Below are 288,358 nucleotides of genomic sequence, written 5' to 3' on the forward strand. Positions count from 1 at the left end.
CAAGCGATACAATCTAATCTATACTATCATGGGGTCATGTAGGAAGAGGTTGATTGCTCGTAAACCTGAATTCCCGCCACAGTGGCCATTGTTTGGCGAATTTCTGGGGATTTCTAGCCTCCCACGCGGATAGTTCCTCGAAGCAGTAAAGCTGGTCCACTTTCAGTTTCCACTGTTCTATAGTTGGTAACGTGGTAGAAAGCCAGTGTTTTGGGACCAGTAGACGTGCTGCAATAAGCAATTGTCTAAATAGGAAGGGGGGGGGGGGTTGGGAATGCCTTGTCCCTTTTGTATCGTAAAAACTAAGTAATGCCATTAGAGGAGATATAGGGATCGAGGTACGGCACATTTTGTTGCTCAAATGAAATATTCCCTTCCACCAATTATTAACAATGGGGCATTCCCACCAGATATGGTAAAAAGATCCTCTTTCGCTCAGGCATCTTCAACTGTCAGATAAGGAGTCAGAAAAAAGGCTAACAATATCTGGGGTTTTATACCATCTGGATAATAATTTATATCCATTTTCTTGTATACAAACACATCTGGACGCAGTATGAGGGGCTAAAAGGAGATCCGGTATACTAGAGAAGGGAAGGTCCAGCCCTAAGTCTCTTTCCCACAGTTTTATATATGCCGGTTTAGTGAGTATAGGAGGCAAGTTAAGTCTGTGGAACAATTGGGATATAAGCTTTTTTGTTGAATTGGGATCGTTAATGAGGGCCTCTATCCACACTAACGGTCTAAGGAGATCACTTCTAGAGATGTGTTGGGTCAAGTAAGAATGGAGGTACAAAATTGGAGAGATATAATGGTGATGAGGAGCAAGCATTTTTCGACGCTCTGATATAGGTAATATTTGACCCTCTGAATTGAAGAAGGACGAAATAGGTACGTCTGAGTCTCTCAGAGATCTAGGGGTACAGTCTATTACCTGAGGAATAGCTGTATTTATAATGTCTCTCATAGAAAGGAGGGGAGATGGGAAGGGTATGGAACAGTGGGAAGCCTGGAATCATTTCCATACCTTCAATGTTGCTTGTATGATTGGGTATGGTGAGGACGGTATGTTAAGGTATCTGCCATTCCCTAATAATAAAGATCGGAATGGTTTCCCTAAAAGCTCTTGTTCCATTGCCACCCACGGCTTCATGTTTGGGCTCCTGAGCCATTCCACCACCCTGGACATCAGGACAGCTTTTCCATAGAGTTCAGGGTCTGGGAGGGCCATTTCCCCCAAACGTTTGGGGCGGGAGAGTGTATTATACGCTAACCTGGGTCTCTTCCCTTTCCAAAGGAACTTGCAAAACATTTTCCTAAGAGATTCGTAGTAGGATTTAGGTATGTGTAGTGGTAGTACTTGCTGCAGGTAGGTGAGACGTGGGATAATTAAGGACATAAGAAGGTTCTTCCTTCCAAACCATGAGAGTATGTGTGTATCTAGCTTATCCAAACTGGAAGATATGGATTGCAAAAGAGGGGAGTAGTTAAGAGTGAAAAGATCCGCTAAATTAGAGCTTATCTTAACTCCAAGGTACGTGAGATGTGGAGATGACCATTCAAATGCCGAGTTAATTTTTAATCGGGCTTGTGTTTTTAGGGGAATACCAAAACAAATAATAAGTGACTTTTGTTTATTTATTTTAAAGTTGGATATGGCACTGTATTTATCTAAGTGAAGTTGAATCGCTGGGAGTGATATTTCTGGGTTCGAAGTCATGATCATAATGTCGTCCGCGAAGGCGGCCAATTTATGCTCCTGACCCCCTAGAACTGTGCCTTTGATTGCTGGATCTGTCTTTAAGCAGGTTAGAAGAGGTTCGAGGGCTAATACAAAAAGTAATGGTGATAAGATAAGGGGCAGCCTTGACGGGTACCATTCCGTATACGAAAAGGGTCTGATAGATCTCCATTGACTAAGACCGAGGCTGAGGCCTGATGATACATGGCGAAGATGGATTGCACAAGGGGACTAGGTATGCCAAATCCTTTCAGGACTAAATTCAAGTAGGACCAGTTGATTCTATTGAATGCTTTTTCCGCATCCGTACTGAGTAGTAATAGAGGTTTGGATCTGAGGGAGGCGTGATGCGCAATATTGAGGACTCTGGTCGTGTTGTCCCTTCCCTCTCTACCTCGGACAAAGCCCACCTGGTCCCCGTTTACCAGAGACGGAAGAGTCGCAGATAAGCGATTCGCCAACATCTTCGCCAGCAATTTGAGATCTATGTTAAGAAGAGATATGGGTCTGTAGTTAGCGCATTGGTTAGGGTTTTTACCTTCTTTTGGGATTAGCAAAATATGAGCTGATGTCATGTCTTTTGAAAGCTGGTGTCCATGCAATGTTGAGTTGCATACTGAAAGCAAGTGGGGAAGGAGAAGGTGTTGGAACGTTTTATAGTATGAGACAGTTAATCCGTCTGGGCCTGGGCTTTTGTTAGATGGCGCTTGCTTTAAAGCTAGAGTAAGTTCAGATAAGGTGAATGGAGAGGACAATTGCTGTTGGACGTCCGAGGGGAGAGATGGAAGGTCGAGCGTGTCTAGAAAGGAGGAGGTTAATGTGGAGTGAGAATCTGGAGTTAATGGGGGTGAGATATTATATAAGGATTCGTAAAAATCTTTAAAACGGGAAGCGATCAACTTGGAGGAGTATAGTGGGGTACCCTGGGGGGAGTCTATTTGGTGTATATAATTGGCTGCTTTCCTATTTTTTATTCTATGTATAGTGAATTTTGAGGCCTTATCCCCGTGGGCATAGAACTTGTGCTGTGAGTTCAAATCTTTTTTTTTTTGCTGTGGATTGGTGAAGGAGGGCTTTTATTTCCGCCCTAAGATTAGAAAGTTCCTGTAAGTGTGAGTCAGATAAGGAGCGCTTGTGTAGGGATTCTAGGGATTTAATTTTTTGGCATAAGGTGTCTAACTGTTTACCCCTTTCTTTTTTAAGGAATGCACTCAAGCTAATAAAGTGCCCTCTAATAAATGGTTTATGGGCATCCCATAATAATTAGTCAGATGTATCTGGGTTGGTGTTGAGTTTAAAGTATTCTTTCAAAAACTCAGATATCTTGTCACTGATCTTTTTATCCCCTAAAAGGGATTCATTCAAGCGCCATCTGAATTTATTTGTGGTCGGGGCTGGGGCTGACACTTTAAGGAAGATGGGAGCGTGATCGGATAGGTGAATAGAGCCCAGTTTAGCTTCTTGGCATAGCTGCAGGTGTGTCTTGGATATAAATAAATAGTCGAGTCTTTGGTAAGACCCGTGGACATGAGAATAAAAGCTATAGTCCCTCAGATTTGGGTTTAGCGTACGCCAGACATCAATAAGATGTAGGTTCCAAAGCCCCTCCCTTATTCCACGCAGTGCATTAGCTGTTAGAGCAGATCTCTGGGTGGATGAGTCGAGTTGGGGAGTCAAGGCTGAATTTAAGTCCCCACCCAAACCCACTAATCCTTCTGCAAATTTCTCTATAATTGGGAAGATGGTGATGAACCATCTGGATTGGTGTCACGTACCGGCAGGACAGGTAGTGGATCCTCTGGACCAGAGAGGCGATGGCGCAGGTTGTACTAAAGGACCGGTTCTAAGCAGTTACTGGTCTTCACCAGAGCCCGCCGCAAGGCGGGATGGATTTGCTGCGGCGGTAACTACCAGGTCGTGTCCCCTAGTTACAACTCAACCTCTCTGGCAGCTGATAAGGCGTGGTACACAGGGAGAAGGCAAGAGCGTAGTCGGACGTAGCAGAGGTCAGGGCAGGCGGCAAAGGTTCTAAGGCGAGTAGACGGTAGCAACAGGTTCGGCAACAGGCAAGGCAAACAAACACTGTGGAACGCTTTCTCTGAGGCACAAGGCACAAAGATCCGGCAGGAAGCTGTGGGAGGAGAAGGTATAAATGGGCAGTGCACAGGTGCAGCCTAATTAAGTCAGCACTGCCTCTCACAAACCTTAACCCTTAACCACCTCAGGACCGCCGTACGCAGGATTGCGTCCTGCCGGCGGTCCTGCTCTTCTGGGTGGACGCATATACGCGTCCTCCCGCGAGAGCCGAGATTTCCTGTGAACGCGCGCACACAGGCGCGCGCGCTCACAGGAATGGAAGGTAAGCGAGTGGATCTCCAGCCTGCCAGCGGCGATCGCTCGCTGGCAGGCTGGAGATCCGAATTTTTTAACCCCTAACAGGTATATTAGACGCTGTTTTCATAACAGCGTCTAATATACCTCCTACCTGGTCCTCTGGTGGTCCCTTTTGTTAGGATCGACCACCAGAGGACTCAGGTAGCTCAGTACAGTCGCACCAAACACCACACTACACTACACCCCCCCCCCCGTCACTTATTAACCCCTTATAAACCCCTGATCACCCATGATCACACCATATAAACTCCCTGATCACCCCCCTGTCATTGATCACCGCCCTGTCAGGCTCCGTTCAGACGTCCGTATGATTTTTACGGATCCACGGATACATTGATCGGATCCGCAAAAAGCATACGGACGTCTGAATGGAGCCTTACAGGGGGGTGATCAATGACAGGCGGGTGATCACCCATATACACTCCCTGATCACCCCCTGTCATTGATCACCCCCCTGTCATTGATCACCCCCCTGTAAGGCTCCATTCAGACGTCCGCATGATTTTTACGGATACATGGATACATGGATCGGATCCGCAAAACACATGCGGACGTCTGAATGGAGCCTTACAGGGGGTGATCAATGACAGGCGGGTGATCACCCATATACACTCCCTGATCACCCCCCTGTCATTGATAACCCCCCTGTAAGGCTCCATTCAGACGTCCGCATGTGTTTTGTGGATCCGATCCATGTATCCATGGATCCGTAAAAATCATGCGGACGTCTGAATGGAGCCTTACAGGGGGGTGATCAATGACAGGCGGGTGATCACCCATATACACTCCCTGATCACCCCCTGTCATTGATCACCCCCTGCAAGGCTCCATTCAGACGTCCGCATGATTTTTACGGATCCATGGATACATGGATCGGATCCGCAAAACACATGCGGACGTCTGAATGGAGCCTTACAGGGGGTGATCAATGACAGGCGGGTGATCACCCATATACACTCCCTGATCACCCCCCTGTCATTGATAACCCCCCTGTAAGGCTCTATTCAGACGTCCGCATGTGTTTTGTGGATCCGATCCATGTATCCATGGATCCGTAAAAATCATACGGACGTCTGAATGGAGCCTTACAGGGGGGTGATCAATGACAGGCGGGTGATCACCCATATACACTCCCTGATCACCCCCTGTCATTGATCACCCCCCTGTCATTGATCACCCCCCTGTAAGGCTCCATTCAGACGTCCGCATGATTTTTACGGATCCATGGATACATGGATCGGATCCGCAAAACACATGCGGACGTCTGAATGGAGCCTTACAGGGGGTGATCAATGACAGGAGGGTGATCACCCATATACACTCCCTGATCACCCCCTGTCATTGATAACCCCCCTGTAAGGCTCCATTCAGACGTCCGCATGTGTTTTGTGGATCCGATCCATGTATCCATGGATCCGTAAAAAATCATGCGGATGTCTGAATGGAGCCTTACAGGGGGGGTGATCAGTGACAGGGGGGTGATCACCCTGATCACCCCCTGTCATTGATAACCCCCCTGTAAGGCTCCATTCAGACGTCCGCATGTGTTTTGTGGATCCGATCCATGTATCCATGGATCCGTAAAAAATCATGCGGATGTCTGAATGGAGCCTTACAGGGGGGGTGATCATTGACAGGGGGGTGATCACCCTGATCACCCCCTGTCATTGATAACCCCCCTGTAAGGCTCCATTCAGACATCCGCATGTGTTTTGTGGATCCGATCCATGGATCCGTAAAAAATCATGCGGATGTCTGAATGGAGCCTTACAGGGGGGGTGATCAGTGACAGGGGGGTGATCACCCTGATCACCCCCTGTCATTGATAACCCCCCTGTAAGGCTCCATTCAGACGTCCGCATGTGTTTTGTGGATCCGATCCATGTATCCATGGATCCGTAAAAAATCATGCGGACGTCTGAATGGAGCCTTACAGGGGGGGTGATCAGTGACAGGGGGGTGATCACCCTGATCACCCCCTGTCATTGATAACCCCCCTGTAAGGCTCCATTCAGACATCCGCATGTGTTTTGTGGATCCGATCCATGGATACGTAAAAAATAATGCGGATGTCTGAATGGAGCCTTACAGGGGGGGTGATCAGTGACAGGGGGGTGATCACCCTGATCACCCCCTGTCATTGATAACCCCCCTGTAAGGCTCCATTCAGACGTCCGCATGTGTTTTGCGGATCCGATCCATGGATCCGTAAAAATTATACGGACGTCTGAATGGAGCCTTACAGGGGGGTGATCAATGACAGGGGGGTGATCAGGGAGTCTATATGGGTGATCACCCCCCTGTCATTGATCACCCCCCTGTCATTGATCACCCCCCTGTCATTGATCACTCCCCCTGTAAGGCTCCATTCAGACATTTTTTTGGGCACAAGTTAGCGGAAATTTTTTGTTTGTTTTTGTTTTTTCTTACAAAGTCTCATATTCTACTAACTTGTGTCAAAAAATAAAATCTCACATGGACGCACCATACCCCTCACGGAATCCAAATGCGTAAACATTTTTAGACATTTATATTCCAGACTTCTTCTCACGCTTTAGGGCCCCTAAAAAGCCAGGGCAGTATAAATACCCCACATGTGACCCCATTTCGGAAAGAAGACACCCCAAGGTATTCCGTGAGGGGCATATTGAGTCCATGAAAGATTGAAATTTTTGTCCTAAGTTAGCGGAAAGTGAGACTTTGTGAGAAAAAAACAAAAAAAAATCAATATCCGCTAACTTATGCAAAAAAAAAAAAATTCTAGGAACTCGCCATGCCCCTCATTGAATACCTTGGGGTGTCTTCTTTCCAAAGTGGGGTCACATGTGGGGTATTTATACTGCCCTGGCTTTTTAGGGGCCCGAAAGTGTGAGAAGAAGTCTGGGATCCAAATGTCTAAAAATGCCCTCCTAAAAGGAATTTGGGCCCCTTTGCGCATCTAGGCTGCAAAAAAGTGTCACACATGTGGTATCGCCGTACTCAGGAGAAGTTGGGGAATGTGTTTTGGGGTGTCATTTTAAATATACCCATGCTGGGTGAGAAAAATATCTTGGTCAAATGCCAACTTTGTATAAAAAAATGGGAAAAGTTGTCTTTTGCCAAGATATTTCTCTCACCCAGCATGGGTATATGTAAAATGACCCCCCAAAACACATTGCCCAACTTCTCCTGAGTACGGCGATACCACATGTGTGACACTTTTTTGCAGCCAAGGTGGGCAAAGGGGCACATATTCCAAAGTGCACCTTTCGGTTTTCGCAGGCCATTTTTTACACATTTTGATTGCAAGGTACTTCTCACACATTTGGGCCCCTAAATTGCCAGGGCAGTATAACTACGCCACAAGTGACCCCATTTTGGAAAGAAGACACCCCCAAGGTATTCCGTGAGGGGCATGGCGAGTTCCTAGAATTTTTTATTTTTTGTCGCAAGTTAGTGGAATATGAGACTTTGTAAGGAAAAAAGAGAAAAAAAAAAAATCATCATTTTCCGCTAACTTGTGACAAAAAATAAAACGTTCTAGGAACTCGCCATGCCCCTCACGGAATACCTTGGGGTGTCTTCTTTCCAAAATGGGGTCACTTGTGGCGTAGTTATACTGCCCTGGCAATTTAGGGGCCCAAATGTGTGAGAAGTACCTTGCAATAAAAATGTGTAAAAAATGGCCTGCAAAATCTGAAAGGTGCACTTTGGAATATGTGCCCCTTTGCCCACCTTGGCAGCAAAAAAGTGTGACACATCTGGTATCGCCGTACTCAGGAGAAGTTGGGGAATGTGTTTTGGGGTGTCATTTTACATATACCCATGCTGGATGAGAGAAATATCTTGGCAAAAGACAACTTTTCCCATTTTTTTATACAAAGTTGGCATTTGACCAAGATATTTTTCTCACCCAGCATGGGTATATGTAAAATGACACCCCAAAACACATTCCCCAACTTCTCCTGAGTACGGCGATACCAGATGTGTCACACTTTTTTGCTGCCAAGGTGGGCAAAGGGGCACATATTCCAAAGTGCACCTTTTGGATTTCACCGGTCATTTTTTACACATTTTGATTGCAAAGTTCTTCTCACACATTTGGGCCCCTAAATTGCCAGGGCAGTATAACTACCCCACAAGTGACCCCATTTTGGAAAGAAGACACCCCAAGGTATTCTGTGAGGGGCATGGTGAGTTCCTAGAATTTTTTATTTTTTGTCGCAAGTTAGTGGAATATGAGACTTTGTAAGAAAAAAAATAAATAAAAAATCATCATCATTTTCCGCTAACTTGTGACAAAAAGTAAAAAGTTCTATGAACTCACTATGCCCATCAGCGAATACCTTAGGGTGTCTACTTTCCGAAATGGGGTCATTTGTGGGGGTTTTCTACTGTTTGGGCATTGTAGAACCTCAGGAATCATGACAGGTGCTCAGAAAGTCAGAGCTGTTTCAAAAAGCGGAAATTCACATTTTTGTACCATAGTTTGTAAATGCTATAACTTTTACCCAAACCATTTTTTTTTTTGCCCAAACATTTTTTTTTATCAAAGACATGTAGAACAATAAATTTGGCAAAAAATTTATATATGAATGTCGTTTTTTTTGCAAAATTTTACAGCTGAAAATGAAAAATGTCATTTTTTGGCAAAAAAATCGTTACATTTTGATTAATAACAAAAAAAGTAAAAATGTCAGCAGCAATAAAATACCACCAAATGAAAGCTCCATTAGTGAGAAGAAAAGGAGGTAAAATTCATTTGGGTGGTAAGTTGCATGACCGAGCGATAAACGGTGAAAGGAGTGTAGTGCCGAAGTGTAAAAAGTGCTCTGGTCATGAAGGGGGTTTCACCTAGCGGGGCTGAAGTGGTTAATATCCCTTTTGGACCAGGCACCAATCACTGGTGCACTGGCCCTTTGAATCTAAGAGTCCCGGCGCACGCGCGCCCTAGAGAGCGAGGACGCACACGCCGAGACACTGGAGTGCTGCCTGGGGGCATACGCTGTGAGCGCTCCGCGGCCAGCAGGGGACCCGGAGCGCTCAGCGTAACAGTACCCCCCCCCCTTTGGTCTCCCTCTCTTTTTGGTACCGAAGAACTTGCGGATGAGACTGCGGTCCAGGATGTTCTCCTCCGGCTCCCATGACCTCTCCTCAGGTCCGCAGCCCTCCCAGTCGACCAAAAAAAATCTTTTTCCCCGGGAGATCTTGGTCGCCAAGATCTCCTTGACAGAGAATATATCGGAGGTACCGGCGACAGGGGTGGGAGAAACAAGCTTGGGAGAAAAACGGTTAAAGACAGCAGGTTTAAGAAGGGAGACATGGAAGGAGTTATGGATTCGGAGGGAGGGAGGAAGATGGAGCTGATAAGAAACTTGATTGATACGACTCTTGATTTTATAGGGTCCCAAGAAACGAGGGCCCAACTTGTAACTTGGGACCCTAAATCGGATGTACCTAGAGGAGAGCCACACCTTGTCACCCGGGCGAAATTCCGGAGGAGATCTGCGTCTCTTGTCAGCTTGAACCTTCATACGGGCGGAAGCCTTGAGGAGAGCAGCGTGGGTTTCTCGCCAGATGGAGGAAAAATCCTGTACAAGACTGTCCACGGCAGGTACAGAAGAAGGAGTGGGAGACTGCGGCAGAGGTGGAAGAGGATGACGGCCAAAAACGACAAAGAAAGGAGACTTGTTAGAGGCAGAGGATTGTTTGTAGTTGTAGGAGAACTCCGCCCAGGGAAGTAGATCAGCCCAGTCGTCATGGCGTGAGGATACAAAGTGACGCAGATAGTCACCCAAAATTTGGTTCACCCGTTCTACTTGGCCATTAGACTGAGGATGGTACGAAGAAGAAAAGTCCAATTTGATCCCAAGCTGAGCACATAGAGCCCTCCAGAATTTGGAGACGAATTGTACCCCACGATCCGAGACAATATGTTTGGGAAGGCCATGGAGACGGAAGATGTGTTGGAAAAATTGTTTGGCCAACATGGGTGCAGAGGGTAGACCGGGCAGGGGTACAAAGTGAGCCATCTTGGAAAAGCGATCCACCACGACCCAAATAACGGACTTGCCATGGGAGGAGGGAAGATCTGTAATAAAGTCCATGGCGATGTGAGACCAGGGAACTTCAGGAATGGGTAGAGGCAAGAGGAGACCTGCTGGTTTCTGGCGAGGCGATTTATCCCGGGCGCAAATCATACAGGCCTGGACGAAGTCCGAGACATCTTTCTCTAGAGAAGACCACCAGTACCTTTGGGAGATTAGTTGGAGAGACTTTTGCACCCCTGGATGACCGGCAAAAGGGGAGGCGTGGCCCCACTTGAGAATTCGCAGCCGCTGACGTGGGGGTACGTAGGATTTGCCAGGAGGAAGAAGGCGCAGGTCCACGGGAGCGACTGTTATAAGGCGTTCTGGAGGGATAATATATCGAGGTGTTAACTCGTCGCCCACCACATCAGAGGAGCGAGACAGAGCATCTGCCCTAATGTTCTTACAAGCTGGACGGAAATGGATCTCAAAATTAAAGCGGGCGAAGAACAGAGACCAACGAGCCTGACGGGGATTTAATCTCTGAGCAGACTGGAGATAAGCCAGGTTCTTGTGGTCCGTGAAGATGTACACAGGATGTGTGGTGCCCTCGAGTAAATGTCTCCATTCTTCCAGTGCCAATTTAATAGCCAGCAGTTCCCTGTCCCCAATGGAGTAATTTCTCTCTGCGGAAGAGAATGTTTTAGAAAAGAAGCCACAAGTAGAAGTCTTGCCCCGGGAAGACTTCTGGGTGAGGACAGCTCCGGCTCCCACCGAGGAGGCATCCACTTCAAGAGAGAAAGGCTTGGTGGAATCTGGTCTAGAGAGAACGGGTGCAGAGGCAAAGGCGCATTTCAGGGACTGGAAGGCTTCCTCGACTTGGGAAGGCCAGGATTTGGGGTTAGCTCCTTTTCTTGTGAGGGCCACGATAGGAGCTACCAGAGTGGAATAGTGAGGGATGAATTGCCTGTAGTAATTCGCAAAGCCCAGAAATCTTTGTATGGCTCGGAGACCAGAGGGGCGTGGCCAATCCAGAACCGCCGAGAGCTTGGCTGGGTCCATTTGAAGTCCTTGGGCTGAGATAATGTATCCCAGGAAAGGCAGGGAGGTCCGTTCAAAAAGACATTTTTCAAGTTTAGCGTACAGGCGATTTCTCCTAAGACGAGTAAGAACTTGTTGCACATGGACCCTGTGTTGATCCAAATTGGAGGAAAAGATCAGGATATCATCCAGGTATACGACCACGCAGGTGTAAAGTAAGTCCCTGAAAATATCATTGACGAATTCCTGGAAGACAGCAGGTGCGTTGCAGAGGCCGAAGGGCATCACCAAATACTCAAAATGGCCATCCCTTGTGTTAAAGGTGGTCTTCCATTCGTCTCCTTCCCGGATACGGATTAGATTATAGGCCCCTCGAAGGTCCAATTTTGTGAAGATCTTAGCCCCTCGGAGACGATCAAAAAGCTCAGAGATTAGAGGCAGAGGGTAACGGTTCTTGATGGTAATTTTATTAAGACCTCTGTAGTCAATGCAGGGGCGGAGGGAGCCGTCTTTTTTTGTCACGAAGAAAAAACCGGCCCCAGCAGGAGAAGAAGATTTTCTTATGAATCCTCTCTGTAGGGTCTCACGTATATAGTCGGACATGGCAAGAGTCTCAGGAGGTGAGAGAGGATAAATTCTGCCCCGAGGTGGAGTAGAACCGGGTATCAGGTCGATCGGGCAATCATAGGATCGGTGAGGAGGAAGGACCTCAGCTTGTTTCTTGCAGAAGACATCCGCGAAGGAATGGTATGGCTTGGGCAGCCCAGAAGGCGGAGAAACTTGCGGGTTCTGTTTGACCAGAGCAGGCTTAAGACAGCGGTCCGAACAGGAGGAACCCCAACGCAGGATCTCACCGGTGGACCAATTCAGGACAGGACTATGACGTTGAAGCCACGGCAGACCCAGGAGGAGTTCGGAGGAACAGAAGGGAAGGACAAAGAACTCTATAGTCTCGGTATGAAATATTCCGATGTCCATCTGCAGAGGCTGGGTACGGAACTGTACGGTGGCAGAGAGTCTCTCACCGTTAACAGTAGAGATGAAAAACGGCTTGGGTAGACGGATTACTGGAATACGGTACTTATCAACCAAGGAGGCGTGAATGAAGTTGCCAGCTGAACTGGAATCCAAGAAGGCGGCTGCGGAGAAAGAGGACTTGGAAGAGATGATCAACTGCACGGGTATGATGAGACGTGGAGAGGAAGAATCCACACCTAGCAACGCCTCTCCCACGTTTACTAGGTGCGAGCGTTTCCCGAACGCGGTGGACGGAGAGGACAATCTCTAAGGAAGTGCTCGGTACTGGCACAGTACCGACACAGGTTCTCGTTTCTGCGGCGGCTTCGTTCTTGCGGAGTCAGGCGTGACCGATCCACCTGCATGGCTTCCACAGCGGAAAGCCCAGTAGCGGGTTGAGGTGGACGCAGAAAAACGGGAGCCAGACGAGGAAAGCGTCTAGGACGAGCTTTTTCCTTTTCAAGGAGGAGTTCCTCTTGTCTTTCGGCGAAACGTTTGTCTATCCTAGTGGCCAGCAAGATGAGGTCACTAAGAGTGGAAGGAAGCTCATGTGCAGCCAGAACGTCCTTTACTTCACTATTAAGTCCCTTCTTGAAGGTGGCGCAAAGGGCTTCATTGTTCCAGTTCAGCTCGGAGGCCAGGGTGCGGAACTGAATGGCATAGTCACCCACGGAAGAACCTCCTTGGGTCAAATTTAGTAAGGCAGTCTCTGCGGAGGTAACCCGGGCAGGCTCCTCAAAAACATTCCGGAACTCTAGGCAGAAGCTCTGGACGGAAGCGGTGGCAGGATCTGCGCGGTCCCATAGTGGTGTAGCCCAGGCCAGGGCCTTCCCGGACAGCAAACTGAGAATAAAGGCTACCTTGGCTCGCTCAGAAGGAAACTGGTCGGACAGAAGCTCGAGGTGGAGAGAGCACTGCGACAAGAACCCACGGCACTGCTTAGGATCTCCGTCATATTTGTCTGGTACCAGTGGCAACTGCAGGCGGAGGTGACGCAGCAGGAGCAGACGGAGGAGCTGGCTGTTGCTGAGAATACAGTAGTGAGCCAAGTAAGGGGACTGGTGGGTAGAGATACCCTTCAGATCTCGCCTATTTGGAATATACCCTTTTGAGCGCCAATAGTGGTTGATTGTTACTGATTGGTATTTGGGCTTTGTGTTGGTATGAGGAGCAAGTTTTTTTGGATGTAGGGGTGTGTATATATGTCTCGAGCTGTGAGATAAAAGCACATATATGTTTATGCATATATAAACGCGTATAAAAATCTGCAAAAAAGGTCAAAAGATTGTATCTATATAAAAGTCTAAAACATTTTCACATGGGTAGGATTACTGCAAACTGTCTCAGGTGCCTAAGAGACTGTGCTCTGCAGCATCGTGCGCTGTATGGTATGGTACAGTACGTAAATCAATGGGTTAAAAATCTGTGTCCAAGGGTACCATTATACATATATTTAAAATAACATATATATATATAATATAAAAATAAAATTAAATAAAATAAAAAATAATATTTTTCAAAATATTTTTAAAAATAATGTAGTAACGTGGGTTCAGTTACTCACTTCACGAGGGGGGCGGTTTACCAGGATAAGCATAAAACACCTGTAAACCAAGTACCCCCCCAGCCTGGATCGCTTCTAGAGTATTAACGGATGAAGGCAGCAAATCACACGGGTGCTTCTCTTCAAAGGTCTTTATTTGCATATGTAAGTAAATCCGGCTCAACGCGTTTCGGGACAGGCACGTCCCTTCATCAGGAGCAATATTGTCCATGTCTATATTCCTGGGTATATATACCCTCAATGTCTTGTTAATTGTTTGTTAAAATGGCCCCTAATTGGCAAAAGGGCGCCAAAAGACGAAAAGTGGTGCCAAAATATCTTTGGGGGACCGCCCATGTGTGGGAGAAGGCATTTTTCAGCCTATCCGTGCGATCGGCCGAAAGTAAGGGTAACCGGCTGCGCTTTTGCGCATGACCGGAAGTAGGTGCGTTCCACGCTGGAGCGCATCGTAACGTCCGGTCTAGTCAGTGGTTTTCTTCTTCCTCTATTTCGTGCGCTGCGCATGTCCGGAAGTTCGGCCTTGCGTTCCAAGCTGGAACGCATGTTCTGCTTCCGGTATTTGCGATCCTTCTGGTCTCAAGTCTTTTGCTGTTAAGGCTACATGGGAGCGTTAGTTTTTAAGAGGATACCTGTGATGATTTAGTGTATTTGGTGGGGTGGACTTATACCTGGGGTGAATCGGTTGGACTTTTGGGTTAAAATTCGTGTGGGGGTTGAATTAAAAAAGGAGAAGAGAGGTCTTTTCTAATGGCAAAGAGTGGTGTGCCAAGTGTAAAAGTCCTATAAAATCTGTCTTCCTTAGTTCTGGCTCTTTTTATGGGGTTTAGGGTGGAAGCATTGTATGGTGAGTGTCAGTGGTACTGAAGAGGGGAAGGGGGGGGGGTTAATATTTATTAGGGTGTATAATAATTTATAGATATGTAGGGCAGGTTCTATTCAGATGGGGGTAAGTGGGATTAGATGTTATTATCTCAAATAAATAGTAAAAAATATGTAAAATACATAACATATATTATATGAAAATAATAATGCATAATAGATAATAAACCATTAGAAATATGTAAGATGAGGAAAAAATATATAAGATATAAGATGAGGAAAGGGTGTTGTATCACTTGAAGATGGTACTGATGGTGGGATTATATCTCTTGGGGCAAGGGGGGGGGGGTGGGTTCGGGTTAGGCGGTCAAAGACATATGTATTAAAATGTGGTAATACAATAAATACAATAAATAAATGTGGAATTAGTATGTTCTGTTTGTGTCATTGTTTCCTTGATTCTTGTGTGTGCATATACATATACACACGTGCACATATATACACATACACATATATATACACACACACGCGCATGGACACGCACGCATCCTCTCCATGTTGCTGAGAAGGCAGGAGCTGCTGCAACATGGCGGTCAGCTGGGCCAGCTGTTGACCCTGCTGGGCCACAATAGTGGTGAGGTCCGCTAGGCTTGGCAGGGGAACATCAGCGGGATCCATGGCCGGATCTTACTGTCACGTACCGGCAGGACAGGTAGTGGATCCTCTGGACCAGAGAGGCGATGGCGCGGGTTGTACTAAAGGACCGGTTCTAAGCAGTTACTGGTCTTCACCAGAGCCCGCCGCAAGGTGGGATGGATTTGCTGCGGCGGTAACTACCAGGTCGTGTCCCCTAGTAACAACTCGACCTCTCTGGCAGCTGATAAGGCGTGGTACACAGGGAGAAGGCAAGAGCGTAGTCGGACGTAGCAGAGGTCAGGGCAGGCGGCAAAGGTTCTAAGGCGAGTAGACGGTAGCAACGGGTTCGGCAACAGGCAAGGCAAACAAACACTGTGGAACGCTTTCTCTGAGGCACAAGGCACAAAGATCCGGCAGGAAGCTGTGGGAGGAGAAGGTATAAATGGGCAGTGCACAGGTGCAGCCTAATTAAGTCAGCACTGCCTCTCACAAACCTTAACCCTTAATATCCCTTTTGGACCAGGCACCAATCACTGGTGCACTGGCCCTTTGAATCTAAGAGTCGCGGCGCACGCGCGCCCTAGAGAGCGAGGACGCACACGCCGAGACACTGGAGTGCTGCCTGGGGGCATACGCTGTGAGCGCTCCGCGACAAGCAGGGGACCCGGAGCGCTCAGCGTAACAGTTGGCCAGTGTTAGGGGCATAAAGATTGATGATGGTATATGTATAAGGACCAATGTTACCTTTGACCATAATATATCTCCCTTCTGTGTCCTGCAGATGTGAGATATATTTAAACGGGACATTCCTCTGGAATCCAATGATCACTCCCCCAGAAGCAGAGGAATTACCGCCACAATGATACCATTGGGAGTAGTATGCAAAAGACAAGTTGGGGTGTGTCTCCTGTAGAAGCAGGACATTGGCCCCTGATTTACATAACAATGTGAAAATCTGGCTCCTCTTCGAAGGGGAATTGAAGCCTCTCACATTGTAGGATGAAAATGTCAAATCAGCCATAGCAACTAAAATAAAAATTGTAGTCTAGCCGTGGTGTATCTCCAGGAGACACACTTCTTCCATATAAATTCTGACCTTTCAAGTTGAGTGGAGAGGATGGCAGAGGAATCCCAGGAAATCTTTGCTCTTCAAGGGTATATAGGACATGTACCTTAAACGAAACATAAACAAGAACATGTAAAACAAAAATAAACCCACAAAAGAAGGTTATAGCATAAAATAGGATGAGAGTCGTAAGGGAGGAAATGGTTAATCAACCCAGTTACGATCCCCATTGCACCAAATGGGACCTCACAGAGGAGGTTATCAGACAGACCAAAAAGAGATGGCCAGAACGGCCCATTTATAAGTAGGTGAATTAGTTAGGAAGAGAAGAAAAGGGGCGATAAGGAATAGAAAAGATGAGCAGAGTAACATATATGGAAGGCAGCATTCCTGCCAGAACTTATGACTAAGGGATAGTTTAACATCCGCATAGGACTAAGCACTTAGTGAATAAAGAAGTAACACCGAACCCGATCCTATGGAGTGAACTGAATATTTCTCTGTTTAGCCTTTAGTAATTTCGGAGTGCGAGGTTGTTCAAAAGGCACGATCACGGGGAGCTCCGGCAGCTCCAGGATATCTTGGTATAACTGCCAGTTCTTGATTGCCATGGGTGGAATCTGGAGGTGATCGTATATTCCAGCTAAATCAGCAAATGAAGAAATAGTGGGGTGGCGGCCCTCATGGGTGGAGGTTAGTCCGAACGGAAAGTTCCATCGGTATAAGATTTTATTCGATCAAAGCCAATCAGTCAGCGGTTTCAAAGCACGGCGTTTTCTTAAAGTTGAAGAAGCCAAGTCCTGGAAAATCGCAACAAGCGAACCATTACATAGTAGATTATCTTTCTGGCCGCCTCCAGTACTGCTGCTTTGGTCTGGAAGTTAAGGAAATGGCATATAACGTCCCTGTGGGGTTCAGCTGGTTTCGGCTTAGGCCTTAGTGCTCTATGAGCACGTTCAATGGTAATATCAGTCTGTTGTTCCTGGCCTAGTAAGGTTTTGCAAAGCTCCATTACGGTATTGGTTAAATCGGATGCAGGGATTGTTTCGGGTATCCCCCTAAACCAAAGATTATTTCTACATCCTCGGTTCTCTTGGTCCTCCAGAGCGCTGTGGAGGTCGTTTAGATGGGTACAGCACTTTTGTAGAGAGGACGCAGTGGCCGTTTGGTGAGCCAGGATTGAGGTCTGGTGAGTTTCCAGTGACACCACTCTGTCTCCGATATGAAAAAAAATTTGTCGGAGCGCAGTAAGTTCAGTCAGTATAGGCTCCATAGCTTTGCTTAATGTTTGTTTCAGGAACTTGCGAGTGATTGGGAGCGCTGATCTGTTGTGAGAATCTTCGGCTTCTGACTCTCCTTCCGAGATATCTGTAGCGCGCTCACTGACCTTAAGTGAAGGTGTCGGCGCCATCTTGGGCTCACGTGCTGCGACAGTAGCGGACGCTTTTCGGATGAATTTATCCATTTCTCCGCCCGGATTAGCTGTTTTACTGGAGCTAGATGAATCTCCATACTTAGCTTGGCCTATCTTGACCATCTCTCCGGTTGTCGGCTAGTGTAGGCTGGTGCTTTATGGGATCAGTCACGCAGAGCTCCTGACTATGCTGCCATCACAGTCTGGCGCTAGCTCCGCCCCCCTAAAATTTTTGAGTGAAAATATCACAGTTACCCTTTAAATAGTAGAGGACCCAGCACTGAACCTTGGGGTACACGACTTATAACCTCGGACCATTCTGAATAAGAATCATTGACCATAACTCTCTGGACATGGTCCTTCAGCCAGTTTTCAATCCAATTACTATACGTTCCGAGCTTATAGACCTTACTTTACATATTAAACGTCTATGTGGGACAGTATCAAAAGCCTTTGCAAAATCCAGAAACACTACATCCACAGCCGCCCCTCTGTCCAGGCTACTACTTACCTCCTCATAAAAACAAATCAGGTTAGTGTTCTGTCCTTGTTAAACCCATGTTGGTTATCACTTATAATATTATTTATAGTCACATACTCCTGTATATAGACCCTTAGAAGTCCTTCAAACATTTTTCCCACAACAGAAGTTAAACTAACTGGTCTATAATTACCTGTGGAGGTCCTAGATAATTTTTTGAATATGAGCACCACATTTGGTTTGCACCAATCACTTGGCATTGTACCAGTAACTAGAGAATTATAAATTATAAACAGGCGTACAGCAATGACTGAACTGAGCTCTTTAAGCACTCTTGGGTGTAACCCATCTGGACCCGGAGCCTTGTTCACATTTACCTTATTTAACTTATCTTGGACCATATCTACAGTTAGCCAATTCACTATATTACTGGATGTACTAACAGCCCCAGCACCACAGATATCAGCTCATTTCTCTTCTTTTGTATAAACAGAGCTAAACCTCAGATCACGTATTTTTTAGCATTTACATATTTAAATAATTTTTGGAGATTTGTTTTGCTCTCTTTTGCCACCTGCTGTTCATTTAGCATTTTTGCTAATTTTATCTCCTTTTTACAGATTTTATTGAGCCCTTTGTCATTTTCAAATGCTACAGCTGACCCCTCAGATTAGTATTTTTTAAATGCCCTTTTTTTGTCTTTTATGGCCCTTTTTACTGTAGCTGTAAGCCATGGGGGGTTTAATTTTAGCCTTTTATACTTGTTAGCTAAAGGAATACATTTTTTTGTGCAATTACTCAATGTGGATTTAACCCCTTAAGGCCCGGGCTAATTTTTACCTTAAGGACCAGGTCATTTGTTTGCAAATCTGACCAGTGTCACTTTATTTGTGAATAACTTTAAAACGCTTTTACTTATCCAGGCCATTCTGAGATTGTTTTTTCGTCACATATTGTACTTCATGACACTAGTAAAATGGAGTAAAAAAAAAACATTTTTATTTATAAAAAAATACCAAATTTACCAAAAATTTTGAAAAGTTAGTAAATTTCCAAATTTCAATTTCTCTACTTCTATAATACATAGTAATACTGCCAAACAAACATAGTTACTACTTTACATTCCCTATATGTCTACTGTATGTTTGGATCATTTTGGGAAAGACATTTTATTTAGAAGCAAATCTTTTTCTGAAATTTTCAAAAACCCACTTTTTAAGGACCAGTTCAGTTCTGAAGACACTTTGTGAGGCTTACATAATAGAAACCACCCCAAAATGACCCTATTCTAGAAACTACACCCCTCAATGTATTCAAAATTGGTTTTACTAACTTTGTTAACCCTTTAGGTGTTCCACAAGAGTTATTGGCAAATGGAGATGAAATTTGAGAATTTAATTTCTTTTTTGCAAATTTTCCATTTTAATCTATTTTTTCCAGTAACAAAGCAAAGGTTAACAGAAAAACAAAACTCTATATTTATTGCCCCAATTCTGTAGTTTGCAGAAACACCCCATATGTGGCCGTAAACTACTGTAGGGGCAGACGGTAGGGTGTAGAGGGGAAAGATGCGCCATGTGGTTTTTGTAAGGCAGATTTTGCTGGATGGTTTATTTACACCATGTCCCATTTGAAGCCCCCCTGATGCACCCCTACAGTAGAAACTCCAAATAGTGACCCAATTTTAGAAACTACGTGATAGGTTGGCAGTTTTGTTAGTACTATTTTAGGGTACATATGATTTTTGGTTGCTCTATATTACACTTTTTGTGAGGCAAGGTGACAAGAAATAGCTGTTTTGGCACCGAAAATCATGTTTTAGTGTCTCCATAGTCTGAGAGCCATAGTTTTTCCAATTTTTGGGCGATTATCTTAGGTAAGGTCTCATTTTTTGCGGGATGAGATGACGGTTTGATTGATTGATTTTGGGGTGCGTATGACTTTTTTATCGCTTGCTTATTACACTTTTTGTGATTTAAGGTGACAAAAAATAGCTTTTTTTACACCGTTTTTATTTTTTACAGTATTCACTTAGGTCATGTGATATTTCTATAGAACAGGTTATTATGGACGTGGCGATACCTAATATATATCCTTTTTTTTTATTTATGTAAGTTTTACACAATGATTTCATTTTTGAAACAAAATAGAATCATGTTTTAGTGTCTCCATAGTCTGAGAGCCATAGTTTTTTTCAGTTTTTGGGCGATTATCTTAATTAGGGTCTCATTTTTTGCGGGATGAGATGAAGGTATGATTGGAACTATTTTAGGGTGCTTATGACTTTTTGATCGCTTGTATTACACTTTTTGTGATGTAAGGTGACAAAAAATTGCTTTTTTTACACCGTCTTTTTTACAGTATTCACCTTAGGGGTTAGGTCATGTGACATTTTTATAGAGCAGGTTAATACGGACGCGGCGATACATAAATAAAAAAAGTATATATATATATATATTAGGTAAGTTTTACACACTAATATCATTTTTGAAAAAAATAATATCATGTTTTAGTGTCTCCATATTTTGAGAGCCATCGTTTTTACAATTTATGGGCGATTGTCCTATGTATGGGCTCATTTATTGCGGGCTGAGGTGACTGTTAGATTGGTACTATTTTTGGGGGCATATGCCTTTTTGATCACTTGGTGTTGCACTTTTAGTGATGTACGTTGACAAAAATGTCTTTATTTTTTTATGGTGTCTATCGGATGGGTTGGATCATGTGATATATTTATAGAGCCGTTCCGTTTTTCTTTTTTTTTTTTTTTTTTATTAGAAAATCAGGGGAATGGGGCGTGTTTTTTTTTGTTTTTTTTTAACTTGAAACTATTTTATTAACTTTATTTTTGTCCCACTCTTTTGGGGGTCTGATCCATTCTGCAATGCATTACAATACATCTGTATTGTAATGCATTGCCTGTTAGTGTATGACACTGAGTCATACACTAACAAGTTGCCTAGGAGACCCAGCCTGAGGCTGGATCTCCTCGACTCCCGTAGAAGGCAGTACCCGATGCAGTGCAGGGCATTGGGCAGCCTCTGCACGGCATCTGGCAGTGCGGGGACTCAATGCGATTACTCACCTGCCACAAACCACTTCTGTTTCGCGGTCAGCGCGGACCGTGGCATAGAAGGGGTAAATCCACCGGCATCGCTGTAAACAGCGATGCAGGCGGATACAGCAGGAGCCCGGCTACCAGGGACTGCCGGACCCCTGCCGTGATCGGACGCGCACCGCTCCGTTGCCCGCCCGATCATCCCGCTGTGCATGTACAGCGGAATACATTCTGGCAATGCATCCCCCGCCGTACATGTACGGCCGTTCTGCGCTAAGGGGTTAAAGCTCTCCCATTTATCCTCAGTAATATTATGTGACAGTAGCTTCTCCTAGTCTATGCCCTTAAATGCTGCCCTCAATCCAGGGAAATTAGCCTTTTTAATATTCAGTGTCTTTGCTCTGCCTCGCAGAGTTTGATTCTTATAGTTTACGGGGAATATTTTGTGGTCACTATTATCTAGTGTTTCTCAAACAGTAACATTTCCAACAATCTCTGCATCATTATAAATTACCAGATCCAACAGAGCATTGCTCTAATGGGAGCTTCTACAAACTGGCCCATAAAGAAGATTATTTATATCATTACTACTACATAAATGTATACTGGTAGTACAGATGAGCAAATCTTTTCTAAGCAGATCCATTAAAAATTTCACAAAAATTTTACTGCCAAACCAATTTAAAGTTCTGGCCACTTCCTTTTGTCGAGTTGCACAAAACAGCGCCTGCACTTTTTACTTTGAAAATTGGAGGGAAAAAGAGCAGGGAGGATGAAGGTGGAGGATCACATGACCCTGGGAGGGAGGGGGGCTTGCCCTGATTGGCTCAGAGCAGGGGCGGATTGGTCATAGACCTTACAGGTGAAATTTCCCGGTGGGCCAAAACCCAAGGGGCCACCTGAGCTCTCCTCACAGCCGCCAGTGGAAGTTTTTGGGGATATATTTAGTGCTGACAGTATTTTATGATGGACTGTAGTATTTGGCTCTGTTGGGGTGGTATAATGTGCCACAATATGGTATTGCTTGCCCCGACTACTTGTGTTGGCCCTGCCTTCCATTAATTTGGACCCGACTACAAAACTGGGCCATTTTTCTATTTTCCCTGAAAAACAGCATGTGAGCCAATCAGAGTGCAGGATTTTGTCATGATCTTAAGTCTCCAGCCTTTCTCAGAAGCCACAGACACCTCTGAACTTAGCTTGTAATGGGAAAGGGCTTGTGTTAGATGTGTCTGTCAGAAAGCAATTATAAACACAAGTCAGCAATCCTAGGGTGTTATTATATTATAGTGTTGGGTTATAATTAGGGATGAGTAAAGGTACCACTTGTAACCGAACCAGAGTCCGGTAAACATTTTTTTACAGTACAAGTTAATTTATGAAGTCAATGTGCTAAGTCTCGCGAGACTTTGCGAAACAATAACTTTGGCTCATCGGAGCCAATACATTCTATTAATGTACGGAGCTCCTGCTCCGTACAGTATTAGAACTAAGTTTTATGCAAATCGACTACAGATATTTCATCCGAAGTCGATTCGCTCATCCCTTGTTATAATACCAGTTTAATGCATTATACCATTGTGTTAATGTATCAGTTAAATTCAATGCATGGGACTATTGCATTAATAAAGTAGTTCAACACATTATATAACATATTGTGTTAATATACTAGTTTACCAAGAACAGCGCCGTATGTTTGATATCAGCTGTGCTTGGTATCTCAGCTTGGCCCCATTCACTTGAAAGGGTCAGAGCTGCATCTAGGTCATGAGACAGATGAACATGACATCAAATGGCCTAGGAAGAGGCCTAAACAGTCACAGAGCGCCGCATTCTGACCGGCAGGGATCCCGGCACTCAGACTCCCACCGATCTGATATTGATGACCTATATTAAGGACAGGCCATCAATATGTAAATCCCAGAAAACCATCAGCATGTTGCAGATGTCACGACCATGTCTATGGCCGTGACTCCTTGGGAGCCGCATACAGTTGCCCGCGGTTTGGGTTGTTGTGTCAACCGCAGCTGGAGGCATTTTGCTGTTTGCCTCAGGTGCGGTTGCCGCGGACAACAGGTATGTGTGCGGTTGCCTTAGAGTTGTGTGCGTGTATGTATGCACTGTTGTATGTCTGGTGTGCACTCTGTTTTATGTTTGGTGTGCACTGACATCTTCCCTTCACTGTGGTTGCCCGTGGCAACGTTTGGTTGTATGTGTACATGTGGTGGCAGTGTCCCGGCCTTCGGGCTGACTCCCAGTGGTTGCCACCCATGTCGTTGCCTGCGGCAACAGCCACAGTGTGTTCTTGGTTTGGACACTTCCCCTTTTAGTTGTGTTTTCCCTTCTTTGGTATTGGAAGGGTTAACTCCCTTTCTGTGTGTGTGAGGCACGGGGTGTGTCTGACTGTTGGGTGTGGCTTCTTGGCCCTATAAAGCCTCAGTTGTAGGCAGTAGTCAGAGAGGGTGCTTCAGCCATGCTTGCTGGAGACATCCTCCTGGTTATTTACCAACTGCCAGTGGGGGCCTCCCTTCTGGTCATAAAATAATGTCGTTTGGTGTTTAGAAGATGTGTTTGTCTTTATGCTTCTTTATTGCAGCTTATGGATCTGGGTTCCTGTGCGTGGATGTGTGGTTGCTGGGTTCATCTCAGGTTGTGTGGACATCAGCTTGCCAGCACAGGGATCCAGTCAGCAAGGCTGTGGCAGGTAGGTGGAACTAGTTCAGGTTCACCTGCCATATCCGTAAGACTGTTTGTGTTTCCCCTTTTCCCTGCAGCTTGGCCAGTGAGACCCCTGTTCCTCCGTGTCCAGAAGGAACAGGCCGTCTTACTCTGACTCCTAGTCCAGGGACCGGACGGAGGGTGAGTTAGGGATCCGAGGTTCCTGAGCATGGGTCCTCCTACCTTAAAGGTCGTCCCATGCAGCTAGGAGTTAGGGTCAGGTTAGGGACGCGATAGGATTAGGGAGCAGGTCACCTCCTGTTGTCGTGGTCGAGCAGCGACCATTTTCCGCCATCGCGCGGCTGAGGATTTTCCCCATCCTCAGCCGTGACAGCAGATTATGATTGCTGGGTGCATCAATTCAGATCAGACATTGTGAAGTAACAGGAACTGTCTTTATTGGAACATGCGTGCAATAACAGAAGGTCACCTTACATGGTGAATGTCACAGACAGGAAAAAGAAATCAGTGAGTTCACCTCAATGTACAGAAAATACAACACATCATAGAAATGCATAGAGAGACTACAAGTGAGCATTAGTAACAATGACATCTAGTGTTATAATTGTGAACTGCAGTCAATCCAGCAATAGACTAAGATGTAAGTTGTTGTATCTCCAACACCCATTCTCAACAGGTAAGGCTTAGTCTGTTAAACCCATCTTCTTTGTAAGCCTTGAGTGTCTTTCAGCGGTCAGGGGCTTTGTAAAGATATCTGCTGTCATATCCTTAGTTGGGCAATAAAGTAACTCTAGAAGTCCCTGTTCTTGAAGATCCCTAAGAAAGTGGAACTTCACATCAATGTGCTTGGTTCTTGAGTTAACTCTTTCCATCTGCGCAAGTAAAAGGCATCCTTGATTGTCCTCAAAGATTTTTGCTGGTCCCAATTGTAGTTAAATCCAAGTCTGTTAACAGTTGTCTCAACCATATAACTTCTTGACTTGCCTGCGCTGCTGCAAAATACTCTGCTTCAGTAGAAGATAGTGTAACAGAGAGCTGCTTTCTGCTAGTCCAACTGATAGCACCTCCTGAGAAAAGAAAAAAGTAGCCACTGGTAGATATTCTTTTGCTGGGGTCTCAGGCCCAGTCAGCAACCACATATCCTGTTAGGGTGCTTTCATCACTCGCTAGTAACTTTAGCTTGTAGTGCAAAGTCCCTTTAAGGTAGCGATGAAACTGAGCCAAACGGATCCATCCTGCCACAAAATGTAAGTCAATGGGGACGGATCCGTTGTCACTGGCACAATAGAAAATGGATCTGTCCTCCATTGACTTTCAATGGTGTTCAAGATGGATCAGTCTTGGCTATGTTAAAGATAATACAAACGATAATACAAAGCGAGTAACTGTGAAAGTAGCCTTAATTGTATCCTGCTTTATCAGGGCATACAAGGGTTCCATGCCCATATCCTTCTGCATGTATTTTACTTCCATCTGCAAGGTAAATAGTTTATTTGTTATTCAGATCAAGTTCTGTGAAAAAACTCCTATCACTCGTCCTGTGACTGGTTGACCCCGAGTCGATGCACCAGCCTTGCCATTTATGGTTGCCTGTCGCTTTAAATGTGGCATTCCAGTTTTCTTCCCATGGATCAGAGAATGTGGCTTTGACCTTTTGTTTAGTATAAGAGGGACGCTGTCTCATTTGCTCTGCTTTCCATATAGTACAGTCTTTCTTTATGTGTCCCTGTTTGTGGCATCTAAAACACACCCTGGTCTCCTTCCTGTGTAACCTTGCGTCTGTAGCTTTAAGAGCGGTTCTGGTGTAGGTTTCTGTGGAACTAAATGCACTAAATCCTTTCTCTGATACTCATCTATGAGCCTGGTTTTTACAAATGCTAGTGTCAGATCTGTGTCAGGCCGTGTCTCCAGCGCAATTGATCAGTGCAGTATATGTATCGGGTAAACTGCACAACAACATGGCTGCAGCGTAACTGTCTGTTATATTCTCCCCACATTTAATCTGAGTTGTGCAATCACTTCCAGCATGACGTTTATATGCCCCTGCGTGTCCTGTTCTCTGCTAAGCCTCATTTTGTAAAGTTTCCGCAGTAGAAACAACTTGCTGTTTAGACTGGATGCAGTCTTTTCAGTACATCCCAGATGCCTTTCGCTGTGCCCTCATGTCTTATGTGAATGAGCTGATCATCCTCCACTAGTAAGCTTTTGGTGGCCCGTGCCTGTCTGTTTTTCTTGTCCCAGTCCTGATCGTTGTGCTGTGGCCTCTGTGGTGGTGACCTCCCACAAGTCATCTCTGGATAATAGCATTTCCAGACAAAATAACAAAATATTGTGGTCACAAAAGGCAGAAAGATGCTCAAAACCCCATATGCTGTTGCACATATATAATCAGGGGAGCAAATCCTGCACATGTGATCCGTTGCTAACAGCAATCCCCAGCAATAATGCATACAATGGAGGATGCCGGCAGCGGACCACGTGTACCACAGAAGCATCCTAAAAAGGGGAGCCAAATGTGTGGATGTAATTGGCTATATAAAACAATCATTTACAAATAAAAAATGGTGCACTACAATGGAAAATGCAATTGACAATATGAAAATGAGACTTTTCGCCAATATATTCTTATATCAAGAACATACTGGAGCCCGCGCACCCCGTCAAGGTATCTCAAAGTGGCACGGGACCTAACGCTAACCTACCTGTGCCGTATGGGCAATTACAATATATGAACAGTCTTACTTGACTAGAGGAGATGTAATTGGAAAGGTTCCTTATGTCGATCTCCACATCAGCCACACTGTCTCCTGTTCGGGGCTTTGTTCTGCCTGGGCCATACCTGGTCACTGAGCTTTATCCAGTCACTGGGCCCATAACCTGGAGAAGAGTATGATTGCTGGGTGCAGCGGAGTCAATTCAGATCAGACATTGTGGAGCAAAAAGAACTGGCATTATTGGAACATGCAATAACAGAAGGTCACCTTACATGGTGAATGTCACAGACAGGAAAAATAAATCAGTATCTGAAGTGGACTTCAACCTGAATTTAATGAAAAATTTAATTTGCTGTAAAGATGAATTTCCTCGTGCTTCATGGTAATGAATCAATTCTCCCTCAAATGGTGGTAAAAAAAACAAAAACATACTCATCTCATCCATTCAAACACTTGTAGAGACTGCCACGACCATCTTGATTGAAGATCCCGTGCAAATTCTCATGCGCCGTGATTTATGACATCACCACGCCGTCCAGCGTGATGACATCATCAAGCACCTTGCGAGATTTCTCATGGTGTCCTCAATCTTTATGCTGAAATGGTGGAAAAGGTGATTATATATATATATATATATATATATATTATTATTTTTTTAACCAGATTAACCCCTGAAAGTCCTTACTATTATTCGTAGATGTCACACTCAGTGATGAATGCAGCATCTGAGGGTTTCAATGACGGGGGCTGCGCCATCGCTACTTGCAAAAAATTTGAGAAATTCGGCAAAGCAGGCGAACACTAATTATGACCTCCAGCTAATATCCAGAAAGTAACTGCTATGTGCATCATTGAAACAGCTAGACGAGCTGGGAGTGACTCAATAAGGTCCTGGTAGGTTGTCACAGGTATCTGGAGCCATGCTGACTGCATTGCATCCCACAGCTGCCGGACATTGAGTGAACACGAAAATCGAGGTGGTCCCACAGAGGCTCAATTGGGTTCAAGGCTGTAGAATTAGGGGCCCAGGCTAGTAGTCGGAAGTCGTGACTACTATGCTTTACCAACCAACGTTGGACACATTTCTAGCCATGTGACATATCACATTGTCTTGCTGGAAGATCCCATCTGCCCCAGGGAAAACAATGAGTATTATATGGAAGTATGTGATCTGTAAGCATGGATTCGTACGCAAATCGGTTGAGAGTGCCTTCCAGAGTGGGCCCAGAAAATGCCACAAAAGCATTCCCCTGATCTAAACGCTGCCACCACCAGCTTGTGTTCTTCCAACAATGGTTGCCGGGTGTTTGTCAATGTTTCTTGCTTAGCATGCCAATGTCCATCTGTTTGATGAAGCAGAAAACCTGACTCATTAGAGAAGGAAACCCTTTGCTAATCAGCGGAGGTCCAACTTTGACACTGCCACAAAAATTAAAGCCTTTTCCGCTAATGTAACTTAGGCTACTTTCACACTCACGATTTGTGCAGATCAGTCATGATCCGTTCAGATAATACTTCAGTTTGCATCCATTCAGAACGGATCTGTTTGTATTATCTTTAACATAGCCAAGACGGATCCGTCTTGAACACTATTGAAAATCAATGGAGGACGGAACCGTTTTCTATTGTGCCAGATTGTGTCAGTGAAAACGGATCCGTCCCTATTGACTTACATTGTGTGCCAGGACGGATCCGTTTGGCTCAGTTTCATCAGACGGACACCAAAACGCTGCAAGAGGTGTTTTGGTGTCCTCCTCCAAAGCGGAATGGAGACTGAACTGATGCAAACTGATGCATTCTGAGCGGATCCTTTTCCATTCAGAATGCATTGAATGCAAACTGATCCGTTTTGGACCGCTTGTGAGAGCCCTGAACGAATCTCACAAAACAGAAAGACAAAACGCGAATGTGAAAGTAGACTTAGTTAGAAGTGCAGAGACCATACATCTGATTGTTGTTTTAGACAGACTTTAGGTAGCTCCCTAGTTCATTTTGGTATCGGGCTGCTCCACTGTAGTGTGTCGGTCTGCCCTTGTGCACCTTCCTAGCCATAGTACCTTCACAGTTTCCATGTTGCTTATTCTCAATGGTGTCATTTGTCCACTCACGATACACTTTCAGCAACACCTGAACAGTTCACAATCTGCGCAGTTTCAGAAATACTGCCATCCTTGGGCCAAAAGCCAAACTTTTTGCAAGTGATATATTGCCCGTTTTACCCATGACAGTAACAAGTGATATATTGGCAGACAGTCTTTAGCACACATAATAAACCCACCCAGCCAGCTCATGACATGTGACTTCATGAGCCACGCGCTGTAGACGTAAAAAGTAGGAAGCGGTCATAATAATTTGACTTAACTATGTAAACACCACTGCGCTAATTTACCTGTTAAATTCAACATATTAAACTGTTGAATTTATATACCAATAGTGCTAAAATAGTAAATGGGCAGGCACTCTTACATATCGAGTCACGGGAGAGATATTTCTTGTCAAAACCTCTATTTAATATGATTAAAATTTACAAGATAAATAGACACTAAGGTAATAATACAATCCCTGACAAAAGTCTTGTTGCTTGTGTACAAATTGACCTGAAGTGCCGTTAAAATATATTTCTAATCAAGATTTTGTTACAAGAAATGGGTCATTTTAATCCCAACAGCTTTTGTAATAATGTTTCAGTGCAAAATGAAACTGACAAAAAGTATTCTAATATTCACAGCTTGGTAAAGCCCATTGAGTCAATTTTTGCCAAGACGTAAGTGTTGTCGCCTTGTCATATGAGCTTCACCTGTGACTAATAATGGATCAATTAGGTCTCAGGCGTGTATAAAAAGAACCCCAGTACACTAGACCTTCACATCAACTGCAACTAGACCTCTGCAAATATGCCTAAGATTCAATCGGAGACTATAGTGTTGATGATCAAGAGGCCTAAGACCAGATCCACTGCTGATGTGGCAGACACCTTCAATGTGTCTCAGCATCAAGTTCAGAGGATAAAAAAAAAGATTTGAAGAGACTGGATACGTTTTGGAAAAGGCCAGGTCAGGCCCACCCCGCAAGACAACTGCTCAAGAGGACCGTTTGTTGGCTCAAAAATCCAAGGCCAGCCCATTTTCCACTGCAGCAGAACTCCACGAGGCCTGGTCACCTGAAGTCCCTGTGTCAACCAGAACAGTTTGTCGGATTCTGTCTTGAAATGGCCTCCATGGTCGATTCAGTGCCCATAAGCCAGCACTAAACAAAAGACAATTGAAAAACCGTGTGGCATTTGCCAAGGCCCACAGCCTGCTAAAAGGATGGACGTTGGAAAAGTGGCAGAAGGATTTTTCAGATTAAAATTCTGTTGAATTACACCACAGTCGCCGCAAATATTGCAGGAGACCTACTGGAACCCGCATGGAGCCGAGATTTAGCCAGAAAACAGTGAAGTTTGGTGGAGGCAAAATTATAGTCTGGGGTTAGATCCAGTATGGGTGTGTGCGAGGGATCTGCAGGGTGAAAGGCAACACCAATAGTCTAAAATATCAAGAAATCTTAGCTACCTCTTATATTCCCAACTATAAAAAAAAGGCCAAACTCTGCAGCAGGATGGTGCTCCATCGCATACTTCCATCTCCACATCAAAGTTCCTTAAGGCGAAGAAGATCAAGATGCTCCAGAATTGGCCAGCCCAGTCACCAGACATGAACATCTTTGAGCATATGTGGTGTAGGATGAAAGAGGAAGCATGGAAGACAAAACCAAAGAATATTGATGAACTCTGGGAGGCATGCAAGACTGTTTTCTTTGCTATTCCTGATGAATCCTTGCCAAACCGCATGGATGCTGTCCTTCAAGCTCATGGAAGTCATACAAGATATTAAATTTGGATCTCACAGCACCACTACTTAATTTGCTGACATATTTTTGGATTTGCAGTAAAGTTGTTCAATCTCTGTATAGGCGACAAAACTTGATTAACTGATAAATCTTTTTTCAGTGAAACTAATTTATTTCAGTGCATCATTTGGGAGGGCTTTAGCTTTTCATATTAGCTATTTCTAACACCAATTGATTAATTAAAAGTCAGGTTAATAGTAGAGGTTTCTACAAAATAGAGAAGCGACAAGACTTTTGTCAGGGACTGTACAAGTATAAACTAAAATCGATAATGTAATGATAAAAAATGATAAAATATAAGACAAAAGACCAAAAGCATAAAAAATATCCAAATGACACTGCGGTACAGTTATTAGTGCCGTACATTTGTTACACCCAGCTTCTCATTAGTATATATACACGATAGACGTAAATTGTCTTATTTAGACATAAGCAGGGACTGTCCCTTTTAAATAGATGCAGGAGTGGTCCTTATAAGTCACAGTAATAGCTATATTCCAATTTGTCCGGATTGTATAGTAACTTAGGCAAATAAATAGCTTAAGAGATCACAAATGAGTGAGTGGATCCTCTTGAAGTAATCAGATTGTTATCTCAGTATTTAGGACCATTCAAGTGTAACATGACAGAGCAGATATATATTTCTCTGTTTCCACACTCCTCAGTCATCCCATTCACGAGACCGTTATGACATTTACAGGGCTCTTAAAGATAGTTTAAGTATACCATTCTTATGATTTACTCACGGTGTTAAGGTGTGCAGGGTCTTTTTCTGTGATGGCCCAAATTAGGGGCGCTTACCTGTCACAACCAGACAGCTGAGAAGCTCTGACAGAGGCCTTTCAGAACCTCCTCCTTGAGTTCTCTTTGTTGTGCTGTTTAGTTCCTCATCTCGTTAGCCTCTCTCAGCTGTCATGTGGTTGGACTGATTGCATCCCTTTAAATTCCGCCCCATAATGCATTACTGGGCGGCTTATACTACTTCCTGGAGTGTGTGTGCATGCTGATCTTGTTTTCCAGTCTGCTACAAAGTTAAGTGCTGAACATTTATCTGTTATTTTCTGTTTGCTGGATCCCAGGTGACCCTGACTCCCTCAGTGTCTGGTGTAGGGAGCCGGTGGTCGTGTCCCCTCACTATTGTAGGGTGTTCAGGGGTTATATGGTCGAGGTACGTGGATATGCAACCTTCCACCTTTCGGATCTTTGCATAGGCTGAGCAGCCAGGGAAAGTCTCAGGTCTTGTGCAGGGGTCTCCCTTTTGGTTCCTTAGCTTTGGATCCACTCAGTCATATATGCATGTTGCTTTGTCTTGTTTCCTGTACACCGTTCGTGACATTATAAGCCACCAAAAGCATCTCAAGCATGGATCCGGTTTCACTTTTGGCTGAACGCCTTCAGGGTCTTTCATTGGAGGTAGCTGATCTCCGTAAGACTTTTTCTCAGCTTCAAGTGACCGGTTCAGCTTGCGTTCATGGAGTTTGTTCTGAGCCTAAGATCTCGCTCCCGGATATGTTCTCCGGGGGTAGTGAGAATTTTGTGCGTTTTAGAGAGGCTTGCAAACTCCATTTTCGCTTTCTTCCCCATTCCTCTGGTGATGAGGAACGGAGGGTGGGGATCATTATATCGCTGCTCAGGGGTAACGCTCAGTCCTGGGCCTTTTCGCTGCCGGGGGGGGGGCACGGCCTCTCCGTTCAGTGGATGAATTCTTTTTAGCCCTGGGTCAGATATATGATGATCCGGATCGTATTGCTCTGGCTGAGTCTAGACTACGTCTATTATGCCAGGGTAAACAATCCGCAGAAATATACTGCTCAGAATTTCGGAGATGGGCAGTTGATACTGGTTGGAATGATGCTGCACTCCGAAGTCAATTTTGCCATGGTCTTTCAGAGGGATTGAAAGATGCATTTGCCTTTCATGAGAGGCCTATTTCTTTGGACTCTGCTATGTCTCAGGCCGTTTGTATTGACAGGCGTCTTAGAGAGAGAGGAGAGATGTCCCCTTCCTGTCATACTCAGTCCCAGGACAGTGCAGCGGTCCCATTCTGTGCGCAGGGGTCTCAGTCGCTGTCAGCCCCTTCTGAGCAGGAGCCCATGCAGCTGGGGTTGATTGCTTCTGACAATAGAAGATTCAGCTCGCATGGGAGGGTTAGTTTTTGTTGTGGAGGAAATCATTTGGCAAATATTTGTCCCTCTAGGAGATTCAGGCAGTTTTCTGGGAGTAATAAAGAAACAAACAGGAAAAAATCTTTTAAAAATGTTCCATCTGTTACTATTGGCAGGGTTGAGGCGGAAATTGAAGGTTTTCAGTTTGCTTGTAGTTCCCGTTTTGTCCTGCCGGCTAGGGTGGCGCTAGAGAGCAAGAACATTTTTTGTGAGATTTTTGTGGATAGTGGAGCAGCGGTCAATCTCATTGATAATCAATTTGCAATAACTCATGGTTTCCAGGTGCGCACTTTGGGAAAGGATATTCCTGTTTTTGCTATTGATTCCGCTCCACTTTCTCAGAAATCATTAAAGGGCATAGTTCACAATATCCGTTTAATTGTGAGTGATGCTCATGTTGAGGATGTGTTATGTTTCGTCCTTAGCGGTTTGCCTACTCCTCTAGTGTTGGGGCTACCCTGGCTCACTAAACATAACCCCACCATTGATTGGCAAGCAAGGCAAATAAATGGTTGGAGTGACTTTTGCAGAGAGAATTGCCTCACGACATCTGTTTCTGAGGTTGCTACTAAGACTGTACCATCTTTTCTCTCAGAATTTTCGGATGTCTTCTCTGAGAGTGGAGTTCAGGATTTGCCCCCGCACAGGGAGTACGATTGCCCTATTAATCTCATCCCAGGCGCCAAACTGCCTAAATCTCGTTTATACAATCTTTCCCAACCTGAGAGGATCGCTATGCGTGCTTATATCTCTGAGAGTCTGAGAAAAGGACACATACGACCCTCGAAGTCACCTGTTGCCGCTGGTTTTTTCTTTGTTAGGAAAAAAGATGGTTCTTTAAGACCTTGTCTGGATTTCAGGGAGCTGAACAGTATCACTATTCGTGACCTTTATCCGCTTCCTTTGATCCCGGACCTGTTTAACCAGGTTGTTGGGGCTAAAGTATTTTCCAAATTAGATCTAAGAGGGGCATACAACCTGGTCAGAGAAGGAGACGAATGGAAGACGGCCTTCAATACCCCTGAGGGCCATTTTGAGAATTTGGTTATGCCTTTTGGTTTGATGAATGCCCCAGCCGTTTTTCAACATTTCGTGAACAGCATTTTTTATCATTTGATGGGAAAATTTGTATTAGTGTATTTGGATGACATTTTGATTTTTTTCTCCTGATTTCAAAACTCATAAGGAACATTTACGTCAAGTCTTGCTCATCCTGCGGGAGAATAAATTATATGCGAAACTGGAAAAATGTGTGTTTGCGGTTCCAGAAATTCAATTTCTGGGGTTTCTTCTCTCCGCTTCTGGTTTTCGCATGGACCCCGAGAAGGTCCGCACTGTGCTTGAGTGGGAGCTTCCTGAGAATCAGAAGGCGCTGATGCAGTTTTTGGGCTTTGCCAATTATTACAGGAAGTTTATTTTGAATTATTCCTCTATTGTTAAACCACTCACTGATATTACCAGAAAGGGGGTAGATTTTTCTTCTTGGTCAGTAGAGGCGCGTAAGGCTTTTTCTAATATCAAGGAGAGTTTTGCTTCCGCTCCCATCTTGGTGCAACCTGATATTTCTTTACCCTTCATAGTTGAGGTTGATGCTTCTGAGGTGGGTGTGGGGGCGGTCTTGTCTCAGGGTTCCTCTCCTGCCAAATGGCGACCGTGTGCCTTTTTCTCGAAAAAACTCTCCTCCGCAGAGAGAAATTACGATGTGGGAGACAGGGAATTGTTGGCCATCAAGTTGGCTTTTGAGGAATGGCGCCATTGGCTAGAGGGAGCCAGACACCCTATTACCGTATTTACTGACCATAAAAATCTGGCCTACTTGGAGTCAGCCAAGTGTCTGAACCCGAGACAGGCCAGATGGTTTTTGTTCTTTTCTAGGTTTAATTTTGTGGTCACGTTCCGCCCTAGAGTTAAGAATGTGAAGGCAGATGCCCTGTCACGTTGTTTTCCGGGAGGCGGGAATTTTGAAGACCCGGGTCCCATTTTGGCTGAAGGTGTGGTGGTCTCTGCTCTCTTTTCTGAATTGGAGGCAGAGGTGCAGGCAGCCCAGTCAGAGGCTCCTGATCTTTGTCCTCCTGGGAGGTTGTTTGTGCCTCTCGCTTTAAGACACAAGATTTTTAATGAACACCACGATACGGTCCTTGCTGGGCACCCGGGGGCAAGAGCCACACTGGATCTCATCGCTCGGAGATTCTGGTGGCCTGCACTTCGTAAGTCGGTTGAGGGTTTTGTGGCAGCCTGCGAGACTCGCGCTCGTGCCAAAGTCCCTCATTCACGGCCATCAGGTCCTCTCCTTCCCTTACCCATTCCTTCCCGTCCTTGGACACATCTGTCCATGGACTTTATAACGGACCTGCCTCGTTCCTCGGGGAAGACTGTGATTCTGGTGGTGGTGGACCGTTTTAGCAAAATGGTGCATTTCATCCCTTTTCCTGGTTGGCCCAATGCCAAGACGCTGGCGCAGGCATTTATTGATCACATTGTCAAATTGCACGGTATTCCTTCAGACATAGTCTCTGATAGGGGCACGCAGTTTGTTTCCAGATTCTGGAAGGCTTTCTATTCTCGCTTGGGGGTTTGGTTGTCATTCTCTTCTGCTTTCCACCCGCAGTCGAATGGCCAGACAGAGCGCGTCAATCAGAATCTGGAGACATATCTGCGCTGTTTTGTGGCAGAGAATCAAGAGGATTGGTGTTCTTTTTTGTACCTTGCTGAGTTTGCTTTAAATAACCGTCGTCAGGAGTCCTCTGATAAGTCACCATTTTTTGTTGCATATGGGTTTCATCCGCAGTTTGGGACTTTCTCGGGAGAGGGGTCTTCTGGTTTACCTGATGAGGACAGATTCTCCTCGTCTTTGTCATCTATTTGGCAAAAGATTCAGGATAATCTAAAGAGCATGAGTGAGAGATATAAGCGTGTGGCAGATAAGAGACGTGTGCCTGGTCCGGACCTGAATGTTGGTGATCTGGTGTGGTTGTCTACCAAGAATATCAAATTGAAGGTTCCCTCCTGGAAGTTGGGTCCTAGGTTTAGTGGGCCTTACAAAATCCTGTCTGTCATCAATCCTGTTGCCTACCGTCTTGATCTTCCTCAGACTTGGAAGATCCATAATGTTTTTCATAAGTCCTTATTGAAACCTTATGTTCAACCCATTGTACCCTCGCCTTTGCCTCCTCCTCCGATTATGGTTGATGGGAATCTTGAATTTCAGGTCTCTAGGATTGTGGATTCTCGGCTTGTCCGCGGTTCTCTCCAGTACCTTGTTCATTGGGAGGGTTATGGTCCTGAGGAGAGGATGTGGGTCCCAGTGACGGACATTAAGGCCTCTCGTCTCATCAGGGCTTTCCATAGGTCCCATCCTGAGAAGGTGGGCTCTGAGTGTCCGGAGTCCACTCGTAGAGGGAGGGGTACTGTCACAACCAGACAGCTGAGAAGCTCTGACAGAAGCCTTTCAGAACCTCCTCCTTGAGTTTCTTTGTTGTGATGTTCAGTTCCTCATCTCGTTAGCCTCTCTCAGCTGTCATGTGGTTGGACTGATTGCATCCCTTTAAATTCCGCCCCATAATGCATTACTGGGCGGCTTATACTACTTCCTGGAGTGTGTGTGCATGCTGATCTTGTTTTCCAGTCTGCTACAAAGTTAAGTGCTGAACATGTATCTGTTATTTTCTGTTTGCTGGATCCCAGGTGACCCTGACTCCCTCCGTGTCTGGTGTAGGGAGCCGGTGGTTGTGTCCCCTCACTATTGTAGGGTGTTCAGGGGTTATATAGTCGAGGTACGTGGATATGCAACCATCCACCTCTGGGATCGTTGCATAGGCTGAGCAGCCAGGGAAAGTCTCAGGTCTTGTGCAGGGGTCTCCCTTATGGTTCCTTAGCTTTGGATCCAGTGAGTCATATATGCATGTTGCTTTGTCTTGTTTCCTGTACACTGTCCGTGACATCAGCACAAAATACATCCTCAAAAACTTCCACTTGCCAGCCTTGAGGAGGGGCCTTCTCCCTAGACATCTGCCCACCAGGAAATTTCCCTGTAAGGTCTATGGCCAATCCGCCCCTGGTTTTAGGTGTCTGTTGCATGTGACATGTGACATCATCAAGTGATGAATTCAGGGAGGACCATTATTTGGAAAGTTGTGCATGTGCTCTTTTTGCCCTATGGTTAAAAAACCCTGAACACTGGTAGTCAATAATCTGACTAACATGACTTTCACCTACAATGTCACCACACATAAAGGAAAGTGAAGTGATATTGTCTTTACTTCTTGCATGCAGCATGAAGCAGACTTTTTATTTTATCAGAGTGGCAGTTATTTTTATAAGCTATCTTCTGCCTGCGGTTCTTTTGAGTTCTAGCTCCAGCAACAAAGTTTTCCTGAAACTTGGTTTCAAACACGATCTCCGATGCAGTATTGTCACAGATTTTGTCGGCCTCCTTGAAACAATGAAATTGGTTAAGGAATTGTAAGTATGTCACTTGTGACAAACATTTAGATAAGCCACTCTGCATATCCCAAAGTTATTGTTAGTGGTTCTGAACAGAAGACAAGAGGAACTGCTTAAAATAATGTATTTTACTTTGTAATTGCTGTGGGAAGCGTGCGCTCACAGTATATCGTGCCTGCCATTCATGAAATAGGGGCTTATTTAAATGGACTTTGCAAAATTTGGGATGAACCATAGCAGCACCATTGTGTTTCTTGTCAATGTCTTCATTCTTTACCATCCGTCTTTTGACTTTTATTTATGCCCTTTATAATCATTTGTGAGAAGGTTCATCAAATTTAAAAATGAGCCTAGACTCTTAAGAGACATCATGCTGATAACAGTTTAATTGCAGAGAACTAAATATTCTCTTTGATTACACTGACTCAGGTCAAGCCAGTAATGTGCTATCAGTCAGAAATCTATAGTAAAGTCATCATACTATCAGAGTTAAATTGAATATATTATTGTCTTGCATAACAGAATAGATCAGAATACATTACTGTAAATATATATATCTTAAGAAAGTAACAAGGCAACGCTCCAATGTGAATAAAAAGGTTATGGACCCACTTTATTTCCCCAAGGTTTCAACACTTCATTGCTATGTTTCGGCCCAGCTCAATGGGACCTTTATCAAGCAATGTGACCTGTGTCAAAGTGAGGTATATAAACCAGTGAGATGATACCAAACATGATGAGCAATAAATTAATTAATAACAGTGAAAATTGCAATACAATAATGTGACACAAAATGAATCTCATGTGGCTTATGTTCACTGAAAACCAACTCGGTGTCAGTCATCATCTATATAAATCTATATATAGAGAAGGTGAAGAGATTCGGTGGCACCAGTCAGGGCTCAGGTGCAAGGTCCAAGGGAATTAGCTTCTCACCCTTAATATACGTATGAAATTGGACAGCACTCCAAGACTTGAAAAAACTTGATGTCTTTATTCGCCCATGTGGAACAATTGCAATGTTTCAGCTCACAACTGAGCCTTTCTCAAGCCTAGGAAAGGCTTGAGAAAGGCTCAGTTGTGAGCTGAAACGGTGCAATTGTTCCACATGGGTGAATAAAGACATCACGTTTTTTCAAGTCTTGGAGTGCTGTCCAATTTCATACGTAAATCTATATATAGATATATATTGTTAGGGATCACTCTCTCTCAGGAGGTCGCAATCACAGACTTCTCCTCTGACAACGGGGTTCAAGTCCAAAAGGTGCTTTATTTTGGCACTTCAGCACCATCACACACATAAACATAAAAAATAAACACATGCCTGTCTGGGCTCTACCTAATACACGTGTTGTCTCTACCTCACCTATAGAGCGCCGTTCACAAACAGGATCAGATCTGGCTTCCTCAGCTATATATGGTCCAGCAGCCTCCAGGCTGTGACCACACCAGCACCCTTGGGGGGAGATGGTCCAGAAGTCCTCCTGACTTTGACCGTGGGACCCTTTTCCGTAGGTGTCTCTGGGCCCCCCAAACTTCAGGCTTTACAAAGCCTCGTGGCCCCTCAGCCCTCCTGGCTGAGACCACACAGAGCCTCTCAGGTTCCCCATCTCTCTCAGGCTTCCTCAGTCGTTCTCCCCCCAAGTCATACACAGAGGGTTGTTTATCCCTCTGTGATTCCAGCAGCAGGCCTCACCTGCGATCACATCCGGTAAAAGACAATACATGCAGTGGAAGGGTGTGGACTGGCAGATCCCAGTACCAAACCTATGCCCCAGTCCACATGAAATCCAGCCCAGAACAACATATAGACAAAACTGTCTCAGCAAACTACACTTTGCTTAAACCATTGCAGCTTTCTGGATTTCAGTTATCTCACCCAGCTGAAGTATCTGGGTGGGATATACACGCCTCCCAGCACTTATATTATACACATCACCACTATATATATATATATATATATATATACAGGTCCTTCTAAAAAAAATTGCATATTGTGATAAAGTTCATTATTTTCTGTAATGTACTGATAAACATTAGACTTTCATATATTTTAGATTCATTACACACCAACTGAAGTAGTTGAAGCCTTTTATTGTTTTAATATTGATGATTTTGGCATACAGCTCATGAAAACCCCAAATTCCTATCTAAAAAAATTAGCATATCATGAAAAGGTTCTCTAAACGAGCTATTAACCTAATCATCTGAATCAACTAATTAACTCTAAACACCTGCAAAAGATTCCTGAGGCTTTTAAAAACTCCCAGCATGGTTCATTACTCAAAACCGCAATCATGGGTAAGACTGCCGACCTGACTGCTGTCCAGAAGGCCATCATTGACACCCTCAAGCAAGAGGGTAAGACACAGAAAGAAATTTCTGAACGAATAGGCTGTTCCCAGAGTGCTGTATCAAGGCACCTCAGTGGGAAGTCTGTGGGAAGTCTGTGGGAAGGAAAAAGTGTGGCAGAAAACGGTGCACAACGAGAAGAGGTGACCTGGACCCTGAGGAAGATTGTGGAGAAGGACCTATTCCAGACCTTGGGGGACCTGCGGAAGCAGTGGACTGAGTCTGGAGTAGAAACATTCAGAGCCACCGTGTACAGGCGTGTGCAGGAAATGGGCTACAGGTGCCGCATTCCCCAGGTCAAGCCACTTTTGAACCAGAAACAGCGGCAGAAGCGCCTGACCTGGGCTACAGAGAAGCAGCACTGGACTGTTGCTCAGTGCTCCAAAGTACTTTTTTCGGATGAAAGCAAATTTTGCATGTCATTCGGAAATCAAGGTGCCAGAGTCTGGAGGAAGACTGGGGAGAGGGAAATGCCAAAATGCCTGAAGTCCAGTGTCAAGTACCCACAGTCAGTGATGGTCTGGGGTGCCATGTCAGCTGCTGGTGTTGGTCCACTGTGTTTTATCAAGGGCAGGGTCAATGCAGCTAGCTATCAAGAGATTTTGGAGCACTTCATGCTTCCATCTGCTGAAAAGCTTTATGGAGATGAAGATTTCATTTTTCAGCACGACCTGGCACCTGCTCACAGTGCCAAAACCACTGGTAAATGGTTTACTGACCATGGTATTACTGTGCTCAATTGGCCTGCCAACTCTCCTGACCTGAACCCCATAGAGAATCTGTGGGATATTGGGAAGAGAAAGTTGAGAGACGCAAGACCCAACACTCTGGATGAGCTTAAGGCCGCTATTGAAGCATCCTGGGCCTCCATAACACCTCAGCAGTGCCACAGGCTGATTGCCTCCATGCCACGCCGCATTGAAGCAGTCATTTCTGCAAAAGGATTCCCGACCAAGTATTGAGTGCATAACTGAACATAATTATTTGAAGGTTGACTTTTTTTGTATTAAAAACACTTTTCTTTTATTGGTCGGATGAAATATGCTAATTTTTTGAGATAGGAAATTTGGGTTTTCATGAGCTGTATGCCAAAATCATCAATATTAAAACAATAAAAGGCTTGAACTACTTCAGTTGATGTGTAATGAATCTAAAATATATGAAAGTCTAATGTTTATCAGTACATTACAGAAAATAATGAACTTTATCACAATATGCTAATTTTTTTTAGAAGGACCTGTATATATACAGTCCTGATCAAAGGTTTAAGAAAAATGGCAAAAAATCTTATTTTACATTGTTGGATCTTAACAAGGTTCTAAGTAGAGCTTCAACATGCAACAAGAAGAAATGAGAGCGAGACAAAACATTTTTTGAGCAATCAATTCATTGAAATTAACAATTAAACTGAAACAGGCTGTTTTTCAGCTGATCCAAATTTTAGGACCACATGCCTTTAAAAGGCCAAATCTGTGCAAAGATGTGGATTCAGTGTCATTTCTGTCAGGTAATCACACGTTGTGATGGCGAAGGCAAAAAAATTCTCCCTTTTTGAATGTGGTCGGGTTGTTGAACTGCATAAGCAGGGTCTCTCAGTAAGAATTTCTTAAATGATCCTGAGGGTTATGGAACAAAAATGTCAAGTGGAAGACCCCAAAAAAATCATAAGCACTGAGCCGGAGGATCCAATTTTCTGTCTGTCAAGACACTGGACAATCCTCGACCCAAATTAAGAACCTTACTGGTGCTGACTGCAGCCCCATAACCATCAGACGGCATCTGAGACTGAAGGGCTTCAAAAACAAAAAAAAGTCTTCAAAGACCTTGTCTCCTTAAATGCCACAGAACTGCTCAATTGGACTTTGCAAGAGAGCACCAAACATGGGACATTCAATGGTGGAAGAAAGTTTTATTCTCTGATGAGAATTTTTTTTACCTTGATGGTCCTGATGGTTTCCAACATTACTGGCATGACAAGCAGATCCCACCTGAGATGTTTTCTACGCACCGCAGTGGAGGGGGCGCCATAATGGTCTGGGGTGCTTTTTCCTTCAGTGGAACAATGGAGCTTCAGGAAGTGCAGGGGCGTCAAACGTTGCTGCCTATGTCCAGATGTTGCAGAGAGCATTCCTCATGACTGAGGGCCCTCGTCTGTGTGGTAACAACTGGGTCTTTCAACAGGACAACACTACAGTACACAATGCCCGCAGGACACGGGACTTCTTCCAGGAGAATAACATCACTCTTTTGGCCCATCCTGTGTGTTCCCCTGATCTAAATCCAATTGAGAACCTTTGGGGATGGATGGCAAGGGGGGTTTACAAAAATGGACAACAGTTCCAGACAGTAGATGGTCTTCGTGCGGCCGTCTTCACCACTTGGAGAAATGTTCCCTCATGGAAACGCTTGCATCAAGCATGCCGAAACAAATTTTGGAAGTGATAAACAATAGCGGCGGAGCTACTCATTACTGAGTTCATGTTTGGAAATTGGATTTCTGTTTTGGGGGGGTTTAGAGTTTTTTTGGAGGTGTGGTCCTAAACTTTTGATCAGCTGAAAAACAGCCTGTTTCAATTTATTTGTTGTTTTCATTAAATTGAATGCTCAAAAAATTGTTTTGTCTCACTCCCATTTCTTCTTGTTGCATGTTGAAGCTTTACTTGGAACCTTGTTAAGATCCAGCCATGCTAAATATGATTTTTTCAAGTGGTCTTAAACTTTTGATCAGGACTGTATATGGATGTCTGGTGTGAATCGCTTACTTGAGGTCATGCCACAGCATCTCAATCGGGTTGAGGTCAGGTCTCTGACTGGGCCACTCCAGAAGGCATATTTTCTTCTGTTTAAGCCATTCTGTTGTTGATTTACTTCTATGCTTTGGGTTGTTGTCCTGTTGCAACACACATCTTCTGTTGAGCTTCAGCTGGTGGCCAGACGACCTTAGGTTCTCCTGCAAAATGTCTTGATAAACTTGGGAATTCATTTTTCCTTCGATGATAGCAATCTGTCCAGGCTGTGACACAGCAAAGCAGCCCCAAACCATGATGCCCTACCACCATTTCTGCACAAATTGGTCATAAAATGTGATCTGATCTTTATCTAAGTCAGAACAATAGACAATCACAGTCTGCTTAATCTAATAACACACAAAGAATTAAATGTTACCATGTTTTTATTGAACACACCTTGTAAACATTCACAGTGCAGGTGGAAAAAGTATGTGAACCCTTGGATTTAATAACTGGTTGAACCTCCTTTGGCAGCAATAACTTCAACCAAAGGTTTCTTGTAGTTGCAGATCAGACGTGCACAACGGTCAGGAGTAATTCTTGACCATTCCTCTTTACAGAACTGTTTCCGTTTAGAAATATATTTTTGGGATGTCTGGTGTGAATCGCTTTCTTGAGGTTATACCACAGCATCTCAATAGGGTTGAGGTCAGGACTCTGACTGGGACACTCCAGAAGGCGTATTTTCTTCTGTTAAAGCCATTCTTTACAGATTTACTTCTATGCTTTGGGTCGTTATTCTATTGCAACACCCATCTTCTGTTGAGCTTCAGCTGGTGGACAGTTGGCCTTACGTTCTCCTGCAAAATGTATTAATAAACTTGGGAATTCATTTTTCCTTCGATGATAGCAATCCGTCCAGGCCCTGCAAAGCAGCCCCAAACCATGATGCCCCCACCACCATACTTCACAGTTGGGAGGAGGTTTTGATGTTGGTGTGCTGTGCCTCTTTTTCTCCACACATAGTGTTGTGTGTTTGTTCCAAACAACTCAACTTTGGTTTCATCTGTCCACAGAATATTTTGCCAGTACTGCTGTGGAACATCCAGGTGCTCTTGTGCAAACTGTAAACTTGCAGCAATGTTTTATTTGGACAGCAGTGGCTTCCTATGTGGTATCCTCCCATGAAATCCATTCTTGTTTAGTGTTTTATGTATCATAGATTTGCTAACAGGGATGTTAGCATATGCCAGAGACTTTTGTACGTTTTTAGCTGACACTCTAGGATTCTTCTTCACCTCATTGAGCAGTCTGCGCTGTGCTCTTGCAGTCTTCTTTACAGGACGGCCACTTCTAGGGAGAGTAGCAGCAGTGCTGAACTTTCTCCATGTATAGACAATTTGTCTTACTGTGGACTGATGAACAGCAAGGCTTTTAGAGATACTTTTCCAGCTTTATGCAAGTCAAAAATTCTTAATCATAAGTTTTCTAAGAGCTCTTTTGTGCGAGGCATCATTCACATCAGGCAATGCTTCTTGTGAAAAGCCAACCCAGAACTGGTGTGTGTTTTTTATAGTGCAGGGCAGCTGTAACCAACACCTCCAATCTCATCTCATTGATTGGACTCCAGTTGGCTGACACCTTATTCCAATTAGCTCTTGGAGATGTCATTAGTCTAGGGGTTCACATACTTTTTCCACCTGCAATGTGAATGTTTACTTCGTGTGTTCAATAAAAACATGGCAACATTTAATTATTTGTGTGTTATTAGTTTAAGCAGACTGTGATGGTCTATTGTTGTGACTTAGATGAAGATCAGATCACATTTTATGACCAATTTGTGCAGAAATCCATATCATTCCAAAGGGTTCACATACTTTTTCTTGCAACTGTATGTATGTGTGTTTATATATATATATATATATATATATACATATATATATATATATATATATATATATATATACACTGAGCAAAAATAATATAAACGCAGCACTTTTGGCTGAGTTGAACTCAAAGATCTTAAACAATTTCTACATACACAAAAGACCCATTACTTTCAAATATTGTTCACAAATCTGTCTAAATCTGTGTTAGTGAGCACTTCTCCTTTGCCAAGATAATCCATCCCACCTCACAGGTGTGGAATATGCAAGATGCTGATTAGACAGCATGAATATTGCACAGGTGATCACACAGCACAATGCCACAGATGTCGCAACGTTTGAGGGAGCGTGCAATTGGCATGGTGACTGCAGGAATGTCTACCAGAGCTGTTTCCCATGCAATGAATGTTCATTTCTCTACCATAAGCCGTCTCCAAAGGCGTTTGAGAGAATTTGGCAGTACATCCAACCGGCCTCACAACCTTAGACCACATGTAAACACACCAGCCCAGGACCTCTACATCCAGCATGTTCACCTCCATGATTGTTTGAGGCCAGCCACCCGGACAGCTGCAGCAACAATCGGTTTGCATAACCAAAAAATATCTGCACAAACTGTCAGAAACCATCTCAGGGAACCTCATTTGCATGCTTGTCGTCATCATTGGGGTCTGGACCTGACTGCAGTTCGTCGTCGTAAACCGACTTGAATGGGCAAATGCTCACATTCGATGGCATCTGGCACGTTGGAGAGGTGTTCTGTTCACGGATGAGTTCTAGTTTTCACTGTTGAGGGCAGATGGCAGACAGCGTGTGTGTCGTTGTGTGGGTGAGCGGTTTGCTGACGTCCACATTGTGGATCGAGTGGCCCATGGTGGCAGTGGGATTATGGTATGGGCAGGCATATGCTATGGACAACGAACACGGGTGCATTTTATTGATGGCATTTGGAATGCACAGAGATGCTGTGACAATATCCTGAGGCCCATTGTTGTGCATTCATCCACGACCATCACCTCATGTTGCAGCATGATGATGCACAGACCCATATTGCAAGGATCTGTACACAATTCCTGAAAGCTAAAAACATCCCACTTCTTGCATGGCCAGCATACTAACCAGACATGTCACCCATTGAGCATGTTTGGGATGCTCTGGATCAGCGTATACGACAGCGTGTTCCAGTACCTGCCAATGTTCTGCAACTCCGCACAGCTATTTAAGAGGAGTGGACCAACATTCCACAGGCCATAATCAACAACCTGATCAACTCTATGCGACGGAGATGTGTTGCACTGCGTGAGGCAAATAGTGGCCACACCAGATACTGACTGGTTTTCTGCCCCCAGTAAGGCAATGCTGTGAACATTTCAGAGTGTCCTTTTATTGTGGGCAGTCTAAGGCACACCTGTGCAATATTTATGCTGTTTAATCAGCACCTTGATATGCCACACCTGTGAGGTGGGATGGATTATCTAGGCACAGGAGAAGTGCTCACTAACACAGATTTAGACATCTTTGTGAACAATATTTGAGAGTAATGGGTCTTTTGTGTATGTAGAAAATGTTTCAGATCTTTGAGTTCAGCTCATGCAAATTGGGAGCAAAACCGAAAGTGTTGCGTTTATATTTTTGTTCAGTGTATATACACTATAATCCATGTATGAAAAAGTCTTAGGCGGGTGCAGACTTGAAGTGTTAATAGTTTATTTTTATCAATTAACAAAATGCTAAGTGAATGAACAAAAGAAAAACCTAAATAAAATCAATATTTGGTGTGACCACCGTTTGCGTTCGAAACAGTATCCATTTTTCTAGGTTCACCTGCACACAGTTTTTAAAGGAACTTGTCAGGTAGGTTGTAGAACTAACCACAAATATTTTGGGGAGGCCTGCTCACATCCATTTGTGTCTTCATGTAATCCCAGACTGACTGAATAATGTTGAGATCAGGGCTCTCTTGGGCCATGTTATCACTTCCAGGATTCCTTGTTCTTAACAAAATTGGCTGTATGTTTGGGATCATTGTCCTGAAGCAGAATACATTTGAAACCAATCAGATGCTTCCCTTATGGTAATGCATGATAGATAAGTATCTGCCTGTATTTCTCAGCATTGAGGACACTAGTGTTGACCGAGCATGCTCAACCGAACACCTGTCATTGTATTTAAAGGGAGTCTGTCACCAGATTGTGACCTTATAGACCGCTTACATAGCACTCTAGCATAGCAGTCTATGATTCTAATGGTACCTTTTATGTTTGCTTGTGAAGTTCCCCCAAGGCAAAAACTGACTTTTATTCAAGGGATCGCAAGTGCCCAGGGAGGGGTTCACCTTGTTGGAGCCCAGGCTGTTCTGCCTCTTTTCGCCATATCCCCGCCCCAGCCTCTTCCTCTGCCCACCTCGCTCTTCCTTTGCGTCGTTCTTCTCTGCAGCGAGATCCCGCGCCTGCGCTATCCATTGCTTGGCCGGGGCATGCGCACTGCGATGCCTATTGTGGGTGTCTCTGGTCCGCCTCCCTGCCGCTGTTTCTCACCGTTGGCCGGCGCATGCGTAGTAGCTACTGCGATGCCGTGCCCACAATGGGCATCGCAGTGTGCATGCCCCGGCCAAGCAATGGATAGTGCAGGCGCGGCATCTTGCTGCAGAAAAGGAGGACGTAAAGGAAGGGCGGGGTGGGCAGAGGAAGAGGCTGGGGCGGGGATATGGTGAAAAGAGGCAGAACAGCCTGGGCTCCAACGAGGTGAACCCCTCCCTGGGCACTTGCGATGCCTTGAATAAAAGTCCGTTTTTGCCTTGGGGGAACTTCACAAACAAACATCAAAGGTACCATTAGAATCATAGACTGCTATGCTAAAGCGCTATGTAAGCGGTCTATAAGGTCACAATCTGGTGACAGACTCCCTTTAAATCCAATTTAGCCTCTATTTCTGAAAAGTTTCTGCCGGGATTTGAACTACCAACCTTCTACATTAGATGCAAGGACTTTAACCACTCAGCTATAAAGCTGTATGGTAAACTGTGTTAGAAAAACCTAATAGTAGTTTGTCATGTAGTAAATATTCCTATACAGCAGAAGTATCATTTCATATTTCACTACAGGTTAACATGTAGCTTAGTGGTTACGGTTCCTTTCTCTTGGCTCTATAGACGGTTGTCAGTTCAAATCCCAGCAGAAACTTTTCAGAAATAGAGGCTAACTTGAATTTATATATATATATCAGAAGTATGATTAATATATATATATATATATATATATATATATATATCTATAGAGATATATATATATATATATCCAGGTGAAACTCAAAAAAATGTTATATTGTACAAAGTTAATTTTTTTCAGTAATGCAACTTAAAAGGTGAAACTAACATATGAGATAGACTCATTACATGCAAAGCGAGATATTTCAAGCCTTTATTTGTTATAATTTGGATGATTATGGTTTACAGCTTATGAAACCCCAAAGTCACAATTTGAGGTATCCTTTGCTCAGGGGGTACCGATTAATTAGCTGACTAGAGTGTGACACTTTGAGCTTAGAATATTGAACCTTTTCAAAAAATTCTAATTTTAAGCTGCATTAATGCAATTCCTTTTAATCTGCATTACTGAAATAATCAACTTTTGCTCGATATTCAAATTTTTTGAGTTTCACCTGTGTGTGTATATATAAATAAAAAAAAATATATATTTTTTTGTAATTACACATTTATTTTGTGCCATAGATTTTTTACAATTACTAAAAAATATATCAATTTAGCCTCTATATCTAAAACATTTCTGCCGGGATTTGAACTTACAATCTTCTACATTAGAGCCAAGAACTTTAACCACTACACTATACAGCTACATATTAACCTGCACTGGAATATAAAATGATACTTCTGCTGTATAGGAATACTTACTACATGACAAACCTATGAGGTTTTTCTGAGATAGTTTGTCCTTCAGCTTTATAGCTGAGTGGTTAAAGTTCTTGCCTCTAATGTAGAAGGTTGTGCGTTCAAATCCCAGAAACCTTTCAGAAATAGAGGCTAAATTATATTTAAATACACTGGGTGTCCCCAAACACTGACTCCATATATGGACATAGCTATTAGTGTTGATCACGAATATTCGAATTGCGAATATAGGTACTTAGAAAATTTGTGAATATTTAGAATATAGTGATATATATTTGTAATTTTGAATATTCAAGATTTTTTTATTGCAAATTTTCGTAATGTGACTTTTTATGGCGAATTTTTCAATTGCTGAGTAAAAACATGATTCCTCCCTGCTTCTTCCTTGTGGGCCAGTCTCATTGGCCCACAAGCAAGAAGCAGGGAGGAATCATGACTTGAAATGGTAAAAAAAAAGTCTAAAAAGTCTAAAAAACTAATATATAGCACTTAATCGAATATATTTGCTTTTTCGAAAGTTCGTAATATTCTAAAACAAGAATATATCGCAATATAGCGAATATTAGAAAAGAATATAGAGAAATTTAGCTAATATAGTGTTATAATCTTCTTTGTCTAATAGTTGTAATTTTTTTCTCATCTGAAGTTCAGATTGGAAAAAAATTACAACTATTAAAAAAAAGATTATAGCACTATATTAGCTAAATTGCTCTACATTCGTTTTTTTTGAATATTCGCTGTATTGCGAATATTCTTGTTTTAGAATATTACGAATATTCGAAAAAACTAATATATTCAATATAGTGCTATGACTCATTGGCCCACAAGCAAGAAGCAGGTAGGAATCATGTTTTTGCTCGGCAATTGAAAAATTTGCGATAAAAATTTGCATTATGAAAATTCTTATATTACGCGATCATTACCTTGACGATTTTTCGAGTTAAAAAAAATTGTTGAATATAATTAATATTCAAATTCGCTAATATTCTACAAAATATTCACGAAATATAGCGAATTCGAATATGACCCCTGCCGCTCATCACTAATAGCTATATATAGAGTCAGAGCAGGGACTCCTAAGCCCCAGACTCACACTGGGGGATTCCCTCACTGTACAACAATCTTCTGCATAGACCTCAGTGGGACCCGGCACCCTCCCCTCTTTAGAGCAGGGGGTGTCTGGTTTAATGCTCGGTTTCTCCCATTGATTTCCATTGTCCTCTGGTGATCTGTAGAGCACCCGAGCATCGCAAAGTGTTCTACCAGAGTACTTTAGTGCTCGATCAACACTAGAGGACACCATTAATCCTCACCACCAGGAACTCCATTTGCTGAAATGCAGCCCCAAATTTGCAAGGAACCTCTACCATGCTTCATTGTTGCCTGCAGGCCCTTCAGTTGTTGTTTTCTGTTACAGCTACATATTTAAAAGTTTGACTCATTAGTCTAGAGCACCTGATTCCATTTTTCTACAACCCAGTTTTTATGCATAGTTGAGTTGTTTGGCCTTGTTTCAACAATGAATAGTGCAATTCTGGAATGAAGACCACTTCTGGACAGATTTCACTGAACAGTAGGTGGGTGTGCCTGGGTCAGATGGGTTTCTGCTGGTTTTGACATGCTGGACATCTTCCAATTTCAAAAGCAAGTAAGCATGATGTGTCTTTGATCTGCTGACTACTGTATCTACGATCTGAAACATTGCCCGTTTCTTTGTGCTTCATCAAAAGAGCTTAAACAGCACATCTTGAAACCCCAGTCTGCTTTGAAATCTTTGCCTGGGAGAGATGTTGCTGAGTACCTTTTTGTTTTATTTATGTGCTTAGTTTTAAAATGGTGTATGACCTGTGACATGAAAATGTCTTCCACAACCTCACCTTTGTATCAGAGTTTGGTTGTTATTTTCCCAGTTTTAAGACGCAAGTTGTGGAGTTGTGAAGTCTGGTTGCTTCCTGTAGATTTATTGTGAATATAGGCAGGACAATGTGTATTGTCTAACAGAGGCTGACCCAGTGCAATGATTGATCTCTGTACTACAGAGTCTTTTACCTTTATTGCTCCAATCTTCCATTTTGGGCTGTGGTCACATGATAATGTCTATGTAGATTTTTCTTATTTCCTGTGATGTTATGTCCATGCAGGGTCATAGATGGGCAAGTGTCTGTTTAATTAGCTGGGTGGTAGAAGCTATAAACTAGCTGGGCACTGTTATGGGCGGTGCTAGAGAGCTGGCAGAGAAAGGAGGAGTGCATCATGGGTTTGCTTGGATACAGGTATAGGAAGGGCTAGATACAGGATGTAAACCAAAGTGATTAGTTTACAAGGTGAAAACAGGTCAGAAGGTTCCAAATTCGAAAAAAAAATGGTGTAAATCTACATGAGTAGAGTTGACAGAAGCGAGCTTCGGATGCTTCATCCAAAGTCACTTTGTTCAAAACTTCTGAATAAAACAGTACAGAGATTTGTCTCCGTACAGTATTAGAATGTATGGGCTCCAATGAGCTGAAGTTAGTTAGACAAATCTCCATACAGTATTATTCTGAAGTTTTAAACAAAGCGACTTCGGATGAAGCAACCGAAGCTTGCTTAGCTCAACTCTATACATGAGGTAAGCAATTGCATAAGCATATCTGTTAAATACCATAGTAATTCCAGATAGCCCCCTTAATTCATTTAATATCTTTGACATTTTCAATTGAGCTGATGATGTTTGGAAGCATGGGGCCCATTTTTTCTACATACATACAGTAAGCATGCTTTGGCCTGAGATTATCAGACAAGGTATATTACAAACTGTTCCACTCTTATCTGTGGCCTGTGTCTGGTATTGCAGCCTGCCCCAATTAAAATATATGGGATGGAACTTCAAAACCAGATGCTTCCCATGGAGATGAGTGGCACAGTCTCCTAATCACATTAGGACGAGCAGGGAATAAAGAATTTGGAAAGGCAATTGCTTGACGGGGTATTGGTTATTACCCGCTCACCCCTCATGATCAGTCACATACTAACCCTTAACTCACCTACCACCAGCCCTAACCCTCTAAACTGGCCTTGTCAGAACCTCAATAAGACACGGACACCAAGTTGGATTATATCGGCCACAGCAGCCGTTTATTGAAAACACATACATGAATAAATAACCTTTTATTTCCCACAAAACATCCCCATAAGATATAACCAACTTATTCATATCCCTGAGTAACACGGGGAGGTCCTGGAAGCCCCAAACCTCAGAATTTTGCCAGTATCATTTCTGAGCCGACTTGCCCCCAGCCGTTAAGCACCACTGATGGCTCGCCCAAATTCCGCAACAACCGACCACCAGCCATAGGAGTCCAGCCCCAACCGTGGAGCCCTCCCATCCTCGTCACCTGAATCTCTCCAACTTCAAGGACCTCCCACCGCCACGAACGCACATGCTTGACACCTTAAAGGGGTTGTCCAGGTTCAGAGCTGAACCTGGACAGCCCTCCATTTTCACCCAGGCAGCCCCCCTGACATTTTCACCCAGGCAGTCCATGCTCCTGACATGCTCTCCTTTGCCCTGCGCTAAATTGCACAGGGAAAAGGCATTTTTCTGAGTTCCGGTGACGTACCGGGGCTCTCTATGGGGCTGACAGGAACCCCGGTGATGTCACCGGCACTGATGGGCGGGATTTGGCTCTACCCTAGCCAGTAAATCGGCTAGGGCAGAGCTAAAGCCCGCCCCTCAGAGCCGGTGATGTCACCGAACACACTGCCGGGCGGAAGTTACCGCCCGGCAGTGTGTTATTGAAAACAAAAGAGCCAGTGCCCTCCGCGATCTAGCACAGGGCACTGGAGCGCATTGGAGCATGAGATGCTCCGATGCTAGCCTCAGAGTGGCTGCCGGGGTGAAAATAAGGGTATGTCCGGGTTCAGCTCTGAACCCGGACAACCCCTTTAAGCCTGTGCGTCCCTCCACATTCGCAAAGCTGTCTCAATGCCCTCCTGTATCGCCAGACACCACATGTCAATCCCCACTGTGTTCAAGTGAACACCGTCATACCAGCCAAAAAGCCCCGGCCCCTTTCTCCGGTTCGGTATGCCGTACTACCACTGCACCATTCCTAGCAATGAACCGCCCTATGGCCCGGTTAGCTTTTATCCTAGCCTTATTTATCCCTTCCACCGACCGCGCTCCCCTCCACACTTTGCGGGGAACAATGTCCGACCAAACGGAAATAAGACTGGGGAAGAGCGCCCACAACCGGAGTAGGTCGAATTTAACATCCTTTACCAACTCCCGCAATGGCCACGCCCCCAAATCGTTGCCCCCCACGTGCAACACCAACACATCCGGCGCCCTATCCAACCTAACAAACTTGTGGACCTCAGGTAACACGCCCCCCCCACACCATTCCCCTACGCCCCAACCATCTTACCACCGCTACCGACCGGTCAATCCCCAACTGTTGTCCATCCGGCCGAACCGCTGCCCGGATGGCTCCCCAGAAAACATAAGAGTGACCCATTATCCAGATTAGCGCTGGGTCCGAACCTGTAACGAAATAATGAGAACAAAAGCATACCATACGGGATGAGACAAAATACAATACAATATCACAAACGATCCAGGCGAATATAAGATCTAAAACGAATCGATTCCCACCTTCCTATTCGCATGATCACGTCCTGCCCTAGCCCACCTCTGGCCGCCTCTGTCGCGGCCCCGATTCTAAAAGAGTGGCTAGAGTAACCCCCAAGTGCTACGCCCAACTGCCCTAGACACCGCCTAAAGACCGCCGTGAATTGGAAACGGGAAAGGAAAGACCCAGTCCGCATGCACTAGGAGAGGGGAATTCGCCCCCACCACCGCAACCCCGTACTCCCTCAAGCAGCATACCGGACACATTGTGCAACCCGGGACAGCAAACAAAACAACCTTCCGACCCCTTCCTTCCCTATCAGTTTTTGATCGTCCACCCTGTCCTGAAAAAGGTCCACGTCGTCCCTGAACAAGCCACCCTGTCTGTTAACCGACGGAGAAACCAACTCGCCCAAACGCAATGCCCCAAAAAATGCCAGCGAAAAAGCCAACCGAAACAAACGCAACTCCCACGATGAGGCACAGACGTCGACTAGTTGATCCCCCAACCTCAACAACAAAGCAAAAGACACCGGCCTACGGTCATCCTGCCCTGACTGAGAACGCCGCCAACCCTTTAAAGCCCTCACCACCAGAAAAGACTTGGTGACGTCCGGCAGGTTCCTAAGACGAAAACCGAAAGCCAATCCCGAAACACAACTATTAATCCTAGAGACAGACCACCCCTCCTCTCTACAATGCCCAATGAACAACAGCCAACCTGGTCTTCCAATCTTCCCAGCATTGCCATGCCCTATTGTATGTCTCCCACGTACTGGGTACAAGTGAAGCCCGTATGAGACCCACTACGGTGTCTCCAGAAGTTCTCACAGACAACTCGCGTTCCTCTGCCCCCGGGGCCAGCTGACGGAAACGCTCCCACTGTGAATGAGAGAGAGCATCAGCGATACAGTTATCAACTCCTGGCACATGCACTGCTACCACCCAAGCATTGAGTGACAAACACTCCAACACTAGCCTCTGCAATAGACGCACCACTAGCGGAGAAGAAGCCGACAACTCGTTAATCGCTTGCACCACCCCCAAGTTGTCACAGTGGAAACGAACCTTCTTGTTCCTAAACTCCTTCCCCCATAACATCACTGCCATCACAATGGGGAACAGCTCCAGCAACGCTAAATTCTTCACCCAGCCTCTCTCCACCCAGGTATCAGGCCAACCCCCCCGCACACCACTGCCCCCCACAATAGACCCCGAAACCGCCTTCCCCCGCAGCATCAGAGAAAAGGTCAAAATCAAAGGAGTCTACCGCATCGCCCATAAACAGACCTCTGCCATTATAACGCTCCAGAAACAATGCCCCAACTTGCAAATCCGCCCTAAGCTCTTTCCCCAGTCTAATAAAATGGTGCAGCGCCGCCACCCCTGCCTTTGCCGCTGCCAAACGCCTACTAAATACTCTACCCATGGGGATAATCCTACAGGCGAAATTCAGCTTCCCCAGGAGTGACTGTAGGCTCCGCAATTGTATTTTCCGCAGTCGCCGCGCCCTATCGACCTCCATTTTTAGATCCTCAACCTTGTATAAGGGCAGCCTACATTCCATCTTCACTGAGTCAATCACTATGCCTAGGAAGCTCAATTCCGTGGTCGGCCCGACCGTCTTCCCTGCCGCTAAGGGAACCCCGAAGGAATCAAACAAAGCCTCCATCGTGTGCAACAGTAAAGAGCACACCCTGGATCCTGGGGGGCCAATACATAAGAAATCGTCCAGATAGTGAAAAAGTTATTCACATCCGGAGGAATCCACTACCGCCCATTCTAGAAAAGAGCTGAACGTCTCAAAATACGCGCAGGACAACGAACACCCCATTGGCAAACAACGATCAACAAAAAACGCACCCTCCCAAAAGCAACCCTACAAATGCAGGCTCTCTGGGTGCAACGGCAACAATCTAAATGCTGACTCAATATCCGTTTTCGCCATCAATGCACCCCTCCCGAACTTCCTAACCCACTTCACTGCCGCATCAAACGAGGTATAGACTACCGAGCACAATGTCGGGTCAATACCGTCGGTGACCGACGATCCCTTAGGAAAGGATAGATGTTGAATCAGGCGAAAAGTATTCGCCTCCTTCTTTGGGACCACCCCCAGAGGCGAAACACGCAAGTTCTGCAAAGGTGGTTCCAACTTTTTAGTCACCACCCCAGGGTGCTCCCTTGCCGACTGCAAATTCCTCTTAAGCAACACGGGCCCCGATGGAAAAAAAATGAATTTTTAACCCCCCCGAAAAACCTTCCTGCAACAATTGCGCAGCCCCCCTATCTGGATATCTAGCGAGAAACCGGTCCATCTGTTCCAGACGCACCGGTGTCTCCCCCTTTTCCAGAACTCTCGCCCCCCTTCTGTTTTGCCCCTCTAAAGCAGCGCGCGGCTCCATGAGACCCGCCACAGGTGGAACATTCGTGCTTGAATTTGCACTTGGCTCCAAATTTACACCCCCCCTCATTGAATAAAAAACACAACCCCTTTGCAGATGCTGCCGCGAATCCGGATTGTCCCCCCGCCCCTGATTCGTTCCGAAAGGGCTGGCCAGACCGAACCAGCGCCGTCACTTTTAGCCACAAAGCGATATCCTGGTGATCCCATTTGTTGCTAGGGCGTACCGCCTTCCGCTGCCTAAACTGCTCGTCATAACGCAGCCATGCCATACCCCCATACACACGGTAAGCTTCCCCAATAGCATCCAGGTAACAAAAAAGCGCGGAGCAGCACTCCGGCGCCTTCTCCCCTATCACACTGGCCAATATCGCGAACGCCTACAACCAGTTAGGGAACGTCCGCGGTATCAGTCGGTGCCTACGCTTCTCCTCGTCCTCCCTCTTACCCTCATCCTTACGCGCCCTATCCAAATTGAACCTGTCCAAAGGGAGTAAGGAAAATACATCCACATACTCCCCTTTCCAAATGCGCTCCCTAACCTCCTGCTTCAAATGTGCCCCCAACGGGCCCTCGAAACAAACATAAACTTCACCCTTCGCCCTATCATCTAACCGCATCACCTCCTCCTGATCAGACCCACCTACCTGCGTCTGAACGGACGCCGAAGTACCACATGAAACCACCGTGGGTGTACCCGAAGCTGGCGGCCCCCCCGCGGCCGCACCCACACCCCACGCCGGCAATGGCCCGGACGCTACCAACCCGCCGATGCCACCCCCCAGGCCCCCCAACGGTAACGCGGGATTCCCTGCCGCCCCCAAATTCGCTAACAACCCCACCAAACCCCCCAAGAGCTGGCCCAGCCCCTTACTCAAATCCGACTGAGACCCCCCAGCCCCCCCAGACACTAACTGACATAAAGGTCACCATGGTGCCTCACCTGGCTGCATGGGTGCTGTGACCCCATCAGCCGAGGGTCCTGATTCCTGACGCTTGGTCCTCTGAGAGGGTCCTGGCACAGCGAGCTCCCACGGATGTCCCCTGGCTGGGCTGGGGCCAGGGACGCAATCTTCCGGATCCTCCCTGGATACTACATGCACGCCGACACCTTCCTCCCCGACTTGCCTGGCTGACGAGGGCCTGCTGCCAAGGTCCGCAGCAGCTCCGTGCCCTCTGGAACACTGCTCTAGCTGAGGGGCCTCATCCACATCAGGATCCTGGAGAGTGCCCACCGTTCCTGGTCCCGACCACAAGGTGGCGCTGCTGCGCTGCTGAAAAGGCCTGCTGAGGCCTGAACGAGGGCCGACCTGAGATCCGCCAAAATGGAATCCACGTCCATGGTTAGTGCAGGTGGGACAAGTGGGTGCAGGTGCATGCAGCTCGGTTTTACCATAAAATGGCCTCCTTCCCCCCAGACCCTCGTTCTTTTAACCCCTCGCTCCCCCCCTCCCCCTTACTTGAACTGGCCAATCTCCTCCCAGGGGCTCCCTCAAACCAGCCCCCTGTCATGGTCGCCTCCCCCTAAGGCTGCGCCCCCAGTCCGGCTCTATCTGTCTGTTCTGCTATGGTCGCTACAGAACTGCCTACAGAATAAAAATAGAGTCACCATTTTCCCATTCAGTTTCTTACAGGTCCAGTTTATTGACATAAAAAACTGCAGATGTGAGAAGTGAGATTAAACTGCTGAACACCAAGTCAAAAGTTAGCAGTGAGAGACAACACATATATAGATGTTAAGATGTGTGTATTGTACATAGAGATCTCACACTATGGAATGCTTATTGTGGAGGCATGACCAAAGCTCTGCTAGGAGTTCTGGTGGATGGAAGGGATCAACATTGGTCTGCGCACCCTCCACTTCAATTGCAGTGAAGTATTTTTCCACCATATACTATGGGAATGTTTTACCTTTTAGGAAGCAGGCTGAAGGAGTTAAGAAACCCAAGATGCACAGAGACTAGTGCTGCAGTTCATTACAAAGGGAGGCTTTTTGGCATTAGGCTTTAGGGATTAAAAATTATGGACACCCCCTTTAAGAATGCAACCATTGTTTATTACAATCCCACTATTTGTGAAAATAGTGACATCCTCATTAAGTAGTTGTATATTGCCTAATGGCACTTTAGTGTGCAGAAAACGTAACCTCACTGACTGACAAAAGCTTTGCCTCAAATGAGAATAACAGCCTTAGGCCTCTTGGACACGACCATATGTATTTTGCGGTCTGCAGAAAACAGATCCGCAAAACATACGGATGCCATCCGTGTGCATTCCGTATTTTGTGGAACGGAACAGCTGGCCCCTAATAGAACAGTACTATCCTTGTCCGTAAGGCGGACAAGAATAGGACATGTTCTATTTTTTTTGCAGAACGGAAATAGAGAAACAGAATGCACACGGAGTACCTTCCGTTTTTTTTTTTGCGGACCTATTGAAATGAATTGTTCCGCATACGGTCGACAAAAAAAAGAAAAACTGAAAGGACACGGAAAGAAAATAAGTTAATGTGCAAGAGGCCTTATCTTTGTGGTCATGTCCTGTTTTTTAATATAAGTAATTAACTACCTAGAGGAGATTCTGTTACTTGGCTCCTGCTGACATCGTTCTCCTGCCCTGCAGTTCATCAGTATGAGATAGTTTAACATGATGATAACTGAGAAATAAGCAAGCATCCATTCTTCTAATTCCACCAGATTATACTGCATACCCAGTTAAAACCTTAGTGTGCACTGCTGCCATACAGATCCAGGTATGGACGGATTCATAGACGTCTATGGACCTATGTCAGGGGGCAGCAACCTTCAGCACTACAGCTGGTGTGAAGCTACAACTCCCAGCCTGCACATTAGCTTGGCTGTTCTTGTAATTTCCTAGAAATGAATGGAGCATTCTGGAAGTTGTAGTTTCAGCTGGAAGTTGCTGATCCCTGATTTATGATGTACTTTAATGCCTCTAATTGTAGACATATCACATAGTGTTTTTGTCAGATATATCTGTGACAAAAATTGCAAAAATGTGTTCCAGCAAATGTGCGGCCACATGGAGGTATTTCTCACCAAATTGCTTGTAAGGGAGAATACAGGGCTGCACAGAGACACCATACAGGGGCACGTAGGGTACTGTAGCTAGTGCTCCACAAGGCAGTACTATAGGGATTCTGTTAACAACTGTATGTTTATACTCTTGGTATATTGTTTTGCTGTATGAACAATGATTTGCACTGAATCACTCAATGAACTGCTCATTTCCAGTTATAACTTCCAGCTCAGTTGAAATACAAGAATGGACAAATGCCAGCTGGCTAAAACTCAAGTTCTCTTGGTCAAAGGTCAGCGCCTAACCGCACCTCTATCCCTTCATAACTCCGTCAAAGCTTAGACCGTGTATGCACTTTGGGTGTTGTTATCAATGAGCAAAGTATCTCTCAGGGACCAGGTATCTGCTATTATTAACTTGTCCTACTTTTACCTGAGCATTACCTCACCACTGCAAGAATGAAACACCTCCTCCCATCAAAAGATCTGTCCACACTGAGACACACCATTATAATGTCAGGCCTGGGCTACTGTAATGTCCTATACATATGTCTCAAAGGACAAGTGATGCACTGACTTCATTTACTTCCAAATGGACACATTTTCATCATGACTAAAAATGCACCAGTTCAGTTTGGTGTCTGAGTGCACATTATAAAAAACGTATCCGTTTATTCCTGACCTGCGGTTTCAGGCCCTTGTGATAATAGTGCATTACAAATGTTTCTTGCTATTTTCAATACAAATTCTGATTGATATATAAATAAAGAAAAAAAGAAAAACAAAAAGTATTCACTAATTATCTTTACAGAAACTAATACAGGGGCGGACATACCGCATGGGCAGCAGGTTCAGCTGCACAGGGGCCCAGTAAGGAAGGGGGACCTGCAGTCACCTCTCTCTTCCAGCTGACATGGAGCACAGCAAGATCTTCAGTGCTTGGGGAGAAAGGTCCTGCGCTGTACTGAGAGGAGATGAGAACTCCAGTACAGCTTAAGGACCTTTGATGATGTAATCAATGGGAGGAGCCATGGCAGGTAGACTGTACAGCCAGCACTTGTGTAGGGAGATGTGAGTTTTTACTAAACATGCTAATTGTGTGTAGCAGAGCTGTATATATGTAACTGAACTGTGAAGGTAGTAGAGCTGTATGTCTGTATAGTAGAGCTATGTGTGTAGCAGAGCTGTATCTGTGTATGGCAGTGCTATGCTGTCCTCTCATACCCCCCTACCTGAAATATCCTCTAAGATCACATAATACCTGCCTGGACATGCTAGGAGTTATAATCCTCTCCTCTTATACCCCTCGCTTAAGTGCCCTCTGATATCTTATAGTAAAGACCTGGAAATGATGGTATTTGTAGTTCTCGTCTCCTCAACCTGATTCTTGTAATATCTTCTGATATCATATAACGGCCTGAACATGCTGAGAATTGTAGTCCTCTCCTCTTCTACCCCTTCACTGTAACGTCTTATGATATCACATTATATCAGCCTCTTATACCCTCTCTCTTCCTCTGATATCCCATAGTAACAACCTGGACATTCTAGGAGTTGTAGTCCTCTCCTTTTCTACCTCCTCCCTGTAATCTACTATCAAATTATATCAGCCTCAACATGCAGAGAGTTGTAGTCCTCTCATTATAGACCTTCTTCCTGAAACATCCTCTGATATCCCATAATAACGACCTGGGCATGCTGGCAGTTGTAGTCCTCTCCTCTTATACCTCCCTGTAACCTCTCTTGACGCTGGTATATAGATTATGCTTTCCATTCTGTGTGTTGTATCGTCACCCTCTGTCCCGGGTATGGTGAAAGCGGTCACTCTAAGCTATTGCCCCCGCCCACTGCACCTTGACGAAATTTGGAGGTTCTAGCAGGTGGGAGGAAAGGGACACCCGCTTAGCCAACCAGATCAGCCCGACTGCTGCACCCCTTCCCCTACTATTTATGTGGCAGCCACATAGTGGTATTACCCTCTGAGCCCAGGGGAAGGGCAGCCCTCCAGCCATGGTTCCCAGAGGTTTCCTCCACAGGGGGTTTTCCTCTCCTGAATGCTAGAGGGTGACTCTTCGTGAGTCGGGGGTTTGCCATTTTTTAAATAAATAATTTGGACTTTTATTCCCCAGTTAATGTGTTCTGCATCTTTATTCTGTGTTCTTTGGTCAAAGATGTACGCTAGTGTTGATCGCGAATATTCTAAATGCAAATTTTTATTGTGAATATCGGCACTTTGAGAATTTGCGATGATGTAGAATATAGTGCTATATATTCGTAATCGCGAATATTCAACTTTTTTTTTTCATCAGTAACCTCCCTTCTTGCTTGTGGGCCAATGAGAAGGCTGCATCATTTTTGTCAGAGCTTAGCAACATTCCTAGCAACCAATAGGAAAGTTGCCTACCGCTTACTATATAAACAACTCCCCAGCAGCCATTTTCTGCAGTTTTTCTTTTTGCAGTTCTGAGAGAGAGAGAGAGAGCAGTGACATTACTGTGCTCTGTGCTTTCATCTGGATCCTATTCCTTATCCAATTACATTAGATAGTTAGACAGCTCATATATATAATACAGATAGTTAGTGGGAGATAGTCAGTGTAGGTTACATTGTGATATAGCGTAGCTGATAGGTTCCAGCGCAGAGACTAGACGCTGACGCAAGCTGGTCACAGACAATCTCTTTGTTATTACAATGAGTAAAGCCGTTTTACTTCTTCAGGGGGGGGGGGGGGTGTCCCCCTCTGAGGCTCATGCCATTATTTCATTGGCTAAGAAGGAAAAAGAGATAAGAAGAAAGGAGATAACACTTGGAGTCTACGCATTGTGCACTCTCTTGGTATACAAGCTTAATGTAAACATCTGTGCACAGATGCCATCTTATAATGGAGTCTTACTGACATTAACACTGCTTACGTCATATATGACACTTCAAGGAGGTCCTTTTTTATAGGCACTGAATATATATGTGAATCATCTGGCTCAGGGGTGCTCAACTACTTTTTGTAAAGGTCTACATAATTAAATCTGCTGTGAGGTGAAGGTCCAGATCAAACACCAAGATTGGTGTTGTTGGTGGTTGGTACAATGGTCAGCAGAGGTCACAGTAAGGGTTACAAAAGCTGACCAAAACTATCCCCCCCACACACAAACACACTCTACACCCTATAGTTACTGACCTTGACCACTACACTTTCGTGAAATACCAGTAAACCAGATTACCTTAAAGGATGACCGAGAAAGCATTTTTTCAGATTTTCTGTTGTTTAACCCTGAGGTGCGCCTTATAGCCTGGTGCATCTTATAAAGTAAATATACAGTAGATGTACTTTGTGTGGCCGTTACCACAATTCAGTGACGTAGCTATAAGGGTCACAGCGATCAGTTGCGATCGTCCCCTAAGCCAGGGGCCCATAGGGCCAAGCTTGCCAGTAGCGCACATCTAATTACCATATATTTCACTTTATAAGTGCATCTTATAAAGTAAATACTAGTGAGCTCACTAGTCGGCAGGATGCGGGGTAGCTGTATTCACCCCTACTCCCTGGTCCCCTCCAGGCCGCACTGCACTGCCCAGACTGCGAACAGTGCCAGGACATACAGTGCGCAATATGAAATGACATTGTACACAGTCAGGTGACAGTGCAGCGCTGGACATGTTTAGCCGCGGCAGAGCAGGAGAGGTAAGTTTATTTATTTTGAGTTTGATCTGAGGTCTGATGGGGGTCTGAGCATTGATAAGGGGGCCTGAGCATCTGATATTGTGGTCTGAGCATCAATATGGGTGCCTGAGCATCTGATATCAGGGGTCTGACCATCTGATATGGGGGTCTGAGGATCTATTATGGGGGTCTGAGGATCCAATAAGGGGGTCTGTGGATCTGATATGAGGATCTGAGGCCCTGATACGAGGGTCTGAGGATCTGATCTGATAGTTTGATTTGAGGATCTGATTTGATGTCTGATATAGGGGTCTGATCGGAAAGGATCACACATTATTGGGGGTATTTTTGTACTGGTGCACATTATAAGGGGACATTTTTCTTCTGTCACTCATTGGAGAATTATTACTACTGGGGGACTATGGGGAACTTGATTACTAGCATGGGCACTATGGGGGCATTATTACTATTGGGGCACAATAGGGACATTATTACTATTGGAGGAACTGTTAACACTGAGTGCACGCTGGCAGATAATTATTTCTATTGGTGGGACTTTGGGGAGCGCTATTACTGTGGGGGCACCCTGGCACAGTATCAGCTTAGCGTAATTAATTTTGGGGGACATTATGGATACACTGTTAGTCAGACAAACTATTTCCTAGACACAGCTATTTTTATTTTGTTAGGTAGCTTGTTATTTAATGTATTTATCATATTTTCGTTAAACTCTGCAGAGACATGAGATGGCTGAAAAAAGTCATCAAGGCGGTTTGGTCTGAATGGAGAAGATAATGAAAGAGAATATGTCAGAATGTCAAAGGATTCTCCTGTATGTTTGTAGCGCTGTATGTAATGGTTTTCAAGTATGTCTTTAACAGTAGGGGTGGAGGAAAGGGGTTAGGTTAAAAATATGTCTGTTTCCACCCCTGAACTAATACATGGATTAAAAAATGCTAATATTTTTGCAGTATAAACATCTACGTGCACTGGGATCAAATTCCAATCAAAATAAAAACATTCAGTCCTCGGTGAACTTGTTCTCAGAATATTCACTATATCATACTGCCAAGTTATGCTTCTAACTTGGAATATACCCTGGCTCAGGTCCCATTGGGAAGACTGAGGTAACATGAGTCTATTCACACTCACATAGCAGATGTAATTCCAGAGCTTTTATAATACAAGACCACAATGCAATGTGTACAAGCCTCCTGATACATAAACAGTCTGTGCACCCACAGATGTTCTCATTATATGTTATCATTCATTTTACTTTACTTCTTAAACATGTTCATGCACCATACAACCACATCAATGTACCTTTAGGGTCCGGCCGCACAATCAAGTTTCCAGATGCAGTTTTGGAAGCCAAAATCAGGAGTGCATGATAAAAGGAAAGAAAGAATTCCAAAACTGCATCTGAAAGCTTGAACTTGCGGTCATCCCTATATCTATAAATAGAACGCATACAAAAAGGAGCAGCACTGTGCAAAAAGAAAGTGCAAGGAGTGCCAGCGGCTATGGATCCGACCAGTTTATCAGGTAAGTAGAAAACAAATTCCACGACACCAAAAAAAAGTCCCAGCAAGAGGACTGAAACGTTGTATGTGTGAATAAAGGACACATTTTTTTCACCATATGGAGGTGGCATGGAATTATTTTTTAATAAAAAAAAAATTATATATATATATATATATATATATATATATACACACACAGGGGCGTAACTACCATAACGGCACACCATGCGACTGCTATAGGGCCCAGGGCAAGAGGAGGCCCAGTCTTAGTTGGGATTATCTCCTCTTCTACTGAAGGTTAGAACTTGGTCAGGACTCTACCCTCTAAAGGAACAACTTTTAGCAAATAAGGCAGTGGAAAAATGGCCCAAGGGTCATTGAAAAGGGTTTAGGCGGAAACTTTTCTGTCCTGTGTGGGGGTTCTGGTTTGATTCTTGCTATGGGGCCCTTACTTCTCTATGTACGCTACTGTATGTATATATATATATATATATATATATATATAGGTTAAAGATTAACAAAGTTATCAAAAATGTTATTTGGCTGCTTTGACAAAAGTTCACAAAGAAATTTGATTTGTTATGAATTACTTTGTCACGAATCACATTCCATTGTATGTAGCGGGTGCAATGACTGGGAACAGCAATTGTGCCACCCCTCGTCCTTGAACCCCTCAGATTCCGCATTCAACGCTGATCCTGGCATCTGACAGTCACATTGAGGTTAAAAATTAAAAAAATACATACTCACCTCCTCCATTTGCTCACGGAGAAGCTGTTGCGGTCATCTTGATGAAAGAAAATGCAGCAAATCTTGTGCAATGATGAGATGACATCATGCTGGGTGCGCTTTCTTCAATCAAGATAGATGAGATTAGTATGTTTTGGTTTTTTTAACAGCCATTTCAGGAAGAATTGATTCGATACCATGAAGCGCCAGGAAATTCGGCTTTGTGGCGAATCAAATTGTACTTGAAATTCAGATTGAAGTCAATTTGTTTATCTTCGATTCTCTCAACACTAATAGTGATATACCAAAATTATTATTTTTTTTACTATTTTTGTCATATATTTTCTATTTCCCACAGCCTGATCTCTCAGTTTCAAGTCTTTCTTTAGTTTTTACTAACTTCATTTGTGTTACTTTGTTTCCTCCACTTCCTCCTGCTAAAGCGGTGTGCACGGTAGTTATTAGAAATGCGATGTAATGATATACAAAAGAATGATAATATTATAAAGTATGACTACATCATTTTCTCTTGTGTGAATCTGTGTAGAAGTGCTCTTACTACTCCCTAAACTATGTAGTATCTGTTACCCTAATAACGAAGGAGTGACGCAGGTAGTGAAAGCAAGGCAACATGGGTTATTCTCCATATGCCTGCCCCTTCTGGTGCCATTAGCAGAAAATAATTCCCTTTTTACAGCAATCTGGATTCCTTAAATGAAATACAGGGAATAAAGGAATTACAGATAATAAAATTATCTAATACAATGTCTTTCACTTAATTCTGTTTCTTTATAGCAGATTTATTATCTATGTATTTAATACTTATATATAATTTTTCTTGTCTACAGCAACAATACAAAAGTTTTGCACACATAAAAGGGAACCTGTCAAACAGGTCCGGCTGCGCTATGTTGGTGACAGCAATGTATAGAGCAGAAGTAGCTAAGCAGAATAATATATTGCTTTACAGGAAAAGATTCACTCGTTTATGATCCAGATCCCTGCTCTTTCTGGGTGTATGAATCCAGTAGTTTGGATGGCTTGATGATCAACAGCTCCACCTCCACCCCTCCCCTGTATGTATACACATAGAGGGAAAGCTGTCAATTAATACATCAGTAGGACAGCACACGTGACTCATAAGGATACAAATTATGTATAATCATTATTAATACTTACATTTCATCAAATTCAGATCTTACACCATTAATATATACAGGTAAGGATCAGGGTTTTAACTATCTCAGCCTAAAGCTGTAGTTTTATATTTTTACAGTCCATTTTATTGTACATTATCTGTTATTGTGCATTATCTAAATTATAACACACATGGCTTACCCACCTCAAGAACATACAAAAAGCTCTGTGCCCCGTCCCTAGTCTATAAACTGTACATAAAGCTTTTATGGATTTATCCTCAATGTTCACTTGAGATGGATCATCCACATTTCAATGCTTAGTATAATCTCTTCTTTGTTTTTTTTATTTTTTTTATTAAAAGCAAACTATAAAAAGATGAATATTTTAGTTTGAGTTATTTTCTAAATATATAACCTAATTATCATTTCTTTTCACGCAGTAAATAATCATCAGGAGTCTTGAGGGTATATACTAAATCAGGCGAGGACAATTAATTAAACTTCAAATGCAATAATTGTAAAGTTCAAGTGCAGAGCAATTGCTACAATACATACTAGTTTCAATTTTCCAGAGCTCTCACATGGGATATGTTATAGAAAACCAGACATTCTTTTTGTGGTGCTAGATGCTTTGCTTAATTCTGATCCAATAAAGTCATCAAAACTGTATTACGAGTAGATTACACCTACCTGATCTGTTTGGCTATTTTTGAATAGCATAATAAACTATTGCCACTATGCATATTTTTGTAAATCTGTATTACCATTATCAGGAGTTTTTGGAAGGAGTGAACCTTTCATATTGTCGCAGAATTTTTTCCTGTAATCATTGTCATGTATACAATTTGTCCACAATTATATATTTATACATTTTTAACTTATAAAGATTGAATTTAATATAATATATGTGTGTGGTTATGTATTTGGTGGTCTAGTTGCTTATATCCCATATAAATATTTTTCCCTAAGTTAAAAAGCTGCTTGGCTAATGCTCTCCTGGTATTCTTGATCTGGTCTTATAGTAACTTGACTTTGACCCTTCTTTTTTGCTTCTGGATTATTGTATTCTAGACTTTTGTGATAGAGCTCAATTCTGTACTTATAAAATAAAAATAAAAAACGGGATTAAGTAAAATATAAAGTTGTAGACACTGTCAAAGTTTCAAGCCAACACAATAAAAGGACAAACATCACACAATACTGTATTGCTAAATTAATATATACAGTTTATTGAAGGGGTTATCCCATGAGTAATGTAAAAAATGAAAACGATGCATCATGTAGTACACAGCAGTCTCTTTTGAACCAAGTTGGAATCAGCCCTGTACCTCGCATGGATCCAAAGATCTTCCCATTCATTGCTACAATTGCTCTACTAGAATTATTTCAGCTCAGAGGACGTGTCCTTTCTCAGGGTGCGGGTCCTTTCTGCTACAGCTGGTGACAGTTGAAGGATGGAACTGAGCAGGTGCTTCCATTTTAGTGAGCAGACAGAGAAATTAGAAAAAGAGCAAGCAGCAGGTGACACTATACAAATAGGTTTCAGTGAATAACTCAGTGGCCATACAAAATATTTAATTACATGCAATTACAAACATATTCAGATCCAGGTGTTTGTTTGAAAAGTAGACTATTTTTCATGGCATTACCCCTTTAAAAAAAAAAGTCCCAACACTATCTCCAAAATACAATTAAAAGCAATAAAATGCATAGCATCATAAGATAGAGGCAAGTACCGCACCATGAAGGAGTTTTTGGAATGGACTGACGCTTTATGTGTGTGAATGTAATAAATATATATGTAAGTAATTATAGAATTAGAGTGAAAGAATATGTTTATTGTGGAAATTGTACAACTGAAAGCATGCTCTAATATCCTGTTGGGCCATCTCTAGCCTGGATACAAGATGAGATACAATTGAGCATGGAGGCATGCAGGTTCCGTTCCACAAATGTTGCATGTGGCATCCGAGCTGGTCCCATTGTACTGGAGAGGTGCAGATAGAAGGAATGGTAGTTGTGGCTTTGAGGGTGGTAGTAATCTCCACTCTAGTGCTCCCTAGGGCATTGCAATGCAGGTAGGGCACACCCTTTCTTCCCATGGGGCAGTGGCATTAGAGCTCCTGCCTGAGAGTAGTTGGGGTGCCTTTGATGGTAGATGTTTGACAGGGTGCAAGGCAGGAGCGACGATGCAGAAGCTGACAGAAAGATGATATAGTCAATAACCAGAACCTTTGGTTGCAATAAATACATTCTATTTCTTTACTGAATTGATTGTAGGATCAGTTGTACATATAGCAGCAGATAGCACACTTCCAAGGTATGTATCAATATAATCCTCCCCTAATAGTAGCGTATGGATGGCAACAAATGCTGGTAGTTGTAGTACTCACTGTCTCTCTTTAAGGACATTTTGCATTCTTTTAGCAGAACCACAGGGATGCAAATATGTTCTTATTAATTACATCTGCAGTTTCCAGACTGAAGGGTGATACTGGTGGGCTGTCTTAAAGTGTGGTAGAATGCTTCTACAATATTACCTTCCACAGCAGCAACGTATTTCTGCCATAAACAAACATAATACCTTGCTATGTGTGTGCAGTGCGAGTCCTTGTGGGTTCTAGACTTTTTCTGAAGTCTGATTTCTGTCCTTCAGGGGAACTTTCGGTTGTAGATTTGCTTCCTTGGAAGCTGGACATTCAGAGACAATGGTTCTCTGAGCTAAAGCCTAGTTTCTGCAGGAACTTTCTCACACATGTCCTTCCAGTAGTTTACCCTTACACTTGACTCCTTTACTAACTAGCCAGGGAGTGGATCTGGTCCATCACTCTGGCAACCCAACATAATTTGCCAAGTTGTAGGTTATGCATTTAGTGCCATAAAGGGCACATAACACAACAAATCACAACATTCAACTCAATAATATCGAATTAGCTTAATCGTCATTTAACCCTTTGCAGTAGTCCTTCTGGGGTACTTCACCATAAATTTTTGGTTGGCAATTAAGTTGGCGACCAGGCAAGCCAAGGAAGTGTTGTATTCTGGCATTAATCTGACCCCAAACAGAACCTGCATTTATCTGTAAAGATGATACAGTTCCAGTCCGCAGCAATCCAGGTTTCTTATTCACAACACCACTGCAAACACTGATGATGGTGGCTGGCTGTCAATGGCAGGACACAAGTGCATTGTAGAGAGATGTCTAGCAGTCAATGATCTTTAATCAAGAAGTACACTACTCAAAAGTAGCCTTTGGGAGTCTTTTTAAAGGATATTGGGGGAAGCATTTTTATGCCCTCTTGTGGCAAGATCCAGTGTCTAATGGGACCACACATGTACTCATTTACATATCTGCCCGAAACATAACTGCTTGCCATTTATACAGCAATATATGTCTATCTGGGTGTATTTTTCAATGAGTGTATACAATATTTTATATACAATATGTATATAAAAATTATATAAAAACATTTTCACAAAAAATTTATATGTAACTACTGAAAAATTAATTTGAATGTATGTAAATCCTCTTAAAAATAAATCAAAAGGCAAATTCATAAATATTTGGGCACTAAATTATAAACCTATTGCCAGTTGTCCCAAAATTTTAATATGAAAAATTACCCTGAAAATGAAAATTAACCTTTTTTAAACTGAGCCATTTTACCCCCTTCATGACCGGGCACATTTTTGTTAGTACATGCAGGTTCGAAAACTTTTTTTTTTTTTTAAATAATTTGTGTCCTCTTTTTTTGTGATATATGGGACTTTATTTTTATTTAATTTTTATATTAGTTTTCTTTCTATTTTATTTTTATACCTGGGGAAAATGTGAAAAGTTTGTCATTACCATTTTTTAAAGGCTCTAAAGCACAAAGGCTACTAAATTTCTGTTACTTCTGGGTTTAGGCCACCTTGGAGATGGATAAAAGCTACAGGGTGAGTTATTAGTGACTTTATTTTTTTTAGTTTGTGCTTGTCTTTATATGTATATGTTTAATTTTTTTTCTGATCTCCTCTCTAACTGAGACTGACATACAGTGCCTTGCAAAAGTATTCACCCCCTTGACTTGTTTCGTATTTTGTTACATTATAGCCTTAAATTCAATGTTTTGTTAATCTGAATTGTATGTGATGGATCAGAACACAGTAGTCTAAGTTGGTGAAGTGAAATGAGAAAAATATATAAATAAAACTATTGTTCAGAAATAGAAAACAGAAAATTGGCATGTGTGTATGTATTCACCCCCTTTGCTAGGAAGCACATAAAAAGCTCTGGTGCAACCAATTACCTTCAGAAGTCACATAATTAGTGAAATGATGTCCACCTGTGTGCAATATAAGTGTCACATGATCTGTCATTACCTATACACACCTTTTTTGAAAGGCCCCAGGGGCTGCAACACCTAAGCAAGAGGCATCACTAACCAAACACTGCCATGAAGACCAAGGAACTCTCAAAACAAGTAAGGGAAAATGTTGTTGAGAAGTACAAGTCAAGGTTGGGTTATAAAAAAAATATCCAAATCTTTAATGATCCGCAGGAGCACCATCAAATCTATCATAACCAAATGGAAAGAACATGGCACAACAGCAAACCTGCCAAGAGACGGCCGCCCACCAAAACTCATGGATCGGGCAAGGACGGCATTAATCAGAGAGGCAGCACAGAGACCTAAGGTAACCCTGGAGGAGCTGCAGAGTTCCACAGCAGAGACTGGAGTATCTGTACATAGGTCGACAATAATCCGTACGCTCCATAGGGTTGAGCTTTATGGCAGAGTGGCCAGAAGAAAGCCATTACTTTCAGCTAAAAACAAAAAGGCACGTTGTGAGTTTGCGAAAAGGCATGTTGGAGACTCCCAAAATTTATGGAGGAAGGTGCTCTGGTCTAATGAGACTAAAATGTAACTTATCGGCCATTAAAGAAAACACTATGTCAGCACAAACCTAACACATCACATCATCCAAAGAACACCATCCTCACATTGAAACGTGGTGGTGGCAGAATCATGCTGTGGGAATGTTTTTCAGCAGCCAGGACTGGGAAACTGGTCAGAGTTGAGGGAAAGATGAATGGTGCTAAATACAGGGATATTCTTGAGCAAAACCTCTACCACTTTGTGCTTGATTTGAGGCTAGGGCGTAGTTTCACCTTCCAGCAGGACAATGACCCCAAACACACTGCTAAAGCAACACTTGAGTGGTTTAAGGGGAAAAATGTAAATGTGTTGGAGTGGCCTAGTTAAAGCCCAGATCTCAATCCAATAGAAAATCTGTGGTCAGACTTAAAGATTGCTGTTCACAAGCGCAAACCATCCAACTTGAAGGAGCTGGAACAGTTTTGCAAGGAGGAATGGGCAAACATCCCAGTGGTAAGAAGTGAAAAGCTCATAGAGACTTATCCAAAGTGACTTGGAGCTTTGATTGCCACAAAAGGTAGCTCTACAAAGTATTGACTTTAGGGGGGTGAATAGTTATGCACATTGACTTTTTCAGTTTTTTTGTCCTATTTGTTGTTTGCTTCACAATAAAAAAAATACAAACATCTTCAAAGTTGTGGGCATGTTCTATAAATTAAATTATGCAAATCCTCAAACAATCCATGTTAATTCCAGGTTGTGAGGCACCAAAATATGAAAAAAGTCAAGGTGGGTGAATACTTTTGCAAGGCACTGTAGTAGCCCTAGTTACAGGCTGAACAGCCTCTGAGGCCTCACTGCAGAATTGATTGCATTCTGCAGATGAACTTTCACTTTAAATGTATTTAGACAAGGATCAATACATTATTTTACTTCTAAAATGCCAAACTCCGTTTGGCCCCACTCTCCCAATTTTACAAATATTAGTATACTACATATGTGGTAAAAGTAGCTTAACTATTATTCCCTGTTTTAATCTATGGAAACCATAATGCAGCTAAGCTCCTCTTCATTCCACTAAAATAGTTTCTGGATTGAAAAATACAAATTTCTTAGTTAAACACAAAAAGAAGGAGTCCACAGTATATTAAAGGAGTTTCTACAGAAGGAAATACCCTATAAGGATTAGAGAAGCTTGACCTAGATTACCCCGAGGACAGTTCTATAGCTGCCAGTATCGTCAGCCAATGAGACTAAGAATCAAGATGCTAATCATACAGTCAAATGTTCTTCTGATTATGATACATTGCACAGCTTGGCATCTGGATGCAGCCTCCAAACAGTGAATATACAAGGCTCTGTGCTTGTTTATTCTGTTTATCTGAAACAACTAATACATAAGGGAGAGAGAAAATTCAGCTTGCTGACAGTAGTTCCAAATTGTAGGTTTTCATATCGGTAACGTTCAACCGTCTACCTATACCTATATTAGTAGCGTAAATTCAGTGGCAGGAATCTGTCCTCACCAACCCTGAAATCTGTAATTACTACAAAAGATGTATACTCTTGCCAGTTCCGTTTATAAAAGAATCTGCCAGAACAATGAAATAATCATTATGATAGATAACTTCAAAGATGTTGTAAGGGAGAGATGGAAAAGAGAGGACGTGATGAGTAGTGAAACCAAACCCTCAGGTCATTTACCTTCAAAATCCACTACTGTATGTACAATGTTTTTTTTCCAATATACACCTATGCATTATGTGAATCTCCAAATGTTTGTGTGATCTTCCAGCATAACATATTATTTTAGTGAATTTTCTTCATCCTAATATCTAATACAGCAACAAGAGCTTTGTCTAACAGCTTATGTCAAGATGGATGGTACAAATGTGATCATTAGAGGAAGAGGCAATGGCACCACAGTGAGCCTGGGACTATTGAGAAATGGGGTGCATTTCAAGAATTGCTTTTGGACATGATACAAATGGCTGTGGTTTCTTGAAGTATCTAACCTGAAGTAGAGCCTGGAAAATGTGCTAAATAAAATAATAAACCCAATGATGTAATATTAACAGTAGTAAATATAATTACTGATGAGCAAAGTTTTCAGAAATTCGATTCGGGTGTTTCGCCAAATGTTTTCAAGAAATACGCTTTGTTCCAAATTAGTTTGTCACAAGGCATGTTAAATCACCTATATACTGTACCAGCCTGCAGGGAGATTGTATATTGGTGTACATCACTGTGCATTGCTTCAACATGCATAGCGAATCCTTTCTGGTAGTGAAACAGTTACTGTAGACCACTTATTCACCCCAGTTTCAGAATCAAGGCCTAATAGAATTGCTTATCTAATAAACAAGGTGGACAACCCAATGACAGTAAAAGCAGATAGATTATTCACCCTAATTTGAGAATTATGTTTTACTTAATTTTTTTATTGATTAAACAATGTGGACACCCCACTAACAGTAGAAGTAGACAGATTATTCACCTCAATTTGAGACTTAAGGCCTAATGAATTGCTATTAGACAAGGTCGACGAACCAATAAGGGTAAAATTAGATGGCTTATTCATCCCAATTTGAGTATCAAGGCCTAATAGAATTGCTTTTCTTTTAAACAAGGTGGACACCCCAAAAACAGTAAAATTAAAAAAAGGTATTCACCCAAATATGAGAATTAAAGCGCAATAGAATTGTTTATCTATTAAACAAGGTGGACACCCCAATAACAGTAGAACTTTACAGTATACAGAACAGTAGACAGCTTATTCATCCCATATTGAGAATCAAGGCATAATAGAATTGCTTATATATTAAACAAAGATGACACTGTTCAATTAGATAGCTCTGTGCCCTACACAGGGATTGAGGCAAACTGTGCTGTCTCCTATGGATCCCTTCAGCTTCAGATTACAGTCCCTGCACTGCCCCTGCAGTCTCCCTATGGTCTTCCTACAGTGTGTAAAAACTCTCCCTATGGTCTCCCTACACTACCCCTGCCTTGTTCCTGAACTCTACCTATCCAATATTCCACAATTAAAGGTTTTTAGCAACATTGTCCCTAGCGCTTGTCACGTCTCTCCCTATGTTCAGCTCACAGTGAAATGACCACATGGGATGAGACTTTTAAAGGGTTCTAACATCACAGGGGCTGGTTGGCTGCTGATTTACTTTCTGCACAGCATTAGGGGTGACCTCGTGTTCCTGGACATCTTACTTTCACTTTGTAACACGTGTAGCTGAATTTTTAGGAAAAAAACTATTCATTATCACAAAGCACGTGGAAATTTGGATTTGTTGCAAATCAAATTTTTCCTGAACTTCAGATCGAATTCCACTTTGGATGCTTTGATTCGCTTTATTTTGGCTATTGCCATTGAGTCCATATGAATATATATCGCTGATGATCCAAAGATGTTAAAAATGAGAATGAACAGGGAAAAAATAAATAGCAGGGAAACCACTTTAAGAATACAGAAGGTATATTCCATCTTGACATAGGAAAAGGCTGCAAATAGCCTCTAAGTCAATCGCTGGCCACAATGATGATTTACCTCAGCCAATCTCACTGATTGGCAAGCCCCTTTCTGCCTCTCTGCTTAATGTCAGGAGCAAAAATAGGTGAGCTTGTCACAACTCTCAGGCTATGTCTTCTCCTACCTCTTAGTCTGCCTTCTGGAGCAGATATTGTTACACTACATCTGCTAGGAACCAGAGGACAACAATGTGCACACTTCCTCCACAAGTTTAAATTCTAGCTCCTGGACCCCAAAGAAACTTTTTTAATAGTGGTTCCCCACCTACCAAGTGTACCATAAAATCTAGTGTTTTTTATGTTGAACAAGGTCCTTCGGTCTTCCTTAGTCACTAGGTATCTGGAGTGACTGCTACCCCTGCAGCCTGAATTGCTAAACCTCTGGCCCCTGTCATAACATATGAACATTGGTATTTTAAAATAACCCTATTTTCACTCACCCACTTAATGAGGCCAATAATTTGGTGCAGCAATATATGGAACACCACCTCTACAGCCAGTATGTCACTGGCAGAAGCTCCAGGAAGACGACAGAGTGTCAGCACTGGATCAGAGGGAGAGCACGAAGGTCTGTTTAAAACAACTTTTCTTCCTTGGAGCATTATGAACCTAATGTGTGCCAGATAAAAAAAAAACATTCACCTGTACATGGTACTACTGTGCCCTGTTCCCAGCTGCTTTAAGTCTTCACAGAACATCTTGCTTGGATGGTATTGCTGAAACAGATGTGGCCACTGAGGCCTGTGATTGGGTACAGTGGTAACAGGACTAAACTATTCCCTGGTCCTCCAGGGACCAGAAGTGCCCAGGAATGGGGCAGCAACGTGGGCCCAACAGGGCCATGAACTGCAAGGGTGTGGACCTTTAAGTGTTTTTATTATTTTTTACCAGGCTCTTGATACTTAAAAAAAAAACATGGAGAACTCTTTAACATACCTGGTGCCGTCCTTCTCTATGTTGCTGCCATGATTCATCCCCTTTCCAGCCCCCTCATGCTGTAATTTTACATGCATGAAGCTTCATTAGTCTGATACTCCCCCTGCTCCTGAAGGGACCAGCAATGACTACATCAGCACTGTGTCTATACCACATCTTGTCTTGCAGCTTCCTTGCCCCAAGAACAGGGGAAGTGTCTCAGATTATCAATGTACACTGTGCATAAAAAAGTCGTAACATCTGGTGGCCACTTTACACACATGAAACTTTTACTGTGATCCCGAGGGTCGAATCAAATGAAAATACCAGATTTTGTGAGGTAAAACTATTTTTTTTATTTCTCATGAAAATGGCTCTTAGAATAGGAAGATCTACAGTCGTGGCCAAAAGTTTTGAGAATTACACAAATATTAGTTTTCACAAAGTTTGCTGCTGAACTGCTTTTAGATCTTTGTTTTAGTTGTTTCTGTGATGTAGTGAAATATAATTACACGCACTTCATACGTTTCAAAGGCTTTTATCGACAATTACATGACATTTATGCAAAGAGTCAGTATTTGCAGTGTTGGCCCTTCTTTTTCAGGACCTCTGTAATTCAACTGGGCATGCTCTCAATCAACTTCTGGGCCAATTCCTGACTGATAACAACCCATTCTTTCATAATCACTTCTTGGAGTTTGTCAGAATTAGTGGGTTTTTGTTTGTCCACCCGCCTCTTGAGGATTGACCACAAGTTCTCAATGGGATTAAGATCTGGGGATTTTCCAGGTCATGGACCCAAAATGTCAACGTTTTAGTCCCCGAGCCACTTAGTTATCACTTTTGCCTTATGGCACGGTGCTCCATCGTGCTGGAAAAATGCATTGTTCTTCACCAAACTGTTGTTGGATTGTTGGAAGAAGTTGCTGTTGGAGGGTGTTTTGGTACCATTCTTTATTCATGGCTGTGTTTTGGGGCAAAATTGTGAGTGAGCCCACTGACTTGGATGAGAAGCAACCCCACACATGAATGGTCTCAGGATGCTTTACTGTTGGCATGACACAGGACTGATGGTAGAGCTCACCTTTTCTTCTCCGGACAAGCCTTTTTCCTGATACCCCAAACAATCAGAAAGAGGCTTCATCGGAGAATATGACTTTGCACCAGTCCTCAGCAGTCCATTCACCATATTTTCTGCATAGAATCAATCTGTCCCTGATGTTTTTTTTTGGAGAGAAGTGGCTTCTTTGCTGCCCTTCTTGAAACTAGGCCATCTTCCAAAAGTCTTCGCCTCACTGTGCGTGCAGATGCGCTCACACCCGCCTGCTGCCATTCCTGAGCAAGCTCTGCACTGGTGGCCCTCCGATCCCGCAGCTGAATCCTCTTTAGGAGATGATCCTGGCGCTTGCTGGACTTTCTTGGACGCTATGAAGCCTTCTTAACAAGAATTGAACCGCTTTCCTTGAAGTTCTTGATGATCCTATAAATTGTTGATTGAGGTGCAATCTTAGTAGCCAAAATATCTTTGCCTGTGAAGCCATTTTTATGCAACGCAATGATGGCTGCACGCGTTTCTTTGTAGGTCACCATGGTTAACAATGGAAGAACAATGATTTCAAGCATCACCCTCCTTTTAACAGGTCAAGTCTGCCATTTTACCCCAATCAGTCTGACATAAAGATCTCCAGCCTTGTGCTCGTCAACATTCTCACCTGAGTCAACAAGACGATTACTAAAATGATCTCAGCAGGTCCTTTAATGACAGCAATGAAATGCAGTGGAAAGTTTTTTTTTAGGATTAAGTACATTTTCATGGCAAAGAAGGACTGCAATTCATCTAAACACTCTTCATAACATTCTGGAGTATATGCAAATTGCTATTATAAAAACTTAAGCAGCAACTTTTCCAATTTCCAATATTTATGTAATTCTCAAAACTTTTGGCCATGACTGTACATTAGAGATGAGCAAACTTTTTAAGATTCGGTTCATTTTAGGTTCGGCAATTGTTTTCAAACGTTTTGTCATGAAATGATTCAGCGAGAGAGAGGAGTTCAATCAGTGCTTTTTCATAATAAGATTTTTTTTTATCTATTGCTGTGCTTGTATCCCCACATAATGCTATATAAAGATACTCCCTTTTCTAAAAGTATAGGAGTGTCTCATACCATTTAAAAGAATTGAGCAAAGAAAATTTGCTTGGCTGCCTGAGAGGTCTTGGTTGGGGTACTATTTCTCCTTTTGGAGGGTGCCAAGAATGCATGAGGAGTATCGTAAACCAGTCAACATTCCTCTGGGTTTCTGGGGAAAATATATGGAAATTAGTATATCTTTCATATGCTGGCATCAGATAGGCTTAGGAAAGCTATAATTTCCATTTCTTTCCCAGAAATCCTAAGGGGCATTGCCTGGCCTACAATACTCTGCGCCCATACTACACATACTAGGTGTCTACAGTAATGAGAAAGAGTAACCCCCGAGACAATGCATATATTGCCTAAAAACCCAGAGTACGATACTGGGCTCCCTCTCTCGAAAGAAATCCCCCAAAAATTTAATTTTCCAACTAATAGAATTGATTTGCTCATCCTTAATCTGCATGATTCTAAATGTCATGCAAAACAACTCAGCTTTTATTAGAGTATTTCATATATTGTAGTCACCATCACCAGTCTTTCCATTATACAGCTTTTACATTCTGTTTCAGCTCTGACTAGTCCACCGTCAGAAGGTCAGATAGATGCAAATAGTGGAGTAAAGAAAATAGATATCACAGAAACCACCACTAAAACATAACTTTTTAATATTACTTGCTAAAACCACTTGGTATCACCTCCTATCACTCAATGTTATATAGGAGAGATAGAAAAATATATCCCTAATCCTTTCCCTATTTCTATTAATTCCCTGCCTAAGACCGGACTAGCCACCCGATAGGGGCGTTCCCGCGTCAGGAACCTCCTAATCACCCTAATTGGTCCATAACACAGAAAAGGGTCCCATCACCATAGTGCCAAAAAGAATAACTCATGAATGTTCAATAGTCAAGTCAAGGTCATAGGTTTGTTCACACCTTGCTAAGTTACAAACAAAAGGAAAAATAATATAACAAAACAAAAAAAAATTTTGATGAAATTACTATGATGGATATTATATAAATGCATCAATTAGATCCCACTAAGTCCCAACGTGTTTCACTGTGCTCCTTGGGCACTAGCTCACCAGGGGGCAGCAAGAAAATGGAATTATGTCCATATAAATAAATAAATATATATATATATATATATATATATATATATATTAGAAAAAAAAGAATAACCAAAATAACAGTAAAGTGCAATATAACCTCTAATGATTTATCAGGTACATATGATGGCAGCCTGAACTTCCCTGATCTGCCACTCTAAATATAATCAAGGGCCCCTCCAAAAATATCAGATAGTCAATAAATAAACCCTAAAAGTGCAAATCAATACATCGCTTGCTTGACCACTAGGATCCGATACTTACGCTTATGTCGCATGCCCATATAGAAATTCCTTTGATAGATTCATAGTGCCTATGTATTTATCTGGGAGTTCCAGTGGCTTAACAGGGTTCTTGCGCCGTAGATAATACATGCGCCGGTCCTCGGTATGGAGCGGCGTCTCATAAAATAGAGCGCTTTTTAAAGGAGGATGGAGGTAACGCATCGCAAAATTACGTCAGCACGTTAAATCGTGCGGCTTAACGCCAAGAAGCACAGCGATGCGTTCCACCACTAAGCCATCGTTGATATGTTGTATAGAAAATCACAATTTTATTTAAACTGACAATAGTGTTTTTTTTTCACTCAAATGAATGCCTAAACAGTCAGCTTCCATTCTTAAGAAGCAAACCTTTCAAACCTTGGACCCACATTGACATTGTATCCGATAAATGAAGCCCCTAGTATTACAATTCAGAAAGTTTCGAGCTTGATAGACTTTTGTACCCAAACTATCCCTGAAGGCATCACCAATCCTAACAAATGGACAGGGCTTACAGTGCCCACATTTGAAAGTACAAATTTTATGGTTTTGAAGCCTGGTCTCTTTTCTTTTTGATTCAAAATGGCTATGTACAAGGGTATCACCAATATTTCGACCCCTGCAAAATGTGATAGAGGGAGTATCAGATACAGACGTGGACAAAATTGTTGGTACCCTTTGGTCAATGAAAGAAAAAGTCACAATGGTCACAGAAATAACTTTAATCTGACAAAAGTAATAATAAATTAAAATTCTATAAATGTTAACCAATGAAAGTCAGACATTGTTTTTCAACCATGCTTCAACAGAATTATGTAAAAAAATAAACTCATGAAACAGGCATGGACAAAAATGATGGTACCCCTAGAAAACACAGAACATAATGTGACCAAAGGGACATGTTAATTCAAGGTGTGTCCACTAATTAGCATCACAGGTGTCTACAACCTTGTAATCAGCCATTGGGCCTATATATATGGCTCCAGGTACTCCAGGTGTGTTGTTTGGTGATATGGTGTGTACCACACTCGACATGGACCAGAGGAAGCAAAGGAAAGAGCTGTCTCAAGAGATCAGAAAGAAAATTATAGACAAGCATGTTAAAGGTAAAGGCTATAAGACCATCTCCAAGCAACTAGATGTTCCTGTGAGTACAGTTGCACATATTATTCATAAGTTTAAGATCCATGGGACTGTAGCCAACCTCCCTGGACGTGGCCGCAGGAGGAAAATTGATGACAAATCTAAGAGACGGATAATCCGAATGGTAACAAAAGAGCCTAGAAAGACTTCTAAAGAGATTCAAGGTGAACTTCATGCTCAAGGAACATCAGTGTCAGATCGCACCATCCGTCGTTGTTTGAGCCAAAGTGGACTACATGGGAGACGACCAAGGAGGACACCATTGTTGAAAACGAATCATAAAAAAGCAAGACTGGAATATGCCAAACTACATGTTGACAAGCCACAAAGCTTCTGGGAGAATGTCCTGTGGACAGATGAGACAAAAATCGAAGTTTTTGCCAAGGCACATCAGCTGTATGTTCACAGACGAAAAAATGAAGCATATCAAGAAAAGAACACTGTCCCTACTGTGAAACATGGAGGAGGCTCTGTTATGTTCTGGGGCTGCTTTGCTGCGTCTGGCACAGGGTGTCTTGAATCTGTGCAGGGTACAATGAAATCTCAAGACTATCAAGGAATTCTAGAGAGAAATGTACTAGCCAGTGTCAGAAAGCTTGGTCTCAGTCGCAGGTCATGGGTCTTGCAACAGGACAATGACCCAAAACACACCGCTAAAAACACCCAAGAATGGCTAAGAGGAAAAAATTGGACTATTCTAAAGTGGCCTTCTATGAGCCCTGACCTCAATCCTATTGAGCATCTTTGGAAGGAGCTGAAACATGCAGTCTGGAAAAGGCACCCTTCAAACCGGACACAACTGGAGCAGTTTGCTCATGAGGAGTGGGCCAAAATACCTGCTGAGAGGTGCAGATGTCTCATTGACAGTTACAGGAAGCGTTTGATTGCAGTGATTGCCTCAAAAGGTTGCGCAACAAAATATTAAGTTAGGGGTACCATCATTTTTGTCCATGCCTGTTTCATGAGTTTATTTTTTTACATAATTCTGTTGAAGCATGGTTGAAAAACAATGTCTGACTTTCATTGGTTAACATTTATAGAATTTTAATTTATTATTACTTTTGTCAGATTAAAGTTATTTCTGTGACCATTGTGACTTTTTCTTTCATTGACCAAAGGGTACCAACAATTTTGTCCACGTCTGTAAATAATCCTTAAGGTCAGGATTAGTGATGAGCGAGCATGCTTTGCCGAATACGTGTTCGGCTCGAGTATCGCTATGCTCGGCACAAGGCGGTACTCGGCCGAGTACCACATGTGCTCGAGCGCCATGCTCAAGTCTCCTCCCCGCACCTTTCGCGGCTGCTAAGCAGCCAATAAACGTGCAGGTAAGTACTGCCTTCACTGTAATGCCAGAAGCCATGTTCAAGGTATCACCAATATTTTGACCCCTGTGAAATGTGAAAGAGGGAGTATCAGATAAGTAATCCTTAAAGGGGTTATCTGAGTTATGAAAAAAATAATATAGCACTGAAAATCTGTTGGGCAGCAATATATAACTAAGCTAAGCAAGTTTTATGCAAAGAAAATATATATATTTCCTCATTTCCCTGGTTCTCTTCTGGCTCTTTGTTTACATGCAATAAAAAAATATCTGCCCCTCCCCCTGCTCTGCAAAGGGAATGGCTAGAAGAGCTGCCCTGAGTGACATGTCTGCCTGCTGGGAGACTCAGCAGCATGTTGTATGTGTAGGACTACAAGTCCCAGCTGTATAATAAAACTGCTAAGGGAGTGGATACAAGAGCTGCCCTGAGTGATATGTCTGCCTGCTGAGAGAATCAACAGCAACTTGTAAGTGTAAAACTACAAGTCCCACTTGTATAATGACACTGCTTCCCCCTACCTTCTTGTGCAATGCTCTCTCTAGTATGTCAGCTCTAGTGCCCAGCATTGTCTCCTCACTGCTGTGCAGCTGACGGGGTTAAGGATCCTAGCAGAGAGTACACGGCAGTGAAGGGGTGCGTGGCCAGCACAGTGACGTCTCGTTTACAGGCTTGTAAACGACCTTTATCAGAGCAGGGAGAGAAGCTGACATCACAGGTCATGTGACCCTCAGTGAAATCTGAGAAACCAGCCACCGGAGATAAAGTGAGTTAATTGGAAAGCTGTTACATTTGCCTAGTTAGCAACGTAGAAAGAACAAAAAAATAACTTGGATAACCCCTTTAAGGTCAGGATCTGTTTTTAAAAGGGACCAATAGCGATTCAAAATGTCCTTAACTTGATTCTGCCCAGAATCAAAACTCCCAATTATGCGCAATAAGTTATCCTCCTTTCTTACCCGTGGTTGGAAGATTGCTGCACGATTACTTTTACGTGCATTTTTCCAAGCCTTTTTTAGGCACTGATCTGGATAACCTCTTCGTTTAAATCTGTGAAATAATTGTGACGCTTCATGCTCAAATTCCTCCAAAGTGGAGCAATTTTGCCTGATTATCAAAAATTTTCTTTTGGAATCCCCCTTCTCAGGGGTTTCGGATGGAAGCTTTCCCACCTCAATAGGCTATTGGTTGCTGTTTGTTTACGTTAAAGCATAGTCTTTAATTGTTGGTGTTCTCCCTTAATCATTCTTATATCAAAAAATGAGATTGAGGTGCTATTTAGTGCAGATGTGAAATGTAAGCCAATGTGGTTTACATTGAGCTTAGCCATAAATTGTTCAAATATATTGACAGATCCCGTCCAAAACAATATTATATCGTCGATGAAACAGGCCCACAGTGGAATAAACTGGGTCCATGGTGACATCTCCTCCGTAAAAACGTCTGTATCCTCCCACTAGCCCAGGAGCAAATTTGCATAAGTCTGCGCACAGGGGCTCCCCATAGCGGTGCCCCTGAGCTGGTGGTAGAATTTTGAGTCAAACAGAAAATTATTGTGTGTAAGTATATAGCTGAGAAGACACAATACAAAGTTATTTTGATTACTTAACTCATTGCTCCTAGAATCAAGGTAATTTTTTACCGCAGCCAAGCCTTTTGTGTGGGGTATAGATGTATACAAAGCTTCAACATCTATTGATGCTAAAAAGTGTTAGCCTCAATACTAATACCCTAAAGTCTTTTCAATAAATCAGTTGTATCACGAAGGTACAATGGTTATGTAAAGAGAAAAGGGCGTAATATATAGTCAATGTATGTCCCTGTGTGTTGGGTGAGATTACCAATTCCCAAAACAATGGGGTGACCCTTTAAAAGGTCAAGGCCTTTTTGGATCTTGGGTAAACAGTAAAATGTGCAGCGGTAGGAAATATTCCCTCTCCGATTTGATCAGCTTATCTTCCAATGCCTCCTGTAATATTATATGTAGTTCTGATTTATACTGCTTCATTGGATCATGTTTTAATACCTCATAGTTTGTCTGATCTGATAGAAGAGCCATGCACATATACTTAGTTGTTAAGTATAATAGTATAACCCCCCCCCCCCCCCCTTATTGGAGGGTTTAATTATCACATTCTTTTTACCACCTAGATTTTTCAGGCCTTCCATTTCCTCATATGTATAGTTTTTGTGCATGGGTATCTTTGTCAGATTACAGAGATCTCTAATAACTGAGTTCAAAAATAGATCTATATGTAAATCTCCACCCTTAGGTGGGTTCTTGGTACTCTTTTATAGCTGAGGTTTGTAAATAGTTCCTCCCACCTTGGTTTATCATTATCATTATCATTAAGGAGCTCCATAAGATCATCAAAGCCTGGAAGGTACATCCGATCTAATCCCATTTCAGCACATCTCTATTTATCGGTCTGTACGAATATCTTTGCACCACTTTACTTTTCGCACAAAAAGATGGATATCTTTAATCCACTAAAAACAGTTAAACCGGTTTGTGGGAACAAATGTCAAACCCTTAGAAATAATAGATAATTCTGCCTCTGATAATCTTGACCCTGAAATATTCAGGACCAAAGATTGATCAGTTGGTGCATCAGTGGGGTAGCTAAAATTGACTGGGCCGCACAGCAAATTTTTGAATGGGGCTCTATCCCACAGTAATTTTTTAGCAACCCCTTCCTTTCATGCCGCCCTCATTCCTGTGGCTAGTAAAGATCGCTCTCTCAGACCAGGGCCGGCAGCTGTTCCATCAGTTTTATATACTGTCTATACTGTCACTGTATATAATTTCATTGTCTAATACTGTTGAGGGGGGCCCTGACCAAATCCTTTAGTCCTCCTCCTCCTGGATGGGCCCCTTCTGGGTCAGGGCCCCAAATCTACAGCTTTTCCTGCTTCCCCTATAGTTATGGCCCTGGTCTGCATTAATCTGCATCTTTCTAAACAATCTGTGGCCTCAGTCTTTTATCCAGACTCAGTCATTGTGGCCTCCTCATGCTGCCATCTCCACACCATGTCACCTTGCCACTCATTTATATCACCATGCTGCTGCTGATGCAGCTCAAAAGGGCTTAAAATGATCACCAGGCCCACAATCTAATTAAGGTTTTACACACAAAAACAAAGTAAAAAATCGATTTTATAGGAAAAATTTATTGAAAACATTCTTTCTTGTATATTTGCTTGTATATAAAGTGCAAGTCCTGCCAAAAATTACAAGAGGCATTCCGATACAACTTGTATATCACAAAAAGGAGGGCCTCATTCACATTGAGTTGCGGGCCTGCAGCTGAGCTGACCCTGTAAAAGATTTGATTTGCGGGCCTGCAGGTGAGCTGACCAAGTAAAAGATGTTAGGTGCAGGCCTGCTGGTGAGCTGACCCTGTAAAACATTATATTTGAGGGCCTGCTGCTGAGCTGACCCTCAAAAACATTAGGGGAGAAGTCCTGCTGGTGAGCTGACCCTCTAAAACATTAGGGGCAAGGGCCTGCTGCTGAACTGACCCTCTAAAACATTATGGGTGAAGGCCTGCTGCTAAGCTGACCCTCTAAAACATTAGGGGCGAGGGCCTGCTGCCAAGCTGACCTTCTAAAACATTAGGGTCGAGGGCCTGCTGGTGAGCTGACGCTCTAAAACATTATATGCGAGGTCCTGCTGCTGAGCCGACCCTTTAAATCATTAGGGGAGAAGTCCTGCTGGTGAGCTGACCCTCTAAAACATTAGGGGCGAGGACCTGCTGCTGAACTGACCCTCTAAAACATTAGGGGCGAGGGCCTGCTGCTGAACTGACCCTCTAAAACATTAGGGGCGAGGGCCTGCTGCTGAACTGACCCTCTTAAACATTAGGGGCAAAGGCCTGCTGCTGAGCTGACTCTCTAAAACATTAGGGGTGAGGACCCTCTCGTGAGCTGACCCTATAAAAAATGTGAGTTGAGGGCCTGCAGTTGAGCTGACCCTATTAAAAAAATTAGAGTGGAGGGAATATATACAATCTGGATGAGGAGGAGGAGGATGAGAAAACAAGATTCAACCATATACTCTTTTGTGGTGGAAAAGGTGCATGGGAATACACTACAGTAGATTGAGTACATTATAAATGAAAGATTGAAATTGCCTTTATGTTCATCATCAGCTCAGCTCTCCTCTGGTGGAGTTGAGAAGTCAGGGACAATGCAGGCCTTGTTCATTTTTATCTGAGTCAACCTGTCAGCTTTGCCAGTGGACAAGCGGATACGCTTATCTGTTATAATGCCACCAGTAGCACTAAATACAGACAAAATGCTGGTGGCAGGGCAGGCCAGCACCTTCAAGACGTAGAGCGCAAGTTCGTGCCACGTGTCCAGCTTGGACACCCAGTAGTTGTAAGGCACTGAGGGATCATTTAGGATGCTGACATGGACTGCTATGGTTTCCTTCACCATCTTCCAAAACTTTTCCCTCCTTGTACCACTAGGCCGCACTACAGGGTGAGGTTGCTGGTGGGTTGTCATGAAAGTGTCCCATGCCTTGGAGAGTGTCGCCCTGCCTTTGTTGGAACTGCTGTGTGTTCCCCTTGTCTCCCTTCCTCGGTTGCCTAAGGAAGTACAGACTCTGCCGCCAGAGTAGTCAGATTGAAAATTTGGGTTCAATTTTCCAACAAGGATCTTCTGGTATTGCACCATTTTGCTCGTCCTCTCCACCAGAGGAATGAGAGATGAGAAGTTCTCTTTGTAGCGGGGGTCGAGAAGGGTGAATACCCAGCAATCTGTGTTATTGAAAATGCGTAGAACGCTAGGGCCGCTGGAAAGGCAGCCTAACACGAAGTCAGTCATGTGTGCCAGAGTACCAACATGCAAGACGTCAATGTCGACATCAGGATGACTCTCCATATCCTCCTCCTCTTCCTCCCCTTCTGCACATCCATGCTGAACAGATGGAATTAAAGGGTACTACCCTCTGTAGCATAGGCAACTGTCTCTAGCTACTCCTCCTCTTCATGGTCCAATTCGCGCTGAGAAGACGAACTGAGAGTGGGCTGGCTATCACCCTGTGTAATGTACTCCCTCATTTCCTCATCTGCCACATTCAGAGCGTTGGCCTTAATTGTGAGCAGCGATCGTTTGAGTAGACACAGCAGCGGGATGGTTAGGCTGATAATAGCGTTATCGCCACTAACCATCTCTGTGGATTCACCAAAGTTTTTTGAAACCTCACAGAGGTCTGACATCAATGCCCTCTCCTCGCTTGTGAATAGTAGCAGTTGACTCAAAAGGTGACGACCATTTTGCAGCTGATATTCCACAACTGCCCTCTGCTGCTCACAAAGCCTGGCCAACATGTGGATCGTAGAGTTCCAGTGCGTGCTCACGTTGCACAACAGTCGGTGAGCTGGAAGCCGCAAGTGCTGCTGCAGCGTTGACAGACCGGCTGAAGCCGTTGATGACTTGCGGAAATGGGCACACACACGGCGCACCTTCACTAGTAGCTCTGGCAAATTGTGGTAGGTTTTGATAAACCTCTGAAACACTAAGTTTAAGACATGGACTAGGCATGGGATGTGTGTCAGGTTGCCGAGCTCCAAAGCTGCCACCAAGTTACGGCCATTGTCAGACACAACCATGCCTAGTTGTAGGTTGAGTGGCGGGAGCCACAGCTCGGTTTCATCCCTTATACCCTGCCACAGCTCTGCGGCGTTGTTCTGTTTGTCCCCTAAACAGATCTACTTCAGCATGGCCTGTTGATGCTTACCCACAGCAGTGCTACACTGCTTCCAGCTAGCGACTGATGGCTGACTGCTGCTGGAGGTGGAAGTGGAGGAGGAGGTGGCGGAGAAGTGGGGGTTGGAGCCAGTAATATAGCTTCTGGCGGAGACCCTGATGGATGTAGGGCCCACAATCCTGGGGTGGATAGCACCTGTGCCATCCCAGGGTACGACTCACTCCCGGCCTCCACAACATTCACCCAGTGTGCGGTCAGGGAAATTAAGCGTCTCTGGCCACCAGCACTTGTCCACGTGTCCGTGGTTAAGTGGAACTTCCCAGTAACTGCGTTGGTCAGGGCACGGGTGATGTTCTGGGACACAAGCTGGTGTAAAGCGGGCATGGCACACCGTGCAAAATAGTGGCGGCTGGGGACTGCGTACCGAGGGATGGCCGCCAACATCAGGTTGTGGAAGGCATCAGTGTCCACAAGCCTAAATGGCAACATTTCCAGGGCCAGTAATTTCGAAAGTTGCGCATTTAGTACTATGGCCTGTGGGTGGGTGGGTGGGTGGATATTTGCACTTGCGTTTAAATGACTGTGCTATGGACATTTGGACGCTGCGCTGGGACAGGGAAGTGGATGTTGTTGCTGATGGTTCATGCAAAGCTGCAGGTGCAGGGTGAGGGGCATCCGGGCATGCTTCTTCGACAGGGGATTGGCCAGCAGTGCGTAACACAGGGGAAGAGGAGGCAGTAGGGTGACCCACAGACCCAGATTGTGGACCCAGGCGTTCGGCCCACTTGTGAGGCCCCTTTCACACGAGCGTGACGGATTGGCTCCGGATGCGTTCAGGGTGCGTTCAGTGAAACTCGCACCATTTTACACATTTTGTCTGCGATTGCGTGCAGTTGTTCAGTTTTTTCCGCGCGGGTGCAATGCGTTTTGATGCGTTTTTCACGCGTGTGATAAAAAACTGAAGGTTTACAAACAACATCTCTTAGCAACCATCAGTGAAAAACGCATCGCACCCGCACTTGCTTGCGGATGCGATGCGTTTTTCACGCAGCCCCATTCACTTCTATGGGGCCAGGGCTGTGTGAAAAACACAGAATATACAACATGCTGTGTGAAAAACAACGCTCATGTACACAGCCCCATTGAAATGAACGGGTCAGGATTCAGTGCGGGTGCAATGCGTTCACGTCACGCATTGCACCCGCACGGAAAACTTGCTCCTGTGAAAGGGACCTTAGGGTGCTTGGATGCATTGTGGCGGATCATGCTGGTGGTGGTGAGGTTGCTAGTGTTCACGCCCCGACTCATTTTGGTATTGCACAGGTTGCAAACTACTACTCTTTTGTCGTCTGCGCTTTCCTCAAAAATGCACACTATACGGCGGAACGCCTCCCACTTGGCAACAGTGGCGTACCATCAATATAGGCAGACCACGTACTGGCTATGGGGCCCGTGAGGTTAAGGGGCCCGGCCAGGCTGCATGGCTCTGCCCCCTTTCTGACCTGAATACACACTGCAACAGTGTACAGTGTAGACACGTAAAAACCTTTTAACAAATCACAGCGCTCCTCACCACGCTCCCCCATAACTTAGCAACTATCCCAAAGTTTCCCGAATGCTCCTGTGAAAGGGACCTTAGGGTGCTTGGATGCATTGTGGCGGATCATGCTGGTGGTGGTGAGGTTGCTAGTGTTCACGCCCCGGCTCATTTTGGTATTGCACAGGTTGCAAACTACTACTCTTTCGTCGTCTGCGCTTTCCTCAAAAATGCACACTATACGGCGGAACGCCTCCCACTTGGCAACAGTGGCGTACCATCAATATAGGCAGACCACATACTGGCTATGGGGCCCGTGAGGTTAAGGGGCCTGGCCAGGCTGCATGGCTCTGCCCCCTTTCTGACCTGAATACAAACTGCAACAGTGTACAGTGTAAACACGTAAAAACCTTTTAACAAATCACAGCGCTCCTCACCACGCTCCCCCATCACTTAGCAACTATCCCAAAGTTTCCCGAATGCTCCCTGCAGAAGCTGCCAATAACAAAGCTGCATTACACACAGCCCGACTGGGAATATTTGGGAGCTTTCTAGTCAAAAGCTTCACCAATAGCAGCGGCGGCTGTTAGTGATGTCACTGAGCAGAGAGAATTTTCGCGGCGGCGCTGTCATTCAGAGAACTTCTCAGCCAATCAGCGCGATGAAGCGGCGGTGCGTGTGAGACATTTCCAGAAGAGTCTGGAAAATGCCTGGAGACTGACAGTGAGCAGGCGATTATCATTGATGAGAACGTTCTCGGTTGTTCTCATCCCGTCTGCTGTGTGTGAGGGGAGGATGCTGAGATAAGTGTATGAGGAATGTACAAGGTTGGAATGACGTGTTTATAGATATAGATATTGCAGTTTTTTCCTAACTGGTATGAAATATTGGAAGACATCCCTGGGGGTCTACAGCAGTGAGGGGGTTAATGTGCCCCTTCTAAGGGTGATGGGGTCAGACTGGATGAGGAAACTATTGGGCGCCAGTTATCTCCTACTGATATTGTAAAGATCGGCCTCCAATGTCTGTCCTGAAAAACCTCTTAAAGGGATGGTCCAGCAAATACCAATTACCTTTAAATCAGCTCACATAGGAGGACCAAAAAAAAACAAACATACTTGCCTCACTGACCCCCAGCACTCCTGATCAGACTCAGGACAGTGCACCGCCCCATCATTGATCGCAGCACTTGTGAGTGAAGGCAGAGGAATGCGGTTCTCTCTAATAAAAATATAAAAAAATGATTTATCCGTAATGGTTTCAAAAGGTTATTTATACATTGTATTTTGTTATTTATTAGCAAATGGGTGTCGCCTTCTTCATATTAATGGTATTGTCACTAGATGTGGCGCAAATTGTTTTACAGTCCGCTAAAGACACTGTTTTCTGTTGCAGGACAGTATATGTCACAGAAACACACAGAATATGGACACTAGATTAGGCCCAGATTTCTGGAATTTGCCCTAAAGAAACAGTTTTTGGATGCAGGACAGTATATGTCACAGAAACACACAGAATATGGACACAGATTAGGCCCAGATTTTTGGAATTTGCCCTAAAGAAACTGTTTTTGGATACAGGACAGTATATGTCACAGAAACACACAGCATATGGACACTAGATTAGGCCCTGATTTTTGGAATTTGCCCTAAAGAAACAGTTTTTGGATGCAGGACAGTATATGTCACAGAAACACACAGAATAGGGACACAGATTAGGCCCAGATTTTTGGAATTTGCCCTAAAGAAACTGTTTTTGGATACAGGACAGTATATGTCACAGAAACACACAGCATATGGACACTATTTTAGGCCCAGATTATTGGAATCTGCGGTACAGACACTGTTTTCTGATGTAGTTTATATTTATATTTTTCCCTATATCTGTGCCTGACAACCACACAATGTATTGAAGCGCAGATCACACAATTCACGGATTGCACTGTTGACAGCAAAAATGTGGATAGATTATGGGGAAAAAAATAGTGTTTTCTGTATTATAATTTTTTCCCTATATCTGTGCCTGACAATCACACAATGTATTGAAGTGCAGAACACACAATTCACGGATTACACCGTTGACAGCAAAAATATGGATTATTGGATTTTTTTTTATTAATTTCACTAATATTCTTCCTATCTCTGCCCCAAACACACAAAAGGTATTGCTGCACAGATGTCACAAGTCACTGCAGACACCCTCTATATATAGCTAAATAATTGCTATTTTGAAAAGTATAAATAAAAAATTTGAGTACAACTTTGAACAATTCAATTTCTGCCACCACACACAATAGTCCTTAAAAGGACTTTTGTGTCTTTGAAACATTTTTAAATGGAATAAATTGCAATCACAAACTCCCTACACTATCTGTCCCTTCCTATGCGCAGCTCTCCCTGACTCGCAATGAGCCAAACCCGCGTCCTGATGACGCGTTCCAGCCAGCCAGGACAAGGAACTTCTTCCAGGAGAATAACATCACTCTTTTGCCCCTGGTGTGTGTTCCCCTGATCTAAATCTAATTGAGAACCTTTGGGGATGGATGGCAAGGGAAGTTTACAAAAATGGACAACAGTTCCAGACAGTAAATGGCCTTTGTGCGGCCGTCTTCACCACTTGGAGAAATGTTCCCACTCACCTCATGGAAACGCTTGCATCAAGCATGCCGAAACAAATTTTTGAAGTGATAAACAACAGCGGAGCTACTCATTACTGAGTTCATGTTTGGACGTTGGAGTTCTGTTTTGGGGGGGTTTAGTTTTTTTTTGAGGTGTGGTCCTAAACTTTTGATCAGCTGAAAAACAGCCTGTTTCAGTTTATTTGTTGTTTTCATTAAATTGAATGCTCATAAAATGATTTGTCTCACTCCCATTTCTTCTTGTTGCATGTTGAAGCTCTACTTGGAACCTTGTTAAGACCCAGCCATGCTAAATATGATTTTTTGCCATTTTTCAAGTGGTCTTAAACTTTTGATCAGGACTGTATCAATATTTTCTTAGCGGTTGAACGCATCACTGTGCGTCTTGACGTCGAGCCACACGATTTTACTCGCTGACATAATTTTGCGATGCGTTTCCTCCATCCTCTTTTAAAAAGCGTGCTATTTTATGAGACGCCGCTGCATACCGAGCACCAGCGCATGTATTATCTACAATGCAAGAACCCCTGTTAAGCCACTGGAACCCCCGGAGGAATACATAGGCATAGGAATTTCTATATGGGCACGCAACATAAGTGCAAGTATCGGACAGTAGTGGTCAAGCAAGAGATGTATTTGATTTGTATTTTTAGTGTCTATTTATTGACTATCTGATATTTTTGGAGGGGCCCCTGATTATATTTAGAGTGGCAGATCGGGAAAGTTCAAATCATTAGAGGTTATATTGCACCTTACTGTTATTTTGGTTATTCTTTTTTTTTTTTCTAATATATATTTATTTATTTATATGGACATAATTCCTTCTTCTTGCTGTTCCCTGATGAGCTAGTGCCGAAGGAGTACAGTGAAACGCCCTGGGACTTAGTGGGATCTAATTGATGCATTTATATAATATCTATCATAGTAATTTTGTTTTGTTATATTATTTTTCCTTTTGTTTGTATATATTGTAACTTAGCAAGGTGTGAACAAACCTATGACCTTGACTTGACTATTGGACATTAGTGAGTTTTTCTCCTTTTTGGCACTATGGTGATGGTGACCTTTTTCTGTGTTAGGGACCAATTAGGGTGATTAGGAGGTTCCTGACAAAGGATCGACCATATCGGGGTGGCTGGTCCGTTCTTAGGCAGGGAATTAATAGAAATAGAGAAAGGATTAGGGATATATTTTTCTATCTCCCCTATATGACATGGAGTGATAGGAGGTGATACCAAGCAGTTTTAACAAGTAATATTAAAAGTTATGTTTTAGTGGTGGTTTCTGTGATACCTACAGTGCTGTAACATCAGATGATAAAAGCTTGGTTCTCAGTACAATAGATAGTGTAAGCATACTAATGAGTCCTGATATTCACGAGCTCTGGTTTTCTCCACCCATTGCCACTGGTTGACAGTTTTTTCCCAAAATGAATTAGCAGTGTGTGTGTGGTGGGGGAAGGGTGGAGAAAGCCAGGAACTCCTGAATATTCAGGACTCATTGGCATGCACTTTAGCTGCCTAATATAAGACTGGCTCAATTAAAGAAAGTGACTCAGCATTTTGCTAAGGGGATCTGCCGTTAGTTTATGTTGCCCTTAGTTAGGATTAAACTGGTGATAGATTCCCTTTCAGCCTGCCATACACATCATATCTATGTTTACAAACCTGACAATTCTACCAGATGGCAGAAGACAGAAGGAATCAGGTGGCTTGGATTGAAATTACAATATCTTTTTGTTCTGAGTGAGATTCCCTCTGTCGATGAGGACACGTTTTCTCTACCTTCTGCCATGACCACTCGTGGATAAGACCCTCCACTTGCCCGTGGCCTCCGTTTCCTGCAGTGCTTAACTTCATCATGATCCGGCCCTACACAGGATCACTCATTACTTACTGGCATACTCCCTCTCCTCTTTGTAAGACTGATTGCTTCAGCCACGTGAGAAGCTTGGCCTCATTACGTCTATGCATTCCCACGCTTTCCAAGTTCTACTACATGTATCACTCACTACCAATCATGGTGCCTGGGGCTGTGCTTCCCTGTTGCATCTCAGACTGTGCAGAGGGTGAACCACAACCCAAAACCTGTACAGCAAGAATATGAGCAGCCATACTATACACAATAAAAACAATAACAGTCACTTGCCTTCCAGTTCAAACCTGTGGCTGGCCAGGAAAATAAGCTATGCACAGTTTAACATGCAATGAACCATGCAAACTCAGTCTCTGCAGGAACAGGTGGCAACAGTCCTGAATATGCCTGAAGGGGGTCATTTCACCAACTTACACTCGCTCAAGCATTGCTTTAAGAATGAGAGCAGAGAAAGGTATGCTTCGCTGTTGGAATTTTTTCTGCTGTGACAGTGTATCTATATATATATTTTAGATATTTATTTCTTTATTTTTTGTTTTATTTTTTATTACACTTCATTGTTATCACCAAACCAAACACAGAGAGTGTAACAGTGCAGATCATAGCATTCAATGTGTGTTTTTGCAAAAAGGGTGAGTTTTTTATTTTTATTGTGCACATTTTTTTTTTTTACAATGTTTGCTCTAAAGAAAAAGAAGTATATAATCTAAAGGAGAAAGACATCAAACGCCCTTCTGAAAGATATTCAGGACAGCTTTAATACTGAAAATATTATTACAGGAAATTACACCGATTATTTAGAGGAAAGAAAAACATGGTTTGCTAAAATTAAGACAACGCTCAATTGAACTGTGAATTGAAACGTTATAGTTAGCCGCACGCTGTAATGTGGTTAATTTTATAAATGAGTTCCTTACTTCCTTGTGAGCTGCATTGTTTTCTTATGGCAGGGAGCCCATTAATGACTGATAAGCATTTGGTAAGGTGTGTTTTTATTCTAGATCACTTTTATTATGGCAGGTCAGTAAGAGTCGGGAAGCAGCTAGTAAAAAGAAATCCTTAATGACATCGCACAAAATGGAAGAACTTTGCAGCGAGATCATTATCGGACTGGAAACCTACAGACTCCGAAGCTGTCACTCAATATTCTGCTGTAGCAGTGCAGTGCTTTGAAGTGCAGCATTTTACTTTGCACTCTTATAGCTATGTTTAAATTGAGAGATATATTAAAGCAATATATTTCTATACATTTTTTTTTCACTTTGCTATGAAATCATTTTTCTTTGGAACATCTATATATTAAACCGGTGATGTTCAGTTTCCTATTATAGTTACTAACTCAGAATTTTAAAAGAGTCTCTATAGAAACATAAAATAATGAGAGCAGAAAAAGAGCACGAGATCTATCTAGTCTGCCTATTTCTAATCTCTAACATATACAGATATATATATATATATATATATATATATATGAATAATAAAACAAATGACATTAAAAGGTTTTGTCTGGCCTTGAAGCAACCCCTATGGTCTTTGTCTGTCACCTTGAACATAAAAAAAACACACTTAACTGTTCGTGGACCCACTGCTGCTCCGTGGCTGCCTGTTTCAGGTCCCTGTAGGACCAGTAAGCAGCTTAGTTCCATGCCTACTGGAGCCAATCACAGGCCTCAGCAGTCACAGTGACTTGAATGGTACATCAATGCCTGATGATTGACAGGGGTGAACATCTTGCCCGGCCATGACAATCTTGTGCCTGTAAGTGCAAAGGTGATGCTTCCGCTACTAAAGTTCAGCCTCCTACTCAGAGAAGCTGCCCAGGTACAAGAGCGTCAGGGCCGGGCAAGCTGTCCGCATCAAGCTACTCTTGCCATCAAAACGACAGTAAGGGTCTACCGACTTGACATTTCTCGTACAATGAATCAAGCACACCACTACAGCTCCATTACATATGAAAGCCAAAGCACAGTCCAGAACATGACCATACATAGAGATGTTTAAAGATACTGGGGCAAATTTACTAATCCTGTAGAAGGCATAAACGTTGCCTGTGGTATAATTTTGGTGCAAAATGTTGCATTTAGGCCAAGTCCATTCCCTTTAAGCCATACCCCTTTTCCATTAAGCCACACTCCATTGCTGAATGGCACTGGAAATGTGCCAAACTGAGCCACATTTTGACACAATTTATGACAAATCCTAGATCAACTCACATAAATAAATATGGGAAGCTGACTAGAGGTTTACTGGAAACATTCTGTTTGTGTTGGAAGCTGAAGCATTGGAATCACCCCTGTGACTTTTGCAAATGTACTCCTGGGCACAATTGACCCCTGGCACTACCTTTTATGCACTGGTTAAAAAACCGAGAACTAACGAAGGCATTGATCAACCCCCGTACATCAGAAAACTGGCACAAAAAGTTGCAAAGTTAGGCCTCTATCACACTTGCGTTGTCCGGATCCGGCGTGTACTCCACTTGCCGGAATTACACGCCGGATCCGGAAAAACGCAAATGTACTGTAAGCATTTGAAGACGGATCCGTCTTCAAAATGCGTTCAGTGTTACTAAGGCAGCCAGGATGCTATTAAAGTCCTGGTTGCCATAGTAGTATTGGGGAGAGGGGGAGCAGTATACTTACCATCCATGCGGCTCCCGGGGTGCTCCAGAATGACGTCAGAGCGCCCCATGCGCATGGATGACGTGCCATGCGATCACGTCATCCATGCGCCTGGGGCGCCCTGAAGTCACTCTGGAGCGCCCCGGGAGCCGCACGGATGGTAAGTATGCTGCTCCCCCGCTCCCCACTACACTTTACCATGGCTGCCAGGACTTTAGCGTCCCAGCAGCCATGGTAACCACTCTAAAAAAGCTAAACGTCGTATCCGGCAATGCTCCGAAACGACGTTTAGCTTAAGGCCGGATCCGGATCAATGCCTTTCAATGGGCATTAATCGCGGATCCGGCCTTGCGGAAAGTCTTCAGTTTTTTGGGCCGGAGCAAAAAGCGCAGCATGCTGCGGTATTTTCTCCGGCCAAAAAACGTTCCGTTCCGGAACTGAAGACATCCTGATGCATCCTGAACGGATTTCACTCCATTCAGAATGCATTAGGATAATCCCGATCAGGATTCTTCCGGCATAGAGCCCCGACGACGGAACTCTATGCCGGAAGACAAGAACACAGGTGTGAAAGAGCCCTAAGGCGCACACACCACCTGCAAACGTTTGTAACTTTTCAGAGGCTTTGCTGCTACGTTTGCAAAAAATGGGTGGCATGGCATAGCATATTTATTGTAATCTATGCCAGCACAAACTGTCTAACTATATGTTATGCAGTTAGCTAAAAAGTAAGAGCTGGGACCTCTCTGTTCCTGGGACTCCAATGTCTCCAATTTAAACAAGGAAATATTTTTAGGATGCAAAGATCACTCTGCTCATATACAGGGGCGGACTGACAGGGGCCCGGCCTGTAAGGGTGCCCTTGATTTATTTTGCCCAGGGGCCTTGAGGGTTCTCAGTCCGCCCCTGCTCATATAGTTTACTAAAAGCTACTACTTTTAGAGCCAGCAATGAATGTAGGTAAGCTTTCGTTTTCCAAGTAGGTGTGATAGTCATTATCATGTGAAATATGTATTAGGCAAACAGATAATATTTAACTATGTATTAAAGTACAGTCAGGCACTTAGTGAGCTACATCATCTAAACTCTGCAAATGTCAAAACAAGTATTTATGCTAGTATATCATTTTCTACTACATCATATAATATAAAAATCAACTGAAATTGTGCTGCGCTCTACATGATTATAAAATTATATCAGCAACTGTATTTATCATCATGCTGCAATCACATATCCATTGCTTGTTATGTGTGCCCATGTGGAGCACGGAGGAGAGCTCAAGGTCATGCATTGTGCCTGTAATTCATCACTCCGGCTATAAATAGCAAAGATAGCTCCTTAATAACATGTGCCACCCAGTGCCACCGGTTTAATTAATACCAGTTCATCAATAAAAAAATGGTAGCATTACTGGTCGTAAAATTCACATTTCAAGGAGTAAATAGCATAAGAACTGATATTGCTGTTTCTCTAACAATTTACTATGCGGTTCAGTTAGTATGCTTATTTTATATTAGTTTTGTTAAATGTTATGCATTGAACTATGTTGCTTCTTATATTGAAGCTGGATTGTCACTATATCGCCTGCATGACTGGTGTCAGTATGAGTAATGTCCTGTCATTCTTTCAGGCTGGCCTTTATATTATTTCTTTTTCTTTAGAGTACCTAATCTATTGAACATCTATAGTGTCAATTCATTTCTTAAAGGGCTTGTCCAGACAATTATTATTTCTTTTTTTTAAAGCTCACAATAGTGTAAAATAAAAAAATAAAAGTCGTACCTTATCCCCATATCTGCTATTTTAAAACTTTTAGGTCTTCTGCCATCTACTTTCTAATTTCTAGCCCTCTGACGCATAAGAAATGATGACCATGTAACCAATCGATGGTCAAGATGGGTCTCCCATTTTGCTATGCTGCCCTTTTATAGCATACGGAATAATGCAAGTCACCCGTACATACTAAATGATAAAACAGTCGGTAACACTGACATGGAAAAGGATCTAGGAATTTTAATAAACAGCAAACTAAGCTGCAAAAACCAGTGTCAGGCAGCTGCTGCCAAGGCCAATAAGATAATGGGTTGCATCAAAAGGGGCATAGATGCCCGTGATGAGAACATAGTCCTACCACTTTACAAATCACTAGTCAGATCACACATGGAGTACTGTGTACAGTTCTGGGCTCCTGTGAACAAGGCAGACATAGCAGAGCTGGAGAGGGTCCAGAGGAGGGCAACTAAAGTAATAACTGGAATGGGGCAACTAAAGTACCCTGAAAGATTATCAAAATTAGGGTTATTCACTTTAGAAAAAAGACGACTGAGGGAAGATCTAATAACTATGTATAAATATATCAGTGGTCAGTACAGAGATCTATCCCATCATCTATTTATCCCCAGGACTGTGACTGTGACAAGGGGACATCCTCTGCATCTGGAGGAAAGAAGGTCTGTACACAAACATAGAAAAGGATTCTTTACGGTAAGAGCAGTGAGACTATGGAACTCTCTGCCTGAGGAGGTGGTGATGGTGAGTACAATAAAGGAATTCAAGAGGGGCCTGGACGTATTTCTGGAGTGTAATAATATTACAGGCTATAGCTACTAGAGAGGGGTCGTTGATCCAGGGAGTTATTCTGATTGCCTGATTGGAGTCGGGAAGGAATTTTTTATTCCCCTAAAGTGGGGAAAATTGGCTTCTACCTCACAGATTTTTTTTTGCCTTCCTCTGGATCAACTTGCAGGATGACAGGCTGAACTAGATGGCCAAATGTCTTTTTTCGGCCTTATGTACTATGTTACTATGTTACTAGTATAGCATGTCTGACAGATCAACTGTAAAGAGGAATTAGTGATGGCATGGGAAGTAGGCTTCTATCAAAGCAAATAAAACATTTATAGAAATTATTTACGTTACTCATAGCCTGTGAGAAAATGTGCCAAAAAGTCAAAATGTCTCAATGGTTATGTAAAATTTTGCAACGATTTTGAGCTGTGCTTGACACTTTACTAAAAAGTGGGTAGAGCGGGGCAGGAAGTGCTTGGGGCAGGGGCGCTAAAGTCAACCCTGCATATTTATTATAATCTATGCCAGGAAAGTGGCATTGATTATAGCGGAAATCTACACCAGCACCCATGCTGATGTAGATCACTGTTTTGGTGCATGGACTTGCACAGATGCACCTGATCGGTGGGGAATTAAGACCGGTGTGTAATGAGATGATCTTAATACATTTCCACCTGCAGTATGTGCACATTTCACCTCAATTTAACTGCCCATCACCTGTACCCCTGTGATTGCACTAAACCAGGGCTGGCCATCCTGCGGCTCTCCAGCTGTTGCAAAACTACAACTCCCAGCATGCCCAGACAGCCTACAACTATCAGCCTACAGCAGGGCATGGTGGGAATTGTAGTTTTACAACAGCTGGAGAGCCGCAGGTTGGCCAGCCCTGCACTAAACAGAAATATGTAGCTCTATGATGGAATCCAACCAAATAGTCATTTAAAATTTCTTAAAATAGGTTACATTTTGACTTATTATTCAAAAATACAGAGATAGCATAGTGACCCTCTTTTCCACTGGCGTAGCATCACAGATTGTACTTTTTTTTTCTTCAGTAAACCCAAATTAATTAAGTTAAAATATACAATGTTGTGTCCATGTTACATAGTTGCTATTACTATTTCCTGTTTAAAAGAAAGGTTGTTTAAATATTAACATTTTTCTTCAAGGGCAAATAAAATAAAGGACTGACTCTCTGTTTGTCCATTACAAAAGATAATGAATCACGCTGTCTGTCTCTTGACCCTTTTATCTGAAAGAGAGCTGAATTTTTTGAGCTATGGCGAACATTTGTCCTTGTCATTTTCAGAATACTTTTCTTGTTATCTCATTTACCACACTGACTGCAGTTACAAATGGTGACAACTACTTGGCTACCAGGTGGCAATCCCAACATGCAAAGCCAATGTATAAATTAAATTTATCAGATTATAAAATTGGTGATTTCTATGAAGTGTTTTTTATTTTATATATGCACTGCATAATCCTAAATCATGTTCCTGGTTTGTTCACATAGGCAATGTCATTAAAGCGATTGTGCAGTGCTAACATTTTAGTGATCTATCCTCAGGATAGGTCAACAATATCAGATCCGTGGGGTCCGACTCCCAGCACCCGTGCCAATCAGCTGTTTGAAGAGGTAGCTGCACACATGTGAGCATTGCCATCTCATTTACAGCAGTAGCACAGTGTGATTACAACTGCTTATCTCATTCACTTGAATGGGAGGGAGTAGCTGTAATCACACTGCACCACCTCTACAAAGGAGAAGATGCACAATTGCAGTGCCCAGAGAAACACTGCAAAGGGTTAATTATTGCTAAAAGGGTTAATTTAATGTTACTGAGTTAAGTGTTGTGACTTACTGTTAAAGCACTCATTTCTTTGCACACTGTGTATCTCTAATGCAATGCATGGGCAATTTACAGTTAACACTGGCAGACTTTGTTACGTTACCAGTGTGATGGACTTAGACCACCTCCTAGTGAGTTTTAGCTGAGAGAAGCTACAGGCAAGACATGTGTATAAGAGCTCCTGCAAAGAAAATCGCCCTGAGGGAAATAGAACAGACAACCGTAGAAGGTCTAGAGCTACCAAGACCATTCAGTGGATTCAGGCAGTACGGTACTGCTCATTTATGGCATTGAAGACTTTACTGCAGTAGAAAGAGTTAATTGCTTCCTACGTATGCCACACTTTGAAATGGACTGACCATCCAGATCTAAGATCAGCAACCCTTCAGAAGACGTTAATAAGTAGAGAATAGCATGCCTGTGGTTATCTTAGAAAGATTGCAGAGTGTTTATAGACTTCTAACAGGTCCCCAAGGTACTTTTATAGTACTGGAGCCTTGATATATGGAAGACGGGTCTTTGGACCCACAGGCCAAGATGTGACTGCTACTTCTTTATTCCTGACCCCAAACAACCTCATTCAGATCTATAGAATGAATTTTCAGTCGCAGAAATTTTTGTATCAAATCTGCCATGTTTAAAAATAGCTTTCTAAAAATGGATGGAAAGCAGAGTGTGGGGTAAATGGCATTTTTCTTACGAGGGAGTCCATTGCAGGAATCACACGCCATGTGTAAGCGTGATCCTCTTTTTCGGACTTACAGGAACACACAGCATTATTGTGCATTATGATACAGTATCATAGTGATCGCTTTATGTCAGTATCATTCTGTAGAATTAAGGTTAAGCAGAGGCACATAGCATTATAAATCAGTATAATGCAGTGAGCTCCTGCAAGTCCAGAACGGAGGATCACTCTCGCACACGGAGTGTGACTCCTGCAATGGACTCACTTGTGTGAAACAGCCCTTACACTACCAGTTTTAATTCTTCCATCAGATACCAAAGCAGCTTTATTTCCATTCTGGAAGTGTTGGTGCAGACAGTACATTGGTATGTTTATATAGTATTGTCAAAATACTAGAACAGTTGTTTTGGAACCAAAAGCAAAGTTTGTAAAAAATATGGAGGCAGAAGTAGCAGTCACACCTGGGACAGACCCAAATGTTTCTCTACCACATTAGAAGACACCATGCCACATGGTAGCTGGAAAGCTATTAGAAATATTGTACTAGGACCCCAGGGTCTATCTTTATTTCTGTCACTGATTACTGCGTCACAAGTCAATTCAAAAGAAGAATGGAGAATCTGTCATCTGAGAGTGACTTTCTTCTCAAAGATTATGATGCACGACTTTGGTAGAGGATGGAGTTAAATGAGAATATTAAAATGACTAAATCTTTGCTTCCTCTACTCCCATCCTCCCCAATTCTACTAGGCTTTCACTTGAGAAGTGAGAAACAGGAAGGACATTAAGTGAATCATTAAATCTTGAGATGACCGAAATTCTGAAAAATTCAATTCAGCTGCTTTGCCTAATTTCAAAAATAAATTTAATTTGTAATGAATTACATCGGCACAAATCAAATTTCTTTGTATGTAGCGGGCACAATGACGGGGAATGGCGATTGCACCACTGCCTGTCATTGAACCCCTCAGATGCTGCATTCAGGGGCTAATCCAGTTAAAAAAATAAAACAAAACATACCTTTTCCATTTGATCGGGGACATGCCGTCACGGCCATTTTGATTGTGCTATGATGACGTCATCACGCTGGCTGGGCGCAGTGACGCACAAGTCACCCTGCGCAACATTTTGCACGGTTCTACAATCAAGATGGCTGCATTGGCCTCTCTGCACGCAAATGGATGATGTGAGTTTGTATATTTTTTATTTTTACTGCCATTTCAGGAAAAATTGATTTGTTACCACAAAGCACAAGAAAATTTGGCTTAGCGGCAAATTAAATTTTTTCCTGAAATCCAGTTTGAAGTCGACTTCATTAACTTCGATTCGGTCAACACTAAAAATTATACATAATCTTCAAAATTGTTAGTAAATAAAAATCAGGAAAGTGTGGCGTGTATTCCCTGAGCCAATACTTTGTAGGACCACCTTTAGCTGCAATTACAGCTGCAAGTCTTTTGGGGTATGTCTCTACCAGATTTACACGTCTAGAGGCTGACATTTTTGCCCATTCTTCTTTGCAAAATAGCTCAAGCTGAGTCAGATTGGATGAAAAGCGTGTGTGCAATTTTCAAGTCTTGCACCAGATTCTCAATGGGAATTAGGCCTGGACTTTGACTGGGCCATTCTAACACATGAATATGCTTTGATCTAAACAATTCTTTTAAAGCTCTGGCTGTATGTTTAGGGTTGTTGTCCTGCTATATGGTGAACCTCCGCCCCAGTATTTTGCAGCCTCTACCCAGTTTCCTCCAGGATTGCCCTGTATTTAACTGCATCCATCTTCCCATCAACTCTGACCATCTTTCCCTGCATAAGAAAAGAATCACAACAGCAAGATGCAGCCACCACCAAAAGTGTGTCACCAAAATTTTATCTGCCAGTTAAAATCAGATAGTGACATATATCCTTTTTTTCTAATCTGTTTTTGTCTTATAATTGTAGATTATTATTTTTTTAACATGATTATGGGGGCGGCCATCTTGCTAGAGATGTTCTTAACAGCATCTACAAAGCATTAAAAAAAATTGCTTTATGGCAGCCCCATGGGCCATAGACACAATGGTCTGGAGGGGACCCTATTGACTTACATGGGAAAGTTTTGTGCATGCTCTGTGACCTGTGCAGAGGACATTGTACGAAGAAAGAATAGATAAGGTCTGTCAATCACCTATTGTGAATGGTGGATCCTGTCTTATCTATACACAGATATGATATAATTACAGGCAGGCTTAGAATGAGTTAACTGCACAAACTAACTGTACAAACCAAGCAGTAGCGCCAATTATTAAACATAGTGGCCATTCAAAAAACTGTAGGATTTTTAGTTTTAGTTTAAATATAAAAAAATTAAAAATAATATTGTCAAAAATTATTTAAAAATATGTTAAACAGAAAAAAAATGTTTAAACAGCAGGTCATTTTCTGATGACACATTCCTTTTAACGGTGGGGATAGTGCATTCAGGGTGATGTGCAGTGTTAATTTTACACTAGACATAGCGTTTTGCATTTACGAGAAAAGGTTTAACTTTGATTTTATCTGACCAGAGCTCCTTCTTCAACATGTTTGCCGTGTTCCCTGCATGGTTTGTGGAAAACTGAAAATGGGACTTATTATGGCTTGCCATTCTTCCATAAAGGCCAGATGTGTGGAGTACATGACTAATAGTTGTACTGTGGTCTGACACAATCTCCGGCCTAAGCTGTGGATCTTGGCAGCTCCTCCAGAGTGACCGTGGGCCTCTTGGCTGCTTCTCTAATTAGTGCTCTCCTTGCCTAGGCTGTCAGTTTAGGTGGACAGCCATGTCTTTGTAGGTTTGTAGTTGTGCCACACTCCTTCCATTTTTGGATTGAACAGTGCTCCAGGAGATGTCCAGAGCTTGGAATTTTTTTTAGAACCTAAGCTTGCTTTACAGTTCTCCACAACTTTATCCTTGACCTGTCTGGTGTGTTCCTTGGTTTTCATGATGCTGTTTGATCACTAATGTTCACTAACAAACCTCTGAGGCCTTCGCAGCTGTAGTTATACTTAGAATACATTACAAATGGGTGGACTCCATGTACTAATTAAGTGTCTTCTGAAGGCAAGTGGACACGCTGGATTTTATTTAGGGGTATCAGAGTACAGGGGGCTGAATACAAATGCATGCCACACTTTTCAGATTTGTATTAATTTTAATTTTTGAAAACCATGTATCATTTTCTTCTGACTTCACACATACTTGCTACTTTGTGTTAGTCTATCATAGTGGTGGTGAACCTATGGCGCGGGTGCCAGAGGCAGCACTCAGACCCCTCTCTGTGGGCAACCGCACACTGGAAAAAGTCTATGGTGTACCAATATGTCTTAGACTTTTCCTGCCATTCATCAGCACAGGGCACGCTATGAACAGCACAGGTAGTGCATTAAATGTAGGCAGTCTATTATAGCTACATGATAAAGTACATGTAAGATATACTATATTGGACTGTAATATTCATGTTAAATTGCCGTGTTGACACTTTGTGATAAATAAGTGGGTTTTGGGTTGCAGTTTGGGCACTCAGTCTCTAAACAGTTCGCCACCACTGGTCTATCACATAAAATTCCCCAAAAATACATTCAAGTTTGTGGGTGTAACAGGAAAAAATTTGGAAAAGTTCAAGGGGTATGAATACCTTTTCAAGGCACTGTATAATTCCAGGCATTGTCCATAATGGCACCAATTGGTCTATGTATGAAGCAGCACATTTATTATTAATGTCTTTTTTCTGCAGATATCTTATTGCACAGTAGACTTTGGCATAGCAGCAGTTGTTAGTTTTGCCCATTTTAAAGAATGTTTAACAATCCTGAAGGGGATTTAAAGATAAGTACCACAGCAAATAGGCTTTGAAAGGATCACACTAAACTGCAATCTGTGATTTGCCTATGTGCCTTTATATTATGGTTCAACATGCAGCACGCTGCTCAGTGAGCTGGAAAGGTCATTTATGGTGCTGCATCTCAGTCACAAATATCCAATGTGATATGTCATACGTGTCACTGCGTATCCAGATATGAGGAGGAAAATGTCTACACACAAATTTTCATAATTGATTATATAAAGTGCATTTTCTGTTTCTACTCATATTTCTGAAAAGTAACATTGAAGAAAAAGCTGTTGTAGATTCTTGTGTATGTACCGTTTTCAGACAATCATAATGCAGTCGTATCCGTATTATGGCCGTAAGACCCTGGATCCCCCATGGTCCTATTAAAATGATATATTCACCTTAGAACCCTATAATCGGCTAAGTTTGGATTTGTAAAACTGTGAGGGCTCCACATGTTGTGGTCATGATGCAAATGATAAAATGCTATTGTATTATGTATGTCAGCTTCAGGTTCTAAACAGATAGCCTGTCTATGAAAATGTTGACTCTCCTTATACTGAAAATTGATAGAAAAGTAATTTTCCCTAATAAAACATTTACGGTATATTGTACAACTTGAACGGTTGTGACCCAGCTTTCCTGACTACTCTTTTAGATTCTGTACTGTACCACATCTTTGATCTGCTTGATCATTATTTCCAGACCCTTGGCTCATCTAATCTTACATCTGTCCAGCGCTGCCACATACGGCTTTACACTTGCATACAACTACGTCCCACTAGCAGTAGTTCATTCAACCTCTTAAGCCTAGAGAGGGTGGAGAGAGAGAAATTTCCCTAAGTGGAATGAAAACCTCTAAAACCCACCCAACCCCCTTTTTTAAAATGTAACTTAATTTTATGGAGAATAAAATGTATAACTAATGGATAAAGGGACTGTCCCATCTGGCACATGTATGGCATATCAATAGGATTTGCCATAAGTATCCAGTGATGCAAGTCTCACCTCTGGGAGCTGCTTCTATCTCAAGAACGGGGCCCAGTTAAGCAGATGTGATAGCATCACTGCATTGCATCTGCAGTTGGGTAGAGCAGAAACAAATAGAGCATGGAGCAGATGGCTCCCTGCTTCACCATAGCATTCATCTATATCTACGTCATCAGGACCCAATCGGAACATACTCGCTGCCAAGGTAAATTTGACGCCCCAGGCAGATTAGACAACTTATGCCCCCTTTGAAGAATTAATTTAAAACTTCCTTACTTGCTAATAAAATTAACTTTCAAACATATTAAAAAGTGCAGATACGGCTCAGTGCCCAAAAAAGTGCCCATACGGCTCAGGTAGGAGAGCGTTAGGTCCCGGGCTACTTGAGAAACCTTGGCGTGGTGCCCGGGCTTAGACATGTTCTACACCGTAGGACATGTTGACTAATCTCTCAATTTTAAAATCTGTTTGAGGGTTTAGTGAGACTGCAGAGGGCAACTGTATTTGTTATTGTTTTGTTATATTGTTATATTGATTATGACATCCGCACTTGTTACCATGTGTGAGATGTCTATTGTGATACTTGTGGTTCGCCGCGGGCATCCTCCACTGTATGCATTTTGCTGGGGATTGCCATTAGCAACGGGCCACAAGTGCAGGATTTGCTCCCCTGTATATATGCACCACTGCATGTGGGTTTGAGCACCTCCTGCTAATGCCACCCTGTCTTTTTAGTTTGTACAGAATAATTAAGCATTTAATTCAGTCACTCACAACTGATGTTCCTAAGACTGAAGTTGTTCATTTTTTTTTTCTTTTCCATTCACCCCAGACCACCATGAAAAGTTTTCTCAGTGGCAAATATCAAGGCTAATTGCAAAAAAAAGGGGGCCAGTCAGAACATCCCAAGAAAAAAAGACAATGCAACAGCACTTTGCAAACACAAATAAAGTACAATAATGCCATAATTAAAAAAAAAAACATTCTGGTGCTAATGCTACACTTATTTTGCAAATTTGAGATTCTTGGCAAATACATTTAGTAAAAAATTATTTGAGTCCATCTGCCAAACGTTAAGGCGATCTCTATTAGACGGGAACCTGACACTAAATACTACCTGTTATGTGCCATAATAGCCACCATAAAATTCAGGGAGGGCAGGTTCCACATGCATCTTGGGTCCACTCTTCTTTTTACCATTTTTGGTGCCATAATGGCCTCCATTAGATCAAGGGGTGCAGGTACCAACATGCAGGCTGAGCCCACTATATACTTCTCCTGGTGCCAAATGGCTACAGCAGGTTACAGCTTTATACTAACTCTAATTAAAATCAGCCTATGGGGCAGACAGGCTAGTCAGGGGGGCAAGACCATCTGGAGTTAGCCACACCTCCAGCTTCAGTATAACTGCAAAAAAAGGGGGGTCAGTCAGCACACCCCAATGTGCAGGTGCACGCTGCTATGGCTAGAAACACACATACAAAAAAGACAATGCAACAGTACTCGGCAACTCAAATAAAGTACAATAATGCCATAATTATAGAAAACATTCTGGAGCTAATGCTACGCTTATTTTGCAAATTTGCAAAATAAGCTCAGCATTAGCACCAGAATGTTTTCTATAATTATGGCATTATTGTACTTTATTTGTGTTTGCAGAGTGCTGTTTCATTGTCTTTTTTTCTTTAAATATCAAGGCTAGAGAAGAGAGAAGTTCTTGAAAATTCGATTTGGGTGCTTTGCTGAATTTCGCAAAACAAAATTCGCTTTGTGACAACTTACTTTGTCACGAATCCCATCTCTTTGTAAGTAGTGGGTGCAATGATTGCGCCACTCCCTGTCATTGTACCCCTCAGATGCTGCGTTCATCGCTGATCGCGGCATCTAACAATATTAGTCTATAATAAAAATAATAAAAAAAAATCACACTTACGGTACCTCATTCATATGATCGCAAAGAGCCAAATCTCTTGATTGAAGATGCAGGGCTCAATCTCGCATGGCGCGTGATGACGTCATCACATTGGCTAGCGTGGTTACGTCATATGTCACCCTGCTCAAGATTTCACGTGGGATCTACAATCAAGATGGCAGTGGCGTGCTCTTCGCGCTCAAATGGATGAGGTGAGCATAATGGGAGATCACATGTCTGGCTGTTTATCAGCACTGTGATGTCCCCTTCGTGCAGGGCCCCCACTCCCCCACCTCACATCTCTATCAAGATACACGTATGCATATAAAGATTTGTGATGTTTTGTGATTTTATCAGTGATTATAACTCTATTTTACTCTATATGTTATGAGTTTTTAGGTGCATTTCATGTTCCGAACTTATTAACACAAAATAATCAATAAGACATATATTATGCAGTAAGGGAAAACTGCAGATTAAAAAAATGCATAAAAATAGAATTCCTCCTTTAAATGCATGAAAAACGCAATATGGAGACATATGATCGAAAAATCCACTCCTGAGTTTCGATTTTACATTTTTACCTGAGGACATTGGGTATAAAAACATGAGATATGCCATTGAGAGTGAACCCACTGAGGAAGAAGTAGTGATTACTTCGAAACGCGTCTGGGAAAGCTGAGAAACATTTCGTCTGGGAAAGCTGAGAAACATTCGCTCACAAAAGTCCTTGTAGCATGGCCATGCGATTTATACGAAAATTTAAATAAGGACTTTTACATTTAAATGTCCTCTGTAAAGATCATCTTTATGATACTTGGAGTATATAGCACAACAGATGCGGACTGATACAAAGTCCAGATCAACTCCATCGCAAAATTTAAACCACCGAAAATCCGTAAAATCAAAAGAAATCTCATAGCCGACAAATCATTTGGAGCACAGAGCACTTACACATAGGACGCCACAGTAACAAAAGCCAACTCGAAACAGTGAGTAACCATCTAATACACTGCATCATGTGTCGGAACACTACAGAGAGACTATTGATATGCCTTAATACCACTCTATGCGCTATAACACAATCTCATGCGCTTTTATTACCATCTATGCGTTTTAATCCATGCGCTTTTTTCATCCTTTTTCATCATTGTATGATTGAATAAAAGCCACACCATACCAAAAGCTACCTTAGGAGGATATTAATAGTTAATACTTGGATTTATAATCCCATCCAGTATATCTTTATTTTACTTAGAGATTTTTTTATGTTTTATGTATCTATGTATTGCAATTTTATTGAATCGTATGCTTTAAATGTTATTAAATAGTGTTAACCTTATTTTAGTCCCCTCACATTACTCCCATTGTAAGAGTGCCGGTCGTTTTCTCTTTTTATAATTTTAATTTTTACCCGATTTCTGGGAAAGTCGATTTGTTACCATGAAGCATGAGGAAATTCAGCTTTGCAGTGAATTTAATTTTCCTTGAAATTCAGATCAAAGTCCACACTTCGATTTGCTCAACACTATTCAAGGCACCAGTATTATTATAGTACTTAGGGGCAGCTTCATGACAAGGGGGAGGTGAGGGAGTGGTCTTTCCCAGGTGCCCACTGTCAGGGAGGTGCCAAAAGTAATGAGCGCTTCCATCAATACAGATGGAAGCGCTCATTGCTGGAGCGCTGGGAGCTGCAGTCCTGTCACTCATTGACAGATCAGCTCCCCGCTCCTTCTTTTCTTCAGACAAGCGCTCTAAATGTTGAAGCAGGGAGCCTTTTGCTCCCTGCTTCACAATTCAGCCTGCAGGCACAGATTGCGCTGTCGGCCTGTGTGGGAGGAGTCTACAGAATTTGGCTGTGCTGCAGAGTGATCTGTGTCTGCAGGGGAGAGCTGGATGTGAGCTTCAGGAACTGGACAAGGTGAGTAGTTGCAGTTTTTTTTTTTTTTTATTAGCACAGAGGGCATTACTATTACGAAGGGGGCACAGAGGGCATTACTATTACATGGGGGGCACAGAGGGTAATGCTACTACAAAAGGGGCACAGAGGGCTTTACTACTACAAAGAGGCACAGAGGGCATTACTACTATTAAAGGGAACCTGTAACCTCTTCTACAGTTGCAAGATAAAGTATGTGAACCCTTTGGAATGATATGGATTTCTGCACAAATTGGTCATAAAATGTGATCTGATCTTCATCTAAGTCACAACAATAGACAATCACAGTCTGCTTAAACTAATAACACACAGAGAATTACATGTTACCATGTTTTTATTGAACACACCATATAAACATTCACAGTGCAGATGGAAAAAGTATGTGAACCCCTAGACTAATGACAACTCCAAGAGCTAATTGAAGTGAGGTGTCAGCCAACTGGAGTCCAATCAATGAGATGAGATTGGAGGTGTTGGTTACAGCTGCCATGCCCTATAAAAAACACACAAGTTCTGGGTTTGCTTTTCACAAGAAGTATTGCCTGATGTGAATGATGCCTCGCACAAAAGAGCTCTCAGAAGACCTACGATTAAGAATTGGTGACTTGCATAAAGTTGGAAGGGTTATAAAAGTATCTCCAAAAGCCTTGCTGTTCATCAGTCCACGGTAAGACAAATTGTCTATAAATGGAGAAAGTTCAGCACTGCTGCTACTCTCCCTAGGAGTGGCCGTCCTGTAAAGATGACTGCAAGAGCACAGCGCAGACTGCTCAATGAGGTGAAGAAGAATCCTAGAGCGTCAGCTAAAGACTTACAAAAGTCTCTGGCATATGCTAACATCCCTGTTAGCGAATCTACAATAAGTAAAACACTAAACAAGAATGGATTTGATGGGAGGATACCACAGAGAAAGCCACTGCTGTCCAAAAAAAAACACATTGCTGCACGTTTACAGTTTGCACAAGAGCACCTGAATGTTCCACAGCAGTACTGGCAAAATATTCTGTGGACAGATGAAACCAAAGTTGAGTTGTTTGGAAGAAACACACAACACTATGTGTGGAGAAAAAGAGACACAGCACACCACACACCAACATCAAAACCTCATCCCAACTGTGAAGTATGGTGGTGGGGGCATCATGGTTTGGGGCTGCTTTGCAGGGCCTGGACGGATTGCTATCATCGAAGGAAAAATGAATTCCCAAGTTTATTAATACATTTTGCAGGAGAACGTAAGGCCAACTGTCCACCAGCTGAAGCTCAACAGAAGATGGGTGTTGCAATAGAATAACGACCCAAAGCATAGAAGTAAATCTGTAAAGAATGGCTTTAACAGAAGAAAATACGCCTTCTGGAGTGTCCCAGTCAGAGTCCTGACCTCAACCCTATTGAGATGCTGTGGTATAACCTCAAGAAAGCGATTCACACCAGACATCCCAAAAATATATTTCTAAACGGAAACAGTTCTGTAAAGAGGAATGGTCAAGAATTACTCCTGACCGTTGTGCACGTCTGATCTGCAACTACAAGAAACCTTTGGTTGAAGTTATTGCTGCCAAAGGAGGTTCAACCAGTTATTAAATCCAAGGGTTCACATACTTTTTCCACCTGCACTGTGAATGTTTACAAGGTGTGTTCAATAAAAACATGGTAACATTTAATTCTTTGTGTGTTATTAGATTAAGCAGACTGTGATTGTCTATTGTTCTGACTTAGATAAAGATCAGATCACATTTTATGACCAATTTGTGCAGAAATCCATATCATTCCAAAGGGTTCACATACTTTATCTTGCAACTGTATGCTACCCTCACTGAGTGTTTCTAAATGTTCATTGTGTTACCATAAACATATAAATTAATCTTTTAATTTCATTTGCAGACAAATTCAATAAATATTATGCATTTTTTTACTTCCCGCCTTTTATGCAAATTAACATAACAGAGTCATATCTTACTTGTGTGACCAGAGAAGAGTCATATTTTCAAGCTCTGACTCATCTCAGGTTAATTTGCATATGTATCAAATCATTTTTTTTTTATACACAATTAAAGCACACAGAGCTATGAGGACAGGGTATTGCGGATGTGCTAGTGGCCATCTAGCAACCCATGTCCTCAGCTCTGTACCCCAAATGCAGGTGACAGCTTCCCTTTAAGGGGCCACAATGGGTATTATTACTGCGAAGGGGGCACAAAGGGCATTACTACTGTGAGGGGACTCAGAGGACATTGCTACTATGAAGGGACAAAATCAGCACTATTACTATGAAGGGGGCACAATGGGCACTATTACTATGAAGCGACACAATGACTGAATAACTACTGTGAAGGGGGCACACAGAGCGCATTACTACTGTGAAGGGGGCACAGAGAGGACATTAGTACTGTGAAGAGGGCACAGAGGACATTACTACTGTGAAGGGGCATAACTGTTTTGGGGACACAGTGAGGGCATAACTACTCTGAAAGGGCATAGAGAGGGAATAATTACTAGTACTTTAAGTACTTTAAGATGGGCATAATGGGGGGCATAAATACTGTGAATGTTGTACAATGAGGGCATAAATACCGTGAGGGGGCACAATGTGGGCATAAATACCATGAGGGGGCACAATATGGGCATAAATACTGTGAAGGGGCACAATGTGCATATTATTAGGGGCACATATCTGTACATAAGCACTATGAAGGTTGCACAATGATGGCAATGCTACTGTGAGGTGCCACAATTTTTTAAAATATTGGGGGGTGCCAAACACCTTGGGCACATCACTGCGTTTGGGATCTGTTAGAGATTTTTAATTAGGGCAAAAGAGCTGCTGCAGAACTTCATAACACACAACTCAGCTGCTGCAGAATTTCATAACACACAACTGCAGCTGCTACAGAACCTCATAATACACACCTCAGCTTCTGCGGAACCTCATAATACACACCTCAGCTGATGCCAAACATAATATTACACACCTCAGCTGGTACAGATAATGATAATTTGCTGCTACACATCTCATCATAGTTAGCGGAATCTGTCAGGTATATAGGTGGTGTGCCAGATCTCTAGAGCAGAACAGCAAAAGTCACTAGTGCAGATGTGAAATAAGCCTAATACACACTTCAGATGCCACACAACATCATAATAGAGAACTATAAATCTCATCATGACCAAATTGTTATTATTGAAAATTAAGAGGAGTGGTTAAAGGAGACAGGGTTAAAAGAGGAAAGAACTACAATACCCTGCATGTCTAGGCTAATATATATATATATATATATATATATATATATATATATTACAGTGAGGAACAGAAGTATTTGAACACCCTGCGATTTTGCAAGTTCTCCCACTTAGAAATCATGGAGGGGTCTGAAATTCACATTGTAGGTGCATTCCCACAATTAAAGAAAATTTAGGAAATCACATTGTATGATTTTTAAAGAATGTATTTGTCTTGCACTGCTGAACATAAGTATTTGAACACCTGAGAAAATCAGTGTTAGTATTTGGTACAGAATCCTTTGTTTGCAATTACAGAGGTCAAACCTTTCCTGTAGTTCTTGACCAGGTTTGCACACTTCAACAGGGATTTTGGCCCATTCCTCCACACAGATCTCCTCTAGATCAGTCAGGTTTCAGGGCTGTCGCTGAGCAACACAGAGTTTCAGCTCCCTCCAAAGATGTTCTATTGGATTAAGGTCTGGAGACTGGCTGGGCCCCTCCAGAACCTTGACACGCTTCTTACGGAGCCACTCCTTGGTTATCTTGGCTGTGTGCTTTGGGTTGTTGTCATGTTGGAAGACCCAGCCACGACCCATCTTCAATGCTCTGACTGAAGGAAGGAGGTTGTTGCTCAAAATCTCACAATAAATGGCCCCATTCATTCTCTCCTTAATACAGTGCAGTCGCCCTGTCCCCTTTGCAGAAAAGCACCCCCAAAGCATGATGTTACCACCCCAATGCTTCACAGTAGGGACGGTGTTCTCGGGGTGCAACTCATCCTTTTTCCTCCAAACACGACGAGTGAAGTTTAGACCAAAAAGTTCTACTCTGGTCTCATCTGACCCCATGACTTTCTCCCATGCCTCCTCTGGATCATCCAGATGGTCATTGGCAAACTTCAGACGGTCCTGGACATGTGATGACTGGAGCAGGGGAACCTTCCATGCAATGCATGATTTGAAACCATCACGGCGTAGTGTTCTACCAACAGTGACCTTTTCAACTGTGGTCCCAGCTCTCTTCATGTCATTGACCAGCTCCTCCATTGTAGTTCTGGGCTGATTCCTCACCTTTCTTATCATCAGTGATACCCCACTAGGTGAGATCTTGCATGGAGCCCAAGTCCGAGGGAGACTGACAGTTGTCTTTAGCCTCCTCCATTTTCTAACAATTTCTCCCACAGTTGATCTATTTTCACCAAGCTGCTTATATAAAGGACAAACAATACAGGTCCACAATGACCATATTACCATTTAGGCCCCCACTTAGGTGATGTCTCCTCTGACTAGAGCTTTACTTTTTTTTCTCACTTCTGCACAGATCACTTGATGTCTTCTCTGACCACGACTTGTTTCTGCATAATTTGACATACAGAACACAACTACATGTATTTAGTAATAATGCCTTCTTTTATGTCTCCACTTAGTAGTCATCACCATTTAGGTCTCAGTCCCACTCAGTAGTAATTTCCGTTTAGGCGCCCATAGTTAAATTGTCCCACGTAGTTCCCCCCTTAGATATAATACCCCCTGTAGTGCCATATGCATACATAATGCCTCCCTTTAGTGCCCTCAGTACATATAATATCCCTGTGGTGCCCTATGTACATATAAGCCCCCCTCAGTAGTGCCCCCTGCCCCAACACTCCAAAGACATACAGATAGGGAACTCAGATTGTTAGCTCCATTGGAGACAGCAAGTGAAAGTTGTTTTTCTGTATATCCAACTCAATGCCATCATTATCATGATCAGCAACAATTCTACTAGTGTTAGAAGCTGATTACTAGAGCCAATAAAAATGATTAGCTTAAAATTGTCACTGCAGACTAACAAGTGGCAGGGCTTATCAGAAAAGGTGTGTAGCTTCAGGAAAGGGACATGACCTAATATGCAACTTTTTGCACCAAAGTTACACCAACATTCTGAAGTCGAATTCTGTCTCATAGTAAGCCAACCAATAGTTGGTTTAGAGTTAGGCTACTTTCACATTAGCGTTTTTTACGGATCCGTCATGGATCTTCAAAAATGCTTTTGTTACCATAATACATCCGCATGCATCCATCAAGAACGGATCCGGTTGTATTATGTCCTCTATAACTGAATGGGGGACGGATCAGTTTTCTATTGTGTCAGAGAAAACGGATCTGTCCCCATTGACTTACATTATGTGCCAGGATGGATCTGTCTTGCTCCGCACCACATCGTGGACAGAAAAAAAACTTCAGGCAGAGTTTTGGTGTCCGCCTCCAGAGCGGAATGGAGACCCGGAGGCAAACTGATGCATTCTGAGCTGATTATTTTCCATTCAGAATGTGTTAGGGCAAAACTGATCTTTTTTGGACCGCTTGTGAGAGCCCATGACGGATCTCAGAAACGGCAAGCCAAAACGCTAGTGTGAAAGTAGCCTTAGACAAAATGGTCTATCCCTACACCACATTTGTCATCCAACCTGAGTAACTGTGACAAGTATGGTACAGGTTTAGATAGCCTTCTATAGTTTAGTAAATCTGCCCACTTTATGTTTAACCACCCTAATCAGACAATTTTATATTATTGATTGGTCTTGGTTATAGTCATATAGCTGTGAGTCATTTAAATGCAGTGCTGGATTTCCTAGGGTTTTTTAGTGAATTTTAGGTTCAGAAAAATAAATAAGATTTATAGTAAGCCCTCCATGGTTCTCTGTGGGATCACTATAAAGTATAAGACATCCAGACATAATAATACCTCATTTACATTCAGTCTGACTATAAACGAGAAAGATACAGTACCTGAGTTTATCTGCTCTGTGTTTCCAGCCACAGGCAATATGCATGCTATAAGAATAGTAAATATCTGTATTATATGGACAGTTGGCCGAAGAACAAATAAAACCTCATGTGGATTTAAAATATTTTTATTTTTAATGAAGGCTTCAATAATAAATAAGTCATATTTAATGTGTACAGTTGAACTGTAGAAAACTATTTGGCACACTTTTTTTTTTTTTTAACCCCTTCCTGCTTGACAGCAATTGTTGGCCAGCTATACACATGGGATCAGAAGACTGGGAGTTGCCCTCCTGTACTAATGGAGGAAATTAAAGTTAACTCCACTCCCAGCCATTTAACCCTTTCAGGGGCTCCTTTTGTCATTTGCTAGTCGCACATTCATAATGTTTCTAACGACGGTCCGGGGTGTAAAAAATGTCCTTTAACCAGGGGCATAGCTAGAACTGACTGGGCCCCATAGCAAATTTTTTTATAGCCCCCCCCCCCCCCCTTGGATCTCCCACCCCAACATACCTCTAGGACCTCGCTGCCACATCCGCAGCTCCTCATGCACTTACGACTGTTACACGTAGGACTAAGCACAGACAGTTGGTCACTGGAAACGCATTTGTGCCAGTGTAGGAAATGTATGAATCTAAATGTCTGTGCATAAGGGTCCATTCACACGTCCGCAATTTCGTTCCGCATTTTGCGGAACGGAATTGCGGACCCATCAATTTCTATGGGGCAGCACCATGTGCCGCCCGGACACGGAATTGTGGACCCGCACTTCCGGGTCTGCAATTCCGTTCCCTGAAAAAAATAGAACATGTCCTATTCTTGTCCACAATTGCGGACAAGTATAGGCATATTCTATAAGTGCTGCAATGTGAGGTCCGCAAAATGCGGAACGCACATTGCTGCTGTCCGTGTTTTTCGGATCTGCGGATCCGCAAAACACGTTGCAGACGTGTAAATTGACCCTTAAAGAAGATTGTTAGATTGTACAGGGGTCTGTAACACAAGAAGGTGAAAGATCATATCGTGGGGTGTTTATGTGTATTAGACAGAAGGTAGGGATATGTATCTTGTGTAATTTGGGTATTAGGGAGAGTAAGGGGTATATATCTAGTGCTGATACACGTGTAGGTGAAGAGCCCCTCTGACATAATTTGTCTCTTTCATATTATAATCTCCCCTTAGGTATAATTTACTTACAGTTCTGAAGAGTCAAGGGTGCTGACAGGCTTGGCCTCAGGGGTGCTGGCTGGCTTGGCCAGGCAGAAGGAGTGTGGGAGACTGTAAGGCCTTTTTTCTCCAAGCTGCTCCGGAAAAAAATTAATTAATTACACCTCAGGTCAGACCACCAATCAGACCCCCAATGTTAATCAGACCTCAGCTAACAGCCCCAATAAGATCCCCAATGTTAATAAGACCTCAGATCACACCTCAGCTCAGACCCCAATATAAATGACCCCCAATCAGACCTCAGATAAGAGCCCCATGCCTCATAGCAGACCCCAGTAGCCTCATAGCAGACCCTAATAGTCTCAAAGCAGACACCAGTAGCCTCATAGCAGCCCTCAGTAGATTCATAGCAGCCCCCGGTGCCTCTGACCAGCCCCCAGTGCCTCTTCATCAGCCCCAATGCCTCTCCATCAGCCCCCAGAGCACCGGTATTAAAATCATTGGTAGGCAGTGTGCCCTCCCCTCCTCCCCAGTATTAAAATCATTGGTGTGCAATGTGCCCCCCCCCCAGTATTAAAATCATTGGTGGGCAGTGTGCCCTCTGGCCCCCCAGTATTAAAATCATTGGTGGGCAGTGTGCCCTCCCTTCCCCCCGTATTAAAATCATTGGTAGGCAGTGTGCCCTCCCCCCCAGTATTAAAATCATTGGTGGGCAGTGGGACCTCCACCCCCCCCCCCAGTATTAAAAATCATTGGTGGGGAGTGCACACTCCGCCCCCCCAGTATTAAAATCATTAGTGGGCAGTGTGCCCTCCCTTCCCCCCGTATTAAAATCATTGGTGAGAAGTATGCCCCCCCAGTATTAAAATCATTGGTGGGCAGTGCGCCCCTCCCCCCCATCATTGGTGGCAGCGACAGTTTCGATCGGAGTCCCAGCAGTGTAATGCTGGGGCTCCGATCGCTTACCATGGCAGCCAGGACGCTACTGAAGTCCTGGCTGCCATGGCCAGTTACTCTGCAGCATACTACATGTGCTGTGGCCGCCTAGCACTCCTTCCTCTTGTAACTAACAGGTCTGTGCAACGCATTGCTTAAGGAGGAGCGCCCGGCGGCCACAGCGCATGTAAGTCTTGCAACTTTTTTACGTCAAAAACTGGTGGAAAAATGTTTGTAAATTAATATGCGTCAAGGGGTCATCCCATATGGGCATTTATGGGATAGTGATAGGATATGACATAAATGTCCAATAAGTGCTTGGACCCACTCAGGGCCCCATAGTGAATGGAGAAGATGCTGTGCACATGCGTATTTCTCCCTTCACTGCAATGGAACTTCCAAAAATAGCTGAGCACTGGCATGTGTGGTGTCCTTTCCATTCACTGCAGGCAGTGGGGGATTACCATATGGGTGGTTTGGCTGCCCAAAACACCCGCTGTCTGCAAATAGAAGTGGCCATCCTGCCAGTCTACACATTTAGGGGGAAACTTATCATTTGTGGTGGTTTTAGTGTGAGTTTTAAGTCTGTCTTTGCTTTGTGAGGTTGCACCAAATTTATAAAAATGTGCACAGTAATACTGTAATATATTTGGCGAAAGTACTATGTGGTGTACGCTTATGTCTGCGGTACACCACTGGGTTGCCTGGTGTGGAGATGCAACTTTTTTTGCAACTTCTTAAAAAGTTGCATATCGTAAATTTTGCAGCCATTACTTGTCCTGGAGATGATTGCTAGACTACCAGAATCTGGTATCAACCACCCTCAGCAATAACTGCAAGTAAACATTTACAGTAATTGTTGATTAGTCTTGGACATCGGCTTGTAGGAATTTTAGCCCATTCATGCATACAAAACTGCTTCAACTCCTTTTTGTTGGTAGGTTTCCTCCAATGAACTGCTCACTTCAGGTACTTCCACAGCATTTCTATTAGATTAAGATCGGGACTTTGACTCGTCATTCCAAAACTTTATTCTCTACCATTCTTTGGTAGAAAGACTTGTATGCTTAGCGCCATTGTCTTGTTTCATGACATGGACTGAAGACCTTACACTTCCTTTAGAATTTTCTGGTATAATTCAGGTTTCATTCATCCTGCCTCAGAAGCTACACAACGGACCTAAACCATGATACTCAGTTAAGATACTCAATTAAGGTTCTCGGTTAAGCCAAAGAGATAAATTTTGGTTTTATGTGTCCACAAAATATTGTGCTTGTCCAGGTAATCTTTAGCAAACTACAGAAGGGCATTAAAGTTATTTTTGGATAGCAGCAACTTTCTCCTTGCAATTCTGCCATGCATACCATTGTTGTTCAAGGGTCCACCTCATGGTGACGTCATGAGCATTAACATTACCTAATCTGATAATGGACTTTAGCTGCCTACAGCATACTTGGGACTCCTTGGTGACCTAGCGGACTATGTACCTTGCTCTTGACTTTATCTTTGTTGGTGAACCACTTCTGTGAAGGATAATAAAGTTCTTGAATTTCCTCCATTTATACAATCTGTCTGACTGTGAGCTGGTGGAGTCCAAACTTTTTTTTAGATGGTTTTGATTTATTTTCCTGCCTGATGATTGTCAACAACTCTTCTTCTGAGGTCCTCACAAATCTATTTAGTTTGTGCCATGATAAACTTTCACAAACATGTGTTGTAAAGATCAGACTTTGATAGCTCCCTGTGATCAGTGGCATAGCTGCGGTTGCTTACTCCTGGGGCAAGCCAAGTATTGCATCCACTAACCTATTGTCACGAGGGTGTCAAGAGCCACGTCTGACTCCGTTATACCCGGGCTCAGGAAGTCGCAGCGGGTGGCTGCGCGCTCTATGTCTAAAGATAGTGCTGTTACTTAATGGTAGCTTTCTGGGTTTGCCTTGCAATCCTTTTTGTCTCACTCAGGGATCCGAAGCTTCTTCTCCTCAGCTGTTTCTTGTCCAGCACGCCCCCACCTCCTTATATTCCCCTCTCCCACTTCTCTGGTTGCCAGATATAGAGCTTCCTGCCTGGACTTCTATACTGACCCACTGGAGCTGAGTTGCTGTTATCCCTGGTTGTCATACCAGAGCATTACCCTCCGGATCCCTGTTGGTTGTTTGTTGTCGCCCACCTGGGACTATATGTTTTGTCAGTATTGTCTGTCTTCTCTCTAGTGTTTCCCTCTTGTGTTAGTACTGCGGACTAGTGTTCCCACCGCCCTATTCACTACGTAGGGCTTATCTTAGGGAAAGCCAGGGTTTAGGAACGTGATCGGTGTACGGGTGAGAAACCTGTCTAGGGAAGTCAGGGCAGTCAGGTGCCTGCCTCAAGGTGAATAAGGGGTCACCATCTTTCCCTCTCCCTTGGACAGGGCCTTCCTTTTCCCTCCCTTTGCGTCACGTATGTGATCGGCACGCCGGTCGTGATACCTATGGATATGTTCCATTAAAAAAAAACAAGCCCCACAGTATACCAAGACCAACATTACCATTAATATAACTATATAAAGGACAAATAATACAGGTCCCCCATGACCATAATACCATTTAGGTCCCCTACTTAGGTGAAGTTACTCCATGTGTATTCCGTTTCCATATGTCTGTATTTCCGTTCTGCAAAAAAATAGATGATGTCCTATTATTGTCCGCATTACGGACAAGGATGGTACTGTTCTATTAGGGGCCAGCTGTTTTGTACCGGAAAATATAGAATGCACACGGAAGTCATCCGTATTTTTTGCAGATCCATTTTTTGTGAACCGCAAAATACATAGGGTTGTGTGCATGATCCCTTACAGATCACAGAGATCAAGGTGTGTGTGAAGAAAGACTGGCCCGGGGACGGTTCTAAGAGTGAGACCCAAGCATGTATCACTCTGTTCTTGTGTTATGGACTGACTACCTGACCCGACTGCGATCCAGCTGCACTGCAACGTAAGTTGGCTTGAACTATCAATAAACCAGATTGAAGTGACTTTGTTGTGCCTTTTTTTCAACACTGGTCGTAGGAGGTTACGGCTTTATAATATTTCCTGGCTGCAGAGAGCCTTTATAGTGGTGTAGAACACTGTGCCTTGTAATAACACGCATAGAGAGTCTGCTGTGGTAGCGAAATAATACTATGAGTCAGCATGACATGCAGATGACAGGCATCGCTCTTAGAATCACTGCACACTTCACTTATTTGGGCGGTCACGGGGCCAAAACTGACCAAATAACTCAAGTATGAACTCAGAAGAAGCACACTCCTTTTACACTGTCCCCCAGCTGATTCCACATAGATGTCTACAGAACCTGTTCTATTAAACACTTATACAAGTAGAGCCCCAGAGTGGAGAGGGTGTCAGCAGTAAGTTTCTGTTGACGTCACTGATTATTTTGCCATTCCTCTGATCCTTTAAAACAATAACCCCCAATAAGCAGATCCTGTCTGTTGAGCATCCGCCTTCACTCGGTCAGCATTTGGTCAGTAATCCATCAGTATTGCTAATGCCCCAAAAAACTGGTGTGGATTCAAAACAGAGATGACTGAGTCAACCATTCAAGAACTGCTGGGTTGCTGATCAATGCACGAACGCTAGATGACACCGAGAGCTCAGGCCTCTCGCTGCATCTCCTGCTGCCACACCCCCTTACTCTGCTGCGACCTGTGCCAGAAACATTTAGGCCTCTGACACTCTATTGTGCGGGGCCTGGGACTTCTCTGTTTGACATATTGTTAGATCAGAAAAGTCAGTATTTTCTCACTTCATCACACAATGGCTAATAAGCCCTTTTTATCCACTAATACACGCCAAAAAGGGCTGTAATTTTCTCACTTCACACACAACAAACACATTTTTTTGTGACACTAATATACGCAAAAAAGGGCTTTAGAACATATAACTGCACCGCTGAACGGCAAATAGGCCCTTATTTTTTTCCACTTATAAAGTCCACAAAAAGCTTTAGAACATATAACTGCACTGCTGAATGGCAAATATATTTTTATTTTGCTACTAATACACGCCACAAAAGGCTTTAGAACATATAATTGCACCGCTGAAGGCAAATATATTTTTGTTTTGCCACTTATACACGACAAAAAGGGCTTTAGAACATATAACTGCACCGCTGAACGGCAAATATATTTTTGTTTTGCCACTTATACACAACAAACAGGGCTTTAGAACATAGAACTGCACCGCTGAATGTCATCAGGGGATTATGGGTTGGCTGTCTACAACTGGTATGTAGAGTGCCAACCACAATTAAGAGTAGATAAAAAGGATGGTGCCTAATGTAGAAATACTAGATTAAATGGACCTATAGATAGACTATGTAGAGACCAAGAGGGGTTAATTGGGGCATATGGCTCCCTAAAATATTCCCACCAGTGGCTCCAGATGCAGTCCCCATGACATCATCGGAGTTTCACTGGCAGAGTTGGGGAAAGCGCTTTAGGGGGCGTGGCTTCAGCGATCTACAGGAAGCGCTGTATTCCTAGCGCTTAGAACTGCACATCAATGTAATATTAGATAGTTACTCAACTTAGAGTGTCATAATCTATTAAGTATGGCAAACTGGGGACATTTAAGGCTACTGTATCCCCAAATGGCAAAACAACGGGTTGACAGTTAGGGTCCATTCACACGTCCGAAATTTCGTTCCGCATTTTGCGGAATCGCTGACCCATTCATTTTTATGGGGCAGCACGGAAGCATGCGGATCTGCACTTCCATATCCGCAATTCCGATCTCGAAAAAAATAGAACATGTCCTATTCTTGTCCGCAATTGCGGACAAGAATAGGCATTTTCTATTAAGTACTGGTGATGTGCTGTCCGCAAAATGCGGAACGCACATGGCCGATGTTCGTGTTTTGTGGATCCGAAAACACACACGGACGTGTGAATGGACCCTTAGGCTATGAAAATAATAGGTGAGGTATAAATTGGAGGCATTTGTTACAAAAGATGTAATATAGTAATAGAAAACACAAGCCTCAGTCTGTGTTGAAACAATGAGTCAATCAATCACACTTTGGTGATGCTAAGAGATGAGACGGAAGCCAGACAGGGCTATGTATAAATGTGGGGTAATATTAAATTAGTATAACCTCAAATGATGGATTAAAATGTATTAATGTGGTATGCATTCACCACAAAAAGAAAAGGACAGAGAGGGTGGGAATAGATGAATGAATATGATGACAGCTGTCATGTATGTTGTTATAACAATCAAAAGACAGAGTGAATATCCACAGTGCTCAAATAAAACAGGCAAAGTTCAGCTGTTCATTTAGTCCATTAGGACTAGGTGTATTCAATTTATAGATCCACCAGGTTTCCCTCTGTAGGATACGTCTATCCCAATCACCTCCTCTGGGTGACCTGGTGACGAGTTCAATTCCTTTAAATTTAAGCACATTCACGTGACTCTGATGGCATTCCTTTAGGTGTCTTGCAACTGATGTGTCCCTCTTGTTTCGTACATTGTTGACATGTTCACCAATACGACGGTGGAACTCTCTCTGTGTTTTACCGAGGTATTGTGATCCACATTCACAGGTAATCAAATAAATGACTCCTGTGGTGCGACAATTGATGAAGCTAAATATGTAATAGGTGAACCTTTTCTCTCTGTTAGTAAAAGTTTTATCTGTCTGTACACGGTCACAAAAGCTGCAATAGCCGCACTTGTAACACCCTTTTAATGGGTTATCAAGCCATGTTCTTGGGTTCTGTACAGTTGTAAAATGGCTATGCACCAAACGATCCCTAAGGTCCCTGCCCCGCCTATAAGTGATAGCTGAGAAACCTATCACTCTAATGGTGTCTGAGGTTCCTCTCCTGTGGGGGTTGGTGGAATGTAATAGGTTTTTACGTTCCTGACGAAGTGCCGTGCGGAGGACCCTGTCCGGGTATCCTCGTTCGTGGAACCTATTATGTAGATCACCTGCCTGATGAATAAATTCTCTCTCTTCCGAGCAATTACATCTAAGTCGCAGGTATTGCCCAGTGGGAATGGTTACTTTCCCATCTCAGCAGGGAATTGGTTGATGTTGGCTTGCGATAGATACTAGTTTATATGTGTCCTGTTGTTCCTTTTTGAATATAAATGTCTAAGAAGGGTAGACAATCCCTCTCAATCACTGCTGTAAATCTCAGATTCACTGTATTTATGTTAAAACATTCCACAGACTCTGTGAATTCACTCTCTGTACCACTCCAGATGACAAAAATGTAATCAGTAAAGCATGACCATAATACAACATTAGTGAGACCTTGTGTAGGGGAGGTCACCAAAGACAATGCTCTCCTCCTACCAGCCCAGGAGCAGATTTGCGTAGGATGGCGCACACGAACTGCCCATCGTGGTGCCCCTGAGCTGGTGGAAGAAGTGACTATCAAACAAGAAACAATTCCCTGTGAGTACAAACTGCAGTAGTTCAATGATGAAATCATTATGGCTCAAAAACTGTTGGCCCCTGCCTCTCAGAAAGTGTTAAACTGCAAAAATGACCGCCTTATGTGGTATTGATGAGTAAAGGGCCTCTACATCCACTGATGCCAGAAACCAGTCTTTTTCAATTAGTATGCCCTCCAACTTAGTCAATAGGTCCCCGGTATCCCTAATGTAGGAGGGAAGGCTTTCAACAAAAGATTGTAATATTCGGTCAATGTAAATCCCACAATTTTGTTAGAGGCTGCCTACCCCTGATACAATCGGGCAACCTTTCAGAGGTGTAGTCCCCTTGTGTACCTTGGGTAGGCAGTAAAATGTTGCCATTATCGGGTGTAAAGGATAAAGAAAGTCATATTCCTCTGTACTAATGAAGTGATTAGACCTAGCTCTTGATAGAATATCAGAGTTCAAGTCGGTATTGCATAGTTGGGTCTGAGGATACCCTCTCATAGTTATCTTTGTCCCTTATAATGGAAAGACACATTGTACGATACTGTGAGGTGTCCATTACTATCATATTACCCCCTTTATGTGAGGGTTTTACAGTGATGGATTTGTCCTTCTCTAGATCACCTATGGCCTTCCATTCATCATGACTACAGTTATGTCTGTAAGGAATCGATTCAATCCTGGTTAGGTCAGCAATAGTATGTTTCAAGAACACATCAATGCAAGAAATATCCCCTTGTGGCGGCATTTTACAGCTTTTATTTCTTTTATTTCTCAAATAAGTGAAATGACCTACCCCTCTTAAGTTGGGTGGTTCTAACTCCAAATTATAGAGGGTTTTAACATCCTTAAGAATCTCCATTGGTATGCCCAATTTGCGGCTTTCTTTTTTATGTTGAATTTTGAAATATTTGTGCGTCCTCAATTTGCGCGCAAACAAGTGGAGGGCCTTAATCCAATTGAAGATTTCAAAGTTGGAAGTGGGGACAAATGACAGACCACGGCTAAGTATTGTAACTTCAGCAGTGGTAAGGGGATTTAGAGGATAGATTGATCATCTGATTATTAGTTGCAGATGTTATTGTGCTGGTGGCCCTTGTGTATTCCTATTGCAGAGGGGGTAATGGGTTCCCTGCTCCAAAAAAACCTTGTTGGGTAGACTGATTATGTGTATATTGTCCTTCTCTCCCTCGGGATCTGTAGCCAACGTTATGTTTTAATAGATAACTACCTCCAGTCTTTTCAATTTGAATTAGTTGTGGTAGTTGAGGAGATATTCTCATCAATTTTCTTCCTTTTTGTTTATTTCTAGTTTTGGAGGGACATGGTCTGAGTAGATATTACTGATTGGTGCACTATGTATTGTTGTGACATCACAGCACTGTGTCTGTAGCATGTCTGTATGGACAGCAGAACCTATCACACTACCTAACACCCTGCACTGCAACAGATACACTATATCATGAACTAACCTACACCAACTATCTTCCACTAACTATTAGTGATGAGCGGTGGGTGCCATATTCGATTTCGCGATATTTCGCAAATATTCAATTGTATATTCGTCTTATATTAGTAGAAATTGAATATTCGTCATTATTCCATTTATCGCGATTTATGGCTATGGCTATGCTAATATGTGTATTTTAAGAATATTCGTAATATTGCTCTAACTTCGTCTTTTTGAATATTTGTAATATTCTAAATGACGAAGTTAGAGCAATATTAAGAATATTCGTAAAATACACATAACTATCTGTAATTAGACCTCATGCACACAAATTTTTTTCTTCCGTTTACGCTCCTTTTTTTGCGTTCTGTATATGGACAGTATACGGAACCTTTCAATTCAATGGGTCCGCAAAAAAAAATGAAGGTACTCTATATGCCTTCCATTTCTGTATTTCCGTTCAAATTTTCTGTTACTGTCCGCATAACAGACAAGGATAGTATTGTTCTATCAGGGGCCATTCTGCAAAAAAAAACTGAATGCACACGGACGTCATCCGTATTTTTTGAGGATCCGTTTTTTGCGGACCGCAAAATACTGAAAAAGCCATCCGGTCGTGTGCAAGAGGCCTTATATATATATGCCGTATTTTTCGCCCCATAAAACACACTTTTTCCCCCCAAAAGTGGGGGGAAATGCCCCTGCGTCTTATGGGGCGAATGCTGCCATTTTACATCGCAGTCTGCGATGCTGCAGCTGGACGGGGGAGGAGGGGCATGTGTCATGCAAATGCGGTGGGGCGGTGCAGTCACTGTACTCCAGCCCCGCCGCTCACTCACTTAATGCCTAAACATTTTATAATAATAGCTTTCATTGAATTTCCGATCAGATCCCCAGCCCCATCTGTACTACTTACTAAATGTCCTGTAGCAGGAAGAGCAGGGCGGCCAGCCGTAACTCACTGATGTCACGTGCCTGCGCCGCCTACTTTATTCTTAAAGTAGGCAGCACAGGCACGTGACATCAGTGAGTTCCGGCCGGCCGCCCCCGCCCTGCTCTGCCTGCTACAGGACATTTAGTAAGGTACAGATGGGGCTGGGGATCGTAACTTCAATGAAAGCTATTATTATAAAATGTTTAGGCAATAAACCAGTGAGTGAGCGGTTGGGCCGGAGTACAGTGACCGCACCGTCCCCGCCGCATTTGCATGCCACCGGCCCCTCCCACAGGTATATTAGGGCATATGTGGATGGCACTATTATGGGGTGGGGGATATGTGGATGGTACTGTTATGGGGGGGAGAACTGTGGATGGCACTGTTATGGGGGGGTGATCTGTGGATGGCACTGTTATGGGGTGGGGGATCTGTGGGTGACACATATATAGCAGTGCCATCCACAGATCCACCCCCCATAACAGTGCCATCCACAGATCCCCCTCCATAACAGTGCCATCCACAGATCATCCCCATAACAGTGCCATCCACAGATCACCCCCCATACCAGTGCCATCCACAGATCTCTCCCCCATAACAGTGCCATCCACAGATCACCCCCATAACAGTGCCATCCACAGATCAACCCCCCATAACAGTGCCATCCACAGATTCCCCCCATAACAGTGCCCCCCTCATATCCCCCCCATAACAGTGCCATCCACAGATCCCCCCATAACAGTGCCATCCAGAGATCCCCCATAGTAGTGTCATGCACAGACCACCATTAGTTCAAAACCCACCAAAAGCACACCTTTTGGGCGAAAAATATGTTATATATATATATATATATATATATATATATATATATATTATCTAACTATCTATCCAATGTAATAAGTGAAAAGCACAGAGCACAGCAATAACACTGCTCTCTCAGAACTCCATAAAACTACAGAAAATGGCTGCTGGGGAGGTTCTTATATAGTAAGAGGTAGGCAACTTTCCTATTGGTTGCTAGGGATGTTGCTAAGCTCAGACAAAGACATTGCAGCCTTCTCATTGGTCCACAAGCAATAAGCAGGGAGGGATCATGGGTTCAGATGAAACAAAATCTTGAATATTCAAAAATACGAATATATTGCACTATATTCTAAATATTCGCAAATTCTCGAGGGGCAGATATTCATGATTAATATTTGCGATTCAAATATTTGCGCCCAACACTATTGAGTATCCCTAAAATGCACTGTTCTTGCCATGCTGAGATTTTACCAATAAAGAAGAGTGTTTCACAATTTGCCCGGTCGATGCCAGTGTCTTTTACGCCGAGCAGTTATCTTCCTAGACATATGTCCATATAAAAATTGGGTAGATTATTTAACAGTTTATTTTTATAGATGTTTTAGGTGCTGAGATGACTTCTATACACCGGGGCAGGCCAGCGAGTATCCTGTTTAACTAGGCATCTAGCTTCTTGAAGTCACTGCAGGGACCCCTATAGTTAATCACCTTGTAGTGTCTTGCTGTGGTCTGCCACCGTGTGAACGAGTAATACTTGCATGCATCTGTGTAGTAAACCGCCAGAATAAATGTTACTGGTGGGCCCTAGGCACTCCAGTCCAACACCGATTGTAGTCCTCTCATACCTCGTCTCTGAAATATCCTCTGACATCTCATAATACCTGCCTGGACATGATACCAGTCATAATCCTTTCTTCTTATACCCCTCGCTGAAATGGCCTCGGATATCCTATAATAAAGACCTAGACATTATGGGATTTGTAGTTCTTTTCTCTTCAACCTCATTCTTGTAATATCCTCTGCTATCAGCCTGGACATAGTGGGAGTTGTGGTCCTCTCCTCTTGTACCCCCTCCCTGTAATGTCTTCTGATATGACATTATATCAGCCTCAAGATGCTGGGAGCTGTAGTTCTCTCTGCTTATACGCACTCTCTTCCTCTGATATCCCATAATAACAGCCTGGACAAGCTGGGAGTTGAAGCTCTCTCCTCTTCTACCTCCTCCCTGTAATGTGCTCTACTATCAAATTATACCAGCCTCAACATGCTGGGAGTTGTACTCCTCTCATTATAGACGTCCTTCCTAAAACCTTTGATTTTCCATAATAACAACATGGGTATGCTGGGAGTTGTAGTCCTCTCCTCTTATACCTCCCTGTAACCTCTCTTGATGCTGGTATATAGATGATGCTTTCTATTCTGTGTGTTGTATCGTCACCCACTGTCCTTGGTATGGCGAAAGCTGTCATCCTAAGCTATTATATAATGGATGAATTACATGTAGGGTTGCCACTTTTCCCAGCAGATTACCGGTAATACCGACTGGGCCAGTGGTTTACCAGGCAGGTGGCAACCCTAGTGGAGACCCAGCACCCCACTGATTAGCTGTTTTCAGCAGACTGGATTCAAAACAGTGGATGGAGCCAAAAGCAAAAGGTTCCATCCACTGTGCAGTGGCCTTGAAGTTGCCCCCATACTACAGCTTGTAACGGGGTGTGCTGTCCCTTTAAATTATATCATCTGTGCTTTCAGCGTAAGAGCCAGTGTCCCTGAGAGTGCAGAGGGAGCCCAGCAGTCATGTATGATGTCTGTCCTCTTGTGTCTGATGTCTAGTCAAGGAGAGAAGACAGCAAGAGGCAGTTGAGAGGAAGATGACAGTTGGGAGGAGGGAAGGGAGTATCTAATGGTCTCCATAGCATGGCCCTGACAAGACATCCCTGATCTACGTGCCTCGCCACATCTTATTAGTGGGAGTTGTCAGAAACTGCAACCGAGTGCTCTCAGGGCGAGATTTGTAGCTATAGGGCCGTGTGCCTCTGTGAAAGACTGACACCATCAAGCTGTTTACCTGATACTGTTCAGTTGCCCATAGCAACCACCAAGCTTATAATAACAATGCAACCCTCAAGCTTTGTGCCCAATGGTGACTGTAGCCGCTAAACACTGCACCTCCTGCTTGGGTAAAAGTCAAGATGCAAGTGTCTGTTTCATGGCTGCGCCATACACAAGTGCGGTCCCAGAATAGGGTCACATGTAAAACAGACAGGACCATGCTGTTAGTCTGTTCATTTACATGGTGCGGCTTGGAAGGGATTAAGTGTAAGAGCCAATGGTCTGGATACTGGTTTCGGCACCTGGACCAGTGGCTGTCAGTAACAGAACAAACATGTTCCCCTGAAGGAGGAAACCCTGCGATCGTTGGCGGAAGTATATTGACAAAGTGTGGTCAGGAAGGGGTTAAGAGCCTCAGCAGTAAGGCACATTGACAGTTACTAAAGAGTTAACCCTCCGAACACTGCCACCAACATTAGTCATAGAAACCTGTGACATCACAAGCAAGTGTGTCATAAGGGAAGAACTCTTGTAAAAAGCAGGTGAGCGGCCATATTTGGTGCCGTACTTGATGGCCTGAGGACCTTGAGCTTGACTACCCCCGCCCACCGCACCTTGAAATTTGGAGGTTCTAGCAGGAAGCCCATCGCCCAATGGGAGGAAAAGGACATCCGCCTAGCCAATCAGATCAGCCTGGCTGCTACATCCCTCCCCCTTACTATTTATGTGGCAGCCACATAGTGGTATTACCCTCTATGCCCAAGGGAAGGGCAGCCCTTCAGCCATGGTTCCCTAGAGGTTTCCTCCACAGGGGGTTTTCCTCTCCTGAGTGCTGGAGGGTGACTCTCCGTGAGTCGGGGGTTTGCCATTTTTAATATTTTAAATAAACGATTTGGCCATTTATTCCCCAATTAATGTGTTCTGTGTCTTTATTCTGTGTTCTTTGGTTTCAGGGGTGTACGCATTATTTTCCCAGGGAGGAGGTTAAAGGGGTATTCCCATCTGGGACATATATGGTATATATTGTTAGGATGTGCCATAAATGTCTGATAGGTACGAGTCCCATCTTGGAGACCTGTTCATATGTTCATAACGGGGTTCCAAAGTAAAAGGATAGCACATTGCGCATGTGTGGTGTCCTCTCTTTCATTGCTATGGGAGTTCCAAAAATAGCGAGTGTGCTCGCCTGTTTTCGGACGTTTCATAGCAGCAAATGGAGAACAAGCAGCACAAGCACAGCAACCTCTCCATTCACCACTATGTGACTCCTGATAATAGCCAAACAAGCACTCAGCTATTTTCTGAAGTTACACAGCAGTGAATGAAGGGTGGCCGCGCATATGTGACTTTCTGTCTGTATACTATGGATATAATATGTCATAAATGTCCCAAATGGAAATACCCCTTAAAATGAAATTAATTATGAAATAACCAAGATAGCAGAGGAGAGCACCGTTGCACCGAATGAGACCAGTCGCTGCTGACGCCGAAGGTCAACAACTGTTTATTAGGTGAACGCTGTGGGGTGAATGGATCAATCTTCTACACTAGATTTATGGCGTTGAAAAGTTGCAAAGTTTGCCACATGTCCCATTTTGTACCTACATTGGAACAATGCCTGACCTAAGTATATAAATGCAAATTATATATGTAATATTAGGGGATTACATGCAATAAATAATAACATAGGCGCACCTCACCCTTGAGGAATGAGTTCTCATTCACCAAAACAATCTACCAGTAAGACTGTCTTCATTGCCCATAGCAACCAATCAGAAAGCAGCTTTCATTTTTCCAGAACAAGAAATGAAAGCCGATCTCTGATTGGTTGCTACGGGCAGCAAAGACAGTCCTTGTTAACCACTTCAGCCCCGCTAGGTGAAACCCCCTTCATGACCAGAGCACTTTTTACACTTCGGCACTACACTCCTTTCACCGTTTATCGCTCGGTCATGCAACTTACCACCCAAATGAATTTTACCTCCTTTTCTTCTCACTAATGGAGCTTTCATTTGGTGGTATTTTATTGCTGCTGACATTTTTACTTTTTTTGTTATTAATCAAAATGTAACGATTTTTTTGCAAAAAAATGACATTTTTCACTTTCAGCTGTAAAATTTTGCAAAAAAAAACGACATCCATATATAAATTTTTCGCCAAATTTATTGTTCTACATGTCTTTGATAAAAAAAAAATGTTTGGGCAAAAAAAAAAAAAATGGTTTGGGTAAAAGTTATAGCATTTACAAACTATGGTACAAAAATGTGAATTTCCGCTTTTTGAAACAGCTCTGACTTTCTGAGCACCTGTCATGATTCCTGAGGTTCTACAATGCCCAAACAGTATAACTACCCCACAAATGACCCAATTTCGGAAAGTAGACACCCTAAGGTATTCGCTGATGGGCAAAGTGAGTTCATAGAACTTTTTATTTTTTGTCACAAGTTAGCGGAAAATAATGATGATTTTTTTTTTTTTTTTTCTTACAAAGTCTCATATTCCACTAACTTGCGACAAAAAATAAAAAATTCTAGGAACTCGCCATGCCCCTCACGGAATACCTTGGGGTGTCTTCTTTCCAAAATGGGGTCACTTGTGGGGTAGTTATACTGCCCTGGCAATTTAGGGGCCCAAATGTGTGAGAAGAACTTTGCAATCAAAATGTGTAAAAAATGACCGGTGAAATCCAAAAGGTGCACTTTGGAATATGTGCCCCTTTGCCCACCTTGGCAGCAAAAAAGTGTCACACATGTGGTATCGCCGTACTCAGGAGAAGTTGGGGAATGTGTTTTGGGGTGTCATTTTACATATACCCATGCTGGGTGAGAAAAATATCTTGGTCAAATGCCAACTTTGTATAAAAAAATGGGAAAAGTTGTCTTTTGCCAAGATATTTCTCTCATCCAGCATGGTTATATGTAAAATGGCACCCCAAAACACATTCCCCAACTTCTCCTGAGTACGGCGATACCAGATGTGTCACACTTTTTTGCTGCCAAGGTGGGCAAAGGGGCACATATTCCAAAGTGCACCTTTCAGATTTTGCAGGCCATTTTTTACACATTTTGATTGCAAGGTACTTCTCACACATTTGGGCCCCTAAATTGCCAGGGCAGTATAACTACGCCACAAGTGACCCCATTTTGGAAAGAAGACACCCCAAGGTATTCCGTGAGGGGCATGGCGAGTTCCTAGAATTTTTTATTTTTTGTCACAAGTTAGCGGAAAATGATGATTTTTTTTTCTCTTTTTTCCTTACAAAGTCTCATATTCCACTAACTTGCGACAAAAAATAAAAAATTCTAGGAACTCGCCATGCCCCTCACGGAATACCTTGGGGTGTCTTCTTTCCAAAATGGGGTCACTTGTGGCGTAGTTATACTGCCCTGGCAATTTAGGGGCCCAAATGTGTGAGAAGTACTTTGCAATCAAAATCTGTAAAAAAATGACCAGTGAAATCCGAAAGGTGCACTTTGGAATATGTGCCCCTTTGCCCACCTTGGCATCAAAAAAGTGTCACACATCTGGTATCGCCGTACTCAGGAGAAGTTGGGGAATGTGTTTTGGGGTGTCATTTTACATATACCCATGCTGGGTGAGAGAAATATCTTGGCAAAAGACAACTTTTCCCATTTTTTTATACAAAGTTGGCATTTGACCAAGATATTTTTCTCACCCAGCATGGGTATATGTAAAATGACACCCCAAAACACATTCCCCAACTTCTCCTGAGTACGGCGATACCAGATGTGTCACACTTTTTTGCTGCCAAGGTGGGCAAAGGGGCACATATTCCAAAGTGCACCTTTCGGATTTTGCAGGGCATTTTTTACACATTTTGATTGCAAAGTTCTTCTCACACATTTGGGCCCCTAAATTGCCAGGGCAGTATAACTACGCCACAAGTGACCCCATTTTGGAAAGAAGACACCCCAAGGTATTCCGTGAGGGGCATGGCGAGTTCCTAGAATTTTTTATTTTTTGTTGCAAGTTAGTGGAATATGAGACTTTGTAAGGAAAAAAGAAAAAAAAAGAAAAATCATCATTTTCCGCTAACTTGTGACAAAAAAAAAAAAATTCTAGGAACTCGCCGTGCCCCTCACGGAATACCTTGGGGTGTCTTCTTTCCAAAATGGGGTCACTTGTGGCGTAGTTATACTGCCCTGGCAATTTAGGGGCCCAAATGTGTAAGAAGTACCTTGCAATCAAAATGTGTAAAAAATGGCCTGCGAAATCCGAAAGGTGCACTTTGGAATATGTGCCACTTTGCCCACCTTGGCTGCAAAAAAGTGTCACACATCTGGTATCGCCGTACTCAAGAGAAGTTGGGCAATGTGTTTTGGGGTGTCATTTTACATATACCCATGGTGGGTGAGAGAAATATCTTGGCAAAAGACAACTTTTCCCATTTTTTTATACAAAGTTGGCATTTGACCAAGATATTTTTCTCACCTAGCATGGGTATATGTAAAATGACACCCCAAAACACATTCCCCAACTTCTCCTGAGTACGGCGATACCACATGTGTGACACTTTTTTGCAGCCTAGATGTGCAAAGGGGCCCAAATTCCTTCTAGGAGGGCATTTTTAGACATTTGGATCCCAGACTTCTTCTCACACTTTCGGGCCCCTAAAAAGCCAGGGCAGTATAAATACCCCACATGTGACCCCACTTTGGAAAGAAGACACCCCAAGATATTCAATGAGGGGCATGGCGAGTTCCTAGAATTTTTTTTTTTTTTGCATAAGTTAGCGGATATTGATTTTTTTTTGTTTTTTTCTCACAAAGTCTCACTTTCCGCTAACTTAGGACAAAAATTTCAATCTTTCATGGACTCAATATGCCCCTCACGGAATACCTTGGGGTGTCTTCTTTCCGAAATGGGGTCACATGTGGGGTATTTATACTGCCCTGGCTTTTTAGGGGCCCTAAAGCGTGAGAAGAAGTCTGGAATATAAATGTCTAAAAATGTGGATTTGGATTCCGTGAGGGGTATGGTGAGTTCATGTGAGATTTTATTTTTTGACACAAGTTAGTGGAATATGAGACTTTGTAAGAAAAAACAAAAACAAAAACAAACAAAAAATTTCCGCTAACTTGTGCCAAAAAAAATGTCTGAATGGAGCCTTACCGGGGGGGGGGGGGGGGGTGATCAATGACAGGGGGGTGATCAATGACAGGGGGGTGATCACCCATATAGACTCTCTGATCACCCCCCTGTCATTGATCACCCCCCCCTGTAAGGCTCCATTCAGACATCCGCATGATTTTTTACGGATCCATGGATACATGGATCGGATCCACAAAACACATGCGGACGTCTGAATGGAGCCTTACAGGGGGGTTATCAATGACAGGGGGTGATCAGGGTAATCAGGGTGATCACCCCCCTGTCACTGATCACCCCCCCCTGTAAGGCTCCATTCAGACATCCGCATGATTTTTTACGGATCCATGGATACATGTATCGGATCCACAGAACGCATGCGGACGTCTGAATGGAGCCTTACAGGGGGGTTATCAATGACAGGGAGTGATCAGGGTAATCAGGGTGATCACCCCCCTGTCACTGATCACCCCCCCTGTAAGGCTCCATTCAGACATCCGCATGATTTTTTACGGATCCATGGATACATGTATCGGATCCACAGAACGCATGCGGACGTCTGAATGGAGCCTTACAGGGGGGTTATCAATGACAGGGGGTGATCAGGGTAATCAGGGTGATCACCCCCCTGTCACTGATCACCCCCCCTGTAAGGCTCCATTCAGACATCCGCATGATTTTTTACGGATCCATGGATCGGATCCACAAAACGCATGCGGACGTCTGAATGGAGCCTTACAGGGGGGTTATCAATGACAGGGGGGTGATCAGGGAGTGTATATGGGTGATCACCCGCCTGTCATTGATCACCCCCTGTAAGGCTCCATTCAGACGTCCGCATGTGTTTTGCGGATCCGATCCATGTATCCATGGATCCGCAAAAATCATGCGGACGTCTGAATGGAGCCTTACAGGGGAGTGATCAATGACAGGGGGTGATCAGGGAGTGTATATGGGTGATCACCCGCCTGTCATTGATCACCCCCCTGTAAGGCTCCATTCAGACGTCCGTATGCTTTTTGCGGATCCGATCCATGTATCCGTGGATCCGTAAAAATCATACGGACGTCTGAACGGAGCCTGACAGGGGGGTGATCAATGACAGGGCGGTGATCAATGACAGGGGGGTGATCAGGGAGTTTATATGGGGTGATCATGGGTGATCAGGGGTTTATAAGGGGTTAATAAGTGACGGGGGGGGTGTAGTGTAGTGTAGTGTGGTGTTTGGTGCGACTGTACTGACCTACCTGAGTCCTCTGGTGGTCGATCCTAACAAAAGGGACCACCAGAGGACCAGGTAGGAGGTATATTAGACGCTGTTATGAAAACAGCGTCTAATATACCTGTTAGGGGTTAAAAAATTTGGATCTCCAGCCTGCCAGCGAACAATCGCCGCTGGCATGCTGGAGATCCACTCGCTTACCTTCCGTTCCTGTGAGCGCGCGCGCCTGTGTGCGCGCGTTCACAGGAAATCTCGCGTCTCGCGAGATGACGCATATATGCGTGACTGTGCGCCAGCCTGCCACCTCCGGAACGCACATGTGCGTTAGGCGGTCCGGAGGTGGTTAAATGATGCTTAAGATGTACATTGGATCAGATTTTTCACATGTCTGTATCATCAGAGTACAGCAATAACATCACAAGTCGCAGTCCCAGTGCCCTCATTGTGCCCCTTTACCATAAGTACCAGACTGAGCCCTCATATATTTAGTCAAGTGTCTGGGATTTTCCTCATAACTGCTAACCATAGTTAGTGCCAGCCACATCACTCCTACAGATCTTACATTTGTGGCCCCTTGTGCTACCCACAGTGTCCCCATTAGAGATAGTGAGCGACAACACCACATAAGTGCCAACCAATGACCCCATAGGTTTTCATTCAGCCACTGTAAGTACATAATTGAAAGCCACTGTGCCCCCAAAATGCATGCAACTGAGTCTCCAGAAGTGAAATCCACACTGCCCCTACCACCCAGCAATATTGCTAACATAGGACAACCATGGTGCCCCTACAAATGCCATTCACATAAGTACTAGCCACTATGCCCATCTAACAGAGCAACCACAGTGTTACTATAAGAGACAGACACTGACAGTGCCATATTAGTGCCAGTCAATGCCCCAAAACATTTCATCCACTGCCTCAATAACTAGTGTTGATCATGAATATTCAAAGTGCGAATTTTATTCGCGAATATCAGCACTTCAAGAATTTGCTAATGTTTAGAATATTGCAAAATATATTCGTAATCGCGAATATTCAGTTTTTTTAAAATACTAGTTTATGCAAATTTTCGCAATCAAGAAAATAATTCCTGGAGATCGCGAATTCTCGAATATATGGAGAATATTCGGCCAAATAATCGCGAAATATCGCAAATTCGAATATTGCCCTTGCCGCTTATCACTATCCATAACTGCTTGCCATCGTTTCGTTGTTCCTCCACAAATGTCAGCCACCCTTCAGTACAAATGCAAATCACAGCTCCCCCATAACAGATAAATGTCCTATAAATCTCAGTCAAAACCCTCTACAAGTTTCCACCATATCCATAGTGGTGCCAGAATAGACAGCCACAGTGTCCACACAAGTGCCATAGCCTCCTCCAGAACAGTCTTTAACTTCCGCGTGACCATTTGTCCTCTTTTTTTTTTCCAGACATGTACTCTTTCTGGGACCTAAAATAATTGCTCAGCCGGAATTTATAAATTACCAAAAATGCCTGGGATTCTCAAGGGGGAAAGGGGTGGGAGTGCGGCTCATGGCAGGACGAGTACGATAATCTGCTACAGTGCAAGAGCTGAAGGGCCTGTGATGATGTCACCTTTATGTGATCATTGCAGGAGTTGCTGAAGCTCGGCAGTGGAGGGGAGAAGCGGAAAGGACCTGTGATGATATCACCTTCATGTGATCAGTGCTGGAGGGGACAGAGCTCAGCAGTGGAGAGGAGAAGTGGGAAGGACCTGTGATGATATCACCATCATGTCATCAGTGCTAGTGATGAGCGTCAGGGGCAATATTCAAATTTGTGATATTTCGCAAATAATTTGTAGAATATTCGTCATATATTCATGAATTCGCAAATTCGAGATTATATTCGTGATTGTAAAAATCAGCAATGTATTATTTGCGTAATGCGCGCAAAATATCAGTGTGGGGTAGGCAACTTTTCTATTGGTTGCTAGGCGGGGGGGTAAATAAAAATCACTGGGCCTCATAACAAGAATCTAAATTGTGCCCCCATTTACCTTTTATAGCCCCTCCCACTACCCATTCCAGGCTTCTCCCTTTGTTCCATGAAGTATTCTTGCTGCTGCATTTTATAATTTATGCCATCAGGGCAGGATTGGGATTACAAAACAGCCCTGGCACACAAAAGAGCTATAATAAATGCAGTGTGTACAGATATATAGTATATACAGCAGTGTACTGACATGTGAGGTACAAGGTATAATAAATGCAGTGTGTACAGATATATAGTATATACAGCAGTGTACTGACATGTGAGGTACAAGGTATAATAGATGCTGTGTGTACAGATATATAGTATATACAGCAGTGTACAGTTATGTGAGGTACAGGGTATAATATATGCAGTGTGTACAGGTATATAGTATATACAGCAGTGTACTAATGTGTGAGGTAAGGGGTATAATATATTCAGTGTGTACAGGTATATAGTATATACAGTAGTGTAATATGTGAGGTACGATGTATAATAGATGCAGTGTGTACAGGTATATAGTAAATACAGTAGTGTATTGACGGCTCGCACCTCACATATCAGAACACCGCTGTATATAAAATATATCTGTACACACTTCATCTATTATACCTTGTACCTCACATATCAGTATACTGCTGTATATACAATATATCTGTACACACATCATCTATTACACCTCATACCTAACATATCAGTGCACTGCTGTATATACTATATATCTGTACACACTGCATCTATTATACATCATACCTCACATATCAGTACACTGCTGTATATACTATATATCTGTACACACAGCATCTATTATACCTCACATGTCAGTGCACTGCTGTATATACTATATATCTGTACACACTGCATCTATTATACCCCATACCTCACATATAAGTACACTGCTCTATATACTATATATCTGTACATATTGCATTTATCACAGGTCCTGGCAGATGTACCTTTCAAACCTAGGAACTACACAATTTTTGCAGATTCTGCAGGACGTGTGATGTTGAAGATGATGTCATCACAGGTCCTGGCAGATGCACTGTTCTAACCTGGGAACTACACTTTACACTGTGCAGTTCCCTTACAGGACCTGTGATGACATCATAAAAGGTCCTTTAGCTTTAGAAAAATATACAGGAGCAATTAGGGGGTGGGGCCTCTCCTCCAATTCGGGCCCCTCTTTCTCATGGGCCCCATAGCAGCTGCGTGGTCTGCCTATATGGTAGGTACGCCACTGTTGCTAGGGATATTGGTAAGCTGTGACAAAACCTTCTCATCTATTAAAACATAACGTTTATTACGGTAAATTCAGAGTTAAGAGAGTACAATCAAAAAATATAGTGCTAGGTATATGCACACCACAAAACTGTGCAACAAAAATCACCAACATAAAACAGACAATATTACCATGGCTGCCCAGAGTTAACAGCACCAACCACAAGGCAAAGTTACAAAACTTCCCAATCAGGTATGAATTCCACAATATGTAAGGAACGGTCTTACCGGTAAATGGGCGTAGTCTGGATACCGTCTTGAAGTTCCAGTGGTCAATCTTTCAGCAAGGGCAGGGTCCTAATAAAAACCTCTGTCCCTGGAATGCCCTGCCAGGTCTAGAAGTCCCTGATGACCTCCTAATACAGAGTTATCGCCCTGACAACCTCTCCCTAAAATATTACAGGCCCTGGACATCCCTGCCTCAGGATACTAATAAGTAAAGGACCCCTAAAAGCAGAATTAATTCCTATGCCTTTCGTCTACAATATTACTAGGCCTAGACTCATCAGGGGATTAGGGGCTGAGAAAGGGTTGGCTGTCTACAACTGGTATGTAGAGTGCCAACCACAATTAAGGGTAGATAAAAAGGATGGTGCCTAATGTAGAAATACTAGATTAAATGGACCTATAGATAGACTATGTAGAGACCAAGAGGGGTTAATTGGGGCATATAGCTCCCTAAAATATTCCCACCAGTGGCTCCACATGCAGTCTTCTATCAGCTGGAGAACAGCGTATGGCCTGCCCTCTGCACGTGTAGTGTGTTCCGGCGCGTCTAGCCGCTCAGCCTGTAAAAGCGCACAAGGAAAGCGTGACCCTCTCCTCCCCACCGGAGTCCCCCATGACGTCATTGGAGTTTCACAGGCAGAGCCGTAGAAATCGCTTAAGGAGGCGCGGCTTCAGCAATCTGCAAGGAGCGCTGTATTCCTAGCGCTTAGAACTGCACATCAATTAAACAATTCTGGAGTATCCAGCATCCGAAAAAATGAACGTCGTCTTTATTTTAATTCTGATTAAAAGTACATGGATAAGACTTCACCACCCTCCACCACAGGTTAACATAATCATATGCAAGCAAGTGCGGATGCAATGTGATTTTCACGCATGGTTGCTACGAGATGAAGTTAGTAAATTGATTATTTTTACTGTATTATTTTCCCTTATAACATGGTTATAAAAGAAAATAATAGCATTCTTAATACAGAATGCTTAGTAAAATGGTGCTTTAGGGGTTACATTTTTTTTTTTTAAATTGCTCACCTCATCCACTTGATCGCGCAGCCGGCATCGTCTTTTTTCTTCTTCTTTGAGGACCTGCAAAAGGACCTTTTGATGATGTAATCGCGCTCATGAAGTGGTGAGCGTGGTGATGCCAGCGCAGGTCCTGCTGAATGAAAATAGAAGGATCACTTGGTGAGCGTGATTAAGTCATCAAAGGACCTTTTGCAGGCCCTTAAAGAAAAATATAGAAGACGATGCCGGCTGCGCGATTAAGTGGATAAGGTGAGTAATTTTTTTTATATTTTTTAACCCCTCAAGCAACATTTTACTAAGCATTCTGTATTAAGAATTATTAATACCATGTTCCAAGGGAAAATAATAACATCTACACAACACCGAACCCAAACCCGAACTTCAGTTAAGAAGTTCGGTTCTGGGTACCACATGCAATTTTTGTGCAAAACGCATTGCCCCCACGCGATAAAAACTGAACAACGCAACGCAATCAAAGTCAAAACTTACTGAAATTGTGTGCGCACTTGAGCGGGTTTTCCCGCAATGCACCATCTGAAAGAGGCATTAGTTGCACCTCTATCTGCGACTTCTCTCTACTCACTCCGGTTCTAAAATTCTCAATTTTCAACTCCTGTTTTAGGCCTAAAAAATTGTCTAAATATAAGACAGCTTGGAAGCAGTCTTATATTTAGAACCGGTCGCTGAAGTTATGGAGAGGCCTGCACCTCTTCATACCTCTGGCAGATCCACCGCCAGCTATAGAGCTTTATTAAGACCTGCATCTAAAATGTTATAGTTAAATTACATTAAATAAGCCAGTACTCTCTGCTCTGCACTGATGAGGGTCAATCACCCTGAAACAGCTGTCTGCAGATGAGGTGCTGGCTTGTTTAATATCCGAGTCATGTCTTAAGGCCTATTATAGGGTCGAATGTTAATTTATAGGATAGCTGTCTTACATCTGGTGGCATTAGACATTTGCATTCCTTTCTTTCCAGAATTCCAGAGAAGCATGTACGGCCCATAAATCTCCTCATGCCGACTAAGGCGCTGTCTCCCCAAGGAGAGACATTTCCCCCTAAATCCTGCCATCTACATGCACATCACGGCTGCTAGCCAATTGATGGCCTCAGGGGTGATGTGTGCAGGCACAGCACGTTACTATCGTCAACTGCTGAGGCCACTGATTGGCTGGCAATGGTGACACGCACACTCTAAATGTGACCTAATGTCTCCTACTTCCTTCCCTTAGATCTATAAGCAGTGTTTTGCCACCAGGGTTCTCTCCCCCTCTAACGGATTATCACTCAGTCAGTTCATGCTTATTATTTGCCTTTGCTTTATTTTATGTGTGTAAACCACTTTATGTAGAGCATCCTGAAACTAATGGCACTTTACATTAATAAGTCTCTACTAATATTCATGTTGCACATTTGTGAACCGAAATACCAACAATGGACTTTCCTTTGAGGCAGTGTACCCCTATGCTGGAAGTAATGTGTCATGGATGTGTACGATTTATTATCCCATTTGCTCACAATTTCTTATGACATATAAAAAGTTCTTTCCAATCCCCTCCTTATATATGTTACTGGTTTTCCCATAGCTAACCTCACAATCAGAAGGTTTAGTCTGTAAATGATTTTCTTGAGCTTGAAGGTCTATTTGCTCCTGTTAATCCTCTTCACTTTTCTCTTGTTGACAGATGGGATTTGTGTCACCACAAGTACCAAGTCTTCAATTTCAGTACTGCTGTCTCATGTAAATGTTATCATAACAGCACATACCACCCGAAGCACAACCTATGTGTTTATCTGTGTGTCCCACATGAACCTACTGATCAGACTACACCATGGAGTGATTAACTGCTCCTCCACTTATTAACAGTTTTCCAAAAAGCTTGTCATGGCGGGTGTGTTGCAAAAATAACCTCGCCACTGGGTTTTGGAGGGGCCTGTTTGCCAGCCTCTTGCCTCAGGATTATGCCCCATATACTAAGTTTGAAGTAGAAGATAGACCGGCTGCACAGCCTAAATCTGTGGAACTGTTTTGGGCAGGAAAGCCATGCCTGCAGTCGGTCAAATGAGGATATGTGGGGTTTTGAGGTGTTTTCTGTGTTTTGGAAAAAAATATGTATTTTTCTGCTTGTCAGTGATTAAATGAGCCCATTATGTTTGGTAATTGTATCACAAGCAGAGCCCATTGTGTTTGGTAATTGTATCACAGGCAGAGACCATTGTATTTTGTTGATTGTGTCACGGGCAATGCCCATTGTACTTTGTTAATTGTATCGCAGGCAGAAGGGGGATTGTGTACAATTGCTGGGAGTGTTTCAATACTGTAAATGTATGTGATTGGCTATTGTATAAACTGTCACAGTCTTTCACAAGGTCCCCAGGGGGAGTGTCCCTTGCTGGAAGACCTGCATAAAAGGCTGACATTTAGCCTCATTAAAGAGTTCCTGCTTGACTCTCATTACAGAGCCTCCTCTCGTACTTGGGGGGTGGGATAATTCGTATGATTCCTGTTCGGCACCTAGGAGTGTTCGGTAGCTGACTTCATATTTGAGAAAAAGAACAGCTTTGGTTGCGTTAACCCCTTTACTTACTCAGGGTGCCGTAACAACTGGTGGCAGCAGTGGGATGGTGTCCTAGTGCGAGGAGAAGCAGCTCAGAGACACCATTCTTGGATTTACAAAATTGAGGGCAACGCTTGTCCCCGTACAGCGCCCCTGGCTACAGCAGTATGGTACCAGATTGTAACCAAACAGTGTCACTAGACGAGGAGGAGGAACTGATCGATCAGATACAGTCCGGAAAGGGTATGAGGCCCTGGAGGGCATACAGCGTCGGCAGGGTGAGAGATTCCCCAGCAAGGACCAGTGATGGCAGACGCGACTGGCACTACGGATGCCCCTCCTGGGAGAGCAACCCCTGGAGGAGTGGGTGAAGGAGCTCGAGCTCTGGGTGCTACAGAAGCTGTGGCTAGAGGCTGCCTACTAGGCGCTTTGGTGGTATATACAGCTCGGCATACACCCTGGAAGGCTGAGCACAACAACCCGGAGGGAGGGGTATGATTACGATGCCCCTGGCCTGTTGTGGGAGGATTTTCACAGAACCGGAGTTCGGGAGCACTGTGGAGAACTGATTTTGGGACATCTACGACTTCAGGCAGGGTATGCAAGACTGGGCAGTCCCAGAATTAAAGCCCTGCGGCGGGGAAGATCCGGCTGAGGTAACCCCTATTTCACTACCAGCTACAGCGGTAGGGGACCTTATAGTCGGTTTCTGGAGGAAACTCTATATGGCAGGTGGAGATGGGACCAAGGTCTCTCCATCGGCCCTACAGGGATGCTGGGTGGTCGGCCCAGATCCCCAACGGCAGCCGGAGTTTCAGGGAGTAGGGACAGTCGGTCCTGCTCCCCAGCTGTGGTGTGTTTTGCAGGAAGAGGAGACAACCGGTCTCTCTCCCCAACCACAGGGGGACAGCACCCCTAACTCCAATCGTGCAGATGGAACCGCGGTCTCTGCACCAGACCTACAGGGATGCTGTTCGGCCTGTACAGATCCCCAACCAACCCCGCAGGAATGCCAGGAGGAGGAGGTAAGTGATCCCTCCTCTCCACAGCAGATCCGCAACCAGGTCCTAGGGGTAGAATTCCCTGACCCCATCCGAGTGGAAGAGCTGGCATCTGGGCAGAGCGCAGTTGGCCTCTGCCCTCCCCTATCCTCTTGTCCAGAGCATGACTCCCCACAGACTACCCCAGCGGAAGAGCTGGCATATGGGCAGAGTGCAGTCGGCCTCTGCCCTCCCTTATCCTCTTGTCCAGAGCCTGACTCCCCCCAGGCTACCCCAGCAGAAGAGCTGGCATCTTGGCAGAGTCCAGTCGGTCTCTGCTCTCCCCCTATTCTCTTGTATAGAGACTGACTCCCCACAGGCTACCCCAGTGGAAGAGCTGGCATCTGGGCAGAGTGCAATTGGCCTCTGCCCTCCCCCCCCCCCCCATACAGGACAGATGGGTTTTGGTTTCTGCCTAAACCCCTTTCAATGACCCTTGGGCCATTATTCCACTGCTTTATTTGCTAAAAGTTGTTCCTTTAGAGGGTAGAGTCCCGACCAAGTTTTCACCTCCAGTAGAAGAGGATATAATCCCAACTGAAACTGGGCCCCTTCTTGCCCTGGGCCTCATAGCAGTCGCATGGTTTGCCTCAGATCTCGCAAGACTATGGGCGCATAGTGGGATGGGTTAGACCTGTGACTGAGTGGAATCTTGTTGAAGGCTGCACGGCTATAGAGAGAAGAAGGGTATAGTATGAATAGTGAAAGGAAAGGGAAAAGAAGGTTGCTAGAATGAGTGTGGTGATGTGGACAATGGTAAATGTATAAGTGGCAGAAGCGAAAGAAAAGAATGAGTGGAAGAAAGAAAGAGGAAGGGGAGTATCAGGAAAAGGGGAAAGTGGAGAGGAAGAAAGTAAAATAGGAAAAAAGGGAGAGGGGAATGAGAAAATAATGAAATTTAAATAAAAATACAAAATAATAAAAATTTCAAAAAATGAAATAAAAGTAAAAAATAATAAAATAATATAAAAATAATAGATAAAAATAAAGTGAAATAAATAGAAAAAAAGCAAAGAAATTATGTAAAAATATGAAATAAAGTACAGTGAAAGATGTGTGTGTTATGTGGTGCATGTGATGTGTGGGTAACAGGAGAAGAGGCCGGTCTGGGGTTCATACTACCTTAGGGGTCCATCGAAGGGTCAATGGGTCTGGAAAGTAAAATGTAGATTAGTAACAGTAAACAAATTAGACAGGCTTGTCATGTGTTAATGTAACTGCCTGCCCTGTGAGAGATTTGAGAATAGATAGACTTGCAGAACGGGAGTCTATCTGACAGGTCTTTCTGTGTTTCCTTTCTGTTTGTTGTTGTGGGCTGGATCCCACCCCTCCACAGGTTCTGCTCGCTATCTGTTTAGAGGCTCTATTTAAGTCCGCCTCTTACTGCTGACTTTGCGGTTGAGTTCTATACTGGTTGTTTGTGGATCCTCTACTTCCCGCTTGTCTCAAGCTAAGTCCTCCTGTTTTCTCCTTTGTGAGTGTGTTGCTTCTAGGTCTCAGGGAGACGCTCGTCCCTTCACAGTGGAAGGTACCGGCTGTCTCATTCCCTGCTCCCTAAGTTAGGGTTTTCAACAGTGTCAGCAGGGCTTAGATTCCAGCATATGAGTTTGTTCACCATCAGGACTTGCTCATACTGTTAGCAGTCAGGGAGAGGCTCAGGGATTGTTAGGAGGTTACCAATCCCTCCTCCCTAGCTTTAGGTCCTAATCTGTTTACCTGTTGCTGTTTGTTTACTTGGTGTTTCTCTTATCCCTACTTGCCGTGACAGTTAATAAGCATTAAATATATGGATTAAAGTCCAGTTTAAGACCTTTGGGGTGTAGGTTCTGTAGTGTGTAGCTCCAGTAAGCTTTGTGTTCTTTCAGCAAGTGTATGTGGTTCCCACCCCGCCGTGGGTGTTGGACTTTTTCGATTATCTGAAACTTGATTTGGGCAATACTGTGGGGGGCTTTGTTAAAATGATCAGGGATTGGCAACCAGTTATTTTTGCAATAGTGGATTTGTGGCTTGTCATACGATCCCGTATAGGTTGCATGGTTTCACCCACATAGAGGAGTCCGCATGGGCATTTGATAAGATAAATGACAAATGTCGAATCGCATGTGAATAAATCTTTAATTGCAAAGTATCTGCCTATATGTGGATGTGTGATATGATCGCCCTTTATTATATTGGAGCAGCAACTGCATGTGTAAGCAAGGAAAGGTGCCATGGCGTTGAGTCTTGAGGAAAGTTTGTCTTGGTTGGAGTATTTGGCTCCCTATGTCAGCTTTAATAAGTTTGTCTCTGAGGTTGGTAAGTCTGTTCAGGCACATTAAAGGTGGGGTTTGGAAGTATTGTATCGTGGGGTAGGCATTTTTTAAGAGGGGCCAATGGTTTCGGATTACATGTTGAATTTTAGGCATGAGGGGATGATAAGTATGGACAAAAGGAAACCATTGAGGGGTTTCTTTGGCTGGTTTTACGGAGGTAAGTATGTAAGACATTTCTTTATCAAGTAATTTTTTGGGGTAACCTTTTTCAGTGAATTTAGAGGCAATGGTTTGGAGTTGTGCCTATCTAGAGACAATGCAAATAACAAGCTGAAACTTTGGTCATGGAAGAAAGTTTTTTTGTTGTGGGTGGAAGGGTGGCAACTAGCATAGTGTAAGAGACCATTGCGATCGGTCTGTTTTGTATAGAGGTCAGTATTGATGTTGCCCATGTCGTCCTTTAACATTCTTTTGTCGAGGAAGCTTATGGAGTGGGAATCGTAATTCAAGGTGAATTGTAATTGTGGTCTAGGACTGTTGAGTAAACGTGAACTCTGATAAGGAGGTCTGAGAGCCATTCCATATGCAAAAAATATAATTGATGAATCTGAACTAACATTTGACATGTTGTTTGAAAACATCAAGGAAATATATGTAAGATTCTTCAAAGTGGGCCATATAGCCATTAGAGTAGGGCGAAGCCACGTTCGCACCCATGGCGGTCCCGCAGTCTGCAAGTAGACGGTGTCAGCGTAAAGGAAGAAATTGTCCCTTAGGACAATGTTGAGTTTTTCAAGTACCAATTGAATGATATTGGGGTCATGGGTGGACTGTTCTAGTAGGGATTTTATGGATAGGATACCTTTGTCATGTTCTATGCTGGTGTAGAGGCTATTTACATCAAAGGTGACCAGAATACTGTCTGGTGCAATCGATTTGAGGTCTAGGGCGACCTAGTGGTTTGTGTAGTGACTTGTGTATTTTAGGTATAATGTATATAACAGGGGTTATAGGTTAATGGTTGGTGAGAAAGTCAGCAGTTTTTTTGTCAATGGTGTCACATGCAAGGTGTTTACCAACGATGGCCTGTATTTTTGAACGACTACTTGGTGTGGGGTCAGTTGTCAATATGGTGTATGTTTTCATGTCGGCTAACTGGCGTTCTAATTCATCTTTGTAGTCTCTTGTGTTTAAGATGACAATTGCCCCACTCTTGTCCGCCGGTTTTATAGTATTTCTGCGATTCCGTTGGAGACTCATTATAGTCAGTTTTTTTTCTGCTGTGAGGTTGTTCCTTGTGGGATAGCAGCCGTGTTTGTAATCTGTGACAATTTTATTAATGTCTTTATGTATGAGCTTAATTGTAGTTTACGCTGTATGGTAGGTTTTAGGGGAATTGAAGTTACTCGGTTTACGGTGCCCCAACTGTTCAATAGAAATGGAGGCTTGGGTATATGCACCTGTGTCCATAGTTGAGGAATTAATGAGCGGGATCTCCGGATTACCGAAATGGGTTTTCAGTCTTATTGTGCGAAATAAGCTTTGGAGTTCCTGTTACAACTGTCATTAAGTTGTGGTGTGGGACAAAAGGTGAGACCCTTCTGTAATATATCAAGCTCAGTGGGTGTTAGAGGGCACAAAGAAATATTGATCGCTAGATTACAAGTCCTACCTGTGAGCGGGTCTGGATCTGAGATTCCGGGTTGGTGTCTTGATTTCTTGCGGCTCCTCCTCGTTGGTTTGGTTGGCGGCCAAGTTGTCCTAAAAAACGCTGGTTTGGACGTGTGTAGGAAGTATCACTATCAGAGCTATTAGAGCTGCGGTGGTAGTACTGTCTGCGTGTAGAGTTCTAGTATCGGTTGGTGCTGTCTTGCCATCTATAGAAGTGATCATTGGTAAAGTCTTCTGTGTCTCTCAGGAACTTGTCTCGTTTTCTTTTTTTTGTCTTTTTCCGGAGATTCATCAACAATTTATCAAGCTTAGTTTTGGATTCAAGCCACTCGGTGCCTGGGAGAATAGATGTTAGTTGATGCTCTATTGCATTGGTCTTGGCTTTCAGATAATTAGTTGATTTCTGTAGGAATTCAATAGTTAGTATCAGGAGATCAAGCGAACATTTGTTCAATATGTTCTGGAACTTGTTGCAATATTCTGGATCATTGTGAAACAAAGTGGGTCTGAGGTTGCTTTTGAGACCACGTGGTTTGCGGTTAAGTCTGTGGTATTCAGCTACAATATATACCCTATATTTTACACTATAGGTACAACATATATCATTACATTATGTGTCCTTTCAGCCCAGGTTCAACACTATTGTTCTAATTTATATGGCCATTTTTAAAACATCCATATTGTCTTTGACCCATATTTCTTAAACTTTGCTATATATGGGTTTACTCTCCATTTAGCCGTTTAGCTAGCTTACTATGTAACATCATTTTTTTTTACTCTTAACTAATAGATTTCTGTTCCCTTTTTTCATTAGTGACTTATGTGACCAAGGTCTGAAATTACTGAAACGTCAAGATTTGGAGTAACAAAAATAGGCATTCTTCCTTATCTACCTATGTATTCATTGGAGAATATGTCACAATAAAATAATTTTACTTGCGTGTTTACCTCGAGTGTGCAGTGGTATTTCTCTTCCCAAAATAAAGGGTTCACCACACTGGTTGTGTGATCATTGACCAAGCATCATTAGTAGTTCATACTTTGTCAATCTCAGCTCAATTGCATTAAGTTTTCCAGGTGTTCTTTTTTCATTTTCCACTAGCATATGTGTAATTTTATACTTTATACTGTCTTCAGCGCATAGATGTCTTACCATGCCACATACACTATTTGAAGATGTATGAAGACCATGCTCAAGGAGCCATGTAATTAATAGGAGGTTAACAATTTTTTTCACAACAGTTGTATTGAATTTTTATTTTATGCCTGAAAGAAAATGCAAATTCTATAAATCTGGGACTGCACCAGTGCTAAGTATGCTAAATCATTAAAAGTTAATTTCACGTTGTATTAAATCTGTATCCTGTATATATTGCAAAAATCAGGCAGTTTGTTCGATCAGAGCTTACAATCTGCATTCTAGGGTCATCATTTTTATGTTGGAAAACAATAGATGTCTAAAAGACCGAAGAGAGGAATTATTTGCACTCTGATCAAATCTGAACAGGTTTTCTGGTTTCACGTAAAAAAAAAATCTCAATTTCTATTCACTTTGTGTCAGTTCCTCATCAATTTATGCTTACCACCACTGAATAGCAACATCTTGAAGTGGGAAACTTTGGCTTGCCCTGGTTTGTATTGCTCACTAAGGCTGGGATTCCACGTTCAGGATTTCTGCTGCAGTTTTGGAAGCCAAAACCAAACGTGGACCCTAAAGGGAGAGTAAGTATAAAGGACAGACACTATGTAACCTTTTTTATCCACTTCTGGTTTTGGCTTAAAAAATGACATCAGAAAACCTGAACATGAAGCCAAACCCTAGGTATACAGCTTGTATATAGTATGCAACAACTCGTTCTTGTAACGTGTCCTGCAACCTGTAGATGTACACAGAAATGTTACTATTCACTCACAGCAAGCATAGATTGTGAAGTTAAAGAGGAATTGGTCTAACGAAGAAGTTAGTTATAGTGGTTGGATGAGGACAGGCGGGGCGGTTATAATGTATTTTGTTACATTTTAGGCATATTCACTAAAGCCGGGGGTATACATTTCTAATGCCAGTATAAGCAAACACTTAGCATCTCAGACTGGGCTGTAATAAAATCCCATTGCTTCTATAATTAGTTTATGATTTCACTAAATGTTCTATTTGTATCTTGCCGCCTATGCCAATTCCTATGCTAAGGTTACAGAGAGCCATTCCCCTTTCTCTGTCTGTCATTATTTAACCCTCTTTTTGATGAAAGCTTATTAATGCTTCTCTGATACTGATGCAGTTTAATAATTTAGGAAAGATGATGAGGAAGAGCTTTCATCTTCCAAATTTGATATAGGATGCCGCATCAGAGCTCTTACTACTCTTTGCAAAAAAGTATTGAAATTATTACCATTACCGTCATGTCACATATAGTTTCATAATGGATCTGAAGTACTGGGATAGATGGCACCTTAATAAAGCCATGAACATGGACTGCAGGATAATGGCGTCTATTACTGTCTGGGAAAGTTTTGCAGTCCCTGTACTCACAGCAGTAGAATAAATAGACAAAGACCTTTGCTCTGCATACAATACAACTAGCTCATTTGCACAGGCATTCCACTTCAAGCCACAGTTCAGCAGCAGTGATACATATCTCTTCAGCTGTGGCATCCAGGCAGAGATCTTAGGCATCACATAATTAGGTGCCACAAGCTTATGGAATGACCTTGGCAGGCCGACTTGTATTAACCACTCGGTTGCTGTTCAAGGATGACTTTCTGTCACAGCAGCAATTATACTTAAAGAGGTTCTCCGGGCTACAGATATTGATGACCTATCCTCCGATCAGTTGAGAAAGGCAGGACGGGCCGAAACGCGTTCTGAAAAGTTTGATTTATATGCTGGACTAAAGGCAGTCTCGGGATGCTGGGAGTTGTAGTTTTGCAACAGCTGGAGAGCCTCAGGTTGGCCATCCCTGGTCTATAGGTATGCCAGATCTATCAGCCATCATTATCTATGTAATACTTTAGTTTAGGACTGTCTATTGTCTAAGTTTACACTGTCTTACTTTTAAAGAATACTTTTAGTAAATGTGGGCTATCATGTCATGAACACAACATTCAGATGCATATATTTGGCTAATCCAGGGGCAAACTGGGAACGTAAAGTGCCCTGGAAAAAAAAAATTAACTGCCTCAATGTTGTAGACGGGTCCAAATTGACAAAAGATGGGCAAACACAGGTAGGAGGGGCTAACATAAGTCAGCGGAGTCAGGAATACCACCGTGCAGCAGAAAATACAGACCCAGCAGAGCCAAATAGCAGCAAAAAATACTGTCCCAGAAAAACTAAATACTACCGTGCAGCACAAAATACTGCTCCAGCAGAACCAAATAGAAGCAGAAAAATTCTGAACCAGCAAAACTAAATACCATTGTGCAGCACAAAATACTACCCCAACAGAACCAAATAGTAGCAAAAAATACTTCCCTAGAAGTCTCTGTAGTGTCCAGCTGCCACTTTCTGTCATCCTCCTCTAGTTGTCCCTAATTATGATATGGAGGAGGGGGCTGAGGAGGTATGATGTGGGCCACAACACAAAGACAGTAATATCTTCGGCATGCTACCTGGTCTTTCAGTGCTACAAAACATACAGGAGACTACAGCACTACATACCTATTATTTCCAGTGATGTCTCCTGTGGTGTAGATGTTCAGACCAGACCACCATGATGACTTCTCTCAACCAGGTTTCATCTCTGCAAACGTTTTCACACAGAAATCTTGTATTCTTCACTTTTCCATCTTCCTCGCCATCTTTTCTACACAATCCTGGTGCCCCAACTGTGTCTTCCTGCTGCCTCCTTAATACTGTGCTCGCTGTGTCTCATTAAAAGGTGTTTTTTTTTTAATTAGAAGAACAGTCTGTAGTTATTGTAATTAATTAATGAATAGTGATGAAATTGTTGCTGATGATGTATGCAAAATGCTGTTGAACATTATTTGTATGAGGTAGATGATGTATTGGGTAGTGGTACTAACATGTTGATAATTTCCTCAGTTAGGGGCTGAGGAAACAATAGATGGCTGTCTCAGACATAGCAGGCTAAAGAAGAGAGAGAGAGAGTACTGTCCCAAGTTGCCTCATCTATGTACCTGGCACTGGTGAGTGTTTTAACCCTTTAAGGACCCATTACGTAGCTGTACGTCATGGGTCCGATCCCCAAACATGCATGTGCAAGCGGGCGCCTTAGCCGCAGGGTTTCTGCTGATCGCATACATCTTACCCTTCAGATGCCGTGGTCAAATGTGACCACATCATCTGAGCAGACCGGAACCGGAAGTCGCACGCTTCCGGTCCGGTAACAGCTTTCCCCGGCTGAGATCGGCAGCCTTCTATTGATATAGTGCAAATGAACTCTTCAATGATGGCTATTTAGCCATCACTGAATACTGTGGGCAATCGAATAATTGACAGTTATTGTCACCCAAGGTGACTTAAAAAAAAGTTTAAAAAGTTTTTACAAATAAATAAAATGAAAAACCCAAATGTTCAAATCCCCCTCCTTTCCTTAAAAAAATAATAATACTTAACTAATAAAAAATAAACATCATGGGCATTACTGCATGTGAAAATGCCCATACTATTAAAATATAACAATATTAATGGCATACGGCAAATGGCGTAGCGGGAAAAAAATGAAAACAGCCAATTTGCCATTTTTTGTCACTTCAACTACCCAATATTTTTTTTATAAAAAGTGATCGAAAAGTCACACACATTTAAAATTGGTATCACTGAAAAGAACAGATTGTCCTGCAAAAAATGAGCCCTCACACAGCCCTGTACACATAGCTATATGGTTGTAAAAAAAAAAAATCCTCAAAGCTTTTAATTTTGTTTTCAAGAAAAATTGTACAAGTGTGGTACCGTTGGAACCGTACTGACCTGGAGAATGAAGATAACAGGTCAATTTTACCGCATAGTGTACAGTGTAAAAAATAAATAAAAACCTATATCAGAATTTAGTTTTTTCCCAATTTTACCCCATTTGGAATTTGTTCCCGCTCCCTAGTACATAGTATGCAGCCGTAAATGGTGCCATTAGAAGGTACAACTTGTGCTGCAAAAAGTAAACCCTCATAAAACTATGTGAATGGAAAAATAAAAAAGTAAGGACTATGGGAAAGCGGGGAGTGAAAAACTAAAACGCAAAAATGGAAAATCCCAGGGTCCTTAAGGGGTTAAAGATGAAGATGGAGGAGCCTTCTCTGAGAGCCGTCAGTTCTTTAGGGCCCCTATTTCTGGCTGTGACATTGTTCAGGGGCCAGCAGAGGAGACAGGAAGAAAGAGCTGCTTGGTTTAACTCCTGATTAGTGGTTAAGATTGAGACAAAAGGTGAGAAGCTACATGGGGATGGAGAGTTAGTTTCCTTTTCTGCCAAAAGGCAGATGAAGAGAGTGAAGGACACGCTCCAGAACTCTAACCCTAAGTTCACACCTGAGCGTTTTACAGCGCTGTAAAACGTTCAACACGTGAAAACCAATGCTTCCCTATGGCCCTGGTTCACACTTGAGCGTTTTACAGCGCGTTTGAACGCGCTGTAAAACGCCCGACGCATAAACAAGTTCTTGAGCTTTTTTTTGGGCGTTTGTCGCGCGTTTTGGCCATAGACTCATTGGACAACACTGCAGTCAATCACACAAACGCGTGTCAAACGCGCGTTTACTATTGCAAAAAAACGCGCATAAAAACGTGCGACAAATACGCACGTCTCAGAAACGCTCAGGTGTGAACCCAGGGTTAATGTTTAATAACATTAGCACCTGAAAAAAATAAGTAGTTAGCTAAAAAGGATAGACCAGTGACTGAGAGTTAAGAAGTCAGACAAGTAAATAAAATACATTAAGCAGTACATGATCTTTACAGCAAAGTTTATGCAAATATATTAAAATTACATTTGTTCTAATATTTATAACCAAATCTAACATTGGATCAAAGTTCCTAATACCACAAAGTTGCTCCGCTTTAATAAGAATTCCAGGTTTACATTTATCCTTACATGTATTTACATTCCCCACTGCCCTGAAATGCTATACAACAGAATAATATTGCCATGCAGATAGTCCCCCTAAAAGTACTAGAACCACACAAAATAACCATAGTAATCAGAGTGCCTTTAGCAGCTATGGTGCTCCCTTATAATGCCCCCAGTGTAAATAAAGCCCCCTATAGTGCCCTTTTAGCAATAAAACTCCCTGTAGTGTGCAATGAGCAGGACACCGGTACAGTGGGTCAGCTAATGCAGTGGGTCAGTATATATGTGTAATAGTTCGTGACGCCAATTGCAGCTTGCACAGGTACTGTAGCAGGGCCCTTTAAGATGTTACAACTCACGTACCAGGTGAGGAATGCCAGAGGGGGATAATGTCTCTGTATAGCATTGTAGGTATAGTGTCAACGGTGTCTCCTACCTTGGTACGGCTGGACGCCTGGCTCACTTGAAATAAAATGAGTGTTGTTAGTAGGAGTTATAGTGGAATGATTGAGATCCGGACAGGAGATATAATCCAACTTGTCCTTACTGAATGGCAGCTTTAAATCCATACAAGTTACAGCAATAGTCTTGGGTCCCAGCAGGTATTGGCAATATGTGGCAGGAATGTATATCTATTCTGCTTCTTGTCATATGCCTAAAGAGTCTGGCAGGTATTAGTCTTCTGCTCTGTCTGTCTTCTGCTTGTAATGGGCCTGACTTGCTGAGGAGGAATTTGGCTTCTCCTGGACTTTGGATATCTACTCACAGCTTGGTTCACAGGGGATGCTTCTTCCTGGAGGCTGGAGGTGGCTGCTCTTCTTGTCAACCAGCTGAGGCTAATGGCTCTGGCTGGGAAGATGGATCCTTGCCTCAGCCAAGGCTGATCAAGGTGTAATTAGAAAAGCTAATTCAGTAACGAACAATCCTTTGTGGTGTACCGTGAAGCCTGATGGTTCATACCGAATGTTATTGGACCTAAGACTGCTGAATAAGTATACCCCAAATGTGGCACCCATTGTTGCAAATACTCATGACATGATGGCACGACTGAATGCTAAGGCAAAGTTTTTCTCTGTTTTAGACATCAGTAATGTTTTTTTTAGCATTCCTCTAGCAAAAAGTTGTCAATACAAGTTTGCATTTTCTTATATGGATGAGCAATATGTATTTTGCAGATTGCCTCAAGGAGCGCATTTATCACCTAGCATATTTCATCAGGCAGTTGCAAAAGTATTGTCCAAATTTTCAAGACTCGATTGTCTGTTGCAATATGTTGATGATATTCTTTTAGCCACTGAGGATAGGGAGTTGCATTTATCTCTCTTAGCAGAATTGTTTTCATTGTTGCATGAAGCAGGTTTGAAATTGAATACCCAAAAAGTCAAATTATTACGGAATAAAGTGAGATATCTTGGAGTGTTAATCAGTCCAGGAAAGAGACAGCCTCTTCAAGAAAGGATTGAAGCAATTGCTTTTCTTCCCATTCCAACATCACACAAGGCTCTAAGACATTTATTGGGTCTGGTAAACTTTTCCAGAGAATTCATAGAAGGGTTTGCAGAAAAAGCTAAGCCTCTTTATGATCTCTTGAAAAATAATGATGATGACTCTTTTGGACCATGGGAAGAGGAACAACAGAAGGCATTTGAACTTTTAAAGCGAAATATGCAAACCTCTCCAGCATTATCAACGGTTATGCCTCTGGCACCATTTGCTTTGCAGGTTCATACCTCAGACACGGCTGTGTCAGCTGTACTCTTGCAGTTGCAAGGGGGAGAATGGCGGATTTTGGGCTATTTCTCCAAGCTTCTCACACCTGTGGAAAAAGGGTTTGAAACTTGTGCAAAACATTTGGTGGGTGTTCATTTTGCTGTCAAGGCAATAGAACACATAGTTGGATTTAACAAAATCATTCTGCAGACTCCTCACTCCACATTAAAACTTCTCCTTGAGAAAAACATCCCGGGTGTGTCACATCAAAGATTTGCACATTGGTTGTTGTCTTTATCATCAAAGCAAATTGAGATTGATCACAAAGCCAAGTATGTACTTCCTCAATTAATGCAGTATGAAGGGAAAGTGCATGAGTGCTTAGAGACATTTTGTGAACCAAATTTATCTCTTTTTAGAAGAGATGCAGAGAACGTTGATGAACCAGTGTTCGTAGACGGCTCCAGATTTTGGTCAGAGGGAAAATACTATTCAGGTTATGCTCTCTGGTATCCTGAGAGGGGTTATGCGGTTCAGCATAGGCTACCAGGACACTATTCAGCTCAGAGAGCAGAGTTAGAAGCTGTCAAGACAGTACTGACAATTGATGAGAAAGAAAACAAGAGTCCCTTGGTTATTTATAGTGACAGCTCATATGTCGTGAGATCACTGACAGACTATTTACCAGTGTGGGAGAAGAGAGGTTTTGTAGATTCCTCTAACAAGGTCCTGATTCATAGTGATACACTCAAGGAAGTATTCAAGTTAGCTACTAAAAATCCAAATGGGTATGCTATAGTCAAAGTTCCCGCACATAAAAAAGGCAAACATGAGCTAGTTATTGGAAACAATACAGTAGATGCATTGGCTAAGGAAGCAGCTAAGACAGGAAAGTTGGAGGGAGAAACTGAATCTTTGAAAGCTTTACCAGTTAGGAAACAGACACGCATTTGCCTTCTTTTGCAGAAGAACAAGCAAAGGATTCGTCCATTGCTACTTCTCAGGTTGATCCAAAACCTCCCTTTGTTTGTGAAAACGGGGTTTTGTGTCATGACTGTAAGGGGGAATTGCGTCCTGTTGTCCCAAAACACTTACAGATTGAATTCACCAAATACAATCATGAGAGTTTAGGTCATTTGGGTCAGGAAAAATTGTTAGGAATTCTCAAAGAGAAATTTTACAGGGACAAAATGGAGAAAACTGTCCAAGATGTTGTTCAGTCATGTCTCATTTGTGCTCAAGTCAACCCGCGACCTAAAGGACAAAAGCCTCCACTTTTACGAATTGCACCTGCAGATGGTCCTTGGTCTACATTACAGATAGACTACATAGGTCCTCTACCTTCAGGTAAACATGGACTGAGGTATGCATTAGTTGTGGTGGATGTATTTTCAAAATGGGTAGAGATCTTACCTGTCAGGAAGGATGATGCTCTGTCTACAGCAAGGGCATTGATGAATCATGTGTTTTGTACTTGGGGGATCCCAAGAATGATTACATCTGACAGAGGAAGTCATTTTACAGGTAAAATCATGCAAACAGTTTGTGCTATTCTAGGCGTAAAACAACAGTTCCATGTATCATATCACCCACAATCTGCAGGCATTGTGGAAAGAATGAACAGAACTATTAAGACAAGGATTGCAAAAATGTTATTAGACAAAGGGAATACATGGGTTGATGCAGTACCCTTTGTACTAATGAGTATAAGAGGAACTGTTTCCTCTACGACACAATATACTCCATTTGAATTGATGACGGGAAGAATAATGCCATTAATTTTCCCAAACGAACCATTCTTGTCTACTCCTCAAAAAGATGCAGTAGCAAGGTCCAGGTGGTTACAGTTATTACAAGAGAATTTAAGTACAATTCTTCCATATGCTGCATCTAAAATGCAACGCATGATACCACCTCACTCTTCTAAATTTGTGAAAGGTGCTTTTGTAATGATTAAGACCTTCAGGAATAGTGGACCTTGGGAAAGTAATGGGGAAGGTCCCTTTGAAATCATTGATACTATGGGACAAGTAATGATTTTGGTTCAAAGAGCACCGAATGCTTTAAAGAATACTCGTAGACAACATAAATTGTGGGTACATGTTGATCAATGTAAATTGTATGTACCAAAATAATGATACTGCTTTTCTTCATTAGGGAATGAAATTCTTCATGGAATATGCATTCTACAACGGAAAAAGATGTCTTCAGAAAAATTGTTTCACGATGAGAATGTCATTGTTGATGATGATGTTCACAACTACGTTCGCAGAATTATTTTATGATAAAAAGAGTGACCATGATACAGAGACTTCAATCCTTACATGAAGGAAAAGAGGATTCATCTTGAGGATTTTCTGGAAGAACAAATTCAAGATAACTCCAGAGACATTTCCAGAAGTCTTTGCATGGGTTATGGTGTTAACTGTTGTATTGAAGTACACTTCAGACATGATACACACATTACATTACATGGAACATTCACACATAACAATAGAACAGGTACATGGGAGTATACATCGATAGATGTATTATATTGGAGTATCGTGATAAAAGGAAATGAGTCAGCTACATGGTCTGGAGACCTCACAAATGATAAGATATCATTTGGAAGAATGGGAAAATCTCGAGAGGAAATTTGGTTTCAAACCCAGAATTATGTAAAAATAATGGATTGATAAATTTTTCCCATAACAGGAAAATTTGATGAAGATTGGGTGGAAAATTGGAGACAGTATGAGACATATAGATTTATAAGTAAATAAGTGGTTAGGATGTAATGAGAACACATGTACAGCGACCTCATTGATTCCAGTAACTGGAAGAGAACAAATGGTCGTTCCAATAATTGTTTTAGGAATTCCTGTGAGTGAAACACAGTTGATTTATTATCAATTGCAATATACAGAATTTGCATATGATGGTTCTCATATAGAACAATTGGATCTTTCTTCATGTCTACACTTTGTTTCTAAAATAATCTGTCTACCGGAGCAAGATAAGGCGATTTATCATTCTTGTTTCCATGATCAAACTTTTTGCCATGCACGGATTGAGAATGTATACTCAATTCATGATTTGGTAACTCAAGTTGGTTTAAACAAAGTTTGTGTACAAGTGATGTCTGAGAAAGAAAAGGTTGTAGCATTCTTTTCTTCTTGTATACATTACGAGAATTTGACAAGAGGTCTATATTGTTTGGAAGGAGATTTGAGAGCTATTTCTATGAATTTAGGAAGACTTAATATTTCTTCCATAAATACAAATCAATTAAAAACCCTTCCAATACAATTTAATCTCGCTCAAATTGATAAATTTCCGTGGGATAAGTGGACAGAAGAAATTAAAAAGGATAAAGGTCTTTTAAAAATATTAAACGAACAAGTAAAAGAAGCTGAAATTGCATTTAATCATCATCAAGGACAATTATCAGAATTAGAACCTGAATGGAATACTATGTCTGGAACATCTTGGTGGGGAAAATTTAAGAAATCTGTAAATATGTGGACAAAATCTTCTGCACAAACAGCAGTTGGGAATACTTTGTCCCATCCTATTATTATTATTATATTTATTGTGATATCTTTGTGTGTTATCTATCAAATTTTTATTATGTATAAGATTAGGAAAACTCATAGGAATATAAAGGAAGAAATTAATAAGGGAGACAACATTTTAAAAGAAATGTTAAAAAGAACTCAGTATTCCAATTCTATATTGAATACTGAACCAAAAATTGATCAATCAACCAAGTGCTATAACATAGTCAATGAATGAATGTGATATGAATGTAATACGAATGGTGAATAATTGCGTTAAATTAGAAGGTTATGATTGAAAAATTAGATTTAAAATCATAATCAGGGGGAAATGTAAAATAACATATTAACACTTTTTAGTAGGATAGGGTATTTTAAGGACCATGAAAGGTCAGCACTTGTGTGACGTGTCAATTTTGACAGTTCTTCAGACGACAATAGTATTTAGAAAGGTTAGGAATCCTCCTAACTCAGCATATTATTATTAGCTTTACAAATAAGGAATACTTAGAAAACCATGATATAAGGAGTTTTACTTGTTAACCATATATGTCTGTTATAATGGTAAATTTAGGATACAATGTAACTCTATGGAGAGTCAACCTATAAAAAGGCTTTGTCTCATGACATTGGGGGAGCATTCTTTGACAAGACACCTGTTGCTCTCTACACACACATACATTCACACATACACGTTACTTTAAGGGAATCACTTTTTCTTCACTCATTCTAAATTGGTTTATTATATGCTTGTTATCTTTTGAGATTCTTCTGCTGTACTTTATATTTTTCTCTTCCTAAACTTTGTAACTGTTTCTTTTTATGCGAATTAAACCCTTTTAACTTTTATCTTTCATCAAGAACTCTCCATATTTTGTTGGCTCCTTCTGAAGCATCTCTTACAAAATTAAGAAATGCTGGGCGATATTTAACACACTCCAATACACCCTTTGTTACACAAAGGAGGGCATCATACACCCTTGAAAATGATGATTGATGGCCTGCTGGTGACCCTCAAAAACATTAGGAGCAAGGACTTGCTGGTGACTCTCTAAAATATTAGGGGTGAGGGCCTGCTGCTGATCTGACCATCTAAAACATTAGGGGTGAGGGTCTGCTGCTGAGCTGACCCTCTAAAACATTAGGAGTGAGGGCCTGCTGCTGATCTGACCATCTAAAACATTAGGAGTGAGGGCCTGCTGCTGATCTGACCATCTAAAACATTAGAGGTGAGGGTCTGCTGCTGAGCTGACCCTCTAAAACATTTGTGGCGAGGGCCTGCTGCTAATATGACCATCTAAACCATTAGAGGTGAGCATCTGCTGCTGAGCTGACCCTCTAAAACATTAGGAGCGAGGGCAGCCTAAGGGTACTTTCACACTTGCCTACCGGATCCGTCAAAACGCATACAAGCTGATGGCATTTGTCAGACGGATCAGGATCCTGATCTGTATGACAAATGCATTGAAATGCCTGATCCGTCTCTCCGGTGTCATCTGGAAAAACCAATCCGCCATTTATATTTTTCAAATTTTTTGCGGTCTGAGCATGCGCAGACCGCAATGCCGAATCCGGCATTAATGCATGTCAATGGGAAAAAATGCCGGCAAGTGTTCCGGAATTTTGGATGGAGATAAAACCACAGCATGCTGCAGTATTATCTCCGTCCTGAAAAGTCAAAAAGACTGAACTGTAGACATTCTGATGCATCCTGAATGGATTGCTCTCCATTCAGAATGCATTAGGATAAAACTGATCAGTTCTTTTTTCAGTATTGAGCCCTTAGGATGGAACTCAATGCCGGAAAAGAATAACGCTAGTGGGAAAGTATCCTAATAAGCATGTTAATATGTTGGAGGTGGAAGATGAGAAAAGGAAGATTGAACCATATACCCTTTTTTGTGGTGGAAGGGGTGCATGGGAATACGGTATATACAATACACCATAAAAGCCACATTTTAAGTGCCTTTATGTTCAGCCGCTTTCCTCTGGTGGAGTAGCACTAAATACCCACTCTGACAAAACGCTGGCATCAGGGCAGGCCAGCACCTCCAAGGCGTAGAGCCAGTTCGTGCCATGTGTCCAGCTTGGACACCAAATAGTTGTCAGGCACAGAGGGATCACTGAGGACGCTGACACGGTCTGCTACGTACTCCTTCACCATCTTCCAAAACTTTTCCCTCCTTGTGATACTAGGCCGCACATAAGGGTGAGGGTGCTGGTGGGGTGTCATGAAACTGTTCCAGGCCTTGGAGAGTGTTGCCCTGCCTCTGTTGGAACTGCTGTTCCCCTTGTCTCCCCTACTCGGTTGCCCAAAGAACCACGTACTCTGCCTCCAGTGTTGTCAGCTATAAATTTTTGGAGCAATTTTTCCACAAGGACCTTCTGGTATTGCACCATTTTAATCTTCCTCCTTTTCTACCCATCCACGCTGAACAGATAGAATAAACCTGCTAAGGGTACTACCCTCTGTAGCAGAGGCAACTGTCTCCTGCTCCTCCTGATCATCATCATTCAATTCACCCTGAGAAGACGAACTGAGGATGCTCTGGCTATCACCCTGTGTACTGCCTTCCCCCATTTCCACCTCTTCCATATGCAAAGCGTCCGCCTTAATTGTGAGCAGTGAGCGTTTGAGGAGACACAGGAGTGGGATGGTTATGCTGATAATAGTGGCATCGCAGCTCACATCTTTGTTGATTCCTCAAAGTTGCATAAAACCTCACAGAGGTCAGACATCCATGCCTACTCGCCACTTGTGAAGAGCGGAACTTGACTGGAAAGGCGACAACCATGTTGCAGCTGGTATTCCACTACTGCCCTGCCCTCTGCTGCTCACAAAGCCTGGCCAACTTGTGGAACGTGGAGTTCCAGCACGTGCTCACGTTGCACGAACAGTCGGTGAGCTGGCAATTGAAAGCGCTACTGCAGCGTTGCCAGACTGGCGGCAGCTGTAGATGACTTTCGGAAATGGGCACACATGCAGCACACCTTCACCAGTAGCTCAAGCAAATTGGGGTACGTTTTGAGATACCACTGAACCACTAAGTTGAACATGTGGGCTAGGCATGGTTATGTGTGTAAGCTTGCCGAGCTCCAAAGCCGCAACCAAATATTGGACATTATCAGACACAACCATGCCTGGGTGTAGGTTGAGTGGCGAGAGCCACTGCTCAGTCTGGTCCCTTATACAATGCCACAGCTCTGCGGTGGTGTTCTGTTTGTCAGCTAAGCAAATTAGTTTCAGCGCAGCCTGTTCCGCTTCCCCACTGCAGTGCTACACTGCTTCCAGCTGCTGACTGGTACTGCAGGATGAGAATTCAGAGGTGGAAGTGGAGGAGGAGGTGGAGGAGGAGAAGGGGGGGTTGCAGACACTAATGTAGGTTGTGGCGGAAATCCTGATGGAAGTAGGGCCCTCAATCCTTGGCGTTGGTAGCACCTGTGCCATCCCAAGGTATGACTCGCTCCCAGCCTTCACAACGTTCACCCAGTGTGCCATCAGGGAAATGTAGCTTCCCTGGTCAAAAGCACTTGTGCATGTGTCAGTCGTTAAGTGGACCTTCCCAATAACTGCGTTGGTCAGTGAGTGTCATCCCACACTACATAAACTGCAGGGGGGGAGAAGACAATAAACATGCATAAATCCAGCAAAATATGTTTCTTACTGACACTGGTCTGGAATAGCCGCCCGACGATCGTTTCGCTCAAGCTTCCTCTTGGGGCAAAATTGTAAACTTGTTGTAAATATATTTATTTAGGTGGCAATTTGCATATGTTTCTCTCTTTTTCATATATGTATTAAGGCAGATTGCCTGGATTTGTGGGAGGGGCTGAGGTCCGCCTCCAGCCTATTTAGGGCACTCCCCTTACCTGGCTCCTGCATCATTGAGGTCTGAGCTTTTGAGAGAGGAGGTCGCTTGTGGAGTGTCTGGAGAGTTGCCTGCGAGTCGCTGAATTTCTTGGAGTTTTCCGTTGCCATCAGTTCTGGATTTGGAGCATTTCGGTTCTATTTTTCCGGCTTTACTCAGGTTCACTGGGGGTCACGTTTTTGCCTGTTAAATTGCGAGTCATCCATACGGTGCAGCCGGGGCCTCACGGTTGTCCCCTGTACCGGTTCAATTCATTTCACCAAATGCTGCACCATGTCACTGTTTTCTCATACAAGTCACCAGTATTTCATTTCTGTCACCCCTTGTTCATGCACAATTTGTCTACACCGTACCACTATTCCGGTCAGCACCCCTGCGGCAGCATGCAGTCGTTTCCTGGGCATCCCCCATTTCTGTTAATTTCATTTCACCAAACGCTGCACTAATGTCACAGCTTTCTCGCCCAGGTCACCAGCATTTCATTTCTGTCATGTCTTGTTCATGTATAAATTTACCTACACCGTATCACCACTCCGGACAACACCCCTGCGGCTGCGGGCAGTAGTTCTGAGTCATCCATACGGTACAGCCGGGGCCTCACGGTTGCCCCTGTACCGGTTCATTTCATTTCATCATACGCTGCACCCATGTCACGGTTTTCTCATACAAGTCACCAGTATTCATTTCTGTCACGCCTTGTTCATGCGCAATTTGTCCACACCGTACTACCATTCCGGTCAACACCTCTGCAGCATGCGGCATGGTTTCTGGCCTAATCCCCCATTTCTGTTTATTTCATTTCATAGACGCTGCGGAATATCACGCCTTTCTCACAGTCACCAGCATCTCATTTTGTCATGTCTCATTCAAGCAATCTTCCCACAGGCAACACTGCGGTCAGCACCCCTATGGTTTCCAGGCTCGTTCCCCATTTCCTTTTCAGTCCATATCACCCCACAATCATCCACATTTATGCCCCCCCCCCCTCCTCCTCCTCATGTTCATGTGCACGGCTGCAGGGGCACAAATGCGTATGAGTTATTTCGTACGGGTCAGCAGGGCCTCACGGTTGCCCCAGTACTGGTTCAGCTCTTTTCATCATGGCGCACCAATGTCACGGTTTCAATACAAGTCACTAAACATTTCTGTCACACCTGGGCATGCATTCTCTTTCACATCTGCACCACCTCCGGCCTTACACTCTGACGGCATGCGGCAGGGTCCCCCCTTTTCTGTTGGTCTCACACACGCTGCACCCAGGTCACGGCTTCTCGCAGCAGTCACCACCAGCTCGTTCTCAGGCATTTCTCACGTCTCCCCAGCAGATTCCGGTCAGCCCCTGTCGGTCCCAGCCCCATTCCCTGGTGGGATCACCCCCCAACATCCATCATTCAGGCCCCCCCCTTCCTCCCCCGTTCATGTCCACTCCACCCATGCGGATGGCAGAATCCTGCATAGAAGACAAATCACCAAGGTAAACAACAGCCAAACTTTCCTTTGCTTGTTGCGGCCTCCTCTCCACTCGTTGTCTCACTCACGTGGGAAGACTCTCACCTCCTGACCCGCAGCCTCCTGCCTGTTGCCGCTCCGCTTGCACGCGGCCATTGGCGCCCAGCCGCGTCCTGGGGCCGGTTCTGCGCGTGCGCAGCGATTTTTCTGCACATGCGCAGCGATTTCTCGGCGCATGCGCGGTATCCCGGCGCCCGCGGGCGGACTCCGGGCGCATGGGTTCGCCGCCAGGGGGTAGTCACCGATGTCGCTCCATGCGGCCACCATCAGTCAGGCCCCCCCTCCCCCCCGCTCATGTCATCATCAGGCTGGCGCTCCCCGCCGCCTCCTGCGCGCACCACACCCGCACACACTCATCCCCCCCCCCCGGTCATTTACGGGCGGCTCATTTCACCTTCACAGGGCTCACCGCGGCCCTGTCGTCCCCTCCCCGCTACCTCCTGCTGGATCACCACTCCTCCCGCCGCGCGGCCGGTGGCGCCCGCCCGCGTCCTGGTGCCTGGTCTGCGCATGCGCGGCCGGGATTCGGCGCATGCGCGGCGATTCCGTCGCCGCGTGCGCGGTGTCCCGGCGGCCGTGCGAGCCGCATCTGGTGCGGGGTGCACGCCGGCGGACGGCGGGGGAGCCTCCCAGCGCGCCCCATCATCACACTCCGCCGGCAGCCCCCCTGTTCTCCATCATGGGCACTACCATCATATCATGAAGCTAGTAATTGGCGTGTATTCACAATCATCCTCCTTATCTGTGTTCACCATGGATTCATCATGTCCCATGGATTGCAATGGATTTCAGTGCCAAATGTGAATCTCATCAGTTGAATCGGCAGTGTGATGCATATTTATTCCCCTTTTTTGATAATCAGATTAATCAGGGGACACATGAAAAAAGAAAAAAAAAAAAAAAAAGTTACATTTTTCTCATCGCTGCTTCACACACAAATGGACAGGTGGAATGGCAGGGGCACGGTCCCAATGCGCCATCCAATTGCAGACACGCACTTTCACCTGGGCATGGCCACACGCCACGCACCGGCCCCCCTTGCATACCAGGCGCAAGCGGTCATTTCACGGATAACCGCCATGATCCTCCTGGTCATGCACATGTACCACATGCTTACACATTTTCTCACACTTTGTCATGTCTACCCCCCCCCCCCTTGTGTTTTAGGCGGTTAACCTATACTGTTTACACTACCGTGTAGCCGGAGAATTTTTTCTTGGTACCAGGTACGTTCACCTGCTCATTTACCTAAATCTTCCTCACATTTCGGACGGTCCCATTAGGGTCAGCGTGCTGGCTTTAGGGCCACCATCATCCCACTAGGTACCCCCCCCCTTCTTTGGCTTCGCCTGTAGTTAGTGGTCCCGCGAGGCCGACACCCCGCCTCAAACGTACGGAGGCACCTGCCCAATGCGCCATCTCGTTAGTAAGCCGCCTCGCATGTCGCATAGAGAGGGCCTCACCTGTCACTCCCTTCCCCTAGTCCTGTCTTACAGTCACCGAGAGGCCAACGATCCTGCCACTACCTCGAGTGGCCTCATTATCCCCTCGCGCCAAATCATAGGTAGAGCCTCTCAAAGCCGCTTGGCAACTAGCAGGGCCTCATCTGTCACCATGCAAGTATAATTGTTCGCCATCCGGCCTAGCTAGCCTGCCAGCACGATCCTGTGTTTCCCCAAGCTAATCAACTGTTTTGTTTTACCATGTCTCTGGAAGGGATAGAGAACTTCTCCCTACCTGGCACCCCTGCTAGATCCGTCACTGCTACCCAGGGAGACGGTCTAGCCAGTCCAGCACCCATCAGATCCTGGACAAACCCGCGCATAACGACAGAGTTAAGGTGACTGCATGTTCCCTTCCCTGCCACGGCGAGGGAAGCAGAGCTTTTCCGGCTGCTGCACACGCCAATCGATAAACAGGGAGGCAGGGGAAGGACCTAGCCAGTCCAGCACAGGGGATATACATACCATGCTGTCCTCCCTAAATGTCATCCATGTCTAAAGTCAATGCCAGGTTGGAGAGGCTGGAATCAGTCACCGCGACCCTCTCCTTGGCAGGGCCACCACCGGCAGCATCACCGGCGCCGGCCGGATTGCCAGTGATCACGTCGACCGTTAGCCTGGAGGACCAAGAAGTCAGCCCGGCGCACATAATACCGGAGGAGGAACCTGGGGTACCCATCGCCACCAAGAAGACAGAAGGGCCAGACACGGTCATCACTTTTCCTGGGTACCCAGTTGGATTCAGCCTCAATGCAAGCCAGTTTGCCATCCGGGAAGATCCAGGACATTCTCGCCCACATAGTCAACTACCTTCAACTCAGCACCGGCAACCGCAAAGAACTGCAGTCCCTGTTGGGCTCCCTGATCTTTGCCATGCGCATCCACCTCGGGGTCGCTCATTTATATCACGGCTCCTGCACCTCTCCCCTTTCTCCTACACGACTCGCACGGGGTGTCCCTGGATGCCCACGCTGCAGGCAGCTCTGGGCATGTGGGGGAGATTTCTGTCCACCTGGAGTGGCGGGGGCTTGTTTCTCCCTCAGCCGTCGGACTCTTCCCCCTCTATCTGGTCAGATGTGGCATCTGCCACAGGCTTCGCGGCCATTTTTGGGAACGATTGGCTGTGGGGCAGCTGGCCTCCTGCGGTCCAGGGTGTGGAGGGATTCTCCGCTGCCTCAGCGCTTTTCAAGTTCTACCCCGTCGGGGCGGCTGCCGTAGCGTGGGGTCATTCAGGGGCAAACATGTCGGTCCGGTGCTAGCCAGACAACCATACGACCTGCCAGTTCATCAACAGGATCGTTCCAAATCTCTCACAATCGTGAGGTTTCTGCGGAGACTTCCTTGGTTGGCCGCTTGCAATAATAATTTCTTCTCACATTTTTTCCATGTCCCGGGGGTGGGCAATACGGCAGCTGTCAGTCTGTCTCGCGTCAAATTTCAGGCATTTCATCAAGCTCTCCCATCAGCGTCACCCACGGCCTCCATCACTCCATCATTCAAACAGCTCATTCTGGATCAGAAGGCATCATGCGGCATAGCCAGTCTTTGTCCCGCTCAGCACTATCAGACGATACACATAGAACACACGACAGAGCGTTCACACTATTCAACAGGTCCTGTTGGAACACAACATCCCGCACCCCTTTTTATCATGAAGTCTCTTCCGGGGGTTGGCTTCTTTTTGCCACCTCAAAATCATGTCATACAACACCATCAAACTATATCTCACTGGCATTTCAACATCATATGCTAATCACACACCCCAATAATATCAGCTTCATGTCCTCGCACCAGATCAAATCCATACACAGAGATATTCAGGAAACGGAACCCGCACGTCCAGCCCAGAGGCTACCCATAGTCAATCGTATCTTCAAAGCATTATCCGACTTACTGGACGCCACGCCTCTTGAAACAGATACCAACTCCATCATCAAAACAGCAATTTACTTGACCATCTACGGATTCCTGAGTTCCTGGAAATTCACTACAGCCTCCACGACCCGAACCTCACCTTGTCTTCTTGTCTCCCACTTGTCAAAACACATGGTTCCCTACATCCTGTCCTTACCTCACTCCAAGAATAGTCAGCACTTACCCGTCAACATTTCATTACCCCACGCACAACAGTTCCAGTCAGGGTCCTGGATGCTCACAATCAGCGTCACAAGTTCTACCCTCTCAACCGCTACTTCAACTACATGGTTCGGTACTCACCACCACCACCTTCATGACCCATGCCGGGTCATCCCTCACACAACTAGGCCTCAACGCAGCCAACTACTCAGGGCACTCCTGTCGCATTGGAGCCACGTCCACGGCCTCCAGTGCCAACATCCTCACTCATGTCATCAGGGGATTGGGGCGCTGGGAGTCATCCGCTTACGCGCAATACATTCCCAATCCAACACAAGAGTCAAGAGTGGCTTTCCAAAACATGTCGGGTTAAGCCATTGATACATCAATTGGTTACAATAAACTGGTTATTTCCATTTTTGCCCTCTTCTTTCTCAGGCCTACCTCATCCTCGGTTTCGGCACACCACAACCGACTGCACTCATTCCCTGCTTTCCCAGGGCTCTTCACTGTACTACCGTAAGCCCCTTACACAAGTATTAAGGCAGATTGCCTGGATTTGTGGGAGGGGCTGAGGTCCGCCTCCAGCCTATTTAGGGCACTCCCCTTACCTGGCTCCTGCATCATTGAGGTCTGAGCTTTTGACCCTCCCACCACTCCACTCATTTACAACTCATTTCTTCCATATCTTTTCCTTGGGTAGGCCCTCTTCTTTCTCAGGCCTACCTCATCCTCGGTTTCGGCACACCACAACCGACTGCACTCATTCCCTGCTTTCCCAGGGCTCTTCACTGTACTACCGTAAGCCCCTTACACAAATATATATATATATATATATATATATATAAATGTTTTTATTTTTTTTACACAGTATTCCCCTAATAAAACAAAAAAAATCTGCAAAAACATATTAATAAGAAGCCTTATATGTCAGATGCATAAGGTTAAAAAATTATTTTGGTAGTCAAACAAATTAGGAAATTAGGGCTTTTAAACCATCAGATGCACAAAAAGTGTATGATCATTAAAGTCTCTTATGCCTAGCCATTAAGGGGATAATGTTTACCACCCCAATATACATCACATAATTCACAACCACCGACACAAATCTTTTAGAATATTAATCCTGCACATAGTTTTTACAGTATGTTCACCTTGTATTTGTGTGATTTTCGTTTTGGTATTCTAGTCCCCTCCACTCTAGAAACCTACTGATCAGTTAATTGGCTTCCTATGGTTTTTGACCCTGGTGTTCATATGCCTGAGATAAGGAGATTAGATTGTGAGCACTACTGGGGATGGGGGATGTTAATCTCTGTACAGCACAGTGCAGTATGTGGGTGATATTATAAGAAAGAGGAAATAAACGACACCACTAACAAACACAAGACAGCAGCGTCTTCCCCATTTTAGTATCCATTTCAATGATATTCCTGGAATTTCTTTTGTAAGTGACTGATGAAAGTGCAGGATTGGCACATTCTGTGTATTTCCTGTCTTGTGACATCTGTATATGACAGTTAATATTTATGCAGTGTTATCTATCTTTTAATCTATATATAGTCTGGCCTCTCACCCATGCCATTTCATACGTATGGTATATAGTAATTAGAGATGAACAAAGTTTTGGAAAATTCGATACGACTATTGCTTCGTCACGAAGCGCACTTTTTTGTAAGTAGCGGGTGCAATGACAGTGAGCTGCAAAAGCGCTGCTCCACATCATTGTACCCCTCAGATGTTGTGTTCATACATACAAGGAAATTCTGCTTCACGGCGAATCAAATTTATCGCTCTTCTCTAATAGCAATGCATCTTACTCATAATTATTTTGTATGTGTCTTCCTTTTTAACTAACACATCTTGTATCATCTGATGTCTCTTTCTTTCTGAAGCTTCAGCTCATAATTGTATTAATGTTACGGCTAACAAGCACACACTTCGTGAGGTTTTACAGAGATGATGAGAGGACTTTTGTAACCAGTCACAAGTAAATCAGTGTAGAGTATTATTAAATAATAAGCTATTCCTAATTAAACTCTCCATAATGCATTGATTTATTAGTCTGTCTTCTAATTGTGAAGATTAATATCTGTGATTAATAAAGCAGGCATTGCTAGTCGACGTGTCAGAACTCCGAACTAAAGAGCAGAGAGCGCCATTGAAATTTACAGAAAAGACTTCTGTCACCAAACTTTACATACCGCACACATAATTACCGAGCTTTGTGCAACACAGAATTGATATTAATTTTCTGCCTTTGAAAAACAGGTCTAGCAGTAAAATATTTCAAGCAGAGCTATAATTTTAAACCACAGTCTAATTTGTAAGACTGTTCTTTAAATAATGCCAAAAGAGGAATGTACTAATTTTACAGGGCTATGCTCACTCTTGACATAAAATGTTGTCTTTTATTACTACAGCTCAGTGGCATAACTTTTTTACTTTAAGAAAAGTCCTGGATAAGAAAAACACATACCGGTATGTTTTTTTTTAGAAATAGTGCTATACTTGTCCATAGGTTGTCTGGTAGTGCAGCTAATTTCCACTGAAGTTAATGAGCTAAAAATTTCTGCCTTACCACATACAACCTATGGGATTTACTTCTCCTGTACTACGGTTCTCTTAGGCCTAGTTCACACGAATGTTTTTTTTGCGAGTGTACGGGCCGTTTTTTTGTGTTCCGTATACGGTCCATATACGGAATCATTCATTTCAATGGTTCCGCAAAAAAAAAAACGGAATGCACTCCGTATGCATTCTGTTTCCGTATTTCCGTTTTTCCGTTCCGTTGAAAGATAGAACATGTCCTATTATTGCACGCAAATCACATTCCGTGGCTCCATTCAAGTCAATGGGTCCACACAAAAAAATGGAACACATACGGAAATGCATCCGTTTCCGTTCAGTTTTTTCTGAACCATCTATTGAAAATGTTATGCCCATGCCCAATTTTTTCTATGTAATTACTGTATACTGTACATGGCATACGGAAAAACGGAACGGAAAGGAAACGGAAACACGAAGGAACTTAAAAACGGAACAACGGATCCGTGAAGAACGGACCGCAAAAAACAATAAAAGCCATACGTTCGTGTGAACTAGGCCTTAGTAAAAGAGCCACAGACAAATTTTGGACCAAAATAGCCAAATCTATCCTCACCGAAAAGAGGACCTATAACCTCTAATGACATATCTATTTACTAGTTACTACTTGCATTTTCCATGTAATAACCATTCGGGAGTGATTATTCTTATAACTCTATTAAAAAAAAAATCCTTACTAGCAGTTTATGAATGAATTTCCAGCAGTTTGCTTTGAAGGTCCAGATGGGTGTTACCAGTTGGGGGGACACTTCCCAGCTGGACATAATAGAGTGATAAGAATAGATTATAAACTACGTTATCATGGGGGGGGGGGTTGCAAGTAGTCACTAAAACAGACATTCCATGAGAGGTTACAAATTCTCTTTAATGTTTGCTGCAAGGCTAATCACTAGAGGTGGCCTTGCGGTTTGCCCGGCGGTCGTTTAATGGCAAACTTTGCTCGTTCACGATTCGCTGAACATGCGAATATATGGCGGGGTTCACATGCGCCATATTCTTTTGCATTGCGCCAAACTTTGACCCATGACACATCCATCAGGTGGGATAGGACAACCAATTGAGACATTTCAGCACATGGACACACCCCCACACTATAACAGAACCCGATCTGGCAGCCATTTTACATTCTGTGTTTTGCCAGGGAGAGGTTGCTTTGTGGAGCAGGAACAGACTGCTTGGGACACAAATCGCTAGCTAATAGGGCCACAAAAGTCATTTTAAGGACTGGTATAGATGTGCTATTGATAGGTGTGATATAATGAGGGGTGTGATATACTTATAATATACTTTCTAACAAAGAAAGTATATTATAGTGCATTTGTATTGTGCAGCAGTTGTGTGCGGTTCTGGTGAGATACCGCAGCTACATAGAGGGATAAAAGTTATTGGAATAACTAATTGCAACTGGTGTGATATACCTATTACCCCCCAAAAAAAAACTGATTGAGGGGTGTGATGTACCTATAATTTACTTTCTAACATAGAAAGTATATAGTGCATTTGTATTGTGCAGCAGTTGTGTGTGGTTCTGCTGCGATACCGCAGGTATATAGAGGGACAAGCGCTATTGGAACAACTATTTGCAATGGGTGTGATATACCTGTTGCCCCAAAACTGACTGACAGGTGCAATATACCTGCTTCCACAAAATACTGATTATGGGGTGGGATATACCTGCTTCAACCAAATATTGATTAAGGGGTTCTATATACCTGCTTCCACAAAATACAGATTGAGGGGTGTGATATACCTACCTGCTTCCACCAAATGATGATTGTGGCCTGCAATACACCTGCTTCCATAAAATACTGATTAAATGGTTTAATAAACCTGCACCCACAAAATACTGTTTTTGGGGGGGGGGCGATATACTTGCTTCCACAAAATACTGATTAAGGGGTTTAATATACCTGCTTCCACAAAATACAGATTGAGGGGTGCGATATACCTTCTTCCACCAAATATTGATTAAGTGGTTCTATATACCTACTTCCACAAAATACTGATTGAGGGGTGCGATATACCTGCTTCCACAAAATACTGATTAAGGGGATTGATATACCTGCTTCCACCAAATATTGATTGATGCCTGAGATATACCTGCTTCCGCAAAATACCGATTAAGGGGTTTGAGATATCTGCTTCCACAAGATACAGATTGAGGGGTACGATATACCTGCTTCCACCAAATACTGAATAAGGGGTTCTATATACCTGCTTCTGCAAAATACTGATTAAGGGGATTGATATACCTGCTTTCACCAAATATTGATTGAGGGCTGCGATACACCTGCTTCCACAAAATACGGATTAAGGGGTTTGATATACCTGCTTCCACCAAATATTGATTGATGCCTGCAATATACCTGCTTTGGCAAAATACTGAATAAGGGGTTTGATATATCTGCTTCCACAAGATACAGATTGAGGGGTGCGATATACTTGCTTTCACTAAAAATTGATTAAGGGTTCTATATACCTGATTGCTGATTGAGGGGTGCGATATACCTGCTTCCACAAAATACTGATTGAGGGGTTTGACATACCTGCTTTCACAAAATACTGATTGAGGGATGCAATATACCTGCTTCCACAAAATACTGAATAAGAGGTTTGATATACAGAACCTGCTTCCACAAAATACAGATTGAGGGTTGCAATATACCTGCTTCCACTATTTATTAATTAAGGGGTTCTATATACCTGCTTTAACAAAATACTAATTAAGGGGTTTGATATACCTGCTTCCACCAAACACTGATTGAGGCCTGCGATACACCTGCTTCCACAAAATACTGATTGAGGCCTGTGATACACCTGCTTCCACATGTCACGGCCCTGGTGTCTCGGCTTTTCTTGTGTGCACCATGACACGGTTGCCACGCATGTTTTTGCCTACGGCAACGAGTTGTTGTTGTAGCATGCGGGGGCAGTATCGCGGCCTATGTTGTGTGTGCCATGACACGGTTGCCAAACATGCTGTTGCCTCCGGCAAAATGTTGTTGCATGTGTGTGCACTTTCCCTTTAAGGCTTTTCCTTCCTTCCTGGTGTGCTCAGGGTTAAGGTGTGTGCTTGGGTAAGCTGGGTGTGGTCTCTTGTCTTCTTGCTCCTAGCTCTTTGTCATCTGAGGGCAATCCTAGTTGGCATCAATGTCATCCTGGTGTACCCTTCCCTTCCTATACTTATTTGTTTGGAGTGGGTTATGTTCAGGGTGTTTGTATGTCTAGTTTGGTGTTATATGTCTGGTGATGTTTGGTGTCCAGCATGTTTGCTAGACATTCCCTTTTTTTACGTTGTATCCTCCAGAAGGGGGTCTCTGGTTTCCCGGAGAGGGCACCAATTGTCCATACGCAGCTATGTGTATCCTGGATACCTGTGTGGTTGTTGTATGTGCTTTGTCCTTAATGTGTGTGGACATCAGCACTTGTGCACGGGTTCCAGTCGGTGTGTTGTATTTTCTGCTTACCTGCCAATTCCATATGCTGTATACGGTCTCCTTTTTTGTGCAGCTCGGCCGGTGGAGACTCCTGTTCATCCGTGTTTTGGAGGAACAGATTGTCTTTACCCTGTTCCTAGTCCTGGGATTTCTTGAGGGTTAGTAGGGCCCCGAGGTTCCGGAGTATGAGCCCTCCTACCATCTGGGTTGGCTCATACAGTTAGGAGTCAGGGGATGCTGTAGGAGGTGACCTGCTCCCTTATTTCTCCTCCTGGCCTTGTTGCTTCAAAGTTGACTCCTTATTATATGGTTGGGAGTTTCCCCCACTCCACACCGTGACACCACAAAATACTGATTAAGGGGTTTGATATGCCAGCTTCCACAAAATACTGATTGAGGTCTGCGATATACCTGCTTCCACAAATACTGCTCTTTTCAAGGGAGTTTGGCACAGGGTCATTTGGAAAATGACAGGCAAATGAAAGAGGCATGCCGTTCCACAGGGGTGGTAGGGGTCTGGCATGTGCACTAGGCCGGAGCCTAAGTGGAAAGTTGGAGAAGGTGTGTGCGATTATATCAAAGGACGCACCAGAGTTGCACCCTCCTCATCCTCTGTATCTGCGCCCTCCTCACTCACCACCACCACCATAACCCCTCCACTTGAGTCAGAGGAATTATTTTCCCATCCATTCCCAGACCTTACCAATGCGCAGCCATTCTTGGAATCGGATGAGGAAGAGGAGGTAACAACGGCCGCCACCCAGCGGTCTGATGACACAGATCAGCCCAAGGAGGGTGGTCCCTGCTGTTGCTGCCTACTCCGAGATCTCTAATGTCAGTGGTGGTGAAGGTAACGATGATGACGTGTCGATGGACGTCACGTGGGTGCCCACAAGAGAGGAAGAGGAGGGGAGTTCAGATGGAGAGACGGACGGGTTCACTCTTATCAGGGTGGGTGGTCTGTGGTTAGGCTATTAAGGCCAGAATAGCACCCCCCTGTAGGGCAAAATCAGGGACAGTTCTTTACCCACCCTGTCCTTCAATACCACATCATCATCTAGCCCAGGGATGGATGTTTTTTTGCTTTCCCTCCAGGATTCATCGATGTGCACTGGAACCCCCCGGATTGTGGTAGGACATATGATTTCTGATTTGGTGCCAGAATGTGCTGTCCGTATCCGCATTTGCGGATCCGCATTTGTGAATCTGCACTTCCGCATCTGTGCTTCCGTTTCCGCAAAAAAATAAAACATGTCCTATTCTTGTCCGCAATTGCAGACAAGATTAGGCATTTTCTAATATAGTGCCGGCGATGTGCAGTCCACAAATTGCGGAATGCACATTGCCGGTGTCCGTGTTTGGTGGATCCGCAAAACACTTACGGACGTGTGAATGGACCCTCATAGTAAATTTTTTTAAGGTTTTATCTTCATGTATATTCTAATGGATTGCCTTCCTTGTACAATGTTATAATATACTTTCTATGTTATAAAGTATATTATAGTGCATTTGTATTTTGCGGCAGTTGTGTGCGGTTCTGTTGCGATACTGCAGGTATAAAGAGGGACAAGCGTTATTGGAACAAATAATTTCTACTGGTGGGATATACCAGTCATCCCCCCAAAAAAACTGATTGAAGCGGGGTGTTATACACCAATATACGTACGTGAAAGCTATATTGCCGATATTTTGCATTGAAAAAAAAATTCATGGAGATCGCAAATTCAAATAATACATCTGGTATGTCACTGTCCATGTTGTGGGACTATTTGTGAACTTCTAGTAATTATTTCTTGGCTGCAAATATGAGCTGAAGGTTTTTCATGTTTGCCTGCCATTAAAAGGAATGGGACCCGCCGCGAACTTGTGGTTCGTGAACATTTGATCTCATTCAAGTGATCGCGTTCGCGAACCATCCTGGCAGATGTTCGTCCATCACTGCTTCTGCGGCCATTTGATGAGATTACCAAACTGGTCAGTCGCAGCCAGGGCACCTACAGTGACATCGTACCTTACACCTTCTTTCTGGAGCGTGCATTGTGTTGTGTCATTAATCAAGCCGTCGAGGAGCAGAAGCTGGAAGATGAGGAAGTCGCAATGCTGAGGAAGATGAGGAAGTGGCAAATTAATTCCCAGGTTGCTAATTAATTCTTAGGGGGTGCTACTCCATCTGAGACAAGTCAGCAGGAGTCTGAAGAGGAGTCAGAGGAGGATGGTGGCTGGTGGGAGGAGGAACAAGAAGAGCAGGCTTTGAGGGGGATTTTAAACTTTTCGGGGATCTCTGGTGTTGTCCGTGGCTGGGGGGGAGGTGACCGAGGACAACATTCTACTGGGCGATGAGCAGGAGCAAGGGTACTCCACCGCTTCCAATTTAGTGCAAATGGGGGCCTTTATGCTCCAGTGTTTGAAGAGGGACTCCCGTATAAAAAGCATAAAGGGCAAGGCCCAGTATTGGGTGGCAACGTACTTAGACCCCCGGTACAAACACAAAGTGGCAGACATGTTACCAGCATCACAGAGGGCTATCAGAATGCAAAATTCCAGGCCTTGCTGCGAGAGATGCTGCATTCTGCTGTTGCGGGTGCTGGCAGAGGAATTTCCACCCACAACGAGGCAGGTTCGGGTACCAATCCTACTGCCCCTGCAAGAAGAGGGCGGTTTGTTGATGTGTTGGTCACTTCAGATATGAGATCATTCTTGCAGCCAACCCATCGACAGCTGCCCTCCGGATCAGCCTCAGGGAATGCCTAGACTGACAGGTGTCTGACTACATCAGGTTAACGGCCGATCTGGATGCTCTGAGAAGCGAGAAACCCCTGGACCACTGGTTGTACAGGCTTGACCTGTGGCCAGAGATGGCACAGTTTGCCATGGAACTCTTGGCTTGCCCCTCATCGAGTATCCTGTCCGAAAGGATGTTAAGCGCAGCAGGAGGGATTTTGACTGATAAGCGCACTCGCCTAGCTCACGACAGTGTGGACTACCTCACATTTCTAAAAATGAATGAGGCATGGATCTCTGAGGAATTCAACACCTCTGACAACCACATGAAATTGAATTTCCTCATGCCAGCCCACATATATCAGCCACCACCCAGAACAAATAATGGTCCTTGTCTTATGTATATACAGCAGCATAAAAGGCCTTTTCTGTCTGGTAAATGTCTAATTTTGGGGGCCTCCACTCCAGTGGCCTAAAATTGTTATTCAGTGACTGCCTAATGTACCTCTAGCCACATAATCACTTGTTCTTTTCTGTCAGGTGAATGCCTAATTTTTGGGGCCTGTACTGGCCTACAGTAAAATAGTTATCCAGTGACCGTCTAATATACCTCCAGCCACATAATCACTTGTTCTTTTCTGTCAGGTGAATGCCTAATTTTTTGGGCCTATACTCCACTGGCCTACAGTTAAATTGTTATTTAGTGACCGCCTAATGTACCTCCAGCCACATAATCACTTGTTCTTTTCTGTCAGGTGAATACCTAATTTTTGGGGCCTGTACTGGCCCACAGTAAAATAGTTATCCAGTGACCGTCTAATATACCTCCAGCCACATAATCACTTGTTCTTTTCTGTCAGCTAAATGCCAAATTTTTGTGGCCTGTACTGGCCTACAGTAAAATAGTTATCCAGTGACTGTCTAATATACCTCCAGCCACATAATCACTTGTTCTTTTCTGTCAGGTGAATGCCTAATTTTTGGGGCCTTTAAAATGGCCCCTGATTAAAATACATATTTTTTGTGGGAATTTTTGACATTGACATCTGGTATGCCACTGTCCATTTTGTGGGACTAAAAACTGTATTACCAACTGAGTGTGTTGTGTTCACGAAAAGCAATGCTAATGCTCTCTGCCTATGTCAGTGATGATTAAAGTCCTGGAATGTATCTGCCTTGCATCCTGGGTCTCCTGTTAGATATACTAAACACTAATAGAGTCTGCTTCATCATACTGACACTCACTAGCTGAGGTTAATTTGATAATAATAAATGAAAAAAGAAAAAAACTTCTTATTTTCCGTTTTTATTCAATTCTCATCACATACAAAAAAAGCTATGTTTAGGCTTATCGCAACTTCCTCAGGCTTTCGATAAGCTGAAACATTGCTTTTTTGTATGTGACGGGAATCAAATAATCACTAAACATACGAAGATGCTGGTGGTTGTTTTTTTTTTTTTGTTTTTTTTTTTCTTTTTTTATCTAAAGAAGTTTCGTGGGATGATCCTTGCCACTGGGAGCCAAGTGCATCATGTGATAATGTGACAGACATTGGTGCTGTCTTTATTTGTCTTGTATTTAGCTGTCTTGTATTTAGCTGCCTTTGGGATTCTCCATGTTGAACATGGCATCATGACAACACTTCTGACCAAGGTTTCATAGCTGTATTTTTTGTGAACATATACGCCATATCAGCATGGCTTCGTGAGGGATCGGTCAAGCCAAACTAATTTAATCAGTTTCTATGAGGAGGTAAGTTCTAGACTTGACAGCGGCGAATCAATGGATGTCGTATATCTGGACTTCTCCAAAGCATTTGACACTGTACCACATAAAAGGTTAGTATATAAAATGAGAATGCTTGGACTCGGAGAAAACGTCTGTATGTGGGTAAGTAACTGGCTCAATGATAGAAAACAGAGGGTGGTTATTAAAGGTACACACTCAGATTGGGTCACTGTCACTAGTGGGGTACCTCAGGGGTCAGTATTGGGCCCTATTCTCTTCAATATATTTATTAATGATCTTGTAGAAGGCTTGCATAGTAAAGTATACATTTTCGCAGATGACACTAAACTGTGTAAAGTAATTTACACTGAAGAGGACAGCATACTACTACAGAGGGATCTGGATAGATTGGAGGCTTGGGCAGATAAGTGGCAGATGAGGTTTAACACTGATAAATGTAAAGTTATGCACATGGGAAGGAATAATGCAAGTCACCCATACATACTAAATGGTAAAACACTTGGTAACACTGACATGGAAAAGGATCTAGGAATTTTAATAAACAGCAAACTAAGCTGCAAAAACCAGTGTCAGGCAGCTGCTGCCAAGGCCAATAAGATAATGGGTTGCATCAGAAGGGGCATAGATGCCCGTGATGAGAACATAGTCCTACCACTTTACAAATCGCTAGTCAGACCACACATGGAGTACTGTGTACAGTTCTGGGCTCCTGTGAACAAGGCAGACATAGCAGAGCTGGAGAAGGTCCAGAGGAGGGCAACTAAAGTTATAACTGGAATGGGGCAACTACAGTACCCTGAAAGATTATTAAAATTAGGGCTATTCACTTTATAAAAAAGACGACTGAGGGGAGATCTAATTAATATGTATAAATATATCAGGGGTCAGTACAGAGATCTATCCCATCATCTATTTGTCCCCAGGACTGTGACGAGGGGACATCCTCTGCGTCTGGAGAAAAGAAGGTTTGTACACAAACATAGAAGAGGATTCTTTACGGTAAGAGCAGTGAGACTATGGAACTCTCTGCCTGAGGAGGTGGTGATGGTGAGTACAATAAAGGAATTCAAGAGGGGCCTGGATGTATTTCTGGAGCGTAATAATATTACAGGCTATAGCTACTAGAGAGGGGTCGTTGATCCAGGGAGTTATTCTGATTGCCTGATTGAAGTCGGGAAGGAATTTTTTATTCCCCTAAAGTGGGGAAAATTGGCTTCCACCTCACAGTTTTTTTTTTGCCTTCCTCTGGATCAACTTGCAGGATAACAGGCCGAACTGGATGGACAAATGTCTATTTTCGGCCTTATGTACTATGTTACCATATTACTATGAATTTGTAATTTGTTTTGGGGCTAACCTGTATATTCTTCAGCAAATAAGCTATATACATTCTCTGGCCTGAAGGAGGTGTTTGTGACATGGATGTTGATTATTACAATTACTTGAAACACAGCACACATCAGAGTGTTGTTCCATTCATGAAAGTGGTGTTCCAGGATTTTGATACTGATGGCATATCCTCAGGATAGGTCATCAATATTAGATTGTCAGGGTCTGACACCCGAGACCCCACCAACCAGCTCTTTGAAGAGGCACTTCCTAGGCCAGTGACATCACATCTCTAACATTGCCTAGACGCAGCTTAGCTTTGTTCAAGTGAATAGGGCTGTGCTGCAATACCAAGCTATCCAATCAGGGCCACGACAACGGATAGGTGCCTGCAAATGGCACCAACTCATTTCCCATAAGGGGAGCACAATCATCCCGCATCTAAAGCCTTTCAGTCATATAGATCCGAGGGCGTTTGTCAGTAGAGGTCACAATGACATCACAGTGATATTCTGCGCCAGGTCTTGCATGAGCAACTTAGACCACAGACTTGTGGCCGGCATTGCATACAGGAGCAGGGAATGGGAGTGAGATAAGAATTGTTGTGTTTTGTTTTTTCTTTTCAAACACTAAAGGTCAGCACTACTGGTTTTTAACGGCACATGCGTGATTAAACCACCTAAGCCGGCACTGAACGGAGCAGATGGCCGATGCAAACATAGAGGGAGGACTGCACCGCAACCAGAGCTGTGAGTTATAATCCCCAGAACTAGTGCCAGCATCTATATAAGGAGCTATACACTGGGCATCTAATATTGGGACAATTACAGGTAGACTGTATAAAAGCGGGAGTACATCAGTACTACAAGTCTGACCATAAGCGGAGGAACTCTCACAAATCAAATACAATCAGGACTTGATAAAAACAAAACAAGGGTTAACCCTGGTATATATCAAATATTGGAATAATACAAATATAAAGCGCATTCAAGCAAGATCTGAATTGTACCATAAGCCCCAATATAAGCGCGGAAGCGCTAACAAACTGGATTTCATCCAGACCTTATAAATAACAGATACCTCCACATGTAGAAAAATATATAAAGGGACTGAGTGTATATATTGTAATCTGATTGTATTTTTATAGTTGTTTTAATTGATACATTGTTTTGTAATAGTCTAATTAATTTAGTAAAAATACCATATACAAATCAACTGTGAGCTAGCCATATTTTCTATAATAAAATAAATAAATAGAACTAATTATGTGAAATTTAGACGTATATTTACATTTAGCATAATCTGGGCTGTCCTAAAGTCAGAAAATCACATCTAGATTGGTGCCAAAATTTGCAGTATTTTATGACTTTAGTATTAAAGGGGTTATCCTGACAAAGATAGGTCATCATTATAATATCAGTGAGGGTCCAAGTCCTGGCATCCCCACTGATCAGCTGTTCAGGGAGCCGTCAAACAACTCAGGCTCCCGGCAGCTTTCTAAGAACAGCACTGTACATTATATAGTGGCAGTGCTTGGTATTGCAGCTCAGCCCCATTGACTTGAATGGGGATGAGCTGCAACTAGGCCATATGATTGATGTATCTCTGGTCTAGGAAGAGGCTGCTGCATTTAAGGCCTCTAACAGCTGATCGTGAGGGTCCCTGGTGTCACCCCCCCCCCCTCCCCCCCCCAGCAGATCTGATACTGATGACTTATTCTGAGAATAAGTCATAAACATCTTTTTCTGGATAACCCCTTTAATAAATATGTCTAAAAGTGTTTGAGGCTACTGCCCCTCCCGGTAACCTATGTTCACTTTTTCAAATGTGAAACTTTTGTCCAATTTGAGACTGTGAATTTTTGTGTAAATGTGACTTTTTAAAGCAGAAAAACTGATAAGTTTCCCTGGATCCCGATCCTTCCTAGTATTTATATGGGCCCCATCCTGTACTATGTGTCACAGATCAGGCAAAGGATGAAAAATTGCTTCTATTAGCAACCATCATTTATTTTTATTTTTTGACATCTTCTATTAGCAACTGACTAACCATGTTAAACAGGCAGTAGTGACGTGTTCAGCGATGGCTGTATGTGGTGGCTTATTTTAACTATTACAAATAACATTTTGGGTGAGTTCATCAGTTGATTTATGCTAATTTTCTAGTTGATATAGAAAAATATGTCAAACATGATGAAAGCCATATTTATGGAGCTCTTGCAACACTTTTAGGACATATACGAATGGCCTCCTGCAGATTCATCCACAGGACACACAGTCATGGAGAGAGTAATGCACCATTCATATGGTGTGGCATTGCTAATAAATCTCCTCCATTGTGTGATATATTGATGACCTTGCATTTATGTGAGTTAAGATAAGAACAAGATAGATTGGAAAAACTACAGTTTCTTGGGTCAGAGAACACATCTTCAATACATTAGGCATATACTTTTTGTATATCACTAGCTTTTTTTTTTTTTTACTTCATTGCACCTAGTAATACACTCAAACACAGACTTGGCCTGATTTGCCAAACTTCATAAAACTTTCAGCTTCACGAAACTTGCTCTGGAATAGAGTGAACCTGTGTGCCCCCTGTGGGACATCCAGTCAAAGTAACGTGAATTTCGTAGATTTTTGTTATGCGGAAAGCAACTTCTTTTTTTTTTTTACTTGAATGTCAGCTTTTGTGGATGAGATTTTTGCCCAGCACAGCATTATCTAATAGGAATGTGCTTAGAGTTTACTTTGACTCAATCCATACATGAGTCAACAATATACGCTTTTACTCAAGTATTCAGAGAATACAGAAAACCAATTGTAAACCAGGATTATGAATGGGACTGATGTCTTTTAGAACTATCAATGCTGAAGGCTACAACATAATAAAGTAGTATATTCACTAGGGTCGTAACTGGAAAAGGCCAAGCCCGCTAATCCCCTCACACGGCTATTCATGACAGCCCACACTTAAAACTATTGCCCCTAACTTAACACTGGATGCACCAAGGGGGCATAACAGTGGTTATACCTCCTTAGTACCTCCACACAGTAGTTATGGCCCCTTAGTGCTCCCACATAGTAGTTATGCCCTCTAAATCCCCTCATACTAGAGCTTCCCCTTAAAGACTCACACATAGAAGTGCTCCCCTTACATTAGTGAAGCCCCTGTAAAAACAGTAATTCTCACCTAGCCCTGTTCCCCTGATGAACAGAGCACATCCTGCTTCCCCCAGCAGAAGGCACCATGTAGTGATATCATTGCACCTGCTCGGCTGAGTAGGAGAGTGCACAGGCTGAGAACAGACCAAGGGATGATCCTTGGACCATGCATTCTTCTACTCAGCTCAGGAGGAGCAATGATATTATGGCTTCACGCCTGCTGGGGAAAACACAGGTCTGGGAATGCAGCTATGTCTGCTAAGGCAGTAGTTCCACCCCTGATATTCACCAAGAGTGGTTGAGTTAGTTTGGAGGCCATGTCATTCCCAGTGTGGTTTATATGATTTTTTTGTGTTTATTGCACTTCTTCTAGTAGTAGAGACCCAAAATCCAGAGTTCTCATTCTTCTCAGTGTTGAAGAAGTTATCCAGGTTGTCTGTTGTGTTTTTTGCATGTGAATTTATTTTTGTAAATGAATGTATTTCTCCTTGAAAATGCCTGGTAAATACACTTGATCCATTGCCTTGAACTTGTTGTTGTGAATCTGTTATAACTGACTTGAATGTTTTTATTTCTTTACTAGCTAAAAAAATAGCATGCTATACTATAAAACTGCAAAAATCTGACTAGAGCCTAAATTGTGCAATCTAGTAAATGTCAAAAATATATTGCTTAAAAGAAGACTTTTATATTTTAAAAAATATGAAACGTGTAACATTTTATAGAAACTTTTTGCAGTAAAAGGTCAATGTATTTAAAGGAAAATCACTGGTCTGGATTTCTTCAAAGAAAAATTTCAATTTTGCAGAAATACAAAGTTTGTTGTGCTTGACAGACTTGACTCCAGAGGGGTTTATATGAGACCCACAGTCTCAAAGTAGTTACTGCCCTTAATTGAGACTTAATAATCTTGCCTCAATTTGTGGAATTAATGCACAGTGTTCGAATGTTGAAGATGAAGAATTCTCTTGGTTAAATTAGCTTCTTAAATGATTTCTGAAATGACTTTTTTCTTATCACCTTCCTCCATGCAGCTGACTTTCAAGATTACAGATCCATCTTTAAGGCAATAAAGAAGGGAAATAGTGGCATTTGCCACAAGGGATTCTCTAATCTATTTAGACAAGTGAGTGATCCCAGACTGTGTAAAAAAGGCATATTTTATTTCCTTCTTGCTTTACAGATAGTCTAGATAAAAGTTCTCATTTTTAAATTAGCATAGTGGTCCCTAAGTACTAATTGCAAACTCTACAGTAGTAGCAAATAGGTACATTTTTCCATTTCATCTCCATAATCTAAGAGTCTATTCATGCTGTGTGTGCAGTGCATATAGAACATATACATCCGGAGGACTTTCTAATGACATTTGTTACTGTATAGGCATACTGCATGTTTTTCATAGGCCCCTATGTTAAAAAAAAAAAAACCATATACTGCAGTAATTTTTTATTTTATATTTTTTATTTTCTTTATGGAATAGCCCAGCACACAACACTACCCATACAGTTGAAAACCGTAAACTGATGTATAACAGCCTGACAAAGGTAAAAGGGAATTTTTTTTTTGAGCCACAACCCGGCAAATATGCTCAGAATCGGCTGGCAGAAAACCACTGCACACAGACAGAAGACAGAAAACAGATAGAAGACAGAAAGCAGACACATTTTTTTTTACTTCAATGACAGATCAGTTTATAGCTGCTGCCCAAAGAAGTCTATGGAGAGGCGGGGGAAGGAGAGACCAGCTGCAGAAAGAAAGAGGCAGAGAGACAGACACAGATGGTGCTGCTTCTAACAAGTGTTCTACTATCTCCCCCAGTGCTGGTTTCACAGATACACAGTTCATTACTGCTGTAAAATATCCTACATACTGTTGCTGCTTCTGTGTGTGTGTATGTGTGTAAGCATTAGGGAGTAGGATTTCCTCTTCTCTATGAATGCTTTGTGTTATCAACTAGTCTCTACCCAATCCAAGCTAAGTACAGGGACAACTGACAATTAGATTGGAGTTATTTACAGTACGTTCAAAACTAGGCAGCTTATGGGCAGTCTAATCACTATACACAAATATAAGAAAGGCAATTATAGACCTTGGAAATGAACTATAAGCCTAGTCGAACCATGTTGCCATTTTACATTTTGATCAAAAATTCATAGGATTCTGAAAACTAAATACTATGCAGTCATGTTTTTCTTTATCATCCTCAATGGCTGGTTGTTACAGCCCCGCCATGCATCTACTGGACTATATATCATTTGACCTCTTAAAGGGAGTTTGTCATGTAAAGTTCACTAATATCACTACCAGTAAAGGCCATCAAAACGTTGTAAAACCATTACAACCATACCGTTATATCATGTATGGTGTTTATTCTATGGTCAAGAAAAGCATTTTTATTTATATGAAAAATGGCTCACAAGCACCCAGCTGGCCAAGCTTTCCTTTTCAAAGTGCCCAAGCCCGCTGCCCTTCCCCACTATCTGCTCCTCCCCTAATCTGCCAAGGCTTCTTACCCTGCTTTGCCATAACATCAGGGGAAGGTCCTGAAAGCCTTGGGAGGTTAGGGAAGAAGCAGACAGCAGGGAAGGGCTGCAGGCTTGGGCACTTTGAAAAGGAAAGCCTGGCGAGCCATTTTTCATAGGAATAAAACTTCTTTAAAGGGAACCTGTCATGTGGATATTTGATTATAATCTAACTAATTATATACAATCATTAACTACTAAAAAGTACCTTAGATGTATTCACCTACTGGTCTGACAGATGGTTACCCCATATTATCCACACAAAGATGCCGCATGCCACATGCTAATGAGTCCAGCGTGATGTCATTGAGTCCAGCGTATATTTAATTCAGAGCTATAGCCACTCCCCTGCCCACCTGCTGCTGATTCATATGGAAAATAACTGTAATTCAGCAGCAGGTGGGCGGGGAGAGTCAGGAGCTCATGAATATTCATGACTCATCATTATCAGCTGGAGCTTTTCAATACAAGATGTTGGCAGATTGACTGGGTCAATTAAAGAAAGTGACCCAGCATTTTGCTAAGCGAATCAGTCACTTATTTATGTTGCCCTTAGTTAGGACACCATAAAACTGGTGACAGGTTCCCTTTAAGGACAAGGATTTAATGCTTTTACAATATTCTGATGGACATCTCTGGTAGTTAGTATAGTGGTAGTTAGTTAGTATTAGTAAAATCTACATCAGACACCATTCAATTATATTTATTATATTCACCCATTTATATTTTTCCAAAATACTTTTCCTTTATAGACCAAACCCTTCATTTACTTGCATATTGATTTTTACTTTTCTGTAGCTCCCCAGCAAGGGTCCGGTCGCATGGCATTTTTTCCAGCAGAATTTTAGCGCAGACACCAAGCTGAAATTAGACCGGCAGTTGAATCATTTCTGCCTCCTATTTTGAAAATAATGGGAGGCAGAAAGGACACAGCTGCCGGATGAGATTCACTGTGGTGTCTGCACCAAAATCCCACTGTGTGAACGGCACCTTACATACCACAACTGTTGTGCATACCTCTGTGGTGACCAGCCTCTCCAAGATAAATCCTAGTTGAGGATGCAAAATGCACAAAGACAATGTTTTATTATCTGTCACTTTCCACATCAATGACGTGGACAAGATTTATTTTAAATTTTTATAAACTATCGCAATCATTAGAATTTTTTTACGAATCCAGTAGTCAATAGTAAGACTCTAGGACTACTACTCAATAGATAAGACATTAGTATGTTAAAATCACGGCACGAACTTGTACAGACACTTGAGCCATTTTTCATTATCGAGAAAAAAACTATAATAATGTAAGTATCTTGGCAATGATTGATATGCTTGTATGGCACACTTCTGTCACCATATCTCAACAACAGGGGACGTTAAACATTAATATTTCAAATGATATGATGAGAAAAGATTTACCACCGTGATTATCTGTAGCAAGTTGTACACAAGGAAAACAATTTTACTACACCCCTCATGTCTGAAGGTGTTTCACAGCTCAGAAAACATTCGGTATGTGAAAACTGATGGGTCCATTCTGCAAGGCATCTGTTGTGACTGTTCAGACTTCCTTCAATTGACTGTCCTTGTGTTATCCAGAAATAACTCACATTTTCTGTGTTGCTTCTGTTAAGCACTGTTGCTAGGCTTTATCAACAGCGTATCAAAGCTGTTTTCAGACAGAGACAGATTAACTGGCATAAATATGAATATGATATATCTATGATGGTTAGATTACTTAGGCTACGTTCATGTGCTGAGAATTCTTTCAGGATTTAGGTAGTGATTCTATGCCTAAATCCTGACTGTAACGGAACTGGATGTGAATTCTCTGTGCCATTGAACAGATTTGAGTTGGGGCTGCTCAAAAGACCATTGTCATGGTAGCCTCCTAGACTTTGCTCTATAACCCCTATCTTGACTCTGCTGCAGGGCAACCACCAGGCTGCTACCTCTTGGAGAAACCTTTGTTAAGTGACTGATGATCCATGGGGGGGACAGGTAAAACTATAGTCAGAGACAGGCCAAGACCAGGGCAGGCACAGTTCATACAATCGAGTAACAGACCACAGTTCAAGGGAAGATTAAAGTGCATGCGTACAGACCTTTAAGAGCCACAGCAGATGCACATGCATGACCTACAGACAGAGTGAAGCACTGCATACATGAAGCAGGCCTCAGGCTAAGTGTAGTGGATGGAGAAGTGTTACTCTGTGCTGTTGGGAATCAGCAAGGAGATGTCAGGCAACTAGGAACACCGAGCAGGAGTAAAAGTGCAGTGACCAGGTTTAATGCTAAAAGGTTAATACTGTCATTTATGTTAGAGAGTTAATATTTAGGTTTGCCACTTCGTAATGTTTACTGTTGTAATGATTTATACATGGTGAAACCCAAAAGGTAATCTATTGGGGGAATATCGTTAATATGCCAGTCTTAGTGTAGTTGCCAGGAGACAGGCTGGATCTACCCCACTGGCTAGAGTGTGCATAGAATCTGCTGCTGAACAGGCAACAGAGAAGATCTGCTTTGGTGAGCTCTGCCAAGCAGATCCTAAAGATAAGCCTTATCCAGGAAAACACCATTCCTGAGAGTGGAAACCTGCCAGGAAGCAACTTTATTAAGAATTGCTCCCAGAGGGAAAGAAAGCATTGTGTATACATACAGAAGGTTGAGAACCATTTTCAAGGCAGTGGTTGGTGAAACAGTAGAGTAAATGCATGTTTATGGCAAGAGCGTTTGCTGCTTGTGGTATGGGTTGCTGCTAGCTTATGGCACCCACCACACTTCTGAGTCGGACTAACCATCTGGATCTAAACACTGCTCTCTGCAGACTGGGAATTGCAGAAAATATATTAGACGTTTGCATGCCTCCCTTCATTGCTCCCTCCTATATGCAGCCTTTGGTTGAATCCTGCTGTGTTATATTCCTCAGAACTGTACATACTGCTTGTGTATGTACTACAACTTCCATCATCTACTCAGTAAAGAGAGACTGTATTTGCTATAACTGAATGGGCCTAGTCATTGCCTCCATCATTCGTCAGCCCCTCTGTCTGCCCTCCTTCTTTGAATCTAACTACCTAACATCAAGGGCAACCCAGCCTCCACCAGGCAGGAGCCCCCAAATGCCCAGTTGTGCCCCAAGGGAAGAAGGGGTGCACCATCCCATCACTGAACGGCCATGGTTATTTTTGACTATGGCAAATCTATAGGAAATGTATTTAACATATTAACTTCATTTTCATTATTGGTATAATAAATAGATATGTAATCAATGTTAAAAGTGGAAAAGCTTTTTATCCATGTTTTCTGATTGTTTTTAAGCTATGTGAACTTTGAAAATAGCTCCCGTTTTTGGGCCATGGCCACAATGTAACATGAATTCTTGAAAAAAAAGGCTTTGTTCACATGTTCAGAATCTGATGAACACTGGGCATGGATTGTACACCTAAATCATCATCGCATCTGCTGACATTCTGCACCCAATACAGAAACACTTAATCCAGCTCACCTTCCTGGTCAGTAGATAGTCCCGACTCCAGAAACCCTAGGGGTGTGTCCCCGTTGCAGGCTGCAAGTAACTTTAGAAAGGAAAGGTCTCGAATGCAATGGAGATCCTCTAAAAACTTCTTCTTTATTAATCATGAATAAACAGCGGACACAGCCACTTGGTACACGGAATACAAACGTTGACGCGTTTCGGGTACTGGACCCTTAATCGTAACAATTTTTACGATTAAGGGTCCAGTACCCGAAACGCGTCAACGTTTGTATTCCATGTACCAAGTGGCTGTGTCCGCTGTTTATTCATGATTAATAAAGAAGAAGTTTTTAGAGGATCTCCATTGCATCCGAGACCTTTCCTTTCTAAAGTTACTTGCATTCTGCACCCAATGCAAGTGAATAAGGTGTGTCATACCCAATTTAGATGCAGAGGATATCATCATGGAATTCGCAGCATGCACATCCATGGACACACATGGATTTCTGTTGTGGGTTCATTTGCAAAATACATGTCTGAATTAAGGCTCATGCACACGACCATATGTATTTTGCAAAAAATACGGATGATGTCCATGTGCATTCCGGATTTTGAGGAATGGAACAGCTGGCCCCTAATAGAACAGTCCTATCCTTGTCCTGAATGCGGACAATAATAGGCCGCGTTCTATTTTTTTGCGGAACGGAAATACAGACAAACGGAAACGGAATGTACACAGAGTAACTTCAGTTTTTTTGCAGACCCATTGAAATGAATGGTTTCCGTATCCGCAAAAAGAAAACGGAACGGACATGTAAAGAAAATACGTTTGTGTGCATAAGCCATTAATCAGAGATGTTCACTCCTGTTTTTGGTTCCCAAAAGTGCATCAGGAGACCCCGTGGTTGTAACCTTACGCTGGTTTACTCTTAATTCAGGTCTTGCCGCAGTTTATTAAGGGTACTTTCACACTTGTGTTTTTCTTTTCCGGCATAGAGTTCCGTCATGAATAAACAGCGGACACAGCCACTTGGTACACGGAATACAAACGTTGACGCGTTTCGGGTACTGGACCCTTAATCGTAACAATTTTTACGATTAAGGGTCCAGTACCCGAAACGCGTCAACGTTTGTATTCCATGTACCAAGTGGCTGTGTCCGCTGTTTATTCATGATTAATAAAGAAGAAGTTTTTAGAGGATCTCCATTGCATCCGAGACCTTTCCTTTCTAAAGTTACTTGCATTCTGCACCCAATGCAAGTGAATAAGGTGTGTCATACCCAATTTAGATGCAGAGGATATCATCATGGAATTCGCAGCATGCACATCCATGGACACACATGGATTTCTGTTGTGGGTTCATTTGCAAAATACATGTCTGAATTAAGGCTCATGCACACGACCATATGTATTTTGCAAAAAATACGGATGATGTCCATGTGCATTCCGGATTTTGAGGAATGGAACAGCTGGCCCCTAATAGAACAGTCCTATCCTTGTCCTGAATGCGGACAATAATAGGCCGCGTTCTATTTTTTTGCGGAACGGAAATACAGACAAACGGAAACGGAATGTACACAGAGTAACTTCAGTTTTTTTGCAGACCCATTGAAATGAATGGTTTCCGTATCCGCAAAAAGAAAACGGAACGGACATGTAAAGAAAATACGTTTGTGTGCATAAGCCATTAATCAGAGATGTTCACTCCTGTTTTTGGTTCCCAAAAGTGCATCAGGAGACCCCGTGGTTGTAACCTTACGCTGGTTTACTCTTAATTCAGGTCTTGCCGCAGTTTATTAAGGGTACTTTCACACTTGTGTTTTTCTTTTCCGGCATAGAGTTCCGTCACAGGGGCTCTATACCGGAAAAAAACTGATCAGTTTTATCCCCATGCATTCTGAATGGAGAGTAATCCGTTCAGTTTGCATCAGGATGTCTTCAGTTCAGTCGTTTTGACTGATCAGGCAAAAGAGAAAACCGCAGCATGCTACGGTTTTCTCTCCGGCCAAAAAAACTGAATACATGCCTCAACACCGGATCCGGCATTTTTTCCCATAGGAATGTATTAGCGCCGGATCCGGCATTCAGAATACCGGAATGCCGGATCCGTCGTTCCGGCATGCGCATGCGCAGATCGGCAAAAATGTGAAAAAATGTACAAGACGGATCCGTCTGTCCGCATGACAAGCGGAGAGACGGATCCGTCCTTGCAATGCATTTGTGAGACGGATCCGCATCCGGATCCGTCTCACAAATGCTTTCAGTCAGCGGCAGATCGGCGGATCCGGCGGCCAGTTCCGACGACGGAACTGCCCGCCGGATCACACTGCCGCAAGTGTGAAAGTTTTCAATGTTTATTTTTTTTAGCTGCAACTGGGAGACATAAAAAAAAGACAAGTTATACCTTTAGGGCTCTTTCACAAGAGCAGATGCCGTGGGGAGCTAAGACAAGTTCTGGACAACAGAGACACGGGGCATTAACATGATTGATAATGTTCCGTGCCTCTCTGTGATCTTTTTACTACAAAATCACAGAGAGATAAAGTTGTCACTGTGATTTTGTAGTAAAAAGGTCACAGAAAGATGTTTCTGCTGTCTGGAACCGGGTTTGGCACTCTTTCACGCAGTGGATTACACGCACAGGATCCACTTGTGTGAAAGAGCCCTTAGACTGCTTCTCTGTAACATTTAGAAAAAAAACTGAATACTGGAAACACATTAAAAAAGACTGTAAATAGCTTTTCATTCAGGATGACTGGGACCCACCTACAAATGTCATAAAAGATAATGATTCAGGCACAGAGATATTGTGCAAAATCTGAATAATTTACAATTAATGGCCAGGCAGTCATTAAAAGGGGTTGTAGAGAATTAAAAAAACATGGCTGCTTTTTTCCAAAGATAGAGACACACCTGTCACAGGTTGGGTGTGGTATTGCAGCTCTAGCTAATGTACTTCAGTAGAGTTGAGCTGCAATACCAGCCACAAACCATCGAGGGAGAGGTGGGTAGTGCTGTTTTTGACAGAAAAATCTGCCATGTTTTTTCCAATAGTGTATAACATCTTTAACTATAGAATCATACAGGCACTCTCTCATCCAAGAATGTATCAAGGAAATTGTAAAAAAATAGAGAACTTTATTCACAAATTTTTCAAATCATACATAATTCATCAATAAAAACATTAAAATTGGGGGTCATGCTAACGGGGTTGCAATTCTCCACCCGGCTCAGAGACACAATAATGTAGTCCGGGGCAGGTGAAGGCTAACACCACCGTATGCAAGCCACTCAAAGGGTCCTAGCTGAGTACATATAACACAAATCCCAGCCTAAAAATATGAAGCCCACCCTAAAATAAATAGATAATTATAAATAACTGCAAGAAGTGTGTATTAGTAGATTGTGCAAATAGCATGATTGAGTGGTCAATTTGGATCCATAATTGTTGTTAATTCTTGAATTCATAAATTGTCCACAGTGTTATTCAATGTATCAGTTCAGATATTGCTATTAAATGTCAGTATTGCGTTATATATCCCAAATATAAAGGTTGCAGATGAGGTCAGCAAAATGATCAGAGCTGATGCTCATAGGCCGTTCAGTAGCACAACATGTACCGCAATGGTCTCAGTCTCCAGGACTCTGCCTCCTGACTCTCCCTGCTGCTGCCGGCGTGCGCTGCTCCTTGGCGTCTCACATGATCGGACTCTCCCTTGAAGGTTGGTTGAGGAGCTCTTGTATCGCTTAGAATAGTCCAAGTTTCCTCAACATAATTATTTCTGTATTCGCCAGTCATCCAGTGCTGCTCAGTCTGGGGTCTTTTGGGGCTGCTTATAGTATCAAACGCGTTTCGGAGCAACAAGCACTTTCCTCAGTGGCTCCTATTCGCAGTCCCCGCTACCTGCTTTTTAAACCCAAAATATAGTTGGGCCAACATATTCAAAAGGTCTCACGAAACAGTGAGATGGATTCCTGGATGGATATATATGCTTAACATAATAAATAGCATAAGTTCATATAGTATATAGATTTCCTTAATACCCTTTTAGATATAATCATATTGAGCAATATCCATTTAAGATCATAAATGTACAAACAAGAAAACGCATCTGATCATAAAAAACTCATATGCGTTTCTGATGTGACTTAGGTGCGATTTCAATGTGTTATCCATAATAGCCATATATCTATCACTGTATGTCTTTCAAATATATTACTACTCCATGGATATCATGTCAATTCTGTACTACTACCATCGGAAATATTACATAGAATCTAGAAAAATAGATGTTCTGGGGAAAATAAATAACTATGTTGCAAAGATGGTGTGGGGCAGGGGCCCATCACTGAGGCAAAATCGGGGCGCTGATAAACAGCTAAACCACAAGGTCGCGTCCGTAAAAGGCACCCATCCCATTTCTACAAGAATCCAAAGAGTTCCATTTCCGCATTCAACCCATTGGGAATTAAGGTGTCAAACTCAAAGATTCTCCTAGACTCCCTTCTTGACATAAATGCCAAATGATCTCCTCCCCTCCACAACGCTACAGAGGTTGGTGATGATGGATCTTTTTTATGGATCTCTTTGACAAAGTGTTGTTCTAAACCTTTTTTGATGTTATTGATGTGTTCTGCAATTCTCCTCTTAAATGTGCGCTTAGTTCTACCAATATATTGTTTCCTACAGGGCCACTGAACCATGTATATTACATCTTTGAACTGCATGTTAAATGGTCCTGAATTTGTAAACAGAAGGAATTCCTAGTGGAACAAACTTCCACAGTTCTCTTTGAGATTTTAGTCACCTTACAATTAATACATATCACACATCTAAAAAGGCCCTTCAATTCAAGCCAGTTCAGTGTACTTCTTGCCTTAATATTTATATATGTGGGCGCTATTTTCAGTCCCAAATTGGGTCTCGTGTATAGGCTATCTTGGAGGTAGGAGTTAAAAGTGGACCTATGATTTTATCTTCTAGGACATGATGCCAATATTTATTTATTATTTTGTCAATCCCTTTATATTAGCTATTAAAAAGGTAAAATTATCCTTAGATGATACTCCTGATTATTCTCTTTTACTCCCCCTTTAAAAAAATATTTTAAAGGATAATCCTTTATTAAAAATTGTTCACTCAATTGTTGTGCCTCCATCTCAAACTGTTCTTCAGTAGTACAATTTCATTTAAGTCTCCTGACTTGGCTAGTGGATATGTTAATTAACCATCTTGGTAAATGGCAGCTGGTAAAGAGAATATAACAATTTTTACTAGTTGGTTTTGACCCCCAGCTATGCAAACCTCTTCATGGCCCATTGGGAGAAGGAGGTTATTGGCCCTAGGCTGGGGGACGACCTGGTGCTCTGGCGGCACTACATAGATAATATTATTTTTATTTGGAAAAAAACAGAGGAGGAATTACAGTCCTTTATTCGGGATATAAACACCAATAAGAGAAATTTACTATTTACTGCTAATGTTAGTAGAGAAAAGAGACTTTCTAGATATCACTATTAAAAAAACAAGATAAACACTTGGTATGTAAAACTTATCAAAAAACAATATATTGGTAGAACTAAGCACACATTTAAGAGGAGAATTGCAGAACACATCAATACCATAATAAAAGGTTTAGAACAACACTCTCTGTCAAAGCACTATAAAGAGGTCCATAATAAAGATCCATCATCACTTACCTTTGTAGCGTTTGAGAAAATAAGAAAACAGTGCAGGGGAGGAGATCATTTGGCATCTATGTCAAGAAGGGAATCTAGGAGAAACTTCGAGTTTGACACCTGAATTCCCAATGGGTTGAATGCGGAAATGGAACTCTTTGGATTCTTGTAGCAATGGGATGGGTGCCTTTTACGGACACTACGTCGTAGTTTAGCTGTTTATCAGCGCCCCCATTTGCCGCTGTGATGGATCCCCGCCCCACACCTTCTTTGCAAAATAGTTATTTATTTTCTCCAGAACATCTATTTTTCCAGAATAGCAACCTATGTAATATTGCCTATGGTAATAGTACAGAATTGACATGATATGCGTTTTCTTGTTTGTACATTTATGATCTTAAATGGATATTGCTCAATATAATTATATCTAAGAGGGTATTAAGGAAATCTATATACTATATGAACTTTTGCTATTTATTATGTTAAGCATATATATCCATCCAGGAATCCATCTCATTGTTTCGTAAGACCTTTGGAATATGTTGGCTCACCCATATTTTGGGTTTAAAAAGCAGGAAGTGGGGACTGCGAATAGGAGCCACTGAGGAAGGAGCTTGTCACTCCGAAACGCGTTTGGTACTGTAAGCAGCCCCAAAAGACCCCGGACTGAGCTGCACTGGCTGGCGAATACAGAAATAATTCTGTTGAGGAAACTTGGACTATTCTAAGCGATACAAGAGCTTCTCCACCAACCTTCAAGGGAGAGTCCGATCACGTGGGTTGCCAAGGAGCAGTGCACACCGGCAGCAGCAGGGAGAGTCAGGAGGCCGAGTCCTGGAGACTGAGACCATCGCGGTACATGTTGTGCTACTGAACGACCTATGAGCATCAGCTCTGATCATTTTGCTGACCTTTATATTTGGGATATATAATGCAATACTGACATTTAATAGCAATATCTGAACTGATACATTGAATAACACTGTGGACAATTTATGAATTCAAGAATTAACAACAATTATGGATCTAAATTGACTACACAATCATGCTATTTGCACAATCTACTAATACAAACTTTTTGTAGTTATTTATAATGATCTATTTATTTTAGGATGGGCTTCATATTTTTAGGGTGGGATTTATATTATATGTACTCAGCTAGGACCCTTTGAGTGGCTTGCATACGGTGGTAGTCTTTACCTGCCCCGGACTACATTATTGTGTCTCTGAGCAGGGTGGAGAATTGCACCCTCTTGTGCATGACCCCCAATTTTATTATTTATTATTGATGAATTATGTATGATTTGATCAATTTGTGAATAAAGTCCTTTATTTTTTTTACAATTTCCTTGATACATTCTTGGATGTGAGAGTGCCTGTATTATTCTATATTTACTCCCGTTTTGATTACAGACTGGGGGGCAGTCTGCATACAGTGCACCTATTTCTATAGACCAATAAGGGTGAGCCGCCATTTATAGAGAAATTATTACATCTTTAACTATACCGCTCTACTAAAAGGTTGAATTAGTCATACAAATTTTTTCTTGCAAATTCAGTAAAACATTTCTCCTCATCAGACTGCTTGCATTCACTTTCTCAAAACTGACCTAAAATCAGGAATAAAACACTAAAAAAGTATTATTTTCTTACCAACTGCCTAGTCCTTTCTGCTTTATTTACTGGATATACCCTTGGCACATTACACATTCCTGATGCCATATGCTGCATCTCTCTCGTACTCGCTCCTAGGAACAGTCAGTTTAATGTTTGGCTTGCATCGTTTTCCTTTGTGAAATGTATGAGAATCTCTGGACCTTCTCTCCTTAGCCCAAAACAAAACACTGTGCCAGCAGGATATATTCATATCAAATGCATTTCTTGGTGAAGCTTTCTTGTCTGCCAAAAAAAGGATAATGTCTTTCACCCTCTCCACTACAATGAGCTGTGACCTATTTACTTTCTCATCTGCGTTCTTAACCGATTGCCAACCACCCATTGACTATATAGATCCGGGAGGTCGGCATGTATCTCTGAAAGGATGTTTCTGAATGTCTTTGCAGAGATGGCAGCTGGATGCTAATCGAGCAGCTGTAAGAGCAGGGAGCCCATTGTCAGTGAAAGCAGTGCTCCCCATAGAGAAGGCAGCAACTGTTTGTCTAACCAGTTTTCTTGCAGTGCACAGCACTCAAAGAGCGCTGTTTATAGAGTTTGAGAAGCTGCAATTCTGCGTACCTCTCCAGTCCTAGTGATCATGTGATCGTTAGGGAACAGTTATCTGCAAGAGCTGCTGGGTCTTAGCAGACCAAGATCATCTCTGCAGTGCAGCTGTACAGCATTGAACAATCTTTATGAGGGATCTATTCTCCCTTTTTGACGGCTAATAAATATGTCAGTACTAGCTACAGGAGCAATAAAAAAAATGAAATGTTAAATGTCCGCCAATTATCTTGTATGCTCTTAGGCGGGCAAAAAGTGTAAACAAAAATTAAAACATGTCCCTACATGCCACAATGCTGCTTCTAGCCTGGCCTCTGGCAACCATAACCTGTACAAAAATTATTGTTATGGAAAGGGGCCATAATGTAAAATAGTTATTTTATTAACAAAAAAAAAAAGAAAAAAGTGAAAACAAATAAAGTCCCATATATCACCAAAAAAGACACAAAAATTACTTACCGGCATATAATGGAACTGAAAACCATTCCAAGCATCTACGTCATGAAGTTGATTGAGAGAATGCCAAGTATGTGCAAAGCTGTCATCAAAGCAAAAGGGGTCGACTTTGAAGAATCCAAAATATAAAACATACAGACGTGGACAAAATTGTTGGTACCCTTTGGTCAATGAAAGAAAAAGTCACAATGGTCACAGAAATAACTTTAATCTGACAAAAGTAATAATAAATTAAAATTCTATAAATGTTAACCAATGAAAGTCAGACATTGTTTTTCAACCATGCTTCAACAGAATTATGTAAAAAAATAAACTCATGAAACAGGCATGGACAAAAATGATGGTACCCCTAACTTAATATTTTGTTGCGCAACCTTTTGAGGCAATCACTGCAATCAAACGCTTCCTGTAACTGTCAATGAGACATCTGCACCTCTCAGCAGGTATTTTGGCCCACTCCTCATGAGCAAACTGCTCCAGTTGTGTCCGGTTTGAAGGGTGCCTTTTCCAGACTGCATGTTTCAGCTCCTTCCAAAGATGCTCAATAGGATTGAGGTCAGGGCTCATAGAAGGCCACTTTAGAATAGTCCAATTTTTTCCTCTTAGCCATTCTTGGGTGTTTTTAGCGGTGTGTTTTGGGTCATTGTCCTGTTGCAAGACCCATGACCTGCGACTGAGACCAAGCTTTCTGACACTGGCTAGTACATTTCTCTCTAGAATTCCTTGATAGTCTTGAGATTTCATTGTACCCTGCACAGATTCAAGACACCCTGTGCCAGACGCAGCAAAGCAGCCCCAGAACATAACAGAGCCTCCTCCATGTTTCACAGTAGGGACAGTGTTCTTTTCTTGATATGCTTCATTTTTTCGTCTGTGAACATACAGCTGATGTGCCTTGGCAAAAACTTCGATTTTTGTCTCATCTGTCCACAGGACATTCTCCCAGAAGCTTTGTGGCTTGTCAACATGTAGTTTGGCATATTCCAGTCTTGCTTTTTTATGATTCGTTTTCAACAATGGTGTCCTCCTTGGTCGTCTCCCATGTAGTCCACTTTGGCTCAAACAACGACGGATGGTGCGATCTGACACTGATGTTCCTTGAGCATGAAGTTCACCTTGAATCTCTTTAGAAGTCTTTCTAGGCTCTTTTGTTACCATTCGGATTATCCGTCTCTTAGATTTGTCATCAATTTTCCTCCTGCGGCCACGTCCAGGGAGGTTGGCTACAGTCCCATGGATCTTAAACTTATGAATAATATGTGCAACTGTACTCACAGGAACATCTAGTTGCTTGGAGATGGTCTTATAGCCTTTACCTTTAACATGCTTGTCTATAATTTTCTTTCTGATCTCTTGAGACAGCTCTTTCCTTTGCTTCCTCTGGTCCATGTCGAGTGTGGTACACACCATATCACCAAACAACACAGTGATTACCTGGAGCCATATATATAGGCCCAATGGCTGATTACAAGGTTGTAGACACCTGTGATGCTAATTAGTGGACACACCTTGAATTAACATGTCCCTTTGGTCACATTATGTTCTGTGTTTTCTAGGGGTACCATCATTTTTGTCCATGCCTGTTTCATGAGTTTATTTTTTTACATAATTCTGTTGAAGCATGGTTGAAAAACAATGTCTGACTTTCATTGGTTAACATTTATAGAATTTTAATTTATTATTACTTTTGTCAGATTAAAGTTATTTCTGTGACCATTGTGACTTTTTCTTTCATTGACCAAAGGGTACCAACAATTTTGTCCACGTCTGTATTCTGGTTGTTCACTACTTAATTACATATGTGTTCCTTCATCACTTACATGTATTCAATATTGCTTTACAATGTAGAAAATGAAAAAATAAATAAAAACATAGAATCAAATGATGTGTCCAAACTTTTGACTGGTACTATAGATACTGTATATATCTTAAAACCAAGTGGATCAGATACAAATAGTTGACATAATTTGAAATGTACATGAAAATCATAATCAGGCATATGTTGATGTCTCCAGGCAGCCTAATAAATGATAAGTTCTTCTGAGCTAGTTGGAAGGAAATCTTATTGACCAGGTACTGAGATATTTCATAACTTTCCCACCTCATTGATTCCAGCGTTAATGTTTTATTAACATGGTTCATTTCCTGCTGTTCACATTTTTTGTAAAGATAGGATAGGAGAAAGATAACAAACTGATATCTTATTTTCCTGGCACTGCCACAAAATTAGACTTTACCAGATAAAAGCTTCATATTCAGAAAAGTGGATTAAAACAGGATTATTAATAATTTACTAGGGAGACAAAGCAAAGTAATGCACTGCAGCAGATTGGAATGTGAAGACCTTGCAGAATTCAATAGAATGATAGATGCATTGCAACAAATACCTTTCTTGTTCTAAGGTAGCAGCATACCCTGCAAAGGTTCAGATGAGTGAAGCTTCATATACAAGTAACTTTACAGATTTATTAAGACTGGTGTCTAAAGCCCTGCACTGGCGGTGGATCCGCCGCAGTCAATCTGTGCCAGAAATATGCCTAATTTAGACATATAACTTTTTAATAAATGACCCCCTTAGTAATTAGTATAATGATGAAATAGCATTGATTGTGACAGAAATAGTATCTGTTAAAGAGGTATAATAAATATAGAAACTCCAGTTGAGTTGCAAGAAAATGATTTTTTAATTGGTATTGCGGCTGAGTACAATGTGACGTTTCGGCCACACATTGGCCTTCATCAGACTTATGCCGCTTGTTTAAATGGATGTCCAGGATGTGGGCATCAGGGTAAGAGTGCATTAGCACTGACTGGAAAGCTCTTACCCTGACTCTCGCATCCTGGACATCCATTTAAACAAGCGGCATAAGTCTGATGAAGGCCAATGTGTGGCCGAAACGTCACATTGTACACAGCCGCAATACCAATTAAAAAATATTTTTCTTGCAACTCAATTGCTGGAGTTTCTATATTTATTATAAGACGGGGTGGGAACCCGACTTCCAGTGGAAAACGGACGGCAGAGTGCCCCAAAGTTTTGCTTATATGTTAAAGAGGTATACCAGTTATAAAACATTATCCCAAATCCACAAGATTGAGGAAAACTATTAGATTGGTAGCTTAGGGGTCCTACTGCTAAGACCCACCCAGTACCCTGAAATAAATGGACTGGCAGGTTGAGCATGTTTTGCTTTACTCCATTCATTCTCTATGGGACTGACAAAGATAGCAGAGTACAGGTATTTACAGCAGTCCCATAGAGAATGGGGGGCCAAATCACTATATTATGATTGTTTGTTGCCATATATTCTACACTTGCTTGTGGTGGCCACATCTGCCTTATTGAAGAGCTTAAAGAGATTATCCAGTTTGGCCAATTCTGTACACATAAATGGTCCCACCCCAAAAATTTGGTGATGCAGCAAACCCACAAACAGCTCCCAGCCCCCACAATCAGTTTTTATTACCAGGGGAAATAGTTGAAGCATGACTGTGTTCTCTGTACTATATGCTTTTACAAAGTAAATATGCTGAGCTTTGTGCTTTTCAAACGTAATCACCATAAAATGTTATTGTCGGTTTTATAATTATTACAGGCCACGTTATGTACTGTAGGAAGTAACACAAAAAAAGGCATGGAAATTTTTACATTATAAAAAGTCACGAAATAATTTTCCGAGCCTTATATTTATGTGAAATTACCTCCAAAGGTGAAAAAAGAAATCACTGGTTTATACCAAATGGGTAACAGTGAGAATGCAGAAGAGTTTTACAAAATCTTTATTATACTAATTATGTTAGATGGCTATGGTGTATCAATAGGCTTTAGCATCAGTAGATAGTCGGTGGGGGTATGTGTTTCAAATTTGTTAAGGTTCTCACAATGGATGGACAGAAGCAGAAAGATGCAGGAAAAACTGTAAAGAAAATGCCTTACTGAACTTAAAGGGATTATCCAGGTAAAGATAATAATGAATGTGGGTTATCACTATCTCATCTGAGTCCCGCCACCCCACCAATCAGCGCCTTACATAGTATAATGGCTGTGCTTGGTATTACAGCTCAGGCCCATTGACTTCAATGAGGTTGAGCTACAACTAGGCCATGTGACCGATGCAAAGTGACTTCACATGCCCTAGGGAGAGGCGACAATGAACACTGAGCGGCGGCCTCTTCTCATTAATGCGATTATCTAATCAACCAATCACATGGCAGTTGCTTCAATGCATGTAGGGTTGTGGTCCTGGTCAAGACAATCTCCTGAACTCCAAACTGAATGTCAGAATGGGAAAGAAAGGTGGGCTACAACAGCACAAGACCCCACTGGGTACCACTCATCTCCACTTCAAAAAGGAAAAAGAGGCTACAATTTGCACGAGCTCATAAAAATTGGACTGTTGAAGACTGGAAAAATGTTGCCTGGTCTGATGAGTCTTGATTTCTGTTGAGACATTCAAATGGTAGAGTCTGAATTTGGCGTAAACAGAATGAGAACATGTGTCCATCATGCCTTGTTACCACTGTGCAGGCTGGTGGTGGTGGTGTAATGGTGTGGGGGATGTTTTCTGGGCACACTTTAGGCCCCTTAGTGCCAATTGGCCAGCGTTTAAATGCCACGGGCTAGCTGAGCATTGTTTCTGACCATGTCCATCCCTTCATGACCACCATGTACCCATCCTCTGATGGCTACTTCCAGCAGGATAATGCACCATGTCACAAAGCTCGAATCATTTCAAATTGGTTTCTTGAACATGACAATGAGTTCACTGTACTAAAATGGCCCCCACAGTCACCAGATCTCAACCCAATAGAGCATCTTTGGGATGTGGTGGAACGGGAGCTTCGTGCCCTGGATGTGCATCCCTCAAATCTCCATCAACTGCAAGATGCTATCCTATCAATATGGGCCAACATTTCTAAAGAATGCTATCAGCACCTTGTTGAATCAATGCTACGTAGAATTAAGGCAGTTCTGAAGGCAAAAGGGGGTCCAACACCGTATTAGTATGGTGTTCCTAATAATTCTTTAGGTGAGTTTTTATATATATATATATATATATATATATATATATATATAGGCAATATATACTGATGTGGAAAATATGTTACCTTTAAGAGTAGTCACAATTATAGTAGTAGGTATAGAATTGGGAGAACACAATAACAGTTGTATTGTTCTCTTGATAGGCTTAGATAAAGATGCCTACAGAAGAGCATTGTTGTCAGTGTAATGTATGATGCTCTATTTCAGTGTTTCTCAACTCCTTTCCTCAGGACCTACCTGTTGTTCATAATTTGTGAATATACCATATAATGGATACCTGTAGTAAGTTCTGCTGTATTGATAATAACAATATCAGACTGATCTTTGCAATCGCCTTGGTGATCAATTGCTGGCAAAACATGTGACGAGGAATTAAGAGTAGCATCAAGAGCTGTAGACGAAGGGAAAGAACAACAGCTCCCTTCTGCTGAGGTTGAGGAGCCTTGACTGCTGGAGAAGGTGTGCAGGTTGCTACGTCATAACAAATTTTGCTACTGTTATGAATTGTAATGTAAATATCTGATATGCAGGATGTATGCCAGTCTATTACAAGGTGTTAGGTAGTTCTGTAATTGGCACTGTGTTGTGGGGGATCTGTGGATGGCGCTGTGTTGTGGGGGATCTGTGGAGGGCGCTGTGTTGTGGGGGATCTGTGGAGGGCGCTGTGTTGTGGGGGATCTGTGGAGGGTGCTGTGTTGTGGGGGATCTGTGGAGGACGCTGTTATGGGGGATCTGTGGAGGACGCTGTTATGGGGGATCTGTGGAGGACGCTCTTATGGGGGATCTGTGGAGGACGCTCTTATGGGGGATCTGTGGAGGACGCTCTTATGGGGGATCTGTGGAGGACGCTCTTATGGGGGATCTGTGGAGGACGCTGTTATGGGGTATCTGTGGAGGACAGTGTTATGGGGAATCTGTGGAGGACACTTATGGGGGACCTGTGGATGGCACTGTTATGGGGTGGATCTGTGGAGTACGCTGTTATAGGGGATGTGTGCTATGACACATAGGGCCATGAGGGGGGCCAGCATAAGACATATAGCATCTTATGCTGGTCCCCCTCATGGCCCTATGTGTCCCCTCATGTGTCCTAAACTGCGCACATAACTGTCTTTGCGTGTAAAGTATGTTACTCCTGTGTGAAACAATCTCTTTCCTATTTGTAGCGTTATACTACCCTACCTTGTGAGATTTCCCTACCTCCTGACTTCCTGTCGCACTGCTAATGACGTGAGGAGGCGTTCCTGAGTTTTGAAGGATCTGTGCATGCGCAAACCGACAGTTTATGGAAAATCTCAGCGGAGTTCAGCTTTACACCAGGACACTGCGCATGCGTAGGAGAGCCTTAGTAGGGAAATATTACGGCCCAGTGCGCAAGCTCGGCTAACTCCGGCCGGCGCATGCGCAGTGTCCCGGTGTGAAGCTGAACTCCACTGAGATTTTCCATAAACTGTCGGTTTGCGCATGCGCAGATCGTCAAAACTCAGGAACGCCTCCTCACGTCATTAGCAGTGCGACAGGAAGTCAGGACGTAGGGAAATCTCACGAAGTAGGGTAATGTAACGCTACAATCGTGCAGCCCTAATAGGAAGCCTCAGACGACCCCCCCGGAAAGGGCCGATCGACCCCCAAAGGGGTCACGACCCCTAGGTTGAGAACCGCTGCTCTAGTGACTTGATAAAAAATTCCCACACTGCCAAGTATGGCATTTTACCCCCAACACTCTGTGATGACTGCCTGCTGCTACCTTTATGAACCACTGCACAGCTAGTTGTTTCCTGAGAGATAGACTCCTCAATAGCAGACGGTCTACCCTAGGCTTATTTGGCTCCAGATCTCCCACTGCTTCCGCCCTACTGGCTCATTGGAACACTGCTACCCTGCTGCTGTCTCATGGACCTGCTTCCACCCTCCCCCTCTGATGATGTTGCTCCGTCTTCACCTGGCTCCCATATGCGATCGGCTACATCATCATCCACCAATGTCTGTTTGTCATTTATTTCACTTTCACGTCTAATGGCCATGCCCCTTACCACTCACAAAACGTGCTCCTACCCAATTGTCATCATCAGTAGTGGCAAATCTAAGGGCGGATGCTGCTGACCTCTCCTCCAAGTGCTGGCCTGTAACTGCTGACTGTCCTGTCTAAGTTTGTCCTCACTTAAAAGCGGAGCAGAGCCAGCAGCATGCATAACTTCCCGAGCAGAAGGAGCAACAAAAGAAAGAGGCAGTTGCAGGACGTGTGAGTACACAGAGGTTGTTCCTGGGCCATGCCAACTAAGTGTGGTGTCAGAGAAACCCACAGATTCTGCTGCTGACCTCTCCTCCATGTGCTGGCCTGTAACTGCTGACTGTCCTGTCTAAGTTTGTCCTCACTTAAAAGCGGAGCAGAGCCAGCAGCATGCATAACTTCCCGAGCAGAAGGAGCAACAAAAGAAAGAGGCAGTTGCAGGACGTGTGAGTACACAGAGGTTGTTCCTGGGCCATGCCAACTAAGTGTGGTGTCAGAGAAACCCACAGATTCCTGGCTGTGTGTATCTGTTGTCACCTGAAATGATGTTGAAGAGCAAGTCAACTATTCCAGTACAGCTGGATTGTTGGTCAAAACAAGACCGGTGGATGACAGTGGCAGCTCTGGCCTGTCGCTGCAGCTGCTGCTACTACCAACCCTTCTTCTGCTGCTACTTGTGCCAGCTACTGCAACATTTTTGCCACTGCCCGTTACTTCTGAGGGCCTAGGCAACTGTCTGTTGACCATAGTGTACAGTAACTGAATCAGTAATGTAACAGATGAAGTATGAAAAACGCATACTATATATTACAGCACCTGTTGACAATAAGTCTCATGCACCGTATGTCTATGTATAATTGAACAGATGAATTATTAATGGCGCAGCAGAATAACTAGATACACACCTACTGTATATATTAGACCAGCTGTTGAGACTAAGTCTGATGCACAGTCAGTGTATGTATAACAGAAAAGATTAAGAATGACACAGCAGTGTAACAAGATGCACAGAGCAATTACATAGAGCCTGCACTGTCCCTGCAGTCTCCCTATGATCTCCTTATTCTCTCCCTACAGTGTCTGAAAACTCTTCCTACAATCTCCTTACACTGTCCCTACCCAATATTCTACATTTAAAATATTGCTAAAACACTGTCCCTAGCACTTGCCACGTCTCTCCCTATGCTCAGCTTACAGTAAAATGTTGGCAACTCAGCGGGATTAGGATTTTTATAGGGATGTCTATCTGCTGAATGGCTGGCTGCATGGCATTATGGCTCATATCTCATTCCCAGGCTTCTTACTTTCACTTTTTAACACATGTAGCCGCCATTTTAGGAAACAAATAATTTGATACCACGAAGCGCGAGAAAATTAATATTCATGGCGAATCGAAGTTTTTCTGAAATTCGGATTGAATTCTATTTGTTTTACTTCGATACATCAACACTATTTATCACTACTATTTTTGGAAAACGTTTACATGGGTTACATTGGTTATGTGAAATTCTCTTTGCATGTATACCCTGATAAAAAGAAAATAGCAGAAATGACTGTTCCTGGTCTGAGAAAAATCTTTTATTCCATGCCTAATTTTAAGCCTGGGGTTTTTCTTTGTTATCATTCTATATTATTATTTCACTTTTATGTATTTAAACCTAAAGGATATACATTGAAGCCAGTCACTGCAAGCCCTCCATGAGTCATTCATTCAGTTACTGCTTGACCATCACCCATTACATTAACAATTTATATCAAAGCTCTCAGGGATTTTTGCCTTCCTCCTTTGGGTCAAATAATTGAATATTTGAGGCTAATAACGATTTCAAGGCATTCTACCCTGGTAATATTGTCTCAATTTTGCATTCGGCACTCTCAGTGACCCTTCAGCAGTACATCTGAGAAAATGAGATTGCATTCTGAAACAATAGCCCTATTTAAACGTTGACCTACTGTGTCATAGCATGAATAATAAAAGACTTAGTAAATTTCCTAGAATGTTTCCAATTTCGAGCTCCAGAAACACGTCTGATATCTTATGTATTTGAAAAGTGGAAGCCGTTCTATTCTATATGCCCCCTAACAAGGAATAATGTTGAGCCAAAGCAATGAGCTAAAATAAGGAGAGCCTCGAGGGATTCAATAAAAAAAAAATGATTGTCAGCTTTTTACAAAGTGTTTTTTTCATCCTTCACAAGCAGCAGATATAGGAAAATCCTTTAACTGTCACATAAAATGCTGTAGCTGGGCCAGTGCATGATCTCCTATAGAGCTCATTGTTCCCTGTGTGAGTCTTGCAGTCATTTCAAATTTTGTAACATTTAAAAATGGTGACCGGCTTGGCAGCGTGCCCTCTGCTCACACTGATGTGTCTGTTAATGGCTCTAATGAAATGCACTGCAGCTATGTGACGCATCAAAGGACCAAACCACAAACGACTTGACAGTGCATTACTTCATTTCATTCCTGATGTATGTTCCTCGAAGCCGGCTGACCATCTGACCTATCGCTCAAGTCACAGATCTGGGCTACCCTCTACACAAGGCTGTTAAAGGGCACTGACCTGAGTTAGTTACAATCATATAGGAAGGACACTATAGATTGTTCATGCTGCCTGATTTATTAATGCTGCGCAGCGCAATTTCACAAAATGATTATTTTATGTAAATTCTAAAGTAAAACAGCACTAAGGGAGGCGCTGCTGCAGATTTCTAGACATGCAAACTTTGTATATCATTAAAAACATAAGTGATAGGCAAGTGGATTGCTATGCGTCATGTAGAAAATGATGTTTGGAAGTTATTGCACTGGAGATGGTTGCAGAGCAATAGCTAAAATCCCTCATGAATGCACATCACAACATTAATAATAAATTGTGGATATATTTCTTTCAGGCTACATGCACACGACCGTCCACAAATTGCGTATGCCATCTTTTTTTTTTTTTTGTGGATCTATTTTTTTTTTGGCGGGGCTACGAAACGGACATACTGATGCGGACAGCACACGGGTTCATCGAAATGAACGGGTCCGCATCCTATCAGCAAAAAAAAACAAAAACGGAATGGACACGAAAACAAACAACGGTCGTGTGCATGTAGCCTCAAGATTAGAAAATGGGTCTGAAGTGAGAGAGGGATAGTTTATGTTTAAAACAGAACAGAAAGTTAGGTAAATGTCACTACTGCTGTAAAGAAATATTCATGAATGACACTTGTCAGGAAACTGAGAGACTGTTTCCTGGGGCCAGGCTACTTAGAAGATACTCCTCATTATGTAGACTATACAGTGGCAGATTATAAAGTGACATCTTGATGACCTAGTTATTGACATTCATAAAACCTTAGTGAGAAAGACACAATGGTGGGCCTTCAAACATTTTCCTCTCAGTTGATTGAAATGTGAACCTGATTAATTGATTTTACCCATCATAGTTTGGTCCATGGTAAAGAGCACGTTGAGAACAAATATACAAGCCCTACACATTCAATCATTGCTTGTGTGGCTGACAGCTATATCTCCTTTATATAAATGCACAATCATTTCGGAAGAGCGTGTATGTATTTTCACTGGGGAGAACGGAGAAAACTGCTGCCAGAAATTTCTGTCAGTGATATAGCTTCAGGGAGAACAAAATAACTAGTCTTTAAAATCAAAGTGGCTGATCCTTCTTTCCCCTGATATTATCTGTCGAGAAAGAGTTGGAAGCTCCCCATACACATTAGATTCTTAGATGGTCCTGCCAAGAAGAGCTTGGGCCGACAATAGTCTAATGTACGGATGCCCAACCTGCAGCCCTCCAGCTGTTGTTAAAGTACAAATCCCAGCATGTTTGACAGCCTACCGCCATAAGGACACACTGGGAGTTTTACAACAGCTGGAGGGCCACAGGTTGAGCATCCCTGGTCTAATGTGTATGGGGGATTAAGTTATTACGCAAAGTCATAACACAGGCATTTTACACAATTATCACATCCAACTTTGTGCCAACAGCTTGTGGAAGGCCCTTTAATGTTTTAGCATAAGGGCTCTTTCAGATGAGTGTGTGATCCTCTGTTCTGGACACTGCTCGTCTTACAGGAGCGCACAGCATTATACTGATCTATAATGCTATGTGCCTCTGCATGACGTTACTTCTACAGGATCATACTGACATAAATCTGTCACTATGGTTCTGTAGCAATAAGGTCATACAGAGGCACATAGCATTATAAATCAGTATCATGCCATGCGCTCCTGCAAGATGAGCAGTGTCCAGAACAGAGCATGATTTCCTGACTGCACACGCTCTTGTGAAACAGCACTAACTGCGCATCGGTGAGCAAAGTTAGCCCAATAAAGACACTGGACAGATTTACTAATGCTATATCATTTTTTAACATTGTAAACAGACAGTCTAAAATGTGCTAGATATATGCTATGCGATCCTAGATTATCTAAATGAAAATAAGTGCATAATGCTTTTATATCAGCATGAGTTTATGAGTGATTGATCCTGTCAAAATAATCTAATTAGGAGGTAAGTTTTAGACTGGAATGAAGTGGGTTAATGGATGTCATATATCTGGACTTCTCCAAAGCATTTGATGTGGGTAAGTAACTGGCTCAGTAATAGAAGGTGGTTATTAACAGTACATACTCAGATTGGGTCACCATTAGAGTTGAGCGGACACCTGGATGTTTGGGTTCGGCAGGTTCGTCCGAACTTGAAAAAAAAGTTCGGTTTCGGGCCCGAACTTGACCCCGAACCCGAACCCCATTGAAGTCAATGGGGACCCGAACTTTTGGGCACTAAAATGGCTCTAAAATAGTCCTGGAAAAAGCTAGAGGGCTGCAAAAGGCATCAAAATGTGCTTAAGAGCATGACAAATGTTCTGCAAACAAATGTGGATAGGGAAATGAATTAAAATAACATAAAATAGAGAAAAATGTAAAATAATCTGGATCTAGGAGTAGGAGATTGAGGAGGCGGTGGATAGGTGTATGTGGCGGTATAGGTTGACGTGGCGGTGTAGGTGGAAGCGGCAGTGAAGGAGGAATAGGTAGCCAACACAGATGTGTGTTATTTTTTTTTTTTTAATTGGGGTATCCCCCAAAATATTGGGATATATAACAAAATAAAACAAAGAATAAGTGCACTTGAGTACAAGAATGGATGGTTGAGGCTGGTATAAATGTCTATTCTGCTCAAGGTACGGACAAGTCCTGTGGGATCCATGCCTGGTTCATTTTAATAAACGTTAGCTTGTCCACATTGGCTGCGGCCTGTGATAATGCTCTCTGCCGTGCTAAACACACGTTCACACTATACACTGGCTGCAGGGCAGGTCAGCACCTCCAAGGCTGGCAAAGCTTTTCCACATTTTGCCCATGCTAACCCTTCCTTCTCAGGTGCTGGTGGTGACCCAGCTGCATTGGCGACCTCTTCCTCCTCCTCTGCCTTCGCCTTGTACTTCCACTGTTCCCCAGCTGTCAGGTGGGAATGCCATCAGCAGCATGCGCTTGTAGTCGCGCATCTTCCGATCAGTAACAGATGTTTTCACTAAATTTAGTTCCCTGTCAGCAATGCAGAGCAGGGGTTCATTCATGGCAAAAGGGGGTTCATGTCACCCAGCAATAGAACAGAGGATTTTGAGAGATTTAGGCCCCAGTCACCCAGGCACAGCAGGGGTTCATTCACGGCAAAAGGGGGTTCATGTCACCCAGCAATAGAACAGAGGATTTTGAGAGATTTAGGCCCCTGTCACCCAGGCAAAGCAGGGGTTCATTCACGGCAAAAGGGGAATCATGTCACCCAGCAATACAACAGAGGATTTTGAAAGATTTAGGCCCCTGTCACCCAGGCAAAGCAGGGGTTCATTCACGGCAAAAGGGGGATCATGTCACCCAGCAATACAACAGAGGATTTTGAGAGATTTAGGCCCCTGTCAGCAATGCAGAGCAGGGGTTAATTCACGGCAAAAGGGGGATCATGTCACCCAGCAATACAACAGAGCATTTTGAAAGATTTAGGCCCCTGTCACCCAGGCTCAGCAGGGGTTCATTCACGGCAAAAGGGGGTTCATGTCACCCAGCAATACAACAGAGGATTTTGAGAGATTTAGGCCCCTGTCAGCAATGCAGAGCAGGGGTTCATTCCTGGCAAAAGGGGGTTCATGTCACCCAGCAATACAACAGAGGATTTTGAAAGATTTAGGCCCCTGTCACCCAGGCACAGCAGGGGTTCATTCACGGCAAAAGGGGGATCATGTCACCCAGCAATAGAACAGAGGATTTTGAAAAATTTAGGCCCCTGTCAGCAATGCAGAGCAGGGGTTCATTCACGGCAAAAGGGGGTTCATGTGTAACATCCTGAAGTATGTCACTAAAACTACTGTCACCCAGCTACATGATGTTAAGTGTATATGTGTTATCATCCTGTGTAATCTTACATTGCATTTTCCATTATCTGGATTTTCTATGTCTGTTTTATATAAATTGCTGCAATTCTCCATGTACACCAATAGGTGGCGGCAATGTGTAGGCAGTCTATAGAATAGTTTAGTATATCTAGACTGGATTAGTCCATTCCAGTCTAGGCTCCCCTGTATGAGCAGAAGTGGGATGTTCCCATGTCCTGTATCATGAGGAGGAGAAGGAAGTCTTGTAGTGTACCAGCCACCCCCAGTTGGGGTAGGTTGTGTTGATAGGAGCTCCCAGAACTAGGGATCCCAACCCTGGATCCCGCCTCGGCTGAGGCCAGGATCCATCTGCCCAGCCTGTTATCTACCTCAGCTGGTTGACCAGAGAAGCAGCCATCTCCAGCCTCCAGGAAGAAGCATACCCTGTGAGCCAAGCTGTGAGTACATTTCTCAAGTCCAGGAGAGGCCAAATTCCTCCTCAGCTAGTCAGACCCATTATAAAGCAGACTACAGACAAAGCAGAAGACAGATACCTGCCAGATCTACTAGGCATATGATAAGAAGCAGAATACATATAAATTCCTGCCACATATTGCCAAAACCTGCTGGGACCCAAGACTAAAAGCTGTAACTTGTATGGATTTGAAGCTGCCATTCAGTAAAGACGAGTTGGACGATATCTCCTGTCTGGATCTCAATTATTCCATCAAAACTCCTATTAACAGCACTCAATTTTATTGCAAGTGAGCCGGGATTCAGGAGTCCAGCCGTACCAAGGTAGGAGACACCGTTGACACTACACAGAGACATTATCCCCCTCTGGCATTCCTCACCTGGTATATGTGCTATTACATCTTAAAGGGCCCTGCAATATAGTACCTGCGCAAGCTGCAATTGGCGTCACAAACTATTACACCTATATACTGACCCACTGCATAGCAACCCCACTGACCCAGTGTCCTGCTCATTGCACATGTTACCCAGCAATACAACAGAGGATTTTGAGAGATTTAGGCCCCTGTCAGCAATGCAGAGCAGGGGTTCATTCACGCTAAAAGGGGATCATGTCACCCAGCAATAGAACAGAGGATTTTGAGAGATTTAGGCCCCTGTCAGCAATGCAGAGCAGGGGTTTGTATACGACAAAAATTGTAAAATGTTACCCGACAATTGAAAATAAGATTTTTTTCAATTTAGGGCACTAAAATTGGTACTTTTTTTTAAATTGAAATGGCTCTAAAATTGTCCTTGAAAAGGCTAAAGGGATGTAAAAGGCAGTAAAATCTGCTTAAGAGCATGGCAAATTACAAATTATTAACCTGCAACTCAGAGAAGGAGGTGGATATGGAGTTTGAGGAGGCGGCAAATGTGGTGTTGTATGTGGAGGCAGCAATGGAGGAGGAACAGGTAGCCAAGCAATGTTTTTTTTTTTTTTTTATTGGGGTAGGTAGCTTCCAAAATATTGGGACAAAAAAAAAAAAAAAATAAAAAAAAGAATCATTGCACTTAACTTGAGTACAAGAATGTATGTTTGATGGTGGAATAAATATCTATTCTGCACAAGGTACAGGCAAGTCTGGTGGGATCCAAGCCTGGCTCATTTTAATGAACATGAGCTTGTCCACATTGGCTGGGGACAGGCGGATGCGTCTGTCTTTAATGACACCTCCCACCGTGCTAAATACACGTTCAGAGAGTACACTGGCTGCAGGGCAGGCCAGCACCTCCAAGGCATACAGGGCAAGCTCTGGCCATGTGGACAATTTGGAGGTCCAGAAGTTGAATGGGGCAGAACCATCAGTCAGAACGTGTAGTCGTGTGCACAGGTACTGTTCCACCATGTTGTTCAAATGCTGCCTCCTGCTAACATGCTCCATATCAGCAGTTGGGGCCGGTTGTTGCGGCGAGGTGACAAAGCTTTTCCACATGTCGGCCATGCTAACCCTGCCTTCTAAGGTACTGGCGCTGACACAGCTGGGTTGGCGACCTCTTCCTCCTCCCCTGCCTTCACCTTGTGCTTCCACTTGTCCCCGGCGTCAGTCGGGAATTCTCTCAGGAGCGCGTCTACAGGCGTGCACCTGTAGTCGCGCATCTTCCGATCATGCTCCAGTGAGAGAATTAATGACGGCACATTGTCCTTGTAACGGGGATCCAGCAGGGTGGCCACCCAGTAATCAGCACACGTTAAAATGTGGGCAACTCTGCAGTCGTTGCACAGGCACTGCAGCATGTAGTCGTTCATGTGTGCCAGGCTGCCCAGAGGTAAGGACAAACAGTTCTCTGTGGGAGGCGTATCAGTCTGCGTCCTCCGCCCCTCCTTCTCATCCTCCTCCTTCTCATCCTCCAGTAGTGGGCCCTGGCTGGCCAAATTTGTACCTGGCCTCTGCTGTTGCAAAAATCCTCTTTCTGAGCCACTTCTAAAAGACTGGCCTGAAAGTGTTAGAGATGACCCCTCTTCCTCCTCCTCGTCCTAGGCACATCTGCAGCATACGGGTAGGCTACCCGACACTGCTAGATTGAAATGTGTATTTCCCTTTAAGCCAGTCAGGCCGGTTACCGGCAATCCTTGTCACAGCCAGCAGAGGGAGCCCCCAGTTCAGTATAAATAGGCTAGGGCCTAGCTCAGGAAGGCAGAAGTTTCTAGACTCAGTGCTGAGAGGGTAGAGTGAGCCCTGTAACCGGATTCCAGATCCGAGGAGAAGGTTCCCCTCCTGAGTCCGTATTCGTAGAAGCAAGAAGGGCATAGTTAGACAGCCTGAAGACCCAGAATTAAACAGAAGGCGAGTCTAATCAGCAAGAGGTACTCAAGGTAACAGAGGAGGTACTTGATAAAGACAGATTCAAGGATACGCCAGAGCTAGGGCATCAGACCTTGGAGAATAAGTCACATGTTTCAGGATCAGTCAGGAATAGAGTGCAAGCCTCCTGTACTACAAGTCCTGTGTTTAACCCTCTGAAAATCACCTTGCTATTTCCGGCCTGTCTGTAACTTATGCAAACCCACTGTCTTCATATGCAAATCAACTGTCTTCAATGGAACTGCGTTTCCACCTATGTCCATGCATGATTACTACTGAAAACCAGTAAAGTTCCAGTTATGGTTGGCTATCACGTGGTTACTCCATTATTCCACATAACATTACACGGCGTGTCACCGTTCAATTGACACTGGCGTCACGAACATTTATGAACTGCCTGTTCCAGTCGCTGCCCAGATTGAAGACGACAGTGAATCCCAGGTTAGTGGGTTGCCCTGCACTACAAAGCCCAGCATATCTAAGGCTACACTACTGACCCCCTGGGATACTGCATCGCTCTTTTTGGCGTCACGAACAGGATCCGCATACTTCTGAAGTGCAGAGAAGTGTGAACTGTGTGCTTTAACTATTCCACCACCGTATTGCAAGGACTGTACCCTTTATTTCCAAGTCGGTGGATTACAATTGTGCCTGGGAGAAATCGGAGGCGCTGTGCTGTGTTGCGCTACCCCCAGGAAAAGAAAATCGTGGTTGTGGATTATAATTCATTAACTCCTCAACAACCCTGCTTGCTGTCAGGGAATGGTGATCAAGATGGCCACCGGCCGCCTGGAGTAAAGTTTCCCGCTCTGCTAAGGACCTTCGTGGGCGGATCCCTTCAAAGACATCGAAAAGCCCGCCCCTCTTCATCATCGCACCGCCGCGGCCCTGTTTCCTCTACGTCACCGCGGTCGCAGGAAGTCCGGAGTCTCTCGAGATTTGGCCTGCTTCACACCCGGCGATACCGGTAAGAACTTGTATCCGGAGGGAAGGGGATTGTTCCGGCCCTTTTAGTCGCCAGCGGCCGCATCTTATTAAACTAACATGTCAGATCCGGGAGTTGCCGAGCGGCCGGACCCGGGAGAGCTTGCGGCTCCTAATCATCCTATAGCCCCCAGCGTGATGCCCTTTACCATGCCTTACTATTTTGGGGCCCCATGGTTTCCCCGCTATAACGGAGAGGCCCATACCCTAAGAGACTTTAAACAGAAGTTGCTGGCCTTATTCAAACTGTACCCCATAAATGCCGATCAGCAAATGGAAATCTTGCTAGCGCAACTGGAGGGGGCTGCCCGCAGAGAGGTATTATCCTGGCCTGCTGCAGAACGGAGTACTCTAGAGCAGATATTCACCCGCCTCAGGGCCACTTTTGAAACGAGGACTGCCTCAGAGATAAAGATGCACTTCTTTGGCAAGAAACAGAAGTCCGGTGAGTCCCTCCGTGACTATGCCCTATCACTTCAGGAGGCTTTGGGGGCTGTAATCCAGATAGATCCCAAGGAAGCTGATAACCAGGATCAGACCCTGAGGGAACAATTTATTACCGGAGTGTCTAGTGAGCAAATAAGGACCCAATTAAAGATGCTGTCCGCCCAACACCCTAACAGTACCTTTCTGGACTTTAAAGAACTGGCTATAAAAATTCTGGGGTCAGCAGTATCTACAGAGTTGAGCACACCACCTGAGTTATCAGCCTGCAGGTCAAAACCGCTTATCATTAACCGAGCTGAGGCCGGTCAAGCTGTTCAAGCTACAGCTACCGATACTATCGCCATGCTGACAGAGCAAGTAAATCACCTCACTAAAAGCCTAGAGAGAGTGTGCAGAAAAATGGAGGAATGGGAAAAACCCATGATGTCAGAAGAAGAGTTCCTGTCACCTCCTAGGCCGTTCCCACCTCCATACCAAGAGACTCACCCCAGGGATCCTGGGAGGCGCAATAGGGATCGCAAGCGGCCCGTGTGTACATACTGCAGAAAGGTGGGACACACAGAATCCACGTGCTGGCAGTTAAACGGGCAACCCCTGAGGCTGAGGACCACCCCTCGGGAGGTAGAACACTAGGTCCAAAGGATCCAAATTGGATGCCACAGTATGTAGGATCCCATCCTAAAATGTAGAGATTAACGGGGTCCCCTTTGAAGCCCTATTAGATACTGGGTCTCAGGTCACTACTATTCAGCTGCCCGCCTTTGAAAGATTCTGGGACACCAACCAATTGACCCAGCCGCCTGAATCCTGGGTAGAGATTATCGCCAGCAATGGCAAACCGGTAAAGATTCATGGATACTGGGAACCCACCCTGCAGGTGGGAGAAGTAACCTTGCCTCAACAGGGGGTGATAGTAGTACAGGCCGGCGACAGAGGAGGACATCCTGTCATTCTAGGCACCAATGTCTTCAAAAACTGTTATGCAGAAATACTTGCCGTATTACACCAGACTCTGCCCACTGCTTCCTCTGCATCCAAGAGGGTGATTCAAAAGACTATCACTGTGTTAAATGCCCAGCAGATGTTTGCTAACGGGAAAGGAGAAATTTGTACTGCCAGGATTCGTGATAATAAGCCTGTGACTTTGCCTCCTAATTCCCAAACTCTGTTATGGTGTCGTGCTGTCCTGGGAGTCCAAGGCCGAGATTATCCGGCCCTGGTGGAACCAATCCAGATGGAGAATTACCCTTATGTGAGAGCTGCCAAGTGCCTGGTGAATGTCTCCCAAGGTAAAGTACCTGTCCGTCTGATTAACCTGAGTGATCATCCTGTTGCGCTTACTAAGCACTGCCCTGTTGCCCAGCTTTCTCAGGTGTTCTTCCAAGACATCATCCGTCTTCCAGTGACAGAAAAGCCGCCAGCTGCAGTCAGCGGATGTCCGCCGGTGCCCCAGTCACAAGTACCCTGGTGGGAAGAGCTACATGTCGGGGACGAGACTACCCCCCAACGTCAACAAGAAGGGATACTACAGCTTGTCAAAGAGCACCACCAGGCCTTCAGTAAACATGCTACTGATTATGGAGAGGTTAGTGCCATACAACACACCATACCTACTGGCTCTCATCCTCCTATCAAGGAGAGATACAGACCCTTACCGCCTACTTCATATCAGACTATCAAGAAATGATCCAAGAGATGAAAGACTCTAATGTAATCCGGGACAGTCGTAGCCCGTGGGCAGCACCCCTGGTCCTTGTAAAGAAGAAGGATGGTGGTATCCGTTTCTGCGTGGACTATAGGAAAATTAATCAAATAACCCACAAAGATGCATACCCACTGCCCCGCATTGAGGAGTCACTAACTGCTCTGGGCTCCGCTGCCTATTTCTCCACATTGGACTTGACCAGTGGCTACTGGCAAGTACCCATGGCCCCGGCAGATAGGGAAAAGACTGCTTTCACCACTCCCATGGGCCTGTTCGAATTCAATTGTATGCCGTTCGGGTTATGTAATGCCCCAGGAACTTTCCAGAGACTAATGGAGCGGTGTTTGGGTCACAAAAACTTCGAAACAGTGCTGCTGTATCTAGATGACGTCATTGTGTACTCAAAAACATATGAAGACCATCTGAAACACTTAGCAGAGGTCTTTGAAATCCTTATCAAATATGGCCTGAAGGTAAAGCCATCCAAGTGCCACTTGCTCAAACCTGCGGTAAAATACCTGGGGCATGTGGTAAGCGGAGAAGGCGTACAACCTGACCCTGATAAGTTAGCGGCTGTCCGTAACTGGCCGGTCCCCACTACCGTCAAAGAGGTGAGGGGTTTCCTTGGTTTTGCCGGCTACTATAGACGTTTTATCCCCCATTTTGCTCAAATAGCCGATCCTATCCAGGAACTCTTGAGGGGGCAGCCCAAGAAAAGTCCTAGAACTCCAGTGCCCATTGAGTGGAATGAAGAAAGAGAGATAGCGTTCCAGTTGTTAAAAAAGAAACTGACCAAGCCTCCCGTGTTAGGTTATCCAGACTACAGCAAGCCCTTCCATCTGTATACTGATGCTAGCAAGCGAGGCCTGGGGGCTGTGTTAGCCCAGATTCAAGAGGGAAAAGAAAGAGTGATAGCTTATGCAAGCCGCTCCCTGAAAGGAGCTGAGAAAAATGACCAGAATTATAGTTCCTTCAAACTAGAGTTCCTGGCATTAGTGTGGGCAGTGACGGAGAAATTCAAAGATTATCTAGCCGCTACCCCATTCATTGCATTCACTGATAATAACCCTCTGGCACATCTAAATACAGCTAAATTGGGGGCTTTGGAGCAAAGATGGGCCTCTCGCCTCGCCAACTATGATTTCTCTGTAAAATATCGTGCTGGACGTACTAATGACAATGCTGATGCTTTATCCAGGCTTCCCACAGAGACAGCTCCTGATGATGTGCGAGATGCTTGGGAAGATGTAGAAATGCCGGCCTTCTACCATAAATTTGCTCAACAGGATCAGGCTCGGGCTACCAGTGACAGAGCTGCAGTTCCTTCACCCTCCAGTAGGCCTGAACTCAAAGAAGAAAGGTGGGTGAAACTACAGTCTGAAAGTAGAGTGCTGGGTGAATTGTTGGACTTCATTACCAGTGGCAGAGCCCCTGAGAGGATTCGGCGTAAGAGTACAGATCCTGAGCTCATCAAACTGTGGAGACAGCGCCATCAGCTCTTCATACAAAAGGGCCTGTTGCTACGGAGAAGCCTAGACCCAGTGTCCAACGAAAGAGTGCATCAGATTCTCATACCCCGACGAGATGCAGGTATGGTGTTGGAGATGTACCACAATCAATCCGGTCACTTTGGGGTCCAAAAGACTGAGGCAAATATCCGCCAGCGGTTTTACTGGGTGGGCATGAGAGAAGACATGGAGAAGTGGTGTCGGGAGTGTGTAGCCTGTGCCTTGAAACGAGGTGAACACCATGATCAGAGGGCACCACTGAGACCCATTGTAAGTACTCGTCCTCTTGAACTTGTCGCCATCGACCATGTGAAACTGGAGCCTAGTCGCTCAGGGTATGTGTACGCTATGACTATTATTGACCATTTCACTAAGTTTGTTGTAGCGGTGCCTGTGAGAGACCAGACGGCCAAGACTACAGCCGAACTGTTCTGGAAACACTTCCTCCTGCCCTACGGTTGTCCAGAAAAGATCCTCACCGATCAAGGTCCTGCTTTTGAGTCCCATCTGTTCCATGAACTGTGCCGCCTGCACAACTGTAAGAAGATCCGGACGACGGCCTACCATCCGCAAGGTAATGGATTATGTGAAAAAATGAATCAGACCTTGATAGAGATGCTGAGGACCGTGCCTCCTGAAACCAGGGGAGATTGGCCTAATCTGTTGCCACAGCTCATGTTCACGTACAATCATACCATACACTGTTCCACCGGGTATACCCCCTTTTATTTGATGTTTGGGCGCCAAGGGTTATTGCCTGCTGATCACTCCTTGGACGTACTCGTACCTGATTGCATCAACCCATTACCTAATACCGACTGGGTTGCTGAACACCAAAGGCGATTGAATACGGCCCAAGCTATTGTTCAGGAACGTATGGACTATGCTAGAGACCGGCAGCAGAGAGACTATGACCAAGCAGCCCATGCAGAACCCTTGACAATAGGGGCTGTGGTATGGTTAAAAAATAACCGCCGTACCAGTAAACTGGACAGTAAATGGGAGCAAAGTCCCTATGTTGTCACTGCAATCCCAAATGTTGGAACTCACACTTATGAGATCACCCGGGAAGGCAGGGGATCCCAAATTGTACACCGAAACCGGTTAAAGCTCTGCCTGACACCAGAACCCAGTGCCGAGAGTTCTATATCTGAACCCCCTGTGTCAGAGTCATCAATACAGCCCGAGGATCCTATGCAGGCTGTCCGTAATCTAAGGTATGACGCTGATCCCATGCATTGGCTTCTGACACCATGGTTGAACTTGTTGGTGCCCGCTCCGGCACCTACAGTACCTTTACTTCCAGAAGAGCCGGTTCAAGATGCCCCGGATCCAGTTCCCCCTCTAGTGGATCCTGTTGTTCCTGTTGTTCCTGTTGTTCCTGACCAAGGTCTCACGGATGGAGATCCTCCTGTTGCTACTCTCTCTTCTACCTCGGTGCTAAGGGAAGAGGAAACCCCTGTGTTGAGAAGGTCCACCCGGATGACCAGGGGACGTCCGCCAGTCCATTTAGGAGACTTTGACTATGCTGGTGGTGTCTCCTCCCGAACAGTTGTTACTAGAAATAGCCTGCTTGACGTGTGTGCGCAAGAATGGACTCCTCCACGTGAGCCCTTGCCTGTTCTACACCCGCAGGAAAATCCTGTGTAGTTCTTTATTATACTTCAGTCAAGGAAAAAAATAGACTAACCTGGTTCACCTTAAGTCCGCTGTGCCAGGTCAGCGGCCGTGCCTAAGAAGAAAGAAGACGCCCCTTTTTCTTGCGTCATTTGTTCATCAAGTCGCAAATGTTATATTTTTGTGTGAAATAGTTGTTTATCATATTTATAATGTAATGTTTAAATTATGCATCAGCTTATGTTGGTTCAGGCATGTGTGTGAGTACGAGGCCTTACTCACGTTAAAGTCTGGGGGTGTGCAGCATACGGGTAGGCTACCCGACACTGCTAGATTGGAATGTGTATTTCCCTTTAAGCCAGTCAGGCCGGTTACCGGCAATCCTTGTCACAGCCAGCAGAGGGAGCCCCCAGTTCAGTATAAATAGGCTAGGGCCTAGCTCAGGAAGGCAGAAGTTTCTAGACTCAGTGCTGAGAGGGTAGAGTAAGCCCTGTAACCGGATTCCAGATCCGAGGAGAAGGTTCCCCTCCTGAGTCCGTATTCGTAGAAGCAAGAAGGGCATAATTAGACAGCCTGAAGACCCAGAATAAACAGAAGGCGAGTCTAATCAGCAAGAGGTACTCAAGGTAACAGAGGAGGTACTTGATAAAGACAGATTCAAGGATACGCCAGAGCTAGGGCATCAGACCTTGGAGAATAAGTCACATGTTTCAGGATCAGTCAGGAATAGAGTGCAAGCCTCCTGTACTACAAGTCCTGTGTTTAACCCTCTGAAAATCACCTTACTATTTCCGGCCTGTCTGTAACTTATGCAAACCCACTGTCTTCATATGCAAATCAACAGTCTTCAATGGAACTGCGTTTCCACCTATGTCCATGCATGATTACTACTGAAAACCAGTAAAGTTCCAGTTATGGTTGGCTATCACGTGGTTACTCCATTATTCCACATAACATTACACGGCGTGTCACCGTTCAATTGACACTGGCGTCACGAACATTTATGAACTGCCTGTTCCAGTCGCTGCCCAGATTGAAGACGACAGTGAATCCCAGGTTAGTGGATTGCCCTGCACTACAAAGCCCAGCATATCTAAGGCTACACTACTGACCCCCTGGGACACTGCACATCCTCTTACATCATCGCCCTAAGTGTTTTCTAAAGGAAACATAGAAGTGGTATTGTAACGCTGATAACGGCATCATCGCCACTGGCCATGTTGGTGGAGTACTCTAAACAGCGCAACAGGGCACACAGGTCTCGCATGGAAGCCCAGTCATTGGTGTTGAAGTGGTGCTGCTCCGCAGTGCGACTCACCCGTGCGTGCTGCAGCTGAAACTCCCCTATGGCCTGCTGCTGCTCGCACAGTCTCTCCAGCATGTGCAAGGTGGAGTTCCACCTGGTGGGCACGTTGCATATGAGGTGGTGAGCGGGAAGGCCGAAGTTATGCTGTGGAGCAGACAGCCTAGCAGCGGCAGGATGGGAACGCCAGAAGCGCGCACAGACGGCCCGCACTTTATGCAGCAGCTCTGACATGTCGGGGTAGTTGTGAATGAATTTCTGCACCACCAAATTCAGTACATGCGCCAGGCAAGGGATGTGCGTCAAACCGGATAGTCCCAGAGCTGCAACGAGATTTCGCCCATTATCGCACACCACCAGGCCAGGATTGAGGCTCACTGGCAGCAACCACTCGTCGGTCTGTTATTCTATACCCTGCCGCAACTCCTACGCGGTGTGGGGCCTGTCCCCCAAACACATCAGTTTCAGAATGACCTGCTGATGTTTACCCCTGGCTGTGCTGAAGTTGGTGGTGAAGGTGACCGGATGAGGAGGTGGTAGAAGAGGAGGAGGAAGCCGAGTAGGAAGAGGAGGCTACAGAAGGCAAAAAATGATGCCCTGCGATCCATGGCGGTGGAAGGACGTGTGCCAAACAGCTCTCCGTCTGGGGCCTAGCCGCCACTACATTTACCCAGTGTGCAGTTAGGGAGATATAGCGTCCCTGGCTTTGCTTACTGGTCCACGTATCTGTGGTTAGGTGGACCTTGCCACAGATGGCGTTGCACAGTGCACACTTGATTTTATCCGATACTTGGTTGTGCAGGGAGGACATGGCTCTCCTGGAAAAGTAGTGGCTGCTGGGAGCGACGTACTGTGGGACAGCAAGCGACATGAGCTGTTTGAAGCTGTCCATCTCCACCAGCCTGAATGACAGCATTTTAAAGGCCAGTAGTTTAGAAATGCTGGCATTCAGGGCCAGGGATCAAGGGTGGCTAGGTGGGAATTTATGCTTTCTCTCCAAGGTTTGTGAGATGGAGAGCTGAACGCTTCCGTGTGACATGGTGGAGATGCTTGGTGACGGAGGTGGTGTTGTTGGTGGCACATCCTCTGTTTGCTGGGTGGAAGGTGCCAACGTTCCTCCAAAGGCGGAGGAAGAGGCCAAGACAGCAGCAGAAGAGGGAGCAGGAGGGGCCTGAGCCCTTTCTTTGTTTTGAAGGTGCTTACTCCACTGCAGCCAGTGTCTCGCATGTAGATGCCTGGTCATGCAGGTTGTGCTAAGGTTCAGAACGTTAATGCTTCGCTTCAGGCTCTGATGGCACAGCGTGCAAACCACTCGGGTCTTGTCGTCAGCACATTGTATGAAGAAGTGCCATGCCAGGGAACTCCTTGAAGCTACCTTTGGTGTGCTCAGTCCCTGTTGACGGTGGCCAGTACCAAATATCGCTGCAGATTCTGGCGGCTACTGGGACCTGAGGTAGTAGGTTCAGTAGGACATTTAGCTGTGGCAGAACGGCCATGTCCTCTCCCTGCACCAGAGGCTCCACCAACACCACCACTACGACCATGACCGCGTCCCTTATTAGATGTTTGCCTCATAGTTAGCGTTCACAAAGCAAAGTAAAAAGTTGTTAAGTATGCTAAAAATAATTAACCGCCAATATAAACTCTGATGTAGGGTATTGCACTTTATTTATTTAAAACTCTATATCACAGCTGTATTTGTGGCCTAAATGTGATACTCACTTATGCACGTCTTATCCCATATGTGCAGTATATCAGAGGGTTTTTTCACCCCAGTAACAAAAATACGTATTTATGGCCTAAATGTAACAGTCACTGATGTGCAGTATATCAGAGGTTTTTTTCACCCTAGTATGCCAAAGCCGTATTTTTTCGCCTAAATGTGACAGTGACTTATGCACGTGTAATCCCAGATGTGCAGTATATTAGAGGCTTTTTGACCTTAACCAAAAAGCTGTATTTCTGTCCTAAATGTGATAGTGACTTATGCACGTGTTATCCCAGATGTGCGGTATATGAGAGGCTTTTTTCACCCCAGTATGCCAAAGCCATATTTATGGCCTAAATGTGACAGTGACTTATGCACATGTAATCACAGATGTGCAGTATATTAGAGGCTTTTTTTCACCCCAGTATGCAAAAGCCATATTTATGGCCTAAATGTGACAGTGACTTATGCACGTGTAATCACAGATGTGCAGTATATAAGAGGGTGTTTTCACTTTAACCAAAAAGCTGTATTTCTGTCCTAAATGTGACAGTGAGTTATGCATGTGTAATCCCAGATGTGCAGTATATGAGAGGCTTTTTTCACCCCAGTATGCCAAAGCCGTATTTATGGCCTAAATGTGACAGTGACTTATGCACGTGTAATCACAAATGTGCAGTATATTAGAGGGTTTTTTCACCCTAACCAAAAAGCTGTATTTCTGTCCTAAATGTGACAGTCACTTATGCACGTGTAATCCCAGATATGCAGTATATGAGAGGCTTTTTTCACCCCAGTATGCAAAAGCCATATTTATGGCCTAAATGTGACAGTGACTTATGCACGTGTAATCACAAATGTGCAGTATATTAGAGGGTTTTTTCACTTTAACCAAAAAGCTGTATTTCTGTCCTAAATGTGACAGTGACTTATGCACATGTAATCACAGATGTGCAGTATATTAGAGGGTTTTTTCACCCTAACCAAAAAGCTGTATTTCTGTCCTAAATGTGACAGTGATTTATGCACATGTAATCCCAGATGTGCAGTATATTAGAGGGTTTTTTCACCCTAACCAAAAAGCTGTATTTCTGTCCTAAATGTGACAGTGACTTATGCACGTGTAATCACAGATGTGCAGTATATTAGAGGCTTTTTTGACCTTAACCAAAAACCTGTATTTCTGTCCACAATGTGACAGTGACTTATGCACGTGTTATCTCAGATGTGCAGTATATGAGAGGCTTTTTTCACCCCAGTATGCCAAAGCCGTATTTATGGCCTAAATGTGACAGTGACTTATGCACTTGTAATCACAGTTGTGCAGTATATTAGAGTTTTTTTTTTTCACCCTAACCAAAAAGCTGTATTTCTGTCCTAAATGTGATAGTCACTGATGCTTGTCTAATCCCAGATGTGCAATATATGAGAGGCCTTTTTCACCCCCGTATGCCAAAGCCGTATGTATGGCCTAAATGTGACAGTGACTTATGCACGTGTAATCACAGATGTGCAGTATATTAGAGGGTTTTTTCACCCTAACCAAAAAGCTGTATTTCTATCCTAAATGTGACAGTGACTTATGCACGTGTAATGTCAGATGTGCAGTATATTAGAGGGTTTTTTCACCCTAACCAAAATTTCTGTCCTAAATGTGACAGTCACTTATGCATGTCTAATCCCAGATGTGCAGTATATTAGAGGGTTTTTTCACCCTAACCAAAAAGCTGTATTTCTGTCCTAAATGTGACAGTGACTTATGCAGGTATAATCCCAGATGTGCAGTATATGAGAGGCTTTTTTCACCCCAGTATGCCAAAGCCATAGGGCAGGCTTAAAGAAATTGTGCACTGCACCCACAAAACAGCTTAAAGAGGACCTTTCACCTAAAAAAAAAATTTAAACTAAGACTATAGCTTTACTTACATGCCCCCATGAATTCTTGATCGTTATTTCTTTTTTCAAACTGTGCCCCCGTTTGTCCGCTATGCCCCCCGGAATAATTCCCGCCGTCTATGCTAATGAGCCAGCCTCAAATGGGCTGGCTTTAAAAGTTCTCCTCGGCGTGCCTTCTATCTTCTCCCTGGCACGGAGCGCATCCAATCAGCGCGCTCCGCTTTTAGCCAGGGAGAAGACGCTCCAGTTCTCGCGAGACTTCAGAGAACTGGAGCGATTTCGTCAATCCGGCTAAGAGCGGAGCGCGCTGATTGGATGCGCTCCGTGCCAGGGAGAAGATGGAAGGCACGCCGAGGAGAACTTTTAAAGCCAGCCCATTTGAGGCTGGCTCATTAGCATAGACGGCGGGAATTATTCCGGGGGGCATAGCGGACAAACGGGGGCACAGTTTGAAAAAAGAAATAACGATCAAGAATTCATGGGGGCATGCAAGTAAAGCTATGGTCTTAGTTTAAAAAATTTTTTTAGGTGAAAGGTCCTCTTTAAATAGAAGCTGGGTCACATGCTGCAGTTGGCCAATCACAGCCATGCCAATAGTAGGCATGGCTGTGATGGCCTTTTGGGGCAAGTAGTATGACGCTTGTTGATTGGCTGCTTTGTAGCCTTTCAAAAAGCGCCATAAAAATCGCCAAACACCGAACCTGAAACCAAACTTTTTTATGTAAATGTTCGGGTTCGGGTCCGGGTGCCGAAAACCCTAAAGTTCGGTACGAACCCGAACTTTACAGTTCGGGTTCCCTCAACTCTAGTCACCATCACTAGTTGGGTCCCATAGGGATCAGTATTGGGTCCTATTATCTTCAATATATAATCTTCAATAAACTGTATAAAGTAATTAACACATAAGTGGACAGTATACTGCTAAAGATGGATCTGGATGGATTGGAGGCTTAGGCAAAGAAATGGAAAATGTTTAATACTGATAAATGTACGTTATGCACATGGGAAGGAATAATGGAAGTCACCCGTACATACTAAATGGTAAAACACTGGGTAACAGTGGAAAAGGTCCTAGGAATTTTTGTAAACAGTAAACATAACTGTAGAAACCAGTGTCAGGCAGCTGCTGCCAAGGCCAATAGGATAATGGGTTGCATCAAAAGGGGCATAGATGGCCGTGATGAGAACATAGTCCTACCACTTTACAAATCACTAATCAGACCACACATGGAGTACTGTGCACAGTTCTGGGCTCCTGTGCACCAGAAAGAAATAGCAAAGCTGGAGAGGGTTCAGAGGAGGGCAACTAAAGCAATATCTGCAATTGGTGAACTACAGTACCCAGAAAGATTATTAAAATTAGGGTTATTTAGTTTAGAAAAATAGATGACTGAGGGGAGATCCAATAACTATGTATAACTATATTAGGGGTCAGTATAGAGATCTATCCCATCATCCATTTATCATAAGTACTGTGACTGTGACAAAGGGACATCCGCTGTATCTACGTCAACATAGAAGAGGATTCTTGACTGTAAGAGCAGTGAAACTCTGGGACTGTCTGCCAGAAGTTGTGATGATGAACTCACTAAAAGAGTTCAAGAGGGGCCGGGATGCATTTCTGGAGTGATTAGAGTTTTTTCCCCTAAAATGAAGAAAATTGCTTCTACCTCATAAGTTTTTTTTATAACAGGCTGAACTGGATGGACAGATGTCTTTTTTCAGCCTTACAAGCTATGGTACAATGGATGATAAGTCTTATGCGCCTTTAGACTAGTATCCAAAGTAGAAGAGGAATTTACAGAGGAGGTCATTCCTCTTCAACTTTAAATACTTTCCTACACTTGACAGCCAGTAATAGTCCGTGCTTAATACCTCAGATAGCAGCCCTATCCAGGAGAATATACAGACTTTAGGCAGAAGGGTGAGTTGCACACATTTGACTGCTATTTTCATGTTTATACCGTTAGACTGTCTAGTCTACGTTTACATCGCCTATTATCTGGCTTTCTTTCTTTTTGTCCATTTTTTGGAGCACAATGTTGCATCTTAAGTAGAGTTGAGCGAACACCTGGATGTTCGGGTTCGAGAAGTTCGGCCGAACATCCCGGAAATGTTCGGGTTCGGGATCCGAACCCGATCCGAACTTCGTCCCGAACCCGAACCCCATTGAAGTCAATGGGGACCCGAACTTTTCGGCACTAAAACGGCCGTAAAACAGCCCAGGAAAGGGCTAGAGGGCTGCAAAAGGCAGCAACATGTAGGTAAATCCCCTGCAAACAAATGTGGATAGGGAAATTAATTAAAATAAAAATTAAATAAATAAAAATTAACCAAAATCAATTGGAGAGAGGTTCCATAGCAGAGAATCTGGCTTCCCGTCACCCACCACTGGAACAGTCCATTCTCAGATATTTAGGCCCCGGCACCCAGGCAGAGGAGAGAGGTCCCGTAACAGAGAATCTGTCTTCATGTCAGCAGAGAATCAGTCTGCATGTCATAGCAGAGAATGAGGCTTCACGTCAGCCACCACTGCAACAGTCCATTGGCATATATTTAGGCCTAGCACACAGGCAGAGCAGAGAGGTCCCGTAACAGACGATCTGGCTTCATGTCAGCAGAGAATCAGTCTGCATGTCATAGCAGAGAATCAGGCTTCACGTCAGCCACCACTGCAACAGTCCATTGTCATAAATTTAGGCCCAGCACCCAGGCAGAGGAGAGAGGTCCCGTAACAGACAATCTGGCTTCATGTCAGCAGAGAATTAGTCTGCATGTCATAGCAGAGAATCAGGCTTCATGTCAGCCACCACTGCAACAGTCCATTGGCATATATTTAGGCCTAGCACACAGGCAGAGGAGAGGTTCATTCAACTTTGGGTAGCATCGCAATATAATGGTAAAATGAAAATAAAAATAGGATTGAATGAGGAAGTGCCCTGGAGTCCAATAATATATGGTTATGGGGAGGTAGTTAATGTCTAATCTGGACAAGGGACGGACAGGTCCTGTGGGATCCATGCCTGGTTCATTTTTATGAACGTCAGCTTGTCCACATTGGCTGTAGACAGGCGGCTGCGTTTGTCTGTAATGACGCCCCCTGCCGTGCTGAATACACGTTCAGACAAAACGCTGGCTGCCGGGCAGGCCAGCACCTCCAAGGCATAAAAGGCTAGCTCTGGCCACGTGGACAATTTAGAGACCCAGAAGTTGAATGGGGCCGAACCATCAGTCAGTACGTGGAGGGGTGTGCACACGTACTGTTCCACCATGTTAGTGAAATGTTGCCTCCTGCTAACACGTTGCGTATCAGGTGGTGGTGCAGTTAGCTGTGGCGTGTTGACAAAAGTTTTCCACATCTCTGCCATGCTAACCCTGCCCTCAGAGGAGCTGGCCGTGACACAGCTGCCTTGGCGACCTCTTGCTCCTCCTCTGCCTTGGCCTTGGGCTTCCACTTGTTCCCCTGTGACATTTGGGAATGCTCTCAGTAGCGCGTCTACCAACGTGCGCTTGTACTCGCGCATCTTCCTATCACGCTCCAGTGCAGGAAGTAAGGTGGGCACATTGTCTTTGTAGCGTGGATCCAGCAGGGTGGCAACCCAGTAGTCCGCACAGGTTAAAATGTGGGCAACTCTGCTGTCGTTGCGCAGGCACTGCAGCATGTAGTCGCTCATGTGTGCCAGGCTGCCCAGGGGTAAGGACAAGCTGTCCTCTGTGGGAGGCGTATCGTCATCGTCCTGCCTTTCCCCCCAGCCACGCACCAGTGATGGACCCGAGCTGCGTTGGGTGCCACCCCGCTGTGACCATGCTTCATCCTCATCCTCCTCCACCTCCTCCTCATCCTCGTCCTCCTCGTCCTCCAGTAGTGGGCCCTGGCTGGCCACATTTGTACCTGGCCTCTGCTGTTGCAAAAAACCTCCCTCTGAGTCACTTCGAAGAGACTGGCCTGAAAGTGCTAAAAATGACCCCTCTTCCTCATCCTCCTCCTCCTCCTCCTGGGCCACCTCCTGTTCCATCATCGCCCTAAGTGTTTTCTCAAGGAGACATAGAAGTGGTATTGTAACGCTGATAACGGTGTCATCGCCACTGGCCATGTTGGTGGAGTACTCGAAACAGCGCAACAGGGCACACAGGTCTCGCATGGAGGCCCAGTCATTGGTGGTGAAGTGGTGCTGTTCTGTAGTGCGACTGACCCGTGCGTGCTGCAGCTGAAACTCCACTATGGCCTGCTGCTGCTCGCACAGTCTGTCCAGCATGTGCAAGGTGGAGTTCCACCTGGTGGGCACGTCGCATATGAGGCGGTGAGCGGGAAGGCCGAAGTTACGCTGTAGCGCAGACAGGCGAGCAGCGGCAGGATGTGAACGCCGGAAGCGCGAACAGACGGCCCGCACTTTATGCAGCAGCTCTGACATGTCGGGGTAGTTGTGAATGAACTTCTGCACCACCAAATTCAGCACATGCGCCAAGCAAGGGATGTGCGTCAAATTGGCTAGTCCCAGAGCTGCAACGAGATTTCGCCCATTATCACACACCACCAGGCCGGGCTTGAGGCTCACCGGCAGCAACCACTCGTCGGTCTGTTGTTCAATACCCCGCCACAACTCCTGTGCGGTGTGGGGCCTGTCCCCCAAACATATGAGTTTCAGAATGGCCTGCTGACGTTTACCCCGGGCTGTGCTGAAGTTGGTGGTGAAGGTGTGTGGCTGACTGGATGAGCAGGTGGAAGAAGAGGAGGAGGAAGCCGAGAAGGAGGAGGTGGCAACAGGAGGCAAAGAATGTTGCCCTGCGATCCTTGGCGGCGGCAGGACGTGCGCCAAACAGCTCTCCGCCTGGGGCCCAGCTGCCACTACATTTACCCAGTGTGCAGTTAGGGAGATATAGCGTCCCTGGCCGTGCTTACTGGTCCACGTGTCTGTGGTTAGGTGGACCTTGCTACAGATGGCGTTGCGCAGTGCACACTTGATTTTATCGGATACTTGGTTGTGCAGGGAAGGCACGGCTCTCTTGGAGAAGTAGTGCCGGCTGGGAACAACATACTGTGGGACAGCAAGCGACATGAGCTGTTTGAAGCTGTCTGTGTCCACCAGCCTAAATGACAGCATTTCATAGGCCAGTAGTTTAGAAATGCTGGCATTCAGGGCCAGGGATCGAGGGTGGCTAGGTGGGAATTTACGCTTTCTATCAAATGTTTGTGAGATGGAGAGCTGAACGCTGGCGTGTGACATGGTTGAGACGCTTGGTGACGGAGGTGGTGGTGGTGGTGTTGGTGGTACATCCCCTGTTTGCTGGGCGGCAGGTGCCAACGTTCCTCCAGAGGCGGAGGAAGAGGCCGAGGCGGCAGCAGCAGAATAGGCCGAGGCGGCAGCAGCAGAAGAGGTAGCAGGGGGAGCCTGAGTGACTTCCTTGGTTTTAAGGTGTTTACTCCACTGCAGTTCATGCTTTGCATGCAGGTGCCTGGTCATGCAGGTTGTGCTCAGGTTCAGAACGTTAATGCCTCGCTTCAGGCTCTGATGGCACAGCGTGCAAACCACTCGGGTCTTGTCGTCAGCACATTGTTTGAAGAAGTGCCATGCCAGGGAACTCCTTGAAGCTGCCTTTGGGGTGCTCGGTCCCAGATGGCGGCGGTCAGTAGCAGGCGGAGTCTCTTGGCGGCGGGTGTTCTGCTTTTGCCCACTGCTCCCTCTTTTGCTACGCTGTTGGCTCGGTCTCACCACTGCCTCTTCCTCCGAACTGTGAAAGTCAGTGGCACGACCTTCATTCCATGTGGGGTCTAGGACCTCATCGTCCCCTGCATCGTCTTCCACCCAGTCTTGATCCCTGACCTCCTGTTCAGTCTGCACACTGCAGAAAGACGCAGCAGTTGGCACCTGTGTTTCGTCATCATCAGAGACATGCTGAGGTGGTATTCCCATGTCCTCATCATCAGGAAACATAAGTGGTTGTGCGTCAGTGCATTCTATGTCTTTCACCGCTGGGGAAGGGCTAGGTGGATGCCCTTGGGAAACCCTGCCAGCGGAGTCTTCAAACAGCATAAGAGACTGCTGCATAACTTGAGGCTGAGACAGTTTCCCTGGTATGCATGGGGGTGATGTGACAGACTGATGGGGTTGGTTTTCAGGCGCCATCTGTGCGCTTTCTGCAGAAGACTGGGTGGGAGATAATGTGAACGTGCTGGATCCACTGTCGGCCACCCAATTGACTAATGCCTGTACCTGCTCAGGCCTTACCATCCTTAGAACGGCATTGGGCCCCACCATATATCGCTGTAAATTCTGGCGGCTACTGGGACCTGAGGTAGTTGGTACACTAGGACGTGTGGATGTGGCAGAACGGCCACGTCCTCTCCCAGCACCAGAGGGTCCACTAACACCACCACGACCATGTCCACGTCCGCGTCCCTTACTAGATGTTTTTCTCATTGTTATGGTTCACCACAACAACAAATATATTATTTGGCCCAATGTATTGTATTCAAATTCAGCGGGATATAAATTTGAGGCCTAGTATTTAGGCGCTGGGTGACCGGTATGGATTTAGTGACAGAATTAGACTTGGAAATGCACAGAAGCGTGTGTGTGAAGTTATTCTGAATGACCCAATGTGCACCTTGAATATTATATACCCTTTTTGGGATAGATTTCAAATAGCTCTGATATAGCAGGAACCACTAAATTATGAAATTGCTAAATTGGGAATTGTACTTCAACCCAGAACAAAAAATGTGCTTTGACGGGCACTAAATAACTTTCCCAGCTACAACAGTACAGCGGTAACGAGAGATTTAGAGGGATTTAAATTTGAGGCCTAGTATTTAGGCGCTGGGTGACAGGTATGGGTTTAGTGACAGAATTAGACTTGGAAATACACAGTAGCGGGTGTGTGTGAAGTTATTCTGAATGACCCAATGTGCACCTTCAATATTATATACCCTTTTTGGGATAGATTTCAAATAGCTCTGATATAGCAGGAACCACTAAATTATGAAATTGCTAAATTGGGAATTGTACTTCAACCCAGAACAAAAAATGTGCTTTGACGGACACTAAATATCTTGCCCAGCAACAACAGTACAGCGGTGGGTAACGAGAGATTTAGAGGGATTTAAATTTGAGGCCTAGTATTTAGGCGCTGGGTCACCGGTATGGATTTAGTGACAGAATTAGACTTGGAAATGCACAGAAGCGTGTGTGTGAAGTTATTCTGAATGACCCTATGTGCACCTTCAATATTATATACCCTTTTAGGGATAGATTTCAAATAGCTCTGATATAGCAGAAACCACTAAATTATGAAATTGCTAAATTGGGAATTGTACTTCAACCCAGAACAAAAAATGTGCTTTGACGGACACTAAATATCTTGCCCAGCAACAACAGTACAGCGGTGGGTAACGAGAGATTTAGAGGGATTTAAATTTGAGGCCTAGTATTTAGGCGCTGGGTCACCGGTATGGATTTAGTGACAGAATTAGACTTGGAAATGCACAGAAGCGTGTGTGTGAAGTTATTCTGAATGACCCTATGTGCACCTTCAATATTATATACCCTTTTAGGGATAGATTTCAAATAGCTCTGATATAGCAGAAACCACTAAATTATGAAATTGCTAAATTGGGAATTGTACTTCAACCCAGAACAAAAAATGTGCTTTGACGGACACTAAATATCTTGCCCAGCAACAACAGTACAGCGGTGGGTAACGAGAGATTTAGAGGGATTTAAATTTGAGGCCTAGTATTTAGGCGCTGGGTGACAGGTATGGGTTTAGTGACAGAATTAGACTTGGAAATACACAGTAGCGGGTGTGTGTGAAGTTATTCTGAATGACCCAATGTGCACCTTCAATATTATATACCCTTTTTGGGATAGATTTCAAATAGCTCTGATATAGCAGGAACCACTAAATTATGAAATTGCTAAATTGGGAATTGTACTTCAACCCAGAACAAAAAATGTGCTTTGACGGACACTAAATATCTTGCCCAGCAACAACAGTACAGCGGTGGGTAACGAGAGATTTAGAGGGATTTAAATTTGAGGCCTAGTATTTAGGCGCTGGGTCACCGGTATGGATTTAGTGACAGAATTAGACTTGGAAATGCACAGAAGCGTGTGTGTGAAGTTATTCTGAATGACCCTATGTGCACCTTCAATATTATATACCCTTTTAGGGATAGATTTCAAATAGCTCTGATATAGCAGAAACCACTAAATTATGAAATTGCTAAATTGGGAATTGTACTTCAACCCAGAACAAAAAATGTGCTTTGACGGACACTAAATATCTTGCCCAGCAACAACAGTACAGTGGTGGGTAACGAGAGATTTAGAGGGATTTAAATTTGAGGCCTAGTATTTAGGCGCTGGGTCACCGGTATGGATTTAGTGACAGAATTAGACTTGGAAATGCACAGAAGCGTGTGTGTGAAGTTATTCTGAATGACCCTATGTGCACCTTCAATATTATATACCCTTTTAGGGATAGATTTCAAATAGCTCTGATATAGCAGAAACCACTAAATTATGAAATTGCTAAATTGGGAATTGTACTTCAACCCAGAACAAAAAATGTGCTTTGACGGACACTAAATATCTTGCCCAGCAACAACAGTACAGCGGTGGGTAACGAGAGATTTAGAGGGATTTAAATTTGAGGCCTAGTATTTAGGCGCTGGGTGACAGGTATGGGTTTAGTGACAGAATTAGACTTGGAAATACACAGTAGCGGGTGTGTGTGAAGTTATTCTGAATGACCCAATGTGCACCTTCAATATTATATACCCTTTTTGGGATAGATTTCAAATAGCTCTGATATAGCAGGAACCACTAAATTATGAAATTGCTAAATTGGGAATTGTATTTCAACCCAGAACAAGAAATGTGCTTGAACGGACACTAAATAACTCGCCCAGCTACAGCACTAGGGACAGATTTAGCTGGATATAAATTTGAGGCCTAGTATTTAGGCGCTGGGTGACCGGTATGGATTTAGTGACAGAATTAGACTGGGATATGGCCAAAAAATGAACAGACTATTGCTGGTTAAATGCACTTGGTGTGACAGCTTCACCCTGATGTAGGCTTTAGCCAAAAAACAACCACACCATTGAGGGTTAAATGCACTTGGTGACAGGCGCAGCTTGCCCCTGATTTTGTATATGGCCAAAAATGAACAGACTATTGCTGGTTAAATGCACTTGGTGTGACAGCTTCACCCTGATGTAGGCTTTAGCCAAAAAACAACCACACCATTGAGGGTTAAATGCACTTGGTGACAGGCGCAGCTTGCCCCTGATTTTGTATATGGCCAAAAAATGAACAGACTATTGCTGGTTAAATGCACTTGGTGTGACAGCTTCACCCTGATGTAGGCTTTAGCCAAAAAACAACCACACCATTGAGGGTTAAATGCACTTGGTGACAGGCGCAGCTTGCCCCTGATTTTGTATATGGCCAAAAAATGAACAGACTATTGCTGGTTAAATGCACTTGGTGTGACAGCTTCACCCTGATGTAGGCTTTAGCCAAAAAACAACCACACCATTGAGGGTTAAATGCACTTGGTCGCAGCTTGTGCTGGCGCACCACAAGACACAAAATGGCCGCCGATCACCCCAGAAAAATGAGACTGACAAACGGTCTGTGCAGCCTAAAAACAGTGAGCAATTGAGGATCAGCAGCTCAATGATCCACAGCTGCAGATCGATCAGTTAATCAAGTCCTTTGGAGGAGTTAATCTGCCTAATCTCGCCCTACTGTCGCAGCCGCAACCTCTCCCTACGCTAATCAGAGCAGAGTGACGGGCGGCGCTATGTGACTCCAGCTTAAATAGAGGCTGGGTCACATGGTGCTCTGGCCAATCACAGCCATGCCAATAGTAGGCATGGCTGTGATGGCCTCTTGGGGCAAGTAGTATGACGCTTGTTGATTGGCTGCTTTGCAGCCTTTCAAAAAGCGCCAAGAAAGCGTCACAAAAGCGCGAAGAAAGCGACGAACACCGAACCCGAACCCGGACTTTTACGAAAATGTCCGGGTTCGGGTCCGTGTCACGGACACCCCAAAATTCGGTACGAACCCGAACTATACAGTTCGAGTTCGCTCATCCCTAATCTTAAGTCATGCCCCTTTCTGGATGAGCACTACGTGCCTCAACACTCAGTGACCCCACTCTGTAACTTTACATGGTCTCCACTTTGTGGCTGACTTGCTGTGGTTCCTGAACGGTTCCACTTTACAATTATTCCAGTCATAGTTAATCACAGAATATCTAGGAGGGAAGGACTTTCACGAAGTGACTTGTTGCAATGGTGACATTCTTTTACAGGACCATGCTGGAATTCAGGGAGCTCTTTACAAGGACCCATTCTTTCACAGATGTTTGTAAAGGCAGACTGCATGGATGGGTGCTTGATTTTATACAGCTGTAGCAATGGGGCTGAATGAAACACCTGAGTTCACTGATTAAGAGGTGTGTCTCAATGCTTTTTTCCATGTAGTGTGCATGTTTAACAAATATCATAATAGCCTTTGGTTGATGGACACCACTGTATGACATATTTTACAGGCTTCCATTTAGTGTATGAGTTGGGAAGCTTCAGTGATATCACTGTCCAAATATGGCCTGTTTTACTAAAACTGAGGTTGGTCAGGAAGTGTGTGTTGAGCATCATGTCTTTCTGTGCAGCATGCATTCTTATTTAACCTCCCCTATTGTACCATCTTTTTGTGGTGCTCAGGTCAACATAGTCCACTGTATGCCTGTGTAGTGATAGAGAGATCCAGATATAAAAATTATTGTTAGGAGTAGGCAACCCCTCCCTTTGCATTCCTGTAGTGGGTCATCACCTCTTCCATGTCCATCCAGGCCGGAGATTGTAGCAATAAAAATCAGTAAGATGGAACAACTTCACAGAAACCAGAGCCCTATTATAAAATGTGAAGATGTCATGTACCAGCCTTATACAGACCAGAACCGGTAAAGGGGTCAGGAAAAGGCTAGTGTCCTTTCCAGCCGAGGTCACACATGAAAACCCTATCTTGCGATATACACGGAAGAAATAAGTGGACAAATCCATATTTGAGCCACGTGCTTCCTTCTGATAACTCAGGCCATGTATGTGCAACTATGGTATAAAAGTCAAATCGATCCCAGCTCAGTAACAGGAAGCAATTAGATAACTACATCTACCCTGCTGTTACCTCTGCCAAGTTTAGTACGCACGTTTGCGGGACATTGAGACGGAGTGGATGGAGGTAATATGAAATTGCTAAGGTGAATACCCTAAAAGATATTTCAATACCAAGATTTTGAGGCAGACTTGGTTTTCAGCATGTGGTTGCTAAAACTGTCATAGAAGGGCATTAACATACTCGCTGTCCTCCTCTGACATCACAGATGGGGGGGTGATGGGGTGGATGATACTGACCTTTTTTAACTAGTGTTGAGCAAACCCGAACTGTAAAGTTCGGGTCCGTACCGAATTTTGAGTTTGGGTACCCGGACCTGAACCTGAACTTTGCCGGAAAAGTTTGGGTTCGAGTTCGGTGTTCGGGCATTTAATAAAGCTTTTGAAAGGCTTTTAAGCTGTGGGCACTTAGAAGCCATCACAGCAATGCATAGTAATGGAATGACTTTAATTGGCCGGTGCATCATGTGACCCAGCCTCTATAAAAGCTGGATCACGTGTAGCACCGCCCATCAGCTCTGAGTAGTGCAGGGACAGGAAGCAGGCAGCTGAAATGAGGGACAGTGTTAGGAATCTGGCTATTTGTTTTGTGGGTGACCTATAATGATTTTTTGTGGGTTAAATACACCAGCTTTGCACCCCTGACACATAAATATAATAGTAAAATTGGCTGTTAATTCTGTGGGTGACCTAGAGGTTTTTTGTGGGAGCAATGCACCATCTTTGTACTCCTGACACAGAAATATAATAGTTAATCTGGCTGTTAATTCTGTGGGTGACCTATAGTGATTTTTGTGGGTGCAATGCACCTTTTTTGTACCCCTGACACAAAAATATAATAGTTAATTTGTCTGTTAGTTCAGTGGGTGACCTCAAAGAATGAGAAGTTAGTTAATCTGACTGCTAGTTTGGCCGGTGACATATACACATTTTTGGTGTGAGATACACGTGCACTGCATACGTGACAGGGAAAGTAATATAGTTAATCTGTCTGTTAGTTCAGTGGGTGACCTTAAAGAATGAGAAGGGCATCAAATAAGGGACATGGCCCTGGTCGTGGAGCTGCTGGGGTTGGTGGAGTTCCTGTTGCAGGGAGAGGACGTGGTCGATCTGTGCCAGCTACACGCCCAAATGGAACACCTTCCTCAGGTGCACGTAGGTGACAGAATGTTCAGCGCTATTTTGCAGGCCCGAATACCGGTGTACGAATGGTGAGGCCAGAGCAAGTAGAGGCGATAGTAGATTGGGTGGCTGACAGTGCCTCCAGTTCCTTCACATTGTCTCCCACCCAGTCTCCTGCTGAAACTGCAGAGTTGGCACCTGCAGCCCATGGCCATCAGTCTTTCGCCTCCTTGCAAATCAGCCAAGCAGTCTGAGCCCCAAGTCACGCAGCAGTCTCTTATGATTTTTGATGACTCTGCTAGCAGGGTTTCCAAGGGCCGTCCACATAGCCCTGCCCCAGAAGAGGAAAAGATTGCGTGCACTGATGCTTAACCACTTATGTTTCAGGATGTGGACATGGGAGGACCACTGCAGCACGCCTCTGATGATAATGACAAAACACAGGTGCCAAGCACTGCGGTTTCTGCCATGTGCAGACTGGCAAGGAGGGCAGTGGTAAAGAGTGGGTGGAAGATGATAAGGTCCTAGACCCCACATGGAATCAAAGTCATGTGAGTGACGTGTGCAGTTCAGAGGAACAGGTGGTGGTCACACAGCGCCATCCGCACAGCAAAAGAGGGAGCAGGGTGCAAAAGCAGAGTGTCTGTCCCCTAGTCAATACACCTGCTACTGCCCCCCGCACCAAGGGACTGAGCACACCAAAGCCAGCTCCAAGGAGTTCCCTGGCGTTGCCAAGTGCAGCATGCCAGACCTGCAGGGTATTGCGAAGTGAGGTCACGGTTATGGGCAAACGAGGGTTACTCACTGTTTGTAGGAGAACCCTGGGCAGGCATGCGGCAGTGAAGGAGAGGCTGACACAAAATTCCTCTGGGGCACACTCTGTATGTATGGACCAGACCAGATGGTGGATGAGGTGCCCTGGGTGTTTTGAGTGCCTGGGGCAAGGTCCCTTTAAGGATCGTGACGCCAGTGCCTGTACCGTGGCACACCGGTTTCTAGCAGTAATAAGTGAGGAACACAAGTTGCGGTGAACCAAACTTTGCTTTACTTGGAACAGTCCAACTTTATACAATAAGGTGGTAAATACAGTCCCTTGCATCAAAGGCTTCACAAGCAGGCTTAATTTCAATACTGGCAGGTATAATCTTGGCAAGATACTCGGAGGGTAATATATCCACACTTCCCAGCCCAGGCTGCACTATTTCACAGTTATACTGGCTGGCTGTATTCCAAGGCTCGTCTGCCTAAATGCTGGCTTTTATCCTTGGCAAATAATCTCCCTCCCGTATTTATCCTTGCACTGTATTTATAGTCCTTCTGCCCTTCAGCTTACTTGTGTCTAACTGGATACACTGGTGCTGCTTGGCTTAAGGGTACTGCAGGTTTCTCCCAGGAGGCAAGCTCTTCTACTGGGGTGTCTCTTCTGAGCTAAACATAGACTCAGGAACTTCAGGCTGACTAGGCTTCACTTCTAGCCACCTGGACTGCACTAACTCTTCCCTGTCTGGGCCTACCTATATATACTCAGGGCTCTCTAGCTCCCTCTAACGTCTAGGAGGCTGAACTACACCCTAACAGGCCTTATACCCAGATAACACAGGGAAAATGAACATACAACATCACATTAATGCAATAGACATGTTAACCCTTGTGTAGTGCCCACCTTTACCTAGTGGGACACTACATACCCCCGCGCTATGACGTTGCCCGTCCTCGGCGCAACATAAAGGGGTCCGCCCAGCTGGAAACTGCAACCTGAAAGACAAAACGACAAACAGGCATATACAGCAATTACCACTTTAGCAGCATAAACATATCAAGCAGTTCCACTGGAAAATGCGGTGAATAGGGGCGTTGTTCTCTTCTCTCAGGATAGTATAAGGGAACAGGGGACGCTGACCTGGCACAGCGGATCAAGGATAACCAGGATAGTCCATAATAATAGTCCATATAAAATGCAAATATAACATAAGCCCCTGGAGGCTCAAAGAATAAAAATGAGTCCGTACCCAGGCTTGTAGAAGATTAAACAGGGGTTTCCCGTGAGGGGCTACCTGGGCCCATAATGTAGTCCCCAAATCTCACAGGTGGGTGCCCCTTAGTAGACCGCGTGGATCTCCTTACTGGCAGAGGTTCTTCCTGCCTTGGCTCAGGAAGGTCAGAGGAGCCCACAGGCTCTGGGGCTACTTCAGGTGCTCTCTGGGACAAGTTGTCCTGTGGAGAAGGAACCGGAGCTGGTACCACCAAGTTTAACCAGGGCGTGAGAAACCAATGAAGTGGATCTTTATCATGTATCAAGTTCTCAACAGCCTGCATAGGATCAACAGGTGGAGCTGGCAATTTGGGCTCAGGAAGCTCCGGCTCAATGTCCTCTGTTGCAGGTTCTCCTTCTGTACAAGGCTTTAAACGGTTTCTATGTACAACTTGGGAGCCTTTACCTTCTCTGGAGATTTGGTAAATGTGAGCCTCAGCATTAGGAATGGCAGAAATGACATAGGGAATCCTTTCCCACTTACTTTCCAATATACTGGTTCGATGGTTGTTCTTCAACCACACCATGTATCCTAGAGCTAGAGGTTCCGCATGAGCAGCCAGGTCATAGTCTCTTTTCTGTCGTTCCCGGGCATTCTCCATGCGCTCCAGGCCTGAACAATCTCCTTAGCATTGAGGAGGCGTCTTTGATGCTCCACCACCCTCTGGTCATGGCGTTCACTTCGCCCCACAGCACAGGCAGTGCATTCTCGGCACCATTTCTCAATGTCTTCTCCCATCCCGATCCAATAGAATCTTCTGCGAATGGTGGCCTCAGTCTTCTGCACGCCGAAGTGTCCGGACTGGTGGTGATACATCTCTAACACCAGACTGGCATCTCAACGTGGTATGAGGATCTGATATATCCTATCACAGGACACTGGATCCAGGCTCCTCCTAAGCAACAGGCCCTTTTGGAGGAAAAGTTGGTGGCGATGTCTCCACAGTCTCACTAGTTCTGAGTCTGCACTCTTCCTGCGGAATCTCTCAGGAGTTCTCCCACTGGTAAGGAAGTCGAGCAGTTTACCGAGGACTCTACTTTCGGACTGGAGCTTAATCCACCTTTCTTGGTCGCCCCTGGACTCAGGAATATCTAATGAGGAAGGATCAGCAGTGGAGAGGTTTTCAGTAGGGATGAGCGAACTCGAACTGTATAGTTCGGGTTCGTACCGAATTTTAGGGTGTCCGTGACACGGACCCGAACCCGGACATTTTCGTAAAAGTCCGGGTTCGGGTTCGGTGTTCGTCGCTTTCTTGGCGCTTTTGTGACGCTTTCTTGGCGCTTTTTGAAAGGCTGCAAAGCAGCCAATCAACAAGCGTCATACTACTTGCCCCAAGAGGCCATCACAGCCATGCCTACTATTGGCATGGCTGTGATTGGCCAGAGTACCATGTGACCCAGCCTCTAATTTAAGCTGGAGTCACATAGCGCCGCCCGTCACTCTGCTCTGATTAACGTAGGGAGAGGTTGCGGCTGCGACAGTAGGGCGAGATTAGGCAGATTAACTCCTCCAAAGGACTTGATTATTGATCGATCTGCAGCTGTGGGTCATTGAGCTGCTGATACTCAATTGCTCACTGTTTTTAGGCTGCCCAGACCTTTTGTCAGTCACATTTTTCTGGGGTGATCGGCGGCCATTTTGTGTCTTGTGGTGCGCCAGCACAAGCTGCGACCAAGTGCATTTAACCCTCAATGGTGTGGTTGTTTTTTGGCTAAAGCCTACATCAGGGTGAAGCTGTCACACCAAGTGCATTTAACCAGCAATAGTCTGTTTATTTTTTGGCCATATACTACATCAGGGGCAAGCTGCGCCTGTCACCAAGTGCATTTAACCCTCAATGGTGTGGTTGTTTTTTGGCTAAAGCCTACATCAGGGTGAAGCTGTCACACCAAGTGCATTTAACCAGCAATAGTCTGTTTATTTTTTGGCCATATACTACATCAGGGGCAAGCTGCACCCGTCACCAAGTGCATTTAACCCTCAGTAGTGTGGTTGGTCAAGCTATCACACCAAGTGCATTTAACCAGCAATAGTCTGTTCATTTTTTGGCCATATACTAAATCAGGGGCAAGCTGCGCCCGTCAACCCTAAGTGCATTTAACCAGCAATAGTCTGTTCATTTTTTGGCCATATACTACATCAGGGGCAAGCTGCGCCCGTCACCAAGTGCATTTAACCCTCAGTAGTGTGGTTGGTCAAGCTGTCACACCAAGTGCATTTAACCAGCAATAGTCTGTTCATTTTTTGGCCATATACTAAATCAGGGGCAAGCTGCGCCCGTCACCAAGTGCATTTAACCAGCAATAGTCTGTTCATTTTTGGCCATATACTACATCAGGGGCAAGCTGCGCCCGTCACCAAGTGCATTTAACCCTCAGTAGTGTGGTTGGTCAAGCTGTGACATCAAGTGCAATTAACCAGCAATAGTCTGTTCATTTTTTGGCCATATACTACATCAGGGGCAAGCTGCGCCCGTCACCAAGTGCATTTAACCAGCAATAGTGTGGTTATTTTTTGGCCATATCCCAGTCTAATTCTGTCACTAAATCCATACCGGTCACCCAGCGCCTAAATACTAGGCCTCAAATTTATATCCCGCTAAATCTGTCGTTACCGCTGTACTGTTGTGGCTGGGCAAGTTATTTAGTGTCCGTCAAAGCACATTTTTTGTTCAGGGTTGAAATACAATTCCCAATTTAGCAATTTCATAATTTAGTGGTTTCTGCTATATCAGAGCTATTTGAAATCTATCCCTAAAAGGGTATATAATATTCAAGGTGCACATAGGGTCATTCAGAATAACTTCACACACACGCTACTGTGCATTTCCAAGTCTAATTCTGTCACTAAATCCATACCGGTCACCCAGCGCCTAAATACTAGGCCTCAAATTTATATCCCGCTGAATTTGAATACAATACATTGGGCCAAATAATATTTTTGTTGTTGTGGTGAACCATAACAATGAGGAAAACATCTAGTAAGGGACGCGGACGTGGACATGGTCGTGGTGGTGTTAGTGGACCCTCTGGTGCTGGGAGAGGACGTGGCCGTTCTGCCACATCCACACGTCCTAGTGTACCAACTACCTCAGGTCCCAGTAGCCGCCAGAATTTACAGCGATATATGGTGGGGCCCAATGCCGTTCTAAGGATGGTAAGGCCTGAGCAGGTACAGGCATTAGTCAATTGGGTGGCCGACAGTGGATCCAGCACGTTCACATTATCTCCCACCCAGTCTTCTGCAGAAAGCGCACAGATGGCGCCTGAAAACCAACCCCATCAGTCTGTCACATCACCCCCATGCATACCAGGGAAACTGTCTCAGCCTCAAGTTATGCAGCAGTCTCTTATGCTGTTTGAAGACTCCGCTGGCAGGGTTTCCCAAGGGCATCCACCTAGCCCTTCCCCAGCGGTGGAAGACATAGACTGCACTGACGCACAACCACTTATGTTTCCTGATGATGAGGACATGGGAATACCACCTCAGCATGTCTCTGATGATGACGAAACACAGGTGCCAACTGCTGCGTCTTTCTGCAGTGTGCAGACTGAACAGGAGGTCAGGGATCAAGACTGGGTGGAAGACGATGCAGGGGACGATGAGGTCCTAGACCCCACATGGAATGAAGGTCGTGCCACTGACTTTCACAGTTCGGAGGAAGAGGCAGTGGTGAGACCGAGCCAACAGCGTAGCAAAAGAGGGAGCAGTGGGCAAAAGCAGAACACCCTGCCGCCAGAGAGACTCCGCCTGCTACTGACCGCCGCCATCTGGGACCGAGCACCCCAAAGGCAGCTTCAAGGAGTTCCCTGGCATGGCACTTCTTCAAACAATGTGCTGACGACAAGACCCGAGTGGTTTGCACGCTGTTCCATCAGAGCCTGAAGCGAGGCATTAACGTTCTGAACCTTAGCACAACCTGCATGACCAGGCACCTGCATGCAAAGCATGAACTGCAGTGGAGTAAACACCTTAAAACCAAGGAAGTCACTCAGGCTCCCCCTGCTACCTCTTCTGCTGCTGCCGCCTCGGCCTCTTCCTCTGGAGGAACGTTGGCACCTGCCGCCCAGCAAACAGGGGATGTACCACCAACACCACCACCACCTCCGTCACCAAGCGTCTCAACCATGTCACACGGCAGCGTTCAGCTCTCCATCTCACAAACATTTGAGAGAAAGCATAAATTCCCACCTAGCCACCCTCGATCCCTGGCCCTGAATGCCAGCATTTCTAAACTACTGGCCTATGAAATGCTGTCATTTAGGCTGGTGGACACAGACAGCTTCAAACAGCTCATGTCGCTTGCTGTCCCACAGTATGTTGTTCCCAGCCGCCACTACTTCTCCAAGAGAGCCGTGCCTTCCCTGCACAACCAAGTATCCGATAAAATCAAGTGTACACTGCGCAACGCCATCTGTAGCAAGGTCCACCTAACCACAGATATGTGGACCAGTAAGCACGGCCAGGGACGCTATATCTCCCTAACTGCACACTGGGTAAATGTAGTGGCAGCTGGGCCCCAGGCGGATAGCTGTTTAGCGCACGTCCTTCCGCCGCCTATGATCGCAGGGCAACATTCTTTGCCTCCTGTTGCCACCTCCACCTTCTCGGCTTCCTCCTCCTCTTCTTCCACCTGCTCATCCAGTCAGCCACACACCTTCACCACCAACTTCAGCACAGCCCGGGGTAAACGTCAGCAGGCCATTCTGAAACTCATATGTTTGGGGGACAGGCCCCACACCGCACAGGAGTTGTGGCGGGGTATAGAACAACAGACCGACGAGTGGTTGCTGCCGGTGAGCCTCAAGCCCGGCCTGGTGGTGTGTGATAATGGGCGAAATCTCATTGCAGCTCTGGGACTAGCCAATTTGACGCACATCCCTTGCTTGGCGCATGTGCTGAATTTGGTGGTGCAGAAGTTCATTCACAACTACCCCGACATGTCAGAGCTGCTGCATAAAGTGCGGGCCGTCTGTTCGCGCTTCCGGCGTTCACATCCTGCTGCTGCTCGTCTGTCTGCGCTACAGCGTAACTTCGGCCTTCCTGCTCACCGCCTCATATGCGACGTGCCCACCAGTTGGAACTCCACCTTGCACATGCTGGACAGACTGTGCGAGCAGCAGCAGGCCATAGTGGAGTTTCAGCTGCAGCACGCACGGGTCAGTCGCACTACAGAACAGCACCACTTCACCACCAATGACTGGGCCTCCATGCGAGACCTGTGTGCCCTGTTGCGCTGTTTCGAGTACTCCACCAACATGGCTAGTGGCGATGACGCCGTTATCAGCGTTACAATACCACTTCTATGTCTCCTTGAGAAAACACTTAGGGCGATGATGGAAGAGGAGGTGGCCCAGGAGGAGGAGGAGGAGGAGGAAGAGGGGTCATTTTTAGCACTTTCAGGCCAGTCTCTTCGAAGTGACTCAGAGGGAGGTTTTTGGCAACAGCAGAGGCCAGGTACAAATGTGGCCAGCCAGGGCCCACTACTGGAGGACGAGGAGGACGAGGATGAGGAGGAGGTGGAGGAGGATGAGGATGAAGCATGGTCACAGCGGGGTGGCACCCAACGCAGCTCGGGTCCATCACTGGTGCGTGGCTGGGGGGAAAGGCAGGACGATGACGATACGCCTCCCACAGAGGACAGCTTGTCCTTACCCCTGGACAGCCTGGCACACATGAGCGACTACATGCTGCAGTGCCTGCGCAACGACAGCAGAGTTGCCCACATTTTAACCTGTGCGGACTACTGGGTTGCCACCCTGCTGGATCCACGCTACAAAGACAATGTGCCCACCTTACTTCCTGCACTGGAGCGTGATAGGAAGATGCGCGAGTACAAGCGCACGTTGGTAGACCCGCTACTGAGAGCATTCCCAAATGTCACAGGGGAACAAGTAGAAGGCCAAGGCAGAGGAGGAGCAAGAGGTCGCCAAGGCAGCTGTGTCACGGCCAGCTCCTCTGAGGGCAGGGTTAGCATGGCAGAGATGTGGAAAACTTTTGTCAACACGCCACAGCTAACTGCACCACCACCTGATACGCAACGTGTTAGCAGGAGGCAACATTTCACTAACATGGTGGAACAGTACATGTGCACACCCCTCCACGTACTGACTGATGGTTCGGCCCCATTCAACTTCTGGGTCTCTAAATTGTCCACGTGGCCAGAGCTAGCCTTTTATGCCTTGGAGGTGCTGGCCTGCCCGGCGGCCAGCGTTTTGTCTGAACGTGTATTCAGCACGGCAGGGGGCGTCATTACAGACAAACGCAGCCGCCTGTCTACAGCCAATGTGGACAAGCTGACGTTCATAAAAATGAACCAGGCATGGATCCCACAGGATCTATCCGTCCCTTGTCCAGATTAGACATTAACTACCTCCCCTTAACCATATATTATTGGACTCCAGGGCACTTCCTCATTCAATCCTATTTTTATTTTCATTTTACCATTATATTGCGAAGCTACCCAAAGTTGAATGAACCTCTCCTCTGTCTGGGTGCCGGGGCCTAAATATATGCCAATGGACTGTTCCAATGTTGGGTGACGTGAAGCCTGATTCTCTGCTATGACATGCAGACTGATTCTCTGCTGACATGAAGCCAGATCCTCTGTTACGGGACCTCTCTCCTCTGCCTGGGTGCTGGGCCCAAATTTATGACAATGGACTGTTGCAGTGGTGGGTGACGTGAAGCCTGATTCTCTGCTATGACATGAAGACTGATTCTCTGCTGACATGAAGCCAGATTGTCTGTTACGGGACCTCTCTCCTCTGCCTGGGTGCTGGGCCTAAATATATGCCAATGGACTGTTGCAGTGGTGGCTGACGTGAAGCCTCGTTCTCTGCTATGACATGCAGACTAATTCTCTGCTGACATGAAGCCAGATTGTCTGTTACGGGACCTCTCTCCTCTGCCTGGGTGCTGGGCCTAAATTTATGACAATGGACTGTTGCAGTGGTGGGTGACGTGAAGCCTGATTCTCTGCTATGACATGCAGACTGATTCTCTGCTGACATGAAGCCAGCCAGATCCTCTGTTACGGGACCTCTCTCCTCTGCCTGGGTGCTGGGCCTAAATTTATGAAAATGGACTCTTACAGTGGTGGGTGACGTGAAGCCTGATTCTCTGCTATGACATGAAGACTGATTCTCTGCTGACATGAAGCCAGATTGTCTGTTACGGGACCTCTCTCCTCTGCCTGGGTGCTGGGCCTAAATATATGCCAATGGACTGTTGCAGTGGTGGCTGACGAGAAGCCTCATTCTCTGCTATGACATGCAGACTAATTCTCTGCTGACATGAAGCCAGATCCTCTGTTACGGGACCTCTCTCCTCTGCCTGTGTGCTGGGCCTAAATATATGCCAATGGACTGTTGCACTGGTGGCTGACGTGAAGCCTGATTCTCTGCTATGATATGAAGACTGATTCTCTGCTGACATGAAGCCAGATTGTCTGTTACTGGACCTCTCTCCTCTGCCTGGGTGCTGGGCCTAAATTTATGACAATGGACTGTTGCAGTGGTGGCTGACGTGAAGCCTGATTCTCTGGCATGACATGCAGACTGATTCTCTGCTGACATGAAGCCAGATTCTCTGTTACGGGACCTCTCTCCTCTGCCTGTGTGCCGGGGCCTAAATATCTGAGAATGGACTGTTCCAGTGGTGGGTGACGGGAAGCCAGATTCTCTGCTATGGAACCTCTCTCCAATTGATTTTGGTTAATTTTTATTTATTTAATTTTTATTTTAATTCATTTCCCTATCCACATTTGTTTGCAGGGGATTTACCTACATGTTGCTGCCTTTTGCAGCCCTCTAGCCCTTTCCTGGGCTGTTTTACAGCCGTTTTAGTGCCGAAAAGTTCGGGTCCCCATTGACTTCAATGGGGTTCGGGTTCGGGACGAAGTTCGGATCGGGTTCGGATCCCGAACCCGAACATTTCCGGGAAGTTCGGCCGAACTTCTCGAACCCGAACATCCAGGTGTTCGCTCAACTCTAGTTGTAAGGTGAATATATTTAATTTTTTTTAACTAAAGTGACATAGTAATAAATAACGGATAAATAATATAGTAAATCAAAATGTATTAATTTTTTTGCAGTAAAAAGACTAAAAACAAAATGAATTTCATGTCGTGATCAGTTTCGCCGTGAGTTCAATGCCAACAAAGGTCATAGCGGCGATGGGAAACAAAAAAAAACAACCATATCTATACACCAAGGATTTACAGTTTCTTTTACCTATAATGGACCTGCGACCGTAAGTATTGTTTTTTTTTTCAAAAATGTATAATAGTTTTTTTTTCTACTATAATTTTTTTCTTTAATTAGTACTGTGGATAATCTGGAGGCTGAAGGTGACTCTTCAACTGATATAGATAATCTGACACCACCACCATCATGTTCAACAGCTGCTGTAGAAATGGAGGATGTTCCAAGACCAGATGAGGAAAGTCATCAGGAAACTTCTCCTCAACAGCCTACTCAGCGTCAAAGCAAAAGGAGGGGAGGCAGTAATCAACAAGCTCCCTCTGAGATGGCCAGAAGAGACTATATTGACTCTCAAGTTTTTGAGTACTTAAACAAAAACAAATCTGATACACAAGAGGAAAAAATGTTACGTTCACTGTCAGTTGGTTTATCTCGAATACCAGAAGACCGCCATATGATGGTACTAAATGTTATGTCCTCTGTACTGTATATATTTGAGGGGGATAACATGCCCCTCGACATGATCCAGTATGTTGATCAGGAAAAAATGCGACAGGCACAGATTCGATCGCAAACAAGATCCAATATACCGTCTGCAACAAGTATGTCACAGATTCCTATGCCTGCTCAAACAATGCAAAGCAGTTCTACATTTGCTTCAATAGTTCGCAGGGGAAGTGGTCCATACACCCGTGAACTTTTTGATTTGTGATTAAAAAAAAATTATTTATAGTTTTATAAAAAGTTTTTCCAAATCAATTAAATTGTGTCAGTCTTTATTAACCGCTACAGGACCGTCGTACGCAGGATCGCATCCTGGCGGCAGCCCTGTTATTCCTCCTGGATCGGAAGGTAAGCGAATGGATCTACAGCCTGCCAGCGGCGATCGTTCGCTGGCAGGCTGTAGAAGCTTTTTTTTTAACCCCTAACAGGTATATTAGACGCTGTTTTGATAACTGCATCTAATATACCTGCTACCTGGTCCTCTGGTGGTCCCTTTTGCTTGGATAGACCACCAGAGGACACAGGCAGCTCTGTAATAAGTAGCACCAAGCACCACACTACACTACACCCCCCCCCCCCCCCCGGTCACTTATTAACCCCTTATTACTCCCTGATCACCCCCCTGTCATTGATCACCCCCCTGTAAGACTTCATTCAGACATTTTTTGCCACAAGTTAGTGGAATATGAGACTTTGTAAGGAAAAAAAAAAATCATCATTTTCCGCTAACTTGTGACAAAAAATAAAAAGTTTTACGAACTCACTATCCAAGTGTCAGGTCCAATTGCATTCAAGTGTAATATTAGGAATAGTTATTATATACAAAGGAGCTTGTCTTTAAAATCCCCCCAAAAAAATAATTTTAGAAAAAACATTATTAAAATATAAGTTGAATGTGATATTAGAGGGTATTTTTTTAATTTTGCCAAATTAAAACTCTGAAAATTAGAGTAAATTTATATTAAAATATTTCATGGTCTATTTTTATTTTATTTTAAAAATTGCATATAGGCCATGAAAAGTTTTAATACATTTTTAAATTTTAATTTTTTTAAATAATACCCCAGCTCGCAAGCCCACGTCAAGGGTCCACATTACCTTGCGAGTCCCTAAACTATCACTAAAAATAAAAAAAGGAACTAACTAACTAAAAAAATTGTTTAAATTTTTCAAATTTGATCCCAGAGACCAGATGAAATTAACGACCGCCACGGATGGCATCCATCTGCCACGACAATGCTCCCTCTGGACTGCAAAAGTAGTCCGCATAGCGTTCCCGGACAGCTAGTCCAGCTGTTCCAGGTCTTCCATGTCGGACTTGTTCAAAATTGACTGGTGTGGTAGTCAAGTTTTGAAGCAGTTCAGCATCCATGGTCACATCGTGGATCCTGGTGAAATTGTGTAAAACTACACAAGCTTGGATCACCAGGGTGACATTTTCCAGATCCATTTGTATTGACGACATAAATACTCTCCACTTAGCAGAAAGTATACCAAATGCGCACTCAACAAACCGACGGGCACGAGTCAGTCGGTAGTTGAATATGCGCTTTTGGTTGTCTAAATCGCGCCTGGGGACGGGCCGCATCATATTGGGTAATAATGCAAACCCTTCATCAGCCACGATTACAAATGGAACAGGGGGACCTGCTGATCCGGGTAGTGTTCTGGGCTCTGGTAGGGCTAACTGATTGGCGCGAAGTCGCTCACCCATTCTGGAGGCACAAAAGATGCAGGAGTCTGATGTACTTCCATAGGCCCCGATATCGACAATTACAAACCTGTAATTACTGTCAGCCAAGGCTAACAGCACCACAGAAAAGTACTGTTGGTAATTAAAGTACCGGGACCCTGAGTGAGCAGGCTTCTTAACACGTATGTGTTTGCCATCAAGTGCCCCAAGGCAGTTTGGAAACTGCGCAGAATCTTGAAAACCCTCGGCAATACGTAGCCAATCTACCACCTTGGGGGTGGGCATCACCGCTTCCCTGAGATGTTGCCATATGATTTGACACGTTTGGCTGACTATCCCAGAGATAGTAGAGACTCCCAGCAGGAACTTGAAGTGCAGCGAAGCAAAGGAGTTTTCAGTTGCCAGGAATCTGTAAGATATAAAAAAAAAAAGTAAAATACTGTGTGATAAAGTATTAAGGGCTATTCTCATCTCATAGTATGATAGGTTACGGTTCCCACCTCTTGAAACCACACTTAAAGGTCAGCCACCAGGCGCTTATCCACATCTTTCTCATAAAACTGAATTGGAGCGTGTGACCCATGTTCCTTTAAATTTTTATGAGGCTGATGGAAATAGCTGAGCTGGGCTTGGCTATATTTGTCTTAACAATTTAAAATAATGGATGGTGGCTGCACATGCGCTGTGCACCCTCCTTCACTTTGTGTGCTATGTTCTCAATATAATTGTTGGTCCAAGCTGTGGGATCCACACCCACCAGACAATGGGGGCATATCCTAGCTATATGCCCACATTGTCTGAGATGTGAAAACCCCATTACTAAAGAAAGGCATTGTTAAAGACTACACATTCAGGCTACATAACATCATAATTTAAATTTATGTGACCCCTGCAAGTGGCAGATGCCACATTAAAAACAAACCACAATGACAGATCTGGCATGTGTTAAAAAAATTAGGTAGACTGATCTATCTGTCCACATGAGAAGCGGAGAGACGGGTCCGCATTTGCTATACATTTGTGAGATGAATCCATATCCGGATCCGTCTACAAATGCTTTATGTCTGCAAGCTGTTTGCGGGATCCAGCAGCCAGTTCCAGCAAATGAACTGCTTGCTGGATCACTCTGCCTCAAGTGTGAAAGTACACTAAATGCACGGTTCTACATAACATGACATTGACAAGTAAAAATTACTCTCTAGGAGTTTGCAAGCATTAAGATAGTGGCGATCGTCTTCCACTTTGTAACAAGTGTGGCAGCGCAGTATTAATATAAAGCAAGCGGTGAAGACTTCAGCCGGGGACGTGTCTACAGGTCCCCAATGGAAACAAATCCACTCCCACAACGCGTCATCTCCAGAATGCAGAGCGATCGGGGGGCAGGTCAGGATAGCTGAGCGATGTATTCCCGGACCTCCCCCGCTCGCCTAGGATTGGTGAATGCTGCTTGAGGGGGGTATGATTTAAAGATAGAGACAGCCAAAGTGCTAAAAACCAGACCTCCCCCACTGCTCTAGGATTTGCTAAATTCTAATTGTGGGGGTGAGGTCTGGGGAATATAAAAGGGGGCAATTTCAAACCAAAGGTTGCCACTGCCTTTATAAAGACTGAAGCGCTGCCACTACACAGACGCTCTGTGTAGCACAAAATCTCCCGGATGAGCCATTATACATGGCAAAATGCGTCGGATGGTGCTCTTAGACAATAGGGAAGAGGGGGACTTCTAGTTTAGGCCGGAGGTTCCAGCAGCTGGGGGTTGCCCTTTTCAGGGCGAGTGCTCCGACTAAAGCCTGTTAGCCTTTCCCCACTATAGACCAATTGTTGGGGGTCAGCAAGCCATGTGACTTAGGCTGAGGTTTGGGAAGCACTCCAATGAAATAGAGTCCTGTGAGGTGATCCCCCGCAAATACAGGAGAACTCAATAGGGCCAACTATGATATAGTCCCTTCTCCTTCTCTTCCATGAAGGAAGTGTGTGCATTAATTTTTACTCACTTATTTTAATAAGAGAAAAATAAAAGTTACATCTTATTTTTCATACAAGGTACACTCTGTTTCATATTTAATAAAGCCTAATACATACCTCAGCTCCTGCATTATAATAGCAGGAGAATTACAAGTCTCGTCACCACTAATATTTGAATTAGAATTTTTTAGAATATTTGTTATATATTTGCGAATTTTAAGAATTCGAGATTATTTTATTGAATGCGAAAAATCGGCAATGTAAAAATCGCATAATGCAAATTCATAACGCGAAATACAGGCGTGTGTTATTTTGGCTACATTTTTCAAGCTGGTATAGGTTTCCTGAGACTGTAGAAAATGGTTGGCATGGCAGAACATTAGAATAACATTATATACAGAGAGTCAAGTGCTCCAATATATTCATGATTGCGTTAATCGGCAGTAATTTGAATATTTTTTCGCCCTACGTGCAACCTTACATTTTAGCAGGTCTGACTACAGATTACTGATTGGTGCACTAAGTATTGTTGTGAACTTGACATTGCTTCCATCTCATTGGCCCACAAGCAAGAAGCAGAGAGGAATCGTGTTCAGATGGAAAAAAAATCGGAATATTCGATATAACGAATATATAGCACTATATTCTAAATATTCACAAATTCTCGTAGTGGCGATATTAGCAATAAAAATTTGCTATTCTAATATTCGTGCTCAACACTAATCATCACCAGATTGTTATTATTGGAAATTAGGGGGCAACACAGGGAGAGGTAAAATTTTGAGAACTACAACTCCCAGCATGTCCAGGCTATTATTGGATACAAGTGGGTATTACACAGTATAAGGCCGGCTTCACATTGCTGTTTATTTTTCCATATTTCTGATCCATCAGAAGAACAGAAAATAAAGAAAAAAATAGATCCTGTATTTCAAGCATTAGTTATGCACATTTGGCATCCGTTTGAGCCATTTCCGTCTGAGATCCATTATTTTACACGGAAAAAAGCCCTGCACAAAAAACAGAAAACTAAACGGTGATGAGAACCCAGCCTAAGAAGAGAGAACTACAACTCCCAGCATGTCCAGATTATTATAGGACATAATCCAGTTATACTAGGTGATAGCTTTAAAAGGAAATAACTACAGTATAACCCCCAGTATGACCAGACTTATTATAGGGCATCAGTATACATTACAGAGAGGCCACAGGGCCAGGAAGCCCGGAAAGTCTCTCCCTATTAGTTCATAAGGTAAAGTGGTGGCAACGGCCACCTCGTGGGTCCACTTGCCGCCTCCCGTGGATAGAGGCACCAAGGCGTTGGACTAATCCTTTAAATCTCCATGTATGCACACAACCCCGATTTTTCGGCCAGTATATTCGCCGGGCCGCACCAGGGTAGCTCTTACCAGGGACACCAGACTCACTGAGTCCAACAAAGCCACCGCCAGAGTGTCTCTCACGTCTACCTGGCACAGGTGGTTATTGTCTATCAAATAATAGTAAAAGTCCAGCTCACCTGCATCAACAGTTTTAAGAGTGCACGGATGGGATGAGACCCAAGCATATAAACTTGAACGGAAAGGAAGAAAGATCCAGCACCTTGTTTTTCTTGCTTGACGTTTATTCCACAAACCAAATGTACAGCGGTGATAGAAACCTCCAAAAATAAGCCCCAGTACGGTCTACATGTTTCGAACCAGATGGTTCTTAATCATGACCTCCACAGTAAATTTCCAACACAGTGTATATATAGAGAGGTGAACACAGAAATCCCTCCCCCATTAACTAGCAGGGCGGTGCTGGTCATCTCAGGTGTTGTAATTAAAAGTGCTAACAGAAATTTAAGTGCACAAAAACACATTCAGAATTAAAAATTAAAATCCAAAATGAGCCATTATGAACAAACATTCTATAATATTATTGCATCCAGCAGGTAGGGAGGAGAGAAATAAGAGTGCAGTCACGAGATATAAAAAATGAACAGATATATGAAAAAATCTGAAAAAGCTCTGTCTGAACACTCCTCTGCATCTAAAGAAGCTCTGTCTGAACACTCCTCTGCATCTGAAAACGCTCTGGCTGAACACTCCTCTGCATCTGGAAACGCCCTGTCTGAACACTCCTCTGTATCTGCTGGGTGCAATCCATTTTAGTTCAATTAGGCTATACAATAATATCCTTCAAAGTTGCAACATGGTGTAGTTGTTAATGCTATCAGTAAATATACATAAGTTCCTTTCTCTGGTTTAGTCCTGCAGGGCTTCTGGAATTTAGTTTTAAAATCCAGAAAGCTTCTCTTTGATATACAAGCTTTTTGAAATCTCCGCCTCTTGTGGGCAAAAACACTCTTTCTATAGCATAGGCTGTAAATGAAGATAGACTTCTATTATGAGCCGTGATAAAGTGTTTTGCCGCACTTGAGATATTAACATATGCAGGATTTAATATATAATTAATATGCTCCAACAGCCTCACTTTAAATTTTCTGGTTGAACAACCCACATATATTAGCCGGCATTCCTCACATTCAATAATGTATATAATCCCTGATGTATTACAGTTAATGTAAGTTTTAATATGATATTTATTGGTACCTTCAGAATCTTGGAATTGTTTTTTTGGGGTAACATAATTGCAAGCTCTGCATGGGGAGCTGCCACATCGTGAAAAGCCTGTATATCGCAACCAGCATGTCCGTGATTTTCCCACTGATTTTAAACTGAAACAAGAAGGAGACAGTGAGGCAGCCAAAGACGCAGGTCTCTTGGATACTACTCTGTGTCCTCCCCTTAGTATTTTATATAATTGTGGATCCTCATACAAGATGGGAATGCACTTGGAGACCGCTTTTTCTATTATAGAGAATTGGTTGCTGAAGGTTAGTACAAGTGTTGGGATATTGGTGGAATCTGGTTTGATTCCGTTTTCTCTCTCCTGTCTATTTTCAGCAGTTTTTTCTCTATTACATTCTTTTCTGTTAGATTTTTTGTGATTTAAGGGGGATCCAAATAACAAATTTTGCAGTTTTTTTCCCTTGGCTATATTAGATGCCCTTTCGGTCATCCACAGTGGATAACCTCTATCCTGTAGTCTGTTGGCAATTGTTTGTATCTCCTCATAGAAGTCAGAGTCCCTGCTGCAATTGCGCCTGGCTCTGATCATCTCCCCTACTGGAATGGCTTTTATTGTGTGGAGAGGATGATGGCTGTCAGCTCGCAGTACTGTATTTCCCGCTATGGGTTTACGGTATGTTCGGGTGCATATTGTCTGTCCCGGAATACCCGTCAGAGTTACATCCAGGAAATTAATTTTGCAGCCATCATGTGCTCCAACAAACCGCAAGCCATAAAGATTACCATTGAGATATTGCAGGAAAGAGGGTATGGCAGATACATCGGCAGACCAAATGAATAACAGGTCATCGATGTATCTGCCATACCACTCTATACAATCACCAAAGGGATTATCGGTGTCATATATATAGCGCTCCTCCCAGTACGCCATGGTGACGTTTGCAAGTGACGGGGAAAACTTCGCTCCCATACTCACACCCTGTATTTGTAAATAAAATTTGTTATCAAAACTAAAATAATTATGTGTGAGTAGAAAATCAGTTATCTTTAGTACATAGTCAATGAAAACGTCACCATGCACACTGTAGCGATGTAAGTGGTATTCTAACGCTAGGAGCGCTATATGATGGGGGATGGAAGGATAGAGGCTGACTACATCTGTTGTCAACCATGTATAATTTTGGGACCATTTTTTATCATAGAACCCTCTCAGTATATCTCCTGTGTCCTTTATATACCCCGGTGTTCTTTTAACTAAAGGTTGTAAGATTGTATCTAGCCAAAGAGAAGCTTTCTGGATTTTAAAACTAAATTCCAGAAGCCCTGCAGGACTAAACCAGAGAAAGGAACTTATGTATATTTACTGATAGCATTAACAACTACACCATGTTGCAACTTTGAAGGATATTATTGTATAGCCTAATTGAACTAAAATGGATTGCACCCAGCAGATACAGAGGAGTGTTCAGACAGGGCGTTTCCAGATGCAGAGGAGTGTTCAGCCAGAGCGTTTTCAGATGCAGAGGAGTGTTCAGACAGAGCTTCTTTAGATGCAGAGGAGTGTTCAGACAGAGCTTTTTCAGATTTTTTCATATATCTGTTCATTTTTTATATCTCGTGACTGCACTCTTATTTCTCTCCTCCCTACCTGCTGGATGCAATAATATTATAGAATGTTTGTTCATAATGGCTCATTTTGGATTTTAATTTTTAATTCTGAATGTGTTTTTGTGCACTTAAATTTCTGTTAGCACTTTTAATTACAACACCTGAGATGACCAGCACCGCCCTGCTAGTTTAATGGGGGAGGGATTTCTGTGTTCACCTCTCTATATATACACTGTGTTGGAAATTTACTGTGGAGGTCATGATTAAGAACCATCTGGTTCGAAACATGTAGACCGTACTGGGGCTTATTTTTGGAGGTTTCTATCACCGCTGTACATTTGGTTTGTGGAATAAACGTCAAGCAAGAAAAACAAGGTGCTGGATCTTTCTTCCTTTCCGTTCAAGGTTATTGTCTATAGTCTCTGGGATACCTGATGCACACAGCTTCCTGGCGTACAATGAGTTGCGGTATCCATAGCTAGTCTCCATTGGTTCGCTCCGATGGGGACAGTCAGCCCTTGCGTGGCCAGGCTCTTGACACCGCCAGCATACTATCGGAGCCAGGTCTACGGGGGGTACACCCCGGGCGGGCTTGGTTGGCACAAGTCTCTAGGTCTGGGATGGAGATTGCTGGGGCTTGACTGTGCCCCTCCCAAACAAACCCCCTTTCAAATTCCTGGTAGTCTCATAGTGTTCCACCAGGTCCACCATTTCAAGGTCATTACCAGGAGACACCTGGCCGATCCAGTGCTGGAGGGGGTACGGCAAAGCCCTCCAGAACACATCAGCCAACAGACGGTCCAACATAGCAGTGGGACTCAGCACGTCAGGTTGCAGCAATTTTTGCAACAGGTGTAATAGGGTATAATACTGGGGCCCCGTGTGCTCAGCCGGATTAAATTCCCACTAATGTTTCACTGGGCTTGGACTAATACATTCAGCCCCAGTCTCGCCAAGATCTCACCCTTTACTGTCGGGTAATCAGCCGCTTGAGCATTCGGTAAGTCAAAATACACCTGCTGAGGTCCAGATGCCAGGAACGGAGCGTCAACCTCAGCCCATTGCTCCCGGGGTAGCTTCTCTCTCACAGCTAACTCCTCGAAGATCGCTAAATAGGTCTCAACGTTGTCTGCGGGAGTCATCTTGGGGATCACCGCATGGACCGTTTTCCAGGCTTTGTGGAAGCTCTAGGATGCTCCTGCCACCTGTAAAGCCATCAAATGTTGTAACAGCAGCTGGTTTGTTTCCTGCTGTTGCTTATTGGCCTCCCGCTGTTGCAGGTTAGCTTCCACGAGGGCTTTCATCACAGCTTCCATTTTGTCAAAGGACACGGGTTGTATTCTCGCTGGTTTGATGTAAGACATACAACCGTGCCCGGAAAAACTAAAATATTTTGGCCTTCACGCCAGCCTCACTGAAATGCACGCCTCCTCCACCAATTGTGGGGATTTGCTCTGGTAGTTGGGATAAGCGGGTGCAGTACAGAGGCAAAGTACAAGTTCGTAATTCAAATGTCCGTGTTTATTCACACATAAGGTAAAACAAAAACACTCTTTGCAAGGTTGGTGTTTGTTCACACCGAGTAGAAAGTTTGTGCATAACAAAAATGTCACCTTGTCGGCGGTTCTGCCTCCAGCAGTCCAAATGCATGCTTTAGGTGGCCTGCCCTCCCAACACACATAGAGCTCAGTTCCCACACCAGCGATTTCCAGAGTTCCTCTGTCAGAGAGAGGTAATCACTCCCAGCTCACACTGCCGGCTGGGTTTTTTATAGGCCAGTCTAGACCCGGCCTGGAACGTGGGGAGTAGTCACCCACCCAGCACTTTTGACTACTCCCAGTAAGAGCTGTCCCGGATCAGCTATACAGCCATACTAAAATAGAAAAGTGTCAATCAGCATTAGCTGCCGCTGACACCTGAAAATACTGGCTCTTACTTCACCAAGGCCAGGAACCTCGGTGACACATATTGTACCTTCCATCAACGATGGACCCTTGCACCTTCCTACAGTGCAAACAGTTTGGCCCTTTTCCCCTCTCTGTTTTTATTTTTTTATTTGGAAAGCACCTGTTAAGATGGCAGATGCATATCGGAGTCAAAAGAAAGCTGAGCTACTCAGCCAATGTAAGCTCAGAGGGCTTGACGGAGCAAGCAGCACGAAAGAGGAGCTGATCCAAGAACTGGTGGAAGATTATGCCCAGCAACAGCGGTCTGTGGTAACCACACCACCATTGGATTCAGCAGAGAGTCCTGTTCTGGAACTGACTGGACATGGAAGTACAGGTAGCAGCAGTTCCTAGAATGGTATGGAGTCTCCTCTATCATTGATTCTCCAACAGATGGGCGGAGGTGATCCTAACATGCGAATGGAGTTCGTATTAAAAGAACGCCAGACCAAACGAGAATTTTCCGAGTGGCAGGTGGCAACCGAGCTTGCAGAGCAGCGGGCCAAACGTGCAGAGTGGCAGGTGGCAGCTGAGAGAGAGCGTGCAGAGTACCAGGCCGAGCTAGAATACCTGCTGGCGCTAGCGCAAATTCAGTTCCACACCACCGAACCGTGAGTCCAGTGAGACGGTGCCCTTCAAACCCTATTTGGATCACTTCTGGTAATGGAGAAGGATGGGGACCTGGACATCTTTCTCAGAGGATTTGAGAAAATTTGCAGGCAGTACCAGCTTCCTGGTGAGCAATGGGCATGGTACGTAACACCCGGGTTAAGAGGCAAAGCCCTGGAAGTGTTTGCAGCTCTTTCCTGAGATGGGGATTACGAGGCCATTAAACAAGCCTTAATCCAGAAATATACCCTCACCCCAGAGCTGTATTGCAAAAGATTCCGGACTCTGCAACATAGACCGCTTGACAGCTACTCTGATGTTTTAGATGCACTGAGTACATCTTTCCAGCAGTACGACAGTTTATCCTGGATCGGGAGCCCAAAGATGCAGCACAAGAAGCAAAGCTGGCGGACACCTATACTGCCATACGTGCACCAGAATTAAGAAAGCCTGTAGTAGCCAACTGGAAAGGGGGTAAGCAGACAACAACACATCTGTCCCTGCCAACTGAACACCTGGGGGTTCTGCCCATGTGCGCCCCTCCAGACGAGCGTGTGATACCTGCAAGTGCTTTGTGTGCAACACGGTGGGACATATTAGCACTACCTGCCCTAAGAGAAAGAAATCTACTGCTTTGCCAAAATCACCTGTTTCCTCATCTACAGCTTTATATGTGGGTGGACGGGCCAGAAAGCCCAGTGATAACCTGCAGTCGGTAGGATTGCGAGATACTGGGGGGAGATGACCCTGGTCCAACCAGAACTGGTGAGTGATGCAGACTTAATTCCAGGAAAAACCCAGACTGTTACTGGGATTGGAGGAGTGAGCCCGGCCTTGCCTATGGCCCCGGTATATCTTGACTGGAAAGCAGGGAGTGGAGTAATGGAGGTGAGAGTGACTGATAATATGCAAACCAATGTTTTATTAGACACTAATCTAGGTCGCTTAGTCTCCCAATATGTACCTTCTAATGTTTTGGACGATTCTGGCATGTCTACAACTCCTAGTGAAGCAACCCAGGTAGTATGTAATAAGTCTAAATATCGCAATGCTCCAGACCGTCATAATTCTGTATCCAGTGATGCAATAGAGTTATGTACTAACCCTGTATCCAGCGATATGATATAGCTATGTATTAACCCTGTATCAAGTGATGTAAGTGAGTTATGAACTAACCCTGTATCCAGTGATGTGATTAAGTTATGTGATGCACATAAGACTGAGTGTACAGGTATTGAATCTGTATCCCACACACTTGTCCAGAAGAACATAAGTGGTAGGGATTCTGCTTACATTGCTGCAGTGACATGTAACCAGAGGACCCACCACTCTGAGCCATTGAGTGTTCGCACCCTTGCTGTGTGCACTCCAGAAGGAGGGGGGTCAACAGCAGCCTACATTCCCCAGCTAACACCAGAGATCAGACCTGAGGGTGTTTTATCAGCCAACTGTGGCAGACTGGACAAGGTTCCAGGCAGCTATGCAGACCAATGGCACTTTGCAGAAGCTGAGGGAGATGGCTGATAAATCAAAGAATCTTGGGAGGGAGAATTGGTTACACCCAAGGTCTCGGTCATTGACTATGTCCTCAAGTTTAGGGACCGGATGCAAACCCTGGCTGGCCTCATCCATGAGAACTTGTCCCAGGCTCAAGCTAGTCATAAGAGATGGTACGACCAGAATGCCGGGGAGAGTGAAAGCCTACTGGACATTGTGGCTATAGCACAGGAGTAAAAGCAGATGCCAAATTCAACCCCCCAGCTATCTAAGACTCTGTAATCCCAGCTGTTGAAGGTATTTAACCCTTTCTTAGCCACCTTCACAGGGAAAACCAGCTCCCCTTCCACCATGTGGACAGGAGATCACCACCCAATACGTTAATCAGCCTATCTAGTCTCCTTAGAGGAGAAGAGGGAGATAGAGGAGATGTTAGGCCTGGGTGTGATCTAGAAGTCACATAATGCATGGGCCTCACCTGTAGTCCACATCCTCAAGAAAGATCAGATTACCGTTTTTGTGGGGACTACAGAAATTTGAATGCCATCACTGTGTTTGAAGCTTACCCGATGCCTCGCATAGATGAGTTACTGGATCAGCTCGCCAGTGTCAAGTACATCACAATTATGGACTTGAGTAGGGGATATTGGCAAATCCTCATGTCCAAAGAAGACCAGAAGAGGTCCGCCTTTATGAATCCTTTTGTGCTCTATGAATACATAGTCATGTCCTTTGTCATGAAAAATGCACCTGCCACTTTCCAGCTCTTGGTTAACCATCTGTTCGAGGAGTTTGAAGGGTTTGCCATAACTTATCTGGATGACATCCCTGTGTTCAGTCACAACTGGGAGGATCAGCTGACCCACCTGTCACAGGTGCCCCGGCGAATCAAAACCGCAGGTCTGACAATCAAGCCTGGGAAGTGTCAGATAGCCATGACAGAGATACAGTACCTCAGACACCGAGTAGGTGGAGGGACTCTGAGACCCGAAACAGGAAAGGTAGATGCCATTGTCGCCTGGCCCACTCCCAAAACCAAAATTGATATTATTTTTAGGGACTGCAGGGTACTATAGAAAGTTCATTCCTAACTATAGAACTTTTGCCAAACCACTAACAAGCCTCATGAAGAAGAAATTGCCGCAAATAGTCAATTGGACTCCAGCCTGTGCACAGTCTCTGGCAGCCCTAAAAAATGCCCTTGCAAGCTCGCCAGTCTTGCAAAGCTCGGAATTTACCCGCCAATTTGTGGTACAGTCTGACACCAGCGCGTATGGCTTAGGTCCAGTATTACCCTGCAGGCTCCCCTCCTGAATCTAAGTCCCTGATCCTGACAGCCTGCACAATGGGATATGTTTCATCCCTTAACCAGAGTCCCCCAGATGTATACCTCTGACGTAAGGTGAAAATCACAATGTGAACAGATCTAAAGCAAATTGTACGTTGGTTTAGTGAAAGAAGTCAGGTGTGTCACTGACCACATAGCAGACCTACTTTCATAGTCTCTTGTGACAGGGCCTCTGTCAAAGGAGAAGAAACGAAGAGCAGGTGTAGAGTGAACGGTGGTGAATGTGCTGGATATGTATTATGTGGGCAGATCAACCCAGTTTCCACAGGTTCATCTGGCATTTCCCAGCAATGCATGATGGCCGGTCCAGCTGTGCCTGCAGATGTAAGGAGCAAAGTCACATCACAATGGCTACTGAGCATATCAATCAACAGTAAATATGAAGAATTTATGTGTTTTAAAACTCTAGGACCATCTTAGGTCTTGGGCTTAAGGTCAAGTCAGAAGCAAAGATGACTAAATAGTAATGTCAATGTGAATCTTCACCAGATTAGGTCAGTAATTATAGAGCATTGCTGGCATTGTTGGTCAATGGACCTCATTATATGTTTTGTGCTGATAAATCAAACGGATTGAATCAATCGATTCCAGTTACCACTAGTTTAAATAGCCTTGAAGATTGCAACGTTTCAAACAGAGAAGAGCATGAAGGCTTGACAGCTCCTGTCTGTACAGGCAATATGAAATGCAAAAGCTGCTAAAGAAATGATGACTATATGCTTTTTATGGTGCCCTATGAAACACATCTACAACCAATTTTGTGAGGGGATCTGTATTACATATTGAATATGAGGCAGACTACACAACAGGCTTAGCCTATGTAACATGCATAACATTTTAGTGGTACTTGTAGTTTGCAATAAAGAGACTGTGGGAATAGTCAATAACTAACAGGCAGTACAACCCCCACTGACTAGGAAATGACAGCATTTCATAGTGCTGCTTGTGCTTTAAAAAAAATTATGTTTAAGTGTTGTAAGCAGCACAGAGCATTAAACCCCTACATACATAATCATGTACATGTATGTGATGATGCTTAACGAAACATAGTGCCAGGCCCAACTATACCAGTTTAGGGCCAGTATGCCCAGGTTTGGGCCCATTTAATTTTTTGTCGAAGTGTCTGACTTGCAAGTTTTTCAAAACTTTTAGCTTTCCCTACCAGATTTTTTCACTCTTGGAAGTCAGGTTGAAGATTTGAGACCCATTTTCTTGCTATAACCACTCTAGCTAGCAACACAGTTTTAAGCCAGAAAATGTCCACCTTACTGGACGTCTGCTGTGAGTTGGGGAAAAAAAAACTGAACAAACATAGACACATTAAAGGGGGGTCTAGTGGCAGATCTTAGGGCAAGTTCCTCATACACCCGGTTCCTTACATTTCCAACACCTGTGGTCTTTTTTATATATCCTAGATAGGGTCACAGGGGTGTAATACAGGTGAAGGAGTATGTTAAACTTAATTAGTCTATGGTTACTGGATAGAGAAGCTCTTTTTACATTGGTATATATATTCTGCCAGTTTAGTACCTTATTCGTCCCAATATCTTGTTCCCATTTTAACTCGCTATTAAACTTGATTACATTACTTAAACCCTTTTTAATTTTTTTGTAGATCTGTGATATAGAGACTTGCTTGTCCTTAAAATAATAACAAAAATCTTTGAATTTGTGTGTTTGAACTACAAAGTAACTTTTGTTCTGAGTGTGTGAAAATGAGTGTTTTAATTGAGCATACCTAAAATTCGCCATTAACCCTTGTTTATCCGAACCCAGCCATCTACTGTATTTGCTGTGACCAGCTCCTGTGGCAGGCTGCTCCAGAGATTCACAGCACTTACTGTAAAAAATGCATGTCGCCTCTTTCGACTAAATCTTTTTTTTCTCCAGGCGTAGGGAGTGGCCCCTTGTTTTTTGAGAGGATTTAACACAGAATAGTTTCTCTTAATATTTTTGTATGGTCTGTTTATATATTTGTACAGGTTAATCATGCCCCCCCTCCCCCCTTAGATGCCTTTTTTCAAGGCTAAACTAATTCAGTTCATTTAATCTTTGCTTATAGTCAAGATCTTACAGGCCTTTTATGAGTTTAGTTGCTATCCTTTGCACTTTTTCTAACCCCAGGGAATCCTTTTTATTAACTGGTGCCCAGAACTGAACCATGTATTCCAGGTCAGGCCATACCAACACCTGTATAGTGTATAGTGTCAATATTACAACCCTGTCCCGTGAGTCCATACCTCTTTTAATCCAAGACAAAATTATGTTGGCCTTAGAGGCAGCTGACTGGCATTGCATGCTGTTATTTAGTCTATGATCAACTAATACACCTTAAGTTCCCTCAGTGGTGGTCTGTAAAGGTTGTTCTCATTCCACATTGATGTAATTTTGTGCAGATAAATAGAAGAGTGGGAAGCTTCATGTTGCTAGAAATAGCCTCACATGAGGTTTCTCGCACAGAGGGTATATAAAGGAGCATACTGGCGCTAAGTAAATAGGAATGGAGGAGACCCTGCTGTGACTACTGGGGAAACAGAAGAAGTCCAATGTAATTAGTCAGGAAAGACATGAGATTGTACAGTGATCAGTACAAAGAGGAGAAGAAAGCACTGTTGTAAGTAATTGGGTGAAACTAGAAAGGCATTATGAGCACTGAGCACTAGACTGTACAGATGTCTACTTCTACTACAACAGAGACTCCATTATGTTGGAGGCTCTGTTGCAAATTTTGAGTTTTCCTGAAAAACTAGTCCTGCATGCATTGACACTTTGGCAGAAATAAACAGACTCCATTATAAGTCAAACAAGATTTGTCTCGTACCACTGATGTCCATCTGGGACAGTATTCAGATTTTTTTTTTTTTTAATACAAATTTTATTATGCACATATCTATCAGAGTAGTAAAATCTCTCATAATTACATAAATAATTATCATGGTACATACATAAATTCCCGATCCCTCCCACTCCATACTCTAAGAGCATAAGCCAGAAACGGGAGAAAAAGTTTAAATTAAAAGGGAAAAGGCCGTTCAAGTCTGTTTACACCATTCTTAATTAAATTGTGCTAATCAATTTCTCCTTAGGAACCAAAACCTCTCAACCACCAAAAATATGAGATTAGAGGCATTTGGCACCTTATCTGACAGTGAGGCTCTTATTAACAATAATCAGGCAAAGAAAGGAGTCTTAATAATACAGATCTTAACACATTTTCAGCAATTAGGGTTAACGAAAGACCGAAGGTTCACACTTAGTGGTGAAAAAGACAACTGAATTAAATACTATTATAATCTCATATTTCAGTCCAGTAAGCTAGAATAGGGGTCACTACCATAAGATATGAAAGAAATGTCCAATTATAAACAGAACGCACAACCCAAATGTGAATAGATTCTGCAAACTCAAAAGATTGAACATTTTGTAGAGAAATTTGAAAAAAATAAATTATAAGAAAAATAATGCATTCATAGAGCAGTCCTAGTGATTTCTGAATAACAATTGTAATAGTACTGCTTATAGTACATGCTTTTTCTGCTTTAAAAGGCATAGGGTTTTCGGCAGAATAGAGTGAAATTCAAAGTGAATGCAGTTTCCATCTTGGATGTGTCCCAGAAATAGGTACACAGATGAGTGTTTGTGACAAAGCAAGTGTGACAATTGTGATTTAGCAAATAACAGGTCTGCAGTTAGAAGTGAGCCAACTGTTGTCACTTGGGAAGTGGTTGAGCATTCCTTCCTACAGGGCAAATTTTACTGCATGTATTAACGAGTATCTGGTGTTGAAAAGACATGACGTGAATGCTCTGAACTAAAATAGTTTCTATGAACCCGTACTGTACAATACATACAACAAAAGTATAAGCACTGTATTTGTTGGGGACCAGCTACCTGATCTATTTCAAAGCAAGGAAGCATAAGAGAAAAAGAAAAGTTAAATCAATGCAAAAATCAAGTTTTAAAACCCAAAGTCTGCTTGTTGTTTACTAAAATCAAAATTTCATTTTATTTCTAATTTTGTTGCTGTAAATCTAATTTTCCCCTTCAACAGAAGAAATTGTAAGTATTTCTCATATCACTCTTTTCTAGTGTTTTTTCCTATAATTGTCCTATAGAGAGATCTATGGGGAAAATGCCAGAAAAAATGCTGTATCTAGAGCACACTGCATTTTGAAAATAAAAATGCCAGTGACCACAAAAATGCCACATACCAATGTAGATGCTTCAGCATTTTATGTTACTTATATAAATTAATATCTGGCTACAGTGTTTTTTGACCAGAAAAAAAAAGATATTCCATGAAAAGCAGCCAATAAAAATCAATATAGATAGAAACAAAACAAAAACAAAATGCTTTATGTAAAGTGTTTTTTATATTTCTAAATTATAAAATAGTTTCTGGTCACAGTATTTTGACATAAACCAAATTATTGAAGAAACACAAAAAAAGGCCACAAAAATGTATCAGATTGTGTAATGTCCTGGAGTGCCATTACAACTCTTTTTTGGCACCTTGCTACCATCTCCTATGTGCTAATGTATAACATCTAATGTACTACATGTTTTCTCCTGATACATTTATATATATTTACTCATTTGTTTATGTTCATGTAATTACCTGGTCCTCCAGCAAATGGAGGCAGCATTGGCAGAGTTAGTTTCTCTGGAGAGGAACCTTCTGGTTCCTCCCAACCCTCTTTAGAGAGGGAGGAGTTTAGGTAGTGAGTAGGTCAGTCTACCCTACCCCCTCATAGGGAGAGGTTGTGTGAGGAGTCTTGTCTGATTTAACCCCTGCTATGGTAAGGCAGCAGGCCTGGCCCTGTCTGGACAGGTTCTGTTAGTCCTGCGCCAGCCTTATCACTGGAGGTTGTGCACATCCGAGCTGAAGCTAGAGCTTGAGGTACTTCAAAACCAGGACAAGAAGTTCCTAGGATTAAAGAAAGAGACAGACTACTCCTAAACTAAGTTCCAGCAGAAGAGAAAAGTTCATATTTAAGCCAACCAGGGCCGGTGCTACCATAAGGCAGACCAAGCAGTTGCCTTAGGGCGCACCCTGAGGGAGGGCGGAAAAATGTGACATGGAGGGGGAGAAATGTGACATGGGGGTCTGATGGCTGACATTGGGGGCTGATGGCTGGGGGATGATGTCTGACATGGGGTTCTGAGCTGAGGTCTGATTAACATTGGGGTCTGATTGCTGGTCTGACCTGAGGTGTAATGGAAAATATATTTTTCTTATTATCCTCCTCTAAAACCTAGGTGTGTCTTAGAGGGCGAAAAATATGGTCCTTAAACCAGCCATTGTCTGAAGCAGAGAGAAGATACCAGGACCACAGAGAGGAGAAGCCAGCTTCTGCAGACGGGACCAGGGCCAGGTGAGCTGTAAGGGGGGGCACCAAAATGTAGCTTCGCTTGTGTTGGCAAAAATCCTTGCACCGGCCCTGAAGCCAACCACACATAACAGAGCTGAGATTGTTGCAGAGAAGTGTTTACCTGCCAAAGCTAAGCCAATACCTGCTGATGACCAAGATATCATTTGGAAGCTGTTTGGATTACCAATTTATGCCAAGTAAAAGCAACTGTTCAATGTTACTACAAAGTCTGGACCCTATTTATTCTACCTATCCATCATCCAAGTTCAACTACCCCTTTGCACTTTCTTCGGACCACATCATGTCTGGGATCTACGGATATCCAGGTAGGAACACCGTGAAACGTGTACATAACATCTACAGAGACTGTAGGCCACCCTGCACCACTCTGGCAATCCTACCCTGGGTACCAACATTACCATCTACAAAAGGGAGCCATGTGCTTCTACTGCTTAACCGCTTAATCATGTTTACTTGCGCTATAAGAGGGCAGGGCCCTCTCCCCTTCTGTACCAGTTTGTAACTGATTTTGTTTATGATTAGTACAATTGTCTGTATTATGCATGTATACCTCTTCTCATATGTACAGCGCTATGGAATGAATGGCGCTTTAATAATAAATAATAATAATAATAATAAAATAATTTCGCAGAAACCTCCTAAGGGGCAAGGGATACCCCAGGCGTGGACTAGTGAGCCGCTGCAATTGATGGCTATGATAGATGTCAGAAACCACTGTTCATGAGAGCTTGTTGCTGAAAAGGCTGCATAGCTACAAACTAGTCACAGTGCCAAACCCTGTACATTGCCAAATGCGTCTTTGATCGGCATGGAAGTATCAGAACTGGACCACAGACCATTAAAAGAAGTTGGTCGGGTGTGATGAATCATATTGTTTTACATCATGTGGACGGCCGGTGGCATATCTGTCTCTTAACTGGATAACAGATGGCACCAGGACGCAATATGGGTAGAAGGCAAGCTGGTGGAGATAGTGTTTTCTAGGCAATGTTTTGCTGATAAACCTTGTGTCTTGGCATTCATGTGGCTTTTACATTGACAAATGCCACCTTCCTTTATGTTGCAGTCATGATATTTATGCCTGAGCGAATAACCCTTCGGATTATAGATCCAAAGTCAATTTGTTCGAATCCTTCAATTTTAATGCTGTATCTGTACAGCATTAAAATGTATTGGCGCTGGGGAGCCAAAGTCAATTTTGGCCAAAATCATGCGAGACTTCGATTAATTCCAACTGTATGCAAAACAATTTAAAATAGCAATCCAAACTGGGGTTTGGTGCTTGCTGGTAACTTGGTACCAAAGCATAGTTCAGATTGCTATTTTAACCACTTCAGCCCCGCTAGGTGAAACCCCCTTCATGACCAGAGCACTTTTTACACTTCGGCACTACACTACTTTCACCGTTTATCGCTCGGTCATGCAACTTACCACCCAAATGAATTTTACCTCCTTTTCTTCTCACTAATGGAGCTTTCATTTGGTGGTATTTCATTGCTGCTGGCATTTTTACTTTTTTTGTTATTAATCAAAATGTAACGATTTTTTTGCAAAAAAATGACATTTTTCACTTTCAGCTGTAAAATTTTGCAAAAAAAACGACATCCATATATAAATTTTTCGCCAAATTTATTGTTCTACATGTCTTTGATAAAAAAAAATGTTTGGGCAAAAAAAAAATGGTTTGGGTAAAAGTTATAGCATTTACAAACTATGGTACAAAAATGTGAATTTCCGCTTTTTGAAGCAGCTCTGACTTTCTGAGCACCTGTCATGATTCCTGAGGTTCTACAATGCCCAAACAGTAGAAAAACCCCACAAATGACCCCATTTCGGAAAGTAGACACCCTAAGGTATTCGCTGATGGGCATAGTGAGTTCATAGAACTTTTTATTTTTTGTCACAAGTTAGCGGAAAATGATGATGATTTTTTTTTTTTTTTTTTTCTTACAAAGTCTCATATTCCACTAACTTGCGACAAAAAATAAAAAATTCTAGGAACTCACCATGCCCCTCACAGAATACCTTGGGGTGTCTTCTTTCCAAAATGGGGTCACTTGTGGGGTAGTTATACTGCCCTGGCAATTTAGGGGCCCAAATGTGTGAGAAGAACTTTGCAATCAAAATGTGTAAAAAATGCCCTGCAAAATCCGAAAGGTGCACTTTGGAATATGTGCCCCTTTGCCCACCTTGGCAGCAAAAAAGTGTGACACATCTGGTATCGCCGTACTCAGGAGAAGTTGGGGAATGTGTTTTGGGGTGTCATTTTACATATACCCATGCTGGATGAGAGAAATATCTTGGCAAAAGACAACTTTTCCCATTTTTTTATACAAAGTTGGCATTTGACCAAGATATTTTTCTCACCCAGCATGGGTATATGTAAAATGACACCCCAAAACACATTCCCCAACTTCTCCTGAGTACGGCGATACCAGATGTGTCACACTTTTTTGCTGCCAAGGTGGGCAAAGGGGCACATATTCCAAAGTGCACCTTTCGGATTTTGCAGGGCATTTTTTACACATTTTGATTGCAAAGTTCTTCTCACACATTTGGGCCCCTAAATTGCCAGGGCAGTATAACTACGCCACAAGTGACCCCATTTTGGAAAGAAGACACCCCAAGGTATTCCGTGAGGGGCATGGCGAGTTCCTAGAATTTTTTATTTTTTGTCACAAGTTAGCGGAAAATGATGATTTTTTTTTTTCCTCTTTTTTCCTTACAAAGTCTCATATTCCACTAACTTGCGACAAAAAATAAAAAATTCTAGGAACTCGCCATGCCCCTCACGGAATACCTTGGGGTGTCTTCTTTCCAAAATGGGGTCACTTGTGGCGTAGTTATACTGCCCTGGCAATTTAGGGGCCCATATGTGTGAGAAGTACTTTGCAATCAAAATCTGTAAAAAATGACCGGTGAAATCCGAAAGGTGCACTTTGGAATATGTGCCCCTTTGCCCACCTTGGCATCAAAAAAGTGTCACACATCTGGTATCGCCGTACTCAGGAGAAGTTGGGGAATGTGATTTGGGGTGTCATTTTACATATACCCATGCTGGGTGAGAGAAATATCTTGGCAAAAGACAACTTTTCCCATTTTTTTATACAAAGTTGGCATTTGACCAAGATATTTTTCTCACCCAGCATGGGTATATGTAAAATGACACCCCAAAACACATTCCCCAACTTCTCCTGAGTACGGCGATACCAGATGTGTCACACTTTTTTGCTGCCAAGGTGGGCAAAGGGGCACATATTCCAAAGTGCACCTTTCGGATTTTGCAGGGCATTTTTTACACATTTTGATTGCAAAGTTCTTCTCACACATTTGGGCCCCTAAATTGCCAGGGCAGTATAACTACGCCACAAGTGACCCCATTTTGGAAAGAAGACACCCTAAGGTATTCCGTGGGGGGCACGGTGAGTTCCTAGAATTTTTTATTTTTTGTCACAATTTAGCGGAAAATGATGATTTTTCTTTTTTTTTCTTTTTTCCTTACAAAGTCTCATATTCCACTAACTTGCGACAAAAAATAAAAAATTCTAGGAACTCGCCATGCCCCTCACGGAATACCTTGGGGTGTCTTCTTTCCAAAATGGGGTCACTTGTGGCGTAGTTATACTGCCCTGGCAATTTAGGGGCCCAAATGTGTAAGAAGTACCTTGCAATCAAAATGTGTAAAAAATGGCCTGCGAAATCCGAAAGGTGCCCCTTTGCCCACCTTGGCTGCAAAAAAGTGTCACACATGTGGTATCGCCGTACTCAGGAGAAGTTGGGCAATGTGTTTTGGGGGGTCATTTTACATATACCCATGCTGGGTGAGAGAAAAATCTTGGCAAAAGACAACTTTTCCCATTTTTTTATACAAAGTTGGCATTTGACCAAGATATTTCTCTCACCCAGCATGGGTATATGTAAAATGACACCCCAAAACACATTCCCCAACTTCTCCTGAGTACGGCGATACCACATGTGTGACACTTTTTTGCAGCCTAGATGCGCAAAGGGGCCCAAATTCCTTTTAGGAGGGCATTTTTAGACATTTGAATCCCAGACTTCTTCTCACACTTTCGGGCCCCTAAAAAGCAAGGGCAGTATAAATACCCCACATGTGACCCCACTTTGGAAAGAAGACACCCCAAGGTATTCAATGAGGGGCCTGGCGAGTTCCTAGAATTTTTTTTTTTTTGCATAAGTTAGCGGATATTGATTTTTTTTTTTGTTTTTTTCTCACAAAGTCTCACTTTCCGCTAACTTAGGACAAAAATTTCAATCTTTCATAGACTCAATATGCCCCTCACGGAATACCTTGGGGTGTCTTCTTTCCGAAATGGGGTCACATGTGGGGTATTTATACTGCCCTGGCTTTTTAGGGGCCCTAAAGCGTGAGAAGAAGTCTGGAATATAAATGTCTAAAAATGTTTACGCATTTGGATTCCGTGAGGGGTATGGTGCGTCCATGTGAGATTTTATTTTTTGACACAAGTTAGTGGAATATGAGACTTTGTAAGAAAAAACAAAAACAAACAAAAAATTTCCGCTAACTTGTGCCAAAAAAAATGTCTGAATGGAGCCTTACCAGGGGGGGAGTGATCAATGACAGGGGGGTGATCAATGACAGGGGGGTGATCAATGACAGGGGGTTATCACCCATATAGACTCCTTGATCAACCCCCTGTCATTGATCACCCCCCCTGTAAGGCTCCATTCAGACATCTGCATGATTTTTTACGGATCCATGGATACATGGATCGGATCCACAGAACGCATGCGGACGTCTGAATGGAGCCTTACAGGGGGGTTATCAATGACAGGGGGTGATCAGGGTAATCAGGGTGATCACCCCCCTGTCACTGATCACCCCCCCCTGTAAGGCTCCATTCAGACATCCGCATGATTTTTTACGGATCCATGGATACATGGATCGGATCCACAGAACGCATGCGGACGTCTGAATGGAGCCTTACAGGGGGGTTATCAATGACAGGGGGTGATCAGGGTAATCAGGGTGATCACCCCCCTGTCACTGATCACCCCCCCTGTAAGGCTCCATTCAGACATCCGCATGATTTTTTACGGATCCATGGATACATGGATCGGATCCACAGAACGCATGCGGACGTCTGAATGGAGCCTTACAGGGGGGTTATCAATGACAGGGGGTGATCAGGGTGATCAGGGTGATCACCCCCCTGTCACTGATCACCCCCCCTGTAAGGCTCCATTCAGACATCCGCATGATTTTTTACGGATCCATGGATACATGGATCGGATCCACAGAACGCATGCGGACGTCTGAATGGAGCCTTACAGGGGGGTTATCAATGACAGGGGGTGATCAGGGTAATCAGGGTGATCACCCCCCTGTCACTGATCACCCCCCCTGTAAGGCTCCATTCAGACGTCCGCATGATTTTTACGGATACATGGATCGGATCCACAGAACGCATGCGGACGTCTGAATGGAGCCTTACAGGGGGGTTATCAATGACAGGGGGTGATCAGGGTAATCAGGGTGATTACCCCCCTGTCACTGATCACCCCCCCTGTAAGGCTCCATTCAGACATCCGCATGATTTTTTACGGATCCATGGATACATGGATCGGATCTACAGAACGCATGCGGACGTCTGAATGGAGCCTTACAGGGGGGTTATCAATGACAGGGGGTGATCAGGGTAATCAGGGTGATCACCCCCCTGTCACTGATCACCCCCCCTGTAAGGCTCCATTCAGACGTCCGCATGATTTTTACGGATCCATGGATACATGGATTGGATCCGTAAAAATCATGCGGACGTCTAAATGGAGCCTTACAGGGGGGTGATCAATGACAGGGGGTGATCAGGGAGTGTATATGGGTGATCACCCGCCTGTCATTGATCACCCCCCTGTAAGGCTCCATTCAGACGTCCGTATGCTTTTTGCGGATCCGATCCATGTATCCGTGGATCCGTAAAAATCATACGGACGTCTGAACGGAGCCTGACAGGGGGGTGATCAATGACAGGGCGGTGATCAATGACAGGGGGGTGATCAGGGAGTTTATATGGGGTGATCATGGGTGATCAGGGGTTTATAAGGGGTTAATAAGTGACGGGGGGGGGGTGTAGTGTAGTGTAGTGTGGTGTTTGGTGGGACTGTACTGACCTACCTGAGTCCTCTGGTGGTCGATCCTAACAAAAGGGACCACCAGAGGACCAGGTAGGAGGTATATTAGACGCTGTTATGAAAACAGCGTCTAATATACCTGTTAGAGGTTAAAAAATTCGGATCTCCAGCCTGCCAGCGAGCGATCGCCGCTGGCAGGCTGGAGATCCACTCGCTTACCTTCCGTTCCTGTGAGCGCGCAAATACAAATATCCATACAGTAGGAATTAACTGAAGTCTTAAGTGACTTTGGGTGAAAAGAACTATGGCTCCACAGAGCCAATACATTTTTAATAGTGTACTGATACAGCATTAAAATTGAAGTATTTGAAAGAATCGACTTTGGATCTATGATCCGAAGGTTGATTTGCTCAAGCCTAATAATATCTTTTAACAAATTTACATCAATTACAGATCCCCCAGGTCTGGGGTACTGCATATATTGTTTAGAACAAGATAGCAGATCCTTTGCCCACCACTATAGAACCATTTCTTAATTTCACCTTCGTTAGCATAGGAACATAATTTTGTTTTGTAAATGTTCATTCTCTCTATGTGCTGCTTTTATTTATGCACTTACATTAAGATAAATGCTATGTTGGTTGTACAAATTTATACATTTTGTGAACTCACATTTACCCAGACTTCTTAGTGATTCAATGCATAATTTATCATCACTGGCTGACCATGCCTCCACTAACATTTCTATCTAGTTGAATGAACTTTGCATTAATCACAGATAAAGAAAGCTTTCCATGAATTCCTCTTATCCAAAGTATGTATAAGCAAAATAAAATTATATCAGACATGGCCTAATTACCAAGAGGAATCTTGGAACAGAAAGGGACTGGAAACGGTGAAGTTCTGATGCAGAATGCTAGACTATCTGGGCTTCTGAGAATCAATCTTAGCATCTCTGATCTTGGTGCTATTTTTGTAGCTAGCTTATTTAACATTAATTTCTTTCTTAGTAAGAAACATTCTCATAAGTTAGTCTAACAATGAAATAAATATGCATATAATATAAAAATCCATAGTAGTGGTAAGATTATTTACTGGAAAACATCTTAGTGTCAGCTAGTCTGAAAGGTCCTTAGATACAAAAATGGATGTTATTGTTATTAAAGTTCAAGACTTCATGGTGAGAAATAATAAAGAAAACAAAATATTTCTTTATCTAAACACATAAAGACTGAATCCTTTGAAGATGTTCTATGCAGATGTATAAATATGGCTTAAATAACAGAGCAAAAATAAACTCTAATTCTCTGATACACTCTTGAAATCTAGTCCCCATGGTTAAGCATCCCCATCTCTGGAATACAGACATCGGTTTCTTTGGAGCTTTATCTTCTACTTTCACTGTTGGACATCAAAGTAATTTTTATTTTTTTCAGATACAGTAATGGCGATAAATATTTAGTAGATGTTTCCTAGGATATATGTAATTGTAATGTCTGATTTTGATGTTGTCTCGTGTAGGTTTGGGAGTTCAAATACTATATATTACAAGGAAGAATAAAGTGAGAAGAGCCATAAAAATGTAAGAATTTCACTGCATTCTCAGCAACACATGGTGTCAAAATGATCAATTAAGGAAAGTAGTTTTCTTGGGATGCTTTGCCTCAGCTTGGAAGGTTTGAATCCATGAGTTTTAATCCAAGGGATAGGGCCACCAAAAACCTGGCCAGTTGAGTGTTATTGATATGGAGGAAGAAGTAGAATAGACTACTCTTTTCCCTGTGTTAATTAATACCTTGCTGGCATCTTCCTTCTGGAGAGCAAAATCATTGTCATCCCATTTTTTTACCATTGAATCTTCCCCTGAGCCCACTAGCATTTTATCATCATCCTCCATCCACGAACTTTAACTCTTTTTCACTACTGCCTATTACAATGCATCTTTGCTTATGGCAATCACCTCTGCCAAAATACTTGTACTACCACTCATATCTGCCTTTCCATGTGGATGTCACTGGGAGCTTCCATCATTATCATCAATTGTTCACTATGATTTCTTTATATATTAATACTCTGGGTGAGTACCACAGTATTACCTCCTACTAAAGCTCTGCCTGATTGACTGACAGCACTAGCAGTATAGAATTTTGATAAAAGTGAAGTTGCAGAGGAAGCTACTTGGATTCTATGTGGTGGGGCTTAGTGGCCACAAAGGGCAAAGGCAATAACAGCTTTATCTTAAACCAGGGAATGGAGTCCATTGTCATCCCATTTTTTTACCATTGAATCTTCCCCTGAGCCCACTAGCATTTTATCATCATCCTCCATCCACGAACTTTAACTCTTTTTCACTACTGCCTATTACAATGCATCTTTGCTTATGGCAATCACCACTGCCAAAATACTTGTACTACCACTCATATCTGCCTTTCCATGTGGATGTCACTGGGAGCTTCCATCATTATCATCAATTGTTCACTATGATTTCTTTATATATTAATACTCTGGGTGAGTACCACAGTATTACCTCCTACTAAAGCTCTGCCTGATTGACTGACAGCACTAGCAGTATAGAATTTTGATAAAAGTGAAGTTGCAGAGGAAGCTACTTGGATTCTATGTGGTGGGGCTTAGTGGCCACAAAGGGCAAAGGCAATAACAGCTTTATCTTAAACCAGGGAATGGAGTCCATTGAGGACAGTGCACTAAAATTACAGTGATATAGTTATTATTGGGTGGTGTGGTATAATCTTTCCTTGTCACAGATTGAAAGCTTTGTTGTGATGACTTTTTAAATACTGCTTTGTATATCATGGAAATGGCACTTATATCCCTCCCTGAAGTTTAACCCCTTAAGGACCGGGCTAATTTTCACCTTAAGGACCAGGCCATTTTTTGCAAATCTGACCAGTGTCACTTTAAGTGGTGATAACTTTAAAACGCTTTGACTTATCCAGGCCATTCTGAGATTGTTTTTTCGTCACATATTGTACTTCATGATACTAGTAAAAAAAAGTCAAAAAAATTAATTTTTTTGCATAATAAAATACCTAATTTACCAAAAATTTGGAAAAATTAGCAAATTTCAAAGTTTCAGTTTCTCTACTTCTGTAATACATAGTAATACCCCAAAAAATTGTGATGACTTAACATTCCCCATATGTCTACTTCATGTTTGAATTATTTTGGGAATGATATTTTATTTTTTGGGGATGTTACAAGGCTTAGAAGTTTAGAAGCAAATCTTGAAATTTTTCAGAAATTTACAAAAACCCAATTTTTAGGGACCACTACAGCTCTGAAGTCACTTTGCGAGGCTTACATAATAGAAACCGCCCAAAAATGACCCCATTCTATAAACTACACCCCTCAAGGTATTCAAAACTGATTTTACAAACTCCGTTAACCCTTTAGGTGTTGCACAAGAGTTATTGGCAAATGGGGATGAAATTTGAGAATTTCATTTTTTTGCCTAATTTTCCATTTTAACCCATTTTTTCCACTAACAAAGCAAGGGTTAACAGCCAAACAAGACTGTATCTTTATTGCCCTGACTCTGCTGTTTACAGAAACACCCCATATGTGGCCATAAACTACTGTACGGCCACACAGCGGGGCGTAGAGTGAAAGGTGCGCCGTATGGTTTTTGGAAGCCAGATTTTGCTGGACAGTTTTTTTGACACCATGTCCCATTTGAAGCCCCCTGATGCACCCCTAGAGTAGAAACTCCATAAAAGTGACCCCATCTAAGAAACTACACCCCTCAAGGTATTCAAAACTGATTTTACAAACTCCGTTAACCCTTTAGGTGTTGCACAAGAGTTATTGGCAAATGGGGATGAAATTTGAGAATTTCATTTTTTTGCCTAATTTTCCATTTTAACCCATTTTTTCCACTAACAAAGCAAGGGTTAACAGCCAAACAAGACTGTATCTTTATTGCCCTGACTCTACTGTTTACAGAAACACCCCATATGTGGCCATAAACTACTGTACGGCCACACAGCGGGGCGTAGAGTGAAAGGTGCGCCGTATGGTTTTTGGAAGCCAGATTGTGCTGGACAGTTTTTTTGACACCATGTCCCATTTGAAGCCCCCCTGATGCACCCCTAGAGTAGAAACTCCATAAAAGTGACCCCATCTAAGAAACTACACCCCTCAAGGTATTCAAAACTGATTTTACAAACTTTGTTAACCCTTTAGGTGTTGCACAAGATTCAATGGAAAATAGAGATATAATTTCAAAATTTCACTTTTTTGGCAGATTTTCCATTTTAATATTTTTTTTCCAGTAACAAAGCAAGGGTTAACAGCCAAACAAAACTCATTATTTATGGCCCTGATTCTGTAGTTTACAGAAACACCCCATATGTGGTCGTAAACTACTGTACGGGCACACGGCAGGGCGCAGAAGGAAAGGAATGCCATACGGTTTTTGGAAGGCAGATTTTGCTGGACTGGTTTTTTGACACCATGTCCCATTTGGAGCCCCCCTGATGCCCCCCTAGAGTAGAAACTCCATAAAAGTGACCCCATCTAAGAAACTACACCCCTCAAGGTATTCAAAACTGATTTTACAAACTTTGTTAACCCTTTAGGTGTTGCACAAGATTCAATGGAAAATAGAGATACAATTTCAAAATTTCACTTTTTTGGCAGATTTTCCATTTTAATATTTTTTTTCCTGTAACAAAGCAAGGGTTAACAGCCAAACAAAACTCATTATTTATGGCCCTGATTCTGTAGTTTACAGAAACACCCCATATGTGGTCCTAAACTACTGTACGGGCACACGGCAGGGTGCAGAAGAAAAGGAATGCCATACGGTTTTTGGAAGGCAGATTTTGCTGGACTGGTTTTTTGACACCATGTCCCATTTGAAGCCCCCCTGATGCACCCCTAGAGTAGAAACTCCAAAAAAAGTGACCCCATTTTAGAAAGTACGGAATAGGGTGGCAGTATTGTTGGTACTAGTTTAGGGTACATATGATTTTTGGTTGCTTACACTTTTTGTGCGGCAAGGTAACAAGAAATAGCTTTTTTGGCATGTTTTTTTTTTTGTTATTTACAACATTCATCTGACAGGTTAGATCACGTGGTAATTTTATAGAGCAGGTTGTCACGGACGCGGCGATACCTAATATGTATACAATTTTTTTTATTTATGTAAGTTTTATACAATAACTTCATTTTGAAAACCAAAAAATTGTTTAGTGTCTCCATAGTCTAAGAGCCATAGTTTTTTCAGTTTTTGGGTGATTATCTTGAGTAGGGTCTAATTTTTTGCGGGGTGAGATGACAGTTTGATTGGCACTATTTTGGGGTGCATATGACTTTTTGATCGCTTGCTATTACACTTTTTGTGACGTAAGATGGCAAAAAATTGCTTTTTTTACACAGTTTTTTTTTTTTTTTTTTTTACGGTGGTCACCTGAGGGGTTAGGTCATGTGATATTTATATAGAGCCGGTCGATACGGACGCGGCGATACCTAATATGTATACTTTATTTTTATTTATGTACATTTTACACAATGATTTTATTTTTGAAACCAAAAAAAATCATGTTTTAGTGTTTCCATAGTCTAAGAGCCATAGTTTTTTCAGTTTTTGGGCGATTATCTTGAGTAGGGTCTCATTTTTTGCGGGATGAGATGACGGTTTGATTGGTACTATTTTGGCGTACATGCGACTTTTTTGATCACTTTTATTACCTTTTTTGGGAAGTAAGGTGGGCAAAATTTCAATTTTCTCATAGTTTTTATTTTTATGGCGTTCACTGTGCGGGGAAAGTAACATGACCATTTTATAGATCAGGTCGTTACGGACGCGGCGATACCTAATATGTGTAGTGTATTTTATTTTTTTAATTTTTATTCAGTGATAAATGTTTTTTTTTTTTATCTTAACTTTTTTCACTTTTTATTTGATTTTTTTGACCCAGACCCACTTGGTTCTTGAAGATCCAGTGGGTCTGATGTCTGTAAAATACAGAACAGAACCTATATAGGTTTCTGCACTGTATTTTACTTACACTGAACAGGTCTATGCTTTCAGCACAGATCTGTTCAGCACCATGGACAGCAGGACGCCTGATCAGGCGTCCTGTTGCCATGGGAACCTTCCCCGTCTGCTCAGTTATGGTCAGAACTTCGCAGACGGGGAAGGGTAAGGACGGGGTTCTGGGGGGGCTGTCTGGGGGCTCTCTCCTTCTCCCATCGGGGGGCTGCAAAGGCACAGCAGCCCCCCGATCGGAGAGGGAGGGAGCTCCCTCTTACTGTTAACCTTTTCCATACAGCGGTCCGTACGGACCGCTGTATGGAAAGGGTTAAACGGCTGACATCGCATCAACGATGTCAGCCGTTTATACCAGGGTGCCAGCAATGTGCTGGCACCCTGGTATACCCACTGTACACCAACGATTATGCAATGGGAGGCGGGCGGGGGATCGCGATCCCGCCTGCCGCACCGCCCGCCTCCCGCAACGCCCCCACTGCATGCGACACCCCCCCTGCACCACCCGCCGCCATCAAATCGTGCAGGGGTGCAGGGGGGGGTTAACAATATTGATTTCGGGCACTCTGAAGTTTCTGATCCCCGCGGTCAGGGACCGCGGGGATCAGAAACGGCAAAAAGCGCAGCAAACCGCAGGTCTGAATTGACCTGCGGTTTTCTGCGATCGCCAATACGGGGGGGTCAAATGACCCCCCCCTGCGTTGTTACGGGATGCCGGCTGAATGATTTCAGCCGAAATCCCGTTCCGATTAACCCCAGCGGCGCCGGAATTAAGATTTTAAGTTAGGACGTACCGGTACGCCCTTGGTCCTTAAGGACTCGGGAAATAGGGCGTACCGGTACGCCCTATGTCCTTAAGGGGTTAAAAGGGCTTTCCAGGCTCCTGATATTGATGACCTATCCGCAGGAAAGGTTATCAATATTTGATCAATGTGGGTCAGACAACCTGCACCCCCACCGATCAGCTGTTCCCTGCAACTTCCAATGCTGGAATTAGCTCTTGAATGGAAGCATACCTGCATTCAAATGTAGAGGCCATGCCAGGTTACTGCAGCTTATCTACTACTGAAGTGAATGGGAACTGAGCTGTAGTAATCCTGAATTACCACTATACTTTTGAACAGAGCTGTGCTTCCTGTTCCATTCAAAGTGCTAATTCCAGCACTGGAGGCTTCAGTGAAGAGTTGATTGATCGGGATGTGGGTTGCCTGGTCCCCACTGAGAATAGTTCATCAAAATCAGGAGCCTGGAAAACCTCCTTAAAGTGAATGTGTCATCATAAGATGACCTGCTGTTTAAATCAATTTTTTATGTTTAACATATTTTTTTTATAATTTTTGATAATATTTTTAATTTTCAATGTCACTTTTTATATTTAAACTAAAACAAAAAATTCTGCAGTTTTTGCCACTGGCCACTATGTCTAAGACCACTTAACTGCAGTTAACTCATTCTAATCCTGCCTGTAATGATATCACTTCTGTGTACAGCTAAGACATGATTCTCCATTCACAGTGGGTGATTGTCAAATCTTATCTATTCTTTCCTTGTAGAATGACCTCAGCACAGATCACAGAGCATGCCTAGAAAACTCTCCCATATAAGTCAATGAGGTCCTCTCCTGACCACTGTGTATGGACCATGTGACTGCTGTAAAGCAATATTCTTAATGCTTTCTAAATATTAAGAATAGTTCAGGCAATATGGCTGCCCCCATAATCATGTTCAATAAATAAGATTTAAAAAATTTGTATTTAGAAAATAAAAGCAGATTAGAAAAAAGGTTATGTGTTACTATCTGGTTTTAACTAGGAGAGAACATTTTGGTGACACATTTCCTTTACAGGCACCACATGATAGGATATACTAACCTCATTTGATGTAATCAAATCATGCAGTCCCTACACATGTCTACAGTCCAGAGTTTTACCCTTTATGGGATAAATTCTGGGGTACCTTAATAAAAATTTCTTCCTTGCATTGAAGTTCATTATATATAAGCATATAAGCAGGTGGAGAATGAAATAACATGTTTAGCACATTTTCATAGTTGCCTTAACATGTCCTTGAATTAAAATAAAACGCTAAATTGGATCAAGAAATAAACATCAAACCTGCCATATGTTAGCAATGTATCACATGGTCATGTGCCTGCACTAATTAAAATAGCTGTGTGACTCAGTAAGATTGCCTGATAAAAATGTCCCTGCAAAATTTATAGTAAGCAACTCAAGCTCACAAACACTGACATGTTCAGAACCAGATGCTCCCAACAGGGGGCCTGATCTTTTAGGGGTAGGTGCATGTTTAGGCTTCACAGTTTCCGACAGTCAACTCTGTTCGGTTTAAACTATGTGTTGAAATTTTGCTCATATATTTCTGTAGCGACAGGGATATTAACTTCAGTTGTCATTGAAGAAAGAATATGAATTTGTATTGACAGCCCTATACCAACTAAGCTGTTTCTAACAAAAAGAGGGATGTTGTAGACTCAAATTGAGATACACAGATCTAAAACCTGTCCTGATCCATCCACGATATCTTTCAAATGGACCCGAATGGAAACAAGTAATTTCATGGTTAATAGTAGCCAAGGAGTCTAAGTTAAGCACTGAAAGGCGGAACATGTATGATTTGGTGATCTTACTCTTCGAAAATGATGCAGTTATAGTAGCAGGTTAGTGAAAACAAGAAAAAAGTTGAGCAGAAGTATCAGACTCCAGCCACCATTGTTGTGGAAATGGACAGACAATAACAATGTAGTAGTCAGACGAGATCAATTAAAGAATTGGCAGTATGAGAGAAAATTAGGTATAAATCGATATGCAGAAGCAACGGCACAGTAGGTAGCAGAAATGAGGTATGAAATAAATGAATAAGCCCTAGCAATCTGTCTATTGTACATACAGTATTTCTATGACATCTGTACTTGGCAATGATAAATAGGTGTCACGATGTGAAGTGGGAAAGGAAGCAAAATGGAGTAATGAAAGAATAAAGAATACATTTTTCCAAAATCTATTCCAAATGTGTTGATACGGTATTAAAGAGGAAATGTGTAACACATTTCAGAAATGAGCAGTCTCTTTCATCAAGACACATGTCTCCAAATTGTATTTACTTTAAATTACATTTTCAATAAATCTAAAATAGATTAGAAGTGTTTAGTATGTTTTTCATGATGTTTTATTTTTTATTCTAGCTTTGTTTTTATGGATCTGTAGTTTCCATATGGAACGTAGCAGCAGCCAGTAACTGTACCACACTATACCACAAGGCACGCCGAGGATCTGAGAGTGTGTGGGCTTCCATTTGGCACGCTTCCTTTGTTCTCCAGTGGGCACATGGTTGTATTGTTACCTACTGTGTGTCTGAGGGTCTTTCACACATTGGAGTGCCAATGCACATTGTTTCTTATCTTAAAGAGGACCTGTCATGATAAAAGGCAATGCAATCTGAAAGCACTATGTTATAGAGCTTTACAGATTGATATAAATTTATGTGGGAAAAGATTCAGTAAAACCTGTAATTTGAATCCTTGTTTTTTCCACTTCCTGTGAAAACTGTTAGTACAGGGAGGAGGTGTTATCAGTGATTGACAGCTATCTCTGTATGTACACTGATATACACAATGCTATCAATCACTGATAACCCCTCCCTCCTGTACCAATAGCTGTTCACATGAAGTAGAAAAAGCAGAGATATAAATGTATAAAATACAGGTTTTACTGAATATTAATAAAAAATGTGTGTATATATATATATATATATATATACACTCAGCTCCTCCTTCTCTATAACATGCTGCTGTCAGATTACATTGCGTGATGACAACCCCTTAAAGACAAGGCCATATTTCACCTTAAGGACCAGGCCATTTTTTGATAATCTGACCAGTGTCACTTTATGTGTGAATAACTTTAAAACACTTTTACTTATCCAGGCCATTCTGAGACAGTTTTTTCGTCACTAATTGTACTTCATGACACTGATAAAATGGAGTAAAAAAATAAATAATTTTATTTATAAAAAAATACTAAATTTACCAAAATTTAGAAACATTAGCAAATTTCCAAATTTCAATTTCTCTACTTTTATAATACATAGTAATACCTCCAAAAATAGTTACTATTTTACATTCCCCATATATCTACTTCATGTTTAAATCATTTTGGGAATGTCTTTTTATTTTATGGGGACGTTACAAGGCTTAGAAGTTTAGAAGCAAATTTCTAAAACCCCCAAAAAGTGACCCCATTTTGGAAATTACGGGATAGGGTGGCAGTTTTGTTGGTACTATTTTAGGGTACATATGATTTTTGGTTGCTTTATATTATATTTTTTGTGAGGCAAGGTAACAAGAAATAGCTGTTTTGGCAGCGTTTTTATTTTTTGTTATTTACAACATTCATCTGGCAGGTTAGATCATGTGTTATTGTTATAGAGCAGGTTGTTACGGACGTGAAAATACCAAATATGACAACTTTTTTGTTTATTTGTTTCAGTTTTACATAACAAAGCATAAAAAAAATATATATAATGATTCTTTAGTGTCTCCACATTCTGAAAGCCATAGTTTTGTTTATTTTTTGGGCAACTGTCTTGTGTAGGGGCTAATTTTTTTCGGGATGAGATGACGGTTTGATTGGCACTATTTTGGGGGGGTATGACTTTTTGATCGCTTGCTATTACACTTTTTGTGATGTAAGGTGACAAAAAAATAGCTTTTTTTACACCGTTTTTGTTTCTTTTTACGGTATTCATCTGAGGGATTAGGTCATGTGATATTTTTATAGAGCAGGTTATTATGGATGCAGCGATTCCTAATATGTCTACTTTTTTTATTTATGTAAGTTTTACACAATGATTTCATTTTTGAAACAAAGAAAATCATGTTTTAGTGTCTACATAGTCTGAGAGCCATAGTTTTTTCAGTTTTTGGGTGAATATCTTGGGTAGTGTATGATTTTTGCGGGATGAGATGTCGGTTTGATTAGCACTATTTTGGGGTGCGTATGACTTTTTGATCCCTTGCTATTACACTTTTTGTGATGTAAGGTGACAATTTTTTATTTTTTTCACGGTATTCACCTGAGGGGTTAGGTCATGTGATATTTTTATAGAGCAGGTTCTTACGGATGCGGCGATACCTAATACGTATACTTTTTTTTATTTACTTAAGTTTTACACAATACCAGCATTTTTTAAACAAAAAAATGATGTTTTAGTGTCTCCATATTCTGAGCCATATTTATTTTTATTTTTTGGGCGAATGGCTTAGGTAGGAGCTCATTTTGTGTGGCATGAGGTGACGGTTAGATTGGTACTATTTTGGAGGGCATATGCCTTTTTGATCTCTTGGTGTTGCACTTTTTGTGATGTAAGGTGACAAAAATGGCTTTTTTTACACAGTTTTTTTTATTTTTATGGTATTTATCGAACAGGGTGAATCATGTGATATATTTATAGAACCGGTCATTATAGACGCGGCGATACCTAATATGTGTGTGTTGTTGTTTTTTCAGTTTTTTATTATAAAATAAGGGCAAAGTGGCGGTTTTTTTTTCCTTTTTTTAAAGTAATTTTATGACTTTATTAATTTTGTTCAAAACTTTTTTTTTAACTTTTTTTTCTTTACACTTTATTTCTGATGTTCACTTTTAGGGGTCTGATCCCCTCTGCAATGCATTCCAATACATTTGTATTGTAATGCATTGCCTATTCGTGTACTACAGTGAGTAGTACACAAACAGGTTGCTGGATCTCTTCAGCTCTCGTAGAAGGCAGTTCCCGATGCCGTGCAAGGCATTAGGCAGCCTCTGCACGGCATCGGGCTGCCTTCTGAGACATCGAGTCCCCGCCACAGCAGTAGCGGCATAGAAGGGGTTAATCCGCAGCGATCGCTGATACAGGGGGGGTCACAGGACCCCCCTCGGCAATGACCCAGGGTGCCTGCTGATTGATTTCAGCAGGCACCCAGTTCCGATCACCGCCCGCCGTGTGGCTGTGATCGGAAATACACAGGGCGTACAGGTATGCCCTGTGTCCTTAAAGAGGACCTTTCACTACTGTATGAACTAAAAACTAACTAGATCAGTGGGCAGAGCGGCGCCCAGGGGTCCCCCTGCACTTACTAGTATGCCTGGGCACCGCTCCGTTCGCCCGGTATAGGCTCTGGTGCCTGGCTATGAGCTGTGTGCTGCGATTGGCCAGCAGTGCAGCAAGGGACACGCCTCCTACAAGAAATCAGTCAGAGGGAGCGCAGACACCGGAGCCTATACCGGGCGAACGGAGCGGCACCCAGGCATACTAGTAAGTGCAGGGGGACCCCTGGGCGCCGCTCTACCCACTGATCTGGTTAGTTTTTAGTTTATACAGTAGTGAAAGGTCCTCTTTAAGTACCGGGACATAAGGGCGTACCTGTACGCCCTGTGTCTGTAACAGGTTAAGAAGTCACATAACTTTACATAAATCAATAGTACAAGTGGCCCTAAGAAACCTAGTAATATGTTTTATCATTATTAGAGATTAGCAAATTCCTTCAAAATTTGATTCGGCAGCTTCGCCGAATAATAAAAAAAATTGCTTTGTGGCAAATTACTTTGTCACGAAGCGCATTTTTTTGTAAGTAGCGGGTGCAATGACAGGGAGCTGCGTTAGCGCTACTCCCGTCATTGTACCCCTCAGGTGCCTCATTCATACATGATTGCGACATCTAAATTTACAGTGTAAAATTAACAATAAAAAACATTTGCCTCAAACTTACCTCCGACATTTGCTGGCGACAGGTCGGCCGCCGCCATCTTGCTTGAAGAGCTCGGCCAAAATCCTGTGCGGCGCGAGATTACGTTTTCACGCCGGCTGGAGTGATGATGTAATCTTGCGCCGCACGGAATTTCGGCCGAGATCTTCAAGCAAGATGGAGGCTGATGGCCCATCGCGAGAAAATGTCGGAGGTAAGTTTAAATTTTTTTGTTTTTCATACTATTTCAGGATAAATTGATTTAAAGAGAGACCCTTAAGAGATTTTTACCCAGCATGCCAATAGAGTGTAGAAGGAAAACAGCAAATATCTATGAGCCACAAGCACCACTGGATGGATGCAAAGAATGATTCAAAGAATGCCAGTTAGAATTTCTTTTTAAACATATGTTAATATTAATATGCTAATGAGCCTCTAGGTGCTATGGGGGCGTCATTAGCACCTAGAGGCTCCGTCTACCTTCAGAAACTGCCGCCGCCCAGCGCGTCCCTCCAGCCCGCCCATCTCCTCCTGAATGCGATCCTCCTTGTGAGCGTATGTATTATGCGCATGCGCAGTGAATGTCTGACCGCTTCCTTGCTCAGACATCTCCACTGCGCCTGCGCGATGACGCCATAGTGCCCCGAGGAACAGGCGCAGTGGAGATGTCTGAGCAGGGAAGCTGTCAGACATTCACTGCGCATGCACATAATACATACGCTCACAAGGAGGATCGCATTCAGGTGGAGATGGGCGGGCTGGAGGGACGCGCTGGGCGGCGGCAGTTTCTGAAGGTAGACGGAGCCTCTAGGTGCTAATGACGCCCCCATAGCACCTAGAGGCTCATTAGCATATTAATAAAAGTTCTTTTTTTAGCAAAACGGCTGCCCCAAAAGCAATTATATTAGGATGGTTGGGCAGAGCAGACACTAGCGGATCGCTAGTGTCTGACAGCTAAATATGTGCAGCGAAGTGATAGAAACCTTTTAAACAATAATTGTGTAAAATTATACATTTTGACACTATAACAAAAAATTTAAGTAAGGTATGGCTGGCATCATATCACATTATATTATACATTCCATTATTAAACCCATAGTTTTTCAAAGGGGCTTTTGTCATGGCTAAAAGTGTCCTTTAGTCTCACGTTTCAATCAGGATCTCTTTATTCATCTGGACATATGGATACTATCTCATTTTTTCTATCCTGTTGATCACAGAATCCAAACAGATATATTTTTTGTGCAAGTCTATGGCACCAGGACAAGCATACTATTGAAACATCCTGTTTGACATCAATCTTATTTCCTGCTGTAATGTTAACCTATTCTACCACGTGTAGTTGAAAAAAAGCCATCAGCAGTGGATGCCTTTATGTTATGTCACATACTAGGTATATTCTATGAAGTGTACATTATACCTTCTCTTGTAGTTGGTAACAATTTGCAGGTATCCAAAATAGCATGGCCAAAGCACCAGATGGTTAGCATAAAACTATACAAAGAAATGTAATATCCCTTGCTGGACTCCACAAGAACTTCAGTGCTCAATGTTACATGGTTAGTAGAAGAATATTCCTCTTGAGTTTGTCTCCCAACTACATGAGAAAACAGCACATTCTGAGCGTAGCATTATGCACTCTTTCATCTGCTTCATGCAAATATATTTGGACATAATTTATAAATCTCTAAGTTTCTCCCACAAAATGCTTCATTTCATTGCTAGAGGTCCTTTAGAAATCAGGTCAGGCAGAGAAAAACAGGGAGAGTTAATTTAACGGAACAGACAATTTCCACAGTATTGATTTTTTATTTTTGCATGATGTCTGGCCTGCCAATTCTAGTCAAAATACATGGAATTGCAGACCTGAACTGACAGTTGAAATGATTACATAAAAATGCCAGCAGTGAGTTATAAGCAGCACTATTAAATCCTGGGGGGCATCTTAGACATCTAGGGAAAAACAAAGTACTAATTTCTCAAATCAACAGATCCAGATGTACAAAATAAATTCAAAATGATCTTATTCATCAGATATCATTTAATTTTGGCTTGTTTTGCTTTTATCCAAAATTTTCAATCATCCTGCATTATTGGTTAAATACAGATTAGTGTTCGGCTCGAGCATCGCAATGCTCGGCACATCACGGTGTTGGGCCGGATACCGCGTGTGCTCGAGCGCGATGCTTGAGTCTCCTCCCCGACATGTTTGTTGGCTGCTATGTAGCCAATAAACGTGCAGGTAAGTACTGCCACACACTGTAATGCCGTAGCCATGTTGGTTACTGGCACTACAGTGATTGACTGGCCAGAACGCGTCATCGGGTTCGGCTCAATGTTAATCAGGGAGAGCTGTGCTGTAGAAGGGACAGATAGTGTAGGGAATTGATTCAATAGAATGTATTTGTTTTGTTAGGCAGGGTTGGTGTTAGAGACCCAAAAGTCCTTTGAAGGACTATTGTTGTATCCGGCAGCAACATATATTTTCAGCGCAACCTGCGCTAAATAGCTTGCAATAGTTTGGCAGCTGCAGACAGCGACATTATCGGCTCTACATCTCCTGTGTAACTTGTGCGCTGCCTAAAAATATCTGTGACATCCAGTGTACTTTTTCCGTAGACGCTGCGGACAGCAAAATTATCTGCGCTACATCTCCTGTTAAACGTGTGCGCATACTAAAAATATCTGTGATATTCAGAGTACTTTTTCCATAGACTGCTGCGGACAGTTACATTACCTGCGCTCCATCTCCTGTATAACTAGCTCCAATAGAGGTAAAAAAAAAACCCACAATGTTATGTATGGACAAATTACCATAAACTCCTATAAATAACCCAACACCATCTGAAATAATCCACAAAAAGACTTTATTGTTGTACATACATCAAGACAATAAATATAATAAAATACATATATAAGAAAGTGCAAGAATGTGGGGAAAACATATATCCCCAGCAATCACGGGACTAAATGCGGTTAGATAATGCAGCTATACGGCTTGTGTGGACTAATGCCACCTGCCCATAATATTATAATTGATCTGTACCAATCAGGCAGCCATATAAAATGAAAGCTAGGAACAACTACCCTGTCTCCTAAGAGACAGAGAGTCCCGCCACTACAGCTGCAAGCTAGTAAACATGTATACAGTACATACCCGGGTGCAGGAGACCGCCCCAACGTCCATTTCACTATTGCGCTTTTTCAAGGGCACATCCCACCTATCCCCTAACCCCTCCTATATACCAATAACTCATGATACTCATCAAATAAAAAAGCATAAGACATTCATCACATGAACACTTTACCACCCCCCTCATCATCACGTTCTCTCCCAACACGTCAGCACGTTCCATCGAGGGACGTCACACGTGATCAGTCACATGATGCAGGCCCAACCTCCAGGACGTCACAGTCATAGGATGCGGCTCATAAAGGACATCCCCGCCTACCGTGACATAACAAACCCCCTCTAATCCACAGAATACCCCCGATCTATACCCCCATGCCTCAGGGAAACCGTGAATTTTGAGGCATTTTAGTGTTGTCAATCATGGGTTTTGATTTAATAGGATATGACTGTCACTTCACGTGGTGGCACATTTATATGTTGTTATATGCAAGAATAGAAAAGAGTACCGTGGCACTCACCATCAATCTTGAATTGCAGTTTATTTCATAGTTATAAAAAGGTAGTGGACATGGGGACACCCGTCTCATGCACTTTCGCAAACTTATTTTTAGCGATGTTTGAAGAAAGATATATTTACACTGTTTAGAATCCATTTTGTATGATACATCAAAGTCTTTTTAAGGTACATAGACAATATATTTATTGTCTGGAGGGGGAGAAGGATATTTTCAATGCATTTGTCGATTATTTAAATAACATCAATGACATGAATATGCGGTTCACCCCCACTTTAAGTGTGGATGAGCTGGAATTTCTTGATGTTAAAGTTAGAGTGAGAGATGGGCAATTATAGCCCACGATTTACAGGAAATCTACATCCACAAATGCATTGTTACATTACATGAGTTACCA

The 288,358-nt window shown here is 43.4% G+C and overlaps 1 protein-coding gene and 1 long non-coding RNA gene across 5 annotated transcripts; both read left to right on the forward strand.

The window, feature by feature from the left end:
- Positions 1–37,044: 37,044 nt before the first annotated feature.
- On the forward strand, positions 37,045–158,872 carry LOC122934726. Of its 4 annotated transcripts, none has more exons than XM_044290392.1 (3): positions 37,045–37,149; positions 150,790–150,893; positions 156,635–158,872. In XM_044290392.1, the coding sequence occupies exon 3, from the start codon at positions 157,310–157,312 to the stop codon at positions 158,252–158,254; it is 945 nt and encodes a 314-aa protein (XP_044146327.1). In that variant the 5' UTR covers positions 37,045–37,149; positions 150,790–150,893; positions 156,635–157,309; the 3' UTR covers positions 158,255–158,872. The 4 variants fall into 4 exon arrangements, with proteins under 4 accessions (XP_044146327.1, XP_044146328.1, XP_044146326.1 ...); XM_044290393.1 differs by lacking the exon at positions 37,045–37,149 and adding an exon at positions 148,413–148,469; XM_044290391.1 differs by lacking the exon at positions 37,045–37,149 and adding an exon at positions 149,392–149,715.
- Positions 158,873–225,631: 66,759 nt separating this feature from the next.
- On the forward strand, positions 225,632–246,549 carry LOC122936244. Its single transcript, XR_006388898.1, has 3 exons — positions 225,632–225,685; positions 246,197–246,354; positions 246,426–246,549. It is a non-coding gene; the product is annotated as an uncharacterized LOC122936244 (long non-coding RNA).
- Positions 246,550–288,358: the final 41,809 nt, after the last annotated feature.

The sequence above is a fragment of the Bufo gargarizans genome, chromosome 4 (genome assembly GCF_014858855.1).
Source record: "Bufo gargarizans isolate SCDJY-AF-19 chromosome 4, ASM1485885v1, whole genome shotgun sequence".
Taxonomy (NCBI): Eukaryota; Metazoa; Chordata; class Amphibia; order Anura; family Bufonidae; genus Bufo; species Bufo gargarizans.

Bases quoted from the DNA above. Each gene is read 5' to 3' on its own strand.
- LOC122934726 (XM_044290392.1), top strand. From the start codon at position 157,310: ATGGTCGTTCCAATAATTGTTTTAGGAATTCCTGTGAGTGAAACACAG.